This window comes from Patiria miniata, unplaced genomic scaffold (assembly GCF_015706575.1).
Source record: "Patiria miniata isolate m_02_andy unplaced genomic scaffold, ASM1570657v1 HiC_scaffold_9, whole genome shotgun sequence".
Lineage (NCBI taxonomy): Eukaryota > Metazoa > Echinodermata > Asteroidea > Valvatida > Asterinidae > Patiria > Patiria miniata.
In genome coordinates, this window is record NW_024037076.1 from 18,586,423 (window position 1) to 18,806,668 (window position 220,246).

Sequence of the window (220,246 nt, forward strand, 5' to 3'; positions counted from 1 at the left end):
TGTGGATGTGTGAAATGACGGTGAAGCGTTTGCCACTCCCGGGATCCCGTCTCTCCATGCATAGTAGTCGCATCCTAATGGCAGTGTCTTAAGTAGGCTTTGTCTTACAGTTACCTATACTTGCACACAAAGGCGTAGACGTATAGCTACAGTCATCCATTCGGGCACGTGAAGTTATCAAGCAGAGAGGAGTGACATCGAAGGTGTACCGTGCGATGCACGCATGCGCCCGAGTAGCATATACAAAACCGGTCTGGAAATTTGCCCCGTTATAACTTCGCTTTGTGTTCGTTTGTTTTTGCGTGTTCCTTTGAAGTCGTGAAATCCTTGTCCTCAGCACTATAGTAAGAAGGAACTTTCTCACATTGAAAAAAAGTCAGGTAGAGGCCTACGTATATTTTCTGGAGGGAGGTGTGAAATGTTCCAACAACAACCCATCACCTACTAGGCCTACTTGCATAATCGAAAGAAAACGGGAGCACTCTCATACGTCATGATGCCTGTCTGAACTAATTCCTTTTGGGGGGAGGGGGTGGTTTGTACTGACACTCTTTGAATATAAAAAGACGTTTACATCTCTCAGTTCAAAACTCGGGGAAACGAAATGATATCAAGCGCTTTCACTCATATTGGCTTATTCAGACGGTCCACGCAAGTCGTTCTGAAGCTTGGTGCCGGCATTGCAGAGAACCTTAAACGTCTTGACGGTTATGTGTGCATGTTTCACGACAACCGCTTTTAAAATTGAAGGGGCAATAACGGTCTCTATGTCAAGTTCTCAAAAACACGACGCCAGTGATGTGAATCCCCCCTCCAACACACGTAATTATGAAAATTCGATGAGAAACTTTGATAAAAACAAAGTATAGGGCTATGATTTGTGTTTTTGGTCAACTAAATGCTGCCCTTCTGTATTTCTTTCTTTTTATCTTTCTTTATTATTTTATTTATTATTATAATATATATTCGTTTACTGAGAATACATTCCTTGCGAGGCGAACAAGTATAGGCCTATAGGGACTAGAACGCCTTAAAGGCATACAGGATCATTCGTATTTATCAACAAGGACACACAGATCGAGTGTCTAAAAGCTGATTTGGATTAGATATCGTGAAATTATCCCGTCTGGATTGCTGTCATTCAGAAGAAATCATGAAAATAATGTAGGCGCTTTCCAATATATCGTTGGAGTTCTATCAACAAATCGTGTTCAAAAGTTTGTGCATGTTTTCAGTTTTTCTCGAAAGGTTGTGTGTCCGTTGAGCTCGAAACTTCAACAGGTTTAGGTTTTGATCATTCCTCTTTGAATGTTGAGTGGTGTTGTCATTGTGAACAAATAAAATTTGGGGGGGGGAACTGTTTTTTGACGTTGGTGGCGCCACTTATACCCCTATTATACTACTCGAAAATAGGCCACATACATATCACCAAGGTCAAATCGTGGGACTAAAAAAAATAATAATAATTGACAACCTCTGGGGGGGGCTCAAGCCCCCCGAGGCCCCCCCCCCCCCCCCCCCCCCCCCCCCCCCCCCCCCCCCCCCCCCCCCCCCCCCATTGGGTGCGCCACTGAGGCCTATAGATGCCTTTTGGATGAAGGGATCGCTACGCATTTGCGTCCGCCTTCTTTTAGATATAGTTCTTGTACGAACTTGCCCTTTTACATTGTGCTTGCCGTCACAGATATTGCAAATACATGTACGTACTTGTTTTTGAATCGGCAAATTTACATTTTAATTGAACACCCCAATGGCTTTGTGAAATGCAGTATTTTTTTGTAAATTCCACTGAGACGAAAGGATTGCAGTATGTTACAAAAGGAATCGTAGATTTGTTGGGAAAAGTTAAGAAGCCGTTATCACAAAAAAAAAGGAGATAAAGAGTGCCGGGTTGCAGGTCCATGAGAAGATGCCTTTATGGGCAGCAATGTAAATCCCTAGCCAGCGGAGTTAATTGCATTCGGAAAAAAACCGGCCTGCACTTTCCTCTGTCTGTTTAGTTTAATGTGTCTGAAACCTTAATCTTACCAACTAAGCCACACTCGAATTTGAATTCAGTCTCAATATTGGTAGAGCGTGCCCCTTTCTTTCTGGGTTTTTTTTGGTGCCCTTTTTTTACCACCGGCCTTTGTGAATCGTACGCGTACGTACGATCCGATCCGAGCGCCCTTTTTTGGAACAAGATCCTCCGGTTTGAACAGCGCCCCCATCAGAGGAGTGTCCTTTTCACAAACTTTTGACCCCCCATGCGCGGTTGTAGAGCATAGGCGTAGCCAGCCGGGGGGGGGGGGTATTTACCCCCCAATATTTTGTAAAGACTGCCTTTTTCCATTCAAATGCCCTATTTTTCAACGGGCTTACCCCCCCCCCCCCAAATAATTTGTAAAGAGTGCCCTTTTTATTTAAGAAGTGCCCTTTTTTCTGAACAAGTGCCCTTTTAGCTGGCTTTTTCTGAATTTTGCACATGTATCGGCCTGAAAAGCACCATTATATTGGCCGTTTGTGCGCATAATCATTGGTTTTGAACAAGCCCCTATCGGCAGATGGTACCAGCCCACCCCCCCCCCTCCCCCGAGGCCAAGTGTCCAGAGAAAAAAACCTGTCCACATTTTACCACAGATGTACAAGTGCCCTTTTCAAAAAGTCCCCCCCCCCAATTAAAAAATGGCCGTGCTACGCCACTGTAGAGCCTATATTTTAGGGGGGGCTAGCAGGGGTGGATCCAGAAATTTTTGCAGGGAGGCTTGCTGAAATGTGGACCCTAGACCGTTTTTTTTTTCTCCGGACACTTGGGCCTCCGAAAATCAATGGGGGGGGGGGGGGGTGTACCATATTTTTAATGAGGAGCGCTGATAAAACCCTACAGGCTACAATCATGCACACTATATTACCTATAGTGTACAAATGCCCCCTTCTTACGACTATAAAAGGAGACAAAGAAAGAAAATGAGGCGCGAAATCATATTGTTAATTAAATGGGTTGGGGGGGCAAATGTTCCTGCCACCCCCCTAAAAAAAAAGAGCAATCGGGAAAATGCTGAAAAATATAGGGATTTAGAGGGGGGGGGGTGTGCTTTACCCCCCACTAGAAAATATCCTGGCCACGCCCATGCGACTGACCGACCGACTGACTGACTGACTGAGACTTATGCATTCACTTGTTAAAGGGAAAATACAACATTTGCAAACATCAAAAAATAAAACTACCAAATCATTTTGAAATACCTTGCTGGACTGTTACTGTTAGTGAATGACAGTGTAAAGCAGCCTGTAAAATCATGGCACCTCGTATACTGTCAATTTCAAGAAAAGTGGTATTTTTGTATCAATTTCCAACGCTGATCGGCCGACGAGCGTTGGAAAAAAATGGCTTTTTTTCAAATACTGGCCCCAGTTGACCATCGCACTTGTTTGCAATCGATTACACACCTATGAAGGGTAACAAGCCAGCTAGACTGGTTCCCTGACCTTACAATTCCCCAATATATGTACACTGCTCTGTTTCTTCTTAAATGGAGTCAGGGAACCAGACCACAGGAAAATGATTGTTTTTCTTGGTTTTTATAGCATTTTCGAACCCAAAACCTCAAAAAAGTTAGTGTAACTATATTTGCTATATATTTCCAACCCCCCAATTCCATCCATTTCTGAAAATTACAGCAAAAGCAAATGATGTATATTCCCTTTAACCAGGCAGTGCTATGCTATAAGAAAACCCTGTAGTAAAAGTGCTAACTCCAGCCCATTGTGTCGACCAGATGCATGAAAAGTGATTAGCCGTTCTGAATTCAATGGGAGACTTGTGAGACATTGGTGGCAGCAAACACACGGGTCCTTTTTCCTTCGTTTGCATCATACTGAGCATGCGCACTTAAATAACATAATCTGCCACCAACTTCTCAAAAGTCTCCAATTGAGTAGACATGTGTGCACTCTCGGACAAGCCTTCAAAATCAAAATCCATGTACAGTCGACTCTCATTAGTACAAACTCTGTTAATACAAAATTCTGGTTATAACAAACATAAAGCCTTGCTCCCGACTGTGCATTTATGTGCACAATGAATGGGACTGATGTTCCTCATAATACAAAATTCTGATATAACAAACAATTTGGCTAGGTCGGTACTAGTTTGTTATAACGAGACTCGACTGTACATGTACATCATCCCATGGGGTGGAACCAGAATTTCGACTCTTGGCAATTTCAACAGCACAAGTAATATATTTATCAGTGCAACTTGTGTCTGCCTACAGTGTGGGGAAAGATTTCCATATACGAAGTTCACTCAACACCCTGTGTACAAACCCTATGAGATTGGACTGAAAAATTCTAAGTGTTTTCTAAGAAAATGCTTGTATTTTCTCACTGCTCAAATTGACTTTGATGACATGAAATTGCTATCTGGGGGCTTGTTAGTCAATACAGAGGAAAATTAGTGAACTTCGTATATAGAAATCTTTCCCAGTGTGGCCACGCACTGCTAAGTACTGCATAATTATATACACCACTCACTACAAAAAAAATCCGCTCATTCTACAACCATTTTATAAAACAATTGTATACTTTAATTTCTTTTTAAATCCATGTCAAAACATTTGGTACAATTTACATTTGTCCTCATATAATCACAGAGGAACAAGAAAGGTTGATATTAAACACCACAAGAAAGGTTGATAACATCCTGCAAGTGCCTACAGGTACAAAAAAGTATTAGGAAAGAAGGCGGAAATAGACAGTAGCTGTTGTGTGATTATTAATAGGCCCAGCCTCCGGGAGCAAAAATAATCTTGAAATTACTCAGAGTTTGCTGTTTTCCCCCAGCGAGTTTACACCGAATCAAGTTTTCATGTGGACAAAAAGAAGAATGCACGTGCGTTTTCCGTGTGAGGGACGTGCAGCTAACTTCGCTTGGATTCACTCCCAGCTTGTTATCTTATTATCACACCGATATCAATGTTTTCATAAACAAATGGGAGACTTACGAAATGCTTGTGGCAGCAGACACAATGGTAAATTGTTAACGTCAACTAACTAACTTAACTATTATTGTTGACGTCATGTTTAAGCTAATGTGCGCATATTCAAAATGAAGTAAACAATTAAAAAGGACCGGTGTGTTTACTGCCACCAATGTCTCAAAACTCTCCCACTGTTTGATACGTCACAGTATGTGTGCGTGCTTGCATACGATTCTTATCATTTGACAGAAAGATAATCACGTTGTTGCGCATTCTGGCAAAAACTCTCATGGTGTGGACATTCAAATGACCCAAAGCTATAGACGATCCCGGGCACGTGAGCACTGTACACCCATGAGGCCCCCTTCAATGGAGAATCCATTGTGCATGCTATTGTACAAAGCAACTGCCCTATGACCGATATCAGAACAATAGCTAGCACAATGCTTTGGCCATCGAAGGAGCCTTCACGATAGCATGCCTGGATTGGTTAATACTTAAAAACACAGTTTTTTTGTCAAAAATCATTTCCATAAATTTCTAATAACGAAAAATGTAAAGATTCAAAGCCAGATGTCAAATTAACATGCAATGTCCAACTTTACTTCATAGCACCAAGCCTTGAAAATCCTGAAATCTTTGCAATAATCCCCTCGAAATGGGATTGATAGGAAATGTGCCATCTTAGTGATTAGAGAAAAGACTTTGTTTACGGCTTCACTCACACATGCATTCGTTATGACGTCTAAAACACGGCTAATTTAAGTTGGATCAAAACCACAGCTTTCTTTCATTAACTGCAGATGAAATTAGTATTCAGTATCATCAACTAAATGACAGATTTTATCCTTTAATACCTGAAGGATTTGAATAGATGGGCGGTTAATTCTTTTGGCATCCTGCCAAATAAAAAAAAAAACCTGAAATCTCCACAAGGGTAACACACTTTCTGGTAAACTCGGGGGCATTTTTGCAAATAAATACAATATTTTCCCAACATATACAATCCTATCATCCGAACACCATTATTAATTATAATTCATAAATACCTAAGGCAGTTTACCCATTCCTATTTGTCGAGAGCCCGTCACGTGGCCAGTCTTAAAATGTTGATAAAGACCGGCCGGTTGGTCTTAAACACTTTTCCAGTGTCGCATAAAATTTGGACTCCTATAAAATCCAATGCCTTTTACCGTTTCAGGCTACTGCTTGAACGTTCACAATCCTCACATAGGCATAGGCAATATTACCAGCGAGTCAGAATTGTATAGTCCCAAATTCACAATACACCGACACGGCTGCATTGTGCGCCACATTGCACAGCACCAAGGGCGGATCCAGAACACAATTTTGGGGGGGGCCAAAAAAAATTTGGTCCCCCCCCCAAAAAGTGGGGCTCAAAAATTACGGCGTGGGGTTCGGGGCCCGTGAGGGCCCCGAAAAATTTTTGGATTCTAGATGCTCTGTGGTGCGATCTGAGGCAATTTCTGACCACTTTAACCAATTTTTTTTGAGGAAAAGATGGTGGTGTACTCATTGCCTGCCTTTATTGCGATGTCACATTAAAAAAAAAAAAAAATTGGTTTCGTTTTGGGGGGGGGGCCATGGCCCCCTTTGGCCCCCCCCTGGATCCGCCCTTGCACAGCACGTGTGACGTGAGCCCCAATCACCATATAAGGAGTTGTTTACGGCTATTCGCGAGACTGGCCATTCCATAATACAGCTAAAGGGGAGTCTCCCAAAAAAAATATGAGGTAAAATTGTTGAACAAAATCATTGGAAATTTATAATTTTGGACTTGTTTTGACTTTGGGACTGAAAAGTTTTGATTTTGTTTTTAACAGAAAAAGGGCTTCGCCTGGGGTAATTATCAGCATTCCAGACTCCAACCAGTCTTAAACATAGTGTTTAACACCTCCCGAGCACACATTTATTCCCTTAGTTATACTACCTCCCCCTCCTCAAATACTACTTATTTGAAATCAACTTTACCCCAAATAGGTGGTTTTTAAATGTTTCTTCTTCTTTTTTGCACTTTACGGGATGACTGCACATTTTTTGATATCATCAACCCTGGGCAATTGGATTTTGGTTTTTAGTTTATTTTAATACAAAATCGATACTATTCAAATTTAAATATAAGATTTTAAATTGCCAAATCTACCAGTGTAAAATGTGTTGGGCTGTCATAATAATTTTGTATACACGTATATTATTTTGGTGTCCATTTCTGTGCCACGAGCTAGTTTTTTGCATTGTCAGCATTAGGTCACAGGTTAAAGAACTTTCTTTTGTTTGTAAACATTGGCACCATTTCATATGGGCTGCCGCAAGCGCAAAAAATTGAAGCCGTGGTTGGCAACATACTTTTCCCAAAAAAGTCCCCATAACGACCTCAATGCATAGTAAAAAGGCATGTGTAGGAATTATCTTGTAGCTTTGTTGACAATGTTGTATTTCCAACAATCAAATAATATTTGGTTATTTTTAAGTCGCTACGCCACAACGTACGCCACCTTACCTGATTGCGCAAGTTACGGCACAATTTGTTTTGTGCAAGTCGCGGACTAAAATGCACTATGCAACTTTTGTAAAATTGTCATAACTGAAATGTTGCACAAGTTGTGCAATAAATTGTGGTGCAAGCGTACTTATATCATTGCGTAAAGTTTCGTGAAATCAGCTGCTGGAGTTCTGCAGATGAAGATGGAATCAAAACCAGTTGAACCATCACAATATTCTGCCCATTGTGATCAAATCTGACAATAGTCATTGATTTTTTTCGAAAAATCCCAACTTTTCTGCATGTAGGCAAAAGGGATCCAACTTCATGTAGTTTGAAACTAGGTATCTATGGACTTCATGTATGAACAGTAGCTGATGCTTTTTTACGATTTTTAAGAACTCCAATGGGAGGGACACACCGCATGCGTGTACTGGTTCACGGTAACGTGGCGCAAAGTATGCACGACTTATGCCGTTGAGGGGGTACTTGTGCGCAGAGTTCAAGCCAATGGGGGTAAGAAAACATCTAATTTGAGAGGAAACTGCAATAGTTACACAATATGTAGAAATGTGTGGATATACGAAAGTGTTAACCTACTGGGTGGTTAAAAAAAAAAGGACACCCACATTTGACAGCAATTTTTACCTATTTTAAAAAAAATATTTTCAACTGCCGATTAGTAGCTTAAAGTACTGGCCTCAAGTAAATGTGACGAAAAAATCGTTGCATTTGCACATTTTGTCGTTGAGCTATGCTAATTTGAACATTTCATGTGCCAAACCTGTTTGTCCATGGAGGTATACATTCCCTTCGCTTGACCGAGCTCAGCTATCAGAGCTTTATTTGAAGGCGAAGTATTAGCACACTTCAAACAAGGATAGCTATTTAGAATTCTTTTTCTTTTCGTCAAGTGTTACTTTAATATCATCAAAACATAAATAAAGGTATAAGCCCTATTATGATATGATTATGATAAATATATTTTGGTGGGAAGGTTTTTTAGTATTTATGAACTACGAAAACGTCCAATTTACATAGAATAACCCGTGGACAAGACTGATTTTGGTGACTTTTGGTGACTCAAATTAGCATGGTTAGAGGCCTATACTTCACGACTTTGTAAAAAAAATATTCAAAATACGTTCATTAAGTAGGTAAAAATCGCTGTCAAGAGTGAGTGTTCTTTTTTTTTTTAACCACCCTGTATTATTATCCAACAAAATCAATCAATATACATGTACATGTCATTTGGTGACTCAAATTAGCATGGTTAAAGGCCTATACTTCACGACTTTGTAAAAAAAATATTTAAAATACGTTCATTAAGTAGGTGAAAATCGCTGTCAAGAGTGAGTGTTCTTTTTTTTTTTAACCACCCTGTATTATTATCCAACAAAATCAATCAATATACATGTACATGTCATTTGGTGACTCAAATTAGCATGGTTAAAGGCCTATACTTCACGACTTTGTAAAAAAAATATTTAAAATACGTTCATTAAGTAGGTGAAAATCGCTGTCAAGAGTGAGTGTTCTTTTTTTTTTAACCACCCTGTATTATTATCCAACAAAATCAATCAATATACATGTACATGTCATTGGGAGGAGGGCGACACCTTTCTACACATACACACACGCGGTTGCATTGATGATCCATTCTTTCCATGCAGAGGTTCATAACTTTCAGCACAAACCTTAAACTAAAATCATCTCGCCGATATTAATTATCCTTAAGTATCATTTGTGTGGAAATGGACCAACTGATTGATTTAAGGAAGCACTTGCACAGGTTGAAAAAGAACATCCACAACACAGCTGAAATGAATTAGGTTGCAACAGAAGTCACTTTAAGAGGGTTCTTTCTTAGTGTTGTTAAAGGGAATGTATAACATTTGCTTTTGCTTCTCTTTTCTGAAATAAATGGATTTGGAGGATCAGTATGTTATAGCAAATATTGTTAAAATGACTTGTTTCACGTTTTGGGCTTGTAAATGCTGGAAAAACCAAGAAAACCAATCATGTTCTTGTAGTCTGGTTCCCTGACCCCACTTAAGATAAATTGGAGCAATTTATAGATTGGGGGGAATTGTAAGGTCAGAAAATCAGTCTAGTAGTCTTGTACCCCTTCACAGGTGAGTAATCAATTAGAAAGAAAATGCGGAATAACTAATTAGGAAAAAATAGGAGCAGTTTTTGAAAAAAAGACAGTTTTCTCCAACGCTGGTCGGCCGACCAGCGTTGGAAAAATACCATTTTTCTTGAAAATGTCAGCACACCAGGATCCATGCTTTTACAGGGTGCTGTGGAATATTATTCCCTGACAATGCAGTACGATATTTCGTTATAATTTGATCATTTCGTTTTTTGATGTTTACAAATGTTGTATCTTCCCTTTAATCTACAGTGAAAACCCCAAACTTGAGTGGAGATATTAGGTTTTTTTCTGTTAGGACGGCTCGTATGGTTTAACGCCTTTCTAATTGCTTTAATATCAGTGACAAAGTTCGGCACAAAAATGTTATTCACCTCTGCAAGGTTAAAATGTACAAACCCTGAGGAACAGCTGAAAAAATAATCAGCTAATTAGAAAAACTAAATTAAATGTCTATTTGGAAAGAATGTTGCAACCTGACGCTACTTCAGTGGTTGCGTACAAAGTCTACGGAGAGTCAAGAACATTTTGTAAGTATTTCCTAACAAAATAGGAAAATATTTCTCAGTCCCAGATTCATGTCTTATCATTATTTTTCCAATGACTGACCTTCCATGAGATGATATATGAAGGAAAAAAGCAGCGTCAGGTTGCAACATTCTTTCCGTCTATTTTGTACTCGACAGCTTGAAAATATTGCCACATGAAGCGCATGCCGTACGGTTTCAGCCGACGTCGTCGTGTAGTACCCTCTGCTGTAGGAACCGGCGAGCCAGCTCGTATGTCGTGAAGCTGACCCCCACCGCAATGGGGCCCTTGACCCAGTTCATGCTCAGGCCTTTGTACAGTCCCCGCACCACACCCCCCTCGTGGTAGATTTCCCTGGCCGTGTTGACGATGGTGTCGTAGGTGTACTTGGTGAGTCCCGCCGTCTGCATGCGCCGGCGGACCACGTCTAGCGGGTAGGAGGCGGACTGGCCCACCAGGCCCGCCACGGCGCCGAACGCCATGTTGTAGGATGGTGTCGGATGAGACTTGCCTGTCAACTCTGTACAGAGAGGAAAAAAAACAACCAAAATAACAAATAAATTGAGCTGGCATACAGAACCTACAATACAGACGCAGATCTGGGCAATGCAATCCGTGTATCGAAAAAAAAGCTGGCCATAGCTATGCACAAGAACAATATAATGAATCGGAGATCCGAGTTAATCTCTAAATGCTGTCACAGCAACAACTGATACAAAACCCCCGGACAGCGGCAAGAAAAAGTAACCACCCAGCCGTGCAAAAGAACAAGAACCTACAATACATGTACTTATCTATTTTTTTAAAATCAGTACCAGGTTGTCACCAGTTGTTCCCTCAGAATTTAATTTGAATTTAACAAATAACAACATGGGCTTAAAACCAAAAAAAAACCTCCCCAAGAAAAAAAGTAAAAAAATTACAGGCCATACAATACTATTTTTCCATTCTTGTATTATTTTTGACGGATATCATGTTGTATTCCTAGTGGCTGCATATCATGCATAGTCAGCGAGGATATTATTTTCAATAAAGTACAATTTTTGAAGGTGATGAGAATTACCAACCTTAATTTTACACTTTACTGAGTGGATATTTCAAACAAAGCAAATTTATCAGTGACAGACATAGCGTTTGATGATTTTAAAGTTCGAGATAAAGTTTGTTGGTGGCATCGGTGGCGGAACAGTTTTGAAAGTGGGAGTGGGGCCAAAACACCATCGGTGCTGGCTGGCCGTTTCATTGATAGGGGGAGCCCCTATGTTTTCCTTATTGGTGAATGTTCCGCTGCATGTGTCATGTCAACTGCAGTGTATGTAAGCCTTCCCAAAGATTGCAAGCGATCAGTCAATCCTGTTATTTCCAGAGACGGTAGACTACAGAACTTATTTTCTATGTTTACCCAGATATACGGCCAAGAGTACACTACTTTGGGACCTACCAAGAGTCAGGGAATCGCCCCCCCCCCCCCCTTCGCCCGGATCCGCCGACAACAGTGGGTGGTGGCAAGATGTTTGCCAAGATTGTACATAAGGATAAACATTTTCTCACCTCGATGCCTCTTCTTGAAGGTCTCAAAGATGAAGAAACTTATCCCGCCGTACGGGATTACCCCTAGCACAGTGGGTAGATAGCCTCGGTAGAAACTCACGAGGCCTTCCTGACGAAACGTAATTCTAATGATACTGCTCATGGACTTGTGGCTGTTAAGACAAGAAGCAGAGATTGTTTTTCATGATTATTTCCATATTATCACCGTGATACTATACAGCAACTTTTACTTGTGTTGTGTTGTGTTGTGTGTGCCTCAATCATGCAAAATTCTCCAGCAATCACTGTCAATATGTTGAGGCAGAGCCAGTGAACTCGTGCAGGGGATTTAAGTATAATCTAGGCCTAAATTTTTGCACGGCTGAGCATAAACAACACAAGGTCTGGCCCAAGACCTTGACACAGTGCATTCTCCAAAATCAGCCACACATTTATGCCATATAGTCTCAATCAATCCTGCAAAATCCTCCATTTTGCAAAGAAGATTTTGAACCATTTGGGAAGGTTAGGGTTAAATTTGAGCAGTCCGAACTTATTAGTGATACAAAATCTTTTTATAATCTTTTGCCTCCCAAAGTTTCTTCTAACTAAAAAAATGGGTCCTGTTGTATACTGTTTAACTTATTATCTTTTTGTATGTTTCATGCATCTGATTGTTTGTACTTTGTGGAAGGAAACTATACAATAAGACGGAATTATCCAAAGTAGTGGCTTTGTTTATATTGTACCTTTCGCGGTTAGTGACGGCCATGCGGGCTCGGACACAGTCTAGAGGATACGTTAATGTGGATGCTGTAACACCGGCCAACGAGCCAGCCAGAAACCTTGGGATTGGCTGTAAACTCCTTCAACGAAAACAAGAACAAAAATGTTAATAAATTACAGATTTGTTATGAAAAAGTACCTTTGGCGGTTAGTGACGGCCATGCGGGCTCGGACACAATCCAGAGGATACGTTATTGCGGATGCCGTGACACTTGCTAACGAGCCTGCAAGAAACCTTGGGAGTGGCTGTAAACTCCTTCACCGAAAAAACAAGAAAAAAATATTAATAAATTACAGATTTCATGCATGCAACTGGGAAGTCACCAAAAAAAGAAGAGGAAATTCAAATCTTTCCAAGACTTTATACAGTATTTTTCTATTTTTAACCCTAGCCACCCTGAATCCTTCAAAATTCCTCTTTGCCAAAGTGGAGGACTTTGGAGGATTGAGGTTACGTGGCAAAAGTGCATTACTGATTTCGTAGGCTGCACTTTGTCAAGGTCTTGGGCCAGACCTTGTGTTGTTTTTGCTCAACCATGCATAAATATAGGCCTGGATTATGCTTGAAATCCTCCATACAGCACCAGGATGTCACTGGCCAAGCCTCAACATGTTGACAGTCACTGCCACAGGATTTTGCAGGATTCAGGCAGTAGTCACCCCTCCGTGGACCATATTCAAGGAATTTGAAGGATTGAGCTATTTTTCCATGAGGCCAATTGGAAGATTTTGCAGGATTGAGGCTACATCCTAGCAAAAAGGCCTAGGGAGTTAGGGTTAATGGCACACATGGGAAGTAAAGAAAGAGGAAATCAGCTGATCTGAGGAAAAGTTGCATGCCTGAGATTTGTTGTGAAAAAAAGTACACTTTAATGATTAAAGTTTGTGACTCATGATCAGAGGGCCAGGAGTTCGAATCCTGCCGCTGACCATTTGTTGTGTCCTTGGGCAAGCCACTTTACCCCCACTTGCCTATCACTCTACCAAGGAGTACAAATGGATACTGACATTAGGTGGGGAGTTTCCTGCAATGGACTAAAATAGAAATATTTTCAGTTGTTTCATGAAAAGGAATATTGGCTCAAAACAGACTTAACTTGCAAACAAGCAGTAAATACTGTGGCACTGAAAATACACACACATATTTACTTCATTCTTCAAGGGAAAAGGTCTGAGAAAAACTTTCACGCAACTTTATAAAACTTTGCAAAAGGCAAAACCTATAAACTGGTCAGATTTTCCAGTCAAGTTGCATTTTGAAAGAATGCATGATTACCCAAAACCCATCTGTTCCACCAATAATTGATTCATTAGTCAGCAGTGCCTGTGTTTATCGATAAAATTAATTTATTTATTTACTTAAATTGTTGACTATTTGTAAGCGCTGCGATTTAGTTTACTAATTATTTTTATTTTTTGGTGGGGAAAGTGGAATACAGTCAAGTCTCGTTATAACAAACTCGTTCGGACCTAGCCAAATTGTTTGTTATATCAGAATATTGTATTAAGAGGAACATCAGTCCCATTCATTGTGCATATAAATGCACAGTCGGGACTAAGGCTTTATGTTTGTTATAACCAGAATTTTGTACTAACAGAGTTTGTACTAACGAGAGTCGTCTGTTCATTGACACTTTGTAGATATCGCTTGTAACACTGCAAGAAGGAAATGCTATAAAATGCAAAAATTGCACACATTTCTGTGTCGCCAAAACAAAGTTTTGGGGGACACTTACCAGTCCTAAATTCTGTATGTCTGTGAAAAAAGGCAGCACGTGCGATCCACGGATCACTGGTCTACTTAGCTTTGAACTCTTTATGATGCAATTTCTCCCTCAGGTTATGTTTACTTACGGTGCTTTGGTTGGGTTTAGTAGACTCTTGTACTGTTCGTGAGATGCATACTGAATGGCAGCGTACGGGATGATGCGGGCCATCGTAGCCGAGTTGCCGCGCCATAGGGCGATGATTCCCTCGTTGTGGTACACCTTGGAGATAAGGTTCAGAGCCTTGCGGGGGCTAAAATGCATATCAGAGGCTGTGAAAAGACCAAAAACAACACAACGGTGGACATCGTACATTGATCATTCTAGCAATAGAGGGCTCTCACTGACCCATGTGACCCAGCCTACATCTGAGTACCGGAGAGCAAAGATCGTACAGCACCGTACCCAGTGGGTAGTAGGCAAGCCTTCAAAGCTCTGATGGATGGCACAAACTGTGAGAGAAACACCGAGCCAACACCCAGTGCTGGATCCACACGATTATGATAACCATACACGGCAGAGGGAGTGACCATTATGCCATTTGACAAAGAAGTTTAAGTTGTTTTATGTGAAAATATTAAAGCACTGCTGTCTAGAAAACAAAAATAAATTGTAATGATAATACATTGTATATCGCTTTCCATCGTACCAACAATCTCAAAGCGTTTTACAACTAGTCCCCTGTTCATCAGGCCACGATCGAGACCACGTGGCAGCCGATATATCTGCACACATTTGGCCTCTACCCTCACAGGTACCCTTTTATACTCCTGGGTTGAGAGAGGCAATTGCATCTAAGTGTCTTGCCCAAGGGTACAATCACCATGTTCCCGGCAGGGTTCCAACCCACACATCATCGTACATGATGACCAAACGCTTGCCTTCTGCAATGGTGGTCGATCATTGGAAAACTGGATGGTCAGGTGGTACTCTGAAGTGATACGATTGGAACCTATTAAGCTATTTGGGCCACATCCAAAATGGACTTCTTGTTGTATTTGGCTATGGCTACTTAATGCAACGTGCTAATGACAAATAACCTCAAAAAAAGAAAAGAAGCAGTAGCCACTAAATACCAATGTTGTAGTCAAGTTCCTCTCCGAGTCAAACAGGTATACTGCAATATAAGCTGGTACATAAGAATTACTCCTGAGAACTTACATGGAGTGGTTCGTGTATGTTGGCATTTGATTATTGGTAAGCTGAAAATGTCCAAAAATTTGCAGAAGGACTCGGACCCATCTGAGTCTACATTTGATTCAAACTGGCTTGATCGTAATTCGAAAGTGAAACTCACTTTGAAAAAGGATCTTTGTCCTATCCAGGGGCGCAATCACCGTCTTGGCGGTGGCTCCAGCGACTGCTCCCGCCGTCAGTGACACTGTCACCTCTTTCCATGTTGCGGCTTGCTGTCAAGATGAAATAAAACAGAAATCTTGTCATCATTCTGTGGCGGTAAATAGCTCCTTGGCTTGTATGGGGGTCATTCCATAAATATGGGGTCCAAATGTGTGACACTTTTTTGTGGACCTGTTACACCTAAACTCACCTGTGTAATTTACCATGCAAGTATCAACAACAATGACTTCAAACTTTTTTAAATTTGTTTAGGAGATACTTTGCTTTACATGATCACTCTTTGAGATAGTATACAAATAATGAATGTTTATGAGTGCAATGGAAGGAATATTTTCATAAGGTGAAAGTTTGACTATTCCATTCAATGAGATGAAGCTGAGTTGAATGGAACAGTCAATCTTTCACTGATTTTACTTCATTGCAATGGCCATCCACAATAATTATAAATCCACTATTGTAAGTGTCAGGGTTCATGTCAAAGGTTAAGATCGACACAGTGACACAGGATGTGTCATGGTCTAGCATTTAGGAGCACCGGAATCATGCTCTGGTGTTTCAGAGGCAAAAGTGGCATGGGTGGTCACTTGTGCCCTTAAGCAGGGCACTTAACGAAATTGCTTCGTCCTTCGGATGGGACGTAAAGCCGTAGGTCCCGTGTATTGTATAATGCATGTAAAAGAACCCAGTAACACTTATCGCTAAGAGAGGGGGTTCGCACCGGTGTTTCTGGCAAGTGCGTTTATCCTCATACATATGAGGCTGCACTTTCAAGGAAGGATGGAAGGAAGGAAGGATGGAAGGAAGGGTCAGTACGGTCGGTCATGTACGGTCAACACGTTGTGCTAGCGCTGCAATCTCATAGCAAAAGCAAAGTTCATGCTCCGGGATCGTCACAAGGAACGTGTGTAGCAGAGTTTGAGCAGTTTCACTTTTTTATGCCTTACATAAAGTATACATACACTGAACGTTGATTTTGATTATTCATTCCCTTCACGTTTGACCCAAGAATATTTATCAAGAGTGTCCTCCCAATAAGCCTCTGTACTGATGACGTCTCACTTTGTTTACGTGTGTGCTTTCCTATGGTGCTCAGTGGACCGTGTGCCCCCACTGGCTCCATAGGAAAGTGCACATGTAAACAAAGTGAGACGTCATCAGTACAGAGGCTTATTGGAACAGTTTTAGTTTCCCGCACTTTAGTTTTCCTGCCAGTGAGATAGCAGGGGGGACCTCAGTTTTAAAATAATTCACTCTTAACAGAGATCTTCTTCAATGCTCAAACACAGACTAGTGTTACATTACAATTCTGAAAAGTTGACATACAAAAAGTCAAATTCCAGCCAACATGCTGGACTACCTTTTGGGCATGTTTGCCCTTGTCCGTCTTGATGGAGATGTCGCACAGGTGATGATGATCCTCCTGGATCCGCCTGATTGGATGTTCCTCCTCCGATCTCTCAATCATGACTGATGCTGTGCAGGCATTGGACGGCTTCAAAACAGGGTTTATGACAGACTTCAAACAACTGGTGTTCAGATCTCGATCGATACTGTTTAAGTGTAGACCATTGTCAAGTTTGTCATTCTGAAATGAAGAGACAAAACTCATAATAGACCATTATCATGTTGTAGCCATCTTGACTTTTTTCCCATTCAAATCAACGTAACCAAAGCGAGGATGGAAGAAAAAATAGTCTGGTTCCTTTTTGCACAAACAACATTATCATTCAGTACTGTTATTGGATACAGGGAACATGACTGAAATGGTGGCAGCCTGATAAAGGTCTATTGCAGAACACCTCGCAACTCATATCACCTGATAGCCGTAGCACCCCAGCTATGGAGGTTTCAAATCAACTAGGTCCTAAACCAAGTCGGTCGAGTCAACTCAGTCCCAGATCAACTCGGTCAAACATCAACTCAGTCCCAGATCAACTCAGTCCCAGGTCAACTCAGTCCCGAGTCAACTCGGTCCCAGATCAACTCAGTCAAACATCAACTCAGTCCCAGATCAACTGGGTCCCAGGTCAACTCAGTCCCGAGTCAACTCGGTCCAAGATCAACTCAGTCAAACATCAACTCAGTTCCAGATCAATTCGGTCCCAGGTCAACTCAGTCCCAAGTCAACTTGGTCCCAGGTCAACTCTGTCCCAGGTCAACTTGGTCCCAGGTCAACTGTGAAAGTTATGAACAAAATTGCTATAGCAAGGCACAAATTAAGGTATACATCAAGAATACAAGCGACCTTCAAAGTTTCCAACCTTTGTTTGCATAAATTAATTTTGTCCACAGGGACAGAGTTGACTTGGAAACACATTTTGGTTTGGGACCGAGTAGACCTGCACCCCTATGGAGTCATGGTCTCCGTTGACTGCTTTCAATACACCTTCTACTGCTACAACTCCATATCTGCGTATCCGCATGGCTAGTGTGCGATGGAAACATGAGAACTTTTGTTTGCATATCATTACATTGACTTGAAGCTTGTGCATCGTACAGTGACCACACAGCAAATTTGAAAAGGAAAATTGAGTGCGTAAATAGACATTTTAAAGGTGACACTTGCGCTGCAAATGCATGAAATGATGAACAGAGCTTACAAATTTACTGGGTAATATTCCTCAATAGATCTCAATGTAAACTAATTAAATTTTGGCAAAATAAAGATTGTGGGGTATTAAGTCATATGACATACGACCTGGCAAGTTTAGCGTATCCATGATGTTGGGCGCGATCGGTCGATTTATTCAATCGGTCGATCGCGCTGCACTATCGGTCTTTCGCGTTGGGCTTTCGGTCGATCATGACTTTATTATCGGTCAATCGTGCCGCCACCATGGCTACCATTTAAATACCTTTTCTTTCTCATTCAACGCTCTTGAGGTTTTTATTTGAAAAATATGAAAAAGGTAAAGTCGCAGATCAGAATCAAAGATACTGATGTGAGTTTTAGGTCAGGGAAAAAGATGGTTCCGTAACGATAGCAGTTGAAAATCGCGTTTAATACAGCTGCCGTATAAACGGCTGCGTAAATTAAAATTTGACTTTTTTCTCTTAATCTTACACTTTTTAAAGGGAACCGGGCCCACACAATCGCCACATTCTTAGTTTTATTCCTTGACTTCGTCGCAGTAGTGTACATAGACGGAATCCATGAGCTACGGTATTGCACCCAACACAAAAATAAAGTATAACATTAACAACAAAAAACACTTTAAAGTTTTATTCGTATTGAGCCTTTTCGAGCTGACATGACGAAGTCAGAAGTCTGGTCTAGTCAGCGGCATATTTTGAGAACCGGCAGCATTCCGCACAAAACTGCTGGGGGCATTGAAATGATTGATCATGTTAATGACATAGGCCTTCACTCACAGAAAATTACCTAGATACGAAAGATCTTGCAGCATGGCTTTCAAAATGAGTCAGAGATTACTGGGGGTTTTTGCAGAGGAATTCAACATTCGGAAACGCAGCCGCACAATTTCCTCGCACAACATGTGTAAACGGAATTGCATCATAATTTGTACGTGTATTACAATAGACAGGGAACAAGACTTTGTCCTTCGCAGGAACTGGTAATGAAAATGTAACGATAATAGTCTGGTTCCATCAGTCTAGGTCATGCCTCAGGTCCCCTCGAAACAAATTGCGTCTCAGCGAGGTCCGATCCGGATATCAGACTAGAAGAAGACCAAAATGGTAAATGTTGAAGCGAACTTTTACTGCTAATTTAACCCAAATTTCCTGAATGTTCTCCTGAGAAACTTATTTGAAATATTTGTTAAATTTCACTTCCTTTTATTTCTTTGCAGGCACACGTCTTCACGCAGAAGCAAATCGATGGTAGGTGTAATTTAAATTGGATGAAATAGGCCTACAAATTCAGTTCAGTTGAAGTTTGCATAGGCCTGCGTACTTATGTCACGTCAATGAACAACGGTAAAGGAATGTGTCCTATTGTGTTTTACTTTTTTAGTGGGCGAGCAGATTTAACCACGCCCTCGTTACTTTATTCTTATTTCCCTGTGATCATAAGTTAGAGTTTATTTCTTGTTATGGGAATTTAAAAAAAACCTTAAAAACTAATAGTCTTTCAGTTTCAAAACAATTAGCCTACATGTAACTAATTAATTGGGCTCTGCCTCTGTTTTAAAAAAACAAGTTAGGCTAAATTTTTCTTAATTCTAAAGTTGGCAAAAAGGAAAAAATATGTAAATTTTTCAATATGAGTCTAGTAATCGTTGTATATCCTGATGTGAATTTGGTGTTTGTCACTTTTGTGTACAAAGTCTGTGAAATTTTCCATATTTTCCAACAAAATTCTAAATTTGGCATTATCTCCCATGTGGTATTGTCGAGCGCAATTTGAGTCTCCCGCGCAAGTTTAAACTTGCGCGAGGGACTCCCGAAGCACGCAAATTACACCGCGCCATTTTAATTTGCGTGCTCAAGTTACAACTTGCGCAAAGGCGATCGCAATTTGAGAACCTTGCGGGCGGGATTTTCATTGATGAAGAAAACTAAATGTTCGAAACACAAGTGCATGGAGAAATAAATTAATAAATAATGGAATAAATTAATGCACAAAGAAATAAATAAAAAGTGGAATTCAATTAGCGTCAATGAAAAGAAACATTGAGATTTAGCAGTGCATATCAGAGAAGTTTTTTAGGGGGCGGGGACGGGAAGGGGACCAGGCAAGCAATAATTAAGCACGGTGATTGCTTGGAGAGAGTACTGAAGTTGTTCGAAAATGGAGACAACTTGCTTCAAGGTTTTTTACCTTGCATATGTAAAACTAATTAGCATTTTATTTATATTCTTAAATGTAAATAAATCATAATTTCCTAGGGGTAACCTGTTGTTAACGTAAAAGAATGATTATCAACCCTTCAATTGTTCAAGATTTTTGACGTTATAGTAATCATTTACATTATTTTTTAAATGCTTTAAATTATATTACATGTACTGTACAACTAAAAAAGTACCGGTACTTATTCTTAAAAAAATACTAATTTTATTAATTTAGCAATTAATTAATTGGACGGTACAATATTTCATTTTGTTTTCAAAAATACTTTGCATAACATTTCGAGCGCTGTGTACACTTCAAAAATGCATAATTTGAAATTTTTTTAATGAACTCATTACTAATTTAAAGGGAATATACATCATTTGCTTTTGCTGTAATTTTCAGAAATGGATGGAATTGGGGGGTTGGAAATATAAAGCAAATATAGTTACACTGACTTTTTGGAGGTTTTGGGATCGAAAATGCTATAAAAACCAAGAAAAACGATCATTTTCCTGTAGTCTGGTTCCCTGACTCCATATAAGAAGAAACAGAGCAGTTTACATACATTGGGAAATTGTAAGGTCAGGGAACCAGTCTAGCTGGCTCGTACCCGCTCATAGGTTTGTAATCGATTGCAAACAAGTGCAATGGTTAATTGGGGCCAGTATTTGAAAAAAAGCCAGTTGTTTCCAACGCTGATCGGCCGATCAGCGTTGGAAATTGATACAAAAATACCACTTTTCTTGAAAATGACAGTATACCAGGTGCCATAATTTTACAGGATGCTTTAGACTGTCATTTACCAACATCCTGTTAAGGTATTTCGCAAAAACTTGGTAGTTTTATTTTTCGATGTTTGCAAATGTTGTATATTCCCTTTAATTAATTAATTTAATTTACCTACTTTAAACAATTATTTTACTTGCAGGCTCAATAATTCATTTTAATGTTTACGTGCTTTAACTTAAAAACGCTATGCATATAAAATGGTAATTATTTTAAAAAGTAAATAAATTTATTAATGATTTAATTAATTAATTTAATTTATTAATTTAATCATTTAATTCGAATTAATGAATAAATATGTTGTTTATTTAAAAAAAATCCTAATGAGCCATAAACAATAATACACATCGTGAAAGTGCATAAATTGTTCGCATTACCACCCCTTATCTCTGAACCCACACAGTCAACCTCATTAGCATAATACTGTAAATAACATGTTTCAAAAAAGGCATTAAGGCATTGTCTCCCGAAGCACAGTGGTGCTATTAATTGGAGAAAAATCTGCTTTTAAAAATAATGTTACATATCTGCATGAGTTTACCAGGAAAAAAATAGTTTGGCGGCTTTGCATGCGTGGGAAAAATCTATGTAGCGCGCAAGTTTAAACTTGCGTGCGCAATTTGTAGCAAGGAAATTAATGCACGCGCAAGTTTAAACTTGCGCGCGTAAGTTTAAACTTGCGCGGATGACTCAAATTGCGCCCGACAGTATTACTAGTCAGAAATAAGCACTAACAAATTGACAACTTGTCTTCCGTTTCTGACAGAATACAAGGAATGTTTCCTGCTGTATGATCGGTCCAGGAAGGGCTTCATCCGAGGGGATGACCTGGTTGTGGCTATGAGGTCACTCGATACACATCCAACGGTCGATGAGATCAGAGAGTACCGCAAGGAACACGAACATGGTAAAGAATTCACTTTCCAGAGAACGCTTTTAAGTTTTACCCTGAAATTGTACTCTGAATGCTATTTTTGAGTTTTTTAAATGTTAATTTTTTGAGTTTCACCCCAAGTGATTGATTCCTTTTATAAATTACAAGTTTTCTAGCAATGCAAAAAATTTATTCACTTTTGAATGAGACATTAAGAGAGAGAGAAAAAAAATGACCAACGTTTAGGTACGCAATAATCACTTTACAGAATGCCAATTATTTGAAGACTATACACTATTTTAGTTCTCGCAGGGTAGACTGGTTCCAATCCCCTCTCAGTATTGATAATACAGTCATGACAGTACTGGGAACCATTCTAAAAACTCAAAACTGTTTTTCAGATTCTGAAACAGTTGTGGGACTTTCGACCTTTTGAATTTTTTTTACGCATGCTTTTCACTTTAACAAGTGTTGCATGTTTGGCGTTTTGGGAGGGTTTCTAGACCCTAAAAATACCCTAGAAATACAGAGTTCAAACGAAACAGTGATAGCTTGCTGCTAAAACTTGATCCAAATAAACTCCAATTTTGACCAGGTGGGAAAGTCAAGTTTGAGGACTTTCTGCAAATCATGTACAAGCACCACGAGGACCCGCTGAAGGAGATCCTGGAGGCCTTCCGGATCTCGGACACACAGAACAGGGACTTCATCATGGCTAACGAGTTCCGACACATCATGACACGCTTCGGGGAGAGACTATCGGACAAGGAAGGTGGGTCATGGTACAGCAGACAGGCTAGTCTTTGCCCAAGTCTGGATTTGTTTTTGTTCCCCTAATGCAGCCAGTCCTGAACCAGTAGAGGGCTCTGTAGTGTTAGTGTTACAACTGATAATGTAGTAACCAACAGATAATGTATCGCTATACCGATAATGTAACCAAATTGACTGTTAGTGTAGTAAAGTATACATTGTACTACATTATCAGTCAATTGTTGCTACGTTATCGGTCCTAACCGACAATGTAACAAAAATTGACTGATGTGGACAAACTATAGGAATAGAGACCGGATACCACATGTTTCTGTTGACAATTTACTAAAGCAGTACTGAAGAAGTGTTGGAAAGGTTGCTTCAAGTGCAAGTTGCTTTCCTTGATTCGCATGTTTTCGAATTTTGCACCTTGAGGTTTGGGACACGATATTGAGGGTCCCAAATTTTCAGACAAGCATTGACCCATCATAGTTTTTCATTTCATGATTGTTCATTTGCCTGCCATTGATGAATATTTTGACAAAGTTCTGATTTGTTATCATTTTAATTTTAACACGCCTTGAATTTTTGTCTACCAACAGTGGATGCCGTGCTCAGAGAATTCGGCGTGCAAAAGACCGGCTTTCTGAAATACAAGGAGATCACTAAACAGGTACTGAAGCCAATACCGGATACATTATCATAAATTGATTTCTGTAGGTTTTCATTGGCTTTCAGCATTAGTACATATTTCATTGCTCACTAATATTGTAAACAAATTATGGAGAAAGGAGTTAATTTCGGAACCATCTTAAAAAAACACAACCCAACCTTTTGTGTGACCAAAGTACATATAGTTCTTAGGTGCGTGCAGAGGATATACCTTGTCTGGTTGGAAATTAGATTAAAGATTAATCATAATTTTTACAGTGTAATTCTAGAAATATGTCCAATAACTAGTTGTTTAATCGATCCTGGTCACCAATTGTAGACTTTTCTACTTAACCCTGACCTTCCCAACTCCATCAAAATCCATCCGCCAAATTTGGTGGATTTTTTGGGACTTGGACCTGCAGGCATGGTTTGACTAAATATTGATGGAGTATGATGGACTTGCCTAGCATCCTGTACTGCTGTTGCCATATAAGCCATGTTTACTAAGCCATCAATATCCACCAGTACTTCAGTGGTGGGTTCCATTATGTCATGTGTTGGAAGCAGAATGAGTGATGGATTTTGGCGGACTTGGTCCAGTACATGTACTTGGTAAAAGACAGTAGGGAACGAGGGTCAGAGTGCAAAACATTGCACATGCTTTCGGTTAGAATAAAATGAACTTGAATTTCACAAGAAGATTTGTATTACTTAGTGTCAAACTATGGTAAACTTTCATACATAGGAATGCCAAAACAAAAAAATAAACTTTAATGCATGATTGCAAAACAAAAAAAATACACTCTTCACTCCTAACAATTTTGTGGATTTCCTGAGCCTCATTTTTTAAGGTGATAACTGACACTGATTTTCCTGGAAATCCTCAAAAAGAAATTTTCCTTGGAGTTCTCAAAATGGTTAAATTCGGTCTGTTGGAATTGTTTTTATACCAAAAATCTGCTACTTTTATATTTAAGGTAGTTCAATTAAGGCCAGTGCTTACGTTGGCATTTTTTTTTCTCCGTAGTTCAATAATTCTGTTTTAAAAGTTTAAATGAATTTCTGGATTACAGGCTGCATGTAATTAACGTAATTTGGTTATGTATTGATCAAGCAAATTTTTAACTTTGGTAATCGGTAATCGGTAATCTGTTGCTCAATACATTTCCAACTTTTGTATCATGTTGTTCCACTGTTTTAATGATCCAATCAGTGGCATTATTGTGGTTAATCAAGTATGTACTAAAGTAATTAAATTATCCGGCTTAGGTAGGCTCAGTGGAGGACATTTAATTTCCCGTTTGTATCTACACGGACGTAATTCCTTTGTTTTCTTTCAACCCGCACTTTTAGATAACTAAATGGGGATATTTTTTTTGATTTATTTTTTGTAGGTGGTGGGAATATTAAAAAAAATAATTAAATATTGTACTAAGTTTTAATTTAGTCGAGACAAGATATAGACTTTATATCTTTCAGAACGTGCCTTGTATGTGTACTATTCAGAAACTCTGCCAAAATATTGCAAATTTGCTCTTAGCATCGTATTCATATCATTGTTAGGGTTATGTATATATCGGTTAGATTGCCTTGTACATAATGGGTGATTTTAAAGTAGAAATATTAAGAGTACTTACAGGAATTTTTTATAAATCTGATCATGAAATTTGATTGCCTTTGAATTAGAATAAAAATTAATGACCTCGTAATTCTTTCGATGTTGTTTTTGTAGTTTTGTCTCTTTTAATTTTAATAATTATTTATTAATTTACCATATATTTTTTTTCAATACGCAATTGAAATGCATTTTGAAATAGCCAATGGAGCTCCTTCAAAGAGGGTTGGAGTTTCTACAGTTGGGAAAAATAATGCCAGAAAAAAAATTATTACAAGGGCCTAGGGGCGAATTATTTTTTTCCCAAACATCGCCCATTTCCCATCTTCTGATTGGTCCATTGCATGCATGTCTAATGCCTTGTTGTCCACAACACAAACCCAAGATAGGCTTTACGTCTTGTGAGAAATGTTCCTTCCTCAGTTTAGTCATTGAAAAGGTAAAATGAGAAGAAGTGAAAAACACTGAGATTCGAACTCGGATCACCTGATTAGAAGTCAGGACTACAACCAGTCCATGAATAAGCAGCCAATTGTCGGTGATTTAAACACCATTATTCCTTGTTATATAACTTATTCTCTAAAACCCTGGACATCATGAATATGCATAACACAGAGAGAGAGCACCCTTTTTTGGTATTGTCCGATCTCGTTTGGAGAAAAAATATCAACTAAATATGAAGTCCATAATGAACAAGACATAAAATCCATTGATAATTTTTCGAATCTCATTTATTTACAGTAAGGAATGTAATGATGTAATACACAGGCAGTGTGTAACTAATAAACGCTATCAACAATAGAAATTCATAGGAAATCGGTACCAAATGGCAGTCACTACAAACCTAAGGCACTCAAATTTGTTGTCCTATTTTGTAATTCCGTTAAAGCTCTCATAGAAGTTGTGAAAATAGAATATGTACATGTACATTTGCATACACCAACTTTTCTAAAAATGACCCATCACCCTCATTGGACGGAATAATCTGACCTCGTTATATTAAGTACTATACAACACATTAACAATCTTTGGAAATGTAAAATTGCACACAATTCAGTGAACTAAAAAAGTCTTAACTGAAATTTTTTTAAACTATTCACAATCAAAAGTGGAAAGCTCTGATTCTTTTGAAGTATATACAACACAATAATTGTAAGTGAAAGATTATTTACAACGGAGGACTGGCTATTTTCGTATGCTGAACTCAAGGTGTAAGAAATATTTGAAATATCATTTCTGCTATAAATGTAGCAACACACTATGCATGCTGGGATGCATTCAACCCGCATCTAAAACTGTACTGTCGCTATTTCGACAGCAACAAACACTTGTGCATTAATCAAAGGCTAACTGTGAAACCATTTATCAATGCACACAGAATATGTAACTGTACACATCAATGTGGTGGCCAGTTAAAGGCATATAGGATCATTTGCATTTATCCCAAAAGTAACTGAAATTATTCCGTCTGGCCTGCTGTCATTTCAAAGAAAGCAAGATACGTACCTGATTTCCAACGATCAGTCAAGTGACTGATATTTGGAATAAAGAGTGCTATTTAATGAAATTGTGTTTCGTTATCAAAAGGAGCTGAAACTTCTAACAGGTTAGGTTTTTAACATTCTTCTTTGGATTTTGATTGGTGGTATTATTGGAAAAGAAAACGATCCTATATGCCTTTAAGTTAAATATGGTGTTATAAAAAAAAACGATCCCAATCTATCATAATTTTTTTTATTTAATATTTCATAAATATGAAATGGATTTTGTGCAAATTTTGTGCATTATAACCAATGTCCAAAACTTATCTACACAATGTTCCTCACATTTTTTGGAAAACATGTTGCAACCTGACGTCACCTTTTTTCTTCGTATATCATCTCCATGAAGGTCATTCATTGCAAAAATGATGGTAAGACATGAATCTGAGACTGAGAAACATTTCCAATTTTGTTAGGAAAACTTAGAAAATGTTCTTTCTCTCCATAGACTTTGTACACAATCGCGGAAGTGGCGTCAGGTTGCAACCTTTTTGCAGTATTTTTGTATGTCGCTACTCTTTAACTTTTCAAAAATCAAAATCATGTGCCAAAATTATTTTGTTCCTCTTTGAATACATCTTTTCATACTTTTTAAGATAATTTAAATCCTGAAAGACATTGCTCATATTATATACATCTTTTCATAACCCAGTACTTTAAAAGAAAAGAATTTTTTTCTACAAGTGCATTAACTCTTCTATGCAAACATACATTCTGTGCAAAGTTGTCCTTTCAGTCAAAATCAATCGAGTGACTGTTTTCAACAGTTAAGAGCTCCCAGCCTACATAAAGCAGGATTGACTGGCTGTAATTGTTTATTTAACTTATAAAGCTGTGCTTTGACAGTAGATGATAGATAAGCCAGCTGTGCCTACTTCTTGCGTGCTTTTAACTGTTGACTGAATTTGATTAGTCACAGTGCTTGCTTGAAATATGATCCGACTATTGGTGACTAGCCTGTGTAAAAGGCATGACAGGGGAAGATGATGGATTTTTTGTACCGTTTGTGACTGTTCAAACAGCAGGAGGGTTAAGATCTGAAGAACCAAAATAATGGTTACCAAAGTAATCAAATACAAAAAAGATAAAGATCTTACAAAGAATAACAATCTGCAAACGGTAGAACTATATGTGTGGTTCATCAATCACAAAGTACAGCCGACTCTCATTCTAAAGAGCACTTCTATAAAGAGGTTCTGCTTATAAAGAGCAAATTCTGAAGTCCCAAATCTCAGGTTCTCTTTGTGTTTCTTTGTTTCGCTGTCCTTTTATAACAACATTCCTGTTATAAAGAGGTAATTTGGTTAGTCCCATCGACCTTGTTATAAACAGGAGTCGACTGTACATGAATCCAGTACTATGAGGTATTCTTAGCTGCATACATTTCTCAAAAGTATTCACAAAAGTAAAAATATTAAGAAGCAATATTTACATGTAACTCGGACTCGACCCAAGTGACTCGATACTCGGACTCAGACTTGACCCGAGTGAATCGAGACTTGAGACTCGGACTCGACCCAAGTGATTCGAGACTTAAACTCGAGTCAAGTGACTCAGACTCAACCCAAGTGACTCGAGACTTGAGACTCGGACTCGACCCAAATGACTCGAGACTCGGACTCAACTCGAGTGACTCGGACTCGACCCAAGTGACTCGAGACCCGGACTCAACTCGAGTGACTCGGACTCAAACTCGACCCAAGTGACTCGAGACTCGGACTCGACCCAATTGACTCGAGACTCAGACATGAGCCAAGTTACTGGACTACAACACTGCAGTATACACATGCGTTTCCCTCCCACTGGGGCTCTCAAAAGTGATTGCAAAGCACCATTAACTATTCCTGAACAGAGCCCATAGCGGCACTCTGCTGTCAGAGCTTTTCCCACCAGCCTTTCTTGAGATATGGTGGACACAACATGACTGCACTACCTGGAGTCAGAAAACTCTTTCATTTACCCAAATTTAATGAGTACTCTTCCAATGTGTCCAGCATATCTCAAAAAGACTAATGGTAAATGCTGCTCTTTGAGAAGACACAAGCTGCAGCCATTGGCCCTCGTTCCTAATTAGCTCTTGTCTGCCAGTGATTGCATCTCTGTCTCCTGTTGCTGCATGCGCCGGCGACGGCTCCTCCTCTTGGCCAGCTTGGACTGCAGGTCCTGGTCCACCCGGGCTTTGGCCATCTCCTGCTGCCTCTGTAGTTCCTTGACCTGATTGGAGGATCAAGAATTTGCATGCCATGAATTAATCATGAGCAGGCTATTGCACCAGTCACACATTAAGATTGGCATACTTTCCCGAGTTTCCCCGCCTTCCACTACCGTGACCCAGGTTCGCATCCCACGCCGGGCCAACCTGCAGATTTGGTTTTTAGTCCCTACCTGATTTCATGGATTTTCCCTGGTATGTCATTCAGGGGTTTTTTCCCAACCTCTAAAACTGGATAAACCAGGATCCCAACTAGAAATAAGTCAAGAGAATGTCGAATAAGGTCTTATGACCTATAACATAATTTGAATATCCGCTGACGTACCAACATTAGGCACAATGATTTGACGCCAAGCACACTGGAGAAGTAGGCCAACAAGACTAAAGGGAAGGCAGCATCCACAAGGCTCATAGCAGCCAATTAGATTTCAGAAGCTAGACAAAATTAAAGGGAATGTACAACATTTGCATTTGCTGCAAATTTCAGAAATAAATGGATTTGGAGGATTAGTATGTTGTAGCAAATATTGTTAAACTGACTTGCTTCACATTTTGGGCTTGTAGATGCTGGAAAAACCAAGAAAACCAATCATGTTTTTGTAGTCTGGTTTACAGAATTTGGGTAATTGTAAGGTCAGAAAATCAGTCTAGCAGGCTTGCTCCCATTCACAAGCGTGTATAAATCAATTGCAAAGAAAATGTGGAATAACTAAATATGAAAACTTAGGAGCAGTTTTTGGGGAAAAAAAACAGTTTTCTCCAATGCTGGTCGGCCAACCAGCATTTGAAAAATACAATTTTTCTTGAAAATGTCAGCACACCAGGAGCCACTATATTACAGGATGCTTTAGACCGTCATTCCCGAACAATCCAGTAAGGTATTTTGTGATAATTTGATCATTTCGTTTTCTGATGTTTGCAAATGTTGTATCTTCCCTTTAAACAAAGCAAGAAATTCAAAATCAAAAACTGACTACTAGGCCAAAAAAAGAAAGTCTCCGGTTTCTGGTATGGAGCTTGTCCAAAAAGTGGTGCGGTGACGCGGCTTTTTTTTTTTTTTACCTGACTTTTTTGCTTCAAATGTCGGCTGGTGACTGCAAATGGTGCCCGACTAAACTTAGTGAAAATATATGGGAGTCCAGAGAGGCCACATAAAGCTTATTCTCGATCATAACCCCCATCTAAAAACACGTTAAAATTGTGCAGCAGCAGGATTCCAGTCAAACCAGTGAGTTTGGCGGTTTTGAGACATCATCTTTCATTGAAAAAAAAACTTTTTCATTTTGCCGACGCGCATGGCTACCGCGACGCGCGCGCATACCAGAAACCGGAGACTTTTTTTTTTGGCCCTAGTCTTACATTTTCTTCGTGTTTTTTCTTGAGATCATCAATGTTTCCAAAGAGGTCGTCCATGGATGGGGTCGGGGCAAGCTCAGTCAGTGGAAGGGGAGTGACTGCATTGGCGTCTGAGCCTCCCTCTGGTGCCAGCTGAGGGGGGAAAAGGAAAAGATTGAAAGACATATTTTTATAATCAGAATGGAGTTTACACAATTTGAACATCTTGAAACAGAGATCAACTAGCATCCTTTTCTGGCTGGCATTCCTGAGTTGTGCCAAAGAAAGTTCATCTGAACGATTGAATTTAAGTACATGAAAAGTTTGACATTTCAAACAGTCTGGAGCAACTTCGTCAAAAAGATAAAACCGTTGCAGTCTTCCAGAATATGCCATGAATGTGAGGTGTGACTCACCGCTGCCAGATCTCCAGCCTGTGATACGGCATCTGCCTCTACCAACATCAGGAGCTCAGCGTCATCCTGGTCTGGGTTCTCAGCCTCTGCTGGTCCATCTGAAGGAGAAACAGACAAAATTGCAAGTCAAATCAAAGTCAATCAAAGGTCAATCAAAAGTCAAAATCGAAGTCAATCACAAGTCAATCAAAAGTCAAATCGAAGTCAATCACAAGTTAAATCACAATTCAATCACAAGTCATTTTGAAGTCATTCACGAGTCCAATCGAAGTCAATCACAGGTCAAATTACAAGTCAACCACAAGTCAAATCGAAGTCAATCACAAGTCAAACAAAAGTCAAATCGAAGTCAATCACAAGTTAAATCACAATTCAATCACAAGTCATTTTGAAGTCATTCACGAGTCCAATTGAAGTCAATCACAGGTCAAATTACAAATCAACCACAAGTCAAATCGAAGTCAATCACAAGTCAAACAAAGTCAATCACAAGTCAAACAAAGTCAATCACAAGTCAATCCACAAGTCAATCCACAAGTCAAATAGACGTCCATCAGAATTCAAATCACAAGTCAATCACAAGTGAAACACAAGTCAATCACAATTCATATCACAAGTCACTTACACGTGAAACAAATCACAATTCAAATTACAAGTGAAACACAAGACAAATCACAAGTCAATCACAGGTCACAAGTCAAATTTCAAGACATATCACAAGTCAATCATAAGTCAATCACAATTCAAATCACAAGTCAATCACAAATCAAGCACAAGTCAAGCACAAGTAAAACCACAAGACAATCAAAAATCTGGTCATAATTAGCAGGGGATGAACACTCTCAATGTGAATCAATATTGCATAGGTTTTGTAATACATGTACTGTATACTAAATGTGTTACCTCCCGAGTGAAACTTGGGAAAAAAATCACTCGGGTGCGACTCAAACCCACGACCTCCTGCTTTCTAGTGCAGACGTCTTACCACTCGACCACCGAGCTTGCAAGATCGTTTGGCTGGTTCGAATCTGATGTACATTTAGCAGCGGGTACCGCAATGAAACTTTTCATAAGATGGAATTGGATTGTCAATGTGAATGCATAAATTTCCCAGTTCATATGAATAGTTTGTGACTTGACTTGAGAGTAAAAGACTTGTGACTGCCGTCTACTGTCCCAGGCACTTCACAGCTGACGCATACAACATCATCGTATCCAGAACTGATAAATACAAGAACTCATTCTTCCCTAGAACCATCCGTGATTGGAATAGGCTACCCCTTGACATTACTACACGACCGACCCTTGTTAATTTTAAAGCTGCCCTCACGAACTAGACATCGTCTACACCCCGCGGCGTCATGGAACTTTTAGTTCTGTTGCCGTGTACCAAGTGATGATGATGATGATGAGAGCTCTCCTCGGTCACAAAGCACCTCCACAGATCAAACACGGAGTCCATCCATACCTGAGGTGAGTTCGATCCTGTCTGCCGCATCATCTCCAAGCTTCTCTCTGATCTTCTCCTTGATGAGTTTCAGTCTCTCCTGCTTCAGCTCTTGCTTCTTGGTGGCGCTCTCCTTGGTGGCCCCTTCCAGATCCTTCAAGATTGTCTTGTTGATGACCTGAGAGTTGACAATCACATAAATTATCAATGAATGCCCTCTTAGCAAGAGAACAATTTGAGGAATAAACTAAATGATAGTAGGCTATACTCTGTTTTGCCTGTGAATCACCTTAGAATCTGCAAAAGGGCTCAGACATGGGCTCTAGTCTACTTTCGAATATTCCTTGTATATCTGTACCGACAACTCATATTCTTACAAATTCAAAGTAATCACAGCCTTAGTAGCTGGGATTGATTCTTGCTATAGCGTAATTTGCCGAACAACATTAGAAACCTTTTTTGGAGGTGATACCACACCCTCGCACATGCTGCACACATTCTTAAAGATGAGGTACGAGCCCATTTTGGTAGTCTTGTTGGTCGAAGGAACTGGGAATACGTGCGTATTACCTGAGCGCGACTCGCACCAGCCCCGTGCCACCGCAGAAAATGGCTGTTGCTGAATTAGTCTACACAACCTTACAATTCACTATAGATCTGGTGAGTGATTACTGTATTTTGACATGAACGTGTGTTAGCTATGTACATGCAATTGTGTGTGCTCTATAGTGAAAGTGTGGATTTCGCAGTCAATTTCCTTCCAAATGCAGACTTATTATTAACCCTAACCACCCAACTCCATCACATCCATACCCCATTTTGGTGGATTTTGGGGGACTTGGTCCAAAAGGCCTGGCGTGACTTAATATCGATGGAGTATGATGGACTTGGGCTTAATAGCCTGAAGCAGTGCTAAGGGTATCCGATTGATTTTGCTAGCTTCCTGTTCTGCTATTGTGATAAAAGCCATGTGTAGCAAGTCCATGAATGTCAACCAGTGCGTCAGTGGTGGATTCCATTGTGTCATGTACAGTTTTGTATTGGATGCCCAGTGATTGATGGATTGTGATGAACTTGGTCCAGTTCCTAGTAAAAGACGCAAGGCAGTTAGGGTTAAAGCACTTGTAGATGACACAGCTTTTGGACCTGTTGTGATCTCAGAATTTTCAAAACACAAGGACTAAAATCACTGATTTTGTGTGGACTTCTATGGACTTGATTGGCCAGTTACACTACAGTGATCTGAAATTCCTAGGGGTGCCTTGGTATTATAACCTAATTTACATACATATTTAACGATCTGGTACCCAGACTCACATGATCACACCACTGGATGAGGGCGGCGGTCCGGCGGTAGACGGTGACGTAGCACTCCATTGCGTGCTTGTGCCTCTCCGAGGTCAGCAGGTCGGTGAAGATGTGATTGATGGCAGTGTTGAGGGTCTTCATCTCGTCCGCGGTGCAGTAGGGGAAGCGGATGGTGTTCAGGTACTGCTGGGCGCTGGTGATGTTCTGCGAGGCCGCTACAAGGTTGTTGCGGCACTCGGCTGCAAACTTGTACCGGATGTCCGTATTCCTAAGAAGATAAATAAATAATGGCAGTTTATCAAAAACACACAGTGATGCGCATATATGCAATAGGCAATTTGCTAGATAAGAGTGCAACATTTATTACTTTGGCATGTGAGATGAAGAACATAATTTACAATCCAAAAATTGTTCAACATCTGATAATATTGTTTATACCACGACGCCGTTTGACAAAAAGAAGACAAGAACGATTTGAAATATGAGAGTCAAAAAAGCCAGAAATATCTCCCCCACTGTTAACAGAGTGGGGCTTTTTGTTGAAATTACAACCTCCTTAAGTTTTTAAGTGTAAAAATCAAATCATGATCAAGATTCTACCTTCCCTGTAGTCTGACTGGCCTTGTTCTCATGGAGTACATGAAAAATCCAGTATAAACTAATTAAGGGCCAATTAATTATAAACATTACTTAAGTTGACCCAACATCAGAGATCATGAGGACCAGGAAAATTGACGCAGTATCTGGACTAGCAAAGTACAAAATCAGATTCAAAACAAGCTGCATTTTCTGTTTTTCGGAAACCCTTACTTCTTTTCCTGCTTTTGCTGGAAATTACTTTATCCGCCTGACCTGGGGGACTCCAGTTCAATAATGATGTATTCAAAAATGCTAGTCAGGCGTGCCCGTGGCTGGGCGTTCCAAGTTGCAACTGGCCATGAGGCAGTCTTGCACTTGCTATCTAAAGAGTGACCACCAAGCACATGTTGTTTCATGTTGTCTCATGCGGCTGCACAACTATCAGCCAAGATTCAACTATGGTAATGATCACTACAATGTGGAAACATGTTCTGCTTCATGACAAATCTTATGATATGAGGCCAAAATTGGAAGTACAGGTATTTCCATTTGATTTGGATATTAAAGGCGTCTAGATAATACTCTAAAGCCCAGGATACAGCAAAGGATGGGAACAAGGCAAAACCTTTCAATAAATCTCATATTCCTCTAAACGTTCCCAAAGTAATCAAGACTTACTGTGGCGGTATCTGCATGACGTCGCCCCACCGTCTGATCGCGAAGCCCAGCTGTCCGCCGGCGTGCTGCAGGAGAACCTTGGCATTCTGCCATTTGTACTTAGCCACGCCCACTCTCTGCTTGCGTTCCAGGGCTAGGTCCAGGTCCGACTCCAAGTTGTACTCTCTCTCACTGCCGTATTTGCCGTCAAAGATGCTTGCTGTAGGAGAATAAAAAGTAACTGTCATACAGTTGACCATAATGCACAATTTTGCCCATAATCTTAAAACTCGCATTTTAAACACTTTTTTTTCTCCATCTTGTTTCTTCATCAATGTCTTTCTGGTGACTTTCCTTGACAGCTCAACTGTCCACTAGAAAGACAATATGGTTGTGAAGCAATGAAACTCTTATCAGTCTGTGATTTACATTCAAATGTTTGCAGTAAGAATGTAGTTTGAAGTGTATATGTGCATAGCCATCACCTTTTTAAAAACAACACAAGCGGAGTAAAATGAATTTTTTTTCAGGAAGGTTGTTTTCCTTGTGAAACAAATAATATATATTATTATTTATATCAGGCTTCCAGCGGTAAAAATAAATCAGCGTATTGCATGCTTTAAAAAAAAAAGTACCCGGATGACTGCAATAATATTATTATTGCAGTCATCCGGGCATTTTCCCTGTTTCCCGCATGATCAAGAGCACAGAAAGTTACAGTTGTCAACCACTCAACAGAGCGTAGCGCTCGCGCGTACCGTCGAACACGGAACATGCTGCGCACATGCAGCGCGCAAAAGGTCAGGTATACGCGCACTGTTGTCAACAATTACAGTGGCAGCTTCAAATAGTTTGACGAAAAAGATGAAATGAAGACAGTGTCTTGAATTGCGAATCAAGTCAGTCTGATATAAATAATAATACTACATGTATATAATTATAAATAAATTAGAAAATGTATTGGATTATTGACCAAAATGTTAATTTTGCGCAAAACATATTCAACTTCTCCCAAAAAAGAAGTAAATTAAAACTATAAAAAAAAAAAAAATATTAAAACATCTCTCTTTTTGTCACCAGCTTTCAATGGTTCCAAATACATATTAAAACCAAAAACTTGAATCAGATTTAGAATTCTTGTTAAATAGTATTTCTAAGATTAATTGTACTATTTTTTTTATGTTTTTATTTAATTCTTTTTAACTTAACTGTCAGAATCCTCAATTAAATGATGGATTCTAAGGATTCCCAACTAATTTTGCAAAATGAAGACATATCTGCAAGTACAACTGGCACTTTTCAAAATAGAATTCATGGATTATTTGACAGCCTTATGTTTGCCCGCATCAGAACTTGCTTCCCAAAATGATTATCGCTAACATGACTGCATTGGCATTTTGTTTGCGTCGCTTAGCAACCCCGCACCTTGCTTAAGCCTCTTTGATCCTTGTTCAAACAGAGTCTCAATTGGGCACAATGGTGAGCAAACTCTGCCCTCGGCTCCCAAGGTGAACAGACTAATCATGTAAGACTAATCATGTCAGGGATTATTGTTTGCATAGGGTCTGGGTGTACATGTACATGTTTCAATCAGCCAGCGATATTGAATCAGAATGGGTATATCGCTGCCTCAGTTAAATCCGCAATTACAGGCATCAGGGAGTACTCATAATGCCTTCTTGTCAGGCTGGACTTCTCCACAAGACTGCTCAGCCATGTGAAAACACAGGCTGAATAAATTTGAGACAATTATGTAAATTATTACCATATCTGCTCTCCCTTCCCATTAACGAGTCTGTTTTGGTTCAGAATAATCGGCAAAATGTTATTCTGTACGTATTGCTCGAAGCAGGTTCTTGGGAGATTTTTGCTTACTACAGAAAAATAATAATAATAATTCCGAGGTCTTATATAGCCTACATAACTACCAACAAGTAGGTACTCAAGGCAATAATTATTATGAATTAATTTAAAAGACAGGTAAAATGAAGTATTTGAAATATGAGACCCATTTTATGTAGCACCTTATAAGGGTTTTACAAGGTGCTGCGGCGCATTAAGCAGCCACTGCCAGAAACACCGGGGCAAACCCCTTCTCTTAATAGCGATAAGTGTTATTGGGTTCTTTTACGTGCATTACACAACACACGAGACCTACGGCTTTACGTCCCATCCGAAGGACGAAGCAGTAATGGTTAAGTGTCTTGCTTAAAGACACAAGTGTCGAGACCGGGACTTGAACCCACACTCTGACTGATCAGAAACACCAGAGCTTGAGTCCGGTGCTCTTAACCGCTCGGCCATGACACTTCATAAACTTGTTAAGCAATATACTCCATGAACTTGTTAAGCAATTTTTTCTGAAAGTGCAAAATAAATAAATGCAAAACTACAATACAATTCCCTAATATATTTAAGAGAGTGACACAATGATCTGACATCAGACATTTGTTGACCAGTGCATTTTCTGAAAATATTTTACTCTAAAATCGCACTTCTTTTGGCATGTGGCAGCTTAAATTTTTGTGGGAGCAGTTTTGTGTCTTATTTTCCCCTTTGTACAACCGACTAGTCCGGTTTAGTCCATAAGACCCGCCCACCTCGTGCATGTGCGTATTTCTCTCATTTGTGACCGGTTTTGACTGGCTACCATGGTCACCTGACCAGAAGACTTGATCTAATTGATCAACGAACACCGTTTGACTGACTAGTGTTGTAGTTGGGTCCATCATAAGTCCATCACAAGTCTGGTCAAACTTAAATCACAAGTCACAACAAAAGTTAGGCCGTAAGTAACAGTGGATGAACAACAACTAAATAAAAGCCATTGTCACATTTCATTTAAATATCCTCTGACTTGTCAAGGGAATTGATGACTTGTGATGGATTCGACTACAGCACTGTGACTGACAGGCAGGAAGCGAATTTATTTCTCCCAAACGACATCCACATATGGGTGTACGCCATGGCGTTTTGGACTTAACTTTTATAAAAATATGAGAAGAAAATATAAATTTAGAAGAAAAAAAAGTGAGTTTGAACGTTATGAAATTCTGACTTTATTTCCCTTTTAAAAACAAATCCGCCAAAGCCTCGGGTTAGAAAAGGAAAAAAATTTGGGTGCAAAACCGAGATTCGAACCCGCAACCTCGCGGTGCAAAATCCTACTCTCTTTTGACTGAGCTGTCGCACTGCTCGCCAAAACGTGGGGAAACAAATAATTATATACCTGTGTGCGTATCGTAAAGGTATCGTAGAGGGCGCTAAACAACCATGTGTGTGGATGTCGTTTGGGAAAAAAAATGTGCGGGGAGGAAAAGTCCATTCTCACCTAGAATGCCGTCTTGTTTGTCGTACAGCTCTTTGATTCTGTCCGCCTGGGCCTTCACCGATGCCACCTCTCTCTTGAATGTCTCCAGCTGCCGGGCCGTCGTGTCCAGCTCCTTCTTGTGGACTTCTTGCTTGGACAGGGCCTGCATGTATTCCTCTTGCTCCTTGCTCATCTGCGTGGTGTACTGGCCCTGGGTCATCATCTGGCGGGTGCTCTGCAGATTTTGTAAATTCACCACGTCCTGGTATTCTTTCTGCCTGCAAATGTTGATGGAAAAAAGAGTCTGTTTTTTAGTGTCTGATTTAAGTCAGACTGTTGTTTCAATGCACTGTTCCTTGTTTTGTCGGGTTGTTTTTTTGTTATTCCGTGTTATAAATGAATATTTTCCATGTGGGTCATTATACAAATCAAGGGGTCCAAAATGTGACATTTTTCCTGTCCCTGTAACCTTGCGATTTTGTATTTTGCCATTCAAGTATTACTAAGAATGATTTCGATGAATTCAAATGATTAATTATTTGTTTGGTAGGTAGTTTGCAATTGATAATCCATCTTGGAGGACAACGGCATTAAGGAGTTATAAAATCAGAGATGTCAGATGTAACAGGGACAGGAATATTTTGGTGAACAAATGGTTGTAGTTCAAGAACAAAAGTACATTACTCAATTCCTAATCTCCACCCTAAACCCCAACTGATACATTACTAAAAGGGACATTTTAAAAACTTTTTCTCCCTTAAGAAGTTGTTAATTGTTCTTCTTGCATAGCTTCAATTTTTAAGTATAATATAAAATAACATATTTTTATATCTTTCTCCTTGATAATATAAATAAGGTCAATTGAATTTAATAAAGTCAAATTGAATTAAATTGAATTGAAAATGTTTTTGATACATTTTCAGAAGTGACTCCAAAAAGGTGATACCTGAGTTAATTACATCAGGACTTCAAGTTTTGATTGTACAAAATCTGTATTCCTGCTTGAAACCAACCAACAGACGAGTGTCGTATTGTGGTTAGGGTTGTGACTTATACAAGAGGGTCTGGATTTGAATCCAACACCTGCTGGTAAACTTTTGTGTCCTTGGGCAAGCCACTTTACCTTCATTTACCTGTCTCTACACAGGAGTACGAATGGGTACCACCAGTATTAGGCCAAAAAAAAAAAATATTCAGTCTCTGGTCAGACCAAAGTTCCGGAATTGACGCGGCCACGCGGCTTTTTTTTTTTTCTTCTTTTTTTCTTTTTTTCTTCAAGCTTGGATTGTACAGACAAGGTGGGTACTATTTTGCTTTTTTGGTGTCCTCATGTACATTGGTGTCCTCCATAATTTGCCTTGGTGTTTTCGATCATTTGCCTTGGTGCAATTTCCCATTCCTTGTTGCTCTTTGGTAAAAAAAATTGAGGAGGTGCGGAAATAGAGGGCGCTGTTGGAGCTACCGCGGAACATTTTGGAAAAAAAAAGATCGACGCGTATGATTAAAATCGACGCGCGCGCTGACCAGAGACCGACTTATCTTTTTTTTTGGCCTTAACTAAAAAAAACACATGATGGTCTGGCATTCCATCCAGGAGAGATAGAAGTACTGGTAATTTTCAAAGCTGAAATTGCACATCAAGACTTTCAGATCTTGAGGGTTGGCATGTTCCATTGGAAAACTGAACTGGCTTATGAGTAGCATGTTGTTCTTCTTAATCACGGAAGACAACAATCACACCACTTACGTCTGTTGGACCAGGGCCTGTTGTTGCTGAGCCATACTCTGCACCTGTGCCGTAAGGTGGGTCATCTGGTCTGACTTCAACTGGTACTGCTTGGAGACGTTACGGGACTCCAGGTCCGAAATCTCCTTGTCCATATCAACCAACAGTTGAATAAGGGCCTCATTGATTTCCACAGATTCGGGCTGAAAGGGGAAACAAAGTCAGGGGTGTTAGTGACCACTGATGAAAATAGCTGAAAACAGCTGGAAAAGGTGTACAAAAGCTGAACTTTGGAAATCTTCTATTCTTTTGTACACAGCAAGTGAGGGGAAAAAGCTGAAATCCAAAACAAAAAAAAGCTGAAATCAGCTTTAAAGCTGAGATTTCACACCCCTGAAAAGTATTATGGCACACATTTTAAAATTAAGTGCAAGTACCTATGGGCTCCGTGCACAAGTACCCCCTCAATGGTAAGAAAGGGAGAGTTGGGGGAGGGGGGGGGGAGACCACATGACATCTGATGCTCACATGAAGACACTATGGCTTTGTGCACATTCGGAACAAAATTAGTTATGTGTAGTTCATGCTACACGTGTGCAAACCAGTACGCGCACATGGTGTATCCTGTCCACTCCCAAGTCAAAAGTGGAAAAAGTGTCCCCACTTGTTTCAATGTACCAGCAATTTTTTTTTTGTCATGGGAGAGTTTGTTTTATAACTGTTCCTCTTTACAAGTCAAATTAAATCACAAGAAAAACCAAACATAAATCAGGGGCTTTGTTTTCAAAGGCCAAGTTTGACATGTAGCAAAGGTCCTGTTAGGCCCCAACTTTGGCAATGGTCCCAACGTTAGTTGGGACTGAGGACTCCCAACATTAGTTGGGACCACTACCACATTTGGGGCGTAATAGCCCTATACGAAGTCAGTTCTTTCTGTTGCCTTGATCGGTAAATAGCGTTTACACTCTAAATTTGTAGTTTCCATCATTCAAGTCATGAGGGTACTCCTATCCATATGATAGAAGGGAACATGGTGAACACGTAGGTATGTCCCCTTACCTGAATATCCTCATCTTGTGTGTTCTCAGCTGGTGCTTGCTGAGGGGGTGGGGCCTGTTGTGGAGGCGGGGCCTGTTGGGGAGGCGGGGCCTGCTGGGGAGGCGGGGCCTGCTGGGGAGGTGGGGCCATCTGCCGCACTGCAGTCTGCTGAGGGCCAGGGGCCATGGCCATACGCATCGGAGGCTGCTGCACTGGGGCAGGGTTTGGGTGATGATGGACTTTTACGTGATGTGCCGGCTGTTGAACTTGAACCTCGCTTGCTGCACAACCCATGGTGACAGATTTCTTTTTCTGGGAAGAGTAAAGAAATTCAGGATTTTCCAAATTTCACTTTTATTTTCCTCAAGTTTTGTTTTTCAATAATTTCAAATATTCCAACAAATCTTTGAGGAATGCTGAAATCATTGTGCTTTGAGAAAATATTTGAAAAGAACTCTTTAATTTATTTGCTCATACCTTCTTTGTTTTCGAGACTGCATTTATTGTAAGCCCCATGTGCATTTTGTCACTCCTCGAATATTAAATCTTGTGAACTGCAAGTTTAGTCTGTTTAGAATAGTCATCACTAAATTCAATACATAAAATGCCTGTACATTAGCCAATAGCCAATTTTATTACATCACTGGCCCTGCACAATTAAAGGGAATGTACAACATTTGCTTTTGCTGCAATTTTCGGAAATAAATGGATTTGGAGGATTGGTATGTTATAGAAAATATTGTTAAACTGACTTGTTTCACGTTTTGGGCTTGTAGATGCTGGAAAATCACAAGAAAATCTATCTTGTTCTTGTAGTCTGGTTCCCTGACCCCACTGAAGATGAAATGGAGCTATTAATGCCCTTTGGGGAATTGTAAGGTCAGAGAATCAGTCTAGCAGGCCTGTACCGGCCCCTTCACAGGTGTGTAATCAATTGCAAAGAAAAGTCAGAATAACTAAAAATGAAAAATTAGGAACAGTTTTGGAAAAAGCCAGTTTTCTCCAATGCTGGTCGGCCGACCAGTGTTGGAAAAATACAGTTTTTCTTGAAAATGTTAGCACACCAGGAGCCACGATTTTAAAGGATGCTTTGGACTGTCATTCCCTAACAATCGTAATAATTTGATCATTTCGTTTAGTGATGTTTACAAATCTTCCTTCTAATAATGTTATCATACTATTAAGTTCTTTGCTCCTTCAGGCAAGGATTTTTTTTTTACATATTGGCTTATCTAGCTCCCAGACCTACAGTTCTTGAAACTCAATGGTTCTTGAGTCTGGAGTGCTGAATGGTAACACATAGCAACCGATGAAAACTGGTTTGCAAAACATTAGATGTTTTCATTTTCACTGGTCTGTATATTCCTAGAAACTTCTATCCATCAGCCAAATTTTGATTTTTCCCTCTTTTAATTTAATTTTTTTTTCGGACAATTTTGGTAGACTTCTGACCACTTTTGACCGGCAAAAAGGAACTTACGAAACAAAAATCAGCTCTTGTTCAATGTACTTAACATCCCAACACATTCAAAAACAATAAAAACCTCATATATTCAGGTACAAACATCTTATCTTAAATTAAACATCCTTATCAAAGGTTTCTGGCATGGAGCTTGCCCAAAAAGTGGTGCGGCGACGCAGGTTTTTTTTCTCTTTGTAACGTTTTTTTCTTCAAAAGTCGACTGATGACTGCAAATGGTGCCCGACTAAACTTAGTGCAAATATATGGGAGTCCAGAGAGGCCACATAAACTTGATAAAGCTTATTCTTGATCGTAACCCCATCTAAAAACATGTTAAAATTGCGCAGCAGCAGGATAATGGATTCCAGTCGAACCAGTGAGTTTGGCGGTTTTCAGACATCATCTTTCATTGAGAAAAAAAAATTTTCATTGTACCGACGCGCATGGCTATGGCGACGTGCGCGCATACCAGAAACCAGAGACTATTGGGGGGGGGGGCAAATGATGTCTTGATGGAAAAAAATATAACAATGTAATTAAAAGCAAATGCAGAGATATTGAGAAGGAAAAAATGAATAATTTATTACATGTTAATGTGTTATCTCATGGAGGAAAATGCATCATCCTGACCTGAGGCAAATTTGGTCTGTGTTTACGTTTGGAAATATGTTGGGGGGAAAAACACAAAAAAGGAGAAACATTTCCAACTTGGTAAGAAAATACATGTAGGATGGAACGCTGTATTATCGCGGTACTTATCACGTTTCTCGTTCGGAATAGAGATTGCCCACTAACCTTCCAGAATTGTCCTGTCTTATGTGTAGTATAACTCTTCCTTTTTAAATTAATATAAAAAAACTGACGGGTAGTGTGGTTTATTCCGTGTGTACGATGCCTGTGAAAATAGACATGCGCGGCGTGTGCGAACGGAGGTGGACTCCCTATTATCGCGGTATGCGGGAAGTGGTTTTTTATAATGATCCCAACTTTTTTGTTCATAGTTTATGTTTGACCAAAACACCCCCTGAATAAAGTCTGATATTTTCCCTGTAACGTTCAAGTTGATTAAAGACAAAATGTCTGCAGGATGTTTTCTTAAGACCCTGCCCTTCCCCCGATAGGAGAACAAAATCCCGGAGGCAAGTCTACTGATCGGCGATTGAGGGCGCCATTCACTTTACACGGTGTGCCGTTTTATTTTCGCTAACGCGCGGTGCTTATTTTGATCCCGTAAAAGTTGTTACGATTTCGCGCTGCAAATATCGTCGTTCGACTTCATTTTACATTTGCAGCTGAAGAATGGGAACCAGAGAATGGAACTTTCATGGACAGAGCGCAATTAAAGATTTATGTTAAAATATAAACGGTACCTTTTAGCAGACACGGTGAGGGAAAATTTTGCAAGTTTTGGAAAACGTTAATATTTATTAAAATCGTTAAAAGTCCCGAAAGACACAACATTTTTTTAATCGTCCTTTTTATACAACTCGGTAGAAAATCCTTGATGACTGGTGAACTGGATAAAAATCGCCACTTGAAGGAGTTTTGACACTGTAAAAAGAGAAATTTCCCATGCCGCGATAATAGGGATGCCGCGATAATAGGGAGTCCGACTATACTTGGAACATTTCACACAACAACCATAGTGCTCCTGGATATTGCATCTTTCTAATTTCACAATTATTTTTGACACCAAGCCGGCATCGTGCAGAAGGTAAGTGCAAATGCAGCAGGCCCGTACAGAGTGCGTCGACCAGCAGTGAGCACCCCACCAGGGCCGCCGCTAGCAGCCAGGGTCCCTCCACGCCACACAACACGGCGCTAGCGCTACTCCGCTCGACAGCCAAAAAGACACTCATCGGAAACTTGCTTTCTTACCCTCTAAAATCGACACTGCCTCGAAAGTGGTAGTTCCTTCTGTAAGATAGTCAAATATTATATCTCTTAAGTGGTGTCAGCAACAGCAAATGAAGCAAAATTAAATAACAGCAAAAGTTGGAGTTTTTAGGCAACTACGAAAATCTTTTTCTGTGCAATTACGTACGTACGTACGTACTGTCGTCATTTGATAGTCTGGATAACAGCATTTGAAATCATGAATGGAATATGAAAAGAAGGCGGGGGCCAGAGCTAAAATACGCTATTTACCTTTACCTGTAGCTTCATTTGCATAACAAAGTGATTGTGTCCCCGTTCCCTAGCAATGGACATCAACAGATAACGTGTGTATCAAAATATCATTATTCGCTTTGTCATTACTGCCATAGCGAATTGTGGAAAACACCACCGATTGCTGGTTACTAACACTACAGCAAAGCAAAATAAAAGTGGGAACATAATTCATGATACGCGATAGACGTGTGAGCAGCTAAGGCAGGGGGAGCTAGGGGAGTGAGGGGGACTTAAAATTTCCCTATTTGCATTCCCCTTAAAATGCTTCGGTATTTGAGCATATTGTGGGCCGGAACTTGAGGGTTTGTAAAGAATATGGGAGGAAGCCGTGCACAGGACTGTGAGCTTGTAGTTCTGTGCAGTTTGGATCAGGCACGGTTCTAGAGCCAATATATATATTTTTTTATCTTGGGGGGGGGGGGGGGGTAGCAGGGTAGATCCAGAATTGTTTTCAGGGAGGCGTTCTGAAATGTAGACCGGTTATTTTCTCCGGACACTAAGACCATCAATATGTGTGTGTGTGTGGGGGGGGGGGGGGGGGGGGGGGGGGGGCTCGTGCCATATTTTCGATGCTGTGTTGCTTGATATTTGTTGTTCTTTCGATTTTACCCACCTTAGGGCAGTGGCATGGCGGGAGGGCGGAGGGGGGGGGGGGCTGTTGCACAGTGGCAAATTGCAACTGGCTACAGATTTTAAAGCGAGCCGGGGGGGGGGGGGCGAAGGGGCCGGCGACATCATCTGAAAAAGCGAGCACGTCAGTCGGCAGCAATGAAGAGCGCCACCTATAGACTAGCCTGCACCCTTTAAACAGCTGCAGGAGCTTTAATGATGTCTTTATATTATAGGCCATGATAATGCCATCCCCACTTCCCTCCCAAGATTCTGTGAAACTCATCAGGTTGCAGGCCAGTAAATCGGTCCAAAATTGCCTACGTCAGCCAAATTACTATTTGCATGCCCTCAAATTCTTCGGTATTTAAGCATATTGTGGGCCATGAACTTGAGGGTTTGTAAAAACAAAATATGGGTGGAAGCCGTGCACAGGCCTGTGAGCTTGTAGCTCTGTGCAGTTTGGATGAAACTGGGACCCTAAAAGTGCTCTATTTTGCAATGGAGTGTAGGCATCGTTTTTCAAAATGGCGACGGCTTTCAGGACTACTTTAAGGGGTGATCATCTTCGGATGGAAATTTCTCCTAAAAGTCATGAGTTCACCCCCGAAAGTTTCAAAGAAAATGAAAGATGATGAAATAAGCATTAATTTGATGTGTGTCTGGAACATCTTGGAGATAGTTGTGAGTATTTTTCCTGAAATTTCTGAAGTGGAGGCATTTATCATTGGGGTCTATGGTAGCAGTATAATGGTCTGCAACCATCAGCCCTTCCCGGCCCAGCGCCATATGCATGCCCTGTGTGCAGGGCGGGGGAACAAGCAAAAGAGGCACATCGGTATCGTGAACAGCGCCCCTAGTGTAATGTGGTGTCCTGATGTAATTGATTTCGTCTGCATTTTAATATTCGTGTGGGGTTTTTTTTAAATTGAGGATGAAAACTTGCTTTTGACGTTTTTTCACGAAAATAATGTTTGATAAAAGGCTGATGAAGGACGGTTGGGAACAGCGAACGGAATATGCCTATAGGCCTGACAAAGAGTCAGGCGCGAATCCAGAGGGGTCAACCCGCCTCCCCCCCCCCCCCCCAACCCCCCACCCGCTCTGATGCACACAAAATATGTATAGGCTAACAATTATAATAATGATGAGATCGGATGATAAAATCTAACAGGCCTGACCCTCTCTTCCCCCCCCCCCCACCCCGCCAAAATTCCTGGATCCGGCCGCCCCTAGCACGGAACGCACATGATGCCTGTTTTTTAAAAAAAACCATCATAATAATAGTGTTCGTTGTTGCGTAACGACAAGTATGTTTAGCTGACAAATTGTTTTTGAGGAGAATTCTAAGGAAGCCTGGTGGCCGAGTGGTTAGATTCGTCGTCCACGAATCGCGGAGCCGGGATCGAATCCCGTCGGTGTCTTTTTGCTTTTCAACACACGCGTTCTATTCAGTCATTATAAGATGTTTAATTTCCCGTCGTAAAATACCAACGGTACCTTAGCTTAATCGGTAAGCACTGCGGCTGGTACTGTCCGTGAGTTCCAGGTTGGCGCCTTCGTACAGGTTCAGGGCATGTGGTCCACTCGGAGGATCAGGGCTTAGGGGCCGCCCTGTTCCTCCCTTAGCTCTTTGCTTTTACATGGTGCCTGGCCCTCCGGGGTTACATGGATGGACAGGGAAGGAAGTGTGTATTGGTCGGGGACGCCGAGACCCCGGAAGAGAACTAAGGGATTGGCTGGGGCATTGTTATGGCTCAGACCGATCCCTGAAAGCTTGGCTAGCACATAACTTTTTGATTTTTTTTTGTATCCTCTATTTTCTTCAACTTTGGTTTAGTTTGATATTTACATCTGCTCGGCAGTCCTACGGTAGTATTAAAAACAAAACAGAGGTCTCTGTAATAAATCCATGAATTTTGAATAATTTAATATAATCAAAACGAAATTTCTTTCGATCAATATGACTTTACCTTTATTAACGGCGCAATTTCCAATTGACGTAAGAAACGCCGTATGCAATATTACGTACCGGACAAAATTTAAAATGTGCATTGTAATATGTATATTACATCTTTCAAATAATGTTTCTTTAACTGTGAACATACCCAACAAGATATAATAATTCTCAAAATAGGAAAACGCAAGAAAACAAGGCCCCTCACCCTTAAAACTGGAAATTAAAAATTGAAAAAAAACAAAGTCAAGTGGAACACCCGAATGTACCTTAAGGATTGAATTGGAAAATTCCATTCATAACATTGGGCTTTTACAGACGCACCCTACTTTCAAATTGGGCGCCGTTCAAATCCGACGATTATAACACTGTATTATTACAGAATAGCGTACAAATACCCCACGTGCATGCACAGGCGGACGTTATTACCAGTATAGATTGTTTGGGGTGTCGGAGCGGGGGGGGGGGGGTTCACAATTTTTTAAGGTAATTTCTATGAAAAAAATTGTTCCACAGAGCTGTGGAACCCCCCCCCCCCCCCCCTTGATCGGTGCCTGGGCAACTCTTGTACAGTGCTAGATATTTGATAGTATCTGCCGGCGCGACGTCAGACCATACGTCGTGTCAAAAAATAATGTCTTAGTTATGATCCCAAATAACTATGTTGTTTACAATTACAAATAGAATTAAACCAAAAAAAAATTTTAAAATCGAAATTTCAATGAGCTTTCGAATAAGACATCGCACGAAAAAAAATCAGCCCATATCAAGCAATCAATTAATATTATTGATCAATTTCAACATTCGAATTAAGAGCGGGACGCTCCTATAAATTCGTTCTGAATAGTGTGCGCAATAATTTCAGAACTGGAGCGCGTCATTAATTTTAAAGCCAACTTTTAAAACTGTGTAAAGGCCTGCAATTGCAAAACAAAACAAGCATATGTGCGGAAAAGAAAATCGAAATTTTGAAAAAGCACGTGGGCCCTATATAGGCCTACAAACTTTTAAAAATGTGTGCGTGACGATGCAGTATATCGATGATCTCTAAAAAATGGATGCTGTGTTTCGATGATATTTGTTGTACTTCCTTTTACCGACGTTCTTAGCGCCCATTTTACCCCCCTTAGAGCAGTGGCATAGCGGGAGGGGGGCTGTTGCACAGTGGCAAATTGCAACCGGCTACAGATTTTAAGAGCGAGCCGGGGGGGGGGGATGAAAAAAAATTGGGGGGGGGGGTCATTTTTTTGGTCCACGAATTGACTGATATGTATGTGGCATATTTTCGAGTATTATAATAGGAGTGTAAGTGGCGCCACCAACGTCAAAATATTCCCCCTCCCACAAAAAAAAACCACCCAATTTGTTTGAAAAAAAAAAAAATTGTGAGCATCCCCCTCCCCCCAAGCTAAATCCTGGGTGCGCTACTGGGTAAAATAGGCGCCAAAGATATCGGGAAAGTAGGAACAAAAATATCCAGCTAGTTTGCAGGCCTTTACACAGTTTGAAAAGTTGGTTTTATATTGCGCGCTCCAGTGCTGAAATTGCGCACACTATTCAAAACGAATTAGGATCCGAGTATCCCGCTCTTAATTCGAAAATCCAAATTAATTAATCGAACCAAAAAAATCAGCTCATGTCGATGTCAAGCATTGAAAAAAAAACTTTTTTTTTTCTGAGGCCAAAATTTTGGGCGAATATTTTTGGATTCTTTTTAACTTCTACAAAATTTACCAATTGACGTAAAATGAACGGTTTCCGTAGTCATATTGATCGAACGAAACTTAATTTTGATAATAATCAATTATTTAATATTCATAGATTCACGACGTATACTTTTGATTCCTTTTTAAATACTACCGGAGACCTGCCGGGCAGATGTAAATATCCAACTAAAGCAAAGTTAAAAAAAAGAAATAGAGGATTAAAAAAAAATCAAAAAGTTATGTGCTAGCCAAGCTTTCAGGGATCGGTCTGAGCCATAACAATGCCCCAGCCAACCCCTTAGTTCTCTTCCGGGGTCTCGGTGTCCCCGACCAATTCACACTTCCTTCCCTGTCCATCCATGTAACCCCGGAGGGCCAGGCGCCATGTAAAAGCAAAGAGCTAAGGGAGGAACAGGGCGGCACCCTAAGCCCTGATCCTCCGAGTGGACCACATGCCCTGAACCTGTACGAAGACGCCAACCTGGAACTCACGGACAGTACCAGCCGCAGTGCTTACCGATTAAGCTAAGGTACAGTTGGTATTTGACGACGGGAAATTAAACATCTTGTGCTAAATGTACCTAGAGTTACGCAACAGTGAACACTATTATTATGCAGGCTTTTTTGAGGTAACGGGTGCGTTCAGGGGCGGATCCAGGATTTTTTTACCGGGGGGGGGTTGTCTCGGCACCTTAGATATTTATATCCGATTATTGAGGACAGGCGGACCGCGTCATTATTATATTTGATTAAAAATTATTTATTTTTCGCGTGTGTCTGACCGGTTGGGGGGGGGGGGGGTTCGTCCCCCTATGGATCCGCGCCTGACTCCTACTATTTGTATTTGGACAGATATACAGATTTTCAACTTCGTCACTACTATTTCAACAGTATCACGTCTTTAGAAATAAAACGATATTTTTTTTTACGGATTTGTTTCCTCAAAAATAATGTGAACAGTACGTTCTCATCCTTAATTCTATAAACAACCAAAAACAAACATTTAAACGAGATGAAAACAACATTAACCAGGACACCACATTACACTAGGGGGCCCTGTTCATGATGTCCATATTTTATGTTCCGTACAATAACGCTTCGCTCGTAACTTCCTCCCTGCAAACAGGGGCTAGGGCGCTGTGCCGGGAATTAAGGGCTGATGTCATTCACATAATCTTGTGAAGGAAGTGGGGATGGCATTCTGGGTAAGATATCGTGACCTATTATAGCCTTACTTTTTTGATGAAATTCGGCCAACAAATGACTTTCCTCCAAACGATGCATAAATTCCTTTAGAGGTAAGAGGAGCATCAATCAACCTGCAAACACCCAATATCTTGCAGATTCGGGTAAAAATCATAGATTTTTAGAGGAAAAAAAATTCTCATTTTTGACCGATTTCACCCCAAATTTTCGTTCAAATTTCATTTTGAAAAGCACATCTGTCCAGAAATCGAATTGAAATGTGTTCTAGTGTTCTATGGGCATCGTTCCAGCAAGTTTGAAGAAATTTGATTTTTCGGCCAAAATTGGAGAAAAAAAATCCAAGGGTTAAAAGACAAAATTATAGCTGCGGCTGTTTAAAGGGTTGAGGCAGTAAAATGGGTCCGAAGTAACATACGCCGGCCAAATCACGATTTGCATGCCCTCAAATTCTTCAGTACTTGAGCATATTGTGGGCCATGCACTTGAGGGCTCGTAAACAGTGAGGATGGAAGCCGTGCACAGGAACGTGAGCTTGTATTAAGTGCAATTTTCATGAAATTGGGGCTCTAAATGCGCTCTATTTTGCATTGGAGTGTAGGCGCCGTTTTTCAAAATGGCGATGGGTGATCATATTCGAATGGAAATTTCTCCCGACTTACAATCAGATTACCACCAAAAAAAATGAGGAAAAATAGAAAGACGATCAAACTAAGCTTTAATTTTAATGCATGTCTCGAACAGCTTAAAGAGAGCAAATTGTGATTATTTTCTTGAATTTCTAAAGTGGGGAAATTTATCATTGGAGTCTATGGCAATTCATTGCACCTCAGTATAGGGGCACTGTTGAAAGCGGACACTCATAGACACACTTTGGCAGTAGGTGGCGCTCTTCATCCCTGCCGACTGACAAGACAAGCTTTTTACGACCGGCCGATGTCGCCGGCCCGAATTTTCTTCGCACGTCCCCGCCTGGCCCGCTCTCAAAATCTGTAGCTAGCAGTTGCAATTTGCCACTCTGCAAACACCCCTCTACCGCTGTGCCATTGGCCAGAGGTGGATGAAATTAGTGGCGCACCCAAGGGGGGGGGGGGTGACCCCTCCCACTCGAAGAGGTTGCTAATTTTTAATATTTTTTTTTCGGGGGGGTCATTTTTTTGGTCCACGAATTGACCGATATGTATGTGGCATATTTTCGAGTATTATAATAGGAGTGTAAGTGGCGCCACCAACGTCAAAATATTCCCCCTCCCACAAAAAAACCCACCCAATTTGTTTGAAGAAAAAAAAAAACCCAAAATTGTGGGCATCCCCCCTCCCCCCAAGCTAAATCCTGGGTGCGCTACTGGGTAAAATAGGCGCCAAAGATATCGGGAAAGTAGGAACGAAAATATCCAGCTAGTTTGCAGGCCTTTACACAGTTTGAAAAGTTGGTTTTAAATTGCGCGCTCCAGTGCTGAAATTGCGCACACTATTCAAAACGAATTAGGATCCGAGTACCCCGCTCTTAATTACAAAATCCAAATTAATTAATCGAACCAAAAAACTCAGCTCATGTCGATGTCAAGCATTAAAAAAAAAAAACTTTTTTTCTGAGGCCAAAATTTTGGGCGAATATTTTTGGATTCTTTTTAACTTCTACAAAATTTACCAATTGACGTAAAATGAACGGTTTCCGTAGTCATATTGATCGAACGAAACTTAATTTTGATAATAATCAATTATTTAATATTCATAGATTCACGACGTATACGTTTGATTAAGGGAATAAATGTGTGCTCCGGAGGTTTTTATCACTCTGTTTAATACCACTTAGAGTCTGGGTGCTGATAATTACCCGAGCCGGAGGCGAGGGTAATTATCAGCACCCAGACTCTAAGTGGTATTAAACAGAGTGATAAATACCGAAGGAGTACATATTTATTCCCATTCATAAATACCTTTTCGGTAAAAAAAAAATCATATAATTCGTTCAAAACATCCCGATTTTGTTCAACAAATTGACTTTATGCTTTTTGAATCATCCCTCCTGCAAAATAATGGAGTGTTCAGCTGGCGAGTAAGATGAAAACAACCCTTTTATGGAGATTGACGCGCGCGTATCATGTTCTATGCGATGTCGCGCAGAACGCACCTGGCGCGTTGCGTTTTGAATTTAGAACTATAAAATTCTAACTCCCTGGTAGTGTTGCGCATGCCTACGTGAGGATTGTGAACGTTCAACCAATGAAACGATAAGAGGCACTGGATTTTTAGGAGTCCACATTTTATTGTGACACTGGAAAAGTGTTTAAGACCAGCTAGCCATGTCTTTATCATCCGTTTAATACCGGCCACGTGACGGGCTCTCGACCAATAGGAATGGCTAAACTGTCTGAGGTATTTATGAATCCTTTTTAAATACTACCGGAGACCTGCCGGGCAGATGTAAATATCCAACTAAAGCAAAGTTAAAAAAAAATAGAGGATTAAAAAAAAATCAAAAAGTTATGTGCTAGCCAAGCTTTCAGGGATCGGTCTGAGCCATAACAATGCCCCAGCCAACCCCTTAGTTCTCTTCCGGGGTCTCGGTGTCCCCGACCAATACACACTTCCTTCCCTGTCCATCCATGTAACCCCGGAGGGCCAGGCGCCATGTAAAAGCAAAGAGCTAAGGGAGGAACAGGGCGGCACCCTAAGCCCTGATCCTCCGAGTGGACCACATGCCCTGAACCTGTACGAAGACGCCAACCTGGAACTCACGGACAGTACCAGCCGCAGAGCTTACCGATTAAGCTAAGGTACCGTTGGTATTTGACGACGGGAAATTAAACATCTTGAGCTAAATGTACTTAGAGTTACGCAACAGTGAACACTATTATTATGCAGGCTTTTTTGAGGTAACGGGTGCGTTCAGGGGCGGATCCAGGATTTTTTACCGGGGGAGGGGGTCTCGGCACCTTAGATATTTATATCCGATTATTGAGGACAGGCGGACCGCGTCATTATTATATTTGATTAAAAATTATTTATTTTTCGCGTGTGTCTGACCGGTTGGGGGGGGGGGGGGTTCGTCCGTTCGGCCAGGATCAGACCCCAAATATCCCCCGGTCGCTAGGCTACTATTTGGAAATGTTTCATGAATCGAGTTAATTAAAGGTCTGCTAACTTGTTTTTGTTTTCTAGTAAGTTAATTGAGACAAGCTGCTTGCTTTTCCGTTCTTGGATCAATTATAATCCAATTCTGCTTCCGGGCCGCGCCTGCTGCTGCGCCGCTAAAATACACCTTTTTTTTATGTTGTTGATTGCCCATGAATCGTATAACCATTAAGTCAAAAACTGGCTACACTTCGATTCAATGGCACCACATTTTCCAAACTGACAAATTTACGCATAAAAGCATAAACTAAAAGAAGAAATTGGAAATCAATCAATCGATTTTATTAACTAATCAATTACCGATCACTGAGGGGGTGGATACCCCACGTGACCCCAACATTCCACGAAAATAGTCAGTTACCCACCTTGCCTTTACAAGTGACTATTTTAGATACGGTACACGCCTAGGAACCACACCGACGTCCTGCAGCCTGACAATGACGTCATCGGGAATTTTTCTTCGTCTGCATATCGCTCGTGCGCACTACGTAATGGTACAAGAATAACGAGTCGCGTCATCTACAACAAACGTGGTTGATCGACCAGGAAGGGAGGGAGAACTGCAAGATTTCAAGATCGGTAAGGCCAAGAGACACCCTGAAATTCTTCTTTTAATGAGTCGTACAACGATTAAGGAAAGGGATCACGGGCAAGGGTGTGTAGAAATTGACTTCGGGTTGGCCGTTCGCGGGGCGGGGAATGATTTTTGATGAAAGTGGTTATGTTTATTCCTTTTCATACGCTACGGCATATCCGTGTTGAAACACTTCCATTTGAAATCCTCATCATGTAGATTGCCTTCGCACACAATCCGTTGAAAATTAACACTTGTCTGACTTAAGATCGGAACCAGCGGTATCGTATGTAAATCCTGACTTAACTTCCCGCATTGGCATTAGAATCATATTCATAATAAAATTAAAAGACAGCCATTTTAATATTGACATGAATTTCGAAATTTCCATGGATGATTAACTGGAAAGATTTCCATACCTACAAAACATCATCATCACTTGCCACCCTGTGCACAAACCCTATACAGGCTGGTCTGACAATTTCTAAGTGTTTTCTCAGTAAATGATTATGTTCCTTGCTAAATTTGACTTATTATGACATATTATAACTTTCTGATGGCCGATAGGTCACTGCAGGGAAAAATTAGTGATAGCCAGGTATTGTGTATGGAAATCTTTCCTTATGAATATGATGGTGTAAAATTTAAAAGGGAAAGAAGGTAGTATCCTGATGCCACTTCTTTGGTTGTGTACCAAGTCTATGGAGTCGAATGCATTTTCAAAGTATTTTATAACAAAATTGGAAATTTTCTGCAATGAATGAACTTCATTGCAGTTGAGAAATGAGATTATGCAAAAAAGTGGCGTTAGGATGCAACATTCTTTCCTTTAACCCTACCGATAGATTTAAAATGTGTATTTAATTTATTTAACAATGTTTAAGATGTCGGTTGAAAATAATGCAAACTAATGTTAATAATATAGCCAACTGTAGGAGTGGTAGCATTTTTATATTAGACAGTGGATATTTTGCAGTCACCGACAATATACCTCCCAATGCTATATTGCCGTCAGTGTAGACCCGTGAACGTGATTCGTTCGTATTCTCTGGACTTTCGACGTGTTTGAAATCCCGGTTGGAACCTTCCCCTTACAATCTCGAAATTTAAAGAGTAGGCTACTGGATGTTCAGGACTTACATAAGAGTTAATCCAAGAACTTCCAGTGGCATAGGATCTGTCATTTCAAAGAAATTTGTGGGGAAATGGAGCCCATTCGAACGTAGAAATTTGCACTGTAAAATTGTTTGAAAGTCCAGAGATATGAACAGAGTGTGGCTATGTAGCCACGTTTACGGGTCTACCGTCAGTAGTGCGCTGTGATTAGCGTTTTGATGGGGAAGTTATGTTTAAACAAATGTAGAAACGAAAATGATGTCATGATATTGCTTCGTCAACTAGTAATACGTGAGGGTGATAGTACAACCCTAACCCATTCCTCGCGACTATTCTGTTAAAATCCAACAGACTCCAACAGTTACTTCCTGCTCAATCCAACAGAATCCAACTGCCTAATTTTTAGTTGCCTGCTGGATCCAACTAAATCAGTACGCAACAGAATCCGACTCTGAATATGTACATGTACATTTGTACAAGGGATTTACTGCTCAATCCAACAGGCTCCAACAGGTTGTATGCTATAAATGTAGTTGGATCCTGTTGGATTCAGCAGATTCATTCATTATTTAAAGCATTTAACGTAATTGCTGTCGTCGAGCTGCCACAGTAGTCTAGAGGATAGTGAGATTAGGCATGGATTGAAAGATCCCTGGTTCGAATCCACCAATGCCCATTTTTCATCTACTATTTTTCTTCTCCAAATTTATAGTAAGGATAGTTTTAATTCAACGGAAAAGAAGAGTCCGAGAACATAAATGTCTTGCGGTGATTCCACCGAAACTGTCACGCCCCAACTATCGCATCGGTCCCAACTATAGTTGGGACTGTCCCAACTATAGTGCGGCAGTTGGGTCGGCCCAACTATAGTTAGGACTGGAGTTGCGCCGGATGCTTCATGCTTGATAGATCTTGTTGGATTAAATGTTCCGCGGCGCTGGCACCGTGTATTCGTCGTGCATGCATGCCGCAAGGCTGGCCGGTCACGTGGTACTGCCTAGTTGGATGAGTTGTCCAGCTGCTGGGTTTTATTATCCAGCAACATTTTGCAAAATTCAAAGATTGCCATGGCCGGCCAACTATAGATGGGCCCCACCCATAGCTAATGTCAAAGGTCCCAAGTCGGACATGTAAGCAGAGCTGTAGAGAATGTTTTATAGTCGTACATCAATGTAAACTATAGTTGGGACTGCCAAATAAAAATATTGCGGTGGCCCAACTACAGATGGTCCCCACCCATAGATAATTTCATTGGTCCCCAGTAAAGTCAGATGTGTATTAGAGTTGTAGGGAATGTTTTATAATCGTACAACAATGTACACTATAGTTGGGACCGCAAAATAAAAAGATTGGGGTGGCCCAACTATAGATTCGCCCCATCATCAATAGCTAATTTCAGTGGTCCCCAGTAAAGTCAGACGTGTATCAGAGCTGTAGGGAACGTTTTATGGTTGTACATCAATGTAAACTATAGTTGGGACACCGCAAAATAAAAAGATCGGAGTGGCCCAACTATAGATGGGCCAGCCCAACAATGGAACTTACAGTTGGGACCGTCCCAACTATAGTTGGGACAGGCCCAACTATAGTTGGGCCAGCCCAACTGTGGAACAACAGTTGGGACAGGCCCAACTATAGTTGGGACCGATGCGATAGTTGGGGCGTGACAAAACTACTGACATGGGTTCTCAAAGTGGCAAAACATCCACTGCCCATGAGATAAAATAACAATAATAAAACAAAATCGTAATTTTCATGGCTTTAGTCCCTACCCTAAAAGGGACTTTTGAGGCCATATGTGGGCTTTAATTTGCTTATGTTGATCGAAATGTTTAACACAAATTCAGCAACTGAGTAAAAAAATATTTCCAATTTTTTTCTGGGGGGAGGGGAGGGTTGTCAGGAGACAAAATATAGACACTAAAAAGTTGTATGTGCCAGTTTGTGTAGTATCTAGGGACCTAAAATAAACAGGTATCTGGGAAACAAAATGACTAACCTGATCAAAAGTCAGACTTACAAGCGGATTGTTCATGACCTGGTCACTGGAGTGGGTGAATCACCCATCAATCAATAAATCACATATTGATTTGATAGATAATATCTGTTATTGATAAAGCATGATGTCACCCTCATGGGTTCTGCAAAAATACTTGCGATATGTATGCAGTAGACTTTTTGCCATTAGAATGAGATGCTTGACTTTGAACCAATGGCATCAAGCACTGTTGTGGCTCTGTTCGGTTTTGAAAGGTAGTTTCAGCTGCATATGAACACTATGTCCACTGGCAGTAGCATTGTTGTAGCCGAGATGCTTGTAATTGTACCACAAGTACATCACAAGTCAGTCACAAGTAAATCACAAGCTCTGTCACAAGTAATGGGGATACAAAGGAAAATGCCTTTGTCTCAGTTCATTTGAATAGGTTGGAAGTTGACTTGGGACTGGGACTTATGATCCATCACAAGTACTTCTGATCCATCACAAGTACTTATGATCAATCACAAGTACTTATGATCCATCACAAGTACTTATGATCCATCACAAGTACTTACAATACATCACAAGTACTTCTGATCCATCACAAGTATTTCTGATCCATCACAAGTACTTGTGATCCATTACAAGTACTTGTGATCCATCACAAGTACTTATGATCCGCCACAAGTACTTATGATCCATCACAAGTACTTACAATCCATCACAAGTACTTATGATCCATCACAAGTACTTACAATCCATCACAAGTACTTCTGATCCATCACAAGTATTTCTGATCCATCACAAGTACTTCTGATCCATCACAAGTACTTCTGATCCATCACAAGTACTTCTGATCCATCACAAGTACTTCTGATCCATCACAAGTACTTCTGATCCATCACAAGTACTTCTGATCCATTGCAGGTACTGCTGATCCATCACAAGTACTTCTGATCCATCACAAGTACTTCTGATCCATCACAAGTACTTATGATTCATCACAAGTACTTATGATCCATCACAAGTTCTTATGATCCACCACAAATACCTCACCTACGACAATGCTCACTATGTCTCAAGCGCTTGTTTGTTTAAATGGCATTCTCAGTTTGTTTTTGCCTTTTTGTATCCCGACAGGAAGTTATTTTTGAAAAGTGAGTTGAGCGCAAGTTCCCCGATAGCAAAGCATCATGGGAGACAGTGGCAAGCCGTTTGCCTGTACGGAAATAGGATGTAACCAGGTACGTATTCTTTGAATATTTTTGGTGGTTGTTTATTTATTATTTAGTGTAACAGGGACCCCTTATGGAGGCCACGCCCACCAGTTAAATGGTACAAACTCAAAATAATCACACATGAGACAAGAAATGTTGGTGTTAGGAAAAACAATTTAATCATTGTATTAAATTAATTCAACTTCCATTTCAAACCCACGTTTCAATAGACCGAGGATTGTGTATTGTGACTTCGGCAAAAGAAGTTTTTGATAATTTTGTCCTGTGTCTGAATTCCAAATTTCAATTTACAAAGTTAATTCTCATGTTCGGTTGCAGCGCTTTGTGAATGAAGATCACTTGGAAGTGCACAGGAGGAAACATGAGATGTCGCTGGGCCTGCGAGACCTGAAGTCCTTGGACACACCAGTTATTGGTAAGGCTTGAGTGTTTCCGTGTCTGACGGGGGAGTTCCACCTATTTTATTCTGACCAGTACATGTATATTCTTATTTGTAGAGCAAACCTTTCATCACGTATTAATAATCAGTGCTTTTCACTTATTGATTCACAGCGGACCAGACACCGACCCCGACGCGTTTTCTGAAGAATTGCGTAGAAGAGGGTCTCTTCAACGAACACCCGAATCCCTTTGATGCTCTGTTCCGCAGAGCCAGCACCTTTAGAGTAAGAGTTGCTGTTTAATCTTTGATTTCAGATTGTAACGGTCGTAATTCTTTACTCTAAATACTATAAATACATAAAGTAAATTGTAATGCTTATATAGCGCTTGCATCGTATCAACAATCTTAAAACGCTTAACGATTATTCCCCCGTTCATCAGGCCATGAGACCACGCAGCGGCCGATATCAGCGCACATTCGGCTGAGTTGAGAGAGGCAATTGTAATTAAGTGTCTTGCCCAAGGGCACAAACACCATGTTCCTGGCAGGGTTCAAACCCTCGCACCATCATACATGAGTCAAACACTGTAAGCACTGGACCATGGCATTCTACTGTATGTTTTGGAGTGTAGCAGCAGACTAAATATTCGGTCTCTGGTCAGACCAAAGTTCCGGAATTGACGCGGCCACGTGGCCTTTTTTTTTTTTTTTTTGCTTTTTTTTTTTTCTTCTTCAAGCTTGGATTGTACAGACAAGGTGGGGTACTATTTTGCTTTTTTGGTGTCCTCATGTACATTGGTGTCCTCCATAATTTGCCTTGGTGCTTTCGATCATTTGCCTTGGTGCAATTTCCCATTCCTTGGTGCTCTTTGGTAAAAAAAATTGAGGAGGTGCGGAAATAGAGGGCGCTGTTGGAGCTACCGCGGAACATTTTGGAAAAAAAAAAGATTGATGCGCATGATTAAAATCGACGCGCGCGCTGACCAGAGACCGACTTATTTTTTTTTTGGCCTTAAAGTAAATTTTTATCTGTGCATTACATTCCAGCCTGCGGATGCCGCTGAAACTTCCGCCAAAGGCACAGCTGAGGACACCCCTCTGGACATCAGCGATCGGGTCGTGGAGATAGACAGCAGTGACAACGAGCAGTCACTGGAGGATCCTTCCTCTCAGCAAGCCGTGTCGTTGACTATGGGAGAGGAAACCCACCAGCGACAGCGGCAGCAGTCGGAGGAATCCCTGGGCATCGAAGACTTGCCGGGGGCGAGCCAGGTGGTTGAGGTGTCCACCATCTCTCCCACGGCTGCTCAAGAAGTGTTGCCGGTCTTCCAACAAGCTCAAGCCACGGTTGTCCAGACAATGGCTCCAATGGTTCAGAACAGGTAAGGGGTATAAGACTGCTGGGTTTCCAACAGAAATCAGGCAAAACCTTGAAAATGAGTTTCCATTTTTCCAGTCAGTGAAAACTCAGGGATTTTTGAAGAAAAAAAAAACATCAAAAATCAGGGGAAAGTCCTTGAATTTGACAGTGACCCAGAATGGAGAGATTTTCACCAGTTTGGCGTATGTGCATCTTGTGTCATGCGTTCAAGTTGTGTCCAATGGCTGACTGGCTATGGTGGCTTTTTACTTTGTATGCAGTGTGAATATCACACACCCCTCCTGACAATAATTATTGGCTGTGTTGCACCACCTCTGGACTTACCAGCAACCTCGTCAAAAGTGAAAATATTTCTTGTGGAATTTTTGGAAATTTCTCGGGGAAATATCAAGGAAAACTCCGGGAATTTTGTTTTCATAAAGTGCTGGGAACACTGGACTGTGTGCATGAAACCCATGAACGCAGTGCACATGCAACGTGTGCGTAACGGACCCAAAAAAGGTGCATATGGAAAGTTGACTTTACTGTCTGAGTCACTGACTACAAATGATGTCTTATAGGTAGAGGAGATCATTTGCAGCTATCCAAAAAGTAACTGATGAAATTAGTGTTGAAAAGCTTACTAGGTTAAAAGAAAGTAATGACACTAAACTCCCTGTGAAATTATTCTTTCTGGCATGCTGTCATTTTTGAAGAAAACAATAAAAGGTCATTTTCAAAGATGCGTCAAGTGATGCATTTTGGGAAATGTCCATTAGTAGTTGGTTTGTAATTTGGCAAATCCGTGAATGGGTGCGCGCAAGCGTTGACACGAGGCACACGCGCGCGTAGCTGCAATCGGCTGAATGAGAATGTGTCCCGGACGCTGATTTCGGGCGCAATTCAAACCATGACTCGGCAACTTTTGAATTGTAACCGAGATCCTAGAATATTGTTTTCTCGGAATATACACCATTCACAGTGCTAAAACTTCATCAGGTTAGTTGTTGAGCACCCGTCTTTAGATTTGGAGCACTTTTGTTGCTTCAAAACGAAAAAAAATGTACAAATGACAAATGATCTACCCTACCTAAAAACTGGGACTTTGGGTTGACCTCGACGAAGGAAGCCTGCTATTGTCTGTGTTTAGCTTCACCCTCTGAAGTTATCCTAATGTTATCACCAATGCAGGGTCCCGATCCATCAGACGATTCAACTGGACCGGAACACCATCCCCATCTCAGGCCCGATCCTCCTGCGCCTGCCCACCGGCCAGACCATCCCCATGGTGCCTCCTTCTGTGGCCAACCCCCAGGCGCCCATCCCAGTGGCCATCTCAGCAGTACCCCAGGTCTCGGTGGTCGTCACGGGGGCGATGCAGACTGTACCGCTGGATTCCAAATCCGTTAAACAGGTAAACCACCCTCTCCTTAAAAAAAGTTAAAATCCATGAGAGAGTAGTCAGCCTATGACATGGAAAAACCCTGGAAAACTTTTAAAACTATCATGGAAAGTCATGGAAATTTGTTACTTTAGAAGGAGTCATGGAAAGTTGATATTCCAAGGAAAAAAGTCACGGCAATTTCTATCCGAACATTGGTTTGGGTTCAGCAGCCAATTAGAACGTCAGAACAAGTTGCTGCGGAAGTTTGCCTGTTAATAGTCTAGATGGATAATAACACCTGTAATAGAGGTCCTTTGTAGGCCCTAGTCCCATGCCAGAATAAATCCAGCCGTGGGGCACTGCCGCTGCTTTACAGTGCAAATAAAAAAACAATAGTGAAAAATACGTACAAATTGCCCATCTTGTCTTACCGAAAATGCATTTCAACAACATTTTCACGTCAAAAACTATCGTATATTACGCCGTTCATATACTTCCTTCACAACAATGGTGACTGATGTGAAAGAAGTACGTGGTGATTCAAAAATGATCCATTTTGTTAAAAAAAAAAATGTGTAAAGACTTGAAATCATTGGATCAAGCATTGTGTTATTGTTTGAAAGGAATTGTGGAGTTCTCTGCTGCAAAATCCATGGAAGTAGTTGTGTGTATGATCTGGATCAATAAGTTGTGTTTTTTAAATGAATGAAATGTCTTCCCCTCATAATTGTGAAGTGAAATGAAAAAAAATAACATCCATTGTCAATGTTTCCTTCTCTTGCGAACAGAAACTGAAGAACAACTTACTGGCCAACCAATCACAGGGCAACATGGGGGTCATGACCCAAGCGGTGGACGTGGTTACCAGGCAACAGGGCCTGTCCAACCCAAACTTGGCCGAGGTTGCTCAAGACCTATCCTCGCCCGAGAGCCAAATCAAGTGAGTTGACAGTCGGGGGGGGGGGGGGGGGGGGGGGGGGGGGGGGGGGGGGGGGGGGGGGCTGATTTCTTTGAGTGGCTAAGACCAAACACGGGTTACCAGCTGAAATGTCATGCAATTGATATTGCACATGACTGGTTCCCAGCAATATTCCGCATAACTCATATATTTGCTAGGCAATATATTCTGCCGAGCAGCGCCATGAAATTGGGCCCTGGTTCCCAAGTAGTCTGAGCACGGCCTCTACATTTCCTCACTCGGATATATAGAGTCCGAGATGGACCAGTTGTCCATATGACCTCTGATGCAGAGGTCAGTAAAGTAAAGTCTGTCCCGAGCATGACCCATCAGGCCGGCGTTTTTCTCCGGTTGCAGTGGCATGAAACGACTGAGAATATTTCTACTCCCCCTGGATGGGATGCCAGTCAATCGCAGGTTACTTCCCAGCTAATGCCGGTACCCATTTATACTCCTGGGTGGAGAGAGGCAAGTGGGGGTGAAGCGGCTTGCCCAAGGACACAACGTATGGCCAGCAGCTGGATTTGAACCCCTGACCCTCTGATCATGAGTCACGAACCCTAACCCCTAGACCACACTTCCCCTAATTGTGCCATATGACCTCTGATGACTATATGACCTCTGATGGAGAGGTCAACTCATTTAGATATTCACGTGGCAATCCACATGCATTGCACATGACACCTAGGGGAAATCAGTATCATCAAGATGCAAAGTAAACAATGCCTGTCCTCATACATTATATGGTGTGAGATTAGGTCTCTTGTCCTATTTCTGTGGTTCGTCGTTGTAATTAAAGTTGCATTCCCGAGCTGTTTTCAAGTTTTATCACAAAAGATAAATTCTTTTCTAAGTTGCAATTTTAAAAACAATACAGAAGTTGTTCACCTTTGAATAAGAAACCATAAAAAAAAACTTGGCTGTCAAGTTATGGAATTATTACTCTACAAATTTAGAACAACTGCTTGCCAATAATACCGTTCTCGCACAATAGGCTGGTTCCCATCCCACAATCAGTATCGATAATGTACAAAACCAGGAGCCAGTCTGCTTGTAAGGCGGATCTGTTTGTGCTAAAAAAAACCCAACTTTTTTTTCAAAGGGTTGCAGACGTCCAAAAAGGACAAAATAACAGGATTTTTGGGGGGTTGGAATAAAATATACGGGTTGACAATTTATTAAAAGAACAAAATATTGAATTTGTTAAATGAGCATGGGAGACACAAGTTTAAAGAAATAATGTTAATGTAATTTGTAGATATCTGAAATCTATGCTGCCATTTGCTTCAGTCTTTTCATTGAACTAGCAAGCAGAGAAAGCTGTAGTGCAAAGAACTTTTGTAAGATCTAGTTGAGTGTTGGTCAAAGTAATATACAACATGATTATGTTGTATGAATTTTATGTTGTCGAGCGCAACCTTGTCTAACACAGCAATTTAATTCTGGACTGACATTTAATCTGTCGGGAGCAAGCTAAGATTGATTTAAAAACTCTAAAAAACAAAACAGCAGAAACACCGTCAAGACATATTCATAACCGGCACGAAAGTAAACGCAAATGCATATCTGTGTTGTCATGGCAAATATTCACAAAACGTAAGCACATTTTGACCCTGGCAAGTTTTGCTGCGTATGTCTAATGATGTCCAATATGCTACGGTGTGAACCAACTTTTGTGCCTTTTTTTCCTCCACTTTTCAGAAGAAGGCGGCGGAATTCAGACATGTCCGAGGATGAAAAGAGAGAGAAGTTTCTGGAGCGCAACCGCGCTGCGGCGACGCGATGCCGGAACAAACGCAAAATGTGGGTCAATAACTTGGAGCAGAAAGCCGATGAATACAAGAGCACAAACAGCGTATTGATGGTAAGCATTCCGCAAGATTATAAACGGAATATGGGACTTGGTATTTGATGTGAAAAAAATGCATACAGCGACTAAAAAATGAAACGAAAATCATAATTTGACTAAATGGTAATTCAGGGTTTCCACGGTCATGGAAAAATCCTGGAATTTAAAGCTTTCATGGAAAGTCTTGGAAAAGTCATGGAAATTTGTTTTTTACAAGGAGACATGGAAGGTTGATATTCCAAGAAAAAAAGTCCGGAAAAGTCCTGGAATCCTGCACAACCTGTGCGTGATGATGCATAATATTTAGCTATGACAGTCTTTCAGTTGGCATTCCAGTTTTACTAAACTTTCTTATTATGCATGTGTACTCCATACTTGTTGCATTTTCAAGGCACCATTGTGATGCTTTTGTGGTGCTCAGTGGTCTTGTGTCAAACTGGAAGGCTGAAAGGGAGTGGCGTCCCTTGCCAGTGAATTGTAAAGAGGCTCCTAAAATGCCAAAACATTCTCATTCACGTGAGGTACGAACAAGGCATTACTCTAAATTGACGAATTCACATTGCAAATCTTGAAGGTGAATTGCAAACGTCCAGCTTTCCTTGTGGACCTGGTTTTCATTGACATTGCTGTAATTAACTGAATCCCTCCCCACCCCTTCCCCGTTTGAATATTGTTGCCCCCAGAATGAAGTCACCAAGCTGAGAGATGAGGTGGCGTCCTTGAAGCAGCTCCTCCTAGCCCACAACGACTGCCCCGTCACCATCCAGCAGCGCCAGACTGGTGGTAACCTTTTTGCAGGTATGGCCTCCCCGTAACAATGTCTCGAGTGTGTGGCTGGGCGTCGCTGGGGGGGGGGGGGGGGGGGGAGGGGCAAGGGGGGGCACGTGCCCCCCCCCCCCGGAAAAAAAAAAAAAAGAGGAAAAAATGAAGGAAAAAGAGGTGTGAAGCCATGTTGCTGTTTATTTGATGGGGGGGGGGAGGGGGTGGTAGGGCAATGCTTCCCTGCTCACGCACGGGAAAAATGATAAATTGAGAATATAATGAAAAGGTTAAGAAATTTTGGGGAAAAATTTGCTTTGCCCCCCCCCCCTGGAAAAAATCCTGGCGAAGCCCATGAGTGTGTGGCTGCTACCTTGGCGTATTTCTTTAAGTATGACGAGCTCATGTACTGGCTCAAGTCCAGGACTTTGACTCAGAGTCTGTCTCGATTACGAGTCACAGTTTTGGCCACTCGGACTTGACTGAAGTCACATTAGCAAAAGACTCGGACTCAGACGCAACTATCATGACCTGGACTTGACTCAAGTTACATCGGGAAGAGAGTCGGACTCCACCATCATGACACAGACTTGACAACAACGGCATAGCTATAGGGGGGGGGGCACACGCCAACGAAATGACCTTCTTTTATTGTTTTCCGCAAATTGACAGCATGCTAGAAAGAGTAATTTTCACAGTGTTGTTCCATGACAATCTTTTTAAAACCAAGTAAGCTTTTCAACAATAATTTTTAGGTTGCTTTTTGGATAGCTGCAAACGATCTACTCTACCATTACAAGCCTTGCCCAATGATGTCTGTTCTGGTGCATTCAAGGAAGTTACATCCGTTTTAATTGTATTCACCTTGATCTGATTAACAACAGCTTTGGACATGCAGAAGAAGGACCCATCAGTGGGCGGGGACAGCCATCAATCACCGCAGCCGGAAGAGGCCAACGCCCTCCCAAGGTGACCTGACCAGACCCAATGCCGAGTCGTGATTGGCTGAGAATGTTGTCTATGTGTGATTGCAATTTGCATATTTTGACAAGCTGGGGCGTGTTTTCGCGACCGCGACCAGAAACATGTGTGTGACGCCAAATGGATAACCAGAAACATGTTTACACATGTGCACAAAAACGCTGAACCAAAAAAAAACAGTGTCAAAAAGTTGTAAACAAACATGGCGGACATTTGGACAACATCGATAATTTTTAGGTGTTTGTGGCCAGTCCCGGCGAAATTCGGGATAATACTTTGTGGGCTTGTAAGTTGTATAGACATTTTATTACAGGCCACTTAAAATGTACAAACTTACGATGTAAGTAAAAATAAGGCATTACAAGCTTATTTCCTCCAACACTGTTTTGTTACATGTCGTGCATTTATCTTTCCGCCATCTTGAAATGCACTCCGTAACCGACCCTTGGTTTTGGTCGGAACAGTGACGTCACTCCGGCCAAACGAAGTCACGAAAACGCTCAACCAATGACCAAAGCCGAGACATGTTTCTGGTCGCGAAAACACGCCCTGGCTTTAGAATGAGAGAGAATGGAAAATTCCAATAAGCCCCTCCCACCGTGGTCACCTGTCCAAAAGTCTAGATTTAATTGGTCAATGGGCACTCTGATTGACAGACAGGAAGGGTCCATTCTCTTCAAGTCCTCAACCTCAATGACAAGGGGATTTTTACTTTTGGAAAAAAAATCAGTCTTCGAACTCTTTCAATATCTGCAGATGGCAATCAACAATCACACGAGTCCAACTTCAACTGAGATTCGCAGCACATCTTAGACTTTCTTTAAGACATTTTATGTATAGTATTTAAATCAAATTATAAAAAAAACAGAGACAACACTTCTGCTTTAGTGGTTGTAAGAAACTCGCAAGTTTTATTTTGTAATATTGTAGAAAAAAAGAGAAATTTGGATATTGGACGGTTATTTTTTAAAAAGATTTCATGTTGGACATTTTTTGCACAGTTACTGTTTCTATCATTTGTATAGGAATTAGTTTTAAAGTTTAACTTCCAGTTGTTGGGTAAAAAAAGTTTGCTTTAGTTGGTAGAATCTTGTTCGCATGATTCAAAACTAGATTTTGAAAGTGTGTCTGGTGGATACTGAAATTCCATGTGTATAAAATCAACAAAAGATACTAAAAATGCTCCAAAGGAATTTGAGTTAGCCCAAACCTGACATACTAGTCTGGTTCCTAGCCCAAACAAATTCTGACTATTTCTGACAAATCTTAGGTCAGGTACATGTAGCTGCTATGGCTAAAATAAACATGGCAAAAAATGTCGGAAGTTGACTGATATGTTTGCAATAGCTCGGATACTTCCGGGAGAAAAACAGTTTTTAAATACATACCCGAAGCCACGTGAAATGGTGATTCAACAAGGGACTTTTTTTCCGAGCTGCATATGCGTCCGTTTGCGTACCATTTTTAATGGTTCCTAGTGTGACAGTTAATACCTGACCTAAGACTTGTCAGAATAGACCACTCTCATTAGAAAGCCATCTTTGTAGGAACATTACAACCGCGTATTCAACGCCATCAGATGCGTGTACTCGCAGTGTGCTAAAATGTTCTAAACACGCCCGCATGTTGCTTGAAATTTCTTTGAAATATGGCGCAGCCAATGCGTAACACGAAAATTCAACTCCAAAAATGCTGATGCGCGTGGTAATCTGCAGGCAGTGATGTCATTCGAGAGAAATCTATAGTCTGATTAGGTTGGTCTCGGAACCAGACTATTACTGTACCAGCGCTGTGCAAAGAGCTATCCAGCCTTTTGTTGTGTGTACCGTTCTGCTTAGTCCATCATCTGTGCCTGACACGATTTTATGCGGGGTAAAAAAGCGTGACATCACACCAATAATTATAAGAGCATTGAGGTTTTGTTTTAACTGCTACCGGTACTTTGGGATCACACACATAGACAAAGGAAAATGCTCTGGTCAAGTGTTGGTGACAGGTTTTTTTTTTTCATGGACTTTTTTATGCATATAAAAAATTGTATTACCAAAGTGAAAAACATTTAAAATATATATGGAATGTGTATGTACATTGTAGAATTGAGGTGTAAAATAGAAAAAAGGTACTTTAAACTCATGAGGTGTGTACACTGTAATGATACTGCACCTAATTTTTGCATGTCCTATTTTGGTTTTCGTTGCCTTTTGTTTTGGTTTTTGGTTTTTGGTTAAAAAAACGTGAGAATACATACTTTCGTTTTGCGTGTTAAATCTCATTTACTTTTTCCATTTATGAGTTACATATGGTTTTAAATTGTATATAGACAATCAGTTCACAGAATACTGTGTTTGCGTATACTGGCAGGTTTTTTCTCTTCAAAACATGTGTTTTTATGTTAGAGGCGCTGTCATTATTATGCATCATTTTCAAGTTATTTGTAAGAGTGGTTTTGTCGGCAAAGAAATGTGACAACTGAAGATAGTTATTTGTAGTATATTTTATTTATTGTAGATTTTGTTTGGTTTGGTTTGGTTTGGTTTTCAACAAAAATTCAATTGGAATCATCTCTATTTCTGTAAAATCATGCAAAGTGTACATTTTTTTTCTACATTTTAACTGTTGTGAACAAGAAGGAATTTTGTCATTTATGCGACAATAAAGCTCTATCTTCAATAATATGAGAAACAAATACAAAAGCGTCCCTGTTAGTCATATTGATCTGTTTACTGTTTTAAGAAAGGTTTGTAAAAAGATGTGTGTGTTGTGGGTACATCACACCTTCATCCTCAATTTGAAAATCGGATTATCTCCCCAGCCAACTCGGGAACAAAATTATGTACTTTTCCCCCCAAAGACAGACATTTGAAGCAGGGAATGCTATGGAGAGGCACCCCCCCCCCCCGATTTCTTTTGTGTTGTTCATTGAGTTCCCAGAATCTCAGGAATTTTTTAAAGATATCTAAGGGGGGGGGGGGGTGTTTATAGGGATACTGGGGAGGTTACCCCTGTGTCTCAAATTGGTGTAAAGACAGGAAAACCTGCATCAATCTGACAAGGGCCTTGAGAATAAACAAGTGCGAGAGCACAATAAGTTCTGGCCATCTTGCATGAAAGTCTTGCATGAAATCTTTCAAAATGATCCCTGCCAGAGTTTTAAAATGTAACGCCCCAAAATGCTAATTGAACACCATACTTCAGATGTATACCTCGATTTATAGCAATTTGGGATAAATACCACGTGGCTATAAACATAACTGGACATATTTTGCCTCCATTTACAAACTTTTCATTTATAAACATCTTTCTGAAGTGTTACAAAATATTTTTGTAAAGTATTGAATTGATTTTGTTTGCTTTTTGTGGGAAATTAAAAGTTGGTAGCTACTTTGTGGAAACTTATGGGGCTAAATTTTGTCAATTCTCGGGGACAGACATACGCAAAATAAACGCGCATGCGCAATGATCAAAAACCGTCAGCAAGAGTGCATTTTATGACTACAGCATGGAACTTGGTCAATTAGTCAATTATTTTGGTAATCCTTACTTTTAGGACCCCGTTCCTATATAGGAAGGGAAAGACTCACCAAAACAGCTGACTAAATGACACTCAAAAGTGACATTCTGATATTTCTTGACACATTTCAACAGTTGGCAATGACACCTCTTAAATATCAGCAGGTTTAAGTTCGTGGAAAGAGGGCAGGGCAGGGCTTTGATTTTAGAGGGAAATTGAGGGGTAAAAGACGACGATGACAACCAGAAAACAGACTCAAAAACCAAGATGGCAAACGTGAAAGCTCGATGCAATGAAAGCTCGATGCTGATTGGCTGATAAAAAATAAACATCTTAATTATTTTTTTTAGCAGCCAATCAGCATCAGGCTTTCATTATGTAGGGCTTTCACGCGTGTGAGAACTACAACATGCACGTCTGACTGTGAAAAAAGGTAGGAAAGTCACATTTTTTTTAAAGTGCTTTCAAAATTACAACTAACATGAGTTTATATTATGAAGAAAAAAGACTGCTTTAGCCTGCAAAAGTCACTTTGGTACTGGACAGTCATCTGCAAAAGTCAGTTTTGAACAGAACTCGTAAAAAATAGAGGTGTCCTAAAAGTAAGGATTACCGTTATTTTTGGTCAATTTTCGGGGACAGACAGACAGACAGACAGACGGACTGACCGACCACCAAGTGACATGTAGAAGCTCCTGCCAGAGCTTAAAAAGTTCCATTGGTGCAGAGGCAAAACTTCTATGAAAGACGGCCATGCAGTCAAATCCAATGAATGGACCATTCTTTGCAGGTATTTTTAATAGAATTTGACCAGAAAATATAGTTGACCTGAAAAAAAGGGCAAAGAAAAGGTCCTCAGTATTTCACTCACCAAGTTTGCAGACTTGATTCAATCTTTAAAGGAGACTTTTCTTCAATATTTTGCACATGAGAGGGAAGTCAAGTGATTTCAAAATGAGGCTAGAGACTAGACTGGTACATGTCCAACCATGGTCCAACTATTTAAAAAGACTGACCCCTTCATTTTCATTCAGTGTCATTAGTCTGGTAGCCGACTATGCAGAAATGTGTAGTAAATAGAGACTACATGTAGTTGCCATGGCATGGTTGATTGATGCAGTACTGAAGCTGTGTTGGACTGGTTGTTTCAGGTGCCAGTCTATTCTCCTTGCATGCTTCAATACCTCAAGTGTTGGGACTCTCATACACAGTATTAAGAGTTCCAAATTTTCGGAATAGGATTTACCCCGCAATGAATGAAATTTCATGTTGAAATTTTGATATGCAAACGTGTGCAAACGAATCCGGAAATTTCACGAAAAATAGACACTATAAAGAGGGTGAATATCCTTCTAAAGCAAAAATAAACTACAAACTATGCCTAAATGTGACAATCTAAATTTGACAAAGTTCTACATGTTTTTGTACGTCTTCTAAGTGTGGTCTTTATTTACGGAGGTAGTCAAATTGGCCACATTTATGGGGCTAGCCAAGGACCTGCTGCAATGGCTAGCCCAGTCTTGTAACACTCCCCTCCTCCCACTGCAATGTACTGGTTTTAATAAGACAGTCATTTTCAGTTTCAGGAAATTTAAAAGCTAGATCTTGGTCTCTGAACAATTGATCATGCATAATATAGGTACAGTCTGTGAAAAAAACCTTCACTTCCTCGGAAACAAATTCAGTAAAATGACGCCAGAAAGAATTGAAAAGAGACAGATATGTTTTCCTCTCTTTTAATGGTTTAATATCAAACAACTGGTACTGGTCTCTAAAGTACATTCTGGTAGTTAGGGCATAATGGCCCAGTTTGGTGTCCTGAACACAAAAGGATTCAAATCATTTGTTTTAAATTCCCTTTTGGCAGAAGAACAACATTCCTGCGATTCGATCGAGTGTTTTAAATTTGAGGTCAAACTGGGCAACTGGGCTACAGCAGTCGTACTCTAGGTATCTATGTACAACTTAATGAGTAAAATGAGAAACAAAATTCAAAAAAGGTTAATAAATGAACTGAATGAAATAAAATGGCACAACCAAATCAAATACGTTGCTTTGGAAAATGCATTAAAATTTACAATGAAGGGTTTGTTCGGGCATTTGTTTTGTGTCATTTTTTTCTTAGAAGAAACGGATGAATTTATACAAGTTTTGTTTTAACTATCCATTTTAGACATGCAAGGTTGCAGTTTGTGTAAGCTATGTTTACTCTTCGTAAGCTCCTTTTTTTTCTTCTTTTCAAAATTATTCCTTTCCAATTAATGCTTCATGTTTAATGTCATTTTCGTTTAAGATTTGTCTTTCACGAGTAACAAAAGTCTTGAATGAACTCAAACATTAGTTAAAAATAAACCCACTACGAGTTTCCACTGCTAGTTTATACATATGAATTCAATATCTGGTTAAAAAATAATAATTATCTTCAGACGAAAAAATCTAAAATGTGCAATGATTGTAAATCACAAAATCTTTCTAATTGAACGAATATCTCCAGTACTAACTAAGAAACGGCTGCCTCGAACACAAACAAATTTTTGAAGTGGGTTTCAATGAAATCAAATTGATACTATCATAATGATTATATTAAAAGACGGTAAGGAGTATATACAACTACTAATAAAAATACAATTTCAAGACTGACATATCTGAGTAAAATCATACATAAAAAAAAATAACATGAGAATACAAAGTACTTAAATAAGGATTGAATTAAAAAAAAATCTCCAAATCAAACGGGATTAACGTAACATATTATTTAACATTAGAACATCAATGTGATAACCCTTGTATGTGATGTTAGTTTAACATTCAGCTATTTACATTATGCAATGTGTCCCCAAAGAAAGTTCCAAAGCTGCAAATGCAACCATCTTTTAACACCATTCAGTCAAACAAAGGTCAAATTCTGAAAAAAAGGCACTAGATAGAATGCATGACTTGCATGCATTTTACGGGTATTTAATTTTTTTTTTTTTTCAAGTTATGTTATTCCAGTCCCTTCTTATAAGCCCAACTTCAAAAATTAGACAATACAAAATCTCTACAACCAATATATAAAAGCTCCTGATTTTCCAAAGAGTAATAATGCCCTCTGCGATAAATTTGCAACAAGATTGTGGCAGTGCCTGCCATTAGCAACTACAAATGATGTCCAAGCACAGAGCAAGCTTAGTCAAGAACCGTTGGTTAGCCAGCACCTTCCAACTGAAAAAAAGCCACCGAGACTTTTCAGTTTTGTTATGCCATTTACGATCAGTAGATGATGCAGTGCGACCACTCGGGAGAGATCCATGGTAGACAGGAAAGGGGGCCATCTAGAATGACATGCCTCATACATGTACCTTACTTGTAAGAGTTCCCATTGGCTTTGTATGTTTAATGTTACAAAGCCAAATTTTAATTCTAACAATAAGGTACATGTATAAAGACGAGGCGTTTTGTTGACCCTATTGGTCGGAGGAGGCTGGAGTGCGTACATACTACCTGAGCGCGACTCGCGCAAGCCTGGTGCCACCTCAGAAAATGGCCGTCACCGAATTAGTCTACAGACCAATTTGGCGATATCAATTAGAAGCCAACATATAAGTGGAACCAGGTTTGCGCATAGGTTATATACACACACTCAAAACTCCTCCGACCAATAGTTACCAAAATGTGGGTGAGGCTCACGTTTAAGGATGTGTGCGAAATGCGCATGATGGAGGTGTTCCACCTCAACTGAATTAGTCTACACCATAGTTCTTGTGCAAGCTTGCTCAAAATGTCTTGTATTTGTACAGTGCTTGGCCGTCTATTCACGCCACCTACATGTACCGGTACATGTATCCGGTTCGTAAGTGGCACACACGCACTACTGATTACTAGCGCCCATTAACACGGCACTTTGCACTACTTCGCTGGTTCCAATAGTTCTAATGATTTTCAATGCTACTCCGTGTTAAGTGGGCCTGGTTTAAGATGAAATGACGTCACATTTACGAACCGGATTACAGTACGCACTAAAGATATGCACATGATAATTAAACACTCAGTACAGTACCGATATTTAGTACTTGCATCTTCTACAAACAAATTGGCTATAACATAATTCTTGCTTCGTTAAAAGTTGACTATGACTGCGACCTAAACAAACAAATGACTTCTCCAAGAGTTCATATTAAAATAAATTCCTCCAATGACATTCATTAACAGTGTAAAAAATTTCCAAACATACGTGGTTTGCTTACAAAATAGATTTTTCCTATATGCTTGGATTTTTCTCGAGACAAAAAGTGTCTATCGTTTCTTAAAATTTGTACAAAAGATGATTTTTTCCCCATCTCGCTACAGTTAATTACATTGCATTTAAAAACACACCTCTAAATTCATATTTTGTTTTTTCAAACATTCGCTTTCCAAGGAAATTCTACAGCTACAAGGATTATATACAAGCATCAAATGTGAGATCAAAACAAAAAAAAGTAACCTTTTTTCCCCGTTAGAAACATCAAACGTAAAAGTTAATGTAGACTACATCTCATATCTGCTGATGATTAATATACAAACATGGATACTTCGACTGCTTTGGTATTTTTATAATACAAAAACTAGCAAACTTAAGGGAAACAACACTAAGAACCATTTCCAAACGCAGGATCAGTCTGTTTTGCGTCCGTTTCATAGTTGACATGCAAACAGTTTAAAATCTCGGACTAAATAGGCAATGGACAAAAGATAGACTGAATACGTGCATACAGAAACACAGTATCGGCCGTGGAATGGGTTTTAAATGAATACACTATTTGCCAATAATAGATACTATGTATACATGTGACATGGTCCTGTCTATGTCATTTTAAGTAACAAACTGAAACACACTAAATATAAATTGTTTCATAAAAGCTAGGTTTCTGTGTTACAAAGTGACGCGAAATCAAAGAAACTCCTTGTTTCATTTGAGACATTGTTTCGTAGTTATCGACGACTGCAATTCAGCACTTTGGATCTAACTTATCTTAACAAAACTAATGTCAACATGTCCGTTTTGTTACTGACGAAATGCACGCATGTCACATTGTGACTGCATTTCATTAATGATATTAAATGTGGCATTGTTTAGGAATGATTCATCAAATGAGGAATGAAATCCAATAATGTACAGAAAAGATTGATAATCTACATTCTTAAATGCATACTGAGCTATGAGTCAAATCTGTAGGCCGAACAAATACAAAATTCCAACGAAAACGGAACCTCTTTCGAGGGGAATTTCCAAAAGATTTGAATTTCATTTGAATTTCAATTGAAGCAAAAATACTTTCTGATTACGTCCCATGTCAGACTTGGTCCCAAGTAATAACAACAAAGATAAAATTCCAAACCTTCAAAAGGCAAAATTTATTCCTTAAAAAAAAACCACCACATTTAATTCTGATTTGATCTTCCATTAATTTCAGTTCAGGGGGAAAAAGGGCCAACAGTGACTTATAATATCTGAGTTAGTTTAAGTGTTACTCCCTTTCGCTCGCAATATCACCTATTTTGTAATTTTGAAGATTTCTGCTGGCGAAAAAAAAACATGAAAAAATGGACTGTACAGTTTCCAGGACTGGACTTTAAAAACCCACAAATAATCTCTAGAAGTGATCAACCAAGATAGAGACGCTGTTGGCGTTGACCTGGCATTTACTCTCCTCGCTTCCTGGTATGACCATGTTCTCCCACTCGCTTGGGGCATCTGCAATTTAAAACAACCATGAATGACAACAATTTTAAAAAATATGTAAAACATGTTAGGCGGTGTGAGTCTGAATCAGATTTTAGTCTGTTGCTGCTGCCCGTAGACTCTGCACTATAACACAGCTGGCGACGTTCAGCCCCAAAATGTCCGCAACTTTTTTTTGTGAGGCTCTAGCGTTGGCGAGGAAACAGGTCTCGAAAAGTACTCTGACAAAATTTTGACCGTCAATACAACATTTTTACTTAACCAGTTCGCGACGTGATTATTTGGATATTGACCAGACACAGGCGCAGGATTGTTTTTCACGAACCTCAATGCAAATCAGGTTCAGGCCGTCATCTGCGGGTAGCACACCCTGATATTTCCGGCCTCGCTCGCTGCGAGTGGGTCTCTGACAGATATTTCCGGCCTCGCTTGTTGAGTGTAAAACCTTTGCGTGTATACACGTCATCCAATGTGAACTGGTTAACTTGAATGTCAATCTCACAAAATATATTTCAGCATTCTTTCCTCAAATAATAACACTATGAACATGTAGCATAGTAATTTGACTTATATTGTCGCTGAATATTTAAATAATTGATAAAGATGAGCGAGGCTCAAAAGGACTCGCAAAGGTCCCAACTACTACCCTGAATACTTTTTTTTTAAATTGAAAAAAGCCTATGCCTATGGAAAGGCAGATAATGACGACATGGACTTACTTCCGGTGCCAGCATCGCTAGATTTGAGGTTGAAGGACCAACCATCAGGTGTCATGGAAGCACAGTGGGGCAGTCGCAGTTCTACGGGGTTCAGGAACTTCAGGCCGTGAGGCTTGCAGATCACCACGGGACTCAGGAGGGTCTCACCTACAAATCCAACCCAAAAAAATCAAATGGAAATAATATTTATTTTCTGTTATGAATCTTGTTCAACAAGATGAAAATCTACATTGTGTATCTATCAAAGATCAGACAAATTACTTACTATTAGAGGCATTAAGACCATTTCAGATTCAGCGCGAATGCAAAAGCGAAAGCACATTTTTAGTGACATCACGGCAAATATTCGCAACTCCGCTGAATTTCGCTGTGAACATTTTGTGACTTCAAATTTGCATGACACTCAGCATTTGCTTGAATAATAAACGGTTTTCAGGGATTTTTCAGCACTTATATCTCAATCCATGCATTGGCTGCAACAACGGCCTTAACAGAATTTACAAAAAAAAAATCATATTACTCAAGTTGATAAAACAAAAGTTGAATTTAATTCTAAGGGTTCCGTGTTCTCGTTAAGCACGTGCTCGCAATTGAAACCTGCACAATAGAAGACGCACTGATGTAAGATGTTGACTGATTGCTGTGTTCTGTAATAGATCTACGTGTGGCTACCTAAACAACTACTCTAATAGAAACATATATATACCAGAAGAGAGAAGGCAGTACATATGAGGAGAATAATAAAAGCATTCATTAAAATATCATTTTAAAAGAAGTGTGCCAGTTTGAGGTTCTGGAGTTGTAAAAAGTCTTGGCTGGAAAGGAATTTGCAGTGCTTAGAATAGTGGTGACAAAAAATATCTACTGAATGTACATGTACATGTAGATATACATGTATAAGTATAGATGTGTACATGTAAATGTAAAGTATAAGTGTGTTGATATTTTGAAATATTACTTAGGAAATCCTACTCTAAAAGGATACCTGTACATTACTGTCTAGAAAGAAGAAAACGATCTACTTTTCCCTTCAATCAAGGCAAAGGTTTTAAAGATGGAGTGGGGTTTTTTTTGGGGGGGGGGTTTACACTGGAATGCTTTTACCTGTGCTTTTTGAGGTACGTAGGTTTTCTGAGTAAAGTATGACAACACTGCAAAATTTACAAAAGTATTGTATAATCACAATGGTGCATTGTGGCCACCCACTGACAATGGATTCAGTGGTTGGGGGGAATTTTTATTGAATTGCGCACGCACAGAAGAAGTTCATTATATTTTATAAGGGTCAAGGTGACTACTACATAAAAATAATCATGTACAATGACAAAAAAATGAGTCAGAAAGTTGGTTATTGAAGAGAAAAAAACATGCTCCTTTCAAAGGCAAAAGTGTACATGGTACCAACAGTTAAATGTGTCAAGGTCTGTAGTTTTTGTAACATATAAAGTGTCATTTTTGGAATGTCATGGACATTTCGTTGGGGAAACTTTTAAAATCCTCTAAAAAAACCTCTGCTGTGCACATTTTTAACATTAAAACGTAAGTTTCAATGGGCATTCAAGTCCCATGTAAAATCACAGTGGTTGGGATGTAACTTCCTCAATCCTGCAAAATCTTCCAAAATCTGGATTTCGAAGGATTTTGGAGGGTTAGGGTTATATAGAAACAAAAGCACAAGAAAGTTCACTGGTTTTTTTGTTGCTGCTTATTGTTTTAGTTGTTAGCAATTAGTGCATCATTTGCGCATGGGCCAGAAGAAAAGAAACAAGTTCTGGAAAAAATTGAGTTATTCTGCCGCAGAGCGTGCTTGAAGGAACAAAGGACTGAAGCAAAGATGGAAGTTAGTGAATAAAAACCTAGAGGGTGAATTACAGAATTGTTACGTTGTCAACCAATATTTTTACTGCTTATTACAAACGCCATTTTAATGAAAAACTTTTTGTTCTCCCAATATCTGCCTTAGCTCATAGATTGTAAACCTATGACATGTTTTGTTTGCCCAAAATATATTTGTGTGAATGTTGACATTAGGAAAGTGATGTTTGAGAGAACCAAACTTTTCGACAGTTTTTCCCTGTCAAGAAATCGTGACCGATTTTTTTTTTTTTTGGAGAAAAGTTCCATGGTCACACACTCTTTCTCAGATCTCTTGTTTACAAATATGACTAATTTACATCAGTATTTATGCATATGCATTATGCTCCGAGTCAACCAATCAGATTATCAGCACGGCAGGGTCAAGAAAGAAGCAGGAGGAGGCGTGGCTTGGTATTAGTGCAACTGCTTAACCCAAGTGGGAACCGTGTCCCAACTGGGAATTCCAACTTTTGTACCTAAATAGACGCCTGCCTCAATACCGTGAGGATTATCGGTTGTAACCGGGCGAAGTTCCTCACCTAAACAAAACAATTACAAAAACAATTGAAACAAAACTAGTTCCTTGTTGTCAACTTCATGTATCAGAAGCTGATCCAAGTAGTCTAGAGACTAAGTTAATATATGTACATGTATGTACATGTATGTAGAACCATTGTCATTTTGAAAGGTTCCTTCAGTTCTTTTCCTTTTGATTTTTCCCCTTAATTTTGAGCATCACACATGCACAAACCCTAACTCTCCTGCAAGTATCTACGTATTTTGCTGCATAGTACATTTGCCCTGTTGTATCAGACAGAATACAACAATAATTCAGATCGGAAACTAACAAAATCCTTCTGTCAACTGTCTTTAAAGGGAATATACAACATTTACAAACATCAAAAAAACAAAACTACCAAATTATCATGAAATACCTTACTGGACTGTTAGTGAATGACAGTCTAAAGCATCCTTTAAAATCGTGGCACCTGGTGTGCTGTCATTTTCAAGAAAAGTGTTATTTTTTGTATGAATTTCCAACGCTGGTCGGCCGACCAGCGTTGGAAAAAAATGGCCGTTTTTCAAATACTGCCCCCAATTTACCATATTTAGTTAGTCCGTATTTTGTTTGCAATCGATTACACACCTATGAACAGGTTCAAGCCAGCTAGACTGGTTCCCTGACCTTACAATGGCCCGACGTCTATAAATTGCTCCGTTTCACCATAAGTGGGGTCAAGGAACCAGACTACAGGAACATGAATTTTTTTTTTGGATTTTCCAGCATCTGTGAACACAAAACTTCAAACAAGTCAGTGTCACAATATTTGCTATGAACTACTAACCCCCCAAATCCATCCATTTCTGAAAATTACAGCAAAAGCAAATGTTGTATATTCCCTTCAAACGAATCTTTTTATCAGTGTCAAAATCAACAAATTCCAAACGGAAGTTGTTTTTTTCTTGGATACAGCTGAAATAAAAGAGATAAAAATATTCCCAACACCACCCAATAATACATCATGTACGAGTCAATATCCAGTAAAAATTACCAAATTTTGAATACTGTCAAAGTCAGCAGGGCTATTAGATTGAAAAAAGAAATATCAAAACAAAAAAGGAAGGACAAGAGGCTGTTTCAGGTTTTGTAAACTTGCATGTAAATGGACAATGGATAGAATTCAAGGATGGGCTCGGGAAGGAATGTTTAATCAAGACAAAATCTGGTTAGTTCATGATGGACTGGTAAAATGAACTGTTGTCTTTAAAATGAATGTTTCCACAACATATTAGGATCGTCCAAAGCAAAAAGAAGTATTAATTTGTCTCAGCGGCAAAAAGGAGTAAGAGGGGTAGAACATGCCCACTAGGTTTTTAGGTAAGCATATATATTTGGGATTCATGAATGTAACATGCCTTTTTAGTTCCAGAGTTGGGGGAGTTTTATTTGAGCTTGAAGCGCGGTCCGAGAGAAGGAATTAAAAATCAAGATTCTCAGCGATTGCTTAGTACCAACTTAAAGAGCAGCAAGACAACAAAATTTCAACACATTTTTTTTTTTTACCGAAAAATGGTCAGGATTGCGCTGCTAAAAATCTTTGTCCAGAAGTCTTAGCGCCTTTGAACCAACATAACATATATCAAATAAACCCCTGTTCCTACAACAAATGCCATAAATGATAATGTGTGACACGCATTTACAAAATCATTCCTGACCAACATATATTGGCCATTCCAGCATCACGTAATGTCTGTGACAGAACTTTTAAGAGCTTGGCGAATAAAACTGAAAATGTATTTTAATACATCCGTCATCTAGTAATGGTCAAGGAGATTACAGACTAGGAGTTTTTGGATCATTTCTCTGAATCATTAATTAGATATCATCATGGTTAATTGGCTCGGTCAACAGATATTACACATCTTTTCATAAGGCTGGAATTGCCCATTTACAGTGCGTACCACAATCATACAATATGGTGACAGGGAATTTAATCAGAGCAACAAGGAACCTTCAATTTTCTATTCATTTCGAGGTTGGTTTGTACTGAATAGTAATACTTGTCTCAAGTTAAGGTCACTTCATTCAAGTAGGCAATATACATGTACACGTACGTTGTACAGTGTACTTTGCCACTAGAACTTGTAAATGTGGCCCTAAATGTAGAGTACCTAGCTACATGTACATGTAGCTCTGGACTTTAACACGAACACATGTCACATAATTTTGTAAGCTAGTTTGCTTTGGTTAACCACCAAAAAGATACTTCAATATCAAATGTTTGTGTCTAATATTTGCTCACAGACTGGCTGTCACTGCATATCATGAGTGTGTAATCAACAGGGAAAACAAAAACCACAGGATCGACCGCAGCAGAAGAAAGAAAAACAACTCAGCAGCCATCTTGTATTTTGAACTATGCGTACATTGTATGTTATTAGCGTACAATCCCTATTGAACAAAATCACACACCTCAAAAAAGATGGCTACAGCGCAATGTGACCTATTTTATCAGACCCAAAGATAAACTAATGCTGAGCGAATGTGTTGTCACAAAACAATCGCAACAAAAATGGCCCAAAGCTTCAAACTTTTGCAAATTCACAATATGAGTATTTGATGTTGACGTCACAAATCCAAATTAGGCTTTTGCTTTTCGCATTAAAGCGTGAACCAGCTTTTACTTCAGTCTCCCTGCGCCCGACCTTCCTAGCGACAAGGAAAAAAAGCAAGAACCCTTGCAAGTGTCGTACCTTTGTCCTTGTCCAGTGGCGGCAGCATGTTGGTGTCCCGGCAGACTTTGAAGAAGATCTCCTGCCTGATGCCCTCCGGTAACGCCCCTTTAGGGATGACGATGCTGACCCCCGTATTGACCGAGGACAGGACGCCGCCGTTGTGGTCAAAGAAGCCGCGGGCTGTGTCCAGGACCTCGTGACCCTCGTCGGCCTTCAGGCTGTCCTCACTGGGAAAATATGGATGCAGGTAGAAAACTATAATTCACTGATTTTGTTTGAGAATAAATGAATGGTCGATACGGTCACCGTTTAATAGCCATGATGAGTGAGAGACTAGCCATCAATATAATAGCAATGGTAGCTTAATTAATACAGGGAGGATGGGTAAAAAGATGGGTGAAGGTTGCCTTTTGAAAATCCGTCCCAGGCCTGGAACTTTGGGTCTGAAATCTTACTATTGTCGGCACTGACATACTCATCATATTGAGCTGCTAGTAATATATAATGCCCAATAGCAGCCCCCCAAGTTTAAAATCTATCTGTTCAATACCACTGAGCTGCCAACCACCAGTTGTACATCTTTCCCTTGGTTAATCTAAGATTGAGAATCAAAAGTGTAGGTTGATCAACATTTGACTGAACTGCCAATTAAGTCAGTGTAGAGTGCAGGCAGAGATATAACATTCAGTGATGTTTAACTTGAAGGACTATAGGAGGTTAAGCAGGGCTCTTCTTGGGCCTGGCTTTCCAAAAGGCCTTGCACGTTTCTTTCAAAGGCTGCACTGGCTTTTTTTCCATCTCCAACAAGTCACACTAGTTTAAGAACCTTTGGAGCATTATCCATTCGATTACAAAATAACGTTGCCCCCCTCAGTCTTACCTGATAGGAATGGACCAGAATGACGCCGGATTGTTGTTCTCTTTCTTGGATCTGCTTGACCATCCCTTGGGAGCATACAGGTTTTCTTGGTATTCCCTGCCGGGGGACTTGGACCTCTTGAAGAAGGCCTCCCGATACTCCTTGTAAGACTGGCGGTCGTAGGGAGCCTTCTTGGGTTTGGGGTCTGGCTTTCCGTCTGGGATGTAGCCGTACTTGTCCGTGTCCGACGGTGCGGAGTCTGAGAGACCGTTGGGGGGTTCACGGCTTGGTGGCGGTGCATGCTGGGGTTCCTGTCTGGCGGGCTCGATGCTTGGGCTGCTCCGACCGACAGGGTAATCCAGTTCCCGTTCGCGCTCCCAGCCGCGAGGACTCTCCCGAACCTTGACTTTGTGGATTTTGGTGAAGGCATCTTGCATCTGTCTCTTGTAGTCATTGGTTGAGGGAGGCTCGGAGTAATCCATGCCCTGGACCTGAGCCATGATGGACGGCGACTCGCGGCCCTGGGGCTGGTCCCAGTCATCGATGCGGTCCACGCGCTGCACCTGCGACTCCACAAACGTGGTCTTGACGCTCACCATCTGCGGCTCTGGCGGTTGGGCAAACTGCGGTCTCTCCTCATACCGGGGCTGTTCGCGGGGCTGTTCACGGGGCTGTTCGCGGGGCTGTTCGCGGGGCTGTTCGCGGGGCTGTTCGCGGGGCTGTTCCACCTCAGCGTACGGCGACTCCACCTCCCAGGCACGCGGAGCGCTTTCCTGAAACTGCTGAGGGCGCTGTTCGATCTCCGGCTCTACCTGCCACGATGGGGCCGGCTCGTCCGAGGAGTACAGTCCATTTACTGGCTGGGGAGGTTCAGGCCTCTTCCACTCTAATAGGGTACATATGGGGTATGCATATATTGTACGGTTGAAAAGAGAAGAGATATTAAAAGTGCCCCCCAAAATGCAAGCCTCAGCTTGTTAATATAACAAATAGTACATGTAACGACTTGTATACTACAATATGCAAAGTCCTGGTCTAAAAGTGGATGAATATCCTGATTTTTTTGAGGTCACTATATGACATTACAGCACCAAGTCCAATACTGCTTTTTGTTCAGCCTATATTCTTCCAATTAAGTTTCAAATCTAGCGTCCACATTATAAAAAGGGATTTTTATCGTGCATATTAATTCTAGGCATGTACAGATTCTGTCTTGTGGTTATTTTATTATATATGCAAGGTTAAAAATGACAACGTTCAAGTACAGAATAAAACCTGATCATGTGATTGTCTTTAATTAAAGTTAACTGCAATTGGTCAATTTTCATTCTGTACATGTGCCGGTACGTTGGCATTTTTGTCTATGCCTAGTATGGCATCCACTAAATGGGTCAATTTATTTCTGTAAGTTTTCAGAAAATGTTTTCTTCAACCATTTTTTATAACAATATAACATTGTTCACGCAATTGAAAGTGGTTATATTTCCATTAAAAAACCTATTTGGGCAGCATTACATCTTACAGAGCAGCATTTCTTTGTTTCGTTATTACAATTTTAAAAAGAGGTACTATAAACAATATCCAATCAGAATGTTTAGACCCAAGATTAGTGTTGTTTCGTAACAGAAAACTTAGAGAATTTTAAGTTGTCAGTTTTACGGGTAATTTTCTTCCCTGCGTTAATACAAGTTTTTAGTTATGGGGATGGAGGCTAATGTATAACAATCCTAATTATAACAATATCAAAAATATTTCTTTTTTGATAACACCTTCAGTTTTTTTTTTCAGCCAAAATTTACATACATTCAACATATACAAACAAAGTGCAGCAAGTAATATCAAAATATTCTCACTATATATGCATATATTTCCAAGATATTCAAAAAAGGTAAAAACAATAATAATATCAAGCCAGCACAAACTTTATTTTCAAAACTTGCAATTTTAAAAACTTGCACTAATTAAATTATATCAAACTAGCACTAGTAACGTTTAAAATATTTTATGCCACTAGCTTGACTTTCAAACTGGTACAAATACTGATGAATTTTACAAACTAGCACTGTCTTTACTTTAAAAAAAAAATCTTTCATGCCACTAACTAGCACTATCACTAATGAATTTTGTCTAAACTTGCATGCCATACACATATACCCCATTAGTGTGGAATGATGACCCACCTACGGTCTCCGGGGAGTCCAACCTGCCTGGCCGCTCATAGCTGTAAGTTGGGAGATCTAGGCTAGCTGCTGGTTCCGAGGCGTCCGAGCCACGCTGGGGCCGGTCTTTGTGCACCGAGGCGTAGACGGGCTCGGCGACGGCAGCGGTCGCCGGCTTGGGCGGGATGGGTGGGGCCGCTAGGAGTTGGGGTTCCTCCATCAAGTTGGGCCCGTCGAACTCCAGGCCCCACTGGAGACTCCCGTCCGGCTCGCTGAATGTGGTTTCCCTGACGCTTGGCGTCACTGATTGATAAAAAAAACCAGGTGGGTTGGCTTATGGGAAGTTTAGCATCATCAGAGGATCAGAAGCTCAAATAGGGCGGATGACCATATCTTGTGTCCTTTGGCAAGCCAGTTTACCCCAAGTTGCTTCTCTACACATAGGAGTGTAAATAGGCACTGGTATAATGCTGGTAAGTAACCTGTGATGGACTAGCATCCCATCAAGAGGAAAGAATCTATTCTCAGTCATTTCATACCAAGGAAACTGGAGACACACAAAAGCTCTGATTTGGAGACACACTTGTTTAATTTGTTATACAACCAACGAATATTGCTACTACTAAATGATCCATTTCATTCAGAAAATGACAAACTTGCACAGAGGGAAATTGCGTGTTAAAAGATACTTACCAACGGGGCTTGTCTCGATAACATCGTCAACACCAAACGTTGTTTCCTTCAACCCAAATGTGGTCTCTTTCGGGGGCTCCCGGGGCTTAGGCTGGGGTTTGGTAACCGGCACAGCGGGAGGGAGCGCGGTAGGTCTGCTGATGGCCGGTTTGGGGGCAGGCGCTGGTTTGGGTGCAGGCGCCGGTTTGGGTGCAGGCGCTGGGCGCTGTCCTCTCTGTGGCGGCTGCTCCAGCTGGGGCAGCTTAACAGCACCCGGCAGGGGAGCAGTGCGGATGCCTGGCTGGGAGGAGACCGCGTTAATCTTCTCAGCTCGTATAGCCGCCTCCTCTTCTTGAGCTTTCTTCTCCTTCTCCATCAGCTCGCGTCGCCGCATGTGCTCCCGCCGGGAGGGCCGCTCCGTTGGGGTCCAGGCCCCTTCAAGCCTCTCTGAGTATTTACTCCGCGAGTCCACGTTGTACTTGTTGGCGTTGCCGCCGTCGTCCAACTCCTCGTCTTCATCGTCGTCGAACTCCGAGTTCCGGCCCAGAGAGTTGGAGCGGCTGAGGGACGGGAACCGGCCAAGCAGTCCCCGCTCCTTGCTTGGCGGACGGGGCTCGCTGCGCTGCTTGTCCGATCGCTTCTTGTGGCGAGGGCGACTGCTGCGGGTGACGGGCTTTTCGGCTTCTTCGTCCGAGGAGTAGCGCGGTGCTGGGGGAGCACCAGCTGACACTGGTAACTCCTAGAAAATAAACACACACAGATATGAGCCAAAACACAGAACTGAGCAATGAAGGAACCTAACAAAATGAAGGCAACAAAATGAATACATTGGTCATTTTAATATATTTCTGATTGTACGTTTGTACAATTGTATATCAAGTCAATTACAATCAAATCACGTCAGGTCCCGAATTTTTCCGGGCTGGTCAATGTAAAAGGTATTCCTGCTGTCATATTCCATTTGAAAAGCGTATCACTTTAAAGGTCCAAAGGATCATTTGCCTTTTCGTGCATTTTTTTTTCATTTGAAACAACAAAATTGCTCAAAATCTGAAGTAGGGTGCATAACAACTAACTTGTTGAAGTTTCAGCTCAGTGGATACCACACATTTTAGTAAACAGAAAAAAAATGTATGCACAATTTTTGGGGTCTTGTTATTGAATTCCATTACTAATGCGCATAAAAAAATGTACCAGCAGGCACACTTTCTCAAACCATCTTCAATTATTGTTTTTTTTTTCCTAATGATACCATTTCAAGTGGAATAACGACACAGGGTATTTAGTCCCAATCCTACCAGGTATCTTCACTTTGAGCACGAATTTTCTCTATAAATCAGTAGGCAAACTTCCGGGTAATTGCGAGTGTTCCGATGTCCCTTTAAGACTGATAGATTTTTTTCTTTCTTAAAATGACTGAATCACTTTTTGTCAAGACCACTTGCTTTTCAAACTTTTCAAAGAATTTTCACTGCTTACAAAAAACCCATAACAGCGAGGCTTTGATTTTCTGTTCCTGCAAGAATGAAATAAAAAAGTACCTCTTTCTTCTCGAAGGCCTCCTCTTTGAAGTTGAAACTGTCGTCCCGGGTCGACTCGGTCGGAGACACTGGCTCAAAGTCCGACTCCACCATGCTGTCGTTGGCCATGGAGCTGGTCATGGACTCCGCGTCGCTGTCGTAGTTTGGCGGGAGCTCCAACGTACCAATCACGTTCAGCGTGGTGTCTATGTCAAAGTCCTGGCCCAGCTGTAAGGAATTATGGGGGGAGAAAAAGTAGCGACCATTATTCTTGGGCCTATGTAGGTAAAAAAGTGTGCCCGCAGCCACACTTTTACAAACCACCTTCAACGATTGTTTTTGTTCCCAACTGATACCATTTCTAGTGGAATAATTTTCAGAAGGGTTTTTGATACCATCCCCAAACGTACTTGTTTAAAACAGGCCAAGCACATACTTATTCCCTCATTATTGTGTAAATAAACAAAAGATAGTGCTAGGCCAAAAAAGGATGAGCTTTCATTGCCCCTCAAAAAACAAAGAGTCGGTAGGTAAAAAAAATGTTTTGTACTAACGCACATACGTATGTTTTTTATGGTGTAAATTGAGGATTTTCTGATGTTCCTCTTCCCTTTTCCTTTGTTTGTACTTTGTACTTTGTTTGTATATATGCGTGTACACATTGGAGGACAACTGGGCAAGTATTCCAAACTTTATTTCATACTTACAAGTATTCCAAACTCGTATTGGGGTATTTTTCAACTCCTAAAAATATAACCTTAATATAAACCCTTTTTTTCTTTTTTATCAAAGTTTTATTTGCTTGTTTACTTTGACTCTATTTATGGTTCAGAGGGTGAAAACATACCTTGGCTTCAGACACCCAGATTTTGCGGTTCTGTTGGATGTGGACGGCCTCTTTAATCTGACTGTACCACATGCTGTCTGGATTCACTGGAATCATGGCTGACAACAACAAGCAAAAAGAAACGAGATATAATGCATGTCACATACTTCACCCATGAATTTCAAGTAGCACACATAATATAAGTAAACTTTAATCAACATTTCTCTCCCAAGTTCCAAGAAGAGAGCCGGGGATAACTCCTTCAGAGCAGCAGCCAAGGGTGGATCCAGAGAGGTTAGTGTTGGGGGGGGGGTGCTGTGCCTGGACTAGTGATGGACTTGCCTTCAACACTGCTTGATTGAGATTTTTTTTCTATAAATTTGTCTGCTACATTTGGAGAACTAAAACCCTAACCCATAGGCCCTTTTTGCTAGGAACCATCCTCAATCCTCCAAAATTTTGCACGAGTGTTCAAATGAAGGATACCCACTGCCTCAATCCTTCAAAATCCTCCAACAGTTCTGCCTCTCAAAATGCATATTCCTCCTCAATCCTCCAAAATCCTCTTCTTCAAATGCCGTTCACCCTCAATTCTCCAAAATCAATCGGTACGGAATGTGCATTCATCTTCAATCCTCCACAATCCTCCAAAATTGTATGTTGCATCCTCAATCTTCCAAAACTGCAAAGGACTTTGGAGGATGGAGGAGGGCTAAGATTAATCAATCTTTCCCTTTGGAAAATTAAAGGGATTTTTGCAGGAAATTGTCTGCCTTACCTGTAAACACATAAGAGTAGTGTTTCTTCATCTTCTTGGCCGTCTGGTAGAACTTGCGAGACCCTTTGTTCTCTCTGCCCTCTCCCAGGAACTGGCCCCGGATCTCCTTGACGTGGGCCCGGCTCTCGGCGTTCAGGAAGATGACGATCGGGTAGCACTGGGCGTAGTTCAGCTGCTCTACAGCGTTGGGGGTGATGTCCAGCAGACAGTGCTTGCCCTGGTGGTGACAAAAACGGTGACAAATGACAAGGACATTAGTTGAAGTGGTAATGACAATAGTGAGGAAATGAGCAAAGGTGACAATGACAATAGGAATGATATGGTAGAGTGACAATGACATTGGCACTGACTTCAGAGGTGGCACTGATAGTGAAAATAACATCAGTAAGGCCAAAAAAAAAAATAAGTCGGTCTCTGGTCAGCGCGCGCGTTGATTTTAATCATGCGCGTTGATCTTTTTTTTTCCAAAATGTTCCGCGGTAGCTCCAACAGCGCCCTCTATTTCCGCACCTCCTCAATTTTTTTTTACCAAAGAGCACTAAGGAATGGGAAATTGCACCAAGGCAAATGATCGAAAGCACCTAGGCAAATTATGGAGGACACCAATGTACATGAAGACACCAAAAAAGCAAAATAGTACCTACCTTGTCTGTACAATCCAAGCTTGAAGAAAAAAAAAAAAAAAAAAGCAAAAAAAAAAAAAAAAAAAGCCGCGTGGCCGCGTCAATTCCGGAACTTTGGTCTGACCAGAGACCGAATATTTTTTTTTTTGGCCTAAAACTGGCATGTTATATCGTGTGCTTGGATACTGTAATTTCATTGGTTTAGAACGGCCACATGTCTAGACAATAAAAATGCATGTCACACCTTGATGTCCATTTTATGTGGAGATCAGTTATATCGCACTGCATTCATTGCACGCGTATGGAACCTGCCAGCGCGCTAGGACATCAAAGCCTTTAACATCGCCGTGAGTTAATTTATTTCTCACACAGTCAGTTACAACCATTTATCTTTGCGACTTATTGGCACAATATAATAAAACAATTGTTAACTGCTATGATGTGGGATATGCCGTTTTTAACCCCCTCGGGATGCATAGCACCATCGGCTTCACCTTGGGTGTTATGTGCCTCTCAGGTTTTAAAAACGTCATATCCCACATCATAGCAGACAACAATTGTTGATTGAATTACAGCTACAGTAGACCCCAAAATGATTATCCAGTTTAAAGCCAGAGTCCATCATTTGCAGCTATCCAAAAAGTAACTGGCGTAATTATTGGCATAATTATTGTTGCAAAACATACTTGGTTGAAAGATAGTAAGGGGACTAAACTCCCTGTGAAATTATTCTTTCTTACAAGCCGTCATTTTGAAGAAATCAACGAAAGAAGGCCTTTCCAATGGTGCGTCTTAAGAGGCACCATTGGAAATTTCCGTTAGTAGTTCGTTTTTTATTCGGAGAAGCGCGCACAAGTGTTGACACGACCCACACGCGCGCGCAGTTGCTATTCGTCGGATCGGTGCGCGACATCGCATAGCTGCAATCGGCTAGTGAGAACATATCTCGGACGCTGAATTCAGGCACAATTCAAAACATGATTCAGCAACTTTTGATTTGAAATCGAGATCCTAGAGTGATGTTTTTCTCGAAATATACAGCTGAAGCTGAGCTGAAACTTCATTAGATTAGTTGTTCAGCACCGTTCTTTAGATTTTGACAATTTTGTTGCTTCAAATGAACAAAATGCACAAATTACAAATGATGGACTATACCTTTAATGATAGACTGCTGTGGTATAACTCAGAAACATTTTTTTTATTCGATGAAATGCATCACATCTAGTCATCAGCAGACAGTTACTGTTTCGATAACACATGGTAAGCATGAGGTATGTCTACACTTCTTTTGCACGGAATATTGTTGAATCCTCCAAAATCACCCACTGGGCAGAAAGCAAATGACACGTTTACTGTAGCTTTAACTTCTGAGAAACATCAAACCTCATGTGAAAAAAATTGTGGATGGCCTCTACCACGTCTACCGTCCCTAGTCTTGCCAAATCCTGCAAACCTCCAGACAAGTGTTGGAGGATCTTCAAGTTGTAAGGTTATTTGGTCATTTACCTTGTCCATGATGTCTTTGATGGCGTGCAGCTTGATGGTTCCCTGGGAGCTGACATGCATCGGTTGCCCTGGTCTACTGTCCAACGTGTGGCTCATCACTGTAGAATAGACACGATCAAAATCCACAAATATATGCATTCATTTATTTATTATATTGCTTATTTTAAGTTGGTAGCCCATTCAGTGGAATCCAGTGGTCTCCCATGGGGCCACAATGTAGAGAAATAACAGTTTTAGACGTGGGAAGAAAATCCCAGAAGAACATTCTGAGGAAAACCCCCGGAATCAGGCAGGGACTGAAAACCCAATCCACATATTGGCCCAGGCAGGAATCGAACCCAGTTAAGGCGAGGAAAAGTACTGCTACGCCAGCCTGACTTTCACATCCGATATTGAGGCAACAGCTTAGAGAGTGGGGTTTGTAATCTGTGACTGCGGGGTCAGGGTTGGAATACAGCTGCTGGTCACATGTGTCCTTGGGCAAACCTCTTTACAGCAATCTGTCTAATTTTATTCATGAGCTTAACATGTAAATGGGTTAATCAGCATTAAGCTTGTGAGTAGTCTGCAATCGACTTCATGCCAATGGATCTTAAAAAGTTAAAAATATTGTCATTTCAGATAAATAACTTGGGACAGACTTTAAACAGAAGTGTTCAAATTCCAAAACTGAATACTTACGAGGTGATTCGAATTTGCCGGGCATTTCCTGGAGGAGTTTGTCTCGAACCAGATCAGCCATTGCGCCAAAGATGATGACCGGACGAGTGAAGCCGACTACAAAGCGAGAAGATTCAAAGGAAATGTATCAATATTCACCCTAAGCCCACGTATGAGTTTTGTTGGGACACAAATCCTCCTGAATCCTGATTGGACAATAAGCTATCAAATGACTTACATGTATTATAAGTTATCCAATTATGATTTTTGTTAATGCTATTTCCCAAGTATCCTATTTAATCACACTAGAGTCTCAATTTCAGGTAACTTAGCTGATAGGTTTTGCAACGTCACTAATAATAAGGGAATAAATGTGTGCTCCGGAGGTTTTTATCACTCTGTTTAAGACCATATAGAGCCTGGGTGCTGATAATTACCCGAGCCGGAGGCGAGGGTAATTATCAGCACCCAGACTCTAAGTGGTCTTAAACAGAGTGATTAATAAACGACGGAGCACATATTTATTCCCATTCATAAATGCCTTTTCGGTAAAAAAAAATCATATAATTCGTTCAAAACATCCCGATTTTGTTCAACAAATTCACTTTATGCTTTTTGAAACATCCCTCTTGCAAAATAATGGAGTGTTCAGCTGGCGAGTAAGATGTAAACAACCCTTTTATGGAGATTGACGCACGCGTATCATGTTCTGCGCGATGTTGCGCAGAACGCACCTGGCGCGTTGCGTTTTGAATTTAGAACTATAAAATTCTGACTCCCTGGTAGTTTCATCCAATGAAACGGTAAGAGGCACTGGATTTTTAGGAGTCCACATTTTATTGTGACACTGGAAAAGTGTTTAAGACCAGCCAGCCATGTCTTTATCATCCGTTTAAGACCGGCCACGTGACGGGCTCACGACCAATAGGAATGCGTAAACTGTCTTAGGTATTTATGAATATAAAATATTCTAGAAACCTATTTTGTAAAACAATTTGAGATGTACATTACCTTCTCTCAAGATCACACGCTCGTAGCCAGGGAATTTCAACACAGTGCCACCTAACACAAATGAAAGAACAAACCAGCCATAGATATCATTTACAGAGAGGGTAACAATTAGGAAAACACTGAATATCGTCTTTTTTTTTCCAAATGGGATGCTTAAAGATTTGAATCGCACAAACGAAATGGTTTAAACCAGGCGCAGATCCAAATTTGGGTCAAGGAGGGGGGGGGGGGAGTTAGCTGTCAAGGGGGAGGGGGTTAGCAGACATGCTCCTTTTTCCTGCATGAGTTTCCCATATTTTTGCAGCCCGAGGGCGGGGGGAAGGCAGCCTACACCCCCCCTTAGATCCGCTACTGTAGACAGCCATCATACAATAACAATGCGCAAAGATTGAATTTTCAAAATTTGACAAGTGAGTTTCTCATACCAACGAGGAAAGGAAAGATTTTACAAAACATTTTGCCAGTAGGTATGGTTCAGAATTCAAAACTCAACAATTGCATAGAGATTCAGGGAAAATTGTAACAAATTGTAATGCATGAAATCTACTTTACAAAAACATCAAGTGGCATCAAGCCCAAAGGAATGGTAATGGTTGCTGAGCGCTGCCTTCCCCCAACAGTGGCGCACCCAGGATTTGGCTGGGGGTGGGAGGGGCTCACAATTGTTGCCCAAAATGTTCGGCCGCGGAACAAAGTTGGGTTTTTTTGTGAGAAAATTTGGGGAGGAGGGGGCGGACTATTTCGACATTGGTGGCGCCATTTACACCCCTATTATACTACTCGAAAATTGGCCACATACATATCACCACGGTCAAATTGTGTGACTAAAAAAAAAAATTGACCAAAAAAAAAAAAAAAAATTGACAACCTATTGGGGGGGGGATCAAGCCCCCTGAGGCCCCCCTTGGGAGCGCCACTGTGCCCCAATCCTGGTGGATTGTTAAAGGTCCGAGACGGTCAGAGAGAAATTTCCAAGAACTCACCGAATATGATCTCATCCCAGTGGTCCTTGATGAGTGTCTTGCCCCGCATGCTGGTCCTCATGCCCAGACGCTTGAACTTGGCCTTACGCCCCTCGTAGTTCATGGGCTTCAAGGCCATGGCCTCCTCCACCTGGGCAGCTGAGTTCAGCTGGCTGGCCCTGCCAAACCGAAAACCAGGAACAGGGGTGAGAAGGGAGAAAAATGCAAAAATCCACAAAATAATCGGCAGAGGGTTTAAGGGTCGTTGAGGGTCTCAGAACAACATCGGGTTGGTTGCATACGTTTGTATTTGCCTAACTGCACCCCTTTAAAATACCCACTTCTTGTGTTTTATATAAACTTTTATAGGTGAAACACCATTCCAGTAAAAGCTCAGGAATTCTATATTTCAAAAGAGACTCTTTTAAAATCCTGAAATCAGGAAAAATCCTGACAAAAAAAATCTGAAATCAGGAGAAAATCTTGACATAACAATCCTTTAATCAGGCAAAATCCGAAGTTTACCAGGGGTGAGGTGGGGGGAATTGAACATTCATTTCTTTTGTTTTATATAGGCTTTTATAGGTAAATATACCTTTATGGTAAAACCTCATAAAATTCCCGATTTCAAAAGATTTCTTTTTTAACCCAGAAATCGAGAAAAATACCGACAAATCACACCTCCAATTAATGGTGTTATATAAGCAGTCACTATGGTGGCAAAGGTTATGACGTACAAATCAAAAACTGACTAATGTGGATTTTCGTAAAGCCCATTTCGGCCGAACTTATCACGGTTGATACATTCACAGCTTCGTATTTGAGAATTATGAAATTGTGGTCTACGAGTAAGAGTATAGAGGTCTCTCACTGATCCACCTGACCTAGCCTGGCCTATCATCCCGGAACTGGAAATTTGTCATTGTCGCCATTGCAGCAGGCAAAGATCTTATAGCGCTGCGCGCAGTAGGCAGCAGGCAAGCCTTCAAAGCTGTGATGGAAGGCAAAAACTATAAGAAAAATGCGGAGCCAACACGAAGTGCTTGCTCGCCACGTTTACGACAACTGTAAAGGCAAATATAGCGACCATTCTGCCGTTAGATAAAGAATACGTGATTATTTTACGAGACAAATAAGCCCCACTGTCTAGTCTACAATGCGCAACGTGGTTGCTAACCAAATGCTTGCTTGGTCACGTGATATTTTAACGTCATACGATCTGAACTTATTTTAAGTGTTGCGACCCAATTCTGAAGAAATATAAAAAACAAGCGCGATATGATTTCGGAAGCTGCGGACTCCCAACGAATTTTGTGTTGCACTTTGCATGGAATGTGTACGGCCGTTGTCTATGAATGAGATCTCCAAAGCTGCTATGCAGCAGGCATGCGGCTATTGTCCCCCGGATTATCGCCTTTCATTGAGCGGCTATATACAAAGTCATCAGTGAATCACAGACTCATAGAGTAGAGATAATGTCCTGCGCTGAGACGTTCCACTCAAACTTGACTATTCTAGTATTTTTCTGTACCTGCTCTCGTTAGGGACAATGCCCCTCTCCAGGGCCACATTGGTACGGTCCAGCCTCAGCACGTACCACTGGCCCACCACGCCTTCCGGCATGGTGTCCAGCACGCGGAAGACGCACCCTTTGGTGAAGCTCATCTCGCCCGGCGACAGCGGTGTGTAGTTGAAGTGGACGCGGATGAAGAAACGGTCGCCGATGCCGCCGTGAAGGACGAGCTTGAAAGCTGGCAGGCGAAACAAGAATTTTTTTTTTTTAAAACCTCACTAAAAACAACATCCTTGTTTGATAGCAAATGTTTTATTGCGAAGGGTACTATTACTTGCCAAGTATTTAGACCAAATGATTTTCTTCTAAACGAAAGTACCCAAGCACGGTCCTGTTTGGAGAAGAGGGTGTACAGTGGTCCAATGGTTAAACTGTTCCGACTCATGTGCCGTGGTACAGGGAACATGGTGTTTGTGTTCTTGGGCAAGACACTTTACTACAATTACCTCTCTCCAACCAGAAGTATAAATGGTTACCCGTGAAGGTAGAGACCAGAATTTGAGAACACTTTCAGTTACAGAGTCTCTGTTTTCTTGAATGGTGCTCCTCTCCCCGCTCGCTCGAATTGGTCCGGTGCGTTAAAGATTAGAAATTATTTACAAAATTGTTGACTTTTGATTTTCGTGGCCTATAAAATGAAATATCAATTTTTAAAGATAGCACTGTAATACCTACAGTGCTAGTACCCCCCCCCCCTGTGCTTTCAATCATTCCCAAATGAAAAACAGACATATTTGACACAGCATTTTGGCTCACAACTCTTTCTAGTTTGAAAATCATAAAATGACAAGGTGTTTTTACACTGACCTTAAAAAAATACTCTCCCAATTTGATGTGGTGTGGACAGACTTACCCGAGCTTTCACGAAGAACAAGATGCACGTCGCCATGGATACCAAGCAGCAGAAGAATCACGTCCTCTTTGGTCTTGCCCTGGAGGTTGATTCCATTCACCTAAAAGGGATGATACATAAGATGAGATAAAAGTACAGAACAACAGACCTGATATACAATGTCAGGCTTTGTTTACATACATGCACCATGTTTTTGAAACCAGATGTTCCCTTGTACTGACTCCCTTGCAAAAACACACATGTGAACAATGCTTTCATTGCTATTATGCTAATAATAATGTGTATTTATAAAGTGCACATATCCACCAGTATTGGTGCTTAAGGCGCTGCATCATTATCACCCTGCTCATTGGGCCAATGAAACATTCCAAAGACCATCTCAGCTCCCTGGGGAGTATACAGCTCGATGCTGCCATTTCAGCGCAAAGCAGCTAAAATCAAACACACTAACCATCTCTGCCCTCACAGGCACCCATCTACTCCTGGGTGGGGAGAAGCAATGAGTGACAAAGTGCCTTGCCCAAGGGCACACGCACTGTAACCCCCCAATAATAATGACTGGAAAGCCAATTTCATAAGGTACTTTTAGATGAAAAAAATGACTGAAATTGGTCAATCCATTGAGAAAATATCACCATTTAAACACAATGACCCTAAAACCTGTTTCGTCCAAAAAAAAATGCGATTTCAAGAATCGTCGTCGCAATTGTCTTCAATCATCACTAGCAATAAAATCCCAGTTTAAACGTTAAAAATATTCAACGGAATCCCTTTGAAGGCCCGTCCTTTAAAAAAAAGGAGATTTTATAAATCATATTGTTTGCTTAACCAGGGTTGTTATTAAAGATATTGTGTAGTACAGTTGGTGACAGTTGTTGAAACAAGTATTCTGTGTCATTTTCTTTGTTGTTCCAAACAGTCAAAACACACAATGAATTGCTGTTTTTGGACGAGACAGGTTTTAGGGTCATTGTGTTTAAATGGTGATATTCCTTGAACAGATTGAGCAATTTCAGTAATCTTTTCATCTAAAATAGCTTGCGAAATTGGCTTTCCAGTCATTATTATTTTTGCGGCTACATATCTTATTAAATATGAAATATATTTTATGGGGTTTGGGTTCCGCTTTTTTGACTCACCCTGTACATAAATCAACCTCAATCTGTCATCTTTCAACACAACACTGAGTAGCGTTATGTTTTAGTATTATTCTCCGGATAACAATAGTTCATTGCTTTATCCACATTCTTCATGTGGCACACATTCCAGACACAATCTGGTCAAACAATGGCCGTTCTTTATTTTCTTTACTTTATTTATAGTTTCATTTTACCTGTTCTCCCTGGGGGCCCTTCTATGTGGGTACAATGCTGATTTTATTTTCCTCGCAAACGCCAAGATTAATGTCTGGCAATGAGCCAAGAGCTTTTATGTAAAGCAAACCTGAACATTGTACCGTGCCCTCACTACTTGTACATGTACATGTGTCAACCTACCGTATTTAAGCACAAAACCCTGAACATTCATCCTAACATAATCGCGCCCCACATTGATCAGGGACCAAAAAGCTAAGCCTACCACCCCAGACAGTATAGTACATAAAGTGCTGCCGTCTACAAGCATCATAGACCTTTATCATGCTGCCACCATTTTAGTCTTGTTCCCTGTATCCAATAACAGTACTGAATGATAATGTTTATTGTGCAAAAAGGAACCAGACTTTTTTTCCTTCCAGCCTCGCTTTGGTTAGGTTGATTTGAATAGAAAAAATCAAGATGGCTGCAACATAATGGTCTATTAACTACATTCCCATGAAATCTCCCTAATCAGCAGGATACGAGTTTTCAGCCTAAAATGTGATCTTCAGTCGATTTAGGGTTTTGGAATCAGTAAGCACTTTGGGAAACAGTCCCTACCGGTACATGGGTCACTCTATAAATTTGAGGTCCACTTTTTTCCCCTATCCCTGTTACATTTGTACTCCTTTTTAACCATTAACAGAACTCAACCCATCAAACCCCAACGGCATGTTTTGTTGGAATCTGTCAGGATGGGTACAGTACCCCTAAACTGACAGTCTTTTTCATTGGGTTGGCACACCTCCAGAATCAAAGTCAGAAATATGTGTGTGTGCAGTTTCCCATATGGAATTTGCCAGGATGGGTATGGTTCCTAGTAAATCATGCTAGGGAGTTAGGGTTACGAATAGCAAACTCCCTTCCCGACAATCATTTGAAGTCATTCTTTATGACATTTGAATGGCAAATTACCTAGGTAAGTGAGACAGGAAAAATGTCACACTTTGGGCCATTAATTTATAGAATGACCCACATGTACATGATACCAGAAGTTGTTGCGACATTTGCTTCATTTCCAAGCATCTCAATGAATCTATTTATTTTACTTATTTATATCATTTCTTTACCCAGGGTATGCCAAAACAGTTTAAACATGGTTTCCATTAGATTTTCCCTTGCCTTAACCCCATACTGCTTTAATAATCAATGACACTGTGTTCAAACAAAAACTCTGACCGAGGATCTTAGCCGCAGGGATTCTTTTCCATGGAAAGAATGTTGCAACCTGATGCCACTTCAGCAGTTGTGTACAAAGTCTATGGAGAGTCAAGAAAATTTTCCAAGTATTTCCTAACAAAACTGGAAATGTTTCTCAGTCCCAGATTCATGTCTTATCATCATTTTTGCAATGACTGACCTTCATTGAGATGATACTGGTATGTGAAGAAAAAAGCAGCGTAAGGTTGCAACATTCTTTCCTGTTCCACACCCATTGTGAAAATTCTAGGCATCCTGTCTTGTTATTTTCAAGTATAAGTGAAAACAGACACATTCAGATGCCCAAACCCATATTTTGCAACAAAATGAAAACAAATTGACAAAATCCTATTTAAACTTTGCTATGCTAATCTGAATTGCCTGAAGACAAGTCTGTAATATTAATCCTAACTCTTAACCCTAACCCCCTAGTTGTCCCCAGGACTACCCTGGTAAATCCAACAGAGTCCGACGGTTACTGAGTTTCCTGCTCATTCAAACACAATCCAACACAACCCAACTTGCCAAGTTGTTGGGTGCTTGAACATATAAAATGACTGGCATGCTCATTCCAACTCTGCCTTATGTTTCTGTTTGCTGCTGGGTCCAACAGAGTCCAACTTGGCGTTATTTACCAGTACCCAACAGAATCTGACACTGAATGTTTTCCATTACCTGCTGAATCTAACAGATTTCAACAGGAATATATACCTGGGGTTTACTGCTCAATCTAACGGGACCCAGCGGGTATGTAAAACAGACAGTTGGATTCCGTTGGATTGAGCAGGGTAAGGGTTAAGGTAGATTTGCCGAAAAAAATTCTTAACCCTCCAAAATCCACCACCTTCAAGCTCAACAGGGTCTTCTTTCCTATGTTGATGCTGCCAAGCCCGTTCTGTACTGTCCAACTAATGGACAGATTGTTTATACTTTGTATATGAACTTTTAGTCTCAAGGGAAATAGCCTCATGTAAAGTTATAGTAGCTAGAGCCCCATCTTCCTCAACCCTTTCAAATTCTCCCAACCTCCTGGTAAATTTTTAAGGATTCCGGTACTGTTAGGATTACGAATAAACAACAACACAGAAACTTACGTCCACAATGCGATCACCAACACGAATCCTGTCCCCGTTGGGGCCGGTCGCCATGGAGGCATTACTGTTGGGCTGGATGCGCGCAACGTACACGCCGGAGTCGTTGCCGCCGACCAGCTGCAGACCCACGCTCTTCCCCTTCCGGAAGGAGATCAGCCTATCTTCTCCTTCCACGACCTCCTCCGAGATGCTGGGAAGAAAACATGAAATTTCCACAGCATGAAATTATCACACCTAAATGTTTTTTTCGTTCATCTTCTTCTATCTAGGTATAAAGTGAGTGTATCAAAGCAGGAAGAACTCACAAGCATGAAATTTGCCTTTTTAGGTTTTTGGTCTTCCAAAAAAACTGGATGCATTTCAATGTTTTAGGTAATGCCAACAGTTTTAGCACACTGTTTTACCGACAGAAAGTTAGGTTTTTTTTCTGCTTTTTTGGGAAGCGTTTCAAGAAAGCAAAGCGTTTTAATAGAAAGGTGTAAATTTCATGCTGGTGAAAATCTCATGTTTTACATACTTTTTTTTTTTTTTTCGAGTGTGGACTAAAACTAAAATGTAGGACAATTTGACAACCCCCCAACTAGCATGGTGACAAGATGAATGATTTCTGGGTGAAAACATTTTACAAAAGTACACAAGTCGGAACAAAGAACATATATTCTGGAGACTTATATTTGAATGCCTTTTTAAAATACACAGCCTTTTAAGACTTTTGTTTTCTTTTTTTATTGTATTTTGGAGATGCATGCATCAAAATGCTTGCAGTTTCAACTACTTTTTTTTACCAAGTTTCTTTGTCCCAATTCCTAGGTGAACAATAAATTAATGTTCACAAATTTTCTTGACTGTCATTTATGCATTTCAATGGAAAATTATTGAGAACATACACTTTGAACACGGAAAAATATGCATGTACACATTTTTTTTCCGTCAGCTAAAATTTCTCCACAAATTTTCTAACAAAAAATAAATCATTTTAATGCAAAACATGAACATTTCCAAAGCATGAAATGAGAAGTAAAACACAAAAACCAAATCGACTACACAATGTTAGTAAATAGGTGTTAGTAAATGATAATTGAAAACGTCCTTCACAGGTAAACAAATGATGTGTGTTTTCAAACAACCCACTTGGTAAAAGAAATTTTTCAAAAGCAAGTTTTTTTTCCACGCTTCTTTCCTTTTGAGATATGAAGAAACCTGTTGCATACATGTTCTGCATTATTATTAACAACTATCTTTGTTTACATTTCGACAAGTCGTAGATCCCAAATGCCCAAAACAGTACCAGCAGATTTTGCCATATTTGAACAGATGCCCACTCATACAGTCAGCAATCATACATGTACATGTACATAAATTGTAAAAAACCCAGAATATCTGGAGTAGGAGCTTATATTTGCATACATCTGCATGGGTGACCAAGTTGCAGGGCATATGCGTTGCAACACAGGGAGTCAGGTTGGCGTAGCGGTACTTTCCTCGCCTTCCACCGCTATGACCCGGGTTCGATTCCTGCCCGGGCCATTATGTGGATTGGGTTTTCAGTCCCTGCCCGATTCCGTGGGTTTTCCTCAAAATATTCTTCTGGGGTTGTCCTCCCACGTCTCAAACTGTAATTTCTTCACATTGTCTTCTCTTTACTGGGCCCCATGGGAGACCAGTGGATTCCACTGAATGGGCTAACCAAATTAAAATAAATAACTCAAGCCTCACATTGATGTATGCAAATGCTGGTCACGTGTTCTCTTGATGCTCAAACAGTAAATTCATCAACTGACAATTATGTATTAGTGTCAATTTTGCAAAAAAGACAGAGTTTTTGTGACATTTGACCTAAGACGTTCACCTTTTGACCTCTACATCTGTTACGCTGCATTTGCCCTTAACCGGTTACAGACACACTTAAACAATGTAAACAAAAGACAGACAAATAAGGACATTCAACTCCAACCAGATGTCAATTTTGAATAATCAATTAATCATTTATTACATGTAAGGTAGATGATTTTGTCCAAATAATAGCAAATTAAGGTGAAGCAGCATATTACATAATGATAACAAAGCCTTGATAAAGCATTATACATGTCAAGTTTTTGGGAAGGAGTTGGTTTGAATTAAAAAAAAAAAAAAACCAGCAGTGTTATGAATACACTGGCTAAATTTCTAGAAAACTTGAAAGCCTACACTTCATTTTCTATGTAGAAAACTACATGCACAAGGCAACGCTTACACGGATTAATATGTACGACTTCGATAAATAAAAACTAAATCAATTTCTTGCGAAATGTTAGCATTTTAAAAAGACAACTTAATTACACAAATTAATGTTATTCTTATGTAAAGTATTAAAAAGGCAAAGAAGTTTATTTAAGTTAATTAGATTGGAACAAAAAATAGTCGGCAATATAAGATGACAAAACACGTCTTTTGAGATGCGTGCAGATTTTTCAAACACTGCAACTTGAGCTCGAGATTCTGACCATTCGGCGGCGCCTTCTATCAGGTCTTCGGTAACCCGTTGTATTCCAAAAACATGGCAGCAAATCTGACTAATCAAAGGCTTATGCCCAATTTCTGCTAGAAATCACGTCACAAGTTCTAAAGTGGACTCCAATTGGCTGGCGCGCAGGGTCGCATAAAATTTGCATGCACAGGTATAACATCAGACATTGTTGCGGAGCGTGCGGGTTCTGCTGAACAACAACAATAGATGATACTCGGACTAGTCTTTTGGGGCTGAAATTACCAACTTTAAACATGTGATTAATGACTGGGTAAAATTACATGTTATTCACTTTACGACATCTGCAGCTATAGATACGTTAATTCGAAGAAATTTATCATAATAATTTAATTAGTACTTATGATACACTTTTAAAAATTCTAGCTCACTAATACAGTATTTAGGGTAAATATAAATAGGACAGATCTAATATACACATCAGTGAGCTTGATTTCTTCAAACATTCCAAAAAACGGAAAAATATTAGAAATTTTTACTGCCTACAAAATTACTGGGTAAATCAGTTATATGGCATACATCATTTAATATACATGTAGTCGTTGCTTATTATTATCAATTTGAGCCAAATGTACATAGCATTTTTTTCTTAGTCTTTGGTTAAATAAGTCAGTAAACTACCTATATTTATCAAAACAAGCACGAAAACCCTGGAAAGGATCTACGAAAAACCATCAATGCGTAACCATGACAACAAGTAAGTGAAGGAACATGTGGTAAGACTTGTGCCAACATTTACAAAATACAGCAAAGAATAGTTGCCTACTTGGCAGACATTATATTTTTGATTAAGACAATTGATAAAAGTCACAAACTTTAAGTTAATGAATAAGTCACAAATCACAGTTTAATTCTGTTATTTCAATTTAATTCTTACACATCAGGTGATTAAAAAAAAAATAGAGTTTTAAAGTGATGCTGGCATGAGGGCAAACATTTCAATAAAAAAAAGGAAAAGAAAAAGTGACCTTGCCATTGGATTACTTTATTTCATCAAAGACATCAATTTCAAATGAAACTATGTGTACATGTACATGTACATTTAATCTATCTTAAATTCTTTCATTTTGGCAAAAGTGGTAGTGCATGTACCAGTAGTAACATGGACATGTACACCCATGCGGATGTACAATGTATCACACCCTAAACTGCATTCACACACGTTACTAAAACTGTTCAAAGTAACACTTATTAGGCCCCGAAACTGGCTTTTCACATTAATTAATTAATTTTCATTTACATGGAGGGAATTATTAAATCTGGCTTGGATCTTTTTTTTTTTTTAATTGATCACCAATCCCGATTACTTGAAATCAGATGTTGCAAGTTCAGAAGCACACAAACTGTCTAAATGCTGGAGGACCGCACCACTTTCTGTAGACTATTTAACAGTGCGAAACATTGCATCCCTCAAGTCGAAGATCTACGGTAGTCCCCAGTCTCAATACAGTGCTTGTTCAATATGAGCTCAATGCAGGAACCACTCTTGTCATGTGCCATCAACTTGTATGTAAAAGAACCCCCCCCCCCCCCAAAAAAGAACAGTTTTGAATTTTGACTTCATAAGCCACTTTGACCTTCAAGAACGAAAATTGCAGAAAATCATCAGTGATTTCCATTTCTTTATATACCGGTAGGTCTAAAAGAAACTGTTTTGACATAGCACACAATACATCCGTGTGCATACTGCTTACTCAGGTTCATACATTGTACGCTGTCCATGTACATGACTGGTGCACAATGCCACAGCGTGGCCCTTTAACATACTAAGACTGGGCACTAGTCAAAAAAAAAAAATCCAGTAAGGGTTCAATGTCTTGCACTTTGCTTCACATCCTCGAGGAGATCCTGTTCATCTTAAAGGCGAAGCAGACCCCTGGAAGAGAACCGAGCCAAACCTCAGGATGGAGAGTACCAGTAGTCTCGATCGTAGCGTCTGTAAAGTTGGTTAATGATTCAGTTCTGACCATGCGTTGGGTTTAGACTCCCCCTTTTTTTCATTTCATATTTTGGTTAGGGGGGAGTTTAGATTTCCTCTACGTGTGTGTGTTGCGGACATGACGGAAGCGAGCGATGCTTGACGTTGTTAGAGTGCGGTGGAGCGTCTGGGAAGATGCCGATGTAGTGTAGGATGGGTTAGAATGAGACCATGGATTAGAGACGTCGTTGTCGGTGCAAAAAGGTTGTGGGCCTCAACAAACCTTGGCCACACATTTGCAAGTTGTGCAATAAATTTTTCTAGCAATGTCAAGGCATGATCATAAGGGCCTTTCACACTATTCAAAATCTCCGTGTTGGACTCGCGTCCCATACGGAGATTCCGGGACCACCTGTCACTCTAGCAAGAATCCCCGGCACTCTACCCGGGTAAAGCCTTGTTGAGTGTGAACGGTATGCTTTGCCAACCCGTGTGCGATGGGTCCCGGTCCTGCTTACGGTGGACCCGTGATGATTTCTACACGGGTAGGCAAGAGGATAGTGTGAAAAGGCCTTACGTCTTGGAACTTGAGATGTGTTGGTCAAAAATGCACAACTCGCATCATTGCGACAACGTGTGGGTCAGCTCAACCTTTTTGCAATGACAATTACATGTACATGACATGAAATTACTTTATGATCCCAAAACCCTTTCACTTTCTGTTTACTCAAAGCGTAAGCTTTCAATGTTAAATAACGCACCATTTTTCAGCCCTTTGTTAAAGCCAGAAAACTTCCAAACAGGTTCCCAATCTCCAGTACACTATTACATTTAAGCTACCAATGAACCCTAATACACCCAGACCTTTGCAAATTAACTACTCAACTTGTTTTAATATGGCACACAACAAATAACATACTGATAATGAAAAATAAGTATTTCTCAATATGTTTGATGAAAAATGAAAAAACTTATGTGAATTCTTAACAGCACATCTGTGCTAAAAAGCTGAATATTCTCACACCCTCAACAAAGCACTAAGTTATGTGTACAGTTGCTCGATTGCTACTGAAGTAAGTTTGAATAAGTCATTCCTCTAATGAATTTGTATATCATGCAGGAAAAAAGTCAAGGAAAAAAAACATTTAATAGCAATAATGGCAAAATGTTAGAATTCGCACTGTATATGCACGTTCACAGGGGGACACACATGCACGCATTCAACTTTTCGAACAGACCAGTGAATGTTTTCTATTATCGTATTGGTTTCGCTTTTGCATTGCCGTTAACTTTGAACCTTCGCTCACTTCAAAATCAGCCCTGAAATTGACATTCAAATTGGCCCACGAATATGGCTTGGGCCAGCCACAAGTGTTAGAATGGCGTACTGTATCTAAAAATGTCCATGCATGTGGTGTGAGAAATCTACAGGCTAAAGTAGCGAGTGAAACGGACATGTACCAAATAAACTATGATCTCTCGTTTTGTATTCAATTCCTCAGAGAGATTCCATGTACACGTAGCAACCGGTACATGTAAAATGTTTGGGTGTTCATGTATAGTGCAAATATGAAAATGTGTACAAGTGAACTGAAGGACAAGTACATGTACTTGATGTATTGGTATTGTTAATGTGATCTCTCAAGAAGATGAACAGATTTAGATTTCTCTAGATTCTACATTCATGAATCAGACATACATAAATCTTGTATCAACACTGCTGCACTCCTTACTTTTCACCAGAGTTAGATATACTTCACTGTTAGTGCTCAAAAGCCCCCAAATCACCCCCAAGCCCCCAAAGTAAAAAAAAAAAACCACCAAGAAAAAAGAATCACCAAAAAAAAAAAGAATCGACTGCAAACAGATGACAAATAAAACTTAATGCCACACTTCTCACAGAAAAATACATTTGCTTCTGTCCCCAACATCCCTCTTTAACCCTTACCCTACTTGACCCTCCAACGCATGCCAATATGTGCCTCAAGAAAATCTCCTATGTTTTTTGCATGGCCCTCCAATATCTGCCATGTCATTTCAAGGGTAACTGGACAGGCACTCCAATACATGCCACAGAGAACAATGAGAGTCCTCTGATAACAAAGTGAGTGCCCCCAGCTGGTCAGTATCAGGCACCCTCCAGGGCCTCCAACTCCTGCCAATTGGAGCCTTCACTGCTAAGACTTGTTATCTGCCAAATAACTGCAGCTGGAGGGCATTGGCATAACCAACTGACATGCAGTAAACTACCCTCAGAGAGTAAGGGTTAATGGGGGAAAAAGTCACTTTCCGTGGACTACCATTGACCGCGGGGGACGACTGCCGTTACCCTAACTCCACCAGCAAGTTTGCTCGAAACCTTCCTGCATCTTCCAAAATCCACCACAGGAAACCACTGACCTTTCTTTGCACTTTACAGGCAACTTTCACGAGGCATTAACCCCAAATGTAACATGCCAGTGATCTTCCACAGTCCTGCAAGAAACTTCCTACACGATTTTTGAGGGATCCTTGCTAGCCGTCGAAATCTTTACTATTTTGGCACTCATCATCAGCACACCAGATTCTCTGCGCAGACTTTGTGATGTTTTCCTACGCACTGAATATTCAGGTCTGGAATTACCCAGTCAAGTTTTGTAGCCAATAGGAGAGCACTTTACAGGACGGCACAGCACACTGCCATTTTTTATTTGGTAAGAGGTCAATTCTGGGTCAGTTTTCGTAACGAGGGATCTAATTGGTCAGAAATTAAGTCAGTCCATTTTTGCGAGAGATCATGAATAATAATCACGCGAGGTCAAAACAGGAAAGATATGGACTCGGTTTGTTAGGGTACTCACTTCAGTAAGACTACCCAGGCTAGCGAGCATGGTTAGGTTTAACCGTAGTGGATTTCGAAAGATCTAGGTGGGTTAATGTGGGATTCTGCACACATCTAACTGAATAAACACAAAGTTTTTCATCTACTCACCCCATGAATTCTTGCTTGCCTGGGCTTGGTGGCCGAGGTGGTGGCAAATTAAACCTCTCTGAAAATCAACGAGGAAAAAAAAAAGTACATAATTGTTTTTAAGATGGTACATATGTACATCTGTTTCCTACAACGACCAAGCCTCCTACGCTACAAAATATTCAAACAATATATTTGCGACCAATTTCTGAGTGGGCACTCGGGAAAAAAAAATCACACTTAATCAACATTAACCCTAACTCCCTAGCATGATTTACTAGGAACCATACCCATCCTGGCAAATTCCAACACCGTATGGGAAACTGCACACACATATTTCTGACTTTGATTCTGGAGGTGTGCCAACCTAATGTAAAAGACTGTCAGTTTAGGGGTACTGTACCCATCCCGACAGATTCCAACAAAACATGCAGTTGGGGTTTGATGGGTTGAGTTCTGTTAGGGTTAATTAATTAATTCAGTACACTTTATCAACATTAATTAATAAGACATACTTATGATACAAAAAAGGAAATCCATGCGATTAAATGTTGCTGTGCAGTGACTCTAAACATGTTTGTTTATGTTTGGGTTATGTAACAAGTTCATAACAAATTAAAGATGGAAGGTTAAGGTTTAATACATGTATATACTATTCTGGAAGGCCTTATTGGCAGTAGTGTGAACAAAAATTGACTTATTTTGTTTTGCATATTGTTTTTTCCGTATTTGAGGTTACCATGTTAAGTATTTGCTGCCTACATTATTTATTATTACACTATTACATTATTTATTTATGAATGAATTGGAAGTAAAGTAAACAGATATTTTGCTACGTACCTGGTTCACGTTCCTCCCCAGGTAGGGGCGGTCTGGGCGGGGCCAGGGGGTCATCCGTCTCCCTGCTCAACATCGCATTCTCACTCCGGCGAAGGGGCGGTAGCTCCCACTCGTCAGCCCCGAGTTGTTGTTGTTGTTGCCCCGGCAGGCCGTAGCCGCCCCTCGGCTGCGACTGCAACTGTGGCTGTGACTGCTGGGGGATCACTCCCTCGCTCCCCGCGCCGATGGACAGGCGGTCCAGACGGTCCACGCTGCGCGTGGCGTACTTCGGCGTGGAGAACTCGGCAGCCGGGGGCTCCCGGATGATCTCCAGGTCGAGGGAGTTGCCCGAGGTCTGGATGAGGCGTTTGGCGTCGGCCAGGCTCAGGGTTTCCACCGGGTAGTTGTTGATCTGCAGACGGGAAATTTATAACCAGTTTTGATTTTTGATCTCACAGATGAGGTAAAGCACAGGTGTCCCTTAAGGCTCTGTCTGAATGAGAATTCTTTGTAAAAGATGGACGAGAATTAATCTTAGAATGTTGTTGTTTTCAGAAGTAATCCATGATACCCACTTATACAGGTATCAATAAGACGTTAATTTCAAAAAGGTAATTGGATTCAAATCCACTTGATGACTTTAACAAGTGAATGGTTAAATTTCTAGTGACTTTCCCTTTGATGTTTTTGTTGTTTTGGGGTTGGGGTTGGATTTCTGAACCCTATCCCCCATGGGCTATTCTTCAGGTACCCTGCTAAATGCGACAATATCCAACTCAATTCACATGAGAACCTTGCTTTTGCAACAAACTGCAACAGTGGATTATGTTGCATTGTGCAGTGAATCCAGTACACACACCTTGGCACCAAGCAGTTACCCTGTTAAATGCAACAAACTACAACAGTGGATAATTGTATCGCCTTGGCACTATGAGCAGTTACCCTGCTAAATGAAACAAGATGAAACAAAGCACGGGGACTTGGCTGCTTAATGCAACAATATGCAACAACTTTTTACCTTTTGTTGCTTTCTGTTGCATTTAGCAGGGTTTAGGGATAAAGGGTGATCGTCGCTCACCTTAACGATAGTGTCTCCCTTGCCGAGCCCCTGATTGGCCGCCACGCCGTACTCGCTCAGCCCCTGCACAAACAGCTTCCAGCCCAGCTGCATCCCGAAGCCCTCGTTGCGACTCTTGGTCAGCACGACCGTCTCCCTGGTGCGACTGCCCTGCGAGGGGGTCAGGGAGCGCTGCGAGCCGGACCAGCTGGTCGGGGGCTTGGACTGGGTGGTCTGGCTGACGGAAGGGGTGTAGGGCCCGTCGATGGATGTGGACTGGACTCCGGGCTTCTGGTAGGGGTCCCGGTTGTAGTCGCGGTTGTTGTACTGCTGTTGGCCGTAGCCCGACAGCGTACTTGTGTTACTAGTGGGCTGCATTCTCTGTATCTTCCGTCTGTAATCCTGCAGGGTCAAAAGAGAAAAGTTATCTCAACTTTTTATTTGCTTGGGGGGGGGGGGGGGAGTTGTTCAATTTTCCTCCACTTAACCAGGAGCCCTTGAATGGTGTAGTGTGAAAATTGGACTCTATGAAATATGGACTCCTTGGTTGTATTGTGCATGCCTATAGTGAAGATAATTGGGAAAGTGACAGGTCAGATATGAGGGTTAGAATCCATATAAGGTATAAGAGACCAGATTTCATAACAGTCCAACTTATAGCATCGACACTCTGTCAAATAGGCGCATTTTACAACATAGTTTGTCACCATACACAGTGATGGCCGTTTTTGGCTGTTTTATTTTTCCTTTATTTTCAGAGTGAAACATGGGGAAAAGTTGGCATTGTTTGTGGACATTTGCCAAACTGTGTTCGTTTTGTACAAAGTGACAACTCCTTGTCAGTTTTGCCATAATTAGGGCACCTGTGGTGATACTAGGGTTCTTTTTTCTGTGAAATAACAGTGCAACGCAGACTATCGCCGATCCTTAAAGTATGCTTGACACAGAAAGGTCCATAACTAATTGAAAATCACCAAAACGGCATTGCCACGGATGCATATATTCATGATGTTCTCGCATAATGCCTTTCTAAAAGGTATTAGCGATGATTGAGAACAACTTCAATTTCAATGAGGCTTGCAATGCATCGTCGGTGGTTCTTGAACAGCGTCCTTCCACACAGAAAATAGCAAGATACACCTTAACAATTGCAGTTGGATAAGCTTATTTTCTGTTTGCAGAGTGGTCGGTCATTGTGTGAAGGGAAGGGAGGATGGGGGGTTGGGGTGGGGGGGGGGTGGGGGGGGGGGGCAGGGGTGGGGGTTGTTAAGGGTGCGGGTAGGGTGGGAGGGGTTGCAGTGAATATAGGGGATACGACTAGGGATGGCACAGAGTACTTACAATGTCCACGGTGCTACCAGCGCTTCTCAGTGCCCCTACTGCCACGGCATGGTCCACGCTGTCCATGTTGATGCCGTTGACTCTCAACAGTCTGTCATTTTTTCTGTGTTGATGAAAAGTGGGGAAAGGAAATCCACCAAACATCATTATTATTAGGTGATATAATATCACCCGAGATGGAACATACTTACATGTGTAAAACAGAGTTCAAAACCATTCCATCTGGGATTTGGTGGACTAACAACGTTACTGAAAGGACCGTCCACTTCACTTCACTAAATTTCACTTCTTTTTGACTTTGTCAATCTTCCCCTCACAGCTGGAATTCCCAAACCCTCTACTTAAGGACACCAAAAGGAAACACGAAAAACACTTGTTTGATATTTTGCCAGCTTATGGGATTACATGCATACCGGTATGTCAAATATTTAGTTATTTTTTTCAACTCCAAAAAACAGAAACTTTCATGACTTCACTTTCCGATTCAAAAAATGGTCAAGAAAGAATTAAAATATAGATTCTAATATCTTTAAAAAACAAAAATACAAATGCAAAAGAAGAGAATGAAACATGGTCAAGAATGAAACATGATCTTGAACACATCAAAAACCTCCGCAAATGTAGAACAGAAATCATTAGACTCATATCCCAGAGTTGTACCAGTAGTAGAGTCTACTATCACAAGGTCAATCAGGGTCAATCAAGGTCAATCAGGGTCAATCCAGGTCACAAGAATCCAGGGACAAACAATGACAAAGGAATGCCTTTTGTTACATTTTTATATGCTTGTATGAACAGCTCGCGCAACTTGACTTGTGGTTGATGTGATTGACATGTGACGGCATGCATGGACTTGACATTAACTTGGTCACATCATCACCCCTAAACTGGTACCTGCTACCTAGGGAATACTGTACAGAACAGATTCAGTCTATAAATATGTGGCTTTTTGACACAATTTGTAATGATTGCAGAAAGAACTGCAGTTGTCAACACTGGGCCCTTTGAGAATATGAATAAAAGAAACCAGACGTTTTTTCTCCACAGGCACCACTCTAGTTTTCTCCACAGGCACCACTCCAGAAAGCCGACACGTACTGATTTGATTTAAAAAACATCACATGCTTTGACCCCTTCAGGAATTTTTATTGCAGTTTTTTTTTAAGAGGGTACCGGTATGAGACCTTTTTCGGTCTTTCTTCAAACCCTCTCTCATCTAAAAAAAAAAATTGGGAATTCAAATAGTTATTTCTGTATAACTAAAGAAAGTGTATGTTCACATGTAAAAATAAAAATATCTTTTATGCATGTACCTTATCATAAGCCAATGAAATATCAAATGTTGCCGTCCACTTCGGAGGAACATCATTTTTATTTCACAAAAGGGTAAACAATTCTTTCAAAAGGAAACTCACATTCACGTCGTTCAGATTGAGCATATCTGGTTTTGTTCAGTTGTACATGTATGTCGAGTTCTAATGATTATACATTTTTGTAAATCATTTTCTACCAAAGTATAACACTGCTGCAAAATTATTACCCCTGTTCATCAGGCCATGAGACCATTTTTTTCTTTGCAGCAGCTCGAGAGCAGCGCAATCTGGTCTTCATCCTCACAGGTACCCTTTACACTTTGGGGTCGAGAGAGGTAATCGTAGTAAAGTGTCTTGCCCAAGAACACAAACCCAGTGATACCTGTCATGGTTCAAAACAATTCAACCATTGCACATGTAGTCTGGCACCGTAACCATTATGAAACTCAACAGTTACATAAGAGAGAGCCAGATGGGACACTAGACTACACTGCCATTGTACAGCCATGCAGAGACGCTACAACAGGTTTCTGCACGTGCCGATGAAAATTAACTGTGCGACATTTGTGCAATATGAGCTCAAATGTGTGCGCTGGCATTGTGTGTCAGGCATACAGAGCTGTCATGAATGTGCCATCTATTTTTTCAAGTACAGAGTCCGCAATTTCACCCTCACTGGGAGTGTAACTTACTTGAGTCTATCGTCAGCAGGCCCGTTGGGCAGGATGTCCGAGACTATGATGGCGGTCTCCCCAGCAGGCGTGGGTTTGTCGATGCCGCCGATGACTGCCAGTCCAAAACCACAGTTTGGTCTCTGTAAAGGGGAAAAACCATCAAATAAAAACCAAAATGTACACATTTGCTTACAATGTATTTCCATATTTGCAAACAGTTGTTTCTTGTTGCCTAAGAGACATGAGACGTAAAAAAAACCCAGTGTTAGAATCGAGTCAATCAAGTCCATCGCAAGTCTTTCCATTAGTAAATCACTAGTCCTTTCACAAGTAACAGGGGGTGAACAAACAACAAAGGAATGCTTAATTGTCACAATTCATTGGAATAGCTTGCGACTTGCATTGAGGCTGGAGAACTTGTGACGGATTTGGGAGAACTTGTGATGGATTTGGGAGAACTTGTGATGGATTTGGCAGAACTTGTGATGGATTTGGGAGAACTTGTGATGGATTTGGGAGAACTTGTGATGGACTTGGGAGAACTTGTGATGGACTTGGAGAACTTGTGATGGATTTGGGAGAACTTGTGATGGATTTGGAAGAACTTGTAAAGGATTTGGGAGAACTTGTGATGGACTTTGGAGAACTTGTGATGGATTTGGGAGAACTTGTGCTGGACTTGGGAGAACTTGTGATGGACTGGACTACAACACTGAATACTCCTGCTTTCTTATGGGAGTCATTTAAGAACTACGATCGCGGGTCCCCCAACCTGGTTTCCACAAGATAGCACCATGCTAAAGTCGAATAACACATATCACTGAAAATTGGCCAATATCTGACAACAGGTTTTGTAAGATGTTGTTGGATTTGTAACTCTAGAACCTTTATGGAGAATTTTTTGACAATGTGCAAGTCCTACCTGCTTCGTTCCTTATAATTCAGGGTCAATGATAAATGGAACATTTGAACACAATAGAGGATATTTACCTTTTCAAGTCGGACATGTCCATATTGCCATTCCCATGTAGGCTCACTGGGAGGCTAAACATAGAAAAAGAGAAAAATTAGTAATATTTATACAGTATGTAAGTTGAATCAACAATTGTCAAAAGAGATATTTTAAAGGCACGTCAGGGATCACTTGCAATCACATAGACAAATTTGGTAACAGAAACCTTGGTCAAAGTGATAGGACTGATACCAAATACCCCGTTAAATTATTCCGCCAAAAAATTGATATCAATCAGAAAACAAAACTATGAAGGTGGTTTCAAAATAGGGCGCCCGCTTTAGCAACCTGTTAAAAGACCCTAAAAAATGTGTATAAGTTTTCCCTGTTTTCTAAAAATATATGGAATCCACCGAGCCGAAACTCCAACAGGTTGGTTGAGCAATATGTGTTGCTTCAAACGGGGAAAAAAAAATTACACAAAAAGCTAATGATCCTATGTACTTGTGTATCCTATGTAATCATGCATACACCGCACATGTACAGTGTACGTTGAAGCATGCCATGAGCATACACATGTCCATTTTAAGTATGCGGGCAATTCCACGGTTACTCACGTTACATTTTGATGTACTTTTGGGTTTCCTTGGGCTGTAATTACCTTACTGAAAAGGTTTAATAACTGTTATCCCCATGGTAGATAGAGTAGACCTAGACCTACCTAAGCACCAAAGATGACATCCAGAAAAATGTGTAATGTATGGTAAACAAGACACGCAAAATCGGTTACTCACGTTATGAAAATGTAACTAGAGTAACCGATTTTGTGTGTCTCGTTTATCATACATTACACATTTTTCTGGATGTCATCTTTAGTGCTTAGGTAGGTCTAGGTCTACTCTATCTACCATGGGGATAACAGTTATCAAACCTTTTCAGTAAGGTAATTACAGCCCAAAGAAAACTCAAAAGTACATCAAAAATGTAACGTGAGTAACCGTGGAATTGCCCATTCCCAGATTTGGGTTACATTATTGTACGTTTCGTAACTGAACTGTCATTTTTAATTGTGTACATTTGCCATGTTTTCAAGGACTTGGCATCAGTAATGTACCGGTATGATAGATAGGGCCGGATTTTTACCCAAATCATATTATAAGCCACGAATCATGTGGGGGCAAAGAAAGAAATTCCAGGGTCCAGAGGCTCCCTTGACAAAAAGAAAGAAAGAGGTGAAGCCTGCAACGATTGTCTCTTCCAAAATTGAGAGGTGATTTATGAACCTTTTGACACACAATGCCAAAGACACTTAAGAGCTTCAAACTAGAGTAGAGTTCAGGGTTCTGTATGGTGTATATGTGGCAAGTCAAATGACTCCAGGTCAATGCAGGTCACCCAAGGTCAGGTCAATGGATCACAAATCTGTCAAACGGGCCAACAAATGTTTCGGGGCATAATCTGACACATCAGCTGATGTTTTTGCAGATCGGCCAGGTACTGGGACACTGACATGTTTGACATACTTGTTTTTTCTAAACAGCACTATTTAGAAAAATAATAGGAACATGATACACAGTTGATACAACTTACAAGTACATGTAAATTTGTTTTTGTATACATGTACACTCAGTTCAACAATATTCTGATATAGTCAGAAGATTCTACCATATTGTAAAATCAAATGACCAACAAAAGTATAATTAAATTATGAAAAAGAAAAAAAATTCTCAGAACATGCACAAATTGGCACTGGTTAATTTTATAATTTTTTGTGACAACATTTTTAGTGCCTCAGTACAAACAATATGCATTCACAAATTGTGTAACTTCAAACTAAATGCTTATTTTAAGGCAAATCGGATCATTTGCTTTTCACACATTTTGATCCTTTCAAATAACAACGCTACCTCAAAATCCTAAGAGGAATGTCCAAAACCTAACCTGTTGAAGTTTCGGTTCAGTGGATTTTTAAACACTGAAACAGAGAAAACAGGAGAAAAACCACGCACAACTTTTGATCATGAAACTCAGTTTCATCTATGTACATGTAACTCTTTCCCCCCCCCAAAAAAATTGGCAAATTTCTTCTGAATGACAGCAAGCCAGACAGAGTAATTTGATGAGGCGTTTAGTGCCAGTACAATCTTTAATCTAAGCTTTTTGATAATAATTTGATAGGCTATTTTTGGGTTAATAGGCCTATGCCATTATTCATGTGTACATTACATGAACGTACACATGTACATGTACATGTATGCATACATGTACATCACAGTAATTACAAATGTAATTACTTTAATATCTACATTGCAGAGTCTCATATATTTTTCATATTTTGTACATGTAGTACAATCATCTTCATCAAACTTCATATTTTTTTAGATTTCACATTTAATATCCCGTTTCAAAAGCCTTAAAAAAACTTACATTTGAAGCCAGGCCCATGAGGGTTGATAGAAGGCAGAAAAAAGATAGCAAACAACTACAAGTACCCGTACAAGTACAATGTAGCTGCCAGCAATTGTGCAACCTCATTAGAATATAAATACCACCTGGGAGTCTGGCAGGCCAAGGGAAAACATTGCAAGGGTCCCACAAAGACGCCGGCTTCTATGGGTTCTATAAGCTTCTTTATAATATCAAAGAACGAGACTTAAGCCAGGTTAGGATCACCCCAGGCCAGTGGACAATAGCCTCAAATTATTCAATACATACTGAACATGCAGAATGAAATGAGGAATCTTCTCGAGCAGGAACTAGTACATGTACATGTAGTACTTGTACTGTGCCTTTGGATTACGTTCCTGCATTTTCGGGGTTTTTTTTTGCAATTTTCAAATTCCGATCACAACAAATAACATGTACATGTACGAGGTTCATGTACATGTACATGTACAGCACTATTGTTACACATCACGTACCAGTATCTGCATACTGCACCAGTGTCCATCTGGCACACAATTGTACAGTTCCAGAAATTCAACTGCTCTAGATTAGAGAAACCACCTCACATTATGTGTCCATCAATTTAAGTGATGCGTATATAATATTACAAACATAATGTACATGTACATGCATATTACATACCGGTATCTTTATTTTGTTCCATACATTTTATCACTATTAGTGCTACGTACGGTAGCAACTTTTTTACCTACATTGTAGATCATCCATGACATACATGTACCGGTACACATGTACATGTACTGCACCGGTACATACCGTACATACATTTTGTACATGTATGCATATATGCAAAAATGGAATAGCCTACAATTTAACCAAAATGCCCATGTAAACATGCAGGACATACATGTACATGTCCACATACATGTGTACATGTACATACACTGCTTAGCAAAGTGATTGAAATACCGTACTACACAGCATAGTCCATAATACTAATTCCAATTAATCCATCAATTATATGTACAGGATATTATTGAGAATGAAATATGCAACTTTGCACATTAATTAAACAAGGATACCGTACATGTATGCATGTGCATGTATGCACATGTAGCAAGTTTTCTTTAAATAAATTACAATGTAGGTTGACTCGACACTACTCAGCTTTCAATTTGGATGACCCACAGAGAGGGTGTGGCTACTTTCTTGGCTCCACCACTAATGAGTGGGCTACTCATGATACAGCCCTCGCTAGACTCCCCCCTCTTGTTTTAATGATAATTCACTGAAGAATGCCGAGAATGTTACCATGACAACCACCCGCTGTGTCAGAGAGGCACTTGGGTGTGAAGAGGTTATACGCTGCCTGGCTAACTGCGGTTTATTATGGGTATCAAGGGAGAGGATTCACATGATTTGGCAGATGATGGGGCATTATTAAATCTGCAAAGGAATTCCTCAATGATACACTATCAGTAGCTCTGTGTTCACATACCGGTACCAAAAAAAACACCTTTTATGAGACTGAGTCTACATGTACGGTACATACCAGTATACATGTACATGTAGTACAGGAGCATGCAGCCGAAGACTTCAGATTTTACTGCCTTGCTTGTTTGTTTGTTTTTAATTTTTGCTATTTATACATGTACATGCATCAGGTACAGTGCAACACCGCTATAACGAACATCGCGGGATCCACAGAAATTGTTCGTAATAGCGATCGTTCAGTATAGCGATTTGAAGCTGCTGGTGCTCCGGTACTCACTTTTCAATAAATAGCGCCCTTCAGAACTTCACCCTACACGCCTGGTAGTTACTGAAAGACGACTTTGAACACGTGCCGACTCTTGAATTATGTAAATACACAGTTTTTTTTAGCTTACTACCAACAGCAATGGGTGGCTTTCCCCTTCTATTCCTTGTGGAAATACAAATGTAAATGTAATAGCCACTTATCGCTCTTCTGTTGACATTTTTCAACAACAATGTTTGGGACGCTTTGTTCAAAAAATAATCGGAAGCCAAGGAGGCAAGAATGATGTTTGGTAACAGAATGTTTGGTATAGCGGTGTTTGGTACCGGTATATAGCGACATTCCACTCTATTTCATGATGCTTAGATGGAATGTGTGTACATGCACATGTACTCATTCTTGTAGGCATTCATTGTGCTTCAAATTTCAGAGCATTATATTGTACAAACTAAAGGAGACTGGTTCTTTCCCATCAAAACCGTTTTTCAATAACAAATCAGAAAAAAAAACAATTACACGTGCATGTTTACCGGTACTTTCGTGGCTACCGGTACCTTTGAATGTTGTCTTAACAAAATGTATCTGTGTTGACAATCCCCCCCCCCCCTCCCCAATAAATTGTACGCAGCACAGACATTTTCAAATGAACATTCCCAACATTTCGGGCACTTACACTTACAGGCAGTGTACGCCCCATTTGTCATGTGCCACTAAAATGCTGCTATTTAAAAAGTACCAGTACAGTGTATTTAATATGCAGTGTCACGCGAACAATATGTGTACAAAGTTATCACAATCTTTATAATCTGAATATCATTCAAACCAACCTTACCAACACATTTCTGTTTTGTTGACAAGCGAACTTTGCTCAGCTCAGTGTTTCTGCAGCGCGTCCAGACGCTACACTCTATTTGCACAATCAAATTTTATGGATGGCCCAGCATTGTAGTCTGTCTGTTTTTTTTAAGGTCAATGTAAACATGTGTATCTGAAACATACTTGACGGAACAGTATTCTCAACAGTATGGATACAGAAGCTTTTTCAGTCTACATCATCCTTATATGCTAGGTTCACGCATTCCCGATTTTTATACCGAATCGCCACAAAAAGCAAGTCTTGAGTAAATCGGGGAATGGTTTTTGGCCGCCTCGGGATGATTGTGTTAGTTTGGTGAAGATCGTTAAAGATCGGGAAGCAAGTTTCAAAGAGTTATTTTTGGTGTTAACATTCCAGAATCATGTCGAATCATTACAAACGTATCAAGAAATCTACGCATATTATAAGAATAACTTGCGAATACACTAAATCGGCATAATTCTGGGTCATTCTGGGTGATTCTTGAGATATTCGTATGTTATTCTTGACAAAATCGGTACAATTCGGTTTTATTCTGCACTAAATCACAATCATTCAGCTTGCATTGGTCTGATTCGGCTCCCAATTCGTACCTAGTTCTTGATTATTTTTGTTTCATTCTTAAGTTATTCTTACAAACAGCAAATCGGGCTAATTTCTCCCAAGCCATCAAGAATTTTTATTCAGGATAGATCAGGGTATTCGTGGCAATAATTCGGGAATGTGTGAACCTAGCATTACATGAAGAAGATAATTCTAAGGAGTTCCTGTCTCATTACTTGAACTTGCCACAACTTGATGAACTGTACTAGTTTCATTTTTCAAATTACCTTATTGTATTGGTAGTTATCTGGCGGTGGCTGACCATATTGTTGACTGGTCATCTGCTGGCCGTATTGCTGGCCGTATTGCTGGCCGTATTGTTGACCGGCTGGCCCTCGCATATCGGGTGATGGCCCTCTAGGTTGCTGCTGGGGTGGGGGAATATGTCTGTCAAAAAAAAAAGAACAATGAAACCACTTTGTAAACATGTCAAGCAAGAGCTTAAAACGATTTCTCTTAATTTTCACCATATCTTCAAAAGAGCACTCAGTCATATTTTCAGAAATGCACAGATCTTCTAAATGTCCATAGCGATTGCACACATGCAGGGTTTTGATCTCTTACATCTCTTACGAATAACTTTTGATCTCTGTTGATTTTTCCCTGTAAACACTTGAAAAGCATTATAAAAAACATGTAAAAAGCACGGTACCCCGTATAATCATGTACAATTACTGTGCTTGAATGTTTTTTTTGTACATAATCCATTCTTGTCAGCTACCCGGTACTTGTACTGGTATGGTCAAACATAGTGAATATCGCTAGGAGGCAATCACGTCTCATGGAGAAAAAAAACCACAGCAGCATCTACATGTAGATGGGATTTTCAAGAAACTGCAAGCAAGGATAACACTTCCATAATCTTCGAACAATCCACATTCTTCCAAATCTACCAGGAAGTTTTGGAGCTGCAAGGAATCCTTTGAAAAGCTCATCTGTAGATTTAAAGCATTGTGTTTAATATTATACCGGTACATACACACTGGTACTGTACATGTAGGTTATCTTAATTATTTTTCAATCATGAAAATGTACACAATAGGCCTACAAGTTTATTTTGTCACCCGTGGACAATATTTACATGTTTATTTGTCATAATTTGGTAAATTCAATATTGAAAATGCTCCTTAAAGACATACGTACATGTATACATGAAGGCAATTCTAAAATCACAGACATTACATATTAGACAATCTTTGGTACTTAAAAAAGAGCTTAGTGAATAAACCTGAAAATGTGTTTTCAAATCCTGTATCCATCATCTACTAGCCTAATGGTCAAGGAGATTACAGACGATGAGTTTTGGATCATTTCTCTGAATCATTAATTAGATATCATGGTAAATTGGCTCTGTCCTGGACGTTGCATTTTCTTCCACTTAACGCTGGCATTGCCCACACGTATCATGTACATGTACATATATTGTATTTTCCTAGATGTAAAGGAGACATACAGTGTACGTGTATATGTGTGCATAGACAAGATTGTCAAAAATTGAGAAGAAAGTCCCAGTTTCACATCATTGAAACTGCATTTTGGCATTTTTTTTTTCACAGACATTGAGGGTGAAGTACAAGAATAATAATTTAACCCAAAAAAACCCCAGCTCGACAGAAAATTGAGATATGTGGTAATGTTACGCTTCGGTTAGGTGAAAGGGTACATTTTAGACTGTCATCGTTTGTGTGTGCATGGACATTAAAAGCATTTGATTGTGCAATGTTTATGTCTTCATCAATCAAGACATATGTATAAAACGTACTTCATGTACCCCTGAACATTCTCGTAACTTTTTTTCCCCCCCATGACAACATTTTTGTGTACATTATTTTCCCCTACTGTTGCAAGTGCACAGATCAAGGCCAACTCTCCAAGGGGAAAACATTCATCACAAACGTTGTACTCCAAAGAATTCCTGGTAAAAACCCACCAGGCAACCACAAGCGACTGTTATTATTACTCATGCAATCGGCACGTACATGTAACAAAAGGTTAGGTGAGTGGTTTAATAGATGGATGGTTGTGAAAATCCAACAAAAAGCTACAAGGATGGTCCATTGAAACTTGTGCAATTGATTCAGTACAGGTTTGAGTTGCACAAAGGATATTTTTTTTGGTGGGGGGGGGCGTGTTGACAAGGGCTTTCTGAACTCGTACATGTACCGTAAACATGATAATGTACAATGTACATAAATGTGAACATAAGGTTAACGGCACAATTTGTACACTGAACAGAAAAAATGCATCTTCATTGCAAGTTTGTACTACTGTGGAACACTAAGTTCCGGTTTTTTTTTTTTTTTTTTTTTCATTTCCTTTTTTTTTTGTGAGGACTTGATGCCAAAGTTTATTGCATTCATTTCTCACCGGAGTGCCAAGTGGATGGGTCTGGCATGTTTGTTAAAAAGAAAAAAAAATTAAAAACAAGGGTGGGTTTGTGAAGTGTCTTTACAGTGTATGCATACACGCATGCATACAGTATGCGTGGCTTGGACACGCACATTTTGCAAACTATACAGTGTACAATGTACTAGATGCTTGCACAATCGTTCTGATTCGTAATATCCTTGTAAGAGTCGTAATCAGCAAAGCAGCACACCTGCAGCGGTACATTTACATGTGCAGCATAAATTCAAACAGTTTGTATGTATTTCATTTTGCCGAGGAATACACAGAAAGCCAGAAGCCCAGAACAAACGTAATTCAAGTCTGTAGTAACCATAACAAACTTGCCTCTGCGTCTCCGATCCCACATCAGGAATCGGTGAAGGTCCCGAACGGCTACTACTACTGGTAGTAGTACTACCCTCACCGACGTCCATTGACAATTCCAAGCCTCCCTCCATGTTCCAAACCGCAATCTGAGACCTGTGAGCCAGGCTCACTGCGACGCACAAGTTCAGTAACACAAAAAGTCCAGTTGCTGTACTTTTCACTCAAAATTTATCTCACAAAATGACAACCCCATGCCGAGCACATTTGTAGCCCTCGGTGCCCCACATGAGCATGTCCTCATGTTTACACCAGCATTGTTGTGTACGGCCAGCCACCCCTTTCTGCTTTCTGTGGCGTTGGTATAATTCGATTCTCGTTGGCAGCGGCCCTTGCACTTGGACCCTTGCCCATTATACTGATTTCTGCGATAATGCCATGGAACAAAAAAGTCTCCGGTAACCAAATAGCTGGTAGCCATTTTGGAACACACAACGTACGGTACCGGTATACCCGTGTACATGCTTTGTTTACATAATGAACAACAAGCAACAGTTTGCAGACTAGACAGATGGTCTATGTACGTACAATGTACAATCGTAAAAATTTGTTATTAACTGGACAAAAAAAACGTCTCCTTGTGTTTTATGTACATTTACATGTAGATGTCTGGTTTGGTTAAATGCAAATTTCCCCTCCATGAAGTAGGCCAAAATTAATGTGTAAACTACACGCATACATGTAAACTGGTGTGATGTGATGTTTAAAAGAGTAACAAACAAAAATAGCTATAGCAAAGCATAATTTGGCAATTTAGAAACATCTAAATTAACTGTTTTTGTCAAGTAATGTTAATAATATTATCAAGCTACCTGCAGTTTTGGAGAAAATTGTAGGCCTATTAGTGAATAAACCTACATGTACCGGTACTTCTCCTCAAGCTTTTTTTCCGCAACTTGATTTTAATAAGAAATGTATACCTTGACAAGACTACAAGAAGCCCACAATTGCCTGGTTTGATACTTGTGGATACCATTTACATGTACATTGTAACTTCGTTAACTGTCCAAAAATACCATTATAATCTGCCTAATCGCTATTTACATGTTGATCATTTTGATCATGTTCTACCTGTACTTTGTAGACGATTTTATCGCCATATCGCCGATATTGCGGGGGAAAAATATCGACTTCGAAAAAAATCAGTATCGACAGCGCTATCTGCCTTGCAGTGAAAAGTACTTGGCCCATTATCTTTTCAATGTTGTTTTCCATTTGGAGGGATGTTCCTTCCAACAATTTAAGAGAAAACTAACAGCATGCAGCTTTCATCTTGCTTCAGATCTCTAATGTCCCACTTTTGGTTGCCAATAGACCATTAGATCATGTTGTGAGCATCTGGATTTTTTTCCCATTCAAATCAACGTAACCAAAGCGGGGCTGGAAGGAAATATAGTCTGGTTCCTTTTTGCACAAAAACATTATCATTCAGTACTGCTATTGGATAGAGGGAACATGACTGAAATGGTGGCAGCATGAAAAAGTTCTATATTGTGACCTCAAACACATTTGTGTTGACCCATGGAGAAATACATACTCACATTATCACATATCATACATGTACAGTAGTACGATAACATAAACATGCAGGCCCCAATGTAAATTTACAGGATCAAGCCCCAATGATCCAGAATACATGAACTAGATCAACACATCATCCTGAGGCAAAACCATGCGTCATCCTAGTTTCTAGCCTCAATAGCTGCCAAAAAAATGTCATGTGAACAAGGGCTTTGTTTGGTTTTTGCTAATCATTCACATGCACAAGTATGGATGCACAGTGTGTACATTGTAAATGTACTTTCTTTTGTAGTTTACTACAATTCCAAAAGCCAAGCCCATAAAGTGTGTGTAAATGGTAAAAAAAAAATGCTGCTCAATCCAAGAGGATGAAGCAACAACACTTTTGTTGAGTTTTTAATGTGAGCAATGATTAATGTATCATTCAAATCTTATTGAATCCAGGCTTCAGTTCAGCTGCTGTTAAATGTTGCTGTTGGGGGTCAGTATTGTATAGCAAATATTGTTACACTGACCTGTTTAAAGTTTTGTGTTCATAGATGCTGGAAAAATACCAAGAAAAAGTGCTGTTCTTGTACTGTTGTCTGGTTCCCCGACCCTATACTTCAGAAGAAATGGAGCAATTTACAGACGTCCAGGAATTGTCAGGTCAGGGAACCAGACTAGCTGGTTTGCACCCGTTCATTGATGCATAACTGATTGTATTTTTAAAAAGGGACTAACTAAATTTGGTAAATTGGGGGCAGTATTCGAGAAAAAAAAGTCAGGTTTTTTCCCAACGATGGTTTGCCAACCATTGTTGGAAATTGATACAAAAATTCCACTTCTCTTGAAAACGACAGTACACCAGGTGGCATGATTTCACAGGATCCTTGAGACTATTATTCACTTACAGTCCAGTAAAGTACGGTACAATGTATTTCAGAATAATTTGGTAGTTTTGTTTTTTAATGTTTGCAAATGTTGTTCATTACCTTAAAGGGAATGTACAACATTTGCTTTTGCTGTATTTTTCAGAAATAAATGGATTTGGAGGATTAGGCCTAGTATGTTATTGAAAATATTGTTAAACTGACTTGTTTCACGTTTTGGGCTTGTAGACGCTGGAAAAACCAAAAAAACCTATCATGTTCTTGTAGTCTGGTTCCCTGACCCCACTTAAAATGAAACAGAGCAATTAATACACTTGGGGAATTGTAGGCTCAGAGAATCAGTCTAGCAGGCTTGTACCCCTATACAGGTGTGTAATCAATTGCAAAGAAAAGTCAGAATAACTAAATATGAAAACTTAGGAACAAAGCCAGTTTTTTCCAACACTGGTCAGCCGACCAGCGTTGGAAAAATAAAGTTTTTCTTGAAAATGTCAGCACACCAGGAGCCACGATTTTAAAGGATGATTTGGACTGTCAGTCCCAAACAATTCAGTAAGGTATTTCGTGATAATTTGATCATTTCGTTTTCTGATGTTGTATCTTCCCTTTAACCTTTCGGTTTACTGTACATTACATGTACATTTTAAGGTACTGTGAACATTTGAAATACTGGACTAGTGTACACACCAGTTATACCTCCCAGACCAACGGAATATAATCCCTTCAAATCATAACAGCAGGTAGCCCCTGCCAGAAGACCATCAACTAGGTGACCTTTCCATTCCACTTGGCTTGACTTTCTGAAAGCAATGTTCATGTTGTGCAACCCGATCAGCCAACCTCAGGCAACCTGCTGAGGCCAGCGCTCCATGCATTCTTCCGAGTCCAAGTTCACTGTTTCCCTTCTTTTCGAGGACGTTCATGCATCTCATCTTGACCTGATAGTCTCCTTGCACTTTCTTGTGAAGGTACAAAGCATTAAATCATCTTTTTGCTTATTATTGTTTCTTTAACGACAGGTCAAAATATCTGTTGTTGCCACAAACATCTTTTGAAAATGTTATAAAATATCGGTGGCTGAAAGTGTACTTGACGAACAAAAATACGATGAAGATCCAGTGCTTAAAATTCCTGGTGGTAGTTTCAAAGGATACTCCTTGGGGAGGAAATTTATGAGAAAATGTAAAAACTGCAAACTCTCTTTGAGCTAAAAAAGTGCTCAGCATTCTAATAAATGTCATGTAAACACATCTTTCTTTGGTTGTTTGGGCTTTTTTCACTTTCTTCATGTATGTAAGTGACAAAGTCATATACACAATGTACATGTATAAAGGTCATTTCGTTTGAAAAATATGATGGGGAAAAAATAAACTACCAATTCCAGCCTCAATTATGTTTTCGTATGCTAAATATTTCCTGAGAATAAACGGCCAGTCTTTCAAACAAACCTGATCAAAAACATCCACAATTCCTATTTTTTCCCCCTTACACAATGTATAAAGGTACTTTCGTTTGAAAAATTTGATGGGGAAAAAATAAACTACCAATTCACGGCCTCAATTATGTTTTCGTATGCTAAATATTTCCTGAGAATAAACGGCCAGTCTTTCAAACAAACCTGATCAAAAACATCCACAATTCTTATTTTTTCCCCTTACACAATGTATAAAGGTACTTTCGTTTGAAAAATATGATGGGGAAAAAATAAACTACCAATTCACGGCCTCAATTATGTTTTCGTATGCTAAATATTTCCTGAGAATAAACGGGCAGTCTTTCAAACAAACCTGATCAAAGACATCCACAATTCCTATTTTTTCCCCTTACACAATGTATAAAGGTACTTTCGTTTGAAAAATATGATGGGGAAAAAAATAAACTACCAATTCACGGCCTCAATTATGTTTTCGTATGCTAAATATTTCCTGACAATACACGGCCAGTCTTTCAAACAAACCTGATCTAAAGCATCCACAATTCCTATTTTTCCCCCTTTATTTGCCGAGCGGCTGCTGACATTCAATGGCCGTGACCATGCATCGTAAGAGAGCCCCTAACAATGAAATGAGCCTTTTTGCAGGAATGCCAGAAAACTAAATTCAGGAAAACTGTTCAACCTGCAAATAGTTTGACCCTTTGAAAAGACTGAGGTTTAGCGTTCTACCTTTAGATAAACACTGTACGTGCTCAAGTTCACGTACGTCCATAGGGCTACCCATACCAGAAAAATTGCCCTAACCTTCACATATTTTGTAGGTAAAAGCATGCTTACGATTACCATTATGTAGATATTTCCGTTGTGCTTCGCAATTTGTGTTGTTAAAAGCATTTACGATCAGTTGCATGCATCCCAAAAGTAACCTCTAGATCGAATTACTATTAACAAGCCTACTTGGATTAATTTACAGTTAATACTGATACTTAACACCCCATGAAATTATTCTGTCTGGCCTGCTGTCATTGAGAAGAAATCAAGAAATGTAGGCGATTTCCAACAATCAGTCAATTGACTGATTTTTGGAAATAAAGAATGCTGTGGACGAAATCATGTTTCGTTTTCAAAAAAGGTTGTACACATTTTTTTTCTCACTTTTTCCTTGAAGATTGTAATACCCACCGAGCTGAAACTTCAACAGGTTAAGGTTTTGAACAATCTTCGTTAGATTTTGATAACCGGTAGTGTTATTATTGGTAACAAACAAAAAAGAACGACAAGCATATGATCCTAAAAGTTGTACCCCCCTCAAGACAGAGGGCATATCAGCCCAATACCAAAGTGTTAAAAATGATGCTGCAACAGCAATCCAAATATGGGAACAGGCATTCTCACACTTTTTGTTTTGATCGATTTTGTTTAGCAAGGACATTGGGTAAGCTTGAACACAACCTGAAACTGATGCAATGTTTACACTGCACATAAATCATGAGTCATCACTTTTCACATTGTGTTCCATCAACACAACTTTATAAGCACTAGAGCTGTCTGAAAGTTTGTGAGAAAAAAGTCAAGCAGTTTTTTCCAATAAAAAATCTTCTGAATTATTATCAAAAAGCTTACTTGGATTAATTATCGTAGTGGTATTAAAAACACCCCATGAAATTATACAGTCTGACTTGCTGTCATTAAGAATAAGTCAAGAAATGTGGGTGATTGCCAAGGATTAGTTAATTGAACGATTTTTACTAAAAGAGTGCCGTCGACAAAATCATGCTTCGTGATCAAAATCGTGTTTCAAGACCAAAGTGTTGTGCTCAGTTTTTTCACTGTTTTCTTGAAAAGTGTAATATGCACTGAGCTGAAACTTCAACAGGTTAGGTTTTGAACATTCTTCTTTGAATATTGAGTGGTGTTATTATTGCAACTCCCCCCCCCCAAAAAAAATGCATGAAAAGCAAATGATCATCCTGTGTGCCTTTAACCAGAACTGAGCTTGCTGGGATCGACTTTGCAGTTTGTTCGTGCACTGAACTGACTGAGAGACCTTACTGAAGACTCACCTGTTCTCAACCATAGACCTTACTCAAGGCTCACCTGCTCTCACCAACAGACCTTACTCACTCAAGACTCACCTGCTCTCACTGAGAGGCTTTTACTCACTCAAGACTCACCTGCTCTCACTGAGAGACCTTAACCCTAACCGCCCTGAATCCTCCAAAATCCTTTTTGCAAATTGGAGGAATTTGCAGGATTGAGGTTACATGGCAAAAGTGCATTGCTGATTTCGGAGTACGCACTGTGTCAAGGTCTTGGGTTGGACCTTGTGTTGTTTATGCTCAGCCGTGCATAAATTTAGTCCTTGATTATACTCGACATCCTCCGTACTGCTCCAGGATGTCACTGCCTCTGCCTCAGCCTATTGACAGTCATAGCCGGAGGATTTTGCAGGATTCAGGCAGTGGTCACCCCTCCTTGGACCATATTCAAGAAATAGCAGAGGAATTTGCAGGATTGAGGTTATATGCTATTTTTCCATGAGGCCAATTGGAGGATTTTGCAGGATTGAGGCTACATCCCAGCAAAAAAGGCCTAGGGAGTTAGGGTTAAGCACTCATGACTCGCCTGTTCTCACTGAGAACCTTTACTCACTCAAGACTCACCTGCTCTCACTGAGAGACCTTACTCACTCAAGACTCACCTGCTCTCACTGAGAGACCTTACTCACTCAAGACTCACCTGCTCTCACTGAGAGACCTTACTCACTCAAGACTCACCTGCTCTCACTGAGAGGCTTTTACTTACTCAAGACTCACCTGCTCTCACTGAGAGACCTTATTCACTCAAGACTCACCTTCTCTCACTGCGAGACCTGACTCACCCATGACTCACCTGCTCTCACTGAGAGACCTTACGCACCCATGACTCGCCTGTTCTTACTGAGACCTTACTCAAGACTCACCTGTTTTCTGTCTTCTCCATAGATGCAAGGATCGGGTCCACGATGTTATCATCATCCATGGACAAGTCTATCATCCCATCCGGCTTGAACATTCCCCGGCTCCTGCTCATACTGGGCCCCGAGTCGTACCCATTGGTGTAGCCCCCCATCGGGGAGGCTCTCGCCATTGGATCATCCAAATCATCCATGATGGTCAGAAAAAATGCTGCGACTTCTCTGAGTTATTACTTCCAACTTAGTTGAATCTGTTGAATATTCTGCTCAGAACTAGATTACAAGTCTTCTATCTGTAATCAAAATATAGAAAAACAAAAAAGTGTTAATGGGTACACGTGTTTATAAACCTACAAAACATTGCACCCACTTGCCGAAATAAACAAAATCGACATCATGGGTTTTTTAAAACTGATTTACACGTGCAGAGAATGTTTTGGAGTGGGGATTTTCCTAAACAATTTACAATTGTCCAGAAATGGAAAAATCCAACATATTTGAAGCAGAAAATTTGTGGTCCTAAAACTGTTCCACAATGAAGTTCATGTATACATGCACACTGTGGTTTTTTTTGTAAACTCTATTATTGTGTTGTGATACTCTTGGAAAATCCTGAACAACTGTTGAGCATAAATCATGGAGCATTATAAAGGAACAAAATTACAGAACATGACGTGTAAAATATGGCCCATCGGTGATTTTTAGACCGAAGAATGTTCTTTCAAGAGTTGAATGCAGAACAAACGGTATAAAAAAATAACTCTTTTCTGGGGGTAAATTCTGAGTCTTAGAAAAAAATGAACAAAATGTGTAATGTACATTTCATGTGCATCCAATTGTATGTGTTCATCTTTTCAAACCTGACAAAAAATACCAGAGAACAAAAGAGAACAATATTGTCAACAATTCCCAGCATACGTCCGCAATTTGGGTCGTGTACAAAACCTTTGGGAGACTTCCTAAGAAGTTAGAGTACAAACAAAAGAGGGACAATAGGATGTCCACGATCAATGGTGAACACATTGTGTGTGCATGTACCGGTACATGTTTATACATGTACAGTTTGAACATGTACATGTACAGTACCGTACATGTACATGTTTCCTAAGGTGTACAAGTATGCCCAACAGTAATTGAAGATATCATGCATGCACATGAAGTTCAATTAATTTTAATGTTAAAAGTTGCGTACATCATGTAGTACATGTATACACGAATGGTGTACACAACAATGTGTACAATACAGCACATGTACATGTGAGAGGATAAACTTACCAATGAAATGTAGGAGGCCTGTACAGTTATGTAAATACACTTGTTGTAGTAAGCTCCAACTTTATCAGTCACACACATGCATTTCATTCATTTCTGTGGGCATACCACTTTTTAAACTTACAGTACGCAGTACATGCAAACTGTCAAGATTTTGCGCACAAAAATAATCAAACTACCGGTACATAATGTGTAGCATCATTTCAGTTATTGTACAGGACAAGTTCACAGAAGAAATTACATGTACATATTGCACGTTGTAATGTATAGTACAATCACATGTAAAGTACATTGAACACTAACAAAAATGTCCTTTCAATTCTTTGCACACTGCAGTCGTACTGCACACGCAAACGTACATCGTGTGCATAAATTGAATGCAACTCACAGGCCAAAGTACAATTCAAGTTAATAAATTACTGCCTAAAGCACACAGTACATCTTCGAACACATACATGTAAGCCACACCTCCACATTTTTCTGGTCATCTGACTGAAACACGTGCTATGTGTACGTGGTCTGAAGGGCAAACTTTAACAAAAACTGGTGGATGGATACGCAAAAAAAAATCATTGTTTATGAATCATACAAGTAGGCACATGAATTGTGTGTCAGTACATGTATTTATAAACAGGCTTGCAACTTAGAATTTGGTAATAAAAAAAAGAGAAAATTCCAATCTTTACAACAATTTGTAAAGTATTTTTCAATTTTCAATGGCATAATAAGTGTAAAGTAAAAAAAAAACGATGAAATCAGCTGATTCGAGGAAAAAATCGAATGCCTGATAAACATACTTGTGTGCTGATGTGAGATGAACTTACTAATAAAATTGTAATGCGGTTGGAGGCACATAGTGAACTTGTGAATAAATGTGTGCTCTGATTCACAAGAATGCCTACATGTATGTTGACTGCGTCATTTTTTTTTTAAAAGGTACAGTATCCTTTGTTTGCGTTTTTACCTGGAAAAAGGTAACAGCTCTATTCTATACGGCTTCAGAGTAAAATCACTTCAATATGGACTCATTTTTAATAAAAGGTGGACAATACACTGTACAATTTATGGGGGGAAACGTTTTGTCATTTCGGCAACAAACAGGCATGACATCAGAGGTGACTGGTCTATAGAACACTGCGTGGGTGTTTTGGAATGAATACATTCACGTTACACAGATGAGTGCGCACTGCACAGTGGGAAAATAAATTTCCCTGTGGAATAATATGTTTAATGTCAGTGAACATATATACAGGTGTGCATCAAAACCGGGTACCTCAGCACCCAAACCGGTCAGGCCAAAAAAAATAGTACATCTGCTTCTGGTTTCCCTACCTACCCTATTCTGACAGCCCCTACCCTAATTTTTTTTTTGGGAAAAATGAGAAAAAAACACCCAAAATCATCAATTTCTACCTTTTACCCTTGACTACACGCAGACGCCTCCATACACCAAAAAAATTTGCAGTTTACACCGTTTAGCTATAAAAGCGGAATTTGAATTTTAGGGTTGGCTTTCTTTTACGGGTACCCGGGCGCCCGTGTTCAATTACTTCAATAGGTTCCCATACTACCTGCAAATTTCACACCACCAGTTGGGTATGACCAATTTGGAAACAGGAGGGACATTCTAATTCTGGAAATACGCTACTCTATTCACACTGTTTTAGGCAAAAAAAAAAAAAATAAGTCGGTCTCAGGTCAGCGCGCGCGTCGATTTTAATCATGCGCGTCGACCTTTTTTTCTCTTCAAAATGTTCCGCAGTAGCTCCAACAGCGCCCTCTATTTCCGCACCTCCTCAATTTTTTTTTACCAAAGAGCACCAAGGAATGGGAAATTGCACCAAGGCAAATGATCGAAAGCACCAAGGCAAATTATGGAGGACACCAATGTACATGAGGACACCAAAAAAGCAAAATGGTACCTACCTTGTCTGTACTTGTATCCAAGCTTGAAAAAAAAAAAAAGAAGCCGCGTGGCCGCGTCAATTCTGGAACTTTGGTCTGACCAGAGACTGAAAACTTTTTTTTTTTGGCCTTAAGTGTAAATTTTAAAGACAGGAAGTGAAAAGTGATAACTCTTGAATGAAGTCTACAGCCGTGTCTGCATTGGACTTTTTTGGTAAAACATACGGAGACTGTTGTCAACTTGACTTGTCAAGTTTATCCCTCCGCAGCGGGAAGTTTTACAGGGCCAACCGGGTAGTGGAAGGGTTGCTAACAGTCCTATGCACTATGCAGACAGTCGATGCAATGTAAAAACATGATCACGTGGTTTATGTAGAAAAGGACTTTCCGTGGGCCGTGAGTAATCCAAGTGCAAACCCACGGTGGAATAACCACAGTGGAATGTTAACAAATCACTCACGGTTCAAAAACCAATGCGAACATGGCTAAATAATAATGAAATACACAATCACACACAACTGTATTAAAACTGCATACCGTAAATCACCTGAAACATTTATGTGCATACCGGTACATTCCTCAGGGAGGCCTCCCCTCCGAAAATCACAACCCCTGCCCTGGTATTAGATAGAAGCTGACCTCAAACAAACACAAGCACCCCAAAACAAACAACAGTTTGTTCACTATCTTGTTTGCACAGGAGTAGAAGGCCCATAATAAGTGCCTGCAAAAATGCAGCCTGAAGATACAGAATGGTACCTTTTCAGCCTTTGCTCTATCCCAAATCTGTGTGTTGGACCAGGTCGAACCCGGAGACTTTGGCACTTTGGCAGCCTCTGTCACACTAGCAAGTATTTAACAAGGCTTCTACACAGGTCCAGTTCTCAAACACAAATTTCAGCCCTGCATGGTCTGGGTTGAGAGGCTCTACACCAGTAAAAAATTCTGAATAGTTTAGGCTTCTTCACACTACTGTCTTGCCTACCCACGTTGAGACATGGAGGAAGGAATAGTCACAGGTCCACAGTAAGTGCAACCGGGACTGCGCACTGTTCACACCTTACCAGGATGGGTCGTCTGTAGATTTTGGATTTTCTACTAGGTCAGAGCATACATGTAGGTCAGAGCCTCTCAACTCTGGTACCGACCAGGGTTTGATTTTACCCGGGTAGAGCACCGAATCCGTGTCGAGGCCGTGTTAGCGTCTTGCTAGTTTGAAATGGGTTCCTGAAATCTCAGTGTTGGACCAGGGTTCAACACAGCGATTTTGAATGGTGGGTAATGCCCTTATGGCCACCCAGCTGCAAACCAGTGTAAACTTGTGCAAGCAGTATGCCTTGTTGTCCCTTCTTCAATGTTACATCATGTTTTGGCTAAATGTGGACGACAGTCTGAAAAGCCTACAGTAGAAGTGCGTATAGGCCTACACAGCACAGTTTGTGATCACAAGGGGAAGTCTGGAATGCTTCTCGCCCAACAAAGCCAGTCCAGACCACAGAGGCCACTTGTTGGCTGAGAATCCATAGACTGCCGGAGTTCATTTGGACACTCTTCCACTTTATTCCTTGTGATAAGCCTAAAATTGGGGGTTTAAATCCCCTACTGTAGGATAATGCTCGCCGCCAATTGAATCATGTCACCGTGGTCAGGCAACCCAAAGTTTAAACTTTGAATTCTCACAATAGCACCAGGAACAGTCAACCTGTTCATGCTGTGAAATCGATGGGGACTATCAAACAACAACTAAGGTCATGAATGGCAAATACAGCCCTGCCAAAATTCTTTGAGTATTCTGGTACGTCGTTACCCATCAAAGGGTTAATTTGAGCAAAAACCCAGAAAGGCCAAATTCTTACTTTTCCTAGCATTTGTTCCTTTACATCACAATACTGCGATATTTCGTCTAATTCCTTTTTGCGATATTATCGCAGGGGAAAAGCAACGCCTACAAGAAAAATTTACATTGCCAGTGCTGCAAGCAAAACATAACATTGCACAATAACTTTAGAATTGGTCGCAAAAGCGAAAGCATAAATTATTCAAAAGAAAAAAGAAAAAGCAAGCAGCCACTTGGATCGGTGCCAACAGTAACGGGGGTGCTGTTTTCGAGTTTTGACAATGAGCGCGCCAAACACTGCTCGAATGTTCGACAACGTGCCAATGAACGGAATAGGTATTAGGCAGTGAATAGGCATTAGGCAATGAATTGTCGGTGTTCAATCGTTACTGCAGATCTACTCCACTGGTACATGTACATACTCCCACAGAGCCCCCAGTGGCACTGTGTTTTTGTTGTTGTCACAATGCATTCAGGAATATTTTTTACGGATGGCTATTAGACCTTGAATAGAATTTCATTGTCACGGCCTCACCATACATGTCACAATGAATAGCTTATTTTTTTACTTAGGGTGGGAAAAGGATCAACATGGTTCAGGCACAGGAACTTACTTTTACAGCATTGAATGATGTTGTACGTGTGTAAATGCATGTAAACAAGAGGTGTTTGAACTTGACAGTAGAAACGTTTTCTTTTTACAATGTAAATTAATTAATCTGCAAGTATTGCCTTGTTTGAGCATGATTTTTGTATGACATGTAACTGTATACATATTCTGGGTTGGCACCAAGACAAATAGGGTTTCTGATTTTCTGGTCATGTTGGTTGTTGTGTACATGTACAATCCCTCCTATGCAAACGCACATTCTGTGCCAAGTTGTCCTTTCAGTCAAATCAATCTTGTGACTGTTTTCAACAGTGAAAAGCTCCCAGCCTACATAAAGCAGGATTGACTGGCTGTGACTGTTTATGTAATTTGATACAGCTACCAGTATGCTTTGACTGAAGGTGATCGATAAGCCAGCTGTTCCTACCACTTGCCTGCTTTTGTCTGTTGACTGAAATTTGTATTAACAGTGTATGTCCTTGTTCAAAATCTCCACATTTTTGGTGGTAACCACTCCCCAATTTGCAACAATGCTCACCACTAAATGGTAAAAATAACTTTGACATTTGGTGGCTAAACATTGCTTACTTGTACACACATGTAAACCTTGGTACGATACAATGGACATTTAATAAGTTTTGATATTGTTCATAAGTTTTGATATTGTTCAATGGAAACAAATTTGTATTAATTTCAACAAAAATATATTGTAATTGATTCTGATGTAAATGTACACGTACATTACATACATTTACAGTATACTACTTGTATGTAGGCCTACACTTCATACAGTAGGCTTGTCCATGCAAATGAATCGCCAAGTTCGTAATTAATTGCAGAGATATGTACTTGAACACATGCATGTAGCTTCCTGAAAAATATTTTTGTCAAAAAATATGCTTTTGGTAACATTAAATGTCCAAAAATACTATGTAAATCTGCAATACACATGTACATGTATGCACTGTACACAAAAATCCTTGGCCGCTGTAAAGAATCAAACTTACATTAGGGACTGACTAGAGTACAATGTCCCCCAACTCAGCGGGAGTTGAACAGGTTTTTGCTTCCCGCAGCACAATCACTGAGCACCACTTCAGCGTCTCATCTGCTGACTGACTGGAGTCTATTTCTTCTTAATTTTTCAAAATTTCTAAAGGTCACAGGGTTATTGATGAAGAAAAAAAAATGTACTCAGGGCTCTTCACTACATGTAAGTAAATTCTACATACAGGTTACACATGGAGTTAAAGGGACACTAGGTCCTGGAACAGCCCAATTGGGCTACATCAATATCCACACAAACTATCCTTTCAAAACTGGGCGTTTTGGGGTAATTCATGTAATATTATGCGTGCGAGAACGAATTTCGGGGTCCACTTTTGTGACCCCATAAATTCGAGCTGTTTGGATGCTAGTTGTGATTAATGACTTCATTCATGAAATGTTCGTCTTTTGCGGACGTTGAAGAAACCACTATTTTTGCATTGGTGATTGGTCACCGCTGTTCCCGAGACACACAAAGTGTATATATCGTACACTGAGAATGACACGAAAAACATATTCGTGCTCCGTCGTGTCCGATGTAAACAAGCGGGGTTTTTTCGTCTTTTCTCGGGAATGGTAAGACATTAGGTTGGTTTCCTTTCAACCAGATGTTTGAAATAGGCTAAAGTAAACAATCCAAAACATTACTTTTTCGAGGCTTTCAGGACCTTGTGCCCCTTTAAAGCTACAAAATACAATGTACAACATTTGCTTTTGCTGTAATTTTCATAAATGGATGGATTTGGGGGTTAGTATAATAGCAAATAATGTTACACTGACCTGTTTTGTGTTCATAGATGCTGGAAAAACCAAGGAAAAAATGCTGCTCTTATACCGGTAGTCTGGTTCCCCGACCAGATGAAACGGAGCCATTTATAGACGTCGGGGAATTGTCAGGACAGGGAACCAGTTGCACCCGTTCACGGATGTGTAACCGATTGCAAACAAAATGCGGACTAACTAAATTTGGTAAATTGAGTGCAGCATTTGATAAACTTTTTTTCCAACGATGGTCTGCGGATCATCGTTGGAAATCGATACAAAAATTCAGCTTGTCTTGAAAATGACAGCACACCAGATGACATAATTTCACAGGATGCTTGAGACTGTTATTCACTTACAGTCAAGTGAGGTATTTCATAATAATTTGATAGTTTTGGTTATTGATGTTTGCAAATGCTGTATATTGTTAAAAAGTCTGATACATAAAACAAACTTTGGGTTTTACAATATGTTCCATGACTGCGTTTTGTATGCATACATACATCCATCAACTGTGTTTGTTTTAAATGTTGTGTTGTTGAATTTAATGCATTATCTAAATGTACCGGTACATGTTTGTAAATTTCAACTTCGGGAAGTAGGAGGGCAACTTCTTGTATTTTAATTAACCCTAACCTCACCTAAAGCTACAAAATACTATTTGTAGTAAACTGTAGTATGCAGTACTTCAGCATACATGTACATATATGTAAGTGGGCACAAAACACAGAATATGTTTTGGTACATGGTGCCTGCATACATAATTTTCGTAGTGTTCTGTACTAGAACTCAGTTCTTTATCACAAAGTAATGGCTAGGACGTTAGGGATAAAAGGAAAAAAAAAGTGATGATCTGAAGACTGTTTGTTATCAGATCGCAACCCTATCAGTCCAGTCTACGCTGGAAGCGGCCAAAAACTGTCAAGATTTGACCCCACTGGCCGCCAACATGCAGTCCCATGTTGGCCTAAGAATGCCCGGACTGGCTGTGCAAATTGACCCAAAGTTGCCACCCAATCAGATTCCTGGGAGCCACGTATCATCCCCCACCGTGAGAATTAAGATGTGACAGTTCTCTTTCATGACATTTCACAGTATGTGGCATTGACAGAAAACACAAAACATGTCAAAACCCAAATAATGTATGTATTACGCATCTGTTGTGAACCTTTAGTTTAACCAACATGTATTCATTAACATGATTTTGTAAATTATAGTCACACTGTCTCATACCGGTACATATAAGTTAGAATATAGGCAACCAAGTTTTACAAGTTTTAAATTAAGTATAATAACTAGATGTCCAGTGTATTTTATCTTGAAGACATTCTGTGTTCATCTTTCACAAAACTCTTTCAAACTTTTCCGACAACAAACTTCCTTTTTTATTATTCCATTTTTGTTGTTGTTGATAAAATACAACAAAAAGCATTATGTTTCACAACCATATAGTCATGTAGAACTCTTCTTGTGGTCTGAATTTTCCTACTGCATCTGGACTACGTCCCCACATGACCTTCAGCCATGCATATTGTGAGGCACACTTGTGTCAAGTAGGGTGGCCTACAATGTACTTCATTAGAATAAAAAAAAAACCTGTTCATTGATTATTTCCAGCAAATCAATAATGCTGTCTCTAATTCAGTGACAGTCACACATTAACCGGCTGACTGTATACATTTTGTACTTTTCTGTTCTGAGTTTTCTTGTGAAATCAAAACATAGGGCCTTTAGAACCAACCAAAAGCTATGGCAAAGATATGACTTCCAATTTCTTTCTCAACTCATCGGATTGCAGGTGATTGCAAAATGAGAAGTATCGTACAAATATGGTACAAATGACCCTCTAGAGTAAATATTTGTTGCGTTTGACTTTGACCACTGTTGACTTGATATCTCAGTTTACATATTTTTGGCCTTTTTCAAAAATGTTGTTTTTCTGCCAAAAATAATCCGGTTGTTATTCTACAATATGTGGTGACTTTTTGAAGTTTTTGGTTGTAAATTAATGTACCAGTAGTATGTCTACATGTATAGTTGTGTTCCCTAACGTGGCGCACTTCTACGTTTACCTGACTTTTCTCGTGTATTGTTGCCAAACCTCTTTGTTGACAAACCTCAAATTCATGCAGTGAAATACTGGTACTTTTACGTTATTAATGCTTGCTATTTAACCACTGTGAACAATTTCAGTGTCATGAAATTTAATCCGATATTCAAAAACGATGACGTCCGGAAATTGAGCAAAAATTGGCTGAGTGTTCCCTAACGTGGCGCACTTAAGTTAAATAAATCTCGGAAAATTCCAAATTAACATACATGTGAGAATTTCTGTAAAGTTGATAAATTCTGATAAACCATTACTATCTCTACTTACATACCCAACGAGAAGTTTGTCAAGAATTTTTTTCTTATTTTGGGGGGCATTTTCAAAGGGTTCACTTTGCACTTCAAAATAAAATCGGAAAATCACGCCAAAATAATGTTTTCTTCTAACTTTGTAACGGGCGGATAAACTCGCGATTTATGAACGGGAGTGTTTAGAACTTGATGAAATTTCACTTTCTGTGAAATTTCAGTTAAAACTTTTGCTCTAACTAGGTGCTACAGACGAAAAATCATAGTGTGCCTCGTTAGGGGCCGCGCCACGTTAGGGTACATCAACAATACACGTACACGTTCACCCCATGTGAAAACATGTACATAGTTTGAATACTCCACAAAAATACTTTTCCTGTACACTGCAGAGAAATACCAAAGATTTTGAATTGACCCCCGATAAATAAGTGTTCTCATGAAAGAGAAAAGCACTGCGCTTGAACACCACACACTAGTAGGAGCCTGCCCATTCTCAAGTGGGATTACCGGTAAACACAAAAAATAACATCAAACAATGCACAGGGTATTATGCAATGACCCTGAAGTAATATCCATGGAACCGAAGGAGCTGGTCGTGGAGGACCAAACGGGCACGAATCAATTTGTTAGGCCTCCCGCAAACTTTAGAGCGAAATAAAAATCATAACGGCTCACAATCACACAGATTAGTTGCATGCCAATTCATTGAACCACAATATAGTACATGTAGTAATTGGGCTGTTTGCCTAGTGGGATGAAATATTGCTTCTGAGCACAGAATATCTATTGTGTGTCCATCTGATTTACATAGGCCCCTACTGGTATAAATGTACATGATGTACTTTATTTAGAGTTTATGGATACCATTTGTGAGAAGAAAATGAATTCTTGCTGACTCAAGGAACGAAAATAAGTCACAAAATCATATGAAAATTGGAGGATTCGTGACTGTTAGAGTTATTCTATGGGAATACAACTATTACATTTAATTTTCAAGCAAAAATCTCAGAGAAGTCTTTGTAAATCTTGCAGGTTTTTTTGCACTAAGTAATAATATTGTTTCTCTTCCCACTCTTGTAAAATTACATTTTTTTTTCAATTCAACTTCAGGATGAAATTTGAATGAAAACTATGCATATTTGGAAACTTTTTCACCCCAATTTTTTTTTAAAATAAACATGTTTGTGTTCATCATTTGAAATGTCAATTTCATGGGGAAAAAGTGCCCTGACATGCCCAAGTGTTTAACCTGATATTAAAGGGAATGTACATGTACATCATTGGCTTTTGCTGTAATTTTCAGAAATGAACTATTCGTGTGGTTAGTATAATAGATCAAATATTGTTACACTGTCATGTTTTAGGTTTTGTGTTTGAAAATGCTGGAAAAACCAAGCAAAACTAAAATGTTCAAGTAGTCTGGTTCCCTGACTCCACTAAAGATGAGATTGATCAATTTATCGATGCTGGATAACCGTAAGGTAAGGGAACCAGTCTAGCTGGCCTGCACCCGTTCATGAACATGTACCAATAGCAAACAAAACTTAGACTGAAAAAAAAGATGGTAAATTTGGAGCAGTAGTTGAAAAATAGTTAGGTTTTTCCAACGGTGGTCGGCCGACCACCATTGGAAATTTATTCAAAATATCACTTTTCTTGAAAATGACTTCACACCAGGTGCCATAATTTTACAGGAATCTTTAGACTTTTATTTACCAACATCCTACTAAGGTATTTCGTAAAAATTTGGTAGTTTTGTTTTTCGATGTTTGCAAATGTTGTATATTCCCTTTAACTTGCACTCAATCTCATCTTGATCTTTATTCTTGATCATACACTGTCACAACCAAAAATCACATAACTTAGAAGGCACCCATGCACACATTTATTATATATAATAATGATTAAAATGGCATGAAATGCTGTTCTTTGATTTAGATACAACTAGCAGTATACCAGTAGACTCTAGAACCTGTACTTATTACTGCATGTAGCAAGACAGTAAAAAATGCTTATTTAAATGCATGTTAGGCCTATGTCCATCAATAGCCTAACTTGTCAAACACTGGACTACTGAGTGAAACGGAAATTTGTGTAAATACTTTTTCAATAATTTTTATGTCGAAATCTCCCACTCAAGATGTTCAACAGTCATGACAGTACCTTCATCGGAAGGAATTCCATATACGTACGCCACTTGTTTTTTTGCCTGGGAAAGAATGTTTCCTGACGCTGCTTTTTTCTTCATATATCATCTCAACGAAGGTCAGTAATTGCTAAAATGATAAGACATGAATTTGAGACTGAGAAACATTTCCAATTTTGTTAGAAAAAGTTTTCTTGACTCTCCATAGACTCAGTACACAACCGCTGAGGTAGCGTCAGGTTACAACATTCTTTCCTTTCCCTGCAATGACTCATCAACCATCAGAGAGGGATAACATGTCCTAAAAAGTGAAATTTAGCGGGGAAAATATTGAAGCATTTACTTGGAAAACACTTAGAATTTTTCAGACCAGTCTCATAGGGTTTGTACACAGGGTGTCAAGTGGCGTACGTAAATGGAATTCTTTCCCGTTCTTCCAGCAGCTTCCTTCCAAACATGTCCAATTGACACACTACATTGTAACTTCAGCAATATTTACACCAATATTTACAGCAATTATAATGTAATTCTGATATAGCGTAACACGTTCATGGAACGGGTACCGCCTGCTTTTGAGCGCTGAGCCCACTTGATCGTGCGATCCCCAACATTGTCATGCCAAGAATGCCGATCGAATGACACACACTGACACTAACCCGCACGTAGCAAAACGCATGCACCCTTTCCAAAAAAAATTTGCACCCCTGTTCAACAAATCTCTCAAAAAACGGTTCCAAATTTGCAAATAAAAAAACATCATTACGATCTCATGCATGCACATAAACAGAGGATTCTACTGAGGAGATCACAGTTTTTGTAAATCACCAAGATCGTACAATTTGTAATAAAAACTTACCGTTTCGTGGGGTACGCATGATCATTCCCGCACAGACGCCATGATACTTGTATGTAAATTAAAGGTAAATTCGCCATCTACCGTTAGCTTATGCAAATATAATAGCTCAAAAGACCGTTCGTTTTCTTTACAGAGGGGCGTCAGCGCCAATTGCGATAACATAAAATGTGCAAATATTCTGGAAAACCTGTAATTTTTTTTTTTAATTGTGGCAATATTACGGAATACTTCTTTTTATTTAAATAAATTGATACATGATATTTTGTTTCTAAAATTACGCGCCACTTTTTTATGATCTTCGGAAAACTACCCTGTGTTGCAAATGGAATGTCCCTACCTGTGACAAAACAGCATTCCACTTGTTCTTCGTAACCACTAGAGCATATCAGAGCTGCATTGTGCTGAGTCTTCTGGGGAAGCATACAAACATTATCTTATCTGGAAAGTAAAGGCATAATAGGATGATCGAATTCAAATTTTGTGTGCGGTAGAGTGTGCTAGGAACGCTGAGAACATTCAACACGAAACGACTTGGAGTAATGTGTGGCGCGAAGTGAAATACATGTTCATGACCACGAAAAATGGATTTGGTTTTGAGAGGGGGCGTGAACGTGTGTCACAAGCGACGCGTGATTAATTTGACAAGTATGCAGGCGACTAATATGATAAAATGTGACGTTTATTATTGAACACAAAAGCAAGTACGTAGGTGTACGTGAGTGAATCAATAGTAAAACTATAACTTGATCAAAACGTTCAACTACAACATCCAAAATTGCTATTAAGTGATTCATGTACACATATCCCTTTTTATAGCTCCATGGTTTTGAACGAATTTTGAAGCCATCCGATTCTTATGATTTCTGTTCGCGAACTACCACCAGCAGAAGATACCAGAATTTTGTAATCGGCCTATTAAGTTGCTCTAATTACATAGTAGTCTCTTTTTTTAATTACCTGTTTACATATAACACTCCGACATGAACGGGAATAAGCCTTTTTATTAGTCTTTGCTGTGCTTTGATGTGATCGAATAATTCAAGATCCATTTTATCTTGTCACAATATAAGTTTATATTTGAGTGAACATTGCCCAAGTTGATCGCAAAAGCAACGTTATTAATGAGACGGTTGGATTATGTGAATGAGTAATATTATGGGAGGCCACCCCACCGCACCCCTCCCTACAAACTTGCAGCTTGAGCGTCATTATCAACTTCTGTACCCAATTAACCTCGCAAATTTCAGACACCTCCCCGAATTTATCTTGACAGTCAGGTTTTGTTGCCAACTACTTATCCTTCAAAATATTCTTTAACAATTATATTCATGTTAAGTTCCCTCCCCTAACTATAATAGTTTGCGGTCTCGACCTGGGTCTGGTTTTTTGACACCCCAAGGTTGGCGAGGGTAGCGAGGGTTAGCTCAAGGACGACATAATCAATTACGATGTCGGAAATAATTTGTCGAATTACTTCCTGGTACCACGGTGGTACTATTTCCAAATTTACAGATGTCGACCCACAACTTCCCTTCTGTTTACCGTAGTTTTTTTTATCAGTTTGACAGCAAGGGTATAATTTGCCGACGTCATGATAGCCATAGGAATACACTTTCGACTATTATATTCCGCCCAAGTTGGGACGGCACCCACAAGCTTTGAAAACGGGGAAAAGCCTACCTAATGTTATAGAGGGCGCTATACCATTTCAACGGTGCTCTACATCATGCCTGGCACTGGCTTAAATGAGACATGTCGGCCTGACAAGAAATTCAGACATATCTTTTGTGAATTAAAACAGCAGAAGCAGCCCGAATTAAAAGCCTTTTTTTCAGAGGGCTGCAGACGCCTAATGCAAAAAAATAATTTGCGTTTGTTAAAATTAACCTACAAATTGAAAATTGGTTTGGGGAAAAAAAGAAATCGAATAATTCTTGAAGATCACGGACGGTATACATTTAACCAAAACCTTCCCAAATCCTCCCAAATCCTCTTTGCAAAAATGGAGGATTTTGCACGATTAAGGCAATATGGCAAAATGTGGGGTTGATATTGGAGGATGCACTGTGTCAAGGTCTTGGGCCGAACCGGTTGTTTATGCTCAGCTGTGCATAAATATAGGCTTGAAATCCTCGGCACTGCCCCACTATGTCACTGGCTCTGCCTCAACATATTGACAGTGATTACTGGAGGATTTTGCAGGATTGAGGCAGAGGTCACCCCTCCAAGGACCACATGAAAGAAATAACCGAGGATTTTGCAGGATTGGGGCTGTATGCAATTTTTACACGGAGGCAGTTTGAGGATTTTGCAGGATTGAGGTTGCATCCTAGCAAAAATGCCTAGAGGAGTTAGGTATACCAAAGAACCGAGACAAGCATTGTGACATTGTTTCCGGAAAAAACAACAACACACACTTCATGTAAACTCAACTTCGTGTAAAATGCTTTATTATAAAATGTCGAACATACCAAATAAAGTTGTATATTAAGTAATACAAAAATATCGATAAACTAGGTAGAAAACCAACATAATTAGTCCTGATTCTTCAAGCCTCATTTGAAAGTCTAACCAATAGCAACAATGAAAGTAACTTTTTATGGGTAAAAAATGGCAAAAATTGAACATCATTTCAATGACAATAACAATTGTATACCCTTTACTGTTTCTGTGGTTTCAAGTTATTTGACTGTTGATGTGTAGTCATTTCTTGAGTGTTGTAAAGGTTTAGAGGTAAGTGGAAATGGAAAATTTAAACCTTTTCAAGAATAATTCATACCTTTTTTCTTTTCATTTCAGAGGTAGAGTAATTCGTACAAATATTCAAAAATGAGGTTTGGAAAACATTCTAATATTCAAGTAGAACAAAGTTTCATTTTGACATATTTCATATGTGCTTTACCACTTGATATATGGAAGTCAAAACAACTAAATGCTTAAAATACAGGGCGAGTCAAAAAGAAAGTAACCTGGATTAATGATTTTTTTCTCCCTTAAAAATTAATTATATTTGACACGCCACCAAAGCATATATTATACGTGCATGTTCTTCCACTCATCTGAAAAAAAGAAATTAATGGAATTGATCCATGCTTATGGGAAGTAATGCATAAAAGACTCCATTTTCACAGCTGTCCATGGAATGCCATTGGAAGCTATTGAGCTGAGTGAGAACCAGAGATCACACACAGGCATTCAGATACAAATGCAATTTTTTTTAATATTTTTTTTTTGACGAGACTGAAATATTGTGTTTAGTGTTTACTGTCAGATCTTGTTTTGGATATGAGATTTTTTTCTGAAATAAAGGTGATTTTTGTGTTTTCCTGTGCAAATTTTCGTTATTATCATTATCACTATTTATTCGGCCAAATTACAAGATATAAGAAGCAATCCACAAAAGTAAACATTCATGAAGGCAGGAAAATGCCCTTGTTTCATTGTATTTGAACGGTAAATGATCATTGGACAGCTGATTTTTGTGATATTGATTAACTTAGACATAACTTGCGAACATAAGTATGCAAATCACTTGACATTTTCACAGTTACTAATCAATAATATGTACTTTATCCCTGTTATATTGATTAAATGGAGCGAACCATATATTTTTGTTTAATATTTTTTTTCTCGTTAGGTCACCTTTTTTTTGACTCACCCTGTTGAATGTGAAGCAATTTTCACATGAACTATGGTTACAACGATTTACAAATGGCATAAATCATAATAGTTTTCCTAATAACAAAATGCAATCTGAATGTCTTATTAAGGGCAACCACACAATATATCCTTCAAGTAATTGAGAATTCTGTAAATTCTAAACTAATTGTGTGTGTTTTTTAATGGAACAAGAGAAGTTGCATTAAACAAGTTTGATTTATAAATCTTCAAATATAACAAGTTCAAACTTACACATTTTAAACGAGCATTATAAAACTTGGCACTTAAACTTCTTCAGGCAAACCGTTACTAATGTGAACATTTTTTAAACATGAAAGATCTCCTTGGCCGGAGACAAACTGTCTGAAAATAGTAAAACAAAGTTCAGGCAAAAATAATTCTTGAAATTTGCAAAAATTCAGCATTTTAAAACTTGACAGAGAGAAACTGTGGCAACTAGTTTCGTACACAACTTTAAAGATGCAGATATCAGGTGAGATTTTATATTTTATTTCAACCATTTTGTAACAAACCAACTGTCTAGAGTTGTGCATCGGAGCCGGGTACCCGAGTTCCCGACTGTTAATGTCAGGAAACAGTTCCAGATTATGGAATTGAGTACCAATAACCAACTTTACAAATTACTTGGTTACTTCTCAGACAATGAAAAATAAAAGTTGTGAAGTCATTAGTGGGGAATATTCAAAATATAAACCAGGCCGCATGGGAAAACAAAACATATTTCAAATTAAGACACCCACGAAAGCTGTACTTTACACCTTAAAGCTATAAAGCTCACTGTACACACTTGTATCTTGCTGTATAAGCCATTTCGGAGATACAAAAATGTACTACTGCACGTGCGCACATCAGATTCAACGATTTAGTGTCGGAAGATAAACAAAGTAGATAAATGCACACAAGTCTATGGGGGACGTGGTAATCGAATCCACATTTTGCAATTTTGTTCTAGTAAAACAGAAGATGGAAATTTTTGTTCGCACAAAAGTTGGAGCACACGAAACAACGTAAACCACGGTGCCGTTGAAAACAATCAACATTTTACATCTACTTCAAAATAAGAACTTTTCTTTAATTTCGTTGGTACCCCGCTATGATTTTGCACGCGTGTGGCGAACTGTTTATCCCCCGACCCTAATCGTTGTCATGGGATGTGCGCATGCACAGTAGTACATTTTTGTAACGCCGAAATGGCTTATTGATGCGCTGATGCGGTTGTATTATCGTGCAGACCTTGTTAAACAATCTGAACAGCAACTTCCAAGATTTGAATTTTGGAATGTTTGGCGTTGTGTTTCTTTAACAGGTACCCGGGTACCCGTTTTTTTTTCAATCGGGTACTAGGTTCCTGTAATACCCGTAAATGCACAGCCCTACAACTGTCCTGTCAGTAAATGCTTAGTAAAGTGAAAATTTATTATTTTTATAAACCGCACAAGACCAAAACATCACTCCAAACAATTGATGTCACATTACAAACAAAAAGAAGGGGGAAAAAAATGATTTTCTGGTGGTCAAGTTAAATGGCCTCTTCCTAGAGCAAATCTGATATTAAGGCAACCGCCAAAAATTTAAACGACTGAAAACACCGTCATTAAGTACACAGATAGTGATTTTAACACACACAAAAAACTCTTAATCTAAACAAAATACAAATAAATCATGAACTTTTGACAAAACTTAGGCTTACAGAAATTCTCACATTCAATGCAAAACTAACACGTTGAATTAGAAGTTTCCCTTTTCTGTGCATAGTTTTTCATGAATTGCCTCACAGGCACAAAAATATAAAACAATGAGATTCCAAAGTGTAATACAAAATTGACTTTGAGTTTATTAACGAGGCTCAGTTGATTTGCATATAAACTTCTACGTACAACCCCTCACACTGCTAACAGAACATGTCATGCCTCGATACACGAATGCGGATATGTGATCACTGTACACGCAGGAGGCCCCCTACAATGGCAAAACCAGTGCGCATGCGATTGTACAAAGCAACTGCCTCGTGAATCTTATCTTAACAATATCTAACACAACATTAAATTGCCATTCGTAAATACCTCAGACAGTTTAGCCATTTCTATTGGTCGAGAGCCCGTCACGTGGCCGGTCTTAAATGGATGATAAAGACATGGCTAGCTTGTCTTAAACAATTTTCCAGTGTCACATAAAATGTGGACTCCTAAAAATCCAGTGCCTCTTACCGTTTTATTGGTTGAACATTCACAGTCCTCACGTAGGCATGCGCAACACTACCAGCGAGTCAGAATTGTATAGTTCTAAATTCAAAACGCAACGCCCCAGGTGCGTTCCGCGCGACATCGCACAGAACGTGCCACGCGCGCATCAATCTCCATAAAAGGGTTGTTTACATCTTAATCGCCAGCTGAACACTCCATTATTTAGCTAGGGGGATGTTTCAAAAAGCATGAAGTGAACTTGTTGAACAAAATCAGGATTTTTGACCGAAATATTATATTTTTTTTTGACAGAAAAGGTATTTATGAATGGGAATAAATATGTGCTCGGTCGGTATTAATCACTCTGTTTAAGACCGCTTAGAGTCTGGGTGCTGATAATTACCCTCGCCTCCGGCTCGGGTAATTATCAGCACCCAGACCCTAAGCGGTCTTAACCCTAAAGGGGCCGGGTTATTTTGACCATCTCTCAGCCGGGGGGGGGGGGGGGGGGGGGGGGGGGGGGGGGGGGGGATTCGGGCCCCCCCCCTTAGATCTCGGCCATCGAGTGACGAAAATTTTTGAAACTCGATACATGCATAGAGCCACTCTTCCTTGACATACCCAAGAAATTTCATGACTATAGGTCAAAGGGTTTTGGAATTATGGCTAATTAATTATTCATATGTACGAATGGCAATTCTGCTCTGTGTACACGACGTATATGCGAAAATTCAGTTTTCACGGCGCGTAGCGCCGGAAAATTTTTCACTACGCGGCAACCCGTGGTCCGATTTTTATGTTTTTGGTATCAAAAGATGCGCAAAGCTCGAGGCTAAAAAGTCATAACAGCTCGGGTCGCGAAAAAATTTTTTTTAGAGGCTATCACGGAAAATGTTGAGGGGGGGGGCGGATTCCGGCCCTTTTAGGGTTAAACAGAGTGATTAAAACCTCTCAACTCTCGAGCACACATTTATTCCCTTATTGAAGATGGCCCCTGTGATAGAAATGATAGTGTGCCTGGATTGGTCCAAGTAATCAACAATATGCACAAGTTGACATTAACTGTCACTGCAGTGTATGTAGTTGGTCATGTGTACTCGTATGCATGCACACAGCTTGGGCACATACGTCCCACGTTGACTCTCGTACATAGTACATACATGTAAGCCATCTACGGTACCTGTACAAAGTCTATTAGGTGTTTTTCATTCAAGTAGGCAACGTTCTTTCTCAAGGGTTCGGACAATGGAAATGACTGATATCAGAAATGCATACAATCTTGCACAAAATGGGCGAAAATTGACAGTGTCAAATTTAACCAATTCCATTCCCCCCCCCCCAAAAAAAATATTGTTTGTAGTCCTTTCATTGAAGTAGCCTATTCTTTAGCAAATGCATTTTGAGTTACATGCACATATCCATCCAGATGAAGGTGATGTACAGTACCTATAGACCAATCGAGGCACACTGTCAATTCTATCACGAAGGCCCCCTTCAATGGCAAAAAGCATAGTGCTAGCTATTGTTCAGACAATCCGTCATAGGGAGGTAGCTTTGCACTATAGCTTGGATAACAATTTTCGCCATTGAAGGGGCCTCGTGAGTGTACAGTGATCAAGGCACACTGTCAATTCTATCACGAAGGCCCCCTTCAATGGCAAAACGCATAGTGCTAGCTATTGTTCAGATAAACCCATCATGAGGAAGTAGCTTTGCACAATAACTTGGACAATGGTTTCTACATTGAAGGAGTGCACAGTGATCGTGAGTGTACAGTGATCAAGTGCCCGCATTTGTCTGTAGTTTGAATCCACATAAAGCAGTCTCAAAAGGCACTCCTGGCTGAAAAAAATTTAAGGCCCTTTTGGATGAAAGAATAAAAACGGTTTAGTCTGCGGGACCTGGCCAATATTTAAGGCGCGAATGAGCATCCGCAGATTGACACGGTGCTTGTCATGCGACGCAAAGTGAGATGTTGAATGCAGTGTTTTGGAGAAGATCATCTCCAAAGATATGAAGCAGTGAAGTACACAATGGTTAGCATTGTACTTAGCTCACACAGACAACATTTGCCTTTGCCTGGTAGGGTGCCAGTGATATGAAAATAAAACACAATGGCTGTTTCTGTTTACAACTATGACAAAAGACATATCTGGAATGTTTTGAATGCTTCCTTCCCTGATAAAATAATGGTTTCTAGCACCGTTCAACACATTTGGGCTCTTTATGGGGTGGGGGGGGGGGGGAACTCAAAACAACGCATGGGTACAAATGTCGACTTGTTCTATCACACATGGCCGTGCTTTGTGTGGACCTGTTGATGAAGCTTAAGGTAGGTGTTGCGTGTGAAGGCAATCCCGCAGATTTCACAGGAGAAAGGCAAGATGTCCATGTGGCTCTTCTCGTGGACCATGAGGTTGTGCTCCCTCTTGAACATGCGGGGGCAGTACTGGCAGCCAAAGGGCCTGTCGGTGTTGTGGATTTTCTTGTGCTGGCTTAGGTACACGAAGCGGCTGAAGGTTTTGTCGCACTCGTCGCAGGCGTAGGGTTTGTCTGCAGTGCCCCCGCCCCCGCCGCCGCTGATGAGCTTGTGTCCCTGCAGATGCTTCAGGTAAGGCCTCTCGGTGAGGAAGGTTTCCCCGCACTCCGTGCATAAGAACTCGTCAACAACCACCTGTAAATGCAGCAGCTGATGTCGCCTGAGGTTGCGACTGCTCGCCAAGCTCTGCCCGCACTCATCGCAAATGTATTCTCTTTTCTTGTTGGTTGTTTTCTTGGCCAGCGGCTTCCTTGTGCCGTTGGTTTCCGAGGAAGGATGGTTCGCTCTCCCAGTCTTCTGGCCAAGGAGTGTAGTCAGGGCCTTCTTTTTGATGCGGGCCGAGACTTTGAGATTGGAGGTACTTCTGAGGTTGGAAGTGGTTCTGGCTTTGGCCTGCTTTGGCCCTTGTTTTTGTGAGCTTGGTCCTGTGTAAGATGATAACAAAAAAAATGTACAATTTGGAGACAGGACGACTTTGACCTATTGATATGTTCTTGCCAGTCCCAGCGGGCCAACGTTAGGTCCGGATTATCCAATAGACACAGCCAGTAGGCACTTTGCCTAGGGCCTACACAAAATTTGGGGCCTATGAAAATGTTGAGGGCCTTAAAACACACACACGTTTGTTTATGCTGTAAATCATGGATTTTCTTTTGTTCCTCTTTCCTTTTTCTTTTGTTTGTGTACCTTAACTTTTTTGCAAGAGTACTCATTAGTTTTGTACACGTTTTCTAATCGAGGTCGCTCTCGATTTGGTTCCTGTCCTCGATTCACCGATGATGTTGCACGATTGTGTTCAAGATTTACACCATAAACAAATGCATACAGTCGTGTTATGTAAAACTCTAAAAGGACAAGGCATTGTCTTTCCCTTTGCCCTTATAATATAACACTCTCCCATTGACTAGGCACGATAGAGAAACTCACAACCGAGGACCGTTTTCAACAAGAGATGAACTAAGACAAGATAAGTTTGCGGTAGCACCATGTGGTTAAATCTCTTTTGTGAGTATGTGTGGTTCTGAACTTTCCAGAACCACACATACTCACAAAAAAGATTTATGTGGATAAATCTCTTTTGTGAGTATGTGCGGTTCTGAAAAGAACCGGAGGGACTCTCTGGTTCTTTCCAGAACCACACATACTCACAAAAGAGATTGAGTATGTGTGGTTCTGAAAAGAACCGGAGGGACTCTCCGGTTCTTTCCAGAACCTTACATACTCACAAAAGAGATTTATCCACATGGTGCTACCGCAAACTTATCTTGTCTTAGTATCTTTCCACCATGCAAACCTTCAAATCTCAAGAGATGAACTCTCGAGGACAACAAAGAACCTGTTGTTCTCCCGTTGTCTGCCCGTCCTCAGGTTTATGTAATTCATGCGTACACACCCAAACAAGACATGTTCATAAAAGTCTTAGTGTCTCTCTCAGAACATTCAATTTCACCAACTGATGCTGATGAAGCTGCATGAACACGTATTTATGTACATGTACATACTGAATTTACGTGTCAAGTTTGTCGTTCTGAAGCACATGGTGCCAACAGGCTTTCAGAGCTACCAATTTTGCCTGGCTTGCTTAGTGTAGCTTAGCATCAATATGAAATGTGAGGCGCCTGCGCTTACCAGCGCCATGAAATTGGTGATGATGCCTAGGGCAAAGTTAGTCTATGTATTTACCGTGGTCTATTACGCCTGAATAGATTCGCTGATTAATTAGGCAAGACCCCACCTCTTGACCTCCTAGATTTTGACCAATCAGCTGGCGCTTTCTATATCGGGTCTTCGGTCAATCACCCGTTGCACTTCATAGACAATGGATTTTAAAAAATGAATCAAGCGGTCTGTATCATGTTACACGATATCGCGCCCGGCTGTTGTTGTATTACAAAACACTGCATTCGAATTGACCAATCAAACCATTTAGTCCTGATTTAGGAATGAAATGACGTCACGATTTAGTAAAGTCGGCTCCGATTGGCTGGCGCGCGGGTTGCATGTATGTCTAGACATATCAGACGTTATACAGGAGTCTTGCTCCGTGGATAACGGGTGATACTCAGACTTGAAGTAGGGCCTACGGAACACTGGTGCCTAGGGCCTACGAGACACTTAATCCAGCCCTGGCCATTTTGTGGCCAACCTAACTGTCCTCTTCATACGGTACCTATCTGTGACTTGAGACCTAAACTTGCCCGATTGTCATCTTGGCCCAAATGTTTGACTCATTTGCCCAGTCGGATGACTAAGGATGACTATAGGATGGCTAGAAAACCAGGATCCCTTCGACCACATTGGTCTCAGACCAGCGTTACTAGGTTTAATTTTAGGGTCTTGTCGACCTACATCCATTTCTCCATTAAATCAAGTAATAATCCGTGCGTTTCGATTACTTCCCCCGCGCTTACTCAGGTAAACGTGACTGCGTTCGATGTAACTCTCACATGACTTCTCGTGCTTACTCGAGCCTGGCCCAAGTAACAGACCCACTGAGCTGGTTACTTGGGTAACAAAAACATGGTGGCTCAGTCTAACGCTGTGACGGTGGGGCATTCAAAAGTGTCTCAGCTTCATTTCACACTAGTACTAGACGACGGGAGGAAAGTTAAGTTTAAACATACCCAGCATTTCTTGTTTACTTTTGAAGAGCACGTACAGTGGCCACCTTGGTTGCTTTCGACGGCCTCAAATCAATTTGCAAAGGGGAATTAATTGTCACATGACCTATTGACCCGGTCGGGTTGCTATGGCACGACCTGGAGATCGTTCGTTTATTGCTACAGATTGCACATACATGCATCTACACCCAAGACGAGTAGTGTTGTAGTCGAAACCATCACAAGACCAGACACAAGACCAGACACAAGACCAGACACAAGACCGGACACAAGACCAGACACAAGTAACAGTGGATGAACAATAACAAAGAAATGCCTTTGTCAAAGCTCATTTGAATAGCTTGTGACTTGAATTGAGACTGGAGGTCTTGTGTTGGTCTTATGATGGTCTTGCAGGGTCTCGACTACAACACTGAAGATGAGAGTACGGGTTACAATGCTTGATTTGAGTATTAACACACCTGCATCCTAACAACTTGACTATTAACCCGGCCTACCGTACCTCTTATCCCCGGAAATCCAGCACCTTGTTTGGCCGTAGTCTAATGGATTCCGAACTGTACCAACCATCTGTTATCACTTTACATGGGACTTGATTTTGATCAAGTGTTAAGAATGTGGCGCTGGTTTACAGAATGGGGGATTTATGAGGATTCAGAAGGGGTCCTAACCCAACACACTCCAAGGAAATTAGAGTTTGGTCTACTTAGATCTAGACTCTGATTGTCAACGTACCTTTGCTTGATGCTGGGGCTTCTCTTTTTCTTTTTCTGTCAGGCTGGGGCTTGCGGTAGACTGCGACCCCAGCAGTCCTGGCACAGCCGTAGCAGTAGCTGGGCTTATACGGCTCTGACCTGCTGCCCGAGCTGTGATTGTCTTCACCGTTGGCAAGAAGCCATTCTCTCTCGAGTCTGTCGATGGTTGCCTGTACATCTTCAGCGTCGTCCATCATCTTGACTCGCAATCAACTCTGAGCTTGCTGAAAATTCCTGAAAGCGTACAGAAAGTATGATCCAAAATAACTTGAAATGTTGAGTACGCATGGAAGCCACAACTCATTTTCAAAAGGATAAGATTGGCATGCAAGATTGAGAGGACATCTGGTCGAACGGATAAAGGACCTGTATTTTGCCAACGATATACATGGAAGCCACCACATCGTGAGTCAAGTACAACCAAGTATGGCTTGGCCTCAAGATTGGTTCATCCAGGTCAAAAAACCCATGTTCGCTCACTACCTACAACCACTCCAGGACTGTAGTATGGGCTCCGTGCACAAGTACCCCCTCAACGGCAACAGAGGGAGAGTGCGGGGAGACCACTGGGAGACATTTGAACACATTGCTTATGACACCTGACGCTCATGCGAAGACGCTATATGGCATTGTGCACACTCAGAATAAAATTAGTACACACTATACACGCTCGAACCAGTACGTGCACCAGTGGCGCAACACTTCCAGGGGGCACCTGCGGGTGCACACATTTTTCAAGGGGGGCACAGAAGGCTCCTGATATACTAACCCCCTAAAGGTTCCTCAGGACTACCCTGCTAAATGCAACAGAGTCTAACAGTTACTTCCTGCTCAATCCAACAGAATCCAACTTTGCCTAATTTTTAGTTGTCTGCTGGATTCAACAGAGTCCAACTTGGCATTCAGTACCCAACAGAATCCAACTCTGAAAATGTACATTGTACATATGTACAAGGGGTTTACTGCTCAATCCAACAGGCTCCAACAGGTTTACAATGTAGTTGGATCCTGTTGGATTCGGCAGGGTTAGGGTTTTAAAGGGGCGAGGGCACGGACCTCCGCTTGAGGGGGCACGTGCCACCTGTAGTTACGCCACTGATGCGCACATGGTGTGTCTTGTCCGTGGGGCTCTCGAAAGTGGTAAGAAAACACCTTCTCTTGTTTGCGCACAGAGCCCAGGCTATAGCCTCTGGAGGTAAATCAATCACGAGTGTGATGACTCCGGGTCTACAATAGAGCTAGCCCCATAAATGTGGCCTATTTACTGGACTGCCTCCGTAAACATAGGCCACACATCCACATGTACAAAAACGTGTCGCACTTTGCCAAATTTTGATTTTCACATTTAGGCTTAGTTTGTAGGGTTTTTTGCTTTAGAAGCATACTCACCCTCTTTATAGGCTAATCAGAAAGTGCTGCCTTTTTCAGATGGCTAATTTTTGTGAAATTTCATGTTGAAATTTTGATACGCAAACGTGTGCAAATGAATCTGAAAAAGGCAGCACTTTCTGATTAGCCTATAAAGAGGGCGAGTATGCTTCTAAAGCATAGAAACCCTACAAACTAAGCCTAAATGTGAAAATCAAAATTTGGCAAAGTGCGACACGTTTTTGTACATGTGGATGTGTGGCCTATGTTTACGGAGGCAGTCCAGTAAATAGGCCACATTTATGGGGCTACAATAGAGCAAGTTCGGGTGCAAACTGTAGTTAACCACGGTTCAACTAACTTCACTCGAAGAACAATGATTGGACGACAGGACTACTCTAGTCAACTATTAGGAACAGGAGCATGGGGCACGGTTGCATTGCTCGGGTTACCAGTAGCCGTGCCCTTCATAAAGCACAACGGGGAGCCAGGACTTTTGACCATCGTTTGACTAGAGGCGTTCGCGCGTTGCTATAGTGTGCGCAGGCGTAAGCTACATCAAAATCAACCACTGGTCAACTAACAGTCTACGATTGATCTGGCTCTGCGCTAGTTCAGTTTCTCTGGCTTATCAGAAGCCCTCATTCTCTAGGCTAGCTCCAGTTCTCCAACACAACTGGCATCCAAATCCAGACACGGACCAAGAGCTAACATTGATGATTCATGCGATACACCGTGAATGCACAGCCACGTTGATTCGCATCAGACGCATGGAAGAAAATTTCATTTTACATTTTACAAAATTGGTGATTTCTTTGCAGTTTCGTAGTCAATTTGTAATGATAAAAAACACAGGCCCTAGCTAAAATGAAAGAAGGCCTCCGTTACTATCACTAGCCATTAAGAAACACATTCTTAGCCTAACACGATTTTAAGAAGGCAACCCGTCATCACTGCAGGCGTAGATCCAGAGGGGGGGGGGGGGGGGGGGGGGGGGGGGGGGGGGGGAAGGGGGGTAAAAAAAAACCCAAAAAAAACAGCTGTCAAAATTTTTTTTCCCCATAGAAATTCATAAAAAAAAGGCAACCCCCCCCCCCCCCCCCGCTCCGACACCCAATTTTTTTTGGCTAGTAATAATGTCCGCCTTTGCATGAAATACGTACAAAGCCAGCGTGGTTAGGGGGTATACATTATTCTGTGATATTTTCAGTGTTAATAATTGTCGGATTTAAACAGTGCTCCCATTCGAAGTATGGAACGAGGTCCCCCCCCCCCCCCCTATTTGACGGAGGCCAAGTGTCCTGAGAAAAAAACGTGTCTACATTAAAAAAAATATATTTTGCTGACGAAACCCCCCTACGGAAATTCCTGGATCCGCCCCTGCACAGTTCATGGTGTCATGCGTAATCATAGCCCCACTAGTGTGGCCGTCGGTATGCTGCGCTGAACAGCATACCGACGGCCACACTAGTGGGGCTAGCGTAATCAATGCTTCTCCTCCTAGCATGGAGGTAGTTCTACCTCCATGCTCCTAGTAAGTCTAGCCCTAGCCCCATAAATGTGGCCAATTTACTGGACTACCTCCATAAATAAAGGCCACACTTGCACCATGTACAAAAACATGTAGAACTTGTACTTGTGTCAAATTTTGATTTTCACATTTAGGCTTAGTTTGTAGTTTATTTTTGCTTTAGAAGCATACTCACCTTCTTTAAATTATAGGCTAATCAGAAAGTGCTGCATTTTTCAGATGTCTATTTTTTGGGTGAAATTTCCAGATTCATTTGCAAACGTTTACGTATCAAAATTTCAACATTAAATTTCACGAAAAATAGACATCTGAAAAAGGCAGCACTTTCTGATTAGCCTATAAAGAGGATGAGTATGCTTCTAAAGCAAAAATAAACTACAAACTAAGCCTAAATGTGAAAATCAAAATTTGACAAAGTTCTACATGTGTTTTTGTACATGGTGGAAGTGTGGCCTATATTTACGGAGGTAGTCCAGTAAATTGGCCACATTTTTGGGGCTAGTCATGCTAGTCTAGCGCTGTTGTGCGCTTTCTTGAAAATCACGCATTCTTAAGAATGCGCATGCACATTCTTATGATTGTGCAACTAGATCCTTGCACAATCTTCGCAAAAAATAACTCTTCCAGATTGAGCGCACATTCTTAAGAATGCGCGACAAGATAACGGTCTTGTGGATACCGAGCACCTGCTGCGCTTGGCAAGTCTAGCTGCATCCTCGTTCACTGATTCTTAATAATTATACTGTTTCAACGCAAGGCGCTGAAAAGTAGAGTGGATATGATAAATATAGGCGTATTGATATGGGGGGGGGGGGGGATCGGGAAAAAAATAAGAGACATAATAATAGTGGAAAGAATTCTGATTTTTGGGATAATAAAAGGGGGGGGGGGGAACGTAAGAATGAAGAATGTGAAGAATGAGAATGAATACTGCGACATCCCATAGTGCTAATGCTATTTCCCATTTAAATTGCCACCAATTTATTGTTCACACCCCACCATTACGTCGCAGAGCTGGATTCTATCTAGTCAAAAGAGCAATTTTGGCAGCTTCTGGACATCGTTTTTTTTTTGTGGCATGCATATAATACATACAGGGACTTGTAACTTGTCTAGCCTAAACAAAGCACTTCCCAGACTAGTTCCCAGTCCTCCGTTATTACAAAACTTCCCATAGTGGGCAGAAAAAAGCAATAATAACAGGTTTAATTTGATTCAAATTATCGTAGTTATACGAGTTCAGAAGCACAGAACATTTTCTTTCCTCTTTATATAAATTGTTTCCCTTTTAACCGCTATACATTTCATTTAACATAATTATGTCGTGCAATGTTTGTTAAGATTGCGCAAAATTCATAAATTGTGCACGTGATATTCCAACGCAATCTTAAGAATGAGCGCTCATTCTTAAGAACGCGTGCTCATTCTTAAGAATGCGCGCTCATTCTTAAGAATGCGCGCGCATTCTTAAGATTGCGTGATTTTCAAGAATGGGCACAACAGCCCCACTTGTGTGGCCTCGGTATTGCTGCGCGCCCTGTACGTAAAAGCCCAGCAATACGGAGGCCACACAAGTGGGGCAACTCTAGTCCTACCCTATTCAGTCAAGGTCAGGACTGAAGGAGTAGGCACCCGTGTGCCTTTTTTAAACCACAGAAGTATTCAATCAATACTCGGTGAGCGCAGCTTGTGGTTCTCTCTCAATCACAACTAAAACTCAGCATCACGTTGTACCGTAGGTTGAAGCACCCAATGTTAATGGCTCCCCAGGCCAAAGTTTCCAACCTGCATGTTCAGTCAATCAAGTTTACCTGCCACACTATGCAATAAATACGGCATGCGCGACGCGATGCATGATACGAGTTCCGAGTTCGAGTCGAGTACACAGCTGGATTTTGAAGAGCGACCCCAAGAGTTTACTGGGTAGCGCGCCATTTGATTGAGTTGAAATTGACGTGATTGATGCACCGTGCCGTATCACAAAATGTCACTTTTTTTATGGTCATCAGCAAAGATCCTGTCAAGTTTTTATTTTTCATTAAGCCTACTTTGTGAACTTAACAATAATAACAGACATGACAGAAAAAATGTGTTCTAAACTACACAAACCCCCGCATTATTTATGCTTTAGAAGCACACTCACCTTCTTTAAAGGGATAGAAAATGAGTCACCCCTTTTTGAGACGTCTACTTTTCGTGTAATTTCGTGTTAGAATTTAGATACGCTAACTTGTGCAAAATGAACCTGGAAATCAAATATAGATGTCTGAAGGGGGGGGGGGGAGACTAACTTTCTATCCCTTTAAAGGGAATGTAGGGCCTACAACATTTGCTTTTGCTGCAATTTTCAGAAATAAATGGATTTGAAGGATTAGAATGTTATCACTGGTTATATTGTTACACTGACTTGTCATAAAAACTTGACAAAGTTCTTCATTTTCAGGTACAAGTTCCAAGTGTGGCCTTTATTTACGGAGGTAGTCCAGTAAATTTGCCACATTTATGGGGCTATATCCGCGTAGTCACTCCGGGTAGCGTGAGAGAATCTGGGCAAAAGTGCTTGGAGATTTAATAACTAACATTATGTAGTGTTTTGTCAGCAAATTTGTATTTATCACCACCGAAGCCATGGTTATATTATTTGACTTTTTTTTGTCTTCCGTAGATTGAAAGGAGGGATGATATTTCACAAGAAGTAGTGGGTGCCAGTTTCCAACATTGAAAGTGGGTCATGTTTATTGGATAAAAATAGCCAAAATGTCAGCAAGGGTTGGTGTCGAATTCAGCAGTGAGGAAACGGAGGAACACACAGGTAAAAAAAACCCATTTTTTAAAATTCAGTTCTGTCCTGTTCACATAAAACGTCTTGTTACTGTAATCAAATTTGGGAAATTACAAAAATGTGTAAAATTGAGTTTAATATTCAGGCTGCATAAACTGTTACATGTACGTCCACGTCCCAACATAAGTTTTGATGGTCCCAACTACTACAGTTGGGCTTGTCCCAACTATAGATGAGACTTCTCCAACTTAAAGGGAATATACAACATTTGCAAACATCGAAAAATAAAACTACCAAGTTTTTACGAAATACCTTACTAGGATGTTGGTAAATGACAGTCTCAAGCATCTTGTAAAATTATGGCACCTGGTGTGAAGTCATTTTCGAGAAAATGGTATTTTTGTATACATTTCCAACGGTGGTCGGCCGACCAGCGTTGGAAAAACCTAACTATTTTCAACTACTGCTCCAAATTTACCATTTTTTCAGTCCAAATTTTGTTTGCTATTGGTTACATGTTCATGAACGGGTGCAAGCCAGCTAGACTGGTTCCCTTGCTTTACAATTTTCCATCATCTATAAATTGATCCATTTTATCTTTTGTGGAGTCAGGGAACCAGACTACTTGAACATTTTTGTTTTTCTTGGTTTTTCCAACCTTTTCAAACACAAAACTTCACAAATATCAGTGTAACAATATTTGATCTATTATACTAACCCCTTGAATAGTTCATTTCCGAAAATTACAGCAAAAGCCAATGATGTACATTCCCGAGTGGTTTTAACTGTAGCCCATAATGTTACCTGTGAAGTCCTACCAACGGGCAGCCGACAAACAACCCATCATTTGCATGTTATTTTGCCCACATAAACCCTCCTATGCAAACATACATTTTGCGCCAAGTTCTCCTTTCAGTCAAAATTAATCAACAGTTAAGAGCTCCAAGCCTACATAAAGCAGGATTGACTGACTGCAACTGTTTATGTAACTTGATACAGCTACCGGTATGCTTTGACTGTGGATGAAAGCGAGATGTGCACACCACTTGCCTGCTTATGTCTGTTGACTGAATTTGACTAGTCACAGTCACAGTACTTGATTGAGATATGATCTGACTGTTGGTGACTAGCCTGTTCTTGACTGTCTGTGACTGTTCAGTTAGCAGAAGGGTTAGACAGTTTATGTCACCACTTTTACACCAATCACATTTAAAGAGATAAGTATGCAGTGCAGAAGAGAACAATTTACCGAATGTTGGCATCGAGTTACCACAGCGTCCAATTTGTAAACGAATTTCACATGGTCCATAGTGTAGGCAATTGCTATAGTCGGGGTGTAACATAACTTCTAGTTATGACACCAGCGTTTTAACCTCATAGGAGAAGTTCATGTATGCTTCAACTAGTGGTGGGATTAAAAATTAAAATTTGTAAAAATTTCGGTTTGAATTCCACTATTCGGTTTGGATGTTGGAAATTTGAAACCAACCTTAAAAACATTAGGCTTTCCAATTTGTTTTGTGACACAAACTAAAGAAAACAACTGCAACATCTCCCAATCGACCTATAGCGGTGTAGAATCGTGTTAGAATCGCGTCAACGCAGCTTGTGAAATATTGTCCAATTACATGATACAAATGGACGCGGAACTCGCAACATCTGAGACAAACAAAACTTAGCATACAAAAATTCCATCGGGTTGTCTAAGGGGCGTGGCTAACTCGCAAACGGCGATAGGTCAGTTGGTTCTATGGTCCTGACTTTAACTTGACCCACCCACATTTCAAGAAATAAAAAAAATTGAAATTTAAAAACATCAAACATTTGAATGGGCCCTAACAGTCTTCTTGGTTCATGAATAGCCTGCCCTTTCATCTGATCATAGTGTTCCCACCCATTGTTTTGAACATTAGAGCTCTCAATTGTTTTTGTTTTTTTTAAGGTCGAGTGGTCATGTCAATCCTGCAAAGTATAATCAAGTCATCTTGTACGGCATTGCGTGGGGCACGTCACTCGTAACTCCCTTTGTTGGCAGGACTGTGAGCTGAGTGGGAAATCGGATAACTGTTATTCGGTTTGAGTAAAATTAGGATAACCGGATTTTGAAATCTCTGATTTCTCCCACCACTAGCCTCAACATTGACTCTCCTCCCATGATTGTTTTTTTTTTCACTCAAATCCAGCCAGCTGATTTATTTTAATTTCATTTATTGATACTGGATAGATATGTCAGGCCAAATCTTTTCAACATCCCATATTTGTCAATCGTCAATCTTTTTGAATTCCACTGTAATCATAATGACTGAAATTAAAAAAAATTTCCTTTTCACTAGAACTCTTCCATCTGAAAAAGACAAGCTCCTCCAAATGCAGTTTGACCAGACATGTGTAAGAGCTTCTAGAGTAATGTTTTCAACTTTTACATATATGTGTACATTTGATATTTTCTATTTCAGTGATTCTTCAGAGTTATGTTACCGAGCAACATCGAGATGACCTGATCGATATTCTGCTACAAGAGGACGATGGTACCCATTTCCCCATCATAATTGAGTATGTATTTCTGTAAATAATCAAACTCGCAATTGTCGTGTCGAGGGAGAGGGTAGAGCCAAGTCACCGCTACTCTACATGGGCTTGAAACCTTTGAAAGAATGTTCCATTAAATCCCTGCACAGTGATGGGTCTTAAAGGATTTATGGCACATAGGATCACATGCATTTATCCCAAAAGCAACCTATTTAAAGGGAATATACATCATTTGCTTTTGCTGTAATTTTCAGAAATGGATGGCATTGGGGGGTTGGAAATATATAGCAAATATAGTTACACTGACTTTTTTGAGGTTTTGGGTTCGAAAATGCTATAAAAACCAAGAAAAACAATCATTTTCCTGTAGTCTGGTTCCCTGACTCCATATAAGAAGAAACAGAGCAGTTTACATACATTGGGAATTGTAAGGTCAGGGAACCAGTCTAGCTGGCTTGTACCCGTTCATAGGTGTGTAATCAATTGCAAACAAGTGCGATGGTCAACTGGGGCCAGTATTTGAAAAAAAGCCAGTTTTTTCCAACGCTGGTCGGCCGATCAGCGTTGGAAATTGATACAAAAATATCACTTTTCTTGAAAATGACAGTATACCAGGTGCCATGATTTTACAGGATGCTTTACACTGTCATTCACTAACAGTCCAGCAAGGTATTTCAAAATGATTTGGTAGTTTTATTTTTTGATTTTTGCAAATGTTGTATTTTCCCTTTAATTATCAAAAAGCTTTCTTGGATTAAAGATCGTACTGGTACTAAACACCCCTTGAAATTATACCGTCTGTCTTGCTGTCATTTAGGAGAAATCAAGTGTAGGTGATTTGCAAGATCAGCCACTTGACTGATTTTTGGAAATAAAGAGTTATATAGACGAAATCATGTTTCGTGATCAAAAGGTTATTCACCATTTCGTGAAAAGTGTAATATCTACTGAGATGAAACTTCAACAGGTAATAGGCTTTGAACAGTCTTCTGTGGATTTTGAGTGACGTTATTATCGGAAATGAACAAAACGCATGAAAAGCAAATGCTCCTATATGCCTTTAAGGAAGGTTTTCAGTAAAAGTGGCTCGTTTCGGAAAACAAAATATCGTCCGTGTACCTGTTTTCGAGGCATCAAGTTTTCGAGGTTTGACCTTGTAGCGACGCACACGCGCAGATTCGTACCACACAACCAGTTGATTTTGTTATGTGTGCGGTACGTGTTCCACCGCCAGCCCAAAACATGTGGAAACCGAAGGCTATGTCTTAAAATAAATCCTAGTACACCCTCGAAAACCTGTACATTGAGGATACATCTGTGTTCATGTTTTGATTTCAGTGCGATGACGTTGTTTGAGTCCAACATGGATCTGAGCGATTTGGTCCTGAACAATCCCGTGCATACACTGTCGGCCTTCAATGCAGCGCTACGACGTGCGGCGATGGCTATTTACAGGGACCATCCCCAGAAGGAGGAAATGGTAGGAAAATAATGTACAAAATAATTGAATGGATGTTCAATAGGGCTCTCTCATTGGCCCATGTGACCCGGCCTACATCTGGGTACCGGAAAGTCGGCGTCAAGATTGTAGTAGGCAAAGATTGTATAGTGCCATGCCTAGCCCCATAAATGTGGCCTATTTACTGGACTGCCTCCGTAAACATAGGCCACACATCCACATGTACAAAAACGTTTCGCACTTTGCCAAATTTTGATTTTCGCATTTAGGCTTAGTTTGTAGGTTTTTTTTGTTTTAGAAGCATACTCACCCTCTTTATAGGCTAATCAGAAAGTGCTGCCTTTTTCAGATGTATATTTTTCGTGAAATTTCCAGATTCTTTTTTACACATTTGCGTATCAAAATTTCAACATGAAATTTCACAAAAATTAGACATCTGAAAAAGGCAGCACTTTCTGACTAGCCTATAAAGAGGGTGAGTATGCTTCTTAAGCCAAAAAATCCTACAAACTAAGCCTAAATGTGAAAATCAAAATTTGGCAAAGTGCGACCCGTTTTTGTACATGTGGATGTGTGGCCTATGTTTACGGAGGCAGTCCAGTAAATAGGCCACATTTATGGGGCTATGCCATGCACAGTAGGTAGTAGGCAAGCCTTCAAAGCTCCGATGGATGACAAAAACTGTGAGAGAAACGTGGAGCCAACACCCAGCGCTGGGTCGGCACGATTATGACAAGCGTATGAGGCACAGGTAGTGACCATTATGCCATTTGATTTAGTTTGTGGTTATTTTACGTGACATTAACCCTACTGTCTAGTTTACACGCGCGTGGCTGCTAACCAAACACTTGCCTACTGCAATGGTGGCCGATCACGGGGAAACTGATCACGTAGTACTTTGACGTTGTACAATGATCTTATTAGAAAAGGTTGTTATTTTGTATTTCTCTAATCTTACCCTTCCATAATCCTCCAAAATCCTCTTTGCAAAATGGAGGATTTTGCAGGATTGAGGCTATTTGGCAAAACTGTGTGGCTGATTCCGGAGGATTGTGTCAAGGTCTTGGGTTGTTATATTATGCTCAGCCGTGTATAAATTTAGGCCGACATTATACTTGAAATCCTCCACCCTGCTCCAGGATGTCACTGGCTCTGCCTCAACATATTGACAGTGATTGCTGGAGGATTTTGCAGGAATTGAGGCAGTGGTCACCCCTCCAGGGACCACATTCAATTTTGCAGGATTGGGGCTGTATGCAATTTTTACATGGAGGCAGTTGGAGGACTTTGCAGGATTGAGGTTGCATCCTAGCAAAATTGCCTAGGGAGTTAGGGTTAATGAGGATAGTTTGGGTAGAGTCTATAAATTGAGATTTTGCTCTTTGAAATGATTTTTTTTGGGGTCATTTTGTCTCTAACCCTAACCCTAATCCAGGATTCGGCTGCATTTTGTTGATTTGAGCTGAAAACAGATCATTTGTTATCGCTGTTGCATTTATTTCAAAAGTTTTGTTTGCCTTTGCTGCAACCTGCTCTTGACTCTCCAGCAACCTCGTCAAAGTGAAAATATTTCTCAGGGAAATTTGGAAGTTTCTCAGGGAAATTTTAAGGAAAACTCAGTAAATTTTGTGTTCGTAAGGTGCTTGGAATCCTTTTATATTATATTCATAAATACCTCAGACAGTTTAGCTATTCCTATTGGTCGAGAGCCCGTCACGTGGCCGGTCTTAAACGGATGATAAAGACATGGCTAGCTGGTCTTAAAGACTTTTCCAGTGTCACAATAAAATGTGGACTCCTAAAAATCCAGTGCCTCTTACCGTTTCATTGGTTGAACGTTCACAATCCTCACGTAGGCATGCGCAACACTACGTGCGAGTCGGAATTTTATAGTTCTAAATTCAAGACGCAACGCCCCAGGTGCGTTCTGCGTGACATCGCGCAGAACATGCTACGCGCGCGTCAATCTCCAAAAAAGGGTTGTTTACATCTTACTCGCCAGCTGAACACTCCATTATTTTGCTAGAGGGATGTTTCAAAAAGCATGTAGTGAACTTGTTGAACAAAATCGGGATTTTTTGAACGAATTATTTGAATTTTTTTTAAGGATAAGGTATTTATGAATGGGAATAAATATGTGCTCGGTCGGTATTTATCACTCTGTTTAATACCGCTAAGAGTCTGGGTGCTGATAATTACCCTCGCCTCCGGCTCGGGTAATTATCAGCACCCAGACTCTAAGCGGTATTAAAAGAGTGATAAAAACCTCTCGAGCACACATTTATTCTCTTAATAATTGCTTGCCTGGAACTTGGTCTTCCATTTTCGCCTTCACCAGACCACAAAGATTAACCTCCACGCCAGGGTGACTGGACTGCCCGTCTGCCCAGAGCTGATCCGGGAAACACTGCCCAAGAATTCCGACATTGGCCGGTTCCTGTCAGTCTCAGGTGAGTTCAGTAGGTCAACCTATCTCACTGCACAGTGAGTAGCATTGCAACCAACAGGACCGGTAGTAGTGCAAAGTTAATGTGCTTAGCCAATGGGCACTAGTAACCAGTGGTGCGCGCGCGTGTATGACGAAGTCACTTACGAACTAGATAGACGGATCCATTAAATTGGCCCCGCCCACTCCGCGTTAAGGCAACAACATGTGCATTTTCTACAATGCTATACTGTACGCCAGACGTGCGCGTCACATGCAAGTGCACGCATGTTGGACATTTGTGCACGCATGCCGAACACTAATCACAGTTGCGATTGGTCAAGACGTCACATGGGCGGGGCTTAACGGATCGGTCAAGTGACCTATCGCCGTTTGCGAGTTAGCCACACCCCTTAGTCAACTCTATGGAATTGTGTACGTTAAATGTTGTTTGTTTCAGATTGTGCGCGTTCCGCCTCCATTTGTATATATAATTGGACTATATTTCAAGCTACGTTGACGCGATTCTCCCGCGATAAGTCAATTCTAAGGTCGTACAGGCTGTGTTTGAAGCATTTTTGGGGGGGGGGGGGCTGAAAAGAGTGCAGACTTTGTTGAAAATTTGTTTGACAGCATCACAGAGTTTAAAAACATTTTAAAAACTCATTATTAAAATTTTTTTGCAGCTCGCACCAAGTTTGTGAAATCGATCATAAAGTACACTGTGCAGGTAGTAAAATTGTCAGCAAGTCCCTCATGTCAAGTCTCAAGTCATTGTTGTTGTAGCACTCGTTCTTGTACTCGTACTTGTCTTGATACTCGTACTTGTCTTGATACTCGTACTTGAGTACATATTGTTGTACTCGTACTCATGCTCATGAGTATGTACTCATTCTTGTACTTGCACTCGTACTTGAGTACATATTTTTTTTTACTGTATACTCATTTCATGAGTATGTACATGTTCTTTTATTTGTACTCACTGGAAAAAATTACTTTCCATATGGTGTTACCCACAAACTTTCTAAGTTATCTCATCCGCCATGTAATAATAATAATAATAATATCGGAGTCTTATATAGCGCACGTATCTACCAACTATTAGGTACTCGAGGCGCTGGAGCTATGTCTATTGTTAAAGAAAGGTAAATAAAGATTATGAAAAATTTGAGACCCATTATGTAGCACCTTATAAGGGTTTACAAGGTGCTGCGGCGCATATTGCAGCCACTGCCAGAAACACCGGGGCAAACCCCTTCTCTTAGCGATAAGTATTACTGGGTTCTTTACCGTGCATTACACAACACACGGGACCTGCTGCTTTACGTCCTATCCGAAGGACGAAGCAATAATTGTAAAGTGCCTTGCTCAAGAGCACAAGCACCATGTTCCCACGGTCAGGATTCGAACCCATGTACCACGGCACACGAGTCGAACACCGTAACCATTGGACCACAGTACCCCACATGTAAAGCTTCAAGTCATACATGTATATAAAAAATTACATGTACTCCTGCACATACTCATGGCAAAGTACTTGTACTCCTGCAAATGTTCGTTTCTTTTTCTAAGAGGAACATACAGGGAAAAGAGTCAATTTTTGACTGTTTGGAAGGCTTTTTCAGTTGTTTAATACCTGAAACTTTAGAACATATGTACCCATTGAAATGTCTTTGTACTCATGGAAAATGCTCACACCCTTACTTGTATTCGTACTTGAGAATAGTCATACTCATACTCATGGACATAATCGCCTTGTAGTCAAGACTTATGTTTGCCTTGTACTCGTACTCACGGCAAAATACTCATACTCGTTCTCGTGGACATAATTGCTTTGTAGTCATACTCTTGTTTGCCTTGTACTCGTACTCACGGCAAAATACTCATACTTATACTCATAATCGCTTTGTAGTCATACTCTTATGTTTGCCTTGTACTCGTACTCACGGCAAAATACTCATACTCATGGAAATAATTGCTTTGTAATCATACTCTTATGTTTGCCTTGTACTCGTACTCACGGCAAAATACTCGTACTTGTGGAAACACTGCTTGACGTCACTTAATGAAAACAAAAATCTGAAGAACAGAAAATTTTGGCAGCGTGCTTTATTTTGCCATTCTGTGTACTGTGTACTGTTTTACTTTGTGAAGCATGCATCAAAGCGTCAGACATTTCATATATATTTTTTACAAGTGTAAAAAAGACCAGTTAAGTATCACATTTTCAGTGTCTCATTGATTATACATTCTAAATATGCTGCCAAGTATACTCTTGGAGCATTTAAAGATATAGTCCATCATTTGTAATTTGTGCATTTTGTTCGTTTGAAGCAACAAAAGTGTTCAAAATCTAAAGAAGGGTACAGAACAACTAACCTGATGAAGTTTCAGCTCAGCTTCAGCTGTATATTCCGAGAAAACAGCATTCTAGGATCTCAATTTCAAATCAAAAGTTGCTGAATCATGTTTTGAATTGCTTGAATTCAGCATCCGAGACGCGTTCTCACTGAGCCGATAGCAGCTATACGCGATGTCACACACTGATCCGACGAATTATAGCAACCGCGTGCGCGTGTGCGTGTGCGTCGTGCCAATCCTTGCGCGCGCTTCGCCGACTAACAAAACGAACTACTAATTTAAATTTTCCTACGGTGCGTCTTAAGACGCACCGTTGGAAAGGCCTTCTTTCGTTGATTACTTCAAAATGACAGCTTGCCAGAAAGAATAATTTCACAGGGAGTTTAGTCCCCTTACTATCTTTCAACCAAGTACGTTTTTCAACAATAATTACGCCAGTTACTTTTCGGATGGCTGCAAATGATGGACTATAGCTTTAAACAAATTATGAAAGTAAAAATGGTAAATATCCAGCAAGCACTAAAGGGCCCATGCAATGTAATTTTTTTTAATGCAATCCTTGTAAACGCACCTTTTTGTCCCATTTGCCTTTTTCAAGGGAGTTTGGTACTACAGTTATTTCACCACCAAAAATTGCCAGAATTTGGATGGGAATTTTGCTGTCGTAAAATTTCTTTTCTGTGATGATTCGTTGTAGTGTCAGTTCATGGCCATTAGAAATGAGCGAAATATGTGTGATAATCATAAAACCAGAAACCTCGAGATAATGTTTACGAACTGGATTTGCCCATGGAAGAATGAGCAATAGGTTAGAAAGACCCTTACATGTACAATAACATGTCCTCTAAATTTTACTGAGAAACAAATAAGGATGAATGATGAGTATTTTGCCAAATGAACAGTGGTGTAAAATTGTGAATGTGCTGGCAAGTGGGGGGATGGGGGATGATCAAAATCCAAAAATTGCCCAGCTGTGGAAATTTGAAGGGAGGGGGGGGGGGGGGCTGGACACCGCATTACAGTAGGGGGCGCTCTTCAGGATACAGATGTATATCAATATGTATACATGTACCGGTACTTGCGCTTACATCAACATGCTGCATTTTAAGAGCTTTTGTACTTTGTTTCTCCACTTTTCAGTGCTATTGAATACATTTTGGTTGTTGGGATGTTCAAAAAAAATCCCTTGAAATCTGCATTTTTTTTCTCACAGGAAAAAGTGTGGGGGTGGGATGATTCAATAGCCCATCCCCCCTGGTCAAAAGGTGTGGGGGATATATATCCCCATCCCCCCCCCCCTGGATTTACGCCCCTGAAAGTGAATAACGTATATATAACTAGTTTAATAATATACAAATATTGAGTGGCTCAGCGTGGAATGGGAGGAATATTATCGCAAGGTAAAATCTGGTCTTTTTCATTTCTCGAGGCGAAGCCGAGTGAAATGGAAAAGTCCAGATTTTACCGAGCGATAATATTCCTCCCATTTCACAATTTAAAGCCACTCAATATTTGTTTTATATAACTGACATATAGATCCTTGTCATTTGATATATTTGAACTTTTTTTTTCAATACAAAACTGGAAGAAAATGTATTTTTCTCTTCCAAACCACCCCTTCACGAAAATGATTGAACCCAACGCTGTAGCGCTGGCTCTTTGGAACAATACGCGCTTCGCGCAACGCTGAACGCGCTTACCAGCATGCATTTGCACACAAATACCGCGTCATGATCCTAACTGTTGAATAGTATTTCCCATGGGCGGATAGTACTTTTTGAGCTGCGGCATGAATGGGAGCAATAACGAATGCCACGTGATGTGAGCTCCACCAATCAAATGACAAGGATCTGTATGTCGGTTATATAATGCCAAATATTTTTTGACACTTTATGACATTTGCATGTAAATTGGCCATGTCCGTGTATTTTTCAATTACTCTGAATATAACACTAGCATACCGGTACAATCGGTAAATGGTGCGCTTTGTGGTTTTCTAAATTATATAAATCGATGTACCGGTAAACATCCACGATAGTATTACTTTCCATCAAGTAGGCTACCTGAATTCCATAATAATTGTTGGCAGTATTGTTTTTGAACCTTTGCAAATAGTACACAGTCCCTATAGACCGCTTGCAGACGCGTTCGATAATCGACGCGCGAAGGCGCGCGACGCCATGTTGTGGGACAGGCGTATATCAATTCACGCACCTTTTGTCCCATAACATGGCGTCGCTCACCTTAGCGCGTCAATTATCGAACGCGTCTGCAAGCGGTCTATACAAAAATTTAAAATCAAACAACCCTGGAGCACGTTTTGGCGGCCCTTGAACTGGAACATGTTTCTGACGTCACAGCCGTGAACTGAAACATGTTTCCTGTGCACCGCGAAAACGACTGACCGGAAAATTGTTCATGACGTCATGTTACTGCCTATGTGACTGCACACAACCCCCCAAAATATCATGCGGCGACCGGACATGATTAACAATAACATTCAAAGCAAAAGTGGGATTTTTTTTTTATAGCGTTTCCCCTAAAGTTCTAAAAAGAGTAGGCCTGATATTCTGTATCAACTTTCGTACCAATTGAAGGTAAAAACCCACTATTTAAACCCCGTTTATGGTAAAAAGTAACGTCGTCTGCTAAGCTTGTTTACCTTTCCGCCATCTTGAAACATAAGTGAACCGACCGGAAACCTCGGTTCAACTTTGGTCGAAACAATGACGTCATTTCAGTGTAACCGAAGCGCCAAAACGGCCGCAAACCAGAAACATGTTTACGGTCACAGCGCCAAAACGTGCTCCTGGTCTCCCCCAACTTTCTCTTTGTAAGCATTGAGCGGGATACCTGTGAATGCAGTTCATAGACTCTGTGTACAAACAGGTCTTGGTTCCAAACTAAATTTGAATTTTGTTCCTAACGCGGCCGTTCCCGGACAAAATCCCAGTTGGTTTTGTGTTATCAAACATCTTTAAATGCTACTGTCATCCAGTTGTATTAGTTGACTGTTGATTAACTGTAATACAGCAGCTGGATTTCTCAATACCATTTCTCATAGATTACTAAAAAATATACAAGTTTAATTTAGTTTTGCAGTCTAGTCTGTAACTGAACTCAGTAGCCATTATGTTATAGACCATTAGAAAACTTGTTCTGCAGAATCCAAAAAAAAAAAAAAAATAGCGCAATTCTTAAAAGGTCTGACTTTATGCTAATTTTGTGGTGACGGGACATGTATCATGTTGACAACACATCAGCTAAATGTCTAAAAGTAAAATTTGAATCAGGAGATTCCTCCATCAGTTGTGGCTGGTACTTACTGTTGCAATAGAGGCTCGCTCACCCCTCTTACCAAAGACAACTTTCAGCGCCTTCTGGAACTGCTTGTACTTGATGGCATATATGAACGGGTTCAGGCAGCAGTTTATAGCAACCATCCCGATCATTATGTAAAATATGGGCCATGAGAAGCCAACTCCCACACGGAGGTTTAAGAGGAAAGAGAAGATCTGGTTTGGTGTCCAACAAATGATGAACGCCGCGCAGACGATCAGGAGGGTCTTGAAGGTGTTACGGCGAGCACGCATCAGCGATTCCCCCTGGCCTTCAGTGGATGGACCTGCAGCTGCCGGTCCGGGCTGAATTCTGCCAGCTCCCTTCTTCAGAACAACCATGATGTGGATGTAGACGACGAGCATGATACTGACGGGCAGGCAATAATTCACGAAGAAGATACACACACCAAGAACTTGCTGGTGAGCCACCCGGTTTATCACGCACTTTCCGGCCTCGTAGTAGCGGTAAAAGATGCCATAACTGGCGAACAGAAACCCTGCCACCCACACACCGACCAGTACAGCTATGGCTTTCTTACGAGTGGCCAGGGCTTGGTACCTGAAGGGAAACACTATGGCCAGGTACCTCTCAAGAGTCAATATTATCAGGTTGAATGTGGACGCAGTGAATGGTGCCCATTGGAGGAAGTCGCTGACCCACAGAGAGCAGAGAAACACCCCAGTAGCCCCAGGAGGTATCGGATCAGGAATTGGTACGACATTCAGAAGCAGAGTCATCAAGGACCCGATGAGATCAATCAGGGCTTGGTTGAAGATGAAGGCGTTGGTCAGGGTGTGCATGAAGCGAACTTTGGCGATCACCACGCACACCAAACCATTGCCGCAGATCCCAACGATTCCTACAATGGCCTGGAATGCCTGGCTTGCTTGCTCAGCCATTGCGACTCTCTGTTTATCCTGATAAGCTCAAGTTGTGGTTGGTTTTGGTAACTGATGACTGATCAAAATGCGTGCAGTTTTATACTAGTCCTTGTTTGTTCACTGACCAGCAGTCCTTGTTTGTTCACTGACCAGTTTTATAGTCATTTATTCACTCACCGGCAAAGCAAGTCATTTACCAATAAACAACAAACATTTAGAACATCATGTTTGTAACGTAAACTCAATTAAAAACTAATCAACGATTTTATATTTCTGTAGTAATCTAGACCTTTATAATTTTAATTGGAAAGGAAATGTCATCACAAAAAATAACAGAAATGTGAAAACTAAATGTTATGATAAATATCTAGTAAACTAATAATGTTCGACAAGCAATTACACAAAATTGATCATTCTAAATTTAAAGGAAAATTGATCACTAGAATAACAGAAGCGCAAGTTGATTGATTGCTTTGGCCAGTGTACCTGCTTTAAAAAGCGTGCAATTATTCTTTGTCGCAACCTCCAGCTGTACGGCTGAACCATGTCCAACAAGAGGTTCATTGGCCTATGATTATATGACAATGTTTTCTTGTAAATTGATGGGAAAGTACTCTTCCTCCATGATTATTTTTGTCAAGATAACTTGACAGATTTTTCAGCAGCACAGAAGATTTCTTCAAAGAAATAATCTTATATCTATAAAAAAAAAAATAGACTGTGTTTCTTTTCAGTATTCCTAATTTTAACCAAGATAGGAATTTTATTCTACTAAATGATCAATTCATCTACTTTTCGTTTGTTCATTATTCTTAGTATTTACTCATTTCATTATTTTAAACTATTCATATTTCAAAAGATATACATGCAGTGCAGAAGAGAACCGTTCTCTGAAAGTGGGCACTTGACCACAGCATCCAATTTCTAAACAGATGTCACATTACAAACACATTCAAACTAACACTTCCTTTTATGGCGCACAGCTGGAACAAAAAAATGTGTCATTTGTAATGACTTTTTCCCTACTCTTAGTCAATTGGTCAAGCTGTCAGATTAGCGGTATAGTTTTTTTTTTAATCTATGAAGATGTCTGCGTTTTTTAAAGGGAAAATACCGGTACAACATTTGCAAACATCAAAAAATAAAACTACCAAATTATTTTGAAATACCTTGCTGGACTGTTAGTGAAAGGCAGTCTAAAGCATCCTGTAAAATCATGGCACCTGGTATACTGTCATTTTCAAGAAAAGTGGTAATCCATCCATTTCTGAAACTTACAGCAGAAGCAAATGATGTATATTCCCTTTCAGGGCAATTCCTTGCAAATGTCATCCTGAGGATATCTGTCATACATCATATTTGATAGTAACTTCATAACCACCACAAAACTTAACTGGTCAATCTTCTTGCGTATTATATCTCAACAGCTACCTCTAACAAGTGCATGATCACTATATAACCAACACAAGTGTACTCTAAATGTCTAAAAGTAAACTATGAATCGGGAGATTCCTCCATCAGTTGTGGCCGGTACTTGCTGTTGCAATAGAGGCTCTGTCACCCCTTTTACCAAAGACAACTTTCAGCCCCTTCTGAAACTGCTTGTACTTGATGGCGTATATGCACGGGTTCAGGCAGCTGTTGAGAGCAACCATCCTGATTGTTATGTAGAATATGGGCGATGAGAAGTCGACTTTCACATCGAGGTTGAAGAGGAAAAAGAAGATCTGGTTTGGTGTCCAACAAATGATGAATGCCGCGCAGACAATCAGGAGGGTCTTGAAGGTGTTACGGCGAGCACGCATCAGTGATTCCCCCTGGCCTTCAGTGGATGGACCTGCAGCTGCCGGTCCAGGCTGAATTCTGCCAGCTCCCTTCTTCAGAACAACCGTGATGTGGATGTAGACGACGAGCATGATACTGACGGGCAGGCAATAAGTCGCGAAGAAGACACACACGCCAAGAATTTGTGGGTGAGCCACCTGGTTTAGCACGCACTCTCCGGCCTCGTAGTAGCGGAGATAGATGCCATAACTGGCAAACAGAAACCCTGCCACCCACACACCGACCAGTACAGCTATGGCTTTCTTACGAGTGGCCAGGGCTTGGTACCTGAAGGGAAACACTATGGCCAGGTACCTCTCAAGAGTCAATATTATCAGGTTGAATGTGGACGCAGTGAATGGTCCCCATTGGAGGAAGTCGCTGACCCACAGAGAGCAGAGAAACACCCCAGTAGCCCCAGGAGGTATCGGATCAGGGATTGGTACGACATTCAGAAGCAGAGCAATCAAGGACCCCATGAGATCAATCAGGACTTGGTTGAAGATGAAGGCATTGGTCAGGGTGTGCATGAAGCGAACTTTGGCGATCACCACGCACGCCAAACCATTGCCGCAGATCCCAACGATTCCTACAATGGCCTGGAATGCCTGGCTTGCTTGCTCAGCCATTGCGACTCTCTGTCTGTCCTGATAAGCTCAAGTTGTGGTAGGTTTTGGTAACTGATGACTGATTGAAATGCGTGCAGTTTTATAGTCACTTTTTCACTCACCGGCAAAGCAAGTCATTTACCAATAAACAACATACGTTTAGAACATGATGTTTGTAATGTACGCTGATATAAAAACTAGTCAACGATTTTATATTTGTCTAGTATTCTAGACCTTTATAATTTTAATTGGAAAGGAAATGTTATCACAAAAAAACAAGCAGAAATGTGAAAACTAAATGTTATGATAAATATCTAGTAAACGAATTATGTTTGACGAGCAATTACACAAAATTGATCATTCTAAATTAAAAGGAAAATTGATCACTCGTAGAATAACAGAAGTGCAAGTTGATTGATTGCTTTGGCCAGTGTACCTGCTTTAAAAAGCGTGCAATCGTTCTATGTCGCAACCACCAGCTGTACGGCCGAACCATGTCCAACAAGAGGTTCATTGGCCTATGATTATATGACAATGTTTTCTTGTAAATTGATGGGAAAGTACTCTTCCTCCGTGATTATTTTTGTCAAGATAACTTGACAGATTTTTCAGCAGCAGAGAAGATTTCTTAAAAGAAATGTTTATATATAATCTTTAAAAAATATAGACTGTGTTTCTTTTCAGTATTCCTAATTTTAACCAAGATAGGAATTTTATTCTACTAAATGATCAATTCTTCTACTTTTCGTTTGTTCATTATTCTTAGTAGTTACTCATTTCATTACTTTTAAACTATTCATATTTCAAAAGATATACATGCAGTGCAGAAGAGAACCGTTCTCTGAAAGTGGGCACTTGACCACAGCATCCAATTTCTAAACAGATGTCACATTACAAACACGTTCAAACTAACACTGAGATACAATGTTAGATACCTCATACATATTCGCTAAAATATTGTCCAGTTACCGGTACATATCAATCAGTCCAAACAAAAAAATAGTTCTGCTTCCGATTACATGGCATTTGAAAATAGGGTAGGTAGGAAGGGATTTTTTGGGGGCAATTTTTATTTTGGTTCATCATATGGGTGTCTGCATGTAGTCAAGGGTAAAAACTAGTAATTGATGGTTTTTGGTTTTTCCCCCTCTTTTCCCCCCCAAAAATGTTTATGGCCAGGGCCGCTCAAGATAGGGTAGGTAGGGTAACCAGAAACAGAAACATGGTTTTTTTTGTGGTTTTTTTTTGGGGGGGGGGGATTTATCTTGGCAAAAAGTTGCTAGGTGTGTGCCCCCATCTTTTTGTGTCTGTATTTAGCTGGGGCGATGTTTGTGTATGCACGCACTACACCTGTGTGCCAGCTCCATGTTTGTTTTGTGAAACGCATACGTAAAGGACATTGCGTGGTAACCCATGCGATAGTCTACTACACATGCGCAATTACCCCGTGCATGAATAGTCGCTTTGCGCACTTGGTAAACAGCAACTCCAGAGAATGGCACGTAATGGTGAACAAACAGTGAGATTTCCGCTAATGAATATGTACGCAGGTATTTGTTAATAGTCTTTGTTGTAAATACACAGATTTATAAGCATTCTGTACACAAGTCTCACTGGAAATTGTTGACATCAAACAAAGTTGAATGTGGCATACATACGCAAAATTCAATACATGACAAAGTGCAGTGTATGTCTAATCGAGAATATGTAGTAACCTCAAATAAAATAATTACAACAAGAGTTCTAGCTTCAGGATTCATTATGGGGACTTTAAAACGCCATCATTTTATAGGATATCTGTCATACATCATATTTGATAATAACTTCATAACCACCACAAAACTTAACTGGTTAAAGGGAATATACATCATTTGCTTTTGCTGTAATTTTCAGAAATGGATGGAATTGGGGGGTTGGAAATATATAGCAAATATAGTTAAACTGACTTTTTTGAGGTTTTGGGTTCGAAAATGCTATAAAAACCAAGAAAAACAATCATTTTCCTGTAGTCTGGTTCCCTGACTCCATATAAGAAGAAACAGAGGAGTTTACATACATTGGGGAATTGTAAGGTCAGGGAACCAGTCTAGCAGGCTCGTACCCGTTCATAGGTTTGTAATAGATTGCAAACAAGTGCAATGGTCAATTGGGGCCAGTATTTGGAAAAAGCCATTTTTTTTCCAACGCTGATCATCCGATCAGCGTTGGAAATTGATACAAAAATACCACTTTTCTTGAAAACGTCAGTATACCAGGTGCCATGATTTTACAGGATGCTTGACACTGTCATTCACTAACAGTCCAGCAAGGTATTTCAAAATGATTTGGTAGTTTTAATTTTTGATGTTTGCAAATGTTGTATTTTCCCTTTAATCTTCTTGCGTATTATATCTCAACAGCTACCTCTAGCAAGTGCATGATCAGTAAATAACCAACACAAGTGTACTCTAAATGTCTAAAAGTAAACTATGAATCGGGAAATTCCTCCATCAGTTGTGGCCGGTACTTGCTGTTGCAATAGAGGCTCTGTCACCCCTTTTACCAAAGACAACTTTCAGCCCCTTCTGAAACTGCTTGTACTTGATGGCATATATGAACGGGTTCAGGCAGCTGTTGAGAGCAACCATCCCGATCGTTATGTAGAATATGGGTGATGAGAAGTCGACTTTCAGCCCGAGGTTGGAGAGGAAAAAGAAGATCTGGTTTGGTGTCCAACAAATGATGAATGCCGCGCAGACAATCAGGAGGGTCTTGAAGGTGTTACGGCGAGCACGCATCAGTGATTCCCCTGGCCTTCAGTGGATGGACCTGCAGCTGCCGGTCCGGGCTGAATTCTGCCAGCTCCCTTCTTCAGAACAACCGTGATGTGGATGTAGACGACGAGCATGATACTGACGGGCAGGCAATAATTCACGAAGAAGACACACACGCCAAGAACTTGTGGGTGAGCCACCTGTTTTATCACGCACTCTCCGGCCTCGTAGAAGCGGAGATAGATGCCAAAACTGGAAAACAGAAACCCTGCCACCCACACACCGACCAGTACAGCTATGGCTTTCTTACGAGTGGCCAGGGCTTGGTACCTGAAGGGAAACACTATGGCCAGGTACCTCTCAAGAGTCAATGTTATCAGGTTGAATGTGGACGCAGTGAATGGTGCCCACTGGAGGTAGTCGCTGATCCACACAGAGCAGAGAAACACCCAAGCAGCCCCAGGAGGTATCGGATCAGGGATTGGTACGAGATTCAGAAGCAGAGTCATCAAGGACCCGATGAGATCAATCAGGGCTTGGTTGAAGATGAAGGCGTTGGTCAGGGTGTGCATGAAGCGATTTTTGGCGATCACCACGCACACCAAACCATTGCCGCAGATCCCAACGATTCCTACAATGGCCTGGAATGCCTGGGTTGCTTGCTCAGCCATTGCGACTCTCTTTTTATCCTGATAAGCTCAAGTTGTGGTTGGTTTTGGTAACTGATGACTGGTCAAAATGCGTGCAGTTTTATACTAGTCCTTGTTTATTCACTGACCAGCAAAGCACGTCATTCACCAGTAATCAACAAACGTTAAGAACAACGCACCTATGATGTACGCTGAATAGGAAATTGATAAATAATTTTAGGGCTAGATTTTAAATTGAAGGAAAGTTTTCTCCCAGAAAAAGCTGTAAATGATTTTATGACTAAATGTCTATTAAAATTATAAGGTTAAACAAGCAATTAAATACCATTCGTTGTATTTTCATCTTTATAACTTTGATTAAAAGGGAATTTTTGTGTAACGTTAATCAAATTAACAAAAGTGTACTCTAAAGAAATGTATAGACTGTAATATCATTAACTACTGGCAGGGTGACAGAAGCGCAGGTAGAGTATTTGATTTTGTCATTGTTTGGATTGGGAATTCCATCCAAGTGCCTTTGTGTGCATGTCAGACACCTTTTTCTCTTTTCTTTTCTTTTCTTTTGTTGGCTGTTTTGGCAAAACATGCCGAAACAGCCTTTGCTTTGCTGCTTAAAATAGTCTTTGTTGTAAATACAAATATTTAAAGATTTATAACCATTCATATATACCGTCACCATTTTCACGAAGAGCCACATATGTCAAAAATTACCATTTTTTCGATTTTGATTTTTTTTTCAATATTTTGCTTTAAAACAATGCACTTAACCATTTTGACATGTTTCTGTAAGCAAAACATCATTAATTTCCAAGTTACATTAATGTTGCAAGGGGCCAAAATCTCAATAAATGAATTTTGCGTTTTCACGAAGAGCCACATACATTTTGGCCCTTTGAACGCGTACAAAACCCATTGCATGGAAATACGTAAAAGTAGGTCAAATGAGATTTGCGTTTTCACGAAGAGCCACATATATTTGTTACATTTTCAGCTGCGCGCGCGTACTCACGCGCGCCTATGGAAATACACATTGAACAGAAAGGGCCAATATGTCGGAAACCTGAATTTGTGTTTTCACGAAGAGCCACATATCTTTACTAATTAATTTTCACTAATTAACTGCTGAATGAAGTCTTATTACTGGGTTCATGTAAAAATTCAGCTCACACAGCAATAGTGTGATAGTTTCCTTGCTTCACAAAGTTGTTGCAAAGTGGTATTTTTTGCAGTTGTAAAATATGAGAAACTTCTTTTGCGATTATCTCGAAAACACTTTTTCTTCAAAATCGACAAATGTGGCTCTTCGTGAAGACGGTGACGATACAAGCCTCACTGGAAATTATTGACATCAAACAAAGTTGAATGTGGCATACACATGTACATATGCAAACTTCAATACATGATGAAGTGCAGTGCATTGTCCAATCGAGAATTTGTCCTCCATCAAATAAAATAATTACAAGAGTTCTAGCTTCAGGAAAAGTGATACAGCTCAATATGGGGATTTTAAAACATCATCATTTTATAGGATATCTGTCATACATCATATTTGATAATAACTTCATAACCACCACAAAACCACAAAACTTAACTGGTTAATCTTCTTGCGTATTATATCTCAACAGCTACCTCTAACAAGTGCATGATCACTATATATAACCAACACAAGTGTACTCTAAATGTCTAAAAGTAAACTATGAATCGGGAGATTCCTCCATCAGTTGTGGCCGGTACTTGCTGTTGCAATAGAGGCTCTGTCAACCCTTTTACCAAAGACAACTTTCAGCCCCTTCTGAAACTGCTTGTACTTGATGGCATATATGAACGGGTTCAGGCAGCAGTTGAGAGCAATCATCCCGATCGTTATGTAGAATATGGGCGATGAGAAGTCGACTTTCACCCCGAGGTTGAAGAGGAAAAAGAAGATCTGGTTTGGTGTCCAACAAATGATGAATGCCGCGCAGACAATCAGGAGGGTCTTGAAGGTGTTACGGCGAGCACGCATCAGTGATTCCCCCTGGCCTTCAGTGGATGGACCTGCAGCTGCCGGTCCAGGCTGAATTCTGCCAGCTCCCTTCTTCAGAACAACCGTGATGTGGATGTAGACGACGAGCATGATACTGACGGGCAGGCAATAAGTCGCGAAGAAGACAAACACGCCAAGAATTTGTGGGTGAGCCACCTGGTTTAGCACGCACTCTCCGGCCTCGTAGTAGCGGAGATAGATGCCATAACTGGCAAACAGAAACCCTGCCACCCACACACCGACCAGTACAGCTATGGCTTTCTTACGAGTGGCCAGGGCTTGGTACCTGAAGGGAAACACTATGGCCAGGTACCTCTCAAGAGTCAATATTATCAGGTTGAATGTGGACGCAGTGAATGGTCCCCATTGGAGGAAGTCGCTGACCCACAGAGAGCAGAGAAACACCCCAGTAGCCCCAGGAGGTATCGGATCAGGGATTGGTACGACATTCAGAAGCAGAGCAATCAAGGACCCCATGAGATCAATCAGGACTTGGTTGAAGATGAAGGCATTGGTCAGGGTGTGCATGAAGCGAACTTTGGCGATCACCACGCACGCCAAACCATTGCCGCAGATCCCAACGATTCCTATAATGGCCTGGAATGCCTGGCTTGCTTGCTCAGCCATTGCGACTCTCTGTCTGTCCTGATAAGCTCAAGTTGTGGTAGGTTTTGGTAACTGATGACTGATTGAAATGCGTGCAGTTTTATAGTCATTTATTCACTCACCGGCAAAGCAAGTCATTTACCAATAAACAACATACGTTTAGAACATGATGTTTGTAATGTACGCTGATATAAAAACTAGTCAACGATTTTATATTTGTCTAGTATTCTAGACCTTTATAATTTTAATTGGAAAGGAAATGTTATCACAAAAAAACAAGCAGAAATGTGAAAACTAAATGTTATGATAAATATCTAGTAAACTAATAATGTTCGACAAGCAATTACACAAAATTGATCATTCTAAATTGAAAGGAAAATTGATCACTGGTAGAATAACAGAAGCGCAAGTTGATTGATTGCTTTGGCCAGTGTACCTGCTTTAAAAAGCGTGCAATCATTCTTTGTCGCAACCACTAGCTGTACGGCTGAACCATGTCCAACAAGAGGTTCATTGGCCTATGATTATATGACAATGTTTTCTTGTAAATTGATGGGAAAGTACTCTTCCTCCATGATTATTTTTATCAAGATAACTTGACAGATTTTTCAGCAGCACAGAAGATTTCTTCAAAGAAATAATCTTATATCTATAAATAAAAAAATAGACTGTGTTTCTTTTCAGTATTCCTAATTTTAACCAAGATAGGAATTTTATTCTACTAAATGATCAATTCATCTACTTTTCGTTTGTTCATTATTCTTAGTATTTACTCATTTCATTACTTTTAAACTATTCATATTTCAAAAGATATACATGCAGTGCAGAAGAGAACCGTTCTCTGAAAGTGGGCACTTGATCACAGCATCCAATTTCTAAACAGATGTCACATTACAAACACATTCAAACTAACACTTCCTTTTATGGCGCACAGCTGGAACAAAAAAATGTGTCATTTGTAATGACTTTTTCCCTACTCTTAGTCAATTGGTCAAGCTGTCAGATTAGCGGTATAGTTTTTTTTTTAATCTCTGAAGATGTCTGCGTTTTTTAAAGGGAAAATACCGGTACAACATTTGCAAACATCAAAAAATAAAACTACCAAATTATTTTGAAATACCTTGCTGGACTGTTAGTGAAAGGCAGTCTAAAGCATCCTGTAAAATCATGGCACCTGGTATACTGTCATTTTCAAGAAAAGTGGTAATCCATCCATTTCTGAAACTTACAGCAGAAGCAAATGATGTATATTCCCTTTCAGGGCAATTCCTTGCAAATGTCATCCTGAGGATATCTGTCATACATCATATTTGATAGTAACTTCATAACCACCACAAAACTTAACTGGTCAATCTTCTTGCGTATTATATCTCAACAGCTACCTCTAACAAGTGCATGATCACTATATAACCAACACAAGTGTACTCTAAATGTCTAAAAGTAAACTATGAATCGGGAGATTCCTCCATCAGTTGTGGCCGGTACTTGCTGTTGCAATAGAGGCTCTGTCACCCCTTTTACCAAAGACAACTTTCAGCCCCTTCTGAAACTGCTTGTACTTGATGGCGTATATGCACGGGTTCAGGCAGCTGTTGAGAGCAACCATCCTGATTGTTATGTAGAATATGGGCGATGAGAAGTCGACTTTCACATCGAGGTTGAAGAGGAAAAAGAAGATCTGGTTTGGTGTCCAACAAATGATGAATGCCGCGCAGACAATCGGGAGGGTCTTGAAGGTGTTACGGCGAGCACGCATGAGTGATTCCCCCTGGCCTTCAGTGGATGGACCTGCAGCTGCTGGTCCGGGTTGAATTCTGCCAGCTCCCTTCTTCAGAACAACCGTGATGTGGATGTAGACGACGAGCATGATACTGACGGGCAGGCAATAAGTCGCGAAGAAGACACACACGCCAAGAATTTGTGGGTGAGCCACCTGGTTTAGCACGCACTCTCCGGCCTCGTAGTAGCGGAGATAGATGCCATAACTGGCAAACAGAAACCCTGCCACCCATACACCGACCAGAGAGCAGAGAACACCCCAGTAGCCCCAGGAGGTATCGGATCAGGGATTGGTACGACATTCAGAAGCAGAGCAATCAAGGACCCCATGAGATCAATCAGGACTTGGTTGAAGATGAAGGCATTGGTCAGGGTGTGCATGAAGCGAACTTTGGCGATCACCATGCACGCCAAACCATTGCCGCAGATCCCAACGATTCCTACAATGGCCTGGAATGCCTGGCTTGCTTGCTCAGCCATTGCGACTCTCTGTCTGTCCTGATAAGCTCAAGTTGTGGTAGGTTTTGGTAACTGATGACTGATTGAAATGCGTGCAGTTTTATAGTCATTTTTTCACTCACCGGCAAAGCAAGTCATTTACCAATAAACAACATACGTTTAGAACATGATGTTTGTAATGTACGCTGATATAAAAACTAGTCAACGATTTTATATTTGTCTAGTATTCTAGACCTTTATAATTTTAATTGGAAAGAAATGTTATCACAAAAAAACAAGCAGAAATGTGAAAACTAAATGTTATGATAAATATCTAGTAAACGAATTATGTTTGACGAGCAATTACACAAAATTGATCATTCTAAATTAAAAGGAAAATTGATCACTGGTAGAATAACAGAAGCGCAAGTTGATTGATTGCTTTGGCCAGTGTACCTGCTTTAAAAAGCGTGCAATCATTCTTTGTCGCAACCACCAGCTGTACGGCCGAACCATGTCAAACAAGAGGTTCATTGGCATATGATTATATGACAATGTTTTCTTGTAAATTGATGGGAAAGTACTCTTCCTCCGTGATTATTTTTGTCAAGATAACTTGACAGATTTTTCAGCAGCAGAGAAGATTTCTTAAAAGAAATGTTCTTATATCTATTAAAAAAAAATAGACTGTGTTTCTTTTCAGTATTCCTAATATTAACCAAGATAGGAATTTTATTCTACTAAGAGATCAATTCATCTACTTTTCGTTTGTTCATTATTCTTTGTATTTACTCATATATTTCAATACTTTTAAACTATTTGTATTTCAAAAGATATACATGCAGTGCAGAAGAGAACCGTTCTCTGAAAGTGGGCACTTGACCACAGCATCCAATTTCTAAACAGATGTCACATTACAAACACATTCAAACTAACACTCTCTTTTACGGCGCACAGCTGGAACAAAAAATGTGTCATTTGTAATGACTTTTTCCCTACTCTTAGTCAATTGGTCAAGCTGTCAGATTCGCGGTATAGTTTTTTTTTCTATCTATGAAGATGTCTTTGTTTTTTAAAGGGAAAATACAACATTTGCAAACATCAAAAAATAAAACTACCAAATTATTTTGAAATACCTTGCTGGACTGTTAGTGAAAGGCAGTCTAGAGCATCCTGTAAAATCATGGCACCTGGTATACCGTCATTTTCAAGAAAAGTGGTATTTTTGTATCAATTTCCAACGCTGATCGGCCGACCAGCAGTGGCCCGAATTGACCATATGTAGTTTGTCCGCATTTGTTTGCAATTGATAACACATGAACGGGTACAAGCCAGCTAGACTGGTTCCCTGACCTTTCAATTCCCCAATGTCTATAAATTGCTCAGTTTCATCTTAATTGGAGTCAGGGAACCAGACTACAGGAAAATGATTGTTTTTCTTTGTTTTTATAGCATCTACAAACCCAAAACGTCAAAAAAGTCAGTGTAACAATATTTGCTATATTACCAACCCCCCAAATCCATCCATTTTTACCCCTCAGCCGAGAGGCTCGAGGGGTATTGTCATCGCCTAGGGCGTCCGTCCGTCCGGATGTATGTATGTCTGTCCGTCCGTCCGTCCGTCCGTCCGGGCAGCTTAGTTTCCGGATGATAACTTGAGTTAGAAATGTTGTTTGGGGTTGTAACTTCGGTAGGGGGTTGCCCTTGGGAGTAGGCAAGTTGGGATTGGTTTTGAGGTCAAAAGGTCAAAGGTCAAGGTCACCGTGGTGAGTTAAATGTAAATGGTTTCCGGATGATAACTTGAGTTAGAAATGAGATTTTGGTGTCTAACTTTGGTAGGGGGTTGCCCTTGGGAGTAGGCAAGTTGGGATTGGTTTTGGGGTCAAAAGGTCAAAGGTCAAGGTCACCGTGGTGAGTTAAATGTAAATGGTTTCCGGATGATAACTTGAGTTAGAAATGAGATTTTGGTGTCTAACTTTGGTAGGGGGTTGCCCTTGGGAGTAGGCAAGTTGGGATTGGTTTTGGGGTCAAAAGGTCAAAGGTCAAGGTCACCGTGGTGAGTTAAATGTAAATGGTTTCCGGATGATAACTTGAGTTAGAAATGAGATTTTGGTGTCTAACTTTGGTAGGGGGTTGCCCTTGGGAGTAGGCAAGTTGGGATTGGTTTTGAGGTCAAAAGGTCAAAGGTCAAGGTCACCGTGGTGAGTTAAATGTAAATGGTTTCCGGATGATAACTTGAGTTAGAAATGAGATTTTGGTGTCTAACTTTGGTAGGGGGTTGCCCTTGGGAGTAGGCAAGTTGGGATTGGTTTTGAGGTCAAAAGGTCAAAGGTCAAGGTCACCGTGGTGAGTTAAATGTAAATGGTTTCCGGATGATAACTTGAGTTAGAAATGAGATTTTGGTGTCTAACTTTGGTAGGGGGTTGCCCTTGGGAGTAGGCAAGTTGGGATTGGGTTTGGGGTCAAAAGGGCAAAGGTCAAGGTCACCGTGGTGAGTTAAATGTAAATGGTTTCCGGATGATAACTTGAGTTAGAAATGAGATTTTGGTGTCTAACTTTGGTAGAGGGTTGCCCTTGGGAGTAGGCAAGTTGGGATTGGTTTTTGGGTCAAAAGGTCAAAGGTCAAGGTCACCATTGTGAGTTAAAGGTAAATGGTTTCCGGATGATAACTTGAGTTAGAAATGCAATTTTGGTGTCTAACTTTGGAAGAGGGTTCCCCTTGGGAGAAGGCAAGTTGGGATTGGTTTTGAGGTCAAAAGGTCAAAGGTCAAGGTCACCATTGTGAGTTAAAGGTAAATGGTTTCCGGATGATAACTTGAGTTAGAAATGCAATTTTGGTGTCTAACTTTGGAAGAGGGTTCCCCTTGGGAGAAGGCAAGTTGGGATTGGTTTTGAGGTCAAAAGGTCAAAGGTCAAGGTCACCGTGGTGAGTTAAAGGTAAATGGTTTCCGGATGATAACTTGAGTTAGAAATGAGATTTTGGTGTCTGACTGAGGTAGGGGTTTGCCCTTGGGTACAGGCAAGTTGGGATTGGTTTTGGGGTCAAAAGGTCAAAGGTCAAGGTCACCGTGGTGAGTTCAATGTAAATGGTTCCGAATGATAACTTGAGTTAGAAATGAAATGTTGGTGTCTAACTTCGGTAGGGGGTTTCCCATTGGTACAGGCATGTTGGGACTGGTTCTGGGGTCAAAGGCCAAAGGTCAAGGTCACCACGTGAGTTAAAGGTTAATGGTTTCCGGATGATAACTTGACTCTGGCTGAGGGGTTTCAACAGCAACGCTGTTATTTTTGAAAATTACAGCAGAAGCAAATGATGTATATTCCCTTTCACGGCAATTCTGTGAAAATGTCATCCTGTGGGTCATAAATTGTTTTTTATAATAAATGGTCAGGTTGGCTACCATTTTGAAGCTAATAAGGTAAAGAATACAAAAAAATTCACTCAATTTTACATCAAATGCAAAATTGACATGAAAATGAGTGTAAAAAAGCACATATTGGTTAAAAAGCAAAATTTTAATAAATTGCAATTTTAGGTATATTTTGCCAATTAATTAAGTATGTTTTGACAAATTTTCTTGAATTTTGTAATTTTTAAGCAAAAATCCGCATTTTATTGCCTAGAATTACAAAATTGAATTTGTTTTGCATTTTACCCAAAATCCTGCCACTTTTAAATTTTACCAAAACGATGTGTCAGTCTGCATGTTACCGAAATATCTAAAAAATATTTTTTTTAGTCTTTTATATTAATTAGTTAGAATAACTTTCTTTTGAGGATTCTCTGTAGTCATCAAGCTACATGTATGAACAAAATTGACAAAGAAAATTCATGTACCATTTTGTTATTATTAAAATAAACCATGGTAACAGACTGACGCCTGTGGTAACAGACTGACAGCAACAGACTGACACATGCACAAGTCTATGGCTCTAGATGCAAGGCATTAATTGTGGGTAAAGTGCATAGTTAAATCAGTGGCCCAGGTGAAGGTATTCTGACCAATACTTCAGCCATGTGCTTTGGTCTATTTTCCTGAAATTTGGCAAGAATGTTGGTTGGTAGGTACTAAATAAGTTGAACTCATTTGGTTGTGCTACTGCCACCACAAGAGGGCACTTTCCTTTTTTATGTTTTTGCAATTTTTGGTCAAAAAACAGTATTTTGGGCATAATTTGTACATTTTGCATTCAAATGCTTTCAAATTTGGTACAAATATTGTTTGAGTTAATATAGAAGCATTCAAACAACCTTTGCCATCTTACGGCAACACTAGAGGGCGCTATATCAACTTTTTTGGGCCAAAATCATCATTTTTCTTGATTTTGGCCCAAAATTTGAATTGTTCATCCAAAAAATCACACCTGTACTTACACAATGGTTTCAAACACCTAAAACCTCAGTTTAAAACAGGAAAAGAACATGACAAAGAGGTCGTACATGTACATGTAGGTAAATTTACTGTACATGTTGCACATGAACTGAGCATGTCAGTCTGTTACCACCGATGTCAGTCTGTTACCGAGCATATTTTTGATCACGCCAGTTTACCCGGCAGTGATTTACGAAAACCACCACCATTTATAAACAGCAAGGACTTAGCTTTATAATATATTTAGTGTACCATTTCTTTTTATTTGCCAACTTCACAGAGTTTTTCCACTGAACACTCAGTTTGGAAAAAGGCAGGATGCGCAAGTGTCAGTCTGTTACCATGGCAACACAAAATTGTTATCAAATCACACGATGACGTCATGATGACGTCACCTAAATATTTGCCTATAACACGTCCCGGTCTACTCACATACCAAGTGTCAACATGTTCAAAATTCCCGCTCCACCGGTAAGCTCCCGGCGACATTTCGATGCTTAGATTTGCTTTATGTCATTGGACAACATTCACGTATTCAACAAGACGTTCCAACAGAATCAACGAGGCAACAAGACAGATTCCGGTTATAAACCGGAGATAAAGTGGGAGCAACATATCTCCCATGGCAGCAGCTAGTACAGCCCCATCTATCTCTGTAATATTTCAGTTATTTTGTTATACAATGAAAAATGTTATTTCGAGCTTGTTTGTAAAAACACTTTTAAGTACTAAATATGCCACTTAGTTTCACAAGCACGCGTAGTTCTACTTTCCAAACATGGGGTCTATTGTCAGCTTTTTGCAGCTTAAAATCTAATGCACATTAATTAGTGTGAGAAGAGTAAACAACGTACAAATATATCACAGTTGAGGGTGGATGGGCGATATAATTTAGCTTCCGATAGGTATTGGAAGTTACATGTACTTGTTGGTCAACTTTCAATACCGACAGGAGCTAATAGCAACTATCCACCTGAGATACAATGTTAGATACCTCATACATATTCGCTAAAATATTGTCCAGTTACCGGTACATATCAATCAGTCCAAACAAAAAAATAGTTCTGCTTCCGATTACATGGCATTTGAAAATAGGGTAGGTAGGAAGGGATTTTTTTGGGGCAAATTTTTTTTGGTTCATCATATGGGTGTCTGCATGTAGTCAAGGGTAAAAACTAGTAATTGATGGTTTTAGTTTTTTTCCCCCTCTTTCCCCCCCCCCCCCAAAAAAAATGTTAAAGGCCGGGGCTGCTCAAGATAGGGTAACCAGAAGCAGAAACATGTTTGGTTTTTTTTTTGGGGGGGGGGGATTTATCTTGGCAAAAAGTTGCTGGGTGTGTGCCCCCATCTTTTTGTGTCTGTATTTAGCTGGGGCGATGTTTGTGTATGCACGCACTACACATGTGCGCCAGCTCCATGTTTGTTTTGTGAAACGCATACGTAAAGGACATTGCGTGGTAATTACCCATGCGATAGTCTACTACACATGCGCAATTACCCTGTGCATCATTTGATAGGATATCTGTCATACATCATATTTGATAATAACTTCATAACCACCACAAAACTTAACTGGTTAATCTTCTTGCGTATTATATCTCAACAGCTACCTCTAGCAAGTGCATGATCAGTAAATAACCAACACAAGTGTACTCTAAATGTCTAAAAGTAAACTATAAATTGGGAGATTCCTCCATCAGTTGTGGCCGGTACTTGCTGTTGCAATAGAGGCTCTGTCACCCCTTTTACCAAAGACAACTTTCAGCCCCTTCTGAAACTGCTTGTACTTGATGGCGTATATGAATGGGTTCAGGCAGCTGTTGAGAGCAACCATCCCGATCGTTATGTAGAATATGGGCGATGAGAAGTCGACTTTCACCCCGAGGTTGGAGAGGAAAAAGAAGATCTGGTTTGGTGTCCAACAAATGATGAATGCCGCGCAGACAATCAGGAGGGTCTTGAAGGTGTTACGGCGAGCACGCATCAGTGATTCCCCCTGGCCTTCAGTGGATGGACCTGCAGCTGCCGGTCCGGGCTGAATTCTGCCAGCTCCCTTCTTCAGAACAACCATGATGTGGATGTAGACGACGAGCATGATACTGACGGGCAGGCAATAAGTCACGAAGAAGACACACACGCCAAGAACTTGCGGGTGAGCCACCAGGTTTAGCACGCACTCTCCGGCCTCATAGTAGGGGAGATATATGCCATAACTGGCAAACAGAAACCCTGCCACCCACACACCGACCAGTACAGCTATGGCTTTCTTACGAGTGGCCAGGGCTTGGTACCTGAAGGGAAACACTATGGCCAGGTACCTCTCAAGAGTCAATATTATCAGGTTGAATGTGGACGCAGTGAATGGTCCCCATTGGAGGAAGTCGCTGACCCACAGAGAGCAGAGAAACACCCCAGTAGCCCCAGGAGGTATCGGATCAGGGATTGGTACGAGATTCAGAAGCAGAGTCATCAAGGACCCGATGAGATCAATCAGGGCTTGGTTGAAGATGAAGGCATTGGTCAGGGTGTGCATAAAGCGAACTTTGGCGATCACCACGCACACCAAACCATTGCCGCAGATCCCAATGATTCCTACAATGGCCTGGAATGCCTGGCTTGCTTGTTCAGCCATTGCGACTCTCTGTCTGTCCTGATAAGCTCAAGTTGTGGTAGGTTTTGGTAACTGATGACTGATTGAAATGCGTGCAGTTTTATAGTCATTTATTCACTCACCGGCAAAGCAAGTCATTTACCAATAAACAACATACGTTTAGAACATGATGTTTGTAATGTACGCTAATCAACGATTTTATATTTGTCTAGTATTCTAGACCTTTATAATTTTAATTGGAAAGGAAATGTTATCACACAAAAATGAGCAGAAATGTGAAAACTAAATGTTATGATAAATATCTAGTAAACGAATTATGTTCGACGAGCAATTTCACATAATTGATCATTCTAAATTAAAAGGAAAATTGATCACTAGTAGAATAACAGAAGCGCAAGTTGATTGATTGCTTTGGCCAGTGTACCTGCTTTAAAAAGCGTGCAATCATTCTTTGTCGCAACCACCAGCTGTACGGCTGAACCATGTCCAACAAGAGGTTCATTGGCCTATGATTATATGACAATGTTTTCTTGTAAATTGATGGGAAAGTACTCTTCCTCCGTGATTATTTTTGTCAAGATAACTTGAAAGATTTTTCAGCAGCAGAGAAGATTTCTTAAAAGAAATGTTCTTATATCTTTAAAAAATATAGACTGTGTTTCTTTTCAGTATTCCTAATTTTAACCAAGATAGGAATTTTATTCTACTAAATGATCAATTCATCTACTTTTCGTTTGTTCATTATTCTTAGTAGTTACTCATTTCATTACTTTTAAACTATTCATATTTCAAAAGATATACATGCAGTGCAGAAGAGAACCGTTCTCTGAAAGTGGGCACTTGATCACAGCATCCAATTACTAAACAGATGTCACATTACAAACACGTTCAAACTAACACTGAGATACAATGTTAGATACCTCATACATATTCGCTAAAATATTGTCCAGTTACCGGTACATATCAATCAGTCCAAACAAAAAATAGTTCTGCTTCCGATTACATGGCATTTGAAAATAGGGTAGGTAGGAAGGGATTTTTTGGGGGCAATTTTGATTTTGGTTCATCATATGGGTGTCTGCATGTAGTCAAGGGTAAAAACTAGTAATTGATGGTTTTTGGTTTTTCCCCCTCTTTTCCCCCCAAAAAATGTTTATGGCCAGGGCTGCTCAAGATAGGGTAGGTAGGGTAACCAGAAACAGAAACATGGTTTTTTTTTGTGGGGGGGGGGGGGGGATTTATCTTGGCAAAAAGTTGCTAGGTGTGTGCCCCCATCTTTTTGTGTCTGTATTTAGCTGGGGCGATGTTTGTGTATGCACGCACTACACCTGTGTGCCAGCTCCATGTTTGTTTTGTGAAACGCATATGTAAAGGACATTGCGTGGTAACCCATGCGATAGTCTACTACACATGCGCAATTACCCCATGCATGAATAGTCGCTTTGCGCACTTGGTAAACAGCAACTCCAGAGAATGGCACGTAATGGTGAACAAACAGTGAGATTTCCGCTAATGAATATGTACGCAGGTATTTGTTAATAGTCTTTGTTGTAAATACACAGATTTATAAGCATTCTGTACACAAGTCTCACTGGAAATTGTTGACATCAAACAAAGTTGAATGTGGCATACATACGCAAAATTCAATACATGACAAAGTGCAGTGTATGTCTAATCGAGAATTTGTAGTAACCTCAAATAAAATAATTACAACAAGAGTTCTAGCTTCAGGATTCATTATGGGGACTTTAAAACGCCATCATTTTATAGGATATCTGTCATACATCATATTTGATAATAACTTCATAACCACCACAAAACTTAACTGGTTAAAGGGAATATACATCATTTGCTTTTGCTGTAATTTTCAGAAATGGATGGAATTGGGGGGTTGGAAATATATAGCAAATATAGTTAAACTGACTTTTTTGAGGTTTTGGGTTCGAAAATGCTATAAAAACCAAGAAAAACAATCATTTTCCTGTAGTCTGGTTCCCTGACTCCATATAAGAAGAAACAGAGGAGTTTACATACATTGGGGAATTGTAAGGTCAGGGAACCAGTCTAGCAGGCTCGTACCCGTTCATAGGTTTGTAATCGATTGCAAACAAGGTCAATTGGGGCCAGTATTTGGAAAAAGCCAGTTTTTTTCCAACGCTGATCAGCCGATCAGCGTTGGAAATTGATACAAAAATACCACTTTTCTTGAAAATGACAGTATACCAGGTGCCATGATTTTACAGGATGCTTGACACTGTCATTCACTAACAGTCCAGCAAGGTATTTCAAAATGATTTGGTAGTTTTAATTTTTGATGTTTGCAAATGTTGTATTTTCCCTTTAATCTTCTTGCGTATTATATCTCAACAGCTACCTCTAGCAAGTGCATGATCAGTAAATAACCAACACAAGTGTACTCTAAATGTCTAAAAGTAAACTATGAATCGGGAAATTCCTCCATCAGTTGTGGCCGGTACTTGCTGTTGCAATAGAGGCTCTGTCACCCCTTTTACCAAAGACAACTTTCAGCCCCTTCTGAAACTGCTTGTACTTGATGGCGTATATGAACGGGTTCAGGCAGCTGTTGAGAGCAACCATCCCGATCGTTATGTAGAATATGGGCGATGAGAAGTCGACTTTCAGCCCGAGGTTGGAGAGGAAAAAGAAGATCTGGTTTGGTGTCCAACAAATGATGAATGCCGCGCAGACAATCAGGAGGGTCTTGAAGGTGTTACGGCGAGCACGCATCAGCGATTCCCCCTGGCCTTCAGTGGATGGACCTGCAGCTGCCGGTCCGGGCTGAATTCTGCCAGCTCCCTTCTTTAGAACAACCGTGATGTGGATGTAGACGACGAGCATGATACTGACGGGCAGGCAATAATTCACGAAGAAGACACACACGCCAAGAACTTGCGGGTGAGCCACCTGTTTTATCACGCACACTCCGGCCTCGTAGTAGCGGAGATAGATACCAAAACTGGAAAACAGAAACCCTGCCACCCACACACCGACCAGTACAGCTATGGCTTTCTTACGAGTGGCCAGGGCTTGGTACCTGAAGGGAAACACTATGGCCAGGTACCTCTCAAGAGTCAATGTTATCAGGTTGAATGTGGACACAGTGAATGGTGCCCACTGGAGGTAGTCGCTGATCCACACAGAGCAGAGAAAGACCCAAGCAGCCCCAGGAGGTATCGGATCAGGGATTGGTACGAGATTCAGAAGCAGAGTCATCAAGGACCCGATGAGATCAATCAGGGCTTGGTTGAAGATGAAGGCGTTGGTCAGGGTGTGCATGAAGCGATTTTTGGCGATCACCACGCACACCAAACCATTGCCGCAGATCCCAACGATTCCTACAATGGCCTGGAATGCCTGGGTTGCTTGCTCAGCCATTGCGACTCTCTTTTTATCCTGATAAGCTCAAGTTGTGGTTGGTTTTGGTAACTGATGACTGGTCAAAATGCGTGCAGTTTTATACTAGTCCTTGTTTATTCACTGACCAGCAAAGCACGTCATTCACCAGTAATCAACAAACGTTAAGAACAACGCACCTATGATGTACGCTGAATAGGAAATTGATAAATAATTTTAGGGCTAGATTTTAAATTGAAGGAAAGTTTTCTCCCAGAAAAAGCTGTAAATGATTTTATGACTAAATGTCTATTAAAATTATAAGGTTAAACAAGCAATTAAATACCATTCGTTGTATTTTCATCTTTATAACTTTGATTAAAAGGGAATTTTTGTGTAACGTTAATCAAATTAACAAAAGTGTACTCTAATGTATAGACTGTAATATCATTAACTACTGGCAGGGTGACAGAAGCGCAGGTAGAGTATTTGATTTTGTCATTGTTTGGATTGGGAATTCCATCCAAGTGCCTTTGTGTGCATGTCAGACACCTTTTTCTCTTCTCTTTTCTTTTGTTGGCTGTTTTGGCAAAACATGCCGTAACAGCCTTTGCTTTGCTGCTTAAAATAGTCTCTGTTGTAAATACAAATATTTAAAGATTTATAACCATTCGTATATACAAGCCTCACTGGAAATTATTGACATCAAACAAAGTTGAATGTGGCATACACATGTACATATGCAAACTTCAATACATGATGAAGTGCAGTGCATTATCCAATCGAGAATTTGTCCTACCTCAAATAAAATAATTACAACATGAGTTCTAGCTTCAGGAAAAGTGACACGGCTCAATATGGGGATTTTAAAACACCTTCATTTTATAGGATATCTGTCATACATCATATTTGATAATAACTTCATAACCACCACAAAACTTAACTGGTGAATCTTCTTGCGTATTATATCTCAACAGCTACCTCTAGCAAGTGCATGATCAGTAAATAACCAACACAAGTGTACTCTAAATGTCTAAAAGTAAACTATGAATCGGGAAATTCCTCCATCAGTTGTGGCCGGTACTTGCTGTTGCAATAGAGGCTCTGTCACCCCTTTTACCAAAGACAACTTTCAGCCCCTTCTGAAACTGCTTGTACTTGATGGCGTATATGAACGGGTTCAGGCAGCTGTTGAGAGCAACCATCCCGATCGTTATGTAGAATATGGGCGATGAGAAGTCGACTTTCAGCCCGAGGTTGGAGAGGAAAAAGAAGATCTGGTTTGGTGTCCAACAAATGATGAATGCCGCGCAGACAATCAGGAGGGTCTTGAAGGTGTTACGGCGAGCACGCATCAGCGATTCCCCCTGGCCTTCAGTGGATGGACCTGCAGCTGCCGGTCCGGGCTGAATTCTGCCAGCTCCCTTCTTTAGAACAACCGTGATGTGGATGTAGACGACGAGCATGATACTGACGGGCAGGCAATAATTCACGAAGAAGACACACACGCCAAGAACTTGCGGGTGAGCCACCTGTTTTATCACGCACACTCCGGCCTCGTAGTAGCGGAGATAGATGCCAAAACTGGAAAACAGAAACCCTGCCACCCACACACCGACCAGTACAGCTATGGCTTTCTTACGAGTGGCCAGGGCTTGGTACCTGAAGGGAAACACTATGGCCAGGTACCTCTCAAGAGTCAATGTTATCAGGTTGAATGTAGACGCAGTGAATGGTGCCCACTGGAGGTAGTCGCTGATCCACACAGAGCAGAGAAAGACCCAAGCAGCCCCAGGAGGTATCGGATCAGGGATTGGTACGAGATTCAGAAGCAGAGTCATCAAGGACCCGATGAGATCAATCAGGGCTTGGTTGAAGATGAAGGCGTTGGTCAGGGTGTGCATGAAGCGATTTTTGGCGATCACCACGCACACCAAACCATTGCCGCAGATCCCAACGATTCCTACAATGGCCTGGAATGCCTGGGTTGCTTGCTCAGCCATTGCGACTCTCTTTTTATCCTGATAAGCTCAAGTTGTGGTTGGTTTTGGTAACTGATGACTGGTCAAAATGCGTGCAGTTTTATACTAGTCCTTGTTTATTCACTGACCAGCAAAGCACGTCATTCACCAGTAATCAACAAACGTTAAGAACAACGCACCTATGATGTACGCTGAATAGGAAATTGATAAATAATTTTAGGGCTAGATTTTAAATTGAAGGAAAGTTTTCTCCCAGAAAAAGCTGTAAATGATTTTATGACTAAATGTCTATTAAAATTATAAGGTTAAACAAGCAATTAAATACCATTCGTTGTATTTTCATCTTTATAACTTTGATTAAAAGGGAATTTTTGTGTAACGTTAATCAAATTAACCAAAGTGTACTCTAAAGAAATGTATAGACTGTAATATCATTAACTACTGGCAGGGTGACAGAAGCGCAGGTAGAGTATTTGATTTTGTCATTGTTTGGATTGGGAATTCCATCCAAGTGCCTTTGTGTGCATGTCAGACACCTTTTTCTCTTTTCTTTTCTTTTGTTGGCTGTTTTGGCAAAACATGCCGAAACAGCCTTTGCTTTGCTGCTTAAAATAGTCTTTGTTGTAAATACAAATATTTAAAGATTTATAACCATTCATATATACAAGCCTCACTGGAAATTATTGACATCAAACAAAGTTGAATGTGGCATACACATGTACATATGCAAACTTCAATACATGATGAAGTGCAGTGCATTGTCCAATCGAGAATTTGTCCTACCTCAAATAAAATAATTACAACAAGAGTTCTAGCTTCAGGAAAAGTGATACTGCTCAATAGGGGGATTTTAAAACGCCATCATTTTATAGGATATCTGTCATACATCATATTTGATAATAACTTCATAACCACCACAAAACTTAACTGGTGAATCTTCTTGCATATTATATCTCAACAGCTACCTCTAGCAAGTGCATGATCAGTAAATAACCAACACAAGTGTACTCTAAATGTCTAAAAGTAAACTATGAATCGGGAAATTCCTCCATCAGTTGTGGCCGGTACTTGCTGTTGCAATAGAGGCTCTGTCACCCCTTTTACCAAAGACAACTTTCAGTCCCTTCTAAAACTGCTTGTACTTGATGGCGTATATGAATGGGTTCAGGCAGCAGTTGAGAGCAACCATCCCGATCGTTATGTAGAATATGGGCGATGAGAAGTCGACTTTCACCCCGAGGTTGGAGAGGAAAAAGAAGATCTGGTTTGGTGTCCAACAAATGATGAATGCCGCGCAGACAATCAGGAGGGTCTTGAAGGTGTTACGGCGAGCACGCATCAGTGATTCCCCCTGGCCTTCAGTGGATGGACCTGCAGCTGCCAGTCCGGGCTGAATTCTGCCAGCTCCCTTCTTCAGAACAACTGTGATGTGGATGTAGACGACGAGCATGATACTGACGGGCAGGCAATAATTCACGAAGAAGACACACACGCCAAGAACTTGCTGGTGAGCCACCTGTTTTATCACGCACACTCCGGCCTCGTAGAAGCGGAGATAGATGCCATAACTGGAAAACAGAAACCCTGCCACCCACACACCGACCAGTACAGCTATGGCTTTCTTACGAGTGGCCAGGGCTTGGTACCTGAAGGGAAACACTATGGCCAGGTACCTCTCAAGAGTCAATGTTATCAGGTTGAATGTGGACGCAGTGAATGGTCCCCATTGGAGGAAGTCGCTGACCCACAGAGAGCAGAGAAACACCCCAGTAGCCCCAGGAGGTATCGGATCAGGGATTGGTACGACATTCAGAAGCAGAGCCATCAAGGACCCGATGAGGTCAATCAGGGCTTGGTTGAAGATGAATGCGTTGGTCACGGTGTGCATGAAGTGAACTTTGGCGATCACCACGCACACCAAACCATTGCCGCAGATCCCAACAATTCCTACAATGGCCTGGAATGCCTGGGTTGCTTGCTCAGCCATTGCGACTCTCTGTCTATCCTGATAAGCTCAAGTTGCAATGGCGGATCCAAGGGGGGGGGGGGCCAAAGGGGGCCATGCCCCCCCCCCCCCAAAACGAAACCATTTGTTTTGTTTTTATGTGACATCGCAATAAAGGCAGGCAATGAGTACACCACAATCTTTTCCTCAAAAAACATTGGTTAAAGTGGTCAGAAATTGCTTCAGATCGCACCACAGAGCATCTAGAATCCAAAAAATTTTCGGGACCCTTACGGGCCCCGAACCCCACGCCGTAATTTTTTTTACCCACTTTTTTGGGGGGACCAAATTTTTTTTTGGCCCCCACCAAAATTGTGTTCTGGATCTGCCCTTGTCAAGTTGTGGTTGGTTTTGGTGACTGATGACTGATCAAAATGCGTGCAGTTTTATACTAGTCCTTGTTTATTCACTGACCAGCAAAGCACGTCATTCACCAGTAATCAACAAACGTTAACAACAACGCACCTATGATGTACGCTGAATAGGAAATTGATAAATAATTTTAGGGCTATTTTAGGTGCTATCTTAAGATGCAACGTAGGAAAATTTAAATTAGTAGTTCGTTTTGTTATTCGGCGAAGCGCGCGCAAGCATTGGCACGACGCACACGCGCGCGCGGTTGCTACAATTCGTCGGATCAGTGCGCGACATCGCGTATAGCTGCAATCGGCTCAGTGAGAACGCGTCTCAGACGCTGAATTCAGGCCCAATTCAAAGCATGATTCAGCAACTTTTGATTTGAAATCGAGATCCCAGAGTGCTGTTTTTCTCGAAATATACAGCTGAAGCTGAGCTGAAACTTAATCAGGTTTGTTGTTCAGTATCCTTCATTAGATTTTGAACACTTTTGTTGCTTCAAACGAACAAAATGCACAAATTACAAATGATGGACTATATATTTAAAAGGGCAATTACATTTCATATTTTTGTCATCTTCATAATTTTAATGGAAAGAGCAATTTTCTTCCCCAAAAAAGAGAGGAAGGTGTGAATTAATTTAACAAAAGAGTACTCTAAAGAAAAACACCAAGTGTTATCATAGAAAGCTGAAATGGTAAAAAAACAATGATGTTATGATAAACGGCAATTAAACTTCTAACGTTAAAGGAGCAATGACCATTCCATTTTATTATCTTTATAATTTTAATGGAAAGGGAAATTGTCTTTGCCCCCCCCACCCCAAAAAAGAGAAAGCGTTGATTTATTTAACAACCAAGTACCTTAAAGCAAAATATATAGACTCTAATATTAACTACTGGCAGGAAGTCAGAAGCACACGTTGAGTATTTGATGTTCTCATTGTTTGGATTGGTAATTCCATCCAAGTATTCTGTCTATTAAAATTATAATTTTAAGTGAGCAATGCCAATTACACGCCAGTGCATGTTTTTTCATCAACTATAATTTTAATGAAAAAGGGAAATTTTCTCGCCAAGAAAAGTAAAATGAAAAAATCTAATGAAAAATAAATAGCAGGACGAGAGAAGCGCAAGTTGAGTATTTGATGTCGACGTTGTTTGGATTTGGAATTTCATATGTCAATTTCAATTTGTAAAATTGTTTGCAAGTTTTATTTAGTCGGCGGTCTAGATCTCTGTTACTGAACTCAGTATCCCTATATGCTATAGGCAATTAGAAAGCTCTTGTTCTGCAGAATCTGGAAATAAAAATATCTCAGTTCTAAAAACAAGCTCAGACTTCAGGCTCATTTTGAGGTGGCAGGTCACATATCGTCACATCAGCTTTCATGTATGCAGTTCGTTTGAACATAACACTTGACTTTTTATCTTCAGGAACTGTGATTCGCACGTCCATGGTGAAAATGCTGGAGTTTGAGAAAGACTTCATGTGTTCAAAATGTAGGCATCCTTTCAGTGTACAGGTATGTGGCGCAACAGTGTTACCCGCTAACTTTCCTTTTAGAAGTTTTTGCTCTTCGGATTACCTTTTCTCAGTATAGCTTATTGTTTCTTTCCTTTATATTAAAAAAGTTAATGCTTTCATTGTGTGGCCATCAAAATCAAAATGAAAAAAAAAAAGGAACAAGGAAATGCAGAGATCCCACCTGACCCATTAAAGGTAATATTCTGGGTGGTGCAAAAAGAAGGAAATTACCCACTTTTGACAGGAATTGTAGCCTACATGTACTTAACTTATTTCAACTGTTTTTATGCCCCGCGGCGAAGCCGAAGGGGCATACTGTTTCCGCCTTGTCCTTCCGTGGGTGGGTGTGTGGGTGGGTGTGTGGGTGCGTGTGTGTGTGGGTGTTCCTGCATGGCATTACGCCTGAGGACAGACAACAAAAGGAGCACAAAGGGGCCATTGATCCTCGAAGGAAGGTGCCTATTGTCCTCGAACGCAGGTTTGTGTGCTTAGTCTATGGGAGAGTGTTATATTACAGGGACAAAGGAAAACACAAAGCCAATCCTCGGAAGCATAGCAAAAAACGACGGTCTGGGTGGGTGTGTGTGTGTGTCCGGACAAATCTTGTCAGCGCGATAACTTGAGAAATACTTAACATATGAACTTCAAATTTGGTTTGTGTATTGTTCTTGGTAATCCTAAGAACCCTTTTGCATTTGGGATCGAAAGGTCAAGGGTCAAGGTCACAGTGACTAAAACAAAAGAAATTTTGTCAGCGCGATAACTTGAGAAATACTTTACATATGAACTTCAAATTTGGTTTGTGTAATGTTCTTGGTAATCCTAAGAACCCTTTTGCATTTGGGGCCGAAAGGTCAAGGGTCAAGGTCACAGTGACTAAAACAAAAGAAATTTTGTCAGCGCGATAACTTGAGATATACTTTACATATGAACTTCAAATTTGGTTTGTGGATTATCCTTGGCAATCCTAAGAAGCCTATTGCATTTGGGGCCAAAAGGTCAAGGGTCAAGGTCACAGTGGCTAAAACAAAAGAAATTTTGTCAGCGCGATAACTTGAGAAATACTTTACATGTGAACTTCAAATTTGGTTTGTGGATCGTTCTTGGTAATCCAAATAGGCCTTTCGCATTGGGGGTCGAAAGGTCAAGGGTCAAGGTCACAGTAGCTAAAACAATAAAAATCTTGTATTTATTCTGAGATCATAGGGATTGGGGATTAATTCATATAAAACCTACAGAAGACACTAATGCTGTAAATGAACGTTCCATGTGACCAAGGTACGTGTAAGTTGATGTTAAAAGAGTGGTGTTATGTCATGGGAACAGTCACGGTTGCGGGGCATTTGTGTTTGTAAACACACCTGACTTGTTTTTATAATGTAGTGAAGTATAGCTCTTCAACCATACACGGTGAACAAAATCTTTAGTGTTATCTTTAGTGTTATTATGCTAATTTGAATACAAGTCACCAAAATTAAATCGCTTGACTGAGCTCCAGAGCTTGAGTTGAAGACAAACTTTGAAAAACACACTTTGAAAACAAGTTATTCTATAGTGTATTTTTTGTCTTCAACTCAAGCTTGGGAGCTCAGTCAAGCGGATGAAATAAAGCCATCCGTGGACAAACAGGTTTGGCACATGACATTTTTAAACTACCATATCTCAGAGACAACACATGCATTTGCAATCATTTTTTTTGTCACGTACATGTAAAGATCAATATATACACCGGGGTACCATTAAATTTAATTTTTGAAATACATTGTGTGCTCAACAAGTAGGTGAAAAGTGCTGTCAAACAAAACTAACAAATTAGGCCGAGTAATAAAAAAAAAGTTTCTCGTCCGGGTTTTTGAAAAATAGGAGGAAGAGGGGCTTTTTATTTTTTATTTTTTATTTTTTTCAAGATGGCCACCATTTTAAAATTTCCTGCAACCGTTGGTGTTGCCACTGTTCAAAGACACTTTTAAAATGAAAGACAAGTTGGACAAGCGAACTGAACATATTTACAGTGTCCTTTAGAGTTGTATTGGTCTACCAAGAACAGTTTTAGATGCATTTGCTTTAACCGCCAAAAGTCGCGAGCGAATTCTTTAAACACATGCTCCAGCGTGAGCTAGTCTCATACCGGTTGCACTCTGGCTTTGAAGTCAGCATTTACCACATACAGTACGGCAGAAAGATTCCGGTTGAATTTTCAAACGACTGTATAGTCTAAAACTATCAATAAACATACATGTACGTAGTCTGGTTCCCTAGACCTGACAATTATTCCTGACGCTCACGTCTCAGCCTCGACTCCATTGGCGCGTAGATTCATCAGGAATAGTCAGAATCTTTTGGTCTGGGAACCAAGTGGGTGAGTTGTTGTGAACTTGCCATGCTCGCACTGTCGCAGGGGTAGCGATCACACGTCGATATTATGTGGTGTACAAAGTGACCGACAGAGTCTATATACTGAAAACTTCGACTCACATATTTTGCAAGTATTTATTTTCCGATGAATTTGTGGACTTTTTCAGTGTTTTTACTGCATTTTTCAAAAATAAAAAATAATAAAAAAATCCAGGCGGCCTCCAAATAGGAAGCGGGCGGGGACGAGAAACTTGGGTTTTTTTTTACTTTGCCTTATTATGAAATAACTTACTTGACTGTAAGTGAATGATAGTGTCAAGCTTCATGTGAAATCATGGCACGTGGTGTCCTGTTTTTTTTATTAAGAAAACTGGAATGTTTGTATCCATTTCCAACGATGGTCGGCCGACCATCTTCCTTTTTTCAAATATTGCCCCCAATTTACCAAATTTAGTCAGTCCACATTTTGTTTGCATTCGGTTGCACATCATTGAATGGGTGCAAGCCAGCTAGTCTGGTTTCCCAACCTGACAATTCCCCCATGTCTATAAATTGCTCTGTTTCATCTAAAGTAGGGTCAGGGGACCATACTACAAGAACAGATTCTAGTATAGAATCGAGTGAAGTTAGGCCCCCCCCAAAAAAAAAAACCCGCTTAACCAAATATGTTTTTCTAGTTCTAGTTTGAACATGCTCTATGTAAATGAAACTGCTTTTTTTTTCCAAACAGGCATCATTTGAAAAGTACTACAGCGAGTGCAAGCCGGACGCGTGCCCAAACCCAGAAGGCTGTGGCTCAAACAAATTCACTTGTCTCTCCAGTGCCGGCTTGGGGTCACCGACGAGTTGCCGCGACTACCAAGAGATCAAGATACAGGAACAAGTCCAGAAGCTGGCCGTTGGAACGGTATCCTTTCATTCAGATGACTTGCCTTGAAATGTGATGATTTTTTTCTTCTCGCAATCCCTCAGAAACCACCGAGTATACAGTGTCTATAAAGTACGTGGTCGAAGGGCAACATGCAAATTACATCTTATAAAAAAACTGTTTTATTTTATTGTGATATGGAAGTCATTGCAAAGTTTTGAATTACCCAAGTTTTTAGTATTTTAAAAAGAGGCCTCTGAAGCTGAGCCTTTTTCAGTAGCTCAATATTTGATTTTCATATATTTTATAGCAGAAAAAGCAGAAAATGTCTCTTATTAATTTTATGCATTTAGCATAAAAGATCAGTCAAGTTCTAACATCACAAGTAACATACATCATTCGACATTTTTTTCCTGTTTTTGTTCAACAAAATGTTTGTCCGTGCATAGCAATATTGCATTCTTCAGAGTGCTGCTACGTTGTTTTTCACGGAGACAGTAAGCAGTAAGTACAGCAAAAGGCACGCTTACCACTTAGGAAAAAGTTGCTTAAATCGGTGACATAACAATAGAATAGCACATCCATGCCATGAAATGTTAAGGTTAGCACAATTTCCTGAGATAGCTGGCACAAATTTTCTGCTAACTGTAAAACAGCACTATGAAATTGGGCCTTTGTCCCTGCTTGAATGAATAATTGTTTTAATTTAAAAAATTTCGGGAATGTTTATTCTTTATAGGCCAATCCATGGTGGGTTATAGTACTGGTAGTGCCTCACCTTCCAATGACAATAAAACATGCAAACCGCAGACGTAGAATATTGTGATTATCCTGAGCAGTGACATACAGATACCGCGGTCCATGTGGGTAGTGCTGGAAGATGATTTAGTGGACAGTTGCAAGGCAGGGGATGATGTCACTATCAGGTCAGTAAATAGTTTATATATCAATGGCGTAGCCAGAAGGATGGTAAGGGGGGGGGGTTATTTAGCCTTCCCCCCCCAAAAAAAAAATATTGTAAAGAGGGACCTTATTTTTACGACTGCCCATTTTTTTCACGAGCACCCTTTTTTCACAAGTGCCCTTTTTTAACGAGTGCCCATTTTTAACGAGTGCCTTTTGTTTTGAATGTCTCGCGAACGGCAACGGCCCCCCCCCCCCCCTTTTTTTTCTAATTTTACTGAGGTCGGGTGACTGGGGAAAAACCCTGTCTAACTTTCAGCATGGATGGGTGAGTGCCCTTTTTCACATGTACCCCCTCCCGTGATCTTGCTATGCCACTGTAAAGTGTTCAAAATTGTATCAGTATCAAGGCATTCTTCAGGTTCATTAATTTGTTTGATTATGAAAGCGATTTCCATCAATTAAGAACCATTGGTATATCGTGTCTACACTGTAATTTAATTGGTCTAGAATGGCAACGTGTCCTGTCTGTGCAAATGACTGTTTTGACTTATTTGCATGATATTATACAAATAATGAATGTTTGTGAGTGCAATGCAATCATCTGAAATCATTCTTTCCATTGCACGAACGTGAAACATTCATTATTTGTTTTAAATAACACCTGAATAAATCCTTGTCATCAGATTGGTTGACTTTTAATAGCCACTTTATTCAGGTTAAAAACTGTTTAAACATTTAACAAGTTCATCATATTTAATGTATGCAAACTGTTCAACAGCTTGAGAACCATCATATTCAATTCATCTCGATTTAAAACAGCGCCACCACCAGCAGCAATGACACCGTGCAATGGAAGTTCTGTATCGTGCAATAGAACTTCCATTGCGCTGCGCGCGCGCCGCGCATGCGACATGCGTTGGGACAAATAATTCAATGACGTGATCAACGATTTACCAATCAGATGACGGGGATTTACTCAGGTGTTGTATAAAACAAAACATTCATTGACTGATGAGATATGCCATTTTTACGCCCCTCGGTTCGCATGGCGCCCAATGAAAGAAACAGTGGTGAAGAAATGTTACCTTGAACACGTTTAATTCCTCGTTGTTTGCAGTGGTATCGTGTTGCGTAGATGGCGTCCCGTTTACGTTGACGGCAAGTGTGACGTGGAGCTCGTGCTGCGAGCCAACCACATCGTAGTGAAGAACGACCAGAGAGGATCAGTCACCGTCACTGATGAAATGGTATGCAACTCAGGCTGGAGCGACTTGGATGTGGAATCGCCTCCAAACTTTTCCCCAAATTTGCTGAATCCAAAACTCTATTAGTTTTGCTGAATAAAGAATTTCTTAAGACTGCTAAAAATTGGCCGTATTCCACCACAAAGGAGTTGACATTCTTTCTTAAAGGCATATGCAAATGATCATTTGCTTTTCATGTATTTTGTTCGTTCCATTCATAGCACAACTCGAAATCCAAAGAAGAATGTTCAAAACCTAACCTGTAGAAGTTTCAGCTCAATAGATATTACACTTTTGAGAAAACAAGCATGCCCAACCTTTGGATCACAAAACATGATTTCGTCCCATAGAGCTATATTAAATTATTAGAGCGCTAACTCGATGTACAATGAGATGCCTGATGGGCGCATCCATGTTTGTGCGCAAACCTATGGAGACCTAGACATTTTGTACGGCTTTTGTACGGCTATTAGCATATCTGCGTTTGTATTCCATTCCGGTGCGTTATCGAAGCCGATACGCCCAAAACCAAAACGCACTATCAGCAAATGAGCGTTTCATTTTGCTCTACGCAAACAGGCAACGCGTGCGCATATTCGCTGCAGGTGCTTTTTGCCATGACGGATTTTTTTTAACTGTCATAACGCACTTAAGTTGTTTGTGTATGTTCTACTTGCGCGTTGCATGTAGAGTTCGCTTTCAAAATTCAATCCATCTAATTTCTTTATGTTCTACAAACACGCACATGAATTCAAAATGTCTGCGCCCAGAGCGGCTTCAAAGCGTCTCCGCGCGCAAGAATGAGGAATCAGCGCTCTAGTAATTTAATATAGCTCTATGTTTCGTCCAGAGCTCTCTCTGTTTCCAAAAATCAGTCAATTGACTGATTGTTGGAAATACACACTTCTTGATTTCTTCTAGATAACAACAAGCCAGATGGAATAATTTCACAGGGTGTGTAGTATCAGTATGATCATTAATCCAAGTAAGCTTTTTGGTAATAATTTGGTAGGTTACTTGGATAAATGCAAATGATCCTTTATGCCTTTAATCAGTATTCATAAATACCTCAGACAGTTTAGCCATTCCTATTGGTCGAGAGCCCGTCACGTGGCCGGTCTTAAACGGATGATAAAGACATGGCTAGCTGGTCTTAAACACTTTTCCAGTGTCGCAATAAAATGTAGACCCCTAAAAATCCCGTGCCTCTTACCGTTTCATTGGTTGAACGTTCACAATCCTCACGTAGGCATGCGCAACACTGCCAGCGAGTCAGAATTTTATAGTTCTAAATTCAAAACGCAACGCGCCAGGTGCGTTCTGCGCGACATCGCGCAGAACATGTTACGCGCGCGTCAATCTCCATAAAAGGGTTGTTTACATCTTACTCGCCAGCTGAACACTCCATTATTGTGCTAGAGGGATGTTTCAAAAAGCATGAAGTGAACTTGTTGAACAAATCGGTATTTTTGAACGAATTATTTGATATTTTTTACCAAAAAGGTATTTATGAATGGGAATAAATATGTGCTCAGTCGGTGTTTATCACTCTGTTTAAGACTGCTTATGGTGCTGATAATTACCCTCGCCTCCGGCTCGGGTAATTATCAGCACCCAGACTCTAAGTGGTCTTAAACAGAGAAATAACAACCTCCAGAGCACACATTTATTCCCTTAATCATTCTTTTTCATTTTTCATTTTTTTTTTACAGAGGCAAGAGTTTGAGGAATTCTGGGAGAAATATAAATATTCCCCTTTTACAGTGAGTTACTGAGGTTTTTATATTTTTATTTAAAGCATTTTGAGCACTACTTTTTTTCAGTCTACATTGTGTTGTTTTAACATACATTCTGTGCCAGGTTGTCCTTTCAGTCAAAATCAATCAAGTGACTGTTTTCAACAGTGAAGAGCTCCCAGCCTACGTAAAGCAGGATTGACTGACTGTGACTATGTGACTTGATACAGCTCCATGCATTGACTGTAGGTGATTGATAAGCCAGCTGTGCCTACCTCTTGCCTGCATTTGTCTGTTGACTGAATTGACTAGTCGCAGTGCTTGATTGAAATATGATCTGACTGTTGGTGACTAGCCTGTGTAAAAGGCATGGCAGGGGAAGAGGATTGATTTTTTGACTGTCTGTGACTGTTCAGACAGCAAAAGGATTAATGTGTTTATTTATTGATTATTCCATTTTCAAGGTTGTAATGTAAAGCCTGATCGAACACTTAGACCAGATCACTCTGTGTTCCCTCAAATAACTTTTTCCCTCCCTTTTGCAGGGTCGCAATGTGATTCTTGCCAGCCTCTGCCCCCAGGTCTACGGTCTGTACGTTGTCAAGCTCGCCGTTGCCATGGTGTTGGCTGGAGGTGTGGCCTATTCCCACCAATCAGGAACCAGGACCCGGGGGGAGTCCCACCTATTACTAGTTGGGGATCCAGGTGAGACATGAAAGTGTTCAACAATTCAAATTGAAGACTTAAGGCTTTACATGGTGGGCATGATCAATGAATGGGAGGTTTGCGGTAACACCATGTGAGTTGTGTGGTTCTGAGAAGAACCAGTTGGTTGAACTTGACGTTTCGAACAGTATCTGCTCATCATCAGGAGAATTAATGCTGGACTCTTGCAGGTGTAGTAGTTTCAGTAGTGCCAAAAAAAAAAATCTGATCTACTGACCCTATTTTTGAAAGGCATGTAATATGAAGCAGAAGTATATTTTTTTTGGTGGCCTAATGGTCAGCACGCGATAGATCATGTTTACCGCCCATGCAGATGTCGCGTCTATCGCCAGTGGGTATCCGTTGTTACATTTTCTGCTCAACTGCTACTTGGAAACAACTCACTCTTTGGTCATTTACATGTACTCCTAATAGTGACAAATGTAGGTTTAGGGTTACTATATGTTAAGCGTTACTAGGCTACAACTTAAGCATACGTTACAGTAACTCTCTCTCTCAATTGTATTAAATAATATGATGTTGATCGACTCCAACGGCCTCAAAACAATGTCGCTCGTATCACACTATCACAACCCAACTACACACTAGCCTCTCCACTCCCCGACAATTACATTGGTTACCAGTTAGACAACGCATCAACTTCAAAACAGCACTTTTCATGTGCAGAGCACTACATAACACAATGCCGCAGTACATAATGGGATCACTCAACAGTAACGTACCCAGCCGTAGTGGCCTCCGCTCCAGTAACAACCTCGGAGTTCCACGCACATTCAAAAGGGCAGGGGACAGGGCCTTCTCAGTGTCTAATCCCCGAAGCTGGAATTCCTTATCACACAACATCCACAACACCAGTTCTCTTGACAACTTAAAGGGTAGATGGAAACCACGTACTCTATAACTCCTTGTCTTCTGGAGTTGTCCTTAGTCGCGCATTGCATCTTGCGAAAATGTGCGCTATAAGCCATGTTGTTATTTATTATTAGGTAATCTCACATCCCAAGTTTGGTCAAACTCTCAATTTTCTCCCGTTTGCATCGGTACAGGGACGGGGAAGTCGCAGTTCCTGAAGTATGCAGCCAAGGTGGTGCCCCGCTCCGTCCTGACCACGGGCATCGGGTCCACCAGCGCCGGACTGACGGTGTCGGCAGTGCGGGACTCCGGGGAATGGCAGCTTGAAGCCGGGGCGTTGGTGCTTGCCGATGGAGGAATATGCTGCATTGGTAAGATTGGAATAGATCATAGCGGTGTGCTTTTTTTGGAATTTCCGAACCAGTGGGTATGTGTTTCTGAAACCGTCAGGTACCCGCGGAATCTCGAAATTACCGTACTGTAACATAATAAATTTTGAAGGAATAAGGTGTATCACCTTGTGCTGAGTACACGCCCTTAAAGTAGAAATGAAAACGTAAAGCTGCTGCAACCTCTCCGTTTTTTACCTATATGTTGCCAGTTGGACTCAATACTTTTTACAATTGTTCATATGCAACTGATTTCCCTTTCAAAAACGGTGGTGTTGGAAACTGAAAAGCTTTCAGGTAATAAAAAAGGTACCCAGGTATCCATCCCAGCGTTATTAGATCACTGTTTATTCGTTATATTCGTGTCTAGGATAATGTAAGGTAAGTGTTACAAGTTAGTGCAGTAAGGTAAGTGTTCTTTCAGCAAAACGAAAACAATTCACATGCATTCCATGTGAATCGCACATGTGAATTGTTTTCGTTTTGCCGAAAGAACACTTACTTTTTGTGTGATCTGTGGACAGAACTTTAAAAACGGTGTTTGTGTTCAAAATTCCGCAACTTGAAAAGTACATGAGTGATTTGAATGATTCTTTTACTAAAGGAAAGCTCATTGATTGGGCTTTCATATCCTAGATTTTGAAAGTGCTACAGGCAAAACTTCATTCAAAAATTAGTCCTGCCATTTGGGTTTCGGTTTTTTTTTTACTCGCTCTGTACTGTGCAATTATTCGTGTCTTACAGAAAACTTTCATCTGCTAGATATCTTCTTGTTTACCATCCTCAAGGATGCCATTCAAGGCACCATTAACATTCTGTGCAGGATTAGTTCAAGAATAGTCTTGGACTTGCTTTTAATTTATTCTCGTCTGCAGATGAGTTCAACAGCATCCGTGAGCATGACAGGGGCAGCATACACGAAGCCATGGAGCAACAAACAATTAGTGTTGCCAAGGTAAGCCACTTGGCCGGCCTTTGGATGGGCTAAGGTTCACATCTAATAAGGACTTCTATTTATCAGGGGTTGTCAGCTCATATCTAAACTGAATTGGTTTGTGGGTAAGAGAATGTACATGTTCATAGTAATTTGTAACATCTACTAAGTTGATTAAACAGGCAGCGTTGAAGTATTTGCACTTTTGGAACTTTTTTTGGTATCCACCTATTTCTAACGATCGTACTACTCATAAAGGGGCTGTTCTTGCACTCAAAGACTAAAAAGAGGGGAAAAATTGGGAAAAATAGAACAACACATGAGGCACTTTTTAAAATTTCCTCTCAAGTTAACAGTGAAAATAATGGTCACGGACATCAAATGCAGATACATGTATGTACGTGCAACTTTCTGCTGCGAACAGCTCCACCTTGAGTCGGTCAAAATTCCCCCAATGTTGTCAAGAATTTGCTGCCCTCGAATTTATTATCGCATGTTATAGAACGTTCGATAAAAATCCCCACATGTCCCCATTGAATTATGCATCCCAATGCACAGCGCAGCCGCACGGCAAAAGTAGAAGTTCTATTCCACGATAAATAGAAGTTTCAGTACACGGTCACAGTTTTGGCAGTTCTGACCAATCAGATGACAAGGATTTATTCAGACATTGTATAGAACAAATAATGATTATTTCACATTCGTGCTATGGAAAGATTAATGTCATTCGATGACAGGAATGTTCCATTCCACATGGCTTCGTGGAGTGGAACATTCCATCTGTCACCTCATGAAATTATTCTTACTATTGCACTCATTCAAGGGAAGATACAACATTTACAAACATCAAAAAACGAAATGATCAAATTATAACAAAATATCTTACTGGATTGTTAGGGAATGACAGTCTAAAGCATCCTGTAAAATCATGGCTCCTTGTGTGCTGGCATTTTCAACAAAACTTGTATTTTTCCAACGCTGGTCGGCCGACCATCGTTGGAGAAAACTTTTTTTTTTCAAAAACTGCTCCTACATTTTCATCTTTAGTCATTCTGCATTGTCTTTGCAATTGATTACACATCTGTGGAGGGTACAAGCCTGCTAGACTGATACTCTTACCTACAATCTGCAACGTCTCATCTTAAGTGGGGTCAGGGAACTAGACCACACGAACTCAAAACGTGAAACAAGCTAGTTTAACAATATTTTCTATAGCACACTAATCCTCCAAATCCATTTATTTCTGAAAATTGCAGCAAAAGCAAGTGTTGTTTATTCCTTTAAAATTCATTTTTACATACTAGATAGTGACAATTTCAAAATGACCATAAAAAAAGTAAACTGTAATAGCCACCGTAAAAGTTAAGAGTTAATAGTCTCCTAATCAATTAGTGAATTAATCAATAAGTCCCTGATTGAATTCATCACGTAATATATATACTTTGTTATTTACTGCAACAAGTGCATTGAAATATTGTTCTCAGTTTCATTATTTCCTTGATCATAGGCTGGATTGGTCTGCAAGTTGAACACGCGCACCACGATCCTGGCCGCCACCAACCCAAAGGGGCAGTACGACCCCAACGAGTCGATCAGCGTCAATGTCGCCCTCGCTAGTCCACTCTTGTCCAGGTTTGACCTGGTGCTGGTGTTGTTGGATTCGCAGAACGACGATTGGGACAAGATCGTGTCTTCGTTTATCCTGGACGGCAAGTCCCCTGGGCCTCAAGGTATGGAACCAATCCATAGATCTAGCCCAAATATTTGGGCCTCTAAAATGTGGCCTATCGCCACAAAACGATCCTAAAGTCACAAATTTCCATTTTGCAGCACATGAGGACTGAGTCTTGTCTATGACAGGAATTTTACACTGTAAAAATTTGTGAAATTTGAAAAATTGTGAACATTCATATCCATTCTTTGAAATGTATAAAAAAAAATGATAAATTTTTGTTTTGGTTAATATTTTTATAAAGTGCACTTTTTTTTAAAAACCATTGTAAATGTTTCAAGCTTTTCTTGACAACAGATGCCACTGCTGCTGTGATGTCACTTTAAGCACACACACTTCAGTTTAGGTGTTCTGCTCTTCCAATTTCGCTCATTAATAACTTTTTTCGCATAATGTTTGCTCATTGCCTTTACTGTCATGTCATGAAACAACTTGAAACAACAAAAAAACCCAGAAGATTTACCACAACAAGCCCCCAACTTTCTTGCAATTTTTTATGCTTGTGTGGAACGCAACCCAATTCAACAAGCAGAATACTTTTTACTTCCAGGTTACAAATTGAAATAAATGTATTAACAGTTTGATTTTTTTTGCCTCTCTAGGAACCTCTAACGATTGTCTGTGGAGTATGGAGAAGATGCAAGCCTATCTGTGTCTCATAAAGACCATCACTCCGACGTTGTCTCCTGATGCTAACAAGTAAGCTTCAAATTTATCTTTTTGCTGTCAAACAATTCTGCTGCATTCACAATGCAGTACTTCTACTACTACAGCGGTACTCAACAATATCAATAAGTTTGGATGTAGTGCCACCACGAGTTTGCCATGGAGAGTCCATTTTTCAATTTTAGGGTCTACAAAACATGGCCCATATGAATGAGTGTCAGCAGGCAACTTGAGCTAATATGTTGTAGATTGGGGCATAGCATTCTGCCGCCTTACAAAAAACACCATATTCATAAAAAGAAAAGAAAAGGGCAAACGGATACTCGAATCATACGCTTACAAAACTACTGACCGGGAAAACTAACAATTTCAAAAGTCTCGCGCTGCGAATTTGTTGACCATCTCCCCACAATGCACTGGGAAAAATTAACTCTCCGTGGTAAACTCTTGGAGACGCACTGCATTGTGAATCGCCCGAATTCACCATAAATTAGCTGAAGAAATCCCCAGTCAAATGTTATGGGCTCTGTGCACAGTACCCCCTCAATGGCGCAAACGAGAGAGTTTGGGGAGACCACGGGAACGGACATTGGAATGCATTACTGTCGGCACTTTGCTCACGGGAAGATGCCATAGGTTTGTGCATAAGTGGAATAAAATGTATGCACACCAGTATGCGTATGCAGTGTGTTCCCCCAACTGGAAGTTTCAAAAGTTTGAAGAGAGTCCGTAATGTGGGTGCACAGTGTTGGCTCAAAGTTTATTGCACCAGTTCATTTTATCTTGTCAGTTTTTGTGTCTTATATCATCCTGTGTAATGACTATAATCATATGCAATCAATCCTTGTTCAGGGTATTGTCGCGGTACTACCAAGCCCAGCGCCAAGCAGACCAGCGTAACGCGGCCCGGACCACCATTCGTCTTCTGGAGAGCACGGTGCGCTTGTCCCAGGCCCACGCCCGGCTCATGTGCCACGATAACGTCATGGTGCAGGACGCTGTGGCTGCGGTCAGCGTCATGGAATCCACAATGCAGGTGAGCTTCAGTCCCAATTAGACCACTACGCACGTGAACGCACGTCGGACTTTTTTTATTCACGCATGTGGGACATAAATCACGGTTGTGATTGATCAGAACATCTTGGGGTGGGCTTAATGAATCTGTCTATCCAATAACTCAGCTAAGCATTCTACACACAACGGTACGTAACTTACACCATATTTTCATACTGGGTGGTCCAAAGAAAAGTTTACACTTTTTTCAGAGGCAGATTTCTCAAAATTGAAGAGACATGTTGACATTTCTTGAAGATTTTCCTAAACTACAAGATCTTGGTCGTATATGGTGAAAAGGGCATTGAAAATATAGGTCAAGTTAAAAAATAGCGACCTTTTACAGAACAATGGTCAAAAACTAGTTTGTCCATGTCTATGACAGTCATGCAGACGTAAGTACAATTATTGCAATTATTTTTGTGCGCAGTGCTATTGTGTTGACCATATCTCATAGACTTGCGTGTGGACAAACTGGTTACTGACCATCTTTCTTTAAACCATGGCCATTTCTGAACTAAGGCTTTGTTTTCAGCGCCGATTTCACCATATACCATGAAGATGCTGTACTTTAGGAATATCTTGAAACAATTGTAACATGTCTCCCCAATTCCAAGAAATCTGCGTCTGAAAACGTGTAAATGTGTTTATGGACCACCCTTTGCAACAGTACGTAACTCACACCATTCACAGGATTTACGCAACGTACGCCATTAACGAAATGTGCATACAAAAATTGCAACAAACTTTTGCCTGTACTTATAATTGATTGTAAGAAACGCGATGGAACCGCACATAGAATTTGAATTGTTAAACAATTTGGATGAGGTCAATCGGAACCTTTACAACAGCTGCTCGTGTACCGTTTCATAGAGGGCACAAAGATACCTAGCCCTTTTCACACGAGAGTCTCTCAACCCAGGTTGAACTCAACCCTGGGCGAACCCAGTGCTGCTCCAGGTTGTGTTTTTGATTTTTTCAACCCCGCGTTCAACCCTGCATCGTTTCACACTTGTTTCATGCAAATCAAGCTTATCATACTCAGTTGCTACTGTTTTGAACCCTGGCAAGAATTTCTAACCGGATTGAAAATCTCAACCCTGGTCTGGAGCAGGGTTGAGTTCAACCCGGGGCAATAACCCGGGGTTGACGCAGGGTTGAAATTCTTTAAGTTTGAAACGATGCATGTTTTCAACCCTGCGTCAACCCCAAGATTTGTCTAGTGTGAAAAGAGCTATAATTAGCTGTTAGTGTTAGTGCCTAGTAGAGTGTTAGTGCCTAATAACCAGTTTGCGTAATCTTGTCTTTTTAGGGGGCTGCATTATTAGGAGGGGTCAACGCCCTCCATACATCCTTCCCTGACGAGCCAGAGATGGAGTATCGAACACAAGGTGGGGCTTTTCACAGTGTCATGATCCGAACAGGACATTTATTGTCACAGACTCTGAATTGTAGCCATACAAATGGCTAGTCCTAAACAGTTCACAAAACAGTGGGCCACCTTACTACAGGTTTGACTTTATTCATTATTATTGTCCTTATTCATTATATTCATATTGCCCTCTTTAACTTAGCCGAGTTGATCCTGTCCCATCTTGGCCTTCAAGACGTCTTGCAGACCGAGCTTCAACGTCTCCAAGACCTGGACAGAGAACGCTCGCTCCTCGAGGACCCACGAGCTCCAGACCAGATGACAATTGACACTAACATCACAGAACTCACAGAGACAACGGTTGCGGGTAGATTGGATGCATCGGTTGATCTGTTTAGCCAAAGCGTCGCTGGAAACGAATCCTCAACCTCACCGAAGAATTTCAACGATACAATTGAAAGTACAGGCACTGGCAAGCCAGGTTGTTCAACGGCCAGAAAGACCAGCACATCATCCAGAAAAGTTTTCGGGGAATTGAGAGGACCTACAAGGACACGCATTGGAGATACAAGTCCATCAACAAGTAAAGCAGCTAGAGAAATTAGCGAATCAACTAGGAAAAATGCCATAGACAGCAGAATATCAACAAGGAAATCGGTGGAAGAAGCTAGTGGATCACCAGATGGTACAACAAGAAAGACTTCTGGGACAAAAACTAGTGGATCAAGTAGGGGACCAGTTGGGACCGAGCGATCGTCAACAGAGAAGTGTAGGGAAAGGCGACATAGTGAAGCGACTGGCAACGTCATAGGTCAAAAATCCAGCTCAAAAGCCAAAACTGGCTCAATAAAAATTCCACATTCTGAGAAAAGCAGTTCCAGTGATAAATCGGCGGCAAGGAGTAGAACGGAATCCCCATTGATGATGGATGAGGATGGGGATGTCGTCATGGCAACCCTATCCCAGCATTCCCTGGGAGGTCCAGCCATCATGGAGAGCACTCGCATCGACGAGCCCGTCGACGACCCAAGGAAAAATCTCTTCACTCTTGACGAAGATCTTGACAGCCTGGTCTCCACGCCCGAGATTTTGAAAGAAAGCAAAACCACAGAGGCTGGCGTTTCTTCAGAAATCAGATCAATGCTGAGTAACTTTCAGAGGAAGCCTACAGAGCCACGGGTTATAGGGAGACAATCAATTCAAGCATGCCAAGAGATTCCACCGGGGACTTCTAAGCAGAGAGAATCAACAACAGAAACCGAGAGCAGGAGTTCTAAAAACGCCAAGATCTCCAAGAGAAGGTTGAGCTCAGATGAAGAAACGTCATCATCGGCCAAAACGAGCCACAGACACAAAAGCACCGAAAGCAAGAGAATGAAATGCGACAGAAAGAATCAGTCAAAGGGGTCCAGGAGTTCCTGCTCTTCTGTGGAGATAATCCAATCTCCCGACGGGGTGAAAAATCTGGACAAGTCGTCGGCCACTCCCGGAAAAATTGCATCCTCGACCATGTCCAAGCTGAGCAGGTTTACGTTTACCTCCCCCACTGACAAACAGGACTCTTCAAATGATGGCGTTCACCAGGAGACACGTAGCAGAGATAGTGACCCAAAATCACCCCCTCTGTGCAACAGGGAGCGGTCCAAAGGTCAGAGTTCAAAGTTCACCACTGAAGTAGAGAGTCAGGGGGTGACTAAGTCGGACAGGAGGAACGGAGAACTCTCTAAGACCGGAGCGGGTATTAACCAGAGCCTGTTCACGACGGGGGAAAGTCTGGACCAGATCGATTTGGATCTGGATTTTGGGAACTAGGATCAATAGTTGGGACAGAGACAAAGATGGTGTATAAAGTGTACATTGTATCAATGATGTATAGATGGATTGCATTCAGAAGCCATCTTTGGGGCGTGTTTAGTGTTAATTCATTCATGCACAAGTGGCCAACTCGTGTGTTTCCCTGTTGAACAAAAGCATACACCTCAAAGATGTTTGCAGTGCAAACGATTTATATCAAAGACGATGTCAACATTTGTTTAGGCCAAAAAAAAAAAAGTCTCCGGTTTCTGGTATGGAGCTTGCCCGAAAAGTGGTGCGGCGACGCGGCTTTTTTTTTTTTTTTACCTGACTTTTTTGATTCAAATGTCGGCTGATGACTGCAAATGGTGCCCGACAAAACTTAGTGCAAATATATGGGAGTCCAGAGAGGCCACATAAAGCTTATTCTCGATCGTAAGCCCATCTAAAAACACGTTAAAATTGTGCAGTAGCAGGATTCCAGTCAAACCAGTGAGTTTGGCGGTTTTGAGACATCATCTTTCATTGAAAAAAAAACTTTTTCATTTTGCCAACGCGCATGGCTACGGCGACGCGTGCGCATACCAGAAACCGGAGACTTTTTTTTTTTGGCCTTATCAAAGTTTTTTTTTTCTTTTGTTATAAATTGACTAATTAGCCTTGATCATAGCCCTATATATAAATATTTTTTATACCGAATAATTGTGATGCATGGGTGAGATTTTATAAGGATTTTTTGTAAGGAATTTGTAAGATTTTACCATGAAGGTCTCTCTCTCTCTACCTTCATGTAGAAAAACAAAAAGAAGTGGGTATTGTAAGGGCTGCCCTTGGCAAAGGCAAATACAAACATACTGGGTATGCCCCCAAATCCTCTGCCGCTTATTTTGTGGATTTTACATTTCAACCACTCATCACCCCTGTACTGATTATGTAAATTTCTTGGTGAAATCCTACATGGAATCACATTTTTTTTGACGTGCAACATGTGGATTTGGTCTTTGCCCCATTATCCCAATTTGTGGACAGGCGTCATTCCAAAGTACAGTTTAAGTATCTATTTAGAAATCTTCTCTGAGATTACAACTTATACTTAAGGATATATATTTCAACTCCCCACCCCAAGCGTTGTTTTTCAATTGCTATATTTTTAGCAATTCAACAGTTATTCCCTTTTAAATGAGATTTTGAACAAAAAAATCTGCCTGTATTTGATTATGGTATAACTGCTAGATATACAACTTTTGAATGTTTGTGGTGTGGCGATAAATCAAGCGCTACGGGCATTTTGTGCGCAAAAGCCATATACATTTTGTAATAAAACCCTTGTCTTTTGGAGGGATGCCCAGAATAGACAAATTCAAAACTGGTTTGAAGGGACAAAATTAATTTGTCAAAGAGCACCAAAGATGCAGACCAGGAAAATACGAGCAGCTCGTGTTTCTGTGTTACTAAGACTTACATGTGTACATTGACTTCATTTGAGGAAATGTACGTAGACACTGCAAGATTAATGCTTTAGTTAGGGGAAAATGTTTCAAATAGGAAAAAGTACCATTGTAGTGTTCCTGCTATTTTTCTGTTTATATTTGCAGTGCATTTGAGCTCCAAGTTTTGAGACAAAACCATTCTTGTTAAATAATGAAAGGTTTGCGGAAACACCATGTGCGAATAATTTCTCAACTAAGAGAATGGTTCTGAAAAGAACCAGAGGTATAAACTCCTGTTAAAATGACTCCTTTTAATGTATACATGCAGTTTTAATCCCGATTTTCATCACTGTTTGAGAAGTGACCTATACATTGTAAATCCCCAGCTAAGAAAGAGAACAACACACTGACACTCCTTATTAACAGTTCCCTTAAATTTTATGTACAAGTTGCAAATGCACAAAACTTATTACAGTATGATACAGTGTACTATAAATATTAAATAACTGAACGTACAGCAATCTCCCCAAAAAATTACAAATTGCCTGATTAAAAGTAACCGATTTACAGATCAATAAAAAAAATTGGATACAGAATATGAAGTAATAGTCATACTGTGCTAGCATTGTGAGTACATATACAGCTTTGAAATGGTACTTTGTTGAATAATTTCATTACCTACAAATTTAATTGCATGTACTATCATTTAATTACGGTTTATCTTTATAGGCCTGTAGCGCCCTCTCTTGGCAGCAGTGGGAAAATGTTGTAAAACAACAAATTGCATCTTAATCCTGTGAACAGTTTGTTGGAATCGCTATAAAAGACCAATGTGAGATGTAAGAGATATATAAACAACTAAATACTACTGAAAATCAAGGCGCCAAAATGTCAGTCAACAATGATGGAAGTGGTTAAAATACATACCAAGGACAAAAGTTTCATAATCATTTTTTTTTAGATTAGTAGTCGACGAGCATGCAACTTTTCATTGTAGGCCCCTATCCCCTTATTTTGTTAAATTTTCGATGCATGGCATTAAAAATTGAAAACAGTCTTTTACAGCTTTTGGGAAGAATGTAGTATCCTGACGTGGTTGGTTGTGTACAAAGTCTATGGAGAGCTGAGTGCATTTTCAAAGTATTTTCTAACAAAATTAAAAATGTTTCTCAGTCCCAGATTGATGTCTTTTCAACATTTTTGTAACGACTGACCTTCATTGAGATAACATACATGTATATGAAAAAAGGTGCGTCAGGATGCAACATTCTTTCTCAGCTTTACGTTTTCTCATGTTTTTGTTTTTAACTCCCTCGTTGTTGCCCAGGTCAAATAAAGCTCTGGAAATTACGTAACACCACTAAAACTCTTGCTTCCATTATTCAATAATTTGTGATGTTTTATGTCTGTCCTTTAAAGGAAGTGGACACCATTTCTACAAATTCGAAAATGAAACTGTAAAAATATCATGAAATATCCTACTTGATTGTAAGTAAATGCTAGGATTAATTTGGCTAGTATGCTGTCAGTTTCGAGAAAAGATGAATTACCATAATTTCCTTGGGATGATAGGACCAAACCATCACGCGTTCAACAGAAACCTAGGCTTTGCATCGACCAAAAATGAAGATGCATTTCACAGTTTTCTTGAAAGTATATCTACTGAGCTGTAATTAGGTTACTTTTTAATAACCTTAACGGGTTAATTTTTTAATAACCTGCTTCAGATATGTTGTATTGTTCCTTGAATCAGCAAAAACAAACTTCTTTTTTTGCAAATGGTGTCCACTACCTTGAATTTTTTTATTTTACATGGACTTCCATACATTTTTGTTTCATTTCATTGCAATACATTGATTGTCTTTTTAGGAATACATTGCATTAATTGTAATGTAAGTCTTTGTGTGCAATGAACAACGAAACAAAATTAATCCACATCCAACACTTCAAATATATCATGATAATAATAATATTGGCTTCTTGTATAGCGCTCGTATCCGTAACGCTCCTGGCGCTCCAATTTTACCCTGGCTTTAGCACGGCTGCCATTACGACGCTCAAGCATTGAAGGAATTTCTTCCTACCAGGTACCCATTTACTACACCTGGGTGGAGAGAGGCAATCATAGTAAAGTGCCTTGCCCAAGAACACAAGCACCATGTTCCCCGTCAGGATTCGAACCCATGTACCACATCACACGAGTCGAACACCGTAACCATTGGACCACAGCACCCCACAATATAACGTGTTTGTGTCCTAATTGTCAATAAATTTGAAAACTAAGCTCCATTGTCTCATCTTAACGTACTAGCAAATGCACTGCCAAGTTTCTTGTTGAAATAAAAACATTTAAAAAAGGGGGGGGGGGGGAAGCCTTGGTCTCCCCCAAATTGGCAAACAATTTACTTTCATTTAAATATTTAATGTATTCCCTTTGGTATTATACACAAAATCTACATGAAACTAAATGTACAGATTTGTGAAACATTCATTTTGTCCTTTGGACAAATTACATGTACTGGTTTCATTCATTTTTTGAGAATAAAAATACTTTTTTTAAAGTACTGATTAAAGACCACAATTTAGTAAGAATTACTGATGTCATTTGTGGTATTTAATTTAAAGCATTCCACGTACTACTGAAATAAATGCTGATTAAATAATTGCATATTAATTTGACCAATCAGAAAGTGGATTTCAAAAAAATGTCTCGGGTCTTTTTTGCATTAAAGAAAGTACTTCAGAGTACAGAATTTTGATTAAAAAAGGGGGGGGGGGATATTGTCCTAAAACACAGACCTTTATAAACTAAAACTCTCTTTTTCTCTTTAGCTTTTTTTTTAAAGGGTAGAGTGAAAAGTGAGGTCTGCTAAGAAAGCTACATGTTCAAGTCATTTACAATGTACCATATGGGTCATTCTATAAATTTAGGGTCCAATATGTGACTTTTTTACTGTCCCTGTTACCTTGGTACTTTGTAATTTTCCATTCAAGTACATGTATCATTGAGAATGACTTCAAATGATTGGGGTAGGTAGTGTTCTACGTGTATTCACAATCACTTATTAAGCAGCCAGCTCTTGTATTAAGAATTATAAAACTATAGATGTCTGATGTAATGCAGACAGGAAAAAAGTGGACCAAATTTATAAAATAGCAGTACATGTTGCAGGTTTTGTTTATATTTAATAAATATGCTGAAGCTACATGTATGTAAAACTGTTCTACGGTGTTGCATATTATTTAGGAAGGATATATGTCACCAACTGCATAGGCAATATTCCATGAACGCAATAGTACCCGTTGCTATATCGGATGTGAACCACCCAGCAAAGTAAACAGGCCATTTGGTTAGAATATCTCCAATATTTTAAGCCTGTCGCCACCTATGGACTCCGTGCAGAAACAATTCACGGTGCTTTCTGACTCATTTTGAGAGCCCACTGGTTTGTGCGCATATGGTGCTAATACGTGTCCACAAAAAAACATGTCCTACTTTTGATCCTAAATAACTCTGTCGTTTACAAATGGAATTAAACCAAAATTTCAGATCATGTAAACAAGGCATGACAAATTTTGTGCAAGAGGGGGTGATTGAAACGCCATACGAAAAGAAATACTCACCTTCAGAATGCCGACACAGCACTGGAGGTAGTGGCAGAAGGCCACGTGCTGCGGCCGAAAGCTTCTGATGGAATGCAGGATCTCCCCTGATGTCATTGCACACCTCCTCGATCGTGTGTTGCGCCAAACAATCGAGGTGTGCAATGACATCAGGGGTGATCCTAAATTCCTTCAGAAGCTTTCGGCCGCAGCACGGGCCTTCCACCACCGTCTCCAGCGCTGTATTGACATTGAAGGACACCAAGTCGAAAGTGGCAGATTCTGAAAGTGAGTATTTTTTTCATATGGCATTTAAATCTCACCCTCGTGCACAAAGCTGATAAAACTCGCTCCATAAAATGTGTCATTCCTTGTTTACACGATCTGAAATTTTGGTTTCATTCCACTGGTAATCAACAGAGTTATTTAGGATCAAAAGAAAAACTTTTTTTGACACGTAGTACATATAAGCACCACTACTTATATTCTGAATGTGTATAAAGCCATAGGGTCCTCGAGTGAGCGTCAAGCGCCGTCAGCAAAGCATTTGACTGTCTCTCCCAGTGGTCTCCACAAATTCTCCCTTTGAGTCACACCTCGTATAATAAATAACAAAAACCACCAAATTTCCACATCTTGAGTACTTCACAAGCCTTAAATTAAACCGCTGACAATACTGCCTCTGTCAGTAAAAAACAATTAACAAACAAACAAACAAAACGAAGACCGAATACTGTATCAAAACACTTAAAATGTTGCATTTTTTTTGACTGGTCATGTGGTGATCACACTACAAGTAAAAAAAAAAAGCAGTGAAATAAAAATTGTAATTACAAGTCAAAATGACCAAAAATAAATATCATTTCAAATATACAATTTACAATGCAAAGTCAGTATATACACCAATGCTGCAAAACAGTGAATGTTGCCATTTCTATTCTAACCCTAATTTTCCTTTAAAGTAAATGAAGACATTGTTTGGTAAAACTTTGGTGTAAGATTTTTTTAATAAAAAAAAAAAAACACGGGTCAGTACTGCGAATACATCTATGCACATAGGTCATTTCATACTTCCAGCAAAATGTTAGAGCGGTTACTTTATAATGGTACTGGCAAATCCCACGTTAATACAAGTGCTTGACGAAAAGAAAAACGTCTATTCCAAGAGCTTGAAATGGTAATAAATTGAGGACGCAATGAACAAGTGCTTACATAGCTCCACATTAATGAAATTTGCATGATCTATTCAGATTAGCTGTGACATAATTCTGGTAAAATAAGTTTTGGCCACCCTTATTCTATTTCTGAGAAAATTGTCCTTGATAACAAAAAATGCGTTTTTTTGGTTAACTCACCCTGTATATAATTTATGACCATGATTAGTACATGTAGGGCAATTAAAGCTATAGTCCATCATTTGCAGCCATCCGAAAAGTAACTGACGTAATTATTGTTGAAAAACATACTTGGTTGAAAGATAGTAAGGGGACTAAACTCCCTGTGAAATTATTCTTTCTGGCAAGCTGTCATTTTGAAGTAATCAACGAAAGAAAGCCTTTCCAACGGTGCGTGTTAA

General features: G+C 40.3%; 15 protein-coding genes across 23 annotated transcripts; 4 read left to right on the plus strand and 11 right to left on the minus strand.

Annotated features, from left to right (window-relative positions):
- Positions 1-9,902: 9,902 nt before the first annotated feature.
- LOC119720849 (mitochondrial coenzyme A transporter SLC25A42-like) lies at positions 9,903-19,113 on the minus strand. Of its 5 annotated transcripts, none has more exons than XM_038190709.1 (7): positions 18,971-19,113; positions 16,946-17,173; positions 15,527-15,638; positions 14,318-14,501; positions 12,427-12,543; positions 11,699-11,850; positions 9,903-10,667 (listed from the first exon to the last, which is right to left on the minus strand). In XM_038190709.1, exons 2-7 carry the CDS (start codon positions 17,051-17,053, stop codon positions 10,345-10,347), a joined length of 996 nt encoding a protein of 331 aa, XP_038046637.1. In that variant the 5' UTR covers positions 17,054-17,173; positions 18,971-19,113; the 3' UTR covers positions 9,903-10,344. The 5 variants fall into 5 exon arrangements, with proteins under 5 accessions (XP_038046637.1, XP_038046636.1, XP_038046634.1 ...); XM_038190708.1 differs by having other exon boundaries at positions 18,961-19,113; XM_038190706.1 differs by lacking the exon at positions 18,971-19,113 and adding an exon at positions 18,653-18,745.
- Positions 19,114-19,205: 92 nt separating this feature from the next.
- LOC119720851 (calmodulin-like protein 4) lies at positions 19,206-25,152 on the plus strand. Its single transcript, XM_038190712.1, has 5 exons — positions 19,206-19,287; positions 19,401-19,431; positions 21,936-22,076; positions 22,639-22,815; positions 23,396-25,152. The coding sequence occupies exons 1-5, from the start codon at positions 19,285-19,287 to the stop codon at positions 23,497-23,499; spliced, it is 456 nt and encodes a 151-aa protein (XP_038046640.1). The 5' UTR covers positions 19,206-19,284; the 3' UTR covers positions 23,500-25,152.
- A 2,051-nt stretch (positions 25,153-27,203) lies between these two features.
- Positions 27,204-44,177, minus strand: LOC119720848. The gene is made up of 10 exons (XM_038190705.1): positions 43,972-44,177; positions 40,653-40,943; positions 39,615-39,796; positions 37,889-38,145; positions 34,579-34,777; positions 33,331-33,589; positions 32,035-32,191; positions 30,567-30,664; positions 30,175-30,303; positions 27,204-28,817 (listed from the first exon to the last, which is right to left on the minus strand). The coding sequence occupies exons 2-10, from the start codon at positions 40,923-40,925 to the stop codon at positions 28,674-28,676; spliced, it is 1,698 nt and encodes a 565-aa protein (XP_038046633.1). The 5' UTR covers positions 40,926-40,943; positions 43,972-44,177; the 3' UTR covers positions 27,204-28,673.
- A 9,116-nt stretch (positions 44,178-53,293) lies between these two features.
- Positions 53,294-68,146, plus strand: LOC119720484 (cyclic AMP-dependent transcription factor ATF-2-like). Of its 2 annotated transcripts, none has more exons than XM_038190163.1 (10): positions 53,294-53,457; positions 57,690-57,793; positions 58,106-58,202; positions 58,340-58,452; positions 59,217-59,551; positions 60,721-60,943; positions 61,702-61,853; positions 63,573-63,735; positions 64,404-64,518; positions 65,364-68,146. In XM_038190163.1, the coding sequence occupies exons 2-10, from the start codon at positions 57,743-57,745 to the stop codon at positions 65,450-65,452; spliced, it is 1,338 nt and encodes a 445-aa protein (XP_038046091.1). In that variant the 5' UTR covers positions 53,294-53,457; positions 57,690-57,742; the 3' UTR covers positions 65,453-68,146. The 2 variants fall into 2 exon arrangements, with proteins under 2 accessions (XP_038046091.1, XP_038046092.1); XM_038190164.1 differs by having other exon boundaries at positions 53,450-53,533.
- A 4,892-nt stretch (positions 68,147-73,038) lies between these two features.
- On the minus strand, positions 73,039-139,761 carry LOC119720218 (tight junction protein ZO-2-like). Of its 3 annotated transcripts, XM_038189820.1 has the most exons (26): positions 139,661-139,761; positions 126,874-127,160; positions 117,539-117,698; positions 111,726-111,779; positions 110,754-110,875; positions 108,749-108,851; positions 107,429-107,809; positions 106,372-106,762; positions 105,553-105,610; positions 98,140-98,329; positions 94,491-94,590; positions 93,596-93,815; positions 92,086-92,243; positions 91,103-91,153; positions 90,113-90,208; positions 89,432-89,529; positions 87,303-87,519; positions 86,546-86,643; positions 85,720-85,926; positions 84,200-84,917; positions 83,528-83,809; positions 81,369-82,233; positions 80,507-80,715; positions 77,728-77,790; positions 75,395-75,541; positions 73,039-74,687 (listed from the first exon to the last, which is right to left on the minus strand). In XM_038189820.1, the coding sequence occupies exons 2-26, from the start codon at positions 127,059-127,061 to the stop codon at positions 74,587-74,589; spliced, it is 5,277 nt and encodes a 1,758-aa protein (XP_038045748.1). In that variant the 5' UTR covers positions 127,062-127,160; positions 139,661-139,761; the 3' UTR covers positions 73,039-74,586. The 3 variants fall into 3 exon arrangements, with proteins under 3 accessions (XP_038045748.1, XP_038045749.1, XP_038045750.1); XM_038189821.1 differs by lacking the exon at positions 77,728-77,790; XM_038189822.1 differs by lacking the exons at positions 117,539-117,698; positions 126,874-127,160; positions 139,661-139,761 and adding an exon at positions 114,115-114,185.
- A 7,160-nt stretch (positions 139,762-146,921) lies between these two features.
- LOC119720778 (zinc finger protein 62 homolog) lies at positions 146,922-156,158 on the minus strand. Of its 2 annotated transcripts, none has more exons than XM_038190616.1 (3): positions 156,073-156,158; positions 151,420-151,673; positions 146,922-148,488 (listed from the first exon to the last, which is right to left on the minus strand). In XM_038190616.1, the coding sequence occupies exons 2-3, from the start codon at positions 151,634-151,636 to the stop codon at positions 147,812-147,814; spliced, it is 894 nt and encodes a 297-aa protein (XP_038046544.1). In that variant the 5' UTR covers positions 151,637-151,673; positions 156,073-156,158; the 3' UTR covers positions 146,922-147,811. The 2 variants fall into 2 exon arrangements, with proteins under 2 accessions (XP_038046544.1, XP_038046545.1); XM_038190617.1 differs by lacking the exon at positions 156,073-156,158 and adding an exon at positions 156,012-156,050.
- Positions 156,159-156,994: 836 nt separating this feature from the next.
- On the plus strand, positions 156,995-175,142 carry LOC119720539 (DNA helicase MCM9-like). The gene is made up of 5 exons (XM_038190241.1): positions 156,995-157,150; positions 159,577-159,673; positions 160,988-161,129; positions 163,447-163,558; positions 174,949-175,142. The coding sequence occupies exons 1-5, from the start codon at positions 157,096-157,098 to the stop codon at positions 174,978-174,980; spliced, it is 438 nt and encodes a 145-aa protein (XP_038046169.1). The 5' UTR covers positions 156,995-157,095; the 3' UTR covers positions 174,981-175,142.
- Positions 175,039-175,973, minus strand: LOC119720940 (beta-1 adrenergic receptor-like). The gene is made up of 2 exons (XM_038190807.1): positions 175,519-175,973; positions 175,039-175,342 (listed from the first exon to the last, which is right to left on the minus strand). Exons 1-2 carry the CDS (start codon positions 175,971-175,973, stop codon positions 175,039-175,041), a joined length of 759 nt encoding a protein of 252 aa, XP_038046735.1.
- Positions 175,974-177,669: 1,696 nt separating this feature from the next.
- On the minus strand, positions 177,670-178,605 carry LOC119720941 (prolactin-releasing peptide receptor-like). The gene has a single exon (XM_038190808.1). The coding sequence runs from the start codon at positions 178,603-178,605 to the stop codon at positions 177,670-177,672; it is 936 nt and encodes a 311-aa protein (XP_038046736.1).
- Positions 178,606-180,052: 1,447 nt separating this feature from the next.
- LOC119720943 (trace amine-associated receptor 4-like) lies at positions 180,053-180,843 on the minus strand. Its single transcript, XM_038190809.1, has 2 exons — positions 180,605-180,843; positions 180,053-180,569 (listed from the first exon to the last, which is right to left on the minus strand). The coding sequence occupies exons 1-2, from the start codon at positions 180,841-180,843 to the stop codon at positions 180,053-180,055; spliced, it is 756 nt and encodes a 251-aa protein (XP_038046737.1).
- A 6,027-nt stretch (positions 180,844-186,870) lies between these two features.
- LOC119720944 (galanin receptor type 2-like) lies at positions 186,871-187,806 on the minus strand. Its single transcript, XM_038190810.1, has one exon. The coding sequence runs from the start codon at positions 187,804-187,806 to the stop codon at positions 186,871-186,873; it is 936 nt and encodes a 311-aa protein (XP_038046738.1).
- Positions 187,807-190,245: 2,439 nt separating this feature from the next.
- LOC119720945 (galanin receptor 2a-like) lies at positions 190,246-191,181 on the minus strand. Its single transcript, XM_038190811.1, has one exon. It carries the CDS (start codon positions 191,179-191,181, stop codon positions 190,246-190,248), a length of 936 nt encoding a protein of 311 aa, XP_038046739.1.
- A 1,025-nt stretch (positions 191,182-192,206) lies between these two features.
- Positions 192,207-193,142, minus strand: LOC119720946 (galanin receptor 2a-like). Its single transcript, XM_038190813.1, has one exon. The coding sequence runs from the start codon at positions 193,140-193,142 to the stop codon at positions 192,207-192,209; it is 936 nt and encodes a 311-aa protein (XP_038046741.1).
- Positions 193,143-194,247: 1,105 nt separating this feature from the next.
- LOC119720947 (prolactin-releasing peptide receptor-like) lies at positions 194,248-195,108 on the minus strand. The gene has a single exon (XM_038190814.1). It carries the CDS (start codon positions 195,106-195,108, stop codon positions 194,248-194,250), a length of 861 nt encoding a protein of 286 aa, XP_038046742.1.
- Positions 195,109-196,858: 1,750 nt separating this feature from the next.
- Positions 196,859-213,901, plus strand: LOC119720540 (DNA helicase MCM9-like). The gene is made up of 13 exons (XM_038190242.1): positions 196,859-197,008; positions 200,096-200,272; positions 201,083-201,159; positions 202,257-202,386; positions 204,096-204,146; positions 204,665-204,824; positions 205,892-206,068; positions 206,962-207,041; positions 208,528-208,750; positions 209,355-209,451; positions 210,271-210,454; positions 211,784-211,862; positions 212,046-213,901. Exons 1-13 carry the CDS (start codon positions 196,874-196,876, stop codon positions 213,653-213,655), a joined length of 3,180 nt encoding a protein of 1,059 aa, XP_038046170.1. The 5' UTR covers positions 196,859-196,873; the 3' UTR covers positions 213,656-213,901.
- The last annotated feature ends 6,345 nt before the right edge of the window (positions 213,902-220,246 follow it).

Excerpts from the sequence above, each read along its gene's own strand:
- LOC119720849 (XM_038190706.1), bottom strand. The coding sequence starts at position 18,730 with ATGTACACTACTGCGACGAAGTCAAGGAATAAAACTAAGAATGTGGCG. Across the intron at positions 15,639-16,945 it reads AGGGCAAACATGCCCAAAAG|CAAGCCGCAACATGGAAAGA; the intron begins GTAGTCCAGCAT and ends TCATCTTGACAG. Across the intron at positions 11,851-12,426 it reads GCCGTCACTAACCGCGAAAG|CCACAAGTCCATGAGCAGTA; the intron begins GTACAATATAAA and ends TTGTCTTAACAG.
- LOC119720851 (XM_038190712.1), top strand. Across the intron at positions 19,432-21,935 it reads CACGCAGAAGCAAATCGATG|AATACAAGGAATGTTTCCTG; the intron begins GTAGGTGTAATT and ends CGTTTCTGACAG. Across the intron at positions 22,077-22,638 it reads CCGCAAGGAACACGAACATG|GTGGGAAAGTCAAGTTTGAG; the intron begins GTAAAGAATTCA and ends AATTTTGACCAG.
- LOC119720848 (XM_038190705.1), bottom strand. The coding sequence starts at position 40,925 with ATGGGTTGTGCAGCAAGCGAGGTTCAAGTTCAACAGCCGGCACATCAC. Across the intron at positions 38,146-39,614 it reads CAGGCCCTGGTCCAACAGAC|GCAGAAAGAATACCAGGACG; the intron begins GTAAGTGGTGTG and ends CAACATTTGCAG. Across the intron at positions 32,192-33,330 it reads TCATCCAGTGGTGTGATCAT|GTCATCAACAAGACAATCTT; the intron begins GTGAGTCTGGGT and ends GTCAACTCTCAG.
- LOC119720484 (XM_038190163.1), top strand. The coding sequence starts at position 57,743 with ATGGGAGACAGTGGCAAGCCGTTTGCCTGTACGGAAATAGGATGTAAC. Across the intron at positions 58,203-58,339 it reads CTTGGACACACCAGTTATTG|CGGACCAGACACCGACCCCG; the intron begins GTAAGGCTTGAG and ends ATTGATTCACAG. Across the intron at positions 64,519-65,363 it reads TGGTGGTAACCTTTTTGCAG|CTTTGGACATGCAGAAGAAG; the intron begins GTATGGCCTCCC and ends GATTAACAACAG.
- LOC119720218 (XM_038189820.1), bottom strand. The coding sequence starts at position 127,061 with ATGGATGATTTGGATGATCCAATGGCGAGAGCCTCCCCGATGGGGGGC. Across the intron at positions 117,699-126,873 it reads ATGGAGAAGACAGAAAACAG|ACATATTCCCCCACCCCAGC; the intron begins GTGAGTCTTGAG and ends TTTTTTTGACAG. Across the intron at positions 91,154-92,085 it reads CTGGGATGAGATCATATTCG|GTGGCACTGTGTTGAAATTC; the intron begins GTGAGTTCTTGG and ends CATTTGTGTTAG.
- LOC119720778 (XM_038190616.1), bottom strand. The coding sequence starts at position 151,636 with ATGATGGACGACGCTGAAGATGTACAGGCAACCATCGACAGACTCGAG. Across the intron at positions 148,489-151,419 it reads AGCCCCAGCATCAAGCAAAG|GACCAAGCTCACAAAAACAA; the intron begins GTACGTTGACAA and ends CATCTTACACAG.
- LOC119720539 (XM_038190241.1), top strand. The coding sequence starts at position 157,096 with ATGTCAGCAAGGGTTGGTGTCGAATTCAGCAGTGAGGAAACGGAGGAA. Across the intron at positions 157,151-159,576 it reads GGAAACGGAGGAACACACAG|TGATTCTTCAGAGTTATGTT; the intron begins GTAAAAAAAACC and ends TTTCTATTTCAG. Across the intron at positions 163,559-174,948 it reads CCGGTTCCTGTCAGTCTCAG|CTACCTCTAGCAAGTGCATG; the intron begins GTGAGTTCAGTA and ends ATATCTCAACAG.
- LOC119720940 (XM_038190807.1), bottom strand. The coding sequence starts at position 175,973 with ATGGCTGAGCAAGCAACCCAGGCATTCCAGGCCATTGTAGGAATCGTT. Across the intron at positions 175,343-175,518 it reads CGCTTCTACGAGGCCGGAGA|GCCAGGGGAATCACTGATGC; the intron begins GTGCGTGATAAA and ends CATCCACTGAAG.
- LOC119720941 (XM_038190808.1), bottom strand. The coding sequence starts at position 178,605 with ATGGCTGAGCAAGCAAGCCAGGCATTCCAGGCCATTATAGGAATCGTT.
- LOC119720943 (XM_038190809.1), bottom strand. The coding sequence starts at position 180,843 with ATGGCTGAGCAAGCAAGCCAGGCATTCCAGGCCATTGTAGGAATCGTT. Across the intron at positions 180,570-180,604 it reads GGGGTGTTCTCTGCTCTCTG|TTATGGCATCTATCTCCGCT; the intron begins GTCGGTGTATGG and ends TCTGTTTGCCAG.
- LOC119720944 (XM_038190810.1), bottom strand. The coding sequence starts at position 187,806 with ATGGCTGAACAAGCAAGCCAGGCATTCCAGGCCATTGTAGGAATCATT.
- LOC119720945 (XM_038190811.1), bottom strand. The coding sequence starts at position 191,181 with ATGGCTGAGCAAGCAACCCAGGCATTCCAGGCCATTGTAGGAATCGTT.
- LOC119720946 (XM_038190813.1), bottom strand. The coding sequence starts at position 193,142 with ATGGCTGAGCAAGCAACCCAGGCATTCCAGGCCATTGTAGGAATCGTT.
- LOC119720947 (XM_038190814.1), bottom strand. The coding sequence starts at position 195,108 with ATGGCTGAGCAAGCAACCCAGGCATTCCAGGCCATTGTAGGAATTGTT.
- LOC119720540 (XM_038190242.1), top strand. The coding sequence starts at position 196,874 with ATGTATGCAGTTCGTTTGAACATAACACTTGACTTTTTATCTTCAGGA. Across the intron at positions 200,273-201,082 it reads AGAAGCTGGCCGTTGGAACG|ATACCGCGGTCCATGTGGGT; the intron begins GTATCCTTTCAT and ends AGTGACATACAG. Across the intron at positions 208,751-209,354 it reads CAAGTCCCCTGGGCCTCAAG|GAACCTCTAACGATTGTCTG; the intron begins GTATGGAACCAA and ends TTGCCTCTCTAG.